This window comes from Limanda limanda, chromosome 11 (assembly GCF_963576545.1).
Source record: "Limanda limanda chromosome 11, fLimLim1.1, whole genome shotgun sequence".
In the NCBI taxonomy this organism is placed as follows: domain Eukaryota; kingdom Metazoa; phylum Chordata; class Actinopteri; order Pleuronectiformes; family Pleuronectidae; genus Limanda; species Limanda limanda.
This window is the reverse complement of record NC_083646.1, coordinates 13763998-14048988: the sequence shown is the minus strand read 5'-3', so window position 1 is coordinate 14048988 and position 284991 is coordinate 13763998. Positions and strand designations below refer to the sequence as shown.

The 284991-nt window shown below is 42.3% G+C and overlaps 20 protein-coding genes and 2 long non-coding RNA genes across 32 annotated transcripts; 7 read left to right on the top strand and 15 right to left on the bottom strand.

The window, feature by feature from the left end:
- The first annotated feature begins 5873 nt into the window (after positions 1-5873).
- On the top strand, positions 5874-10706 carry tnxba (tenascin XBa). Its single transcript, XM_061082039.1, is given in 15 exon segments — positions 5874-5994; positions 6090-6249; positions 6451-6537; positions 7627-7661; positions 7771-7893; positions 7992-8135; positions 8240-8359; positions 8988-9143; positions 9238-9350; positions 9442-9574; positions 9672-9823; positions 9915-10011; positions 10103-10264; positions 10354-10517; positions 10608-10706. Coding segments are annotated over 15 exon segments (1866 nt in total).
- A 668-nt stretch (positions 10707-11374) lies between these two features.
- On the top strand, positions 11375-15239 carry LOC133013525 (steroid 21-hydroxylase). Its single transcript, XM_061080492.1, has 12 exons — positions 11375-11516; positions 11685-11846; positions 11930-12019; positions 12110-12264; positions 12426-12521; positions 12784-12894; positions 12999-13085; positions 13364-13447; positions 13550-13663; positions 13750-13916; positions 14792-14895; positions 14983-15239. The coding sequence occupies exons 1-12, from the start codon at positions 11408-11410 to the stop codon at positions 15237-15239; spliced, it is 1536 nt and encodes a 511-aa protein (XP_060936475.1). The 5' UTR covers positions 11375-11407.
- Positions 15240-18229: 2990 nt separating this feature from the next.
- LOC133014494 (junctional adhesion molecule-like) lies at positions 18230-21166 on the bottom strand. Its single transcript, XM_061081756.1, has 8 exons — positions 20791-21166; positions 20176-20496; positions 19824-20090; positions 19676-19726; positions 19411-19596; positions 19275-19325; positions 19106-19168; positions 18230-19018 (listed from the first exon to the last, which is right to left on the bottom strand). Exons 1-8 carry the CDS (start codon positions 20855-20857, stop codon positions 19008-19010), a joined length of 1017 nt encoding a protein of 338 aa, XP_060937739.1. The 5' UTR covers positions 20858-21166; the 3' UTR covers positions 18230-19007.
- Positions 21167-21548: 382 nt separating this feature from the next.
- Positions 21549-23687, top strand: LOC133013527 (allograft inflammatory factor 1-like). Its single transcript, XM_061080494.1, has 6 exons — positions 21549-21628; positions 21762-21823; positions 21907-21973; positions 22234-22275; positions 22405-22570; positions 22896-23687. Exons 1-6 carry the CDS (start codon positions 21610-21612, stop codon positions 22981-22983), a joined length of 444 nt encoding a protein of 147 aa, XP_060936477.1. The 5' UTR covers positions 21549-21609; the 3' UTR covers positions 22984-23687.
- LOC133013526 (casein kinase II subunit beta-like) lies at positions 23524-26879 on the top strand. The gene is made up of 7 exons (XM_061080493.1): positions 23524-23591; positions 23960-24032; positions 25073-25175; positions 25263-25378; positions 25463-25538; positions 25647-25836; positions 26086-26879. Exons 2-7 carry the CDS (start codon positions 23961-23963, stop codon positions 26174-26176), a joined length of 648 nt encoding a protein of 215 aa, XP_060936476.1. The 5' UTR covers positions 23524-23591; position 23960; the 3' UTR covers positions 26177-26879.
- Positions 26880-26926: 47 nt separating this feature from the next.
- Positions 26927-59275, bottom strand: LOC133013523 (titin-like). 7 transcript variants are annotated; one of them, XM_061080485.1, is made up of 36 exons: positions 58725-59274; positions 49146-50557; positions 48545-48832; positions 48338-48442; positions 47685-47803; positions 47175-47393; positions 46907-46994; positions 46449-46601; positions 46104-46201; positions 45556-45728; positions 45360-45467; positions 44562-44765; positions 44231-44356; positions 43295-44086; positions 42476-42706; positions 42164-42391; positions 41855-42076; positions 41547-41768; positions 41239-41460; positions 40868-41101; positions 40524-40757; positions 39820-40011; positions 39447-39677; positions 39251-39343; positions 39033-39131; positions 38623-38814; positions 37811-38016; positions 37457-37525; positions 37292-37336; positions 36552-36614; positions 35016-35195; positions 30368-30745; positions 29741-29863; positions 29412-29525; positions 29241-29321; positions 26927-28673 (listed from the first exon to the last, which is right to left on the bottom strand). In XM_061080485.1, the coding sequence occupies exons 2-36, from the start codon at positions 50547-50549 to the stop codon at positions 28644-28646; spliced, it is 7566 nt and encodes a 2521-aa protein (XP_060936468.1). In that variant the 5' UTR covers positions 50550-50557; positions 58725-59274; the 3' UTR covers positions 26927-28643. The 7 variants fall into 7 exon arrangements, with proteins under 7 accessions (XP_060936468.1, XP_060936470.1, XP_060936469.1 ...); XM_061080487.1 differs by having other exon boundaries at positions 42164-42385; XM_061080486.1 differs by lacking the exon at positions 58725-59274 and adding an exon at positions 56708-56864.
- Positions 59276-65979: 6704 nt separating this feature from the next.
- Positions 65980-69593, top strand: kcnk5b (potassium channel, subfamily K, member 5b). The gene is made up of 5 exons (XM_061081151.1): positions 65980-66165; positions 66787-66898; positions 68113-68279; positions 68369-68537; positions 68656-69593. The coding sequence occupies exons 1-5, from the start codon at positions 65980-65982 to the stop codon at positions 69333-69335; spliced, it is 1314 nt and encodes a 437-aa protein (XP_060937134.1). The 3' UTR covers positions 69336-69593.
- A 384-nt stretch (positions 69594-69977) lies between these two features.
- On the bottom strand, positions 69978-73745 carry LOC133014035 (serum paraoxonase/arylesterase 2-like). The gene is made up of 9 exons (XM_061081152.1): positions 73520-73745; positions 73354-73424; positions 73215-73270; positions 72281-72443; positions 71725-71851; positions 71363-71563; positions 71190-71271; positions 70581-70709; positions 69978-70405 (listed from the first exon to the last, which is right to left on the bottom strand). The coding sequence occupies exons 1-9, from the start codon at positions 73594-73596 to the stop codon at positions 70244-70246; spliced, it is 1068 nt and encodes a 355-aa protein (XP_060937135.1). The 5' UTR covers positions 73597-73745; the 3' UTR covers positions 69978-70243.
- A 2058-nt stretch (positions 73746-75803) lies between these two features.
- LOC133013828 (serum paraoxonase/arylesterase 2-like) lies at positions 75804-79517 on the bottom strand. The gene is made up of 9 exons (XM_061080908.1): positions 79354-79517; positions 79188-79258; positions 79049-79104; positions 78091-78253; positions 77542-77668; positions 77175-77378; positions 77013-77094; positions 76404-76532; positions 75804-76222 (listed from the first exon to the last, which is right to left on the bottom strand). Exons 1-9 carry the CDS (start codon positions 79428-79430, stop codon positions 76061-76063), a joined length of 1071 nt encoding a protein of 356 aa, XP_060936891.1. The 5' UTR covers positions 79431-79517; the 3' UTR covers positions 75804-76060.
- A 1190-nt stretch (positions 79518-80707) lies between these two features.
- Positions 80708-84095, bottom strand: LOC133014228 (serum paraoxonase/arylesterase 2-like). The gene is made up of 9 exons (XM_061081416.1): positions 84000-84095; positions 83834-83904; positions 83695-83750; positions 82808-82970; positions 82260-82386; positions 81895-82095; positions 81724-81805; positions 81121-81249; positions 80708-80939 (listed from the first exon to the last, which is right to left on the bottom strand). Exons 1-9 carry the CDS (start codon positions 84074-84076, stop codon positions 80778-80780), a joined length of 1068 nt encoding a protein of 355 aa, XP_060937399.1. The 5' UTR covers positions 84077-84095; the 3' UTR covers positions 80708-80777.
- Positions 84096-87930: 3835 nt separating this feature from the next.
- Positions 87931-93233, bottom strand: LOC133014108 (casein kinase II subunit alpha-like). Its single transcript, XM_061081251.1, has 15 exons — positions 93167-93233; positions 92341-92432; positions 91975-92051; positions 91717-91845; positions 91501-91612; positions 91294-91395; positions 91151-91201; positions 90990-91049; positions 90773-90856; positions 90569-90679; positions 90297-90398; positions 89458-89558; positions 89206-89354; positions 88986-89075; positions 87931-88799 (listed from the first exon to the last, which is right to left on the bottom strand). The coding sequence occupies exons 4-15, from the start codon at positions 91815-91817 to the stop codon at positions 88684-88686; spliced, it is 1179 nt and encodes a 392-aa protein (XP_060937234.1). The 5' UTR covers positions 91818-91845; positions 91975-92051; positions 92341-92432; positions 93167-93233; the 3' UTR covers positions 87931-88683.
- A 4584-nt stretch (positions 93234-97817) lies between these two features.
- LOC133014778 (TYRO protein tyrosine kinase-binding protein-like) lies at positions 97818-98719 on the bottom strand. The gene is made up of 5 exons (XM_061082041.1): positions 98628-98719; positions 98510-98530; positions 98276-98419; positions 98130-98197; positions 97818-98018 (listed from the first exon to the last, which is right to left on the bottom strand). Exons 1-5 carry the CDS (start codon positions 98662-98664, stop codon positions 97962-97964), a joined length of 327 nt encoding a protein of 108 aa, XP_060938024.1. The 5' UTR covers positions 98665-98719; the 3' UTR covers positions 97818-97961.
- An 8511-nt stretch (positions 98720-107230) lies between these two features.
- Positions 107231-108132, bottom strand: LOC133014787 (TYRO protein tyrosine kinase-binding protein-like). Its single transcript, XM_061082052.1, has 5 exons — positions 108041-108132; positions 107923-107943; positions 107689-107832; positions 107543-107610; positions 107231-107431 (listed from the first exon to the last, which is right to left on the bottom strand). The coding sequence occupies exons 1-5, from the start codon at positions 108075-108077 to the stop codon at positions 107375-107377; spliced, it is 327 nt and encodes a 108-aa protein (XP_060938035.1). The 5' UTR covers positions 108078-108132; the 3' UTR covers positions 107231-107374.
- A 6482-nt stretch (positions 108133-114614) lies between these two features.
- Positions 114615-122042, top strand: LOC133014456 (NF-kappa-B inhibitor delta). The gene is made up of 12 exons (XM_061081698.1): positions 114615-114653; positions 117000-117136; positions 117250-117283; positions 118468-118658; positions 118759-118943; positions 119601-119706; positions 119798-119944; positions 120056-120107; positions 120199-120356; positions 120625-120738; positions 120846-121010; positions 121121-122042. Exons 1-12 carry the CDS (start codon positions 114638-114640, stop codon positions 121190-121192), a joined length of 1377 nt encoding a protein of 458 aa, XP_060937681.1. The 5' UTR covers positions 114615-114637; the 3' UTR covers positions 121193-122042.
- A 4000-nt stretch (positions 122043-126042) lies between these two features.
- LOC133014333 (FXYD domain-containing ion transport regulator 6-like) lies at positions 126043-133949 on the bottom strand. 2 transcript variants are annotated; one of them, XM_061081538.1, is made up of 9 exons: positions 133724-133949; positions 131740-131799; positions 130032-130055; positions 129774-129797; positions 128394-128468; positions 126862-126898; positions 126470-126507; positions 126358-126391; positions 126043-126266 (listed from the first exon to the last, which is right to left on the bottom strand). In XM_061081538.1, the coding sequence occupies exons 2-8, from the start codon at positions 131789-131791 to the stop codon at positions 126387-126389; spliced, it is 255 nt and encodes an 84-aa protein (XP_060937521.1). In that variant the 5' UTR covers positions 131792-131799; positions 133724-133949; the 3' UTR covers positions 126043-126266; positions 126358-126386. The 2 variants fall into 2 exon arrangements, with proteins under 2 accessions (XP_060937521.1, XP_060937522.1); XM_061081539.1 differs by having other exon boundaries at positions 131740-131796.
- A 1311-nt stretch (positions 133950-135260) lies between these two features.
- LOC133014549 (IgGFc-binding protein) lies at positions 135261-147644 on the bottom strand. The gene is made up of 20 exons (XM_061081816.1): positions 147306-147644; positions 146532-147111; positions 145825-146423; positions 145138-145705; positions 144615-144877; positions 143850-144191; positions 143113-143686; positions 142781-142980; positions 142291-142432; positions 141854-142182; positions 141159-141735; positions 140468-141066; positions 139587-140154; positions 138896-139494; positions 138234-138801; positions 137933-138132; positions 137382-137762; positions 136613-136899; positions 135668-135719; positions 135261-135564 (listed from the first exon to the last, which is right to left on the bottom strand). Exons 1-19 carry the CDS (start codon positions 147531-147533, stop codon positions 135710-135712), a joined length of 7614 nt encoding a protein of 2537 aa, XP_060937799.1. The 5' UTR covers positions 147534-147644; the 3' UTR covers positions 135261-135564; positions 135668-135709.
- Positions 147645-151373: 3729 nt separating this feature from the next.
- LOC133014548 (IgGFc-binding protein-like) lies at positions 151374-154119 on the bottom strand. Its single transcript, XM_061081815.1, has 4 exons — positions 153952-154119; positions 152238-152415; positions 151527-151712; positions 151374-151429 (listed from the first exon to the last, which is right to left on the bottom strand). The coding sequence occupies exons 1-4, from the start codon at positions 154117-154119 to the stop codon at positions 151407-151409; spliced, it is 555 nt and encodes a 184-aa protein (XP_060937798.1). The 3' UTR covers positions 151374-151406.
- Positions 154120-155151: 1032 nt separating this feature from the next.
- LOC133013515 (uncharacterized) lies at positions 155152-156514 on the bottom strand. Of its 2 annotated transcripts, none has more exons than XR_009681421.1 (4): positions 156448-156514; positions 155760-156343; positions 155628-155675; positions 155152-155526 (listed from the first exon to the last, which is right to left on the bottom strand). It is a non-coding gene; the product is annotated as an uncharacterized LOC133013515 (long non-coding RNA). The 2 variants fall into 2 exon arrangements; XR_009681422.1 differs by having other exon boundaries at positions 155152-155523.
- Positions 156515-156576: 62 nt separating this feature from the next.
- Positions 156577-158062, bottom strand: LOC133013514 (uncharacterized). Its single transcript, XR_009681420.1, has 4 exons — positions 157608-158062; positions 157050-157523; positions 156736-156864; positions 156577-156640 (listed from the first exon to the last, which is right to left on the bottom strand). It is a non-coding gene; the product is annotated as an uncharacterized LOC133013514 (long non-coding RNA).
- A 7125-nt stretch (positions 158063-165187) lies between these two features.
- si:dkey-262k9.2 (uncharacterized) lies at positions 165188-178876 on the top strand. 2 transcript variants are annotated; one of them, XM_061080636.1, is made up of 8 exons: positions 165188-165283; positions 172005-172065; positions 172435-172470; positions 173520-173552; positions 174829-174906; positions 175034-175102; positions 175318-175360; positions 176601-178876. In XM_061080636.1, exons 2-8 carry the CDS (start codon positions 172014-172016, stop codon positions 176644-176646), a joined length of 357 nt encoding a protein of 118 aa, XP_060936619.1. In that variant the 5' UTR covers positions 165188-165283; positions 172005-172013; the 3' UTR covers positions 176647-178876. The 2 variants fall into 2 exon arrangements, with proteins under 2 accessions (XP_060936619.1, XP_060936618.1); XM_061080635.1 differs by lacking the exon at positions 165188-165283 and adding an exon at positions 169124-169329.
- Positions 178572-186749, bottom strand: fxyd5 (FXYD domain containing ion transport regulator 5). 2 transcript variants are annotated; one of them, XM_061080634.1, is made up of 10 exons: positions 186587-186749; positions 185274-185319; positions 182864-182950; positions 182165-182284; positions 182019-182069; positions 181346-181432; positions 180929-180958; positions 180118-180192; positions 179957-180002; positions 178572-179602 (listed from the first exon to the last, which is right to left on the bottom strand). In XM_061080634.1, exons 1-10 carry the CDS (start codon positions 186638-186640, stop codon positions 179578-179580), a joined length of 621 nt encoding a protein of 206 aa, XP_060936617.1. In that variant the 5' UTR covers positions 186641-186749; the 3' UTR covers positions 178572-179577. The 2 variants fall into 2 exon arrangements, with proteins under 2 accessions (XP_060936617.1, XP_060936616.1); XM_061080633.1 differs by lacking the exons at positions 179957-180002; positions 180118-180192.
- A 4914-nt stretch (positions 186750-191663) lies between these two features.
- Positions 191664-226102, bottom strand: nphs1 (NPHS1 adhesion molecule, nephrin). The gene is made up of 29 exons (XM_061082000.1): positions 226039-226102; positions 222925-223119; positions 219243-219365; positions 213606-213728; positions 212912-212993; positions 211581-211684; positions 209204-209325; positions 208849-209020; positions 207372-207529; positions 205954-206095; positions 205443-205567; positions 205175-205343; positions 204495-204624; positions 204135-204307; positions 203273-203413; positions 202562-202675; positions 200951-201072; positions 200203-200362; positions 199928-200084; positions 199405-199556; positions 195758-195869; positions 195006-195187; positions 194818-194862; positions 194377-194505; positions 193751-193799; positions 193274-193406; positions 192169-192247; positions 191882-192039; positions 191664-191753 (listed from the first exon to the last, which is right to left on the bottom strand). The coding sequence occupies exons 1-29, from the start codon at positions 226100-226102 to the stop codon at positions 191664-191666; spliced, it is 3705 nt and encodes a 1234-aa protein (XP_060937983.1).
- Between the last annotated feature and the right edge of the window lie 58889 nt (positions 226103-284991).

The following is a 284991-nucleotide window of genomic DNA, read 5'->3' as shown; positions in this document are numbered from 1 at the left end:
TGTCTTTCCAAACAGAGTGAATCAGTTTGTTTAAGCCTTCCTGCTGAATACATAGATATATATATATTACTGGCCGTAAAGGATCTGAGAGGGGTCTCTGTGTTCAAGGCAGCCCCTCTCAAACTTACCCCCTCCTTACTTAACATCTGCAAGGTGAGGAAAAGGGAGAGGGGGGTTTCCAGGCTCATGAGACTGGCTCACTTGCTCCCAGTTGATTCCCACAGTGGCAGGATTTGAATCAATTATTACCTCATAAGGATAAAGTCATTCTATTAGAGAGAGTTGATATCCTGCCTCTCAAATGTGGTTGGAAACATGCTGCAAAAAGATTTTCATTGCAATTATAATGTACAGACTTGTCAAGCTCATACTGCAGAGAGAGAGAGGTGTGATGGGAGAAAACCAGGGGGGCAATGGGAGGGAGCAGTGCCGAAGGAGAGGGAGGGAGACTTGGGTGGAGAAGTGAGGAACAAGCAAAGGCTTATGTGCTTATATTATTCTAATCTCTGAGGCCGGGTCCAATGTAAGCAACACGGGAGGACTGACCATCACTTCAATCACAGCCAGATCAATGGCTGCACTGTTTCAGCCATCAGACATTTCATTAAATTTGAATCAATAAAGGGTAAATAAATACGCAGACGTCAGCATCGCACATTTTCATCTCAGGATGACTTTAGTGCCTTGTTAGTAGCAACAGTGTATTTTTTTTTGCTGTAGCCTCCTTAAAGTAATCAATGGTTTCTAATGTAATGAGTAAACAGGGTAAACTGTCAGTGGTAATATGTCACTTGTTTAATTTTCTCACCTGGTTGTTTAGGCATGCACAGATTTTTTCCTGGGCTGTGTGTGCAGCGTAATCAAATATATTAACTCTACAAAGACAGACTGACAGAGATCTACATCCAGGTGTGAATCACCACAAGAGATTTATTGTAGCGGCACATGTTCCATGAGTGCGTGGTTGACTGACTCTGACACACCAAAGAAGCATCTGTGAAACCGGCCTGGGGAATTGTGAAATATGTCCAAATGACCAGGTGTATTTTCTCAGGTGTGCTGTACGGCCTTAGGCGCCGAAGGTACTTCTACGGCCATTTCATCCAGAGGGCCAAGCCCGGGTCAGCGGTTTGAGGGTGGTCTCTACGGTGCAGATGGAGTGGAGCGAAGGCGGAGCTGTTCCTGGAGGTTGCCGCCAGATGGATTCACTGATGGAGTGGGACCACCCACACAGGAGTCCACACCCCACTGACAGCTAGTCTTTGTGTTTTATCTTAATATCCAGGTGAGCTTATCTAATACCAGAGTAGATCTTTTTCACACTGTTCAAACGTGTCCCAGTGTAAAAAGCACAGGTCTACGTAGTAAAACCATTATGACCTTAGCACAATTGTCTGCTTCAGTTTCAGAGTCCTGGTGATGTAAGTGGTGGCGCACTGTCAAATGATCTGATCAGTAAAAAAGGCCAAAGAGGTTTTTTCATAAGCCTACAAATGTTTTGATGGGGATGAAATATTATTTCATTTCCCATATTCAGACATATTTCAGACATTTTTTACCCATGAAATACAGATTATCTTTATATACCTGATCAGACTGGTGTGTGTGTGTGTGTGTGTGTGTGTGTGTGTGTGTGTGTGTGTGTGTGTGTGTGTGTGTGTGTGTGTGTGTGTGTGTGTGTGTGTGCGTGTGTTCCTGTACTACAGAGTGAGGACATTTTTTGAAAATAAGTCACTTTTTCAATGGGCTGTTTGAGGGATAAGACTTGGTTTGAGTGTAAGGGTTAGGGTTAGAACTCGGTTTAGGTTAGGGTTAGGCATTTTATTTGGATGGTTAAGGTTACAGTAAGAGGCTAGGGAATACATTATGCTGATGAGTTTCCTCACTAAGACAGAAGTACAAACATTTGTATGTGTTTGTGTGTGAGTGTGTCTGTGTGTCTGTGTGTCTGTGTGTGCACATATGCACATATAAGGATACTCATCATGCACAGAAATGCACTGTTTATACTGTATATTTGGACACAAACACAAGCAGTTGTACAGATGTATGTATTTGTGTGTACGGCCGGATTAATCCATGTTTGTACATGCCCACTATGTGTTTGCCATCTGTATATAATTTAGATAGTTTTTTATCTGGTCAAATTTAACTTATTTTTTTTTAGGTTGCTCTTTGTCATTAGTGGTTTGCTGATGTACATCATTGAATGCCAGTGGGAGGTATAGTATAGTCCCCACTATTGAAACTTCCAAAGATAGGGAAAACCACATTACATTTACATTTGGCAGAAGCAGCACACGACTGACAACACTACAGCTCTAGTACTGTATGAGACCTTGTGCTACACTGCTGCGCTGCAACAGTGTTGGTTAGATGTCTGTCAGTATCAGTACACACTGTACTCACCAAGAAAAACTTGCTATCTCAACACACTTGCAACTAAAATACCTTTGGATAAATACCATGTTGACTGTGTGGGTTCTCACTTCCCTGCAACGTATCAAACTGTACCGAGAGTGAGCACGTGTGACAGGAACAGAATATGAGAGTTTCACATACGTTGTGCAATATGGTTTCGCATGCTCACAGTCTTGGGAAGGAAAATAATATTTTACCACGTTAGGATTACAGCAGTAAATAAATTAGGACAACACCTGGGGGCAGACTCATGCTACAATGCACATATATCAGTAAGCCTGCTGCATTTTTTAAGGCTTGGCCGTGACAAATCTGGGTGATACCACCAATTACTAGTAAGGCTTTTTTATTGGATTTAAAACTAATTAGAATACATTTTAACTATGGCTTCCATTGGATGAGTACTTGCAGTTGTAGTCTTACAAAAATAAAGCATATTTTACAAAGTGTTATAAGCTTTTGTTGTTCTTCTTCTATAAAATTCTGAAAACGTCACTTACACCCTGTTTGCTCTTCACAACTTGAAACACTCTTCTTCATGTGGTTTACAAAAGGTGGGATGGTGGGTGGCCGTTTGGTGAGAGATGCAGTGCCCTCACAGAGCATTCCTTAAATCTGGTGGATATTTGGTCACTTACATAACTCCCACGTAGTTTCATCTCATTACCTCCAACAAACAGCCGATTCATATGGCCAGAGGTTCCTGTCCCCCAGAGTCAGCGCTGAATACCTGCAGTGTTGATGCTGTGTATTCCAGCTGAATCATGATTCTCGGCCCTTTGGGCTTTATTCAATCACAGACTGTGTCGAAGTGTTAGCGATGTCTGGAATAAGTCAAGACACTAAGATCACTGTCAGGATCTGTGAAAAGCTGAAATCTGCATGCAGGCTTTTTTTGTGTTTTCATTTTTGTGCCACAATGACAGATAAGTCAGAAATCTCAACATTTTAGACTTTACACTACACACAAAATATAAATTAGTTTCACACATATTTATTATGTATCCTTCTCACAGATGCACATGACTCTGGATTGTTTGTAGCGCAACATATTTACCAGTAAAATGTACATAAAACACGCAAAAAAAAGTGCTTTAACAGCATTCAAGACAGCAGTTGATAGTATTTGATGTAGAAATATGTGTAAAAATCTCCCTGGTTTCGTAAGTCCAATACAAATATTTTCCGTGGTGGTTGAGAGAGTGGGACCACTAGGCGTGGAAGAGGGGGGGTCCTTAAGTAGGAGCAGACTTTATCACTCTCCTCCTTTCTAGTGGTGGTCCTTTTTCTCAGCTCTCTCCTCCCTCATCATAACCAGTGAGTCCATGTGAGCTGTTCCAATCAGATGGAGGGAGCAGCACAAAGACAGAGATAAAGAACTAAACCATTGCTCTGGTAAGTGATTTATTTCTCCATGTAATTGTTATGATCTCAGAATTGAAACAGCAGCCATTTGAATTAATGAACTTCAATGTGTGTTGAAATTTGAAGAAATCATCATAGTTATTGAGAGTGTGAACATATTTTGTTAATTATTACTGAGGAAATCTGAATGCTGTGCTTCAGCTGCAGAAAAAACTATTAAATACATTCTGCAAAGAGTGAATAACATGACATTTATGATTTTTGTGTTCATAACGTTATTATGGCTGCTAAATAAACCAGAATCTTCCTGAAAGTCAAGTTTTATTAATAAATTCCTAAATTAAATTAATAAATGCGAGTGCCTAATACTGCAGCCTGTAAGTCAATTAATCAATGCGCTCCGATGCAACATTTCAAAGTTGGCGTGCTGTGTAGCGAAATATTTAAATATGTTTACCTTTTGCCGACTTTGTTTGATTTTCTACAGATTTAAGGCCAAGGCTGGAAATATTTCTTTTAGTGGTTTTACGGGTTGCGGGTGCAGCGGATTATGTAACCGTCTGTATAGTGAAAGACGTACAGTGTCCCACAGTTCTATACAGTGAAGCTCTGTTACCGCTCAGCTTCGTCTCTCCAGCAGCACTCTCTGGATTTCCCGCGCAAGTCACTTTCTTCCTTCCTGTTACGAATCAGTTCATTTAGATTTTACTTGGTTTGGCAGCCCACCGAAATCAACTTTTACGGCTGACTGGAACACTGCTGCATTTCTTTTCCTGACTTTTAAATGTGTTCCAGCATGCAGAGTTTAAAACGTTTCTATTTACTTTGAGTTTAGATTTTTTTTGTTGGATTTGGAGCATAAAAGTGTGACAGGTAACACTGGGAATGTTAAAACAGTAAGGGGGTAAAAACAGAGCAGAGCCATTTTTGAGTTAAAAGATATGTCTGAGAATATTTGTCTTAATACTTTCTGCATTGAACCAAGTCATTATTCATGTCTTTCATTTGTTTCATCTGTAGGGAAATCCTGGCCAAATCCCCCTGCACAACTCTGAGAAACATACAGGAGAGGGTTCCTGATATTACAGTAACCTACATACAGATTCTCCTGAAGCAATACCATCAGTGGCTCCTGCTGCTGGCTCAAAATGTTGTTTACTCTGGGACTTCTCCTCCTTCTCACCCCATTTCCCTCCTTACAAACCCCGACCAATGAGAGGAGAAACTCCGAAGGAAGCGATGTGCCCAAAGTCAACGCCGTTCTCACTCTTTCAAAACCGAAAACCACTTCTACTCTCGCCAAACAGACCGTTCGCCCCAACCTGAAACCAAACACAGTCGATCAGACTGTTTTACCGACGCCAGCCTCCAACCAAAAATCTCAGACCTTCAATGCTACGGTGACCACCAAAAGCAAAGCCAGCCCGGCGGTTATTCAAACCGTGGCCACCAGTGGCACCATCGCCCACAAAGAGAAGCACACAGTCGCAGCCAATCAGACAGTTTCAGCTAAGTCTCCTTCAGCCGGTGAAGTGAAGGCCAGCAAAGACAAGCTGGCCCCCACGGGAGCTCCAAATGTTCCGTCAGCATCCACAAAGTCTGCGCCAGCCAGCGGTGCTAAAACCCTGAAAGAAAAACTCCAGCCTTCGGTCAATCAGACTGTTTCAGTAAAATCTCCTTCAGCCGCTGATGGGAAGGTTGCCAAAGACAAGCCTGCCCCCACCGTACTTCTAAACGTTCAGTCAACATCCTCAAAGTCGGCTCCTGCCAGTGGCGCTAAAACCACCAAAAACAAGCCCACAGCCTCCGTCAATCAGACTGTTGTAGCTAAGTCTCCCTCCACCAGTGATGTGAAGAGCTCCAAAGACAAGCCCACCCCCACTGTGGTTCAAACTGCTCCGTCAACACCAGCAAAGCCAGCTACTGCCAGTGGTTCTGCAGCCGACAAAGACAAGATCACAGCCTCTGCTACCACCAAAGAGAAGTCTGCCCCTTCTCGGCCATTCAAGGTGGTGATCAGTGACGGCTGTGACTCGAACAAAGCCAGGGAGCAGGAGGTGAAGCTGATGCCTGGCACTCCCCTGGTGATGACGCATAAGATAAGCCTGGTGCCCGGTGGGTGCGACGGTGCATGTGAAACTGAGATGGAGGCACTGAAAGGACGAGTGGCCCGACTGGAGCGCGAGATGTCCCTCTTAAAAGACAAATGTATGATTCCTTCATATTAACCAGATCACTTTTCTTCACACAACTCGTTAGAGATGTGGAATCAATAATTTTGGCTATTTTTGTTCCTCCCCCAGGTCCATCTTCTGCAAATTGTCCAGATGACTGTAGCGGTAATGGTGAATGTGAGAAGGGGAAATGTGTCTGTCATCAGGGGTTCATGGGTCCAGACTGCGCTAAGTGTGCCCAAGGGACAGAGTGTCATAAAAGTAAGTGCTTTGAACATTAAAACAAATTGTTTCACTTGGTAACACCCAAATTAATTAAGTTTTTTTCATATTAAAGTAAGCAAAAGTGTTAATTTGTTTTTGTTTAGTTTAGCAAACCCAATTCATCTGTGAGTTACCGATTGAAGTAATCTTTTAAGTTGGTCCAACAATTTTCTTTCTTCAGTGTAGAGATTGGATATGTATATGTATCGGTATATATACCAATATGTCTTTCACACTTTAATCTTAATTCCTGCTCCGAAATTTCAGAGGCTGCCAAAGGAAAGGCCAAGGAGACAGTGGAGACAGTGACCCAGCTGAAAAAGGACCAGAAGAAGGAGAGTGAAGCCAAAGAGTTTGACGTCAAACCCAGAGTGACCACTAATGTTAAACCAGGTCTTGTTAAAACACAAGGGAAACAAGATGTTTCCGTTAAAAAAATTATCATGAAGGGTTCCTCAAGTGCAACAAAGACCAATCGCCCAACTGTTGGTCAAGTTCTCCTGAAACATGACGGAAGGAAGCTAGAAGAGGCGCGAAAAGGCAAAACCATCCAGGCCTCCAAAAAGGTTCTCCAAAAAACTGAACTCAAGCTTGTTAAGGAAGGAAGTGCCAGTAAAACATTGATTAAATCTGACCAGCTGAAAGATGAACCTCATAACAACATAACTCTGCAGGGTAATGTAAAGAAATCTAATGGCACGGCTAAAATAGTGACCATTCTGTCCAAAGGCATAGGAACAAACAAAACCAGAACAGGAAAGGAGACTCTGGAGCAGTCCACAATGGCTGAGAAGAACGTCACTCAATCATCTGTACATAAACGCAAGACAATCAAAGTAGAGAATACAAATGTGCAAACTATTGACAACAGAAACACTGAAACTGGAAAGGCGAAAGTCACACAGAAGAGTCAGTACCTAGTGAACTCAACCCTCACGGCAACGACAGACGAGGCTCGAGCTGCGCAGAACAAAACAAGCACCCTCGGCACTGTGGTGAGCAGAGGGATGGGAGGATCCGGATTAGGTTCTGTGAAGGTGGTGAACATCTCCTCCTACAGCTTCACCATCACATGGTCAGCACCACAGGGCATGTTCAAAAACTTCACCGTGATCAGGAGAGAGCCTCGGACAGAGGGCGATGAAGACGACCACGAAGACTTTGAGGAGGAAGCTCTTGGATCAGAGAAGATCACTGCAGCTAAGAACCCAGTCGAGGTCCATGTACAGACTGAGAGCACAGGAACAACTGTTTCTTCCAGTAAAACTACTGGATCAGGAACTAAAGCTGAAACCAAGAGAATCTCCATGGTGGTGCCCAGCAGCGTACGCTCTGTGGAATTCAGCAACCTTCGGGCGAACACGCGTTATGTCCTGTACGTGTATGGAACTGGTGCTGAGAGAAGATCAAAGATTCACAGCGTATCTGCAGTTACAGGTAATTAATCTCCAGGAACACAATCAGTACCAGGCATATTCATTATACATATTCAAGGATGTTTGACCATAAATGTTAATAAAAATCACCTTATATTTTCTCTTGCCAGGTCCTGAGCCAGCCACAGAGATGGTTTTCAGCAATGTAACAGAGTCTTCTCTCACTGTGTCCTGGTCCAAACCAAAGACCACATTCACTGGCTTCAGGGTCTCCTATACCAACATTGTCACAGGTCAGTGAAATAAAGTGCAGGTCAATATCCCCTTGTTTAATGTCAGAACCTGTGGATCCTTACTCATGATATGATATTAATGCTGTGTCCTGCTATAGGGGAGAGCCACTTTGTTGTCATGGAGTCTCAGCAGTCTTTCATGGTGCTGTCCAAGCTGTCTGCTGGAGCCTCCTACATCATCTCTGTAACTACCACACACAGCAGAGTGCAGAGTGAAGCCCTCATGGCCGTTATCACCACAGGTACTCAGCTAGATAAGTACGCTCTTATGTGCGGACTATCGTTTATTGTCTTGGCATGAAAAAAAACAGCAATTAACACTGCATGGATTGTCTCTTGACTGCAGTGCCCGCTCCTCCTACGCATCTTCAAGTTGTCAATGTGACAGATACCAGAGCCGTGCTGCAGTGGACACCCAGTCTGGGGAAAGTAGACCGCTTCATAATCAGCTACGAGTCCTCCAAGAGTAAGTGTGGCCGCATTGATAAACTGATGAGTGATGAAAAGCTCCAAACACACACACACACAGATATATAACACAAGCCAAAGACCAAGGTGGTCCTGAGACACAGAGTGGCACAGCTGGCCGGTGCTGAGACAACCTTGTTTGAAGAGCGTGGCGGTCCACAGCTGTTTGAATCACCGGCACAGAAGCTCTCTACTCTATATTTCTGTCGCAGAAATGTGTGTGTGTGTGTTTGTGTGTGTTTGTGTGAGAGCCGGGGCTGAAGCAGCCTTGTGTGAGTACACAAGGCAGGGAGGGGCAGGGGTGGATGAGAGATGATGTGGTGGTTTTGGGGTTTAGTGTCAGCAACAGTTTGAAAATGAACCCAGCTTTCCAGATTCCTTCTCACGAGCGGTTGCTGGTGGCGGGAGGCCGCCCACCTTTGATCTGAGGGTGTTAACCCATTAGCTACATATATAAATGTCATGACGCAGAGACATTTAACCATAAGTAGGAAAGGCCCAAGACGGTTTGAAACACAAGCTGCCGTTATAAGTCATGTTCAACCGATAAATGTACATTTTGTTTCAATAAATTCTGTAATAAATGTGATCTAATCTTATCTCTTTCCTTCTCCTTCGTGCCACAGCTCCTAATGTGACGGTGACTGTGATGCTGTCTGGAAACTCAGTGGAGCACCAGCTGAAAGGTCTGCAGAGAGGCACCCTGTACACAGTTAAAGTGCTGAGCCAGAAGGACAGTCTGCAGAGCATGGCCATCTCAACTACATTCACCACTGCTAACGGTGAGTGGGGAGGCAGGGGAAGTCCGATCAGTCCTGTTTACTGGCTCAGTTCCACAGTAATCTGTGTGTAACCTGGATGATCTGTGTTCCTCAGTGGTCAAAGCCAGTGAGGTGGGGGCTCGCTCTGCACTGATAACATGGAAAAGCTCCACTATTGTCTATCACAGCTACAGAGTCGTCTATCAGGTGGCTGGAGAAGAGGCAAAGGTGAATAATATCCCTCCATCATTGGCACTTGCAGAACAAACACAGCTTTTTGTATCGATTAACTTTGCATGTGTTTCTGCATACACATCAGGAGGTGACCCTGGACTCAACCATCACAGAGTATAAGGTGACAGGGCTGCTGCCCATGTCACGCTACATAGTTCTGGTGCAAGGCGAGAGAGAGGGACACTACACGTCTGTTGTCACCACAGAATTCATCACAGGTAATAACTAAATGTGAAGTAATTCCAGTTTATTTGCTTCTTGCATACTAAATATTAAATATTGACCCAACGAATGCCTTTTCCTTCTGTTCTTTAGGTAAACTACGATTCCCTTTCCCGACTGAGTGCTCTCAGGAGCTGCTGAACGGAGCGTTGCAGTCAGGGGAGGTGGACATCTACCCTCAAGGAAAGGAAGGACAGGCGGTCAGAGTCTACTGTGACATGGAGACCGATGGAGGCGGCTGGACGGTGAGACAAACTCCTGCTGCTTCAACGAGACTGTATTCAATAGGAAAAGGGTAGAATGATTTTGGAATCTGCTGTGGTGTGGTGTTTCTAGGTCTTCCAGAGGAGGATGAGCGGAAAGACCGATTTCTACAGAACCTGGAACGAATACAGCGCCGGCTTTGGAAACCTGAGTGAAGAGTTCTGGCTCGGTACAGTTGGAAGAAACAATTGTTATCCCATTATAAAGAATTAGCCAGTAGCCTATGATCTACATCTGCTCTTTCATCCTGCCTTCTGTAGGGAATGAACTTCTCCACAACCTGACCAGCGTCGGCCCAGTGAGTCTGAGAGTGGACATGGAGTCTGGAAACGACACGGCTTACGCTCACTACGGCAACTTCTCGATCGATTCCGAGGAGAGGCACTACACTCTCAGCGTGTCCGGCTACACAGGCACTGCAGGTGAACACTTCACAAATGTTGTATTTTCCTGAACATGTGCAGCGGTGCATACTATATTTCCTTCTTTAACGTTGCTGTGTTTCTGTCAGGTGACTCTATGAGATACCATAATGGACGTCCATTCTCCACCCGGGACAAGGACGCCGATCCTCTGGGGATCCACTGTGCCCGGGCCTACATGGGAGGATGGTGGTACAAGAACTGCTACAAGACCAACCTCAATGGTCTTTATGGCACCAACAGTAATAATCAGGTAAGGATTAGTCTCCAATGGGGTTTCAAGCTGTTTTATCTTCTGTACAGCAACACATTGACCAGATGTCATCACTTTTCTACGACACAGGGAGTCGTGTGGATAGACTGGAAAGGCAAAGACTCCTCCATCCCCTTCGCTGAGATGAAGTTCAGACCGTCCAGGTTCTCCCCTGCAACTCACGGCTGAGGGTTCACCGGTGGCCATCGGAAAAACTCACATCTGATGTAGAAAATCCAGAGGAGGGCGGATCTCACAGTCGGTTTCTCGGAGCATGTTTTGATCGCTATAATGACGGCCATCACTACATTTGATTCAATGTGTGTATGCAAGTTTTAGTTTTCTGAAGGAAAATATACAGAAAGAGAGGTCCAAGTTTTTTAATTGCAACTTTTTGTATAAGTTTCTACTGTTCTGCCGGACCCGTACATTTCCACACAGTTTAATACCTTCCTGTGCAGCGCCATGCCACCCCACTACTACTGTAATTAAATATGCACTGTCTCACTCCATTGGAATAAATGTGGCTGTTGTGGGTCTGAAGTGTTGTTGTTTCATTGTGTGCTCTCTTTTTTTCCCGGCAAAATAAACTAAAGTCTGTGTCAGCTCAGATGTGTTGTTTTGCCCTTCAGCACGTAGCTGCAGTGTTTATCAGGCTAACTCTTGTTACGTGTGATGCATTCATCTAATCGGACGATATCATGACCAAGAAAATATTTAGACATCCTTGAATTTTTTTGTGAAAACATCATTAAGCAGTCATGCATGCTGCGAGAGGGTTGAAGTGACAATAAATGGAACGAGCAGCATGACCATCTGCTTTCTGCAGTGGGACACCAGCAATAAGTCCCAGCATGGAGCTCTCAGTGGTCAGTGTGGGAGCTGTGTTCATGGTTTTACTGCTGCTGATGGTACTCAGCTTCATCTCAGCTCGGAGAGACGAATCTGTTCAGGGGAATCACATGGGAGGTAAGTCAACAGGAAAATATGCTCATATGCATATTTGACTGCACTGGTTGTATTTCCCTATTAAGAATCAATATTAGTTACCTATATTAGATCACAGAACTTGATTATTGGTAAAATGGGTTTATATAATTTTCCATCATCCTCTCCCTCTCTCTCCATCTTACCTTTCTATGTACTAACTCTGCCCAGACGCTCCACCTGGACGTCTCCCCAGCTCCTCATCTCCCTCGCTCCCAGGTCCCCCCGGCCACTTTCTCATCGGCAACATGATGGAGCTGACACATGATCATCTGCCAATTCACCTCACCAATTTGGCAAAACGCTACGGGAACATTTACAGGCTGAAATTGGGAAACTCAAGTAATCCTTTCAGATTTCTTTACTGAATATTGTTGTTATCAGGTTGAGATGACTACCACACCAAACCCCTGTTTTTCTTTCAGCCATGGTGGTGCTTAACAGTAGTGAATTTATAAGAGAAGCACTGGTGAAGAAATGGTCTGACTTTGCAGGGAGACCAATCTCATACACGGGTAAACTACTTAAATAGTTTTTTCCATGTAGTACCATACATGAGTAATGAGTTACAGTATGTCCTTGAAACCTTTACTGACTTGTATCAGGTGACACTGTGTCTGGAGGAGGGCGCACCATCTCTCTTGGGGATTATAATGAGGAGTGGAGGGCCCATCGGCGCCTCGTCCACAGCACGTTGCAGCGCTGCTGTCAACAATCGTTGCATAACGTGATCGAGAGACAGGCCTTGTTTCTGAGAAAGGTATAAATGACAAGAGGAATAGATTGTATGGACACATCAAGCTAATCTAAAATCTTAATAGTTGTAAAGTATAAAGGATAGATCTAGAATACAAACTGGATGTTCGTCTGTTTCCAAAGTGGCCACATAAAAAGGCAAAATGTGGTTTGGTCACTGTTCAGGTTTTGATGGATTATCAAGGAAATGCTGTGGATCTCTCGGAGGATTTCTCAATGGCTGCCAGTAATGTCATCACCACTTTGGCTTTTGGAAAAGAAGTGAGTATTTTTCACTTCCCAGTTTGGTTTCTGTATAAAAGGAGAGTTATAAATGAACTTTTCATCAATGAGCAGTTGTCGTTGTGGCAGAGCGGAGCTGCCGGTGCCTATTTATGCAGGAGACCGGGGAATTCCACTGTTTATGTTGCCTCTTTTTAGCAGCTTCTATTACCTATGTATTCACAAGGTGCTACTCAGTTTCTGTTACAGTGCATTTCATTTGCAGGAAGTATTAAAACACAAATCTCTGTTTTTTTTGTAGTATGACAAAAGTTCCTCAGAGGTGCATCAGCTGCACAACTGTTTGAATAAAATAGTTTCTCTGTGGGGCTCACCCTGGATCACTGCTCTGGACTCCTACCCACTGCTCAGGGTCAGTAGATATGAACCCGTCTGATTGTAGGAATCATTAGGAGAGTCACCATCATGTTTACAATGGGACCTCACACACATTATAACATCTGTTCTCTCTCTAAGAAACTTCCAAATCCAGTGTTCTCCCGGCTCCTGAGAGAGGTGGCCACGAGAGATGAGATCATAAAACAACATATCAACAATTACAAGGTCGGTAACAACAAATACCAAAGAATAAAGGCATCAAAATGTGTCGGGTGGGCTAATCCTGCTACAATGCTCAGCTCACACATCGCTTGTTAAAATGAGACACATAATCCTCCAGATGCTAATGTAAAAGTAGATTTTTAGAGCTGTAGAAAGAATAATAATGAGAAATCATCTCAGATAGATTCCCCTTTCAAATCAAATATTCTTTGCAGAGAAGTTGTTGAATCCCAGCTCTCATATGTTCAGATTGATGAGCTGTGACTTTGTTTTCTGTGCAGTCACAAGACAATAAGAACGAGGGCGCCATCACAGGGTCCCTCCTCCAGGGCCTCGAGGATCAGTGCAACACAGGACAAGGAGTGGTGAGGAGTGAGGACCAGGAGAGGTCAAGATGAAATGTATCGAAACAGACTATGAACTGGATTTAAAGATGTTTTTATATATTATTAACCTGTTTGCTGCAGCTCCTCACAGACACTCACATGCACATGGCAACCGTGGATCTTCTCATCGGGGGAACAGAGACCACCGCAGCCTGGCTGAACTGGACTGTCGCCTTCCTTCTGCACAGGCCCGAGGCAGGAAACCCTTTGACTTAAAACACATCGAACGCATTTACAAAGTTCATATCCATATGCCTGTCCTCCGTTGTTTTGATCTCCAGGTGCAGACCATGGTGCATGAGGAGTTGTGCACAATACTGGAGAGCCGATATCCCAAGTACACTGACAGACACAGACTCCCCGTCCTGACCTCTTTAATCAACGAGGTGCTCAGACTGAGACCCGTTGCCCCGTTGGCGGTGCCGCACAGAGCCATCAGAGACAGCAGGTCCGCAGAGCGACGAGAAACAAGCATCAACTAGAAGAACGCATACAGTCCCCATATGAAACCACATTTAAATTCTCTAGATCTGGATATATCAGTCCACTTAATATGTCTGATTTGTTTCATCAATATCCATGAATTCTACTCTTAGAAATCGTTCAAAAGAAAAACCCTCAATCTCTTTAACTTAAAATGTGCCCCACGTAACTGTGTGTGTTTCTAAAGTGAAAGAAATTCCCGGATCAGCCAAAAATGTATTGGGTTCATCCTGGACACATCCCACATTATTCCACTAAGTTTCGTGGGGAAATCTGTTGAGTAGGTTTTGCTCACAAACAAACATCAACAAAAAAACAGACAGACAGACAGACAGACAGAAAGAGGTGAAAACGTAGCCTCTTTGGCAGAAGAAATGAAATGACACAAAAAGAGTGACGAGTGCTAGAGAGAATTTCTCTGTAGGTCAGAGCCTTTTCTTGACATTGGTACAAGCGGGTACAAACACACATTTACCCCAAATAAGAAAACAACAATGAAACAGGACAGACTTGGATCTGATTTGATGCACACTCCTATCATAAACATTAAAGAACAACTTAGCGATATTGTGAAAAGCAATTATGTCAGGCATGGAAATTACAAAGAGAACAAAAAGCATGGCACACCCACTCAAATATTTCTACAGCTACAAATCACAAGCATTAATTTGAAGTGTGTTGCAATACTAACAAACACTTGAGTCCTTGGGATTCCGGTGAGGCCTGGAACAGAACACACATTTCTTACTCACTAATTTTGTGTTCTCCTGTTACATTTATGTTCAATATTTGATCTGCTCTTCACTTTGCATGATGACAGATGTACAATCTCATATTCAGCATTGCAGGTTATTTCATCCCTAAGAACACAGTCATCATTCCTAATCTTTTTGGAGCTCACCATGATCCCGCAGTGTGGACTGACCCATACAGCTTCAGACCAGGTACCGCTCAAACTATTGGATAAATACCTTTCACTTGGCTCAACAGCAGGCCTCAAATAAAGAAGAGTCTTTCTCCCTCTCCCTCAGAGCGCTTTCTGGAAGGAGGAGGAGGCTCCACCACCCGCTCCCTGGTGCCTTTCGGTGGGGGGGCTCGGCTCTGCCTGGGGGAGTCTGTAGCCAAAATGGAACTCTTTCTGTTCACGGCCTACTTGCTGAGAGATTTCCAATTTGTCCTTCCTGAAGGAGAGGCGCCTCTGCCCGACCTGAGAGGAGTTGCTAGTGTGGTGCTCAAGGTCAAGTCCTACAAAGTTATAGCACGTCTAAGACCTGTGATTGATCCCTGAGGGTTAGGGTTAGTTGCATAGGGTAAGCATATGCTGACTTGAAGCGTAAACATTAATTTGTCTCTGTGCATATGAATGAATAGTTTTTCTTTGTTTTGCTAAATTAAATAAGTGGATATCTTGATTAAAAACAGCATTTCCATGGGTTCATTAGGGCCCAGTCGCATGTACACATATGTTTCAGTGGTGAACTTTTGCCTCCTCTTCATATGTGTGAGTGAGGAGGCAGTACAACACTTCGTTTCCTGTGGCAGAGAAAACTGCAGCGTGGCAGAGCATGGACTTCCTTTTTCGGTGAACTTTGACCCGTGATATTCACTTTGCGTGTATGAATAACCTGTCGACATGTTCCAGGCAATAATTTATTTTCAGGCAAAGCAAACTCTACAGGGCAGGTTTTAATGTAGTATTTTGATGTATTCTTGTACTTGTCTTTGTATATTTTATTGTACAGCACTTTGATCAACTCACTTTTGGATATTTTAAATGTGTTTATAAATAAACTTGATTTATTCATGAAGTCATGTACTGATCAGTTTAGCACAGTGCTATGACAGTGCTATGACAGTCATCATGGATTACATCAAGGTATAACACGGAGATAACACGGAAGCACAACCTGGATCAGCTGCTGTCTAAAACAATCAGAGAACTGTGGAGTCATGACTGATCTTATACCCTCCAGTAAAGTCCTCATGTCCTGTGGCTGAGACTGAATTATGTCCTGATGTGTTGAGGTTAAGCTTGTTACAGGTTTGACTATTTACAGGTCAGTTATTAAGTACTTCCTGTTTCATCGAAAAACAGGAATGCCCTACCACAGACCAGATCCGCCAAAACTAAAAACGTCCTCATATTAACATAGTCTGAAGACCACAAGGGCAAAATTTGAAGATGATCAAATTGTTAATCATGTTTCCTTGTAAAAGCACGCCCGGAGCCTGTTTAAAGGCTCACAGTAACAGACGAGGGTTTACCAAAATTCATACATCTAGTACATATTTAAAACGGAGGGCTTGGATTTTCCAAACTGCAGTCAAGCCATTTCACCACACATGCACAGCCCATAGTTTAGGTCTGACAGCAGCACCCAGTGGACAAACATGGACCATGCTACAGAAAGTGATGACAGAAGTTGTGTCTCATGCTCTCATGTTACAGCTCTGGTTTGTAAAAGTGTTGGTATTTTCACCACAAGCCGTCTTTTAACAGTTGACAGAGACAAAATGAGTTACTACAAAGTTATATTTACTTAAACATGTGACAAACAGGAAACATATCACAGTAGAATCACAACAGGAAGAACCTCATGGAGACACAGTTTAGGGTTAAATGTGTAAATGTGTGATTATGAACTATGAATTATGAATTATTAGATGATTTGGTAATGAGCAAGAAAATCTATACGAGAAGGGACCCTGTGAGTGAAAGAAGAAAGATTACTTCTCTTTCTCTGCTGGAACTCTGTCTCCTCTCTCATGGACAACAGCTGGGGTTCAGTCACCAGGTAATGACAAAATGATTATTAACTATTACCAATAATTATGAAAAGGTTTTCTTCTTAATCTGTTTTGATAAATTCTATCTGTGGTTAATTTATTGTCGGATATGGTTTGATAAATCCAGGCTTTAAGTGTCTGTTATCAATTCATATTTCAATATGGAAAATAGAAAATTGGAAAACAATCGATCAGACGAATGAAAAACAAAATTTTTGAAAATGTATTTAAATTTGTTTCCTCTTTGACCTAATTTTCAAAATGGTTAACTGTAAAATGAATACACATGATTAAAACGATTGAACTGAACAGTTTTAAGAAACATTCCACATAGATTCACTATCAGCTGAGTTAACAGTATGTAGACTGTAGAGGAAGTGTTTGCTGCAGTGGGTGGGTCAGTGTCACTCTCCTGCAGCAGCACTTCCTCTCTCTGTGTCAGTGGAAGTGTGAGGTGAGCAGTGGGTGGAAGACCCCTCAGACACAATAGCTCACGTTTAAAGGACCAATCAGAGGCCTTTCATTTGAACAAAAACTTGTCACTGCTGAAGTGACGGCTCTGAATGCAGGAGACTACCAGTGTTCACAGGCCGCTGATGAGAAAAAAGTTTCAAACTAAATCAGACTCCACACCCTCAATGGTGAGTATAACCTCTGTTCAACTTAGAGGAGCAGTGTGTAGAATTCAGTGACCTCTAGTGGAGAAGTTGCACATTGCAGCTGAATACCCTTCCCCTCACCCTTCTCTTCTAAACATGACAGAGAACCTGTGGCAGCCTTCAGTTGTTCAAAAAATTCAAGAGATTTATAGTTTGTCCAGTCTGGGCTACTGTAAAAAAACATGGCAGCCACCGTAGGGAGGAACTGCTCCCCATGTAAATATAAAGTATGTAAATATAAAGGGCCCATTCTGCGGGGAAGAAAACCACAATTTGTACAATTTAGATGAGACAGGATTATTTTAAATTCCCTTTCTGCCAATAGATCCCTTTCAGCTAAATCTTACCCACTGGAATTTTAAATCAATACACGTTAACTGCCATCAAATCTTTGCTCTGTATGTTTTGTGTTTACAGCTACTTCACTGTGCAGAGCAGAAGGACATAATGTCACTCTGATGTGCGTGTTACCTGCACTAACACATGTGACAGACTTTAACTTAACCTGGTCTGGAAGAGGTCAAACTATCCGGCAGATTGGTTTGATAAACCACGGTAACACACTAATTCTCTCAATCATGGTTAGTCCTTCCTCTGGGCCTTGTGATGTGTGTAGCTGCTGGAGTAGTCTAAGTTAAGAGGAAGTGCAACAAGGATGCAGGTACTGATTCAACTGGCGATAATGAGGATACAAGAGCCTTGACGTCAGTGAACCGTTACCTGGATGGCTGAGGTTTTCCTTCATCTCTCTTTGCAGCACATGAACAGTCAGCTATTGGAATCGTAAGAGGAAACTGAAGTTACTAGAACGTCAATCAGTAGAGGAACCACATTTCACATTTGATCCAGACTTTTATTGGTATCTGCACAAAATTGACCCCACACTCATCAGTTCCCTAAACATGGTAGATGACAATAACAAGAAAATAATGCTAGAAACAAAGATTGCTGCAGAATCTTTTTGTCGAGCTGAAAAACTCTTCTCCAATTCCTCTTCACAGACTCACATGTATGAGGATGTAAATAATGCAGAACTACAACAGAAAAAAGAATCCAACAGAGAAGCAGCCACCAACCCTGAGAAGCTGTGAACTAGATAATTTTCTATTTTGTGTTTTTGTCCCTATTGTAACCTAACTGAAGCAATTTCACAACCATCAATGAAGTAAAAAACAAGTTTTCAAGAAATTAGTGATCATTTATCAACCTACAGATATATCTTCAAATCGGATTAAGGGTTTTAATGAAAGATCATGTTTTTATTTCATTTAAAGTAAAATAGACGGTTACAAATGGGGAATATGAGCACAGTTACTCTTCTTTTCAACACAAAAATACAGTTTAGTTCAGGACTTTAGCTCTTTTGACATAACTTCAAACTGCACTTACTACATAAACAGGTCGAACCTAAGGTGTCGATTTGTTTCTGTATCTGGGAAAGCAGAAAAACAGCAAAATCCAAACTCCAAAATATTGTATTTCTAAACTAAACTGTCTCATATCTTCAAAACTTCTTGTTTTAGCTGATGTCACATATCTTTAGATGCAGCATCAATGTCCACATCCAGATTAGACAACAAGCAGGAACATCTTCTTTTCTTGAGCAGCTTTTAATAGTGAACTGCAATAAAGGAGAAAAAAGTTGTTATTTGGTCATTTGATCATGAAGAGAATGTTTCTGTGATTTCATATTAAATGTACCACTTACACGTGATCGGGATTTCATTGTCGTATCGACGGTAGATACTGTTGACTCGTAGGTTTAAAGGATCTGTGAGATCAAATGAAAGGTCGTCAGTGGAGAGTTGAACAAAGCTGGGGGGGGGGTGTCACTGTGACTGAGTCAAAGCAGGAAATGAGAGGAACACGGAGCTCACCATCTGAGCATGGCACAGTCTCATAAACATGGTCAGACTGCGTCAGTGTCCCTGATCAACAACAAGGGAAAAAGCAGCTGTCAGGAGACTTCACACTGCAGTCGTGTCAAAGCTGAAGCATGTGCACAGATCAGACCTGCTGCTGGTGAGCTCTGGGTTTGCTGTGGGAGTCTCTGGGTGTTACGGCAGCAGTAAATGACCACTCCTATCACTGCAGCAGCAGCGACGACAATCCCAAGAGCGACTGAAGACACAACTGTGTGAGCTGTTCCCCCGCTCTCTTCCTGACTCTTCTCTGAGAGAGATTCAGTGTTTGTCAGTGCTGAGGGAGACAGGACGTGAATTAAAGACATTAGCTAACAAGATAAATACAGTGTATAGTATATAAAAAGTAAACAAACCTTGCTGAGTCTGTGCTGCAGTGACCGGAGACGGTGTGACCTCGACAGCACCTTCAGATTAATAAAGGCAACAGAAAAAGCATAGCTATGTATATTGTCATTTGTTGGTGTTAATGATGATGCCAACTATAGTTGCTTAAGAAATTACCTTGGACTAGAATTCTGATGTCAAAGCAGCGTTGAGTTTGCTTGTAAGTGTAATTACATCTGTACCACTCGCTGTCCCCTGCTCTCCCAGACCGGATAAACAGTGATGTTGGGTTGACTGGAACCCGCCCAGAGGGGAGGGATTGAGGCTCACCTCCTTTTATCAAAAACCAGGAGATATTCTGGGGACTTGGTGTAACGTCCACTGGGCATTTCAGTTCGATGGTTGTGCTGGGTGTTGCCTTCAATGCTGGCAGGACTTTGCAGTCTGAAAGTGGAGAGATTATTTTTTTTAAAAGTGAATCATTTGTGATTTATTTTCAACATAATGAGAATAAAACGTGTCATCTCACCTTTCACTACTAAAGATGTGTTTTTGACCCGCGTGCAGTCCCAGCCTTGGCACATTTCACAGCTGTAGAGTCCCTCATCAGATTTTTGTACATTTGAGAAAAGGAGAGACATGTGTCCTTCCCCATCCACTTCCCACTTCACACGTTTGTCGTGCTGGGATGGAGAAGGCCAGACCAGGACATCTTCCATCCGACCAGTGTCTGTGGACTGCTTCATCCACCTGACTCTGTAGCCGCTCTTTGGATCCGTCATGTTTGCTTTGACACAAGGGAGAGTTGCATCTTCTTCTCGAAAAGCCGTTACAGTCAATGGTGAGTCGGCTTTGAAGTGGTAACCACCCGCAAAGTAAAGATCAGATTTAGAGAAGCACATAGAGGAAATATTGTTTAGTGTATTTGAAAATGATTTGCTTTCAGTATCAGAAATATAAAACAGATTATCATAGATTGCACAAAACATTTATCAAATATACTTTTAACAATACTTTATACCTTTGTAGTTATCAAACTGTTATAGTATATACTGAATACTGCAAAAGGAGTATTGTCTACTGATAAGAAATAAATCAGATTCCCTGATTAAATCTGATTAAGATTATTCAATGATCCACTCACCTCTGCAGTCTGATACCATCATTACCAGACCCGACAACAAGAGACACTGTGGAGAAAACGCTGCCATTCTCCGTGCAAGTCCAGACAAAAGGCTGATATCCTTTAGATATGCTGGTGTGTCTGCTGGTGTTTTTTTTGTCTCCACCTATTTTCAGTTCTTTAAGTCCCACAAAAGTCTCAGTACAGAAACTACCTGCACAGTGAGATGTTCCCCAGTTTACTCGTTTACGTGGCTAATAGCGCCACCATGTAGCCAGGACTAAGCATTACATCAACCTGACCACTGGCCACAATAAAGTACATATTATACGTTGCACATGGGCCTCATGGTTAAATGTGAGCAGAGAAAGTGAAAAAAGAAAGAGGAATTGACTCCTTGAAACTTTCCTCTTTAACAAAAAATGTACTTTTGCAGAAAAAAAGCCTCCTAAGCGAATCAATTAATGTGTATTTAGCTCTGATCTTTTTTTCTGACCTAATTAAAATTTCAACAGATCTTATAAGAGCATACACATTCGAATAAGTCTATCCTCAGCCATTACACAGTATTTATCCTGTAAGCAAACATCTCTCAATGAAGTGTTACAACAGAGCTTTTTACTTCCTCGTCTGGTCAAATTCAGACTTACTGGCACATTATGCCTCCCCATTTTGACCTCAATTTGCTGTAACCTTAAATACGACGTAGGAACCTCACCGATGCAAACCGAAACTTTGTCACTTCACTTCCTCTTTTGGCTCGATTTACAAAAGTACCATCGAAAGACTTTCTCTGTGTCTCAGTGGAGTTTCCACAGTCTCTCAGCTCTGTGCAAAGCAATGGACAGCAGGGCTCAAGGTTAGTCAGACTTTTTCCCACACTGTGTTTGTTTGTCATATTGTCATCTTTAAATTCTTTAATTTTGCAAGTGCAGTTAAAACAATAGTAAGTTGTTTATTTCTTGAATTGATAATTTGTTGGTTTCTCACAGGTGGTAAAGCCTACGGCGTCCTCAAGTCTCAACAGGAAGAAAAACTGACCTCTGTTAATGAGGTGTGTTGAACTGAAAGTTACCATGTTAGTAATAAATTCCCCAGGTTAAAGTTAAGTTTATTTGTTCCCTTGTGTTCCTCCAGGCCTTTCTTTCAGATCCCCAATATGCAGAAGAGGAAGAGCTTGCCTCAAAGCTTGAAATGTTCAAAAGTGAGTATTTAAGGGCCACTAATCTATATTCCAATGTTTCCTTTCCCACAGTGTTTTCTTTATTTTATGGTTCATGTATTTTGTATACTATGTGTATGTAATGATCACAATTTTTTTCCCAATGTTTGCCTATAAAATGTTTGGTCGCAGGTAGTAGACAAGTCGACTATGGGACTAAAGCATTCACAGAGGAATTCTGTTCAATGTTTTATTTGGTGGACTGTGAACTTTGAATGAGATTGTGTTTTCTTGTATTGCAGAAAAATACATGGAGTTTGATATGAATGACAAAGGAGAAATAGGTAAGCCACATTTTTTTTTGTTTTGCCACATCAGGCAACTTCTGCTCACAGTTGTGGCCCAGAATAAATGTCTATTCACAGAATATGTGTTTGTATAAATCTGTAATAATCAGTATAATAATTTCACAGATATAATGGGGTTAAAACGAATGTTGGAAAAATTGGGTCTGGCCAAGACTCACCTGGAGCTGAAAAAGATGATGTCAGAGGTGGTTGGAGGGACGTCGAAAGACACTTTTGGCTACAATGACTTCCTGAAAATGATGCTGGGAAAAAGAAATGCAATACTAAAACTGTGAGTATTAAAAAGAGAGTGGCAGAAAACCCAAAGTTGGGTAATAGGAGGTTTAGTACTGTTCAACAATTGCAAAACTAAAGCTGTGTTTTGAAAATTCTGAAATTTGTATGACGTTATTGGGTAGGTTGATTGCCTTTGGTCGAAATCCAGCTGATCAAATTAGAAATGGGTTACCAAAATCAACTAGTGTCTCAGTCTTTAAACATGAAAAACTGAAAAGAAAAAATCAGGCTTAACATGCCTGTTTTTCTGAATCAAAATCTGTCAAAACTTTACAACAATATATTTTAAATCAGCTGACTTGTCATTTTCTTCATTGAAGGATCTTAGCATTTGAATGCATGGGGAAGGAACAGGAGCAGAAGGATGTTGGACCACCTCGTCGCAAAAAAATCTCAGACCTGCCTTGAACAAGCTCTCCATCCTAACCTGGAATGAGTCTCATCGAGACTCTTTTTTTATGTTAACTCCTAAATGCTTTAAAATTCATGTCAATAGAGGAAAATCTAAAACTTTTGTATTAAATAACTGAATCTACATAAAAATATTTGTGCATTCTGTGTTGTGTGATTATGACAGAAGCTTTAATACTACAAAACCATACTGTACCTACAACCTGGTGATAAGTTAAACATAAAATATAAATGTATGTTATATTTTGATTTGCTCTATTTTTGCTTTAAATGTTTTTGTGATGAAATGTTATTCGAAAAATAACAAAATCTATATACATATAATAGAAAGTAACTGAAAAAAGAGGAAACTGTAGAATTTATTATTTTTCAAAGACATCAAAATAAAGAAAAATTGCAATTTCTGTTTCAAAAAAGTTGATTTGAACTAATTGAAATAGAAATAAAAGAAGAGAAAATAAATAAAGGTTTTTATTCTGTGGTTTAATTCCTGTTCCTGTGGCTATATTTTGAAAACTCCGGATGACCGGAAGCCGCGTTTGTCTTCCGGTGAACGAGGTCATAGGAAACGAGCTGTAAAGTTTATGTTTATTAATCTAGAGAAGGTGAGTAAAGTGATTTAATACGAACAGCAGTTTACACGCAACAGAGAGGACTCGTTTATACATGCTGCACTTAGAATAAATCATTTCCACACCGTCTGCTGGGCGTCTTCTTTTTTTAGTTAATCCCTGCTAGCAAACAAGCTAGCGTGTAAATCCAGAGCTAACACAAGCAGCAGATCACACACACACACACACACACACAGGTACATTTAAGATTATACACAAGTCACATCGCATAGTCGATAAGCAACTGTTTGGCTTGTAGCTCATATTGTGTAAATATAATGTTGAACCCGTGCTTGTAATGCTGACAGCGCTAGACTGTTCGTTAGCCTCGAGCTAACCACTGTGTTTGGGTCCGTGAGCAGGATGAGCAGCTCAGAGGAGGTGTCGTGGATCTCCTGGTTCTGTGGACTGAGGGGGAATGAGTTCTTCTGTGAGGTCAGTTTCCTGGATGCATGTCCATCTTAAAACCTCCTCTTCCTATCCTCGGGCTGTGACAGCTCAGCACCTCAGGCAGCACGAAGCCACTTCTACACGTCAAACACAAGGAGTTTACTGTCCTGTGTGTGGAGCTGCAACGAGTAACCACTAAAATACTTGTTTAATCGTAAATAAAAATCTGTCAATCAATAAATTAATCTGGACTTAAAGAACTTTAAAAGACAGAAGACTGTTTTATGTAATGGTTAACTGAATTTAGTTGTTTAGCCATTGTCTCCTTATGTGAACATTACTAATAACCAGTGGGTGAATCATAAACATGACTCATCATAACCCAAGATTATATAAAAATGCAATGTAAGTCTGCAATGAAGATTGGGTGAAAATGTCCAATTCAAAACAATCAAAATTATTAGCTGGCTAAAAATATCATAGTAAGTACTTACTGATTAAATTACACGTAAATGGAAACAATAACTCCTTATTTTCTATTTCTAGTTAGTGTCATTTCATTTTCACAACACCCCCCCCCCCCCCAAAAAAAAAATCACATCCCCTTTCAGTATTTACTTTGGTCCAGAGGAAACAGATTTAATATCAGATGTAACTTGTGATAAAAATGAGAAATGGGTACTTCTGGACTTCCTGTGTAACACATTTCATTTCCTGTTGTTTCACAAGTTAGCAATAATGTAATCACTACCACTCTGTAGTCGTACATAGGGACCTACAGTTCAATCAACTGCTATTTGCTGCTAATCTTTCCCACTGAAGCACATGGAGCCAGACTCACAAAGCACCTTAATGAGAAATGTTAAAGGAACACTTAGAATAACAATACTAGGAACAGTGGAGTCTGTTGGCATCAGTGTGAGCCACAGTTCAAACTCTAATTTTAACCCTGTGCTTTCCTTATTGGCAGTATCAAAGTAATCCAGTTAAGCTCTTATGTAATGTTTCCAAACCAGTGTGCCGTGACAATGTGCTGCTGCCACAGTCATTACTGCCATTCATGGTCTCCCACTGCTGCGTTACAGGTCGATGAGGACTACATACAGGACAAATTCAACCTGACAGGTTTGAATGAGCAGGTGCCTCACTATCGTCAGGCTCTGGACATGATTCTCGATTTGGAGCCAGGTGAGAAACCCTTAAGGAAGTTGTCGTGTAAAATTAGACAAAGTGGTGAGAAGAGATTTAACTGCCCGAGTTTCTTTTAACTGACAGATGAGGAACTCGAAGACAACCCGAACCAGAGCGACCTGATCGAGCAGGCTGCAGAGATGCTCTACGGGCTCATACATGCACGTTACATCCTCACAAACCGAGGCATTGCACAAATGGTGGGCTGCTGCTTCACTTGCTCATCTAACTTCACATTCTTACGTCATGAAAGCACTGATTTCTAAATGTGTTGCTCTCCGTAGTTGGAAAAGTATCAGCAAGGGGATTTTGGCTATTGCCCCAGAGTCTATTGTGAGAATCAGCCCATGCTTCCTATTGGTAAGTCAGACTTTTTCTCAGACTTCACAATAAACCTATGCAAGAACCATGCCGCACGTAACTTTGTGACTAAGACTAATTGCATCATCTATCTCCTGTCTGGTGTAGGTTTGTCAGACATCCCAGGAGAAGCAATGGTGAAGCTGTACTGCCCAAAGTGCATGGACGTGTACACCCCCAAATCCTCCAGACATCACCACACAGATGGAGCCTACTTTGGAACAGGGTTCCCCCACATGCTGTTCATGGTGCACCCAGAGTATCGTTCAAAGCGACCAGCCAACCAGTTTGTGCCAAGGTCTGTTTGACTTGACACTTCCTGTCACTTATTATTATTATTGATGTTATCCAGCATTGACCAAGACCTTCTTTCACACGCTATGCTTTTCTGAACATGTTTTCATCAGTTTAATGTAGTGATAATGATCGAAAGGCTGAACCTGCACCAGATATTTATTCTTGCAAATAATGTGGATTGTTTACTGACTGATATCAGTACTAAGAAATCTCTGTGTCCAGGAAGTGATCATATTTTTGTTTTTTGTAGGCTTTACGGTTTCAAGATTCACCCGATGGCTTATCAACTTCAACTTCAGGCTGCATCAAGTTTCAAGAGCCCAGTCAAGACAATTCGCTAGAGCTCCGCTTTCACAAAGATGGTGGACTCAAGGACTTTGTCGTTTACTACTCGTTTGGAGCAATAGATTATATACTCCCAATAAATGCCCATACAGTTCTCCAAACACATCTGTCAATACACATTTTCACAGTTTTTTCAACAAGTTTTTCTGTATTAAACATGTAATTATTCCTAAAGTATCAATATCTTTATTGATTTTTCAACTGAACATTTTAGGGTTTGTTTTGAGCAGAAGTTGCTTTAACTGAAGGCAGCACTTTGCTTCTTTGTGGTTTATTTGCAGTTGATTGAATGTAACAGGAAATGTCACCACCTCCCCCCCGATAGCTTTCAATACTTACAAGTTATAATTAAAATGCTTAAAAATCATATTCACTTGTACTGCAGAGCAAATATTAGAATGTGCATGAGATTGTATTCTGTTAATTGCAATGTGTATGTATAAGGTGATATTTCTAAGAAAGTATGAAAATCAAATGGAGTAAGAGCTCATTTTTAAATGGACCTAGGTTTGATATCACTTTTGTTTTGACACTGTTTAGTTCCCTTGAAATTCACTGGCTGTGTTTGCTCTAGATTCTTAGGCTTATTTTGTATATTTGTAGTTTCATCCTGTTAACATCGCAATCGAGACATTTTGATTGAACATGGGGCAACATCCACTATGAGAAAAGTAAATGGCATTAAATATTTATCTCTTACCAAGATCTCATTCACATGTGCTTCACACATACACAGCCCACCGGAATGCAAAATAATGCATATTTTATTTTTTTTCATAAAAAGACGGATAAGTCACAAAGCAACAATATTTTCCATCATCTAAAAACTAAATTTCTTCAAGTGGAATTCTACAATTTCTTCCAGGGGAGTTTGCTGTTGTTGTCCATGTAACTACAATAACTTCTTTTTTGGTTTAAAAAAAAAGTTTGCTAACAAACATTCTATCTAAAAAGGGATCCGTATATTTTTAAAGTATTTCCACCTCTATGGAAAGATCCAGGATAACAGCAAGTGAGAGAGCAAATCTACTAAGAGTATATGGTAAAAAGGCTTTTACAAACTTGGTTGATAATGAATGGAATATTTAACATTGTGACATCTTCAGTGGAAACCAGCTTGTGTTGAAACATCACAGTACATCAACTCACATGAAACATTTCCTACTTTACAAATAAATTACTGTATAGTAGAACATGTAAAAAAGACAACTTGTGCTCCTATGAGAGAAAAGCCACATATACAGGGACAGCTGCCTTCACCTCTTATACATGTGTTTACCGTGAAAGACAAGCTTTTATATTAATTGACCTCACTCAGCTGAACATAAATGTACATGTAGGTAGGGTAACAGGGATGGATATACATATATGGACATTCCACATAGTCATGGAGGTCTGTAGTCTTACAAAGAATATCAAAACCTGAGATAAACAGACTTTCTTCTTCTTTTTTTTTAAATCAACCAAATATATTGAAAGCAGTTATGACTTCTATGCTACTGAATAAAACATGGCTGTGGGAAGCACTCCATTGTCACACGAAAATTGTGAAAAGGTTTGATAAACTTGGTGGACTACAAGAGGAAACGAATAAGAATGATTCAGGGCGTCAGGCAAGACTTAAGATTCGGTAAACAGCACATTGGCAACCTACAATTTCATGAGAAGATGGATATGAATAACTTAAAAACCTCATTTGTACAAATACTATAAAAGCATCAATTCTATAAAATAGAGAAATATTTCAAAATAGATCAATTTGTAATTCAAACTTTACAATGTGTAGGCTACCGTTTCCTTCGCTGGTTTGGAAAAAGAAAATATTTTAGGTTTTCGTTTTTGTACCTGAGCAGTGAACAAAGCGAACAAACTGTCCAAAGCACAGAATATCTTTGTTCACATATTAATGTGAGGTATGTCATTTCATAAAAAAAAAAAAAGGTCTCCCCTGAATTAAATAGACCAGCAAACAGCAAGAGTTACCTTGAATGTAGTCTTAACGTTCCCTCGCAGCACCAAGGGGATAAATGCTGGAAACTGTGTCTAAACTAGCATGGCGACAGTGCGTTTGTATAAAATTAACAATTTAAAAACAACTAGGAAATTAAAAGCGTTTAAAAGCAAACAGAACTGAGATGACATAACTGAAAATGTTGTCTTTCAACCAACAGAAGTGTATTTGCTAAGCGTATTCTTCGAACATCAGGAAAAGCATTTAACAAGAACTGAACATCTGTGCTGCCGCCGTCTACCTACAATGAGCATTCCGACTGAAAAAAAAAAAAGATTCAACAAACATTTCGTCTACTCAAGTTATTAGATTTAGTTGCAGATGTGTGAGATATTTCTTTTGGGGTATTTGTGTGCGTAGATAGAGCTGGTCAGTGCGTGCTGATCGCTGCACTCCGATCACGGGGGGGCGGACGTGGAGAGTCCAAGGAATAAATGAAAGTGGTGATTCAGTTACAATGCTGAAGCTCCGCCATGTTTCTTCTGCAAGACGGGAAAAGTCAAAAGGGTCAGCTTCATCATCATCATTATTAGAAAGTTAAACACGTTGCTGTCAAGAGTTAGATGAGAAGATCATGACTACAGCTGATGTCTTTTAAATATAAAGCTACAGCTAGCAGCAGATTAGTTTAGCTTAGCATAAGGGCTCCACAAAGTCATTGCTCCCAGCTATAGACAAAGATAAAGATGGCCGACATGACAGCTCCAAAAGGTGAAGCCAATATATATATACTGTTAATAATGTATTTGAAGGATGTTGATACTGTGGCTCTTCATCAAGTACAGACTTTGGCTCCAAATCAAAAGCAAAAGATGGCGTATATTTTTTGTACAACGGGAGAAAGTGGAGACACGTCACCCATCTTAATGCACAGCCAAACCCTAAACATCAAATTGTCCATTTTATTTTTTATGTTAAACAATTAAGATATATATTACACATCAATCAGCTTAAGATGCACTGTTTTGCCTATATTTATGCTAAGCTAAGTTAGCCATGTTCGGGTTCTGCCCGGTACTGTTTTTATGTCCTGGGTGGAAGGAGTGTACCTTATTTTGCTCCATGTCAGAGTCTGCAGTTATGACGATCCTCTTCTCCACACGAGTCTCTGAGGATCCTCCTTTCACGACCTGATAGAGGGAAGAACAAATATGTAACCAAGCTGCAAATCAAATGATATTCAACTGAAAAAATGCAAGAGCTGGGTTTTTCATGCTGACCTTTGAGATGTGAGTGGTAGTGGTGGTGACTGTGGTGCCACTAGGGGTCTCTGAGGTCTGGGAGCTGGACACCGTTGTGCTGTCTTTGTCCTCGTCTGCCCCATCAACTGTCACCTGAGGACAAACAGCAAAGAAAAGGTGGACTGAATATCATTTTAGATTATGTGACCCCTGAGCATCAGCCAGGGAAGTTTCTGTGCTGCCTCATGCTCATTGTGGAGCCCCTGGCCTGATCCTCCCAGACCTGCTGAGACTCAGCTTGTGCTGCAATCTCCTCCATGCTATACAGCCGAGACAGATCTGGGCTGAGCAGGTGCTGGAGCCCCTACCTTTGAAGACTCATAGGTGAAGGTCTTGGTCGGGACGATAGGGACCTCTGTGGTGGAGATGCCGGTGGGTAAGGAGATGGAGGCAGCTGTGATGGTGACTGTCTGGGTCTGCACCAGAGGGGGCTGTGGATGGGAGCATAGCCCCATGAGTTGTTGGCTGTTTAACCGGAGAAATGGCACCACACAGCAACCATTTTATCTCATTTTTCTCCTCACCAAATTTCTTTTGATTAATATTTTTGGAAACAACAACCTTGTTAATCCTCTTCCCACCACCAGCTATCACAGAGCAGAAATGGAAAATATAAAGCCAAGTTGGTTTGTAAAGATGATGAAAGTGAAATAAACGCATTAGAAACGTTTTGTTGCAGAAAAGAACATGCTCATGTTAAAGGGACCCGTCACCTCAGTTGAGAAGAACTTAGCACACCACTGTGCAACACATCTGCAGCAAGCCCTTACATTTGACCAGTAGTTGGCGTAATTCACACCACAACTCGCCATTATAGAATTACAGGTTTATTGTCCTGGTGCTGCAAAGAAGTGAGCAAGTGTGGCTGCCGTGAAATCATACAGAGGCCAAGCAGAGACAGAATCAGCATCACCCTGAGGGAGGCAGGAGACTACCTGGAAGCAACGTATGACCTGTGGACCATGGCTCCTGAAATAGGAGGCCGGGGCAGATCCGACTATCCTCCCAGCGCGCTCCAACACTGCAGGACATGATCCTTCTTCCTCCTGGGTCTCATCTAAAGCTTTACAGCCGGGCTCGAGGGAGGCAGGCAACTGGGCCTTCTCCTCCTCTAGGATGGGCACCAAGGAAGTCTCAAAAACTACAACACCATCTTGATCACATGAGTCTTCCTCAACAGGAGTACCGTGGGCTTCGACACTATCAGGCTCCCTCTTGAGGCACACAGCGGGCCTGCATGCGCCTGATGAGCCCAAACTGCTGCTGGTTTCCTCTTTCTCTGAACCATTGCAAAGGGAACTAATGAACAAACTCTAAAAAAAAAGATGAAACATTATCACCATGTGTTCATGGACAGGTGAAATATTTCTTATCGATATAGTATAACAAGTTGAATTTACAGGGATTAAAGATATGTAAACAATAATATGCAACTGTTTATGCTCACACTGCATCCAGTTTATGAGGCCCTACAGGCCTACAGGGAAAAATGTAGTGGTCAATCTTCACTTTTTTAATGCCACACCTTAACAACACATTGCAGGACATGTGCCACAATCTAACCTTTTCCATATGACAAAACAATGCAACGATAGGAGACCAAATAAAATGCTCACTGAAAATAGCTTTAGCTGGTATAATGTAATGAGGATAGTGACCTTTTCATTGATCTTTGATTTTAGTACATGTACATGCAATATGCCATGGAGAAATAAATATGCCCATCAATTTAGGAAGACTGATATTCATGAGTGTCCAGATCTTTGTGCAGATCCAGATGAAAATCCAGATCAGGTGAATTTAAAAGGAACGGTGTGTAGAATTTAGTGACATCTAGTGTTGAAGTTGCATGTTACACCACTCCCCTTCCAAACATGGATGAGAACCTGTGGTAGCGTTCACTTATCATAAAAACTCAGAAAGGTGTTTTCCGATTTAATTTAAAGTATTTAATTATAAAAGGGCCCAGTCTAGGGTAAAGAAAACAACAATTCATACAATTTAGATAAAACATCACTAGATTATTACATACTGGACCTTTAAATGTGGTTTCATAAGGGGACTGTTGGGACTTGGTGGAGGTATATGCTCTACTTAGGAACACTAGTTATTTCAAATTGATTTTCTTGAGGGAGAGATTACAAAAGTAATATGATATATTAGTACAGTCATAGACTTGAGTCTATGAGTGGAACTCAAAAGAAAATCTGAAATGTCAATGACAAAATCTACGCTCCTTGAAAGGAACAAAGAGTCAATGGTGCTGAAGTATATGGAATGCCTTTTATTCTTTGGTCAAAGTTGATAGTTATAAACATCATGCAACAAGAAATCCCTTTAGGTTCCTACATACTGTCTGGCCAAGTACCAGTGAAGGACAAAGAGGTTAATAAGTATTACAATTAAGCTGCCTCGACGTCTCCGTTCACAGGAAACACTTTACTGTGACTAAGAAAATTCCCAGTAACCAGAATAAAATCAAGTCTCGGATTAATTTTTTCCAGTGATTATGTCATGTTTGTTCAATGAAAAAAATGAATAAATATCTAAAAATAAACAAATACATAAAATCACATCACAGTGATCAGCTTATCCAAAGACAATATCAGAAGACAACTGACATTACAAATGCACCTCAGGATGTGTATAGAATCAGGCTCAAAGTGATATGGTCAGACAATAAAAAACAGATAAAAGTCAGGTTATATCGGTAAACTGGTTGGAATCTTTTAGTCAATGTGAAATCCCAGAAAATGCAAAATAGTAGATGGTTGATTGTCATTTTCAGTCTTAATCAGTCTTTGGAGCACCCGTCGGTTTCTGACTGGAGAGACCAACTGTACTGCGGTGGGGAACAAAAAGAAATGGAAGTCTTTTCCCACGGAGGCCGGAACAGAAAAATCAAAGGGGGGGCAGCTTCTCGAGTGGAGCAGAAGATGAGAGGATGAAGGATGCTACAGTGATTTTGCAGAGGAGGCGAAAGAAGGAGGAGCAGGAGGAGGAGGAGAAGAGAAAGCAAGTGGTTTGATGGGTGGATGGACTAGGTGCTGTCTCCACGGCTCACACTCACACCTGTGTGGGGTTTCCGCAGGGTCGAGGCTGCCCCTCAGCTGCGTTTGGAGTAGAAGTCTAGCAGGGGGCCGCGCGGGAGGCGGATGACAAACTGAGGGGGGAGGGAGGAGGAAGGGGGGAAGAGAGATGAGAGGGAGGAATTTTTTTGAAATGTCTGCAATGGCCTAGAGTGAACTGCACTTGTAAGACCTATCTTTAAAAATATAAGGTCTTGATATATAGTGTACCAGAAGTGGTTATTCACCCCCTGAGCATGACAATGTTATTGGAACATGCCTTTAAAAAAATATTTATTTCCATGTCCTACATTGCACTCAAGACTGAGAAGACAGAAAGTCATCCAAACTGGTAGGAATACAAAAATAAGGTATTTTATAGGTTTTGTGAGAAGAACAATTTAAATAAGCCAAGGTTAACTGAGTCACTGTAGATTCCCTGTGTAGTGGTGTGTCTGAAATAACATTGAGTTGTGTTAGAGGTAGCTTGGAGCCTGGAGCAACTGCAGCTTGTTATTAATCACTCTGACCATTTCAGGGCATTTTCACACCTGAAACATCACAAACCCGTCTCATGGTCGGACTAAATCTTGACCGTGGTCTGAGGGACATTTTGTTCGGTTATTTGAGCTCAGAATAAATTGAAAAGTCTCAATGGTCCGCATCAAACTAAATATATGTGAAAGTCGTCCCCTTTGTTAATTATTTGTGGCAGGCCATTTCTATTGCTGTGTGTCTTATGACACATTTATTTAAACTAAACGTTACGCAGAAAGACAAATTAGCTGAGAATAAACAGTGAGTGTCTACTCCACTCCACCATCATTTAACAATTTGTTATTATTTAAAAAAAATAAATAAATCTGTCAAACACTTTATACGTTAGCTCAGATTACCAGTACCACTGCAGGCTCCAAGTCGTCAGTGCAGCTTTACTTTGATTTCATTTAAACTCCTAATGCATCCTGACAATATGCTGATACTCTGGGGTCTTAATCTGCAAGTGGTTTATATCCAAGCTGTTACGACTTGAATTAATGTCCCTCTGAGGTGCATGCAAAATGAACACTACACTTGAGTGTTCATGTGACAGCAGCTCAACTAGATTGCTGTTGTGCTTCTGGTCCACTTAAAAGCTTTAATGTAATCATTTTAACTGCACTACAAATACTAATGCCAGTAATAGCACAATTAAATTGGTCACCTCTGCCAGGAGATAATTTTTTCAACCCTGTCCATTTGTTGGTTTGTATGACATCAGGATTACGCAAAAATTAATGAATGGAATTTCATGAAACTTGGTGGAAGGATTGGACACTGGCCAAAAAAGATCCCATTAAATGTTGGCTATGACACAAAGGATCAATTTCTCAACACTGCAAGTTTGTTTTTTATTTTACATTTTCACCAGTTCCCCAGGGATTGTATGGATCAGTCAGGATTACAGGACTGAATTATTGTGGGAAATTCTGATGTGAATCCAAATAAAATCTGGATCTATTGAATATAAATGTGGTTTCATAAGGGGACTGTTTGGTCTTGGCAGAGGTATGCGCTCAACTAAGTATTTCCATACTGGAATTCAAATTATCATTTACTATATAGAGAACAGTGAATGAGGCCTTGTTTTGAAATGGAAAAACAACAAAGGCTTGGAGGAAGCAGCAGCCAAAAAAGGTAAAAGCAGCATGAAAGGACTTAACATAAATGTTAAGTATTAAAAGCAGGAAGAAAGCTTCACAATGAAGAAAGGCGGAGGGGAAGGAGAGGGGGTAAGTAAATTCTGCTCCGCGTCACAACGTGCAAACAAGAGAGTGGTCTCTGAGTCATGCAGTACAGTTTCAAAAGTCCGGACTGTCAGTCATGCAATACGAGGTTGTCGGGGTTCAGATGCTTCCAGTGCAGGTAAGAGGAACCAAAGTGAAGCTCTCAAGAGATTTAAACAAATCCCAGACTGCTGCGACCACTTCAGTCACATCAGTGAAAGAACAAGAGTACAGACCCTATTCAACAACTCAAACCGCATTCCTCATACACATGCATGTGTTACATACCACATGCCATCGTCTTTAATAGGTCTGTACATGCAAACATGATCCACTCAGAATGTCAGAGAACAAGAGGAATGGCAACTAGAAGAGCCTGATTCCCCTCGTGCCTCAGATTGTTTTGTTTGAATGTTCAACTTATTCAAAAGAATAAACTATTATGCAACAATTTAATGTTTTAAATTGTAGTCAACCCAAGATGTTTAATAGAATTTCAGGTACTTCTATTCCATCACAAATCCATGCGTACTGCTCATATTAGTGCTGTGAGTTTCCCCCCAATCGAGTACAACGATAAAATCAAACTGAAGTTGAAAAAACCATGGAAACAAATGTGATGAGGCACATTTATTCAACTTCAAAGAGGTCAGTTCAGGAATTGAAGATGTTATTGAGCTGTTTTATTTGCATGATCTCATCCAATCCCTGAACTGACTGACAGCAGGTGTTTTCTGTGAAAGACTTACCCCATCTGCTCCGGGCAGAGGTTGACCATTGATACCCAGGGTGCGGAACGGAGAGTGTGTGGACAGACGCTTGTCCCACTCACTGGGCCTGGAGTCCGGGACAGCTTCCATGAAGTTCTTCTTTAGCTTACTGATGCTGGCGTGATGCCTGATCAGCTCTTCCTGAGGCTTATCGAACTCCTGGATGGAGGAAAGTCGAGAGGGAAGGACAGTGTGGTGGTTCAGAAAGAGGGCGACCGGAAGTGGAGCAAGGAAACATATAAAGAGAGGATACATGGGAACAGGTGGATGGGAAGGGAAAGGATAGATGAAGGAAGTGTTCATAGTTGGGAGAGAAGGAGAGATTAACAAAAAGGAGAGAATAAAGTTAGATTATGGTGCTTTTCTGCAGAATTTCGGTTGATTTACTGCTGATTTAATATATAAGCAGAAGCAAGGTTAATCTGTGATTCTAAAGGAAAATAAATTAGAAGGGTAAATTAATCTGGACGATCACTATTTGGATCTTGATAGATTATCAGCGACTCCTTTCCAGAGTGTAATTTAGGTCTGGCAGTGGATTAATAAAGCCAGACTTTGGTTTATAGAGGAAAAAGGTTTAGAGGAGTCTGTGCTGTGATTAATCAAAGTCGATTATCACTTGGCGTTCTGCATGGGGGGAGTCTACGAACTAAACAACACAGCATTAAGGATCTATTTCACAGCATTAGGCTTGCAGTGAAACATGTCGTGAAAAAACAGGCTGCAAATGAATGAGCAGGAAACGGTGGCAGACATGGTGAGAGAGAAGCCTCAGTATAAATGGAAACCTGTTCATTCAGCACATATGAACAAAAGCAACAGTAGCAGCATTGATTTGGCAACAGTTAGAATCAAGTTGATCTTTGTGGATAATTTTGAAAACCACCAAACACCCTGCGGACAGCTCTAGATAACAAACAGAGGCGTTTGTTCACTTATTGTGGTGCCGAAGACCAACTTAATGGTAAGTGTTTCTCCAAACTTCATTTATTTCATACATACCAGTAAAATTCAAAATTATTTAGATTTATATTTGTATGATCAAAAGATTTAATTTGTATAATTGCGGAGAAAAATGCAATGCATTACTAGCAAGTTACACAACAAGATGGAGGTAGAGAAAGCGGAAGCATGAACAGGAGAATACTGATGATCTGGAAAAAAATATAAATATATCATATAATAATGGAGCAGCTTGTGAATCCTGTATTGAAAATCAAAAGGCGCTCTCGCTGTCTGTGATTAGACCACATCATGATCATTGGTTTGTATATATCATTGCAAGAGTAGGAATCCTGATCACAGGTTCAACAGCACTCTCCTGAAAACAATCGGATTAGAGTCACAGTGCCACACACATACACCCATTTATTATGTAATCTACTGTAAATTAACACTGATGCAAAGAAGTGTGAATCATGCCACATGCAAGCGTGATATTAAAACAGGAGCCACTGCGCCAAAGAGCAAGAAAAATACGGCTCGGGATAAGACGTCTCCAGAAGGGATACAAACCTCCAACATTAAAAGGCTATGTCTGATATAAATTGAGTCACCCTCAATTTTCTTTGCTCTTTTCTGTGAAAAATGAAAAGAACAAAAAAGTGTAGGTTTGTTTCAGTTTCCGTGTAAGCAGGCGTCACACTGCTCCACGTCGGACATGCACACTACAAAGTTCACTACTGTGTTAATACAACAGACAAGAGGAGCTGAGAGGAGACTGCATGCGAAATAGTTTCAGGGACAAATGACCATCGGGGCCAAACTGCAATGTACTAATGAAGCAGTGAACTTAAGGCTCTAGGAGAGGATTGACTCAAGATTACATTTTTATAATGAGCTAAGAAGTAAAGAGTGGTTGACTGAAAGAAGTGTGATAAAATATGTATCATGCCCCTTTTTAGTAATCTATAAACATGCATGTGCACATTCCAGGGTTTACAACAGCAAGCAATGAGAAGGGATGAATGTCTTGTTAACCTTTATAAAGCTTCTACGTGTGAAACATACTTTAGATCTGTATATATTAAAGTTACGGTCACTCAATCCATACATTATCTATATGAACATTCTTCTACCTCTTATAATGTACTGTATGAGCATCGAATCTGACGTGGGTTTCATTTAAGACCTAGTCGTATGGAAGCACAACATGAGAAGAGGGTGATATTAGTCTTTTGGATGAGATGCTCGATATCATCAGAATGGAGGCGGAGAAATGGCTACAGAGACATAGACGAGGCTCAGGACCTGACCTTTCGCATTCGCACCACCTCCGTGCTAGTGACCTCTGACTCGTGCTACCCCAGGGAGGAGAGAGGGTCACAAGTTAGCATCGTCTGCTTGTTGGCTTCAACACTCACAGCTGAAATTGTGTGTTCAATGGATTAACATGCAAGAGGCTAATGTCTGACACTAACCTGAATGTCCCCATTGATGGTGGATATCAGTGAAGAGTTTACTTCTCCCTGGTCCCTCCACGCTGCTGGCTACAGCAGCAAGAGAGACACAGTTCCTTCTCAGACACAGAGAACAATCTCTGCTCGCTACTTCAGCTTCTATCATCATTAAAGACTGTAACGTATTGTCTTATAGCTAAATTATCTATAGTCAAGATACCTTGGCAATCACTGCAAGGACACATCAAAAATTATTTGTTGATATTTCACTGCCACCAGTTATTCTTGTAGTCATACATGATTTACATACACCTTGTATGGGATTTTACATTTTCTCACTTTTGGTGAATAAAAGTGATGACAGGAATCAATTACCTTGACCTCAGTCACCTCCTCAAACTTTGAGGGCTCCACAGCTTCTACAGTGACCTCCAGCTTTCTCTCGTCCTGGCGGCTGGTTTTCATAGGAGTGGAGGTCTGGGGCTGCTCGAAGGGGGCCATGGGGATCCCTGCCTCGGCCAGAGCAGCCTGAGAGAAGACCGGAGCGCTGACAGGACGGGTACCCCTCTGAGTGATCACCACTGGACACAAGACAGGCCAAATGGAAATGTGAGCAAAAGGAAACATTTTTTTAGCTCAATGTGTTATTGGGGGATAAGAATCTATAAACATTGGACATGATATAACCCTCAGTGAGTAAAATGCACATTGAAACAGATACAACAGCTGTCAACATACAGACACAGACAATAGCGCATCGATGCAAACATCATACTTACCCTCTCAAGCCTCGATGTGATGGAGTAAATGCAAACACTGCAGGAATACTGTACCTTAATTGCTCCGTTAACTTTCTTTCATGAAGGATAAGCAGGTATTAGAACCATAGGTGGGCCAGAAGCACATATTCACAAAATGGAATGAGAGCAAATGCGCAGTTTAGTTTTTTTACAATCCAAAGATGGATGCAAAGGCAGATGATGTTAGGCTGCAAAGAGCTAAAAAGCTCACTGTGGTTGAAAATGCTGAATGAGAGAAAAAACGTTCTTCAATACGAAAAAAACAAAGCACGGTGAGAAGGTCCTTCAAAAACAGTGAGGAAGTTAATAAGCGATTCGAGGAGTGAGAAAAGCGTGACCATGTATGACCTGCAAAGCCAAAAAACAAAAAACATTGAAATAAAATACCTGACTTTTTGCGGTCAACATCTAGAAGAACAAACCAATCCTCATTGACATGTGTCTTTATGAGCGGAAGTCTTTCCTCCAGGATCCGTTCCTCGAACCGAGGTCTCCTCTCACAAATAGTGACCTTCTTTTTGGCTACAGCAGATGGAACTCTGACCTCTGCTGGGAGCTGGGTGCGTTCAGCTACAGCAACTAATACAAATGTACAACCAGGTATTATTGTGGAAATAAAGTACAAATGATTAAGACACCAGCATTAACAGTGAGACGATCTTAGCAGCTGAATCTGAGTAGAACTGTAACATGACACATTACATGGCTGACTTGTGTTCAAATGTCAAAGAACAATAGACTAAAGCTAAAATTTAAATGTGTTTATGCTTAGCTGGAATAAATCATTTAAATTATACCTGATTTCTTAGGGGTCAAATCCAGAAGAATAAACCAATCATCGACCACCTTTCTTTCAGTGGTTCCCACAACAGTGACAACATGCTCAACCGCAGCAACTAACACAGAAACATAAAGGCAGGTGCACATCAAATGTCAAAGAATTAGTGTGAATTAAAAAATACACTTAAGTGGAACAGTCTGTGTGCATAGCAGCAACAAATCATTTAGTTAATACCTGATTTCTTAGGGGTCTGATCCAGAGGAATAAACAAAGCATCCTCCACCTTTCTCCCAGCAACAACATCAACAGCATGCTCAACCACAGCAACTAACACAGAAACATAAAGGTAAATAAATCTGATGCAAGTATATTTGTTGGAGCTATTTCCGATTTCAGGCTTTCAGCAGAGTGTATGCAGACTCTTTGGTACCTGGTGGTACGAAAACAGGTTTTTCTTTGACGATGTCGAACAGGACCAACCAATCATCTCCGCCTTCCCTCTGTGACGGCGATGCCACTTGGATTGGTCTAATTTCAGACAAACGTGTCTTATCTTGTCTGCTGTCCACACCAATTATCTTCTTCCATGCTCTAGTCTCTGTGGTTGTCACCTCAACCTCAAACGTCTTTCTCACATCCAGAATAATCTCAACAGGGGAAACTGGTACAAACAGACGAACGTCAAGGGAATTGAGACACACTCGTAAATCCAACGCACAAATGTTCACACAGAAGACTTGTCATCAAATATTATGTTTCAGAGAGCATTTGAACCCAGGTGCAAATATAGATCAACTGAATACCTGCTGGTATCCCGACTGTTTCTTCACGAATAGCATCGAACAGCACAAACCAGGCGTCCCTCTCTGGCTGTGGCCGGGACGGCTGCGGTCTAATCTGGTGAAGTTCTACCTGTTGCACCTTCTTCTCTATGCTTTTCACTTCAACCTGAGTTTCAACACTTGGATAAAGATGGCTCGGCACTGCCAGAGAAACTGAAAAAAGACAACACTTAAACTTCAGCCTCAGCCTAAAGTGCACAGTCTGACAGAATCCTCATATTTTTAAAATAATTTATGGATTATTAATTTGAGTCTAAAGCTGCTTCCAGACATGCAGTGGTGTCCACACATTTCCCTGCAATTTTTAAAGAGGGGCTGTATGTGAGAACAAAAATCTCCATATCACTTGATCTGGACATTTTCTGGAACTTTTCCTGCCACCCCAAGTAAAAAAGACGATGTAAGAGTGAGCCCATGTGAGAATACAGCAGACAAATTCAAAGAGAGCAAGTGGACGGGTTGTGATGGACACGAACCAGGAATATCTCATGTTGAAAAATTTGTCAAATTGGAAAGACGACGGAACAGACACTTTCCTATTGTTGCGAAAGCATCTGAACCAGACAGATCTAATTCTACGTTCTTCTCCAGTTTATGTCTGGAGACAGCTTGAGAGTCTTCTTTGGTGCAACTTGTGTGAAAAGACATTTTAAGGCCCTGAGTACCTGGAGGCACATATGTAGTTTCTCTGGGAACAACATCCAGCAGCAGAAACCAGTCGTCATCTCTCGCTCTCACAGGCTGAGATATTTTCAGCTCTGAAATGAATTGCATGGGCAGCTTCTTTTCTTCTTTTTGCATCACAATATCATCAATCCCAACTTCCTTCTTGGACTCCACTGCTATCACTTCAGCCACATCGGAAATGCTTTCCTCAGGATAAACCTGAAGCATGGTAACTAATGACAAAGACAATGAATGAGCACTGTGTCACAGAAAAGTGACAGAATAGAAATGTGAGTATTTGCAGAGGGACAGAGAAGGAGAGTAAGAGAAATTTGGCAATTACCTTGTGGCACAAATGCTGCTTCTCTAATGGGAACATTCAGCAGGATAAACCAGTCATCTTCTACCTCTTTCACAGCCTTTGGCCGTGCAACTATTCCCGTTTCACTCAGCTCTTGTTTTATTTGTGCATCTTCTACTACAACCTCCACTCGAGTTTCCCTCGGCTCAATGGTTGTGATTTCAACCAGAGAGACACGTTCTTCTGGTGACACTTCAACACGCTGCCGAACAGCAACTACGACAAAAGAGATACAAATCCTCAGACACCACAGACTGTATGCTCTTAGTTTGGAGTAATAGCATCTGCAAAGCTCAGGGTAGTTCTATACTTTGACAAAGCTGCGAAGCACTTAGGGGGGATTTAATCAGTACCTGGTGGAACATAGGACGTCTCTCTAGGAACAACATCCAGCAGCACAAACCAGTCATCCTCTCTGTCGGTCACTGGCCGCTGTGCGATTTCTTGTAGTGTCGGTGCCTCTTCTATTATCTTTCTCTCTTCAACAACCACAACTTTAATCTCCTCATCTGCTGCAGTTCGAACCACAGAGACAAAACTCTCAGCCTCCATCTGGTCTTGCTCCTTCAAGATGACTGATATTTTAAAAGAAACAGTTAAACACAATTGGCGAGCAGAGTAAAAAGGAATAATATAAGTTGTAAGTGGAATTCAGCAGTACCTGGAGGTACATAAGGAGTTTCTCTAGAAACAACATCCAGCAGCACAAACCAGTCATCCTCTCTGACGGGCACTGGCTGCTGTGCGATTTTTTGTAGTGTCGGTGCCTCTTCTATTATCTTTCTCTCTTCAACAACCACAACTTTAATTTCCTCATCTGCTGCAGTTCCAACCACAGAGACAATGCTCTCCGCCTCCATCGGGTCTCGCTCCTTCAAGATGACTGATATTTTAAAAGAAACAGTTAAACACAAGTGGCAAGCACAGTAAAAAGGAATAATATAAGTTGGAAGTGGATTTCAGCAGTACCTGGAGGTACATAAGGAGTTTCTCTGGCGACAACATCCAGCAACACAAACCAGTCATCCTCTCTGACAGGCACTGGCTGCTGTGCGATTTCTTGTAGTGTCGGTGCCTCTTCTATTATCTTTCTCTCTTCAACAACCATAACTTTAATTTCCTCATCTGCTGCAGATCCAACCACAGAGACAATGCTCTCAGCCTCCATCGGGACTCGCTCCTTCAAGATGACTGATATTTTAAAATAAACAGTTAAACACAAGTTGCGAGCACAGTAAAAACTGAATTATATAAGTTGTAAGTGGATTTCAGCAGTACCTGGAGGTACAAAAGGAGTTTCTCTGGGAACAACATCAAGCAACACAAACCAGTCATCATCTCGGTCTGTTACTGGCCATTGTGCGATTTCTTGTAGACGTCTCGGTGCCTCTTCTATTATCTTTCTCTCTTCAGCAACTACTTCTCTAATCTCATCAGCTGCAGTTCCACCCACAGAGAAGATACTTTCAGCCGCCATCTGGTCTCGCTCCTTGACGACGACTGATACTTTCAAAAGAAACTGTTTTAGCACAAGTGGCTCAAGCACAATACAAGACATAGCATTTGTTGTAAGTGGATTTTCAGGAGTACCTGGAGGTATGTAAGGAGTTTCTCTTGGAATCACATCCAGCAACACAAACCAGTCATCCTCTCTGTCTGTGATGGTATGTGGTGGCGGGATCTCGGGTGCACTCCATTCCTGCTCTTCTCGTATTATTCTCTCTTCTATTATTATCTCTGTTTTCTCCTCAACTGCTGTAATCTCAGGCTTTGAGATGAAACACTCGCCTTTTTCCACAAGGGCTTGTTCCACAGCGACAACTAATGATGAGAGTAAAGATACACAATGTTTGAACATGGGAGCAAACATGTATTTAATGTTAAATTTGATGTATTCAAATAAAATAGACAATAAAGTTGGTTAATAGGTTAAAAGGAGGTTATGTTTTCTTTAATGTTTGTCTTTATGCAGGATTACGAAAAAATCAATTTCCATTAAAGCAAGACCCAAAGAAGAAGAAGCGGGTGGAGTATGTACTCTCTGAGCGGCTTCTTTTTTGTTTTCTTTGAGATTGGAAAGCCTGCGTCTGGGATATTCTCAGTGCCCCCCCCCCCCCCCCCACCATTACGAGAAATATATTTTAGATAAGCTTTACTGTCATCACTTCCACTACAATAAGTCCTTCACTAAATACAGAACTATACACAGTACAGAGACCACTTTTATAGATTTCTCCTTTTAACAAAAGGGTAAAGCATTCAAACCGAGCTAATAACCAACCTGTTCACTTCTCAGCTAAGACTGTTCAATGTAAAGGGCACACCAGGGCAAACGAGGAAACGTTATTGATATTAAAATATTAGAGATTAGTAGAGATCTAAAGCTGTTAGCACAATAAAAAACTGTACCTGGTGGTTTGTAAAGAGGTTTATCTGCAGGACGATCAAAGAGCATGAACCAGACGTCTTTATCTTCAACCTCAGTCTGAGGCCTCTCTGTAACCTCTCTCTCCGTCGTCTCCTCCAGCACATCTGTCTTAAGACATATCTCTTGTTTTTCTAACCTCTCCTCTGATATTGCCCAAGTCTGAACCTGTACGTCTACTCCATCTTTCTGTTTTTGGTCTCTCTCATCTACAATAGTCACTTTCTTCTTAGTCCTGCGCACCACCTTCTGTTGTGCCACTACAGATGTGGTGCTGACAACATCTGCAGGGCCAAACTTCTCCTCCACCTCATCCTGCCATTCCTTTTCTATCTGACGTAGCGTCTCTCTCAAGCTGTCGTCTAACAGACCCACATCCATCACCTCTTTTTCAGCTTCCTGCTTCACCTCAGACTCTTCAGGCAACAAACCTTTTAAAAACACTTGCTTGATTTGCTCTTCCAGTTCATCCACTTCCTCCTCTTTTAATTCTGTCTCTTCATCACCCTCTTCCTCCTCTTTTTCTTTTATTAACTTCTCTAGCTCCTCCTTCCCTAATTCTTGCTCTATTACTTCTTGAAGTTTCTCTGCCATCTCATCCATCTCTTCGAGCCTTTCCTCCAAATCCCTCACTTCCCTTAGCTTCCTTTCCAAAGCATTTGCCTCTATCAGCTTATCCACCAAGGTCCCCATTTCCTGAAGCCTCTCAATGACCTTCTCACTGGTCAGCTCCTGCTCGTCCTTATCCTGGATCTGGAACTTTGCGTGGGGAGAGACTGGGAGGAGCGAAGGTAGAATTATGAACCATGAAACAAAAATGCTATTAGTGCAGACTGTATAAATATTTCATTAATTGCATTCAAGTTCCATAAATGTTTGCAGGTCACGTGTCAACACAAGAGTCACACTAAGAAACTCACATGGTTTCTCAACAAGTGAAGACAGGCTGAAGATTCGGTCAAAATAGAGGAACCAATCATCTTGTTCTCTCAGTGCAGGACGCAAGAGCCGGTTCACATGGCTCATGTTTGTCAAGCTGAGCTCAGCTGATAAAATCAGAGACAAAATACTCAGCACTTCCAAAGATGAGAAATCAATTCTCAAACAGCAAAAAGAAGAACTGGACGACCTGTGTGGTTTCTATGAAAGCCTTGGGGGTTAATGTAGCATATACAGAAGTGGCAGATGTATCTTAGGGATTGCAAAGTTAGTGTTCCTGATTCCGAACTGTAAAATTACAAGTGACGATACCTTGCTTTTTCACAAAATCAAAAGCTTGGACAAAGGGAAATGGAGGATGGCGATCCAGCTGGGTAGACCACTCGTCTTCCACTGTTTGGCTGATGGTTTGAGAACCAGTCTGACCAGTGTCCTGCCGGGTCACTGTGACTGTCTGAACAGACCAAGGCTCCTCCTCCCAGGACTGAATGAAGGTCTGATCAGACTCGGCTCTGGCTGCAAAGATATGACAAGGTCACTGCAGTTATGTAATGTTTTGTTGGAGAGACCAAGCCAGATGCCAAGCATTTGTACCGGACGACTCATTAAGATTAGTTAAAAGCTGAATGAAAGATGCCTCTCATTCTTTGAGGGGTTAGAGTTCAAGCTTTTATGGCAGCAACTGGAGAAGTAATGAGTGAGTGAGCAAATGAAAGATGTTGTGCAACACACATCAAGCAGCAACTTCTTAAATGCCAAAAAAAGAGGAAGAGTAGCCTCAAGACTGGAAATGCCCTTGTGCAGCTGTGGCTGTGAAACTCCTTGTTCTTTGTTTCATAGATCACTCACAGTGACCCAAGCTACACTGGGATCAAAGAAAGTCAAAGGTGGGCGTCACCATCCGCACGTCAGAAAAGGTTACCTACCTGTCAACGTAAGCATCTGTGCCAAAGCTGAATGACAATGTCTTCAAGTGTTAACGAGCATGAAAGCAAATGATCCAGAAAGGATGGGCACGTTAAATGATGTGATGAGGCCGTCTGTGAGCAAGAATAAAATAAAAGCTGCATATATGCCAAAAAGCGTTGGCGGACTCCCCGTTTCTTGTACCTGGGAAATGAGGAGGAGGCTGAGGTCTGTCAGACCCCAGCATCGACCACCAATCATCAGTCTCAGACCTTGTTGACGCTGAGAGTAACTGGAGAGTTTCATCTCCAGCTGCAGGAGCAAGACAAGTCACAGAACAGCTTTTAAATTTGAGATACCTGTGCGGTATAGTGATACCGAAACTGGTTCACACATTTACCTCCATCTAGGTTACGCGACAGCCTCTTGCTTGCCGAGCGTGTGAACCTAGGGGCTGGGCGGTCGATCATGGAGCTCGCCTGGCGGGTCTGGGCCTGTGTGCGCCCGCTGTACCGGAACTTTGAGCCCAAGACGAGGAAGCGTCGTGATGAGGGAGGCTCCACTGTTGAAACCCTGAGGGACAGATGCACTAATTTAATTTTCATCCTTCCAACACTTCCAACAAAACCAAACACCAGGGGCTCAAATAATTAAATAATATATATATATATATATATATCAGGGTTTTACACTCTATACATTTGTATTTGTTATGCAACCACCTGTTTATCTTATTAAGAAGACAAAACCTTTGGAGGTTTAATTCCAAGGTCAGGGCCATGTGTATGTAGCTTCTGCATCTGTGGTTAAACTGCCATGGAGCCAATATAGGGATTAGGCTAGAGACAAGTTAGCCAATTATCTAGGGATAGGCAGAACCTGCGATTGACCTCTGTTACCAGGCAGGGAAATGTCATTCAGAACAAGGTGAGAGTGACCAGCTCTTACCTGAAGAAGGTGTGGTTTTCAACACAGACTTTCCACAGCTTCTTTGAGGCTTTGTAGTTGGGCAGTTTAAAACCAATTGTGCTTTCGTACTGCTCCTGCTGTAGGTGAAGAAACAGAATAATGTGAAGTACAATAATGGGATAATAATCCAACACTCTAATTCTAATACATATGTAGTAAACTCAACATTAGCATTTAAAATATTTACGGGTTTACACCATCTATAAATCCTACTATAGATAACCAGTAGGAGTAAATTCCTCCCACCATTCCAAGGCGGGGTGTTGGTGGATGGGAGATGGAGTTGGTATGAGGCAAAAAAGAATAAAGTGAATTCCGATTTACCTCTGACGGACGGATCTTGATAAAGAAGCTGCTGCGTTTATAAGAGATCTTCAGCACTTTGGGCCAAGGGAAACGGTTGATCCTCAGCTTGTCCTTGTAAACCATCAGACCACCGGAGCAGACCCCCAGTGTAATGTCGACACCATCCAGATCCTGCATTCACAAAACAGGTAGAAATTGTTATGGACTTCCAGAGACCAGTCACCAGGGGGCAGAGTTTCTCACACAATGAGGCCATGCAGTTTGAGGTCAGTGAGTTTCCAACGTTACTAATCTCTCCTTTTTTTCTGTGAGGGGACTGACATCAATTTTGTAATTAAAATCCGGATGCTTCTGATGTAATACAAACATGCTGTTACAAAATAATGGCTAGCATTTTTAAAATTAAGTCAGTGCACATTGGAACTCACAACAAGTATTAATCTAGGCTTTAAACACAATTCAAGAAAGCACTGTACCTTGGCTTGGTGCAGGTCAACTCCATACATGGCGAGTTTCTTGGCATTTTCAAGAAACAACGTGTCTGCCTGGGCGGGGCTCATTGACCTGGAAGCACACAGATGAGAAATGTCCTTTTTAAAAGATCAACTTTATTGTTGGGATTATTAAACACTGAAACACGCTGCAGTTTATCTCTGTTGAACTCAAACTTGTCTAAACTAAGTGAAACGTATTGGTTAAATTAACAGTAGATTGCTCTGAACAAAGCCCATCCCTTTTGATTACCTGTATGTGCGGTGCAGCTCCATCACTTTGTCCTCCAGCTCTTTGCTCTGTCCGGGGGCCAGACTCAGATCTTTAACGTACTCTACTCCATGGAGCTCTGGGTCATACTCCCCGAGGTCTGACTGGGCCGCGTAGGAACCCAGCAAGGATAGTGTGACAAAGGAGCAGGGAAGAATTCCGCGCATTATGTCCTTCCTCAGCTGGAGACATAGAAAGTACCTAGAGAAGATGTGAGAGAACGAATAGGCTCACTTTTCAAGTCATAAAAACTTTGATTCTGTGTTTCATGAGAGATAATAATAATGTTGCCTTAATTACTGTTCAACTTCTACGGTGAGAGTTATGCAATGGAACCACAATGCAGTTCGACAATGCATGACCTCACCACATTCAAAGTGAATGAGCAGCATTTCACTTGAAGCCTCCAACACATACATGCGAGTCCAGCATCAGGAAATCATACGATTTTCCAAAATGCTGAAGTATTGTCTTATCACTCACTACACTCACCTCGTGAGGTCCTCTGTAAGCTGTGCTGGATCAGGAGGGTAGAACTTCACATTGAATGTAAACTCATAGACAGCACCTGAAACCTGCTTCCTGATCTCTTTTGCAGGTTCCAACCATGTCTGCAGGAAATAGAGGGAAAAAATTGACCATCTGCTCACAACCAGTTTCTTATCAGTGATGTTTACATGGACACTAATAATCTGACTGTTGACCTTATTCTGAATAAACAATTACTCCGTATATGATGTTTATGAGTTGCTAATATAATATTCCAATCATATTCCTGTTTACATCATACACAGCATAGTCTGACTATGACTTACACCGACAGTAAAAACGCAACACCATACGTCCAACGACTTTTATGATTATGTCGCCATTGGGATGTTTGTGCCCAATCAAAAACTTAAATATGTCCTACACATGGCATAACTAGTTTCTCCCATTCGTGAATTCTGTTAATGCTTATTCCCGAGTACACAACCTTATTTGGGTTAAGTTAATCAGAAAATGCTCTTTGTCTTATTCAGGCTATTGTCTTAATAAGGTTTATATTAGTGTCCAGGTAAATATGTCAGTTGATATTTGAAATATCCGGCTCCTCTTTTGCAGTGCATCATAAAAGTACAGGAGGAGAAAAACAAACAGGATACCTTGTTGGTTGGGGTTTCCCAGTTACCCAGGCCAAAGTAATCTTTCTCCAGCAGGTTGACATGGTCGTAGACCTTTGTTATAAGCTCCTGGCCTTTAGCATGTTTCTAAATGATAAACAGAGACACAGTGGGAGACAGCTGTTGAGCTGGAGAGACATATAACACAGAGACACATGGGAACATGCACAAGTCTGGGAGGCCTCTTACATCAAGCTCACACTCAAACTGAGTGTCGTCCAGTAAGGTGACTTTGCATTGCATGGTTTTCTGTCGTTTGGGGCCTTTAGCCTCTTCACTCTTCTCTTCTGTTTTCTTCTCTTTTGCAGGCTTCTCCTTCTTTACCACCTCTGAAGCCGTTTCCTCTTCTTTTTTAACTTCTTTCTCCTGTTCCGCTGGTTCCTCCTCCTTCTTTTCCACGGCCTCCTCCTTCCCTTCTTCCAATGCTTCGGGCTCCTCCTTTGTTGCCGCTGTTTCCTTGTGTTCCTCCTGAGCTGGCTGATGAGAGTCAACACAAGACACTTAAAACAATCTTTTTGGAAACGATGACAGAACTAAAATTAAAACAACTACAGATCTTGAGACAACAGTGAACATACTGCTGCTGTTGATGCTCTAATTCACAGCAGCACGGATTCAGAACAACCCAGCACGGTTACTATCACTGAGCAAGCTGTCCACATTATTAAAAATTCAACAGAAGGAAGAAAACATGGGTCTGTCTGCTAGAATAAAATCTGCAGTATGGATTAGTGTATGCAGAAAAGTTGCAATTATTCATGTCATATTTTCCAAAGTAATATTAACTCACCTCTGCGCTGCTTATCGAGTGCTGATCAGGAGCCTGTTCGATGTCCTGCTCAGTTTTGAGCTCCGGCTCTGGAGCAGCGATCGGTGCTTTCACCTGCTCCTCGGTGGCACCATTCGCCTCCTTCTTCCCTTTGATCTTTCCCTTCTCTTTTTTCTTCCCTTTTTCCTCTTCCTTCTTTGGCTTCTCCTCCTCCTTCTCCTTTTCCTCCTCTTTCTTCTTTGCCTCTTCTTTCACCTTCTCCTCTTCTTTTTTTTTCGACTCCTTAGGTTTATCCTCCTCTTTCTTCTTTGCCTTCTCCTCCTTTGCTTTCTCCTCCTCTTTTTTCTTTGCTTTCTCCTCCTTCGCTTTCTCCTCCTCTTTCTTTTTGGCCTTTTCCTCCTCTCTCTTCTTGGCTTTTTCGGCCTCCCTGGCCTTTTCCTCCTCTCTCTTCTTTGCTTTTTCGGCCTCTCTGGCCTTTTCCTCCTCTCTCTTATTGGCTTTTTCGGCCTCTCTGGATTTTTCTTCCTCTCTCTTCTTTGCCTTCTCTTCCTCTCTCTTCTTCGCTCTTCCTTCCTCTTCTGCTTTCCTCTTGGCTTTTTCCTCTTCCTTCTTCTTTACCTTTTCTTCTTTTTCTTTTTTCTTTGTCACCTTGTTGTCAACCTTTTCCTCCTCTTTCTGTTCCACCTCTGCCTCCTTCTCTTTTACTTCAGCAGTCGGCTTATTTTCTTCATCTTTAGTCTCTGGTTGTTCCTCCTTTGTTTCAGCAGAAGGCAATTCTTTCTCCTCCTCTGTTGGTTCTTCCTTCTCTTTCACAGTTTCCTCTTCATTTTTCACCTCATCCTTTTTCACTTTTTCCTCTGTCTTCTCCTCCGCTTTCTTCTTGGCCTCTTTCTTTTTCCTTTTGCTGCCCTTCTTCTCAACCTTTTCCGGCTCCTTCTTCTTTTCCTCTTTTTGTTCTTTTGGTTCCTCTTCTATCTTTTTCTCTTCTTTGACCTCAGATGTTTCACCTTCTGCTTTAGCTTCCTTGTCCTCACTTTTCACCTCTTCCACCTTCTCTTTTTCTGCCGTGTCAGCTTTTTCCTCCTTGTCCGCCTTTTCCTCCTTGGCTTTCTCTTCCTCAAACCCCTCACCCTCTGAGCATTGTGAACGGCGTTTGAGGAAAGATGAGAAGAGGCGAGAAAGGCCTTTGCCAGCGGAGGTCCGGGTACGAGGCTTCACCTGCTCCTCCTCAGGTGAGGTAGCGACGTCAGCAGCCCCAGGCTCGGAGGCCTTCTGGCTGCTCGACTGCTCCCCCTCCGGCTCAGACGCATTCGCCTCAGGCTTCTGTTTGTTCTCGGATTCAGGCTCGGGCTCAGGCTCGGCACCACTGGCCTTCTGCTTGCCCTCAGTGTCCGCCTCGCTCACCGCACTCGCCTCTGTTGTCATGGTAGCCACTGCGAAGGAAAACAGAAGGGAGTCAGGGCTGGAGAAAGGTCAGAGTGCTAGACAGAGTGTGACACTGCACATCGCGGCTATACTTGGAACATATCAAACAAGATTAGGAGCAGTGGACTATTAGCCGCTCTGTAGACAACATTACAAAGCATGGACTGAACTATACGCTTACAATATGTGATGCTTACATATTTGTGATTGAACAAAACAAGCAATTAGCTAACTAAGGGACTTTTTCCCGACTTTATAGATCAAACTTTTAATCCATCGATTAAAAAAGTAATCAGCAGATTATTCAATATTGAAATAAGTTGGAAACAACAAATAACAACGCTTCACATGTCATTGTGTTTAATCTAAAATGATAAAAGAACTCATACGAATAAATTTAGATTGATTTTCTACATGGTAATGATACGGAAAATATTTTTTTCCATGTTAATACTCTAATCTGTATGCATGCTTCATCACTCTAAAAACGTTATATTTTTAGCTGCGGCTCCAATCAAGAGCAATTTACCATTCACAATATGACAATAAATAATTTACATTCCTGCTTAAATCTATTGTTGGCTGCCTGTTCTGAGCAGATATTCATTCTATTAAACATGAAGCCCACCACAGATTATATTTTCACTCAAACACACACACACACACACACAGACACGCACACATATTACTTCATCACACAATGGCCCTCCTTGTTAAAGAGTGTCTGTGTCTACATTGAGTTCCGAGGGCGAGTTCACAACACTGCCGATCACAGACTCATTAAATCTCACTGACACAAAGGAGGCATTTTGTTTCAGAGCTCCCTATTAGCATCGGCGGGATCATCCACGCCAAGCATGCCTGGCTCCTCAACGCCGGCACGCCCACCCTGCACAGGTCAACTCAGGCATCTACATACACACACAGCATTAGGTGACGGGATGATATTACACATTGGAGTGATTTAAATCTCAAGAGAATTTCTTTTGTGTTTATAGAGAGGTGGATCTGCATAATTGCTATATAGAATTTTAATGATTTTTGCATTAGACGTGTGGATATATCTTCTCTGGGTTATTCGAAAACAGAAATTCCTTACTGAGTATTTTAACAATAAACAATATCAAAAATGTATATATTAGAACTCGGCTGATGAATTATCTATAATCTAATATGTTATTTATCACATATCAAAATCATCATTTACATTAGTATGTCCCACATTATACATCAGTAACAAGAAATTAGTATAGAAGTATAGAAATTCTAATTGTTCATGTTGGATTTAAAAACAAATTTAAAGTAACCTTATTGGAAATGTTTGTTTTTATATTTCGACATCAGGATCATCCTCAGAATAACAGTATTTATGCGTTTATATACTTGACATCAATTTATTAGCCTGCTGCAACCATACCTTTCTCAATGACTTACATTAGCAAGTGATGTTAGTCAGAGTTCAAGGACTGAGTTTAATCGACACGACTTTGTGTCAATGTGGCAGCTCAAGGACCAATCAGGTATATTTAGAAACTTCTAACCAGCTGATTAAATCACACAAATACACTGAAATACACTGGAGGTATTATGCAATCACACACACACCTCCTCCTCTAAGTGAGATCACTTACGGTGGCTCACATCACAATCAATTCTTAACTTTAATGAGACATGCACGCATCCTGTCTGGACTGGGCCTTGTGACTAATGTGGCTGTGTTTGTCTCTTCCATATGTAGTTCAAGTCCCATACTGCCTTGTATGACGGTGGGGGGAGGGGACGTCCTAGACAGGCGGGCAGGCCGGTCTTCCAGATGTACAGGGCCGCCCAAAAGGGTAGTGCAGCCTCGCCCTCTATACCATACACTTCCCAGTGGCACTGCAGGACAGCAGGAGAGGAGGAGGGGGTACGCACACAGAGACCAAATCCTCTTTAGCCCTCCCATTGTTTGTGTCCAGTGACCAATAACTGTGCTGCACACTATTACTAATCCTGCCAACCCTTCCCCCCACAAGACCCCCCCATAGGCCTATTCCCTAGGTCACAACACACACACACACACACACACACACACACACACACACACACACACACACACACACACACACACACACACACACACACACACACACACACACACACACACACACACACACACACACACACACACACACACACACACACACACACACACACGCCGGTATGCATCACTGCTCACGGGCTCCTCTGGGTCTTTTAATGCTCTGTCATCTCAATTCTGATTGTCAGGAAACAGACTTGCTCCTAATGGACCAGCTGAGCTTGTGTCTGCTGCCTCCTCCATTTTGTGTTTCCTATCTAACATCTCTGCCATCAGCCAGCTGAGCAGGCCTAACCTGCATCATGACTGATTGAGACGGCAGCAGCCACTGGATCTCTTAATATAGCATCAATCTCTCATAATATGAAACGTATTTGTCTTTTTCATGTGGCGGTAATTAGATGAAATATTGCCATACTCGGAAGAAAAAAGACCTGCCCTCAATAGTACATAATTAGCGTCTCTAATGAGCTGAATTATAGATGAAGTAGGCCGCCCTCCAGCTAGATTGAGAATATGCAAAAAGCTGCTGGATCAGGTGCAAACACCAGGGCTGGAGTTAAACCAGGATCTGATTTAAAGTTAATGTGACCTTTGATTAAATTTCATTTCCCCACAGGAAGCTCATTTGAAATCTAAAGAGCTTTTACTTGACTCGGGAAATTTTACTTAATGGAATGAGAAATTTAAATTGATTGTTTTGGGGAAATTAAATATTTTATATGCTTAAATTTACGGCGTGGGCAAAAAACGTTTGAATTGATGTTAACTTAATGCCTTGACTGCAACTAACACCAACAACCACTCTGATTCGCTGCTAACCCAAGTCATCAGGTTTAAAAACATGTTAATTTTAAGGATTTTGTCTAGACACTCGAATGGTTTACATTATTTTCTGCTGTGTGAATGTGTTTTGATGAAACAAGATGAGAGAACTGAATGGGGGAGAGCTTGCAGCAGAGGAGGAGGAGATTCAGTATATAAATAGCTGCATGTGCCCAGGATGCAGGGACTCATTAGTTAGCCTTTACAGACAAGCTCACATCTATTTCTGTTTACAGTGCACTGCACACAACACGCATATGCACATGTGTGCACAGCCACAAACACACAGTACTGAATTTATAGTCTAAGAAAGCAGGGAAAAGTGCAATTTCTTTTAAGTAAATCACTGCTCGTTCATGACCAATATCGGCCAGTGACTGTCAATTTCCAAAATAACTTTACCTTGTGGGGACACTCGGACGTATAGAAAGCAGGTTTCCTGGGTACTGAGAGCAGGCTTAAGGAATTAGAAGGAGTTTAGAGTTAATCAGCCCCCAAGTGACCGAGTAAGATTATCTCCATCTATCTACCTGCCGGCAGAATCTATCTCACTGTCTCCCCCCACTTTGCTTCTCTGTCTCTCAGTCTGCCTCTCTGGGTGTGTGTGCATCTCTGCATGTGTGTCTGTGTGGGTGTGGGAGAGGGAGAAGAGCTGGCAGAAGCACAGTGGCGATCAGCTGTGCTGATTCATGGTTTTATGTGGGGCCCCGCCTACCTGGCTGAAAATCATCAGAAATGAAGGAAAGGGCCAACATATCAGTCCTCTGGCCACATGGTGACTCCTATTAAACCCTCTAAGTAAACACAGACAAACACGTGTCTACATACACGCGAACACGTGCCAGGCTAAACTCTCTGCACTTTGAGCTAACGCACACAGGTCTGCCCAGCAACATCATCAACGCACAAAATAGGCAAGATTTTGCTGAAGGTCCGATGGTGCATATATTTACTTCATCTTAATTATTCTACTAAATAACAACACATGCTGGATTTGGATTTTAAAAAAGCGACCAAACTTTGAGTGAAACACTATAATGACAGATTCCGTGACACTGTCTCTCTTGTGGGAACTCGGGGACACTGGGGCTGCAAAGGTTTATTTAAGTCGAGCTCACTGTGTAAACCTACGCCAAACCCACCTCTGAACTAATCAATACAGACAGATGGTCTGTGAGCCCGGTGCTGTAACATGAACCAACATGGGAAAAGAATGAAGTAGCTAGATTGATTTACTGCGGTCGTCCTGAAAGCATCTCTGAATCCATTTCCAACCTGACCTCAGCCACAGCACACTGAAGGAACAGCGCGTCTGTGCATCAGTGAATTGTTTTTGGATAACATAAAAAAATTCACATTTCTGTCAGATATATTGTTTTGTAGAATTCATTAATGGAACTAAAATTTGTCCTGTATTGTTACTCAATTTATTTTACTCAAATAAAATGCTATTGGATCTTAGACTTATTTTTGTAAAGATGATGTTTTTTTTCTTCTTACATGGTCTTACAGTCAAATCCGAGCACTCCCTGTCCACGGGAATCTGTTGTGGAGTCTGTTGCCCATTTAGTAATGCTCATACATCGGAGTAGTCGTCTAAACTGCACGAATGCATCATAACTCCCAAAAGAGGATTAACACCAGCAGGCTCTTCTGGGACTTGATGACCTCACTCTCACAACGCAGAGCTGAAAACATCCTCCAGCTTCACTTCAGCAGCTCTGTATTCACATTACAACTCTGCTGATTCAGCGGTGGAAGAGACACCGAGCGCCCAGGTCTTATCTCTTTGTCATTTTTTAACCAGTGTTTACTTCTGCCGCTCATGCAAGCACTTCCCAGTCCACCTCACACTACCGCTGCCTCTGTCTCTCCCTCGTCCTTCCTACGTCATATCTGCAGCGCTTCATAAAAGATTATCTTACTAAATATATCCACCAGTATCATCAATGGAGACAAGGCTTATTGGATGAGTTTCTCCCCGAGTGTGTTGTAGGGTAGGCATGTGCATGCACAAGAACACACACACATTAAAACATACATTGCCCGCCAGCGAAGATGGATATTTTTAACCCATATGCCCCTCCTGGAGTAAAAGCAAGTTATGTCAAGCAGAAAATTAAATCCGAAAAGCAAAGCTCTCTCTGCATGAAAAGGCCAAAAACATCTGAACATCTCAGCAGTCGTGTTCTTCAAAACAACAACCACTCCTCCTCCACCTTCGAGACTTGCTGACACAAGGGGGACACACAGGAATCATCTCGAAGAGTGACTAATTAACATCCGTACAATTACAGGGCGGTGAAATATAACAAGCACGTCACCTCCTGCCAACTCAATATGTTATTTTTAGGATTTTGAATTTTATCACGCCAAGCATTGAGGCTAAGGCTGGGCTATACGGCCAAAAATGATTGCAATAGATGGTAATTATCACAGTAAAAGGTCACATTTTATTTCCTCTTTAAAGTTTAAAAAACGATTTTTGCTCCTGAGTGAAGGTTGTGGGTTTAAACTTCAACACTAGATAAACATCAAAGCATTTTACATCTGGCATAGATCAGTTTTATATTTTACCTTCTCACTGTGTTTGCACATAAGTGACTTTTCAATGTATATCAAAAAGTATTATATTTATCTAGATTGTTTTATTGCTCAGCCCTAATTGAGGCCATTTTTTCTCCCATATAGTCCTCATCCATAATAGTATTTTTCACATTTTATAAGAAAATTACTTATATACAATAATATGTTTGTTGTTACACTGTATTTCAGACTCATAGGCTAGGTCCAGGTTAGTATTCAAATTTAAATTAAAAATGGCAAAATAATAATAAAAACAGTTTGTGGTGAGTTTTGCTGTTTACTATGACCAAACAGTGCGGTTTCTTTTATCAGAGTGATAACTGGTGCATTCATTTCCACATGAACAAGTCGCACATCTCGGCTCTATCCTCCACTTTCCTTCAGGAGGATGCTCTTTAACTACTGCCACGCTCTTTCAAACTGGGCACTACTGCGGGTTATACTGGTTGAATTGGTTTTAGCAATACCACACAATACGAGATTCCCCCCTCCGCTTTTTAAATCCGACCCGCAGAGCAGTGCAGGGTTGAACCGGAGCCAACGTGCCACAGGGTATTTAAACAAATCTGTGTACGAAAATGGCGCCGAATGTCCAACAAAACAAACAAACACCAACTCGTCCTGCACCGCGGGGGGGGCGAGAGGCTTTTTAAAGTGCTCGTCTTACCTACTCCGGGGTTAGGGTCACTGCGAGAAGCAAACTGAGCAAAAAACAAGTTCCACAAAATCCAGATATTCCGCTCGTTCACCGGAGAGACGACGATGAGGAGCCGCACATGCTTTGTTGTGCCGGAGGTGTCCGATGCTCGTAAAGGGGCGGAGCCTCGGAGAGAGCCGGACCGGAGCTGACCAACCGAGAGGCGAGGAGGACACACACACACACGCACATCGACACACACACACACACACGTACAAAGACGCACACACGCTCGCACACACACATGCACACACACGCAATAGCCGTCTCCATGACTTCACATTGATTTCCTTGATTCTCTAACCTAAACTTAACCTTAAGCTAACCCTAAACCTAATCTTAAAACAGGTCTTCACCTCAAAATTCAGCTATTTACATTATGAGGACTGGATTTAAGGTCCCCACAACATGGGGAATATCTGAAACACACACGCACACATTGCATTGACCTACATTGATTTCCTAGAGACACAATTTAACCTTATAACCCTGAGCCTTTTCATAGGCAAATATAATACCTTTTCTGTTTGTTCTGTTATTATTGGTGTGTTTAGGCACCTGTTTATTATCTTACTTTGTATGTTTAAGACAGATGTGTGATGTTTAGCACTTATTACACATTTGATTGTATTGTTTGAACTAAGAGTAAAGAAAACAAAATATGTAGGTATTGTTTTATCAGGCTATATTTGTTATTTCAACGATTGCTCACTTTGAATTTCTGTTCTTTTAGAATGGTAAGCTCTGTTTATCTATTAACTATTATTTATTATTTAAATCATTTTTATGTCATGTTAACATTCAGCAATGTTGAGCCCTGAGTAATTGAATAACAGGCCTTAACTCCTGCTGCCCTACTTGAGTCGGTGGTCCTTTAAAAACCTTATTACATGACATGATTTGTTGTGGTGTTTCCCCTCTTAGCACTCATTAAGAGGGCAGCGTTTTAACCCAAAGCTAACTTTAATCTTAACGTAAACATGTCTTCACTTTAAAATGTAATGATTTACGTTATAGGGGCTTGCTCTTTCTCCCCAGTGAGGAGACAAGTCCCCTAATGTGACTGTGTACACAGATCCAGGTCCCCACAACATGAGGAATACCTAGTCCACATACACACACACCACATGTCCGAGGTGGAGAAGAGCAGGCAACTTTAAAGTGACACTGATTAGAAGTGCCCCATGCCTCTAAATATATACATCTGCATTAGAGAAACACACGTTCACTGTGAGATCCCTGCAGTAATCTACACGAGTAATCCTAAACTTTCTAAATCTGCCTCTGTGCACTCTCCACCACCATCATTGAGTGTATATTTTCAGCGGACCACGGGAAATATTTATATCAATTGTCCACTTTCAATTGACAAGTCATCAGCGAGTTGGAACAATGCACAAAGCCTCATTACAAAAAGTCCCAGCAGGCATGGAGGAAGGCCAGAGAGTCCAATCATTAACAAAGAGCAATGTCCATAAAAGAGGAGGGAGGGAGGCAGACAGGCAACAGGAATACAACAGTGAGTCCGGTCCAGTCTTTTTTTAACAGCAACACGGTGCATTCATCTGCACAGTATGAGGTTGTGAGGAGCGCAACCCTGAGCCAAGTGGAGTGATATAGAGAGAGGCTCACTTTTAAATCCATGTTGAAAGAGGTAACAGCTGTAAATACTGTGTATTAGGATACCACGTCTTATCTAAATCTAAAATCGCAAAACAAACATGTGCGTCTAATCACTCACACACACACACACATACAGAGAAGCTGTCGTTATGGACCCCGGCATGGTCCCCGCCCATCTGCCTGACCCCATTAGGGCTCGCAGAGGCAGAAGGGGGGAAGCAAGGGGGTTCATTATTCTCCTAACCACATGGGGTAAGGCACCAGCACCTTTGTCTCACAGATACAAGTTCATGTGGCGTGCACAGCAGTGTCACATGTCATTTCTGGCCAATTTATCTGCCATTCACTGAAGAAAAAGTCTTACCAGTGTTAAGGTTACTTCCCCAAAGTCCGACGATTCGACTTGTTTTAAAGTCCAAAAGTAGGTTAAAAGAAAAACGAGAGAAGCCTAATGATAAGAAAGAAAAGTGAAAGATACCTCTCTAGCACAGTGACAGTCGATAATGGCATTTTTTTTTTCTCTCTCTTTAGACTTTGCTCACAGAGCGAGACATCAGCAGCACGCCAGAGCTTTCACACATGGTGCTGTTAAACATTTACTGAGACAGAGAACACAGGGAAGAAACAAGGAAAATCCGACTTCTGGGTTTAGTCGATTAGTCTGTTTTTCCTCCGCTTTGGTTTCAGGTGGAGTGAGGAAGTCAGGAAAGAGCGGAAGAGCCAGGGACATAAACAAAGATTATGTGCGTCGCCTCCAGTTGCTTAGAAACCCCTGCCCTGCCCTGCGCCTACTGCAAGGAGCAGGTGTCGAGCTGGACCCAGGAGAGGGAGGAGAGACAGAGTGGAGAGGGGAGGAGAAGAGGAGCAGCACTCACAGACCCACTGTCCCCTGAGACAACAACAGAATGGAGCCACAGACTCTGAGACGACTCACTCACGCAGCACACACACCCAAAAAAATGACTCTCTCTTTCACCCTCTGTCACTCTTCCCCCCCTCCCGTTTGGTCACGGGCAAACATGCACACACGCAACCACACACACACACACACACACACACACACACACACACACACACACACACACACAACAGTACAGAGCTTTACGCCAGCTGAGTGCATCGGGGTTATGTTTGTTTGGAACATCTTTATCCCTCCCTGGCTCCATCACTCAGTGATTATATAACGTCCCATACCACTTCCACCCAATTCATCTCCCTTTGACTTTCAATACCGCATCTGGGTACACACACGCTGTGCAGCCTTCCCCCTCCCCACCCTATCTTATGTAAAACAACATCCGCCGCTCTGAAAATGCTTTAAATGTGAATTTTGAGTGCATGTGTTGGAGACATGGTTGCAGGGGTTTTTTTTGTGCTCAGAATCTGAGCTCTCAAAAGCACTAACGGGATAGATGGTAACAGGGCATCAATATTCATAGAGCACCATTATGTTATGAAGAATTCATGAACCTGGAATGTTCCATGTTTCTGCCCCACCCTCTTCTTTAGCCTGAATTCTCTCACACCTTAGAGACTTTAAATCTAACAACATGATGTTTTCTCAAATGGAAAGATTCAGGATATGATGTTTTGGAGATTAACTATGTCCAGTGCATCGACCTAATTCAGAGAACAAGACGGGACAATTTCCCCCAAATAAATTGTTGTTGTTTTTTTGCACGTACTATCAGATTACCATAATATTTGCATCCACAGACGATGCAAAGTAATGTTACAGATAAGTAAATAATTCTATATGAATATTCACACACTTGAATATCATCTGAGGTTTAAAAAAGACTGTTCCGAGCCCTGGGCCTCACAGCACACTGAACAAATTGCAGCAGGCAGTCCAGTCCGCCTAAGTGCATGTTGTGTTGTGTTTGATCAGCTGACATACATGTAAAAATGCTCAGGTTGTCTTACATTACACTGCCACCTGGTGGAGAGATGGTGACTCAATGAACTTTTTACAACCATTTTGCTGATCTGACTAAAAAAGATACTGTGATGGGACTTTTAACTATCTTTCTATTTCTCTCTTACTCTACAGCACTTCAATATAAATAAAATTCTAAAATCTTCCAATACACAGTCTAATCTGGATATAAATATGAGTTTTAATAAATACATATATATATATTATGAAAAGTCCAACATTAAATATTTGTCTCAAGAGACGGCAATACTACGCTTCATTAACACCGAGCTGTGATGCATGCTGGGAACGTGTGTTCATGAGAGATAAAGATGTGTGTGCGTCCAGATGCCTGAGGGTGACACAAATGTTCTACTCCTCCCAAAACAGTCTGATGTGGACGACAGCAGGTTCAGAAAGATTCACCATAAACTCAGCTACAGGTTCTCACTGGGATTCTTTCACAATGATTTGTCTGAATCTCTTTTACCCAGAACATCACAAATAATGTTATAAATGTTTAATTATAAACGAATCACAAAATAATGCACAACACTTTTTTTCTTATAGGAAGAAATAGTCATGGTGGAGAAATAGCCCTCTCAATAGCACACTCTTCTCACTCAATTTAGTGAAGGATTATACAACATTATACAGGCATCTGCAGTTCATACAATGCAATGCAGAGGATACTGATGGAATCTGCAGTCAAATTCCATCACATCAAATTAATCAAGATTCAATATTTTTCAATGGCTGAAAACCTTTGAATAAAAAATTATATGTTTCTCTGCAACTGAACAGTGAAATGTCATTAAAATGGTCAAATCATATTCAACTGAACTGATCTGTATGTATAGTTTTTATGAAGGGCAAACAATTGTTACTACGTATGTGTTGTACGAAAACATTAGAGTAAATCCATATATTCAATGGTTGAGTGGGATCATGGCAACAATAGAGCTTAAATGGTATTTGATACTCACATCATGTCCGGGTAGAAGGCCGTTTTCAAATTACGGTCAGTCCCAGAGAGTGTGAGCGGGTAGAAAGAGACATAGAGAGGCAGAGTCAGAGCAGTAACACACTTATTTCAGTAATGTGACAGGACAGAGTTAAATCAAATAGCTGACATCACACAGAATTCAGGTGAACATTTGGTTTGCATTTTGAACAACCTGAGGAGATCTGTCTGGCAAACTCCTCGTGCTCATTTAAATCTCTTTCTCAGGACTTGGAGTCTAGGATCCCCTTCAACTTTATATTTCTATTTATTTATTTACCAGCTCTGAAGTTGTGGTCTTCTGTAGTCTAAAGAAGTTTGATCTTCAAATTTCTTTCAAATCTTCATTTTTACTTGCAAAGCACCTTGTGACTGTGTTTTGAAAGGTGCTATATAAATAGTGAAACAGCTATCCATTTCGTACATAGCTGAAGGGTCTGAATCTGAACTTTAAAAGTTCTGTGAGAGTAAAGTAAATACTTCCGGCATCATCTTGATAACAGAAAAAACTGAGGGGAAACCAAAAAGGATATATATATATATATTGTATATATATATATTGCTTATATAGATAAACATGGGGAAGACCACATGTATCTGCGAAGATAAGAAAGATAGGAAGAAAGAATCAGTATTTAAACTAAGAAAAAATGCAAATGAGCCATTTATCATGATAATTATCGATATCAACTGATATATTGTCAGATCCCATCGTCCTTCCCAACCTTTACACTTATATTATTCCTACAAGGCTTTTTAAATGTTGTCTCACGTGATAAGAATTGTTGGGTACAGTCTATTATCTGGTTTATGAAAGTGTTTTGGGGCCCAGGCGTCTCCGGAGCTCATGAAACATGACAACAAGTCGACCACTTATTTAACAATCATGTCCTCCAACACTACATCATGTTCGGACTCCTGTGTGTTGGTCTGTATGTAGGCTACCAGCACAAATAGCCTCTGACATAATCCCTCTTAATACAGCACCGCGGTGAACTCCTCACGAACCGCACATAAAAACAACACGTCGCTGGAAGAAGAAGAAGAGGAGGAAGAAGAAGAAGAGGAAGCTAATAAAAAAGTGCGGGTCATAAAGATGGCAGCGGCAGTGCGAGGGAGACCTACCTGTGTTTTCACCCTCCTGCTCCACCTCAGGTGCTTCCTACAAACAGGAACCCGCAGCTGCTCGGTCGGTGTTTCCTCACGGAGCCGGTGACGCAGCAGCAGCGAGTGACGCAGCAGCGAGCACGGGGGGAGGAGGAGAGTTAAGTGTGGAGGAGGTCAGAGGTGGAGGCTGGTGCAGCTTCCCACCGTCACAGATCACACCTCTCAGCCAGATGCATCCTCACAGCCAGGGGATTTGTTACCTAGACACGTCTTAAGGTGTTTAGCGCTGACCTGAATCATGTCTCACACCCTGGAGGCGTCAGGTGACATGGTCCTTGTTTTGGAGTTTGTGGTGGCCATCCTGATAAGGGGATAACCCTGAGGGCAGGGACGTGCACACACATTTTGAGGGGCCATTGCCCCCCCCATGCTAGTCTAAAGCAATTTTCAGACATGAACAGGAAAGACGAAGAGGAACCATTACACCTGCGTCGCGCTCATTCCACAGAACCCCCTGGAGAGCTGAGCTCAGCTGCTCCTGGACGTACCACACTCCATGTTAGATATGCCCCCTCTCTCACATCCCTTCTCTTGGCCTTCTTTTCAAGTTGAGAATGTTTTTTTATTGTTTTTTATTTGATTTGATCATCATTAGTTTCCAAATCTTCTGCCGCAAACTAAAAACATACCTCTTCCGACTATACCTTGAACAACAGTTTGAAACTAGCATTTAGTAGCACTTAACTGGCTCTTACTTATAGCCCTTTGTAGTTTTGCTTTTTTGAAGAAATTGTACTTTCTTGATTCTCGTTGTTGTGGGTTCATGGTTGAATGCACTCATTGTAAGTCGCTTTGGATAAAAGCGTCAGCTAAATGCAATGTTATGTAATAATATTACGTATATGTCTTTTATGATACTCCAGCAGGGGCCTGGGAGGTTTCTGCACTGTATTATAACTGTTCCTATATATTCCTAGGAGTGTGCTGTTCTGGACAGAGGCTTCAGATGTTGTACATGATATGCTGGTGCCACTTTCCCAGTTCTAATTGCATTTCACCTTCCACGTCTTTTCAAGCTGTTCTTTAGACCTACATGTATAAATTATATCTATATATTATCGACTGCTGTGGTTATTGGTATAAATTCTCCGCAGAGCATTATATAGACTAAATGAACCTGAAGAAAAGTGATGAGAATAAGGATCTATTTTTTTAATGAAAAATGTCTGCTCAGTACAAAATAGGTGCAGCTCTTCTGCTGCATTTGTTTACATGAGTGGTTTCCGGGTCAGGGCATTAAAATGATGTGTGCTCGAAGATTAAGAATTAGATTGACTTCAGGCTTTTCTCTCAGTTTTACAGTTCTCCATCACAAATAAGTCTTATATCAGCTAAATTCTTTCAATCCGCCCCCTTTCATGTGCACACCACTTGTTTTCAAACGGTGCTGGTGGCTCCACATGGGGGTGCCACTGTGCGTGTGTACATGTGTGGAGGTGAAGGGAAGTGGCTGCTTATTTTGTTTAGGAAGTACTTCACTGTGAGTACACATACATACTTATTGTTATAGTCACCTAGAGGAACTAAATCAAACTAACAGTTGTTAGTGTGGTAGTTAGGGTTAGGGATAAATTATGACCTTGTAATACTTTTTCAGTTTTTGTACCAGAGAGTGCCCCAGTTTCAGTATGTTTCAACATTTAACACAAAGCTTTTTCACTGACATTTGTAACTGTTTTCTAAGATGGCCACTATGATTTTTCATGTTTATTTATGTGATGTATATCTGTTAATTAAGCCAGTCATTTGCTGTGAATTGTTGTATTGTCGCTACTGTGTTTGTTTGTTTTTTTTGCCCAAGAAGAACACAAAATGTAAATTAGCCATATAGGGAAATCCGGAATGTCAGATGTAATAATTTAATAATTACATACTGTCTACTCTGAGGTTAATATCAAAGTGTGAATTTGTGAAAATGGAACAGCTCCATTTGATTACCCTGGATGTCCCTTGAAAAAGAAGAGTGAAATCCCAGAGGTGGCGGTAGACCTCAGTCTCACAGCTGCCACAGCCAGAACATCTGTCACAGCTGGAACATCTGTCACAGCTGGAACATCTGTCACAGCTGGAACATCTGTCACAGTGAAACACTGAGACCAATGTTCGCAGTGTCACAGTAAGTGACGAATCTGACCTTGATATGTGCACTTATATATCCTGACTTTCAGAATCCTACACTACTCAGGTAATTCTGTAACATCTCTGACAAATTGAGGATTAATAGATGAGTGGATGTATGGATGAATGGTCACAGCACCTCTCATCCATTATCACGCAGCACAGCCAGGGAACACCCAGTGTGGTTAACTCTACACACTGAACTCCAGCCCTCTGCACGGAGATAAGAGCAACCGTCATCACCAACACACACATGTTCACACACTTGAATACGAACAGATCTGTTGCCCCCCGTTGAGTGCCTTGGATGGATAGAAGAAGATAGATAGATAGATAGATAGATAGATAGATAGATAGATAGATAGATAGATAGATAGATAGATAGATAGATAGATAGATAGATAGATAGATAGATAGATAGATAGATAGATAGATAGATAGATAGATAGATAGATAGATAGATAGATAGATAGATAGATAGATAGATAGATAGATAGATAGATAGATAGATAGATAGATAGATAGATAGATAGATAGATAGATAGATAGATAGATAGATAGATAGATAGATAGATAGATAGATAGATAGATAGATAGATAGATAGATAGATAGATAGATAGATAGATAGATAGATAGATAGATAGAATTGATGTACACACGGATGTACACAAATCTCATCAATAACCATAATCAAATAATGTCAAATGCATATTAAAAACATGAATTATTCACAAGCTTTTATTTTTAATACTTAAAAAATATTTGATACAATTAATACTTTAGCACCTTTACTGAAAATAATTTAAAAAAAGTTTAACTATACTATACTACTATTTAACTCATTAAAGTGTATTTTTGTTGATGAATAACAAATTCTCAGTAATTCATTATTAGAGGCCCCACATTATGGACTTTGCTCCCCCACTGAACTAAGACTTATCTACTTTATATCTCCATTTTCTCCCAATATTTTATTCTAATCATTCATTCTAAAGCACTTTGTGTTATTGAAGAAAATTGCTTAGGATTATTATTTATCATCCCCAAACCACTGAATTTTGCTTCACCCAAAATATTTAGTGTGTGAAAATTAAACAATATGAACCTTTTTCATTTTGTCCACTAGTTATTACAAACAGGGTGATAATGGAATAATGTTAAGTTACATTTAATCGTCCAGATGCTTTTAGGATTGACGTCATTATGTGACGTAATGCTACAGTTTCTAAGGTTATGGATCTATAAGTGAACAATAGAGGTGAGTGTCCACAGAGAGCAGCAGCCTGGAGGCAGCTCTTCGTGTTTCACCAGGAAGAGAAGCAGCAGCAGGGCGGGCAGGACGCGCAGCACCAGCCCTCCTGTGGACGAACATGAGCCGGTCCGCGTCGTCCCACTGATGTTATGACTTGAATATGGCCGATAAGGGGCCGTTTTTGACCTCATGTATTATTTTCTACCTCTCGGTTGGGGCCGCAATATTCCAGATTCTCGAAGAGCCCAACTGGATCTCGGCCAGAGACAGATATATCCTGCAGAAAGAAAACGTTTTAAAGAAGTATACCTGCTTGACTAAAGAAGCGCTGGATGAGATTTTGGAGGTATGAAGCCATCTGTTTTCAGTTTACGACGGATAAGAACGGAGTTTCCCATTCATCCTAAAGGAGGGGAAGTGAAATTAAACCTACTTTTTGTAACTTTACGCACGATTGACCAACAAACCGAGGAGCTCCCATAAACTGTCAAGAAGTTAAAAGTAATCCAGTAAAACCAAAGTGCAGATATTAGCCTGTATGAGACTGTTGCTCAGTGACCATTGTCAACCTGAGCCGACACACACATTGTGCAAGAGTCAGTGAGAGGTGGGTCGCCTCGCCTGTGCGCGTCAGGACACATCAGGACTTGTTTTTCCTGATCATGAACAGAAAACAAGCATCAGGCCTGAAACGGATCAGGTGACAACACAGCTCGTTAAAGCCTCTTCTGTTTCAGCCCGAATTTCTCTAAAGAAGAGTCAGAAAGTTGTATTATTTAATCAAGACCGGAGGTTATTGCGCATGTGTCCCTGCTCCAGAGGTATTTGATTGTTTGCGCAGGGTGTGTCCAGGTGCAAATGGCTGCACAGGAAATGACTTTGAGCCCAAGTAATAGAGGACTGTGGAAGTGAATAGAGTTGTTACAGTCGTGTGTGAAATGGGTGATTTACTGTGTATTCACCACAGATCGCTTCGGAGGCTGCAGGTCAAGGTGTGACCATCACTGGCGAGAAACATCGCAACACGTGGGACTGGGTCAACTCGGTCGTTTTCGCTGCCACCATCGTCACCACCATAGGTTTGTATGTGTAGTAGGCCATGCAGTATAGTAGCTAGTATGAATTCAATTCACATCAAATGTATTTCTAATGTTTTCTTTAATCATCTGGCTCACACATGTCAACATTTCTCATTTTACCATTTTTATTAGCTTGACAATTATTCCTATTTTCCTAGAATTTCAGAAAACCATAATCCTGACTAATGATATAAACTTACTGACATCTATGATTGATGATATTGATAACAAATGTAATATGTATGTATGAATAATAACAACTCTAGCAATACTTTTTTATTATAACATTGACTAATAATAATAATTTTGTACAATCATGCATTTGCAATGGTTTTATACAAAAAATGTTATCATCAAAAAAGGTTTTTTGTTTAAAAGTTTTAATGTATCCTTGCTTACAGGGTTTCTCCAAGTAAAGGTTCAATTTTAGACCTTTTTAGAATCACAATGACATTAAGATAGATGGATATTTTATTCATACCAGAATGGAAATTACAGTGTTTCAGCATCAATTAAATACATAAACACAAGACTCACATATTATATAACCCAGAACACACAAGCAGAGGCAAATATGTCCGGGATCACTGTGCTGACTTAAAATGTTAAAGCCAGATCAATAAATAGATAGAATAAAAAGGAATATGGATTTGTGCGAGGCACTGCCAGGTGAGTGATTAGGATAAAATATTTGCATTGCAGCTAAAAAGATGCTTCTCCTCTCTCTGCTCAGAGAGGACTCGTTATAGAGTGTGATTGCAGTGGGTTAAAACATCTACGTCAAATACTGATATGAAGGGATATCAGAGAGTTGCTTACACTTCATCGAAGATAAGGTGAACAAAGCCCAGTAGAGAATGACCCTTGATTTGCTCAATCATTTTGCAAAGTTCTAAAAGGTAGGCATCAATGTCTTTTCCCACAAGCCGAGTTTACTGAACTAAATTCTGACTGAGGTGTTTGTAGTTTATCTGTTCCATGTTGGTCTTGTTTGTGTATTTATGACAATATGCTCATATCTGTTAAGAAACAACTGCAAACTATGCATGGCCAAAACATTCCCTTAAAGTAGCATTTCACAAGGGTTAATATAATCAATGGATTTTTAAAAACTTCTTATGAACCAGGGGGAAACCCTATTTATATAACCTTGAAAAAAGAAAAAAAGTCCATATTTCGTGCTGTAATTCAACGTTTTCTCTTGTCATCCACAGGTTATGGCAATGTCGCGCCCAAGACTGAAGGTGGTCGTGTGTTCTGCATCCTGTACGGTTTGTGTGGGATCCCCTTGTGTCTGGTCTGGATAAGCGAGCTGGGTTCGTTCTTTGGAGACAGAGCCAAGCGTCTGTCCCAGGTTCTGATCCGCAGAGGCGTCTCAGTGGTAAGAAATTACCCAATGGTGGAGATGGTGTTTGTCTGAATGCTGAATAAAGTTGCAATATAACTTTTATATTTTCTTCCTCATGTCAGAAAAGGGTCCAGTTAACCTGTACTGCCTTGTTCCTGTTATGGGGGCTGTTTGTGCACCTGGTGATCCCTCCGTTTGTTTTCATGTCTATGGAAGGATGGACCTACCTGGAAGGCATCTACTTCTCTTTCATCACTCTCACAACGGTTGGTTTTGGAGATTATGTGGCAGGTAGGTTTCTTTTACGACTTGATTTAGCTAATTTCTCTGATGTTATTCTGCATCTGGACTTTTTCTGTTCCCTTTGTAATGAAAGCAATGCCATTCTATGCTTTTATTTCCATTTCAGGCGTAAATCCAAACATAGAGTACCCCAGACTGTACAGAACATTTGCAGAGATATGGATCTACATGGGCCTGGCCTGGCTGTCGCTGTTCTTCAGCTGGAACGTCCACATGGTAGTGAAAGCTCACAAGAAGTTCAAGCAGAGACGACACAGGTACCGAAACTTCGATGACGAGGAGCCCCAGCAAGAAGGGGAAAAGCCAGACATAAAGCGGTCCGTCATCGACATCTTCAACTTCATGTCTGAAAATGGGGAGGACTACAGCACCGTCATAAACGATATCGGAAGTACGGCAAAAAAAAGAAGCCCTGAAGAGAAAGTAAACCGCTCTAAGAGCTGCAGCGACATCCTGGCCATCCGTACCCTGGATCATTCGCCGAGTCACAAACACATGATCAGCATCAGTCAGGTGTTCATGACCGCAAATTTGGATGAAGAGGAGGAGCGCCCGCCACAGAGCAACAGAGACAGTGAGCCTCCAGAATGTGCAAGGACGGCAGATAGCATGGAGAACAAAGACAGTTGGACATTTGAACCAGAAAATGATGGTATCATCTTCACTGTACCCACCAGAGACAGTGCAGAAGAACAGACTGTACAGCAGGCAGGTGGAGGGGAGAGTAGGTTCAAAATATCCAAAGTAAAGGAAGATTTGGTCATGGACAAAGATGAAAAAGGGTAAAACAATACTGTTGTGTATCAAGGGGACAAACTGCAATTCAAGGGTGGACTGTTTAACAGCCTCCTGCTTCACCACAGCATTATTTAATGAAACTTTTCCATTATTGAAACACATAACCCATTTTGGCGGCGACTTTATCCAAAGCAACTTACAATTATTGTATTCAACATCTATGAGAGGCCATTTAGGGCCTCAGTATCTGGCCCAAGGACACTTTGGCATGCAGCAGCCCACCCAATTCTCTTCTTCTTGCAAACGTTGAATAAAGATTGTTTTTATAATTTTTTGATCCCATATCCATCGAGATCTTTCCATACAACATTCCTAAAAGTGACCAGAACACTTCAAAATGTAAATGTTTCCTGCAGTTTCAACAGAGGATGAAGGCATCGCAGGATCCTTGGAAAACTCTGCACATGAGAAAATGCTGATCTGTGATTTTGCCTGAGGAGATAAATACAGAGACACTTCTTTCATTTAGTCAGTTGATTACAACTCATGTAAGATGTATGATTCATGACTAATCATAATGTAGCTGATTCATAAGGGAAAAACTAATTTATAGATTCATCCAGTTTTGCATTCTTAAGGACAGAAAAAGTATCCAGAATTTTTTTTTTTCTGATAAACAGCGAAGCAGCATTATGAATTTTTTACATATTTTTATTGAAAATATAAGCACTTATTTCCCAGCGATTCTTGTAGTTGGTCAGTTCAGTGTCTGCAACCATTTGCAAAAAATGCTGATGTATCCACGACCATGAAGAAGTCAGGAAAAACGAAATGCATCCATTTTCCTCCCGCAGGAATAAGAAAAAACTGCGTTTTCCACATACGAGGGCTGTGATTTATGTAACTCATCCTTCAAATCACCATTGTCCGCGCCTTGCAAAGAGGTGAGACATTGCCTACTCCAGATCACAGACCAAGGCTTTGTGGAACACAGTGCCAATGAGCAACTTTCCCCCATATGCTGCTGCTACCGACGAACCCATGAGCACACGACCATCGTCTTCATACACCTGAGTCACCACTGGCTGGTCAGAGTGAATCTTCTGGACACGGATGACCTGCACAGAACATAATCACACGAAAGAAAGAATTATAACGAGATGAACACATGCAAAACGATTGGTCATCTGTTAAGAGAATAAAAGTGAAGAAATTAAACACATAAAAACTTATTTTGTTTTGCAATGTTGGTCATCTCACAAGTTGAAAACGGATAAAAGTGAACGGACAAACCTCTGATCCAGGTGGGTCGTTGGGGTCAAACGTTAACAGTTTCCATCCATTAGGGTGACAGCCTAACCACAGGTCGCCTGTCTCTGGGTCGACTTCAACGTTGTCACAGAGAGAACCCAGAGCCACAGACTGGGGACAGGATCAGAAGGAGATATTTACCATAAACCATTAATGACAATTCTACCACGACCGGATTTTGTACTTGAAATTACCGGGATTTATGTGAAAATTTTCTTGAAACGTGGTAAGACCTTCATCTAAGTTACAATTATGAACAACTAGAATAGCAGTAGAGTGCACCAGATATGCCAGCTTTTTTCATCAAGGTGCATAAATAATTCCTTGGGAAATTAATTAAAATGTCAAAATAAAGGCCTCTCTCGCAAAGTTAATGGAAGTGAAAATAATGTCCTGAATTTGCCCTAAAAGTTAACAGCTTCTTCCACAAAGTTTCATTGAAATCTGTCCATTACTTTTGCGTTACCTTGCTTACAAAAAAATAAACAAATCAACAAACAGCAGGACAAGAAGAGCAAACTTCATCAATAATAATACTGATGAAGCCCACTGATTGAAAAAAAAATATTACTTCAAGTCTGAAATATTTACCTTCAGAGAGACCAGTGAATTGTCTTCTTTTCGCTCCAACACATGCACATTGTGCCCAAGCACATCTGCAACATATATATGTCTGTAAATTAAAAAAAAAGAATACAACAATGAAGCAATCCAACATGTGAAGCATGAATTATCATATGTGTGACCCTGAGGATCATTCCTACCCCTGGTCTGGTGAGATGTTGATTCCATTTGCAAAGTAGTAACCTTCAGAGACGACCTTCACATCTGTGGGACTGTAGTACACAACATTAGACCAAGACAGTCCCAGAACAGGCTCCAGACTTTTCAGGATGTCATGGGAGAAAAAGTGGTCATTTGTTGCATAGAAGCTGTCCACGCCCACTGCAACGATGTCGTTCACACTGGAAAGAAAAACAGAATTTGAACATTATTTAAATGACACTGTTTATTTTGTCGAGGACAATATGAAAATATTTTGTATAGCTTCGTTATGACGAGAGATATCAGATGCACTAAAGCTCACACCTCAGTAGGTCAGACAGTAGGTGTCACTGTACTGTACCTGTAGAGCAGTTCGTGCTTTATAGTTTTCACGTGCACAAGGAGGTGGTTGTCCTCAACAAATTGGAAGACCTCGACTTGGCTTTTGTGTTGTGGATGATTGACAACAAACAGGTAAATGGTGTCATCTGATGAGAAACAAGGAAAGCATGGTAAAAAACAACACAAAACACAAACACTTGTGAGATGGATTAGTATTAACATAATGCAAATGTACTGATCGCGTAAGATACAAACACCCCAGGTTTAACAATATCAGCTATTTCAGTTGGGCCCATGGGAGCTATTATAACAAGTTTGTCCACATACTCCACACAGGCACACACAGGCTCATATCCACCAAACACGAAATATAAACTTCCCTTTTACAAATCAGATTATAGCCAGTCACAGAAACTGAAAATTAAATCAATTTCTCTGTAAGATTAATGGAAATAGGTGAAACAGAAATGTCTTTATTTCTGGATCAAGTCGAAAGACCATGACAAAGCCACTAGACCTAGGTTTTACCTGTTGGGACAGAATGGTGAGTAACATTAACCGGGTGTGACTTTTACCTGTAGGATCGGTGTATGCACTGATGCCATGAGGGTTGAATGAGTCCAGGTCAAAGTTTCTTGGCATGCGCAGCTCCACCGGTTTCATCCGAGAGTCTTGTAGGTCGAGGGAGAAGATCCTGCCTGGCCCCTCTGGGGCTGGTAGTCCAGGAAACTTCAGACCCTGGAGATATGGAAAAAACATGAAATTACACAGACGTCAAACTAATGAAAAGAAATTCTGCACAGTAAAACTAGAATCACCACTGATTGGAGACCAAACACCAGATTTATGCTAATAATAATTTATAGAACATCTTTCACATGTGCAAGGCTGCTCAACATTCTTTAAAAAAGTAAGAGGAAATTATTGAAAAAAGTAAAATCATGAAATCCAGAAAAGCATATAGAGGTACACATAACAATAAAACATGCTGAGATGTTATTAGGGAAGGCTGTGCTATTTATAAAGCACAGTTCATACACAGAGGTAGATTCAAGGCGCTGTACAGGGTAATTAAACGCAACACAGAGGCCACATCAGAACATAGAAGAGGTAAACAAGAGCAGAATAAAAGACTAAAAGAGGTACAAGATATAAAAAGAATGTAGAACTGGACCAAGCTAAACCAGGAACAATGAAAGCTACGAGCAATATGCCTCTGAATAAATAGCTGCATGTTTTTACTGCACTTTAAGTCATGAATGCAGGTCAAGTAGACTAAAAGAGCAAAGCACATGAACAAATGGACCTTTATGGAAAGTAAATATAGTTTGATATGGGATCACGAAGGTTTTTAACAAACAAGGATTCAGCAGATCACAAGATTATTGTGAACATGGTTAGTTTTCTTATAAAAAAAATAGTTTGGTCACGTGTTTGGACTTTAATTCCTTCAGTGACTGTTTGTTCAACCTCAGGTCAACTTGGCTGCTCAGCAACTCACACACTCACAGTGCTGATAAAAGCGAGTCCGTCTCCCAGGATCGTGATGTCTTCCGAGCCAGAATCTGAAAGCAGAGCAGTCCAGCTGTTAACTTTGAGTTTACAATTGTTTGTTTGGCTTTTTGTTGTAACTATTCTCTCTACACACCCAGGTGTTTTAACGCCACACAGTTGGGCAGGTGATTCTGCAGCAGCTCTCTGGAGGCGAGGGTCCTTTTCCTGCAGAGGGTTCAACACAAGCTGCATGAACTCAACTTTATCTCCACAGGAAGCAAACTTCGTCACCACAAACTTGTCTTTTCTTTGCACTTTACCTCAGGTTGACGATCCTCTCTCCCAGCAGCGCCGCGATTGCCGCTATTACAAGCGAGGCGCACACGAGCTTTCCCATTTTCAAATTATGAACAACTCAATTTGACAGCGGATCGAAAACACCACAATATACTACAGCGACTGAGGAGGGACACACGCAACTAATGCTGCCTCCACGACAGTCGGACATCTGAGAACCTACGTTTAATTTCGTCTCAAGGTTGCCAGGTTCGTGGGATTCCCGCGAAATTTGACTGCTTTTGAGTCAGTCTGTGAATGCCTATCACCTGCACGTACATCTCAATCCCAACCTGGCAACCCTGCTCACCCAATCCCTCACACCAGACCTGGGGCCTCATTTATAAAAGAGTGAGTAGGATTCATACTAAAAGTGTACGTACGTACAAAATCCGGAAATGGCGTACGCAAAAGGTAATTCCGATTTATAAAACCGTGCGCACGTACAACTGAACGCAATGTTCGCTTTAAAAATCACAGTCCACTTGGAAACGTTCGTACGTGGATCTGCCTCCAAATCCGCCCTCCACACGCCCACTTTCAACCATAAATGGTCAACGCAAAGCACAGCGTGAATATTAAATGATGCTGCTGACCAATGGGTTTCCACCGTGAGTCCTGACGGAGTCACGGCATCAAGCGATGTGAAGAGGAAGTGAAACTTTCTGACACTGACAGCGAGGTGTTTGTTAGTGAGGTGGAGGTGAAGAGCGACTTTATGGGACAGCAGCGATGTCACTAATAAAGAAAATACACAGATACTCTGCTGCTGCTGCTGTGGATAACACACTGTGTGAGATCAGAGATCGCTGAAGCCTCGCTTCCTCCTCGTCCTCCCATTCACATGCACACATCGAGCAGTTCCCCGCTCCGGTGTCACGGCAGTATTTATTTATTTAGAGCATCGGACCGATTCCCTCACATCAGTGGATCCTCACCTCTTCTGGGATATTATTTGGAAAGTTTCCTCATTTCTTATAAGTAATCTCCAGTGCGCTCTGTGCTCTGTGTGCTCTGGGTGCTCTGTGCGCTCTGTGGCTCAGTCCCGTTCACTGCAGCGATCTGATGATACACGCACAGTGTTAGAAGATATTATTAAAACCTATTAATGACTCGGCTCCGTAACTCTGCCGTTAAATCGAATCTGAACCTTATTTGCTTAAAGTTGTTTTATATTTTTTTAATTAAAAGGCTCATGTGGAGCAGATACGTCGAGAGAGAAAAACTGTTGGTTTTAATGTAAATTATGAATTGGATCAATAATCTGCTGCAGTTCACCACCTCACGTCTGTGTCGCCGTTTTCCCGTCTCCCCAAAACGCTCGTACGGGAGGGTCTAAGTTTGCGTAGAAATACGCACATTTTCCCGTCAAGTTTGTTTTTATAAATCCCAACGTTGGCGTGAGAAGTGGCGTACGCACGTTTCAGGCCCGTTTTGTGCGTACGCAACGGTTATAAATGAGGCCCCTGATACTCTGGTCCAACACCCAATTCACAGTACCCTGTGAGGATGCTAATGATGTATGAATGAGAGGAAAAGGCTGTGGTATGCAGTCATGGCATTTGAGGCAGAACAACGTGGCTTGAAAGCAGTAGTTTGCTCTGTGGAGCTTTAGGGTTGGGCCCTTGTGGCTGAAAGGACTCGTGTGGCCAGAGTGTTGGGGGCAGAGATGACAGGTGATCCAGCAATGTTAGGAGGACATTGAGGTGATGCCTAAAAGAGACGGGAGGCGTGTTAATCATTTGGAAGTGTTTGTATTTACATGTCATCACAATCTTGATTCACAGATAAATTTGCAGCCATTCACAATCTATTCCTGCTCCTAAGGGCAGTTCATTCCAGAGAGGATTACTAACCGGCCATCATACTTGAAGAGTTGACTGGTGAGGAGCTTGCAGCCTCCCTCCTAGAGTGCCCCCTCCCTTCCCTGATCTTTATCGATGGGATCTGCAAACACAAGTGGATTTGAGCAACTCCTAAACCACATTCATGTGTTCACAAGAATCAAGCCACTTTCAATAAAATGCAGCAGAGTTTGCTTTGTGTGCTTCGTTCAGTTTAGTCAGTTGATTACAACTAATGTAAGATGTATGACTGATCATAATGAAGCTGATTCATAAAGGAAAAACATATAAGTAGATTCATACAGTTTTGCAGCTTTGCATTCTTAAGGACAGACAAAGTACTGACTTACAGTTCTGTGATGCTCAGTAAAAAGTATCCAGTAAAATTGTTTTCATGATAAACGGCAAAGCAGCATTATGAACTTTTTACATATTTTTATTGAAAATATAAGCACTTATTTCACAGCGGTTCTTGTAGTTGGTCAGTTCAGTGTCTACAACTATTTGCAAAAAAATGCTGAAATGCCCACGACCATGAAGAAGTCAGGAAAACGAAATGCATCCATTTCCCTTCCATGGGAATAAAAAAAAAACGTGATTTCCACATAAGAGGGCTGTGATTTATGTAACTCATCATTCAAATCACCATTGTCCGCGCCTTGCAAAGAGGTGAGTCATTGCCTACTCCAGATCACAGACCAAGGCTTTGTGGAACACAGTGCCAATGAGCAACTTTCCCCCATATGCTGCTGCTACAGACGAACCCATGAGCACACGACCATCGTCTTCATACACCTGAGTCACCACTGGCTGGTCAGAGTGAATCTTCTGGACTCGGATGACCTGCACAAAACATAATCACACGACAGAATGAATTATAACGAGATGAATACATGAAAAACGATTGGTCATCTGTTTAAGTAAAGAGAATAAAAGTGAAGAAATGAAACACATAAAAACATATTTTGTTTTGCAATGTTTGTCATCTAACGTGTTGAAAACTGATAAAAGTGAAAGGACAAACCTCTGATCCAGGTGGGTCGTTGGGGTCAAAAATAAAGAATGTCCATCCATTCGGGTGACAGCCTAACCACAGGTCGCCTGTCTCTGGGTCGACTGCAACGTTGTCACAGAGAGAACCCAGAGCCACAGACTGGGGACAGGATCAGAAGGAGATATTTACCATAAACCATTAATGACAATTCTACCACGACCGGATTTTGTACTTGAAATTACCGGCATTTATGTGTAAATTGTCTCGAAACATGGTAAGACTTTCATCTAAGTTACAATAATGAACAATTAGAATAGTAGTAGAGCGCAACAGATATGCAAGATTTTTTCATCAAGGTGCAAAAATGATTCCTTGGGAAATTAATTAAAATGTCCAAATAAAGGCCTCTCTTGCAAAGTTAATGGAAGTGAAAATGATGTCCTAAATTTGCCCTAAAAGTTAACAGCTTCTTCCACAAAGTTTCATTGAAATCTGTCCATTACTTTTGCGTAACCTTGCTTACAAAAAAATAAACAAATCAACAAACAGCAGGACAAGAAGAGAAAACTTCATTAATAATAATACTGATGAAGCCTACTGATTGATTTAAAAATATTACTTCAAGTCTGAAATGTTTACCTTCAGAGAGACCAGTGAATTGTCTTCTTTTCGCTCCAACACATGCACATTGTGCCCAAACAGATCTGCCACATATATATGTCTGTAAATTAAAAAAAGAATGAAGCATCCAACATTTGAAGCATGAATTATCATATGTGTGACCCTGAGGATCATTCCTACCCCTTGTCTGGTGAGATGTTGATTCCGTTTGCAAAGTAGTAACCTTCAGAAACGACCTTCACATCCGTGGGACTGTAGTACACAACATTAGACCAAGACAGTCCCAGAACAGGCTCCACATAACTTTTCAGGATGTTATGGGAGAAATAGTGGTCATTTGTTGCATAGAAGCTGTCCACGCCCACTGCAACGATGTCGTTCACACTGGAAAAAAAAAATGAATTTGAACATTATTTAAATGACACAATGTTTACTTTGTCGAGTACAATATGAAAATATTTTATTTAGCTTTGTTATGACAACAGATATCAGATGCACTAAAGCTCACACCTCAGTAGGTCAGACAGTAGGTGTCACTGTACTGTACCTGTAGAGCAGTTCGTGCTTTATAGTTTTCACGTGCACAAGGAGGTGGTTGTCCTCAACAAATTGGAAGACCTCGACTTGGCTTTTGTGTTGTGGATGATTGACAACAAACAGGTAAATTGTGTCATCTGATGAGAAACAAGGAAAGCATGGTAAAAAAAACAAGAGAACACTGGAGAGAAAAGCGGCCAATGGATTCTTTGTACACATAAACACTTGTTAGTTTGTTTAATATTAACATAATGCTATTCAGCTATTTCAGTAGGCCCACAGGAGCTATTATAACAGGTTTGTCCACATACTCCAGACAAGCACATACAGGCTCATATCCACCAAACACGTAATATAAACGTCCCCTTTACTAGTCAGATTATAGCCAGTCACAGAAACTGAAAATTAAATCAATTTCTCTGCTAGATTAATGGAAATAAGTGAAACAGAAATGTCTTCATTTCTGGATCAAGTCGAAAGACCATGACAAAGCCACTAGACCTAGGTTTTACCTGTTGGGACAGAATGGTGAGTAACATTAACCGGGTGTGACTTTTACCTGTGGGATCGGTGTATGCACTGATGCCATGAGGGTTGAATGAGTCGAGGTCAAAGTTCCTTGGCATGCGCAGCTCCACCGGTTTCATCCGAGAGTCTTGTAGGTCGAGGGAGAAGATCTTTCCTGGCCCCTCTGGGGCTGGTCTTCCAGGATTCTTCAGACCCTGGAGATATTGGAAATACATGAAATTACACAGACGTCAAATTAATGAAAATAAATTGTGCACAGCAAAACTAGAATCACCACTGATTGGAGACCAAACACCAGATTTATGCTAATAATAATGTATAGAACATCTTACATACGTCCAAGGATGCTCAACATTCTTTACAAAAGTAAAAGGAAATTATTGAAACAAGTTAAATCATGAAATACAGAAAAGCATAAAGAGGTACACATAACAATAAAACATGCTGAGATGTTATTAGGGAAGGCTGTGCTATTTATAAAGTACAGTTCATACACAGAGGTAGATTCAAGGTACTGTACAGGGTCTTTGAACGCAACACAGAGGCCCAATCAGAACATAGAAGAGGTTAACAGCAGAATAAAAGAGACTAAAAGAGGTACAAGATATAAAAAGAAAGTAGAACTGGACCAAGCTAAACAAGGAACAATGAAAGCTACGAGCAATAAGCCTCTGAATAAGTAGCTGCATGTTATTACTGCACATTAAGTCACGAATGCAGGTCAAGTAGACTAAAAGAGCAAAGCACATAAACAATTAGATCTTTTTAGTAAGTGAATATAGTTTGATATGGGATCAAGAAGGTTTTTAACAAATAAGGATTCAGCATATCACACGATTATTGTGAACAGGGGTTCATTTTCTAATAGTTTTTCTCATAAAAAAAAAAAGAAGTTCGGTCACGTGTTTGATCCGCAGGACTTAAATTCCTTCAGTGACTGTTTGTTCAACCTCAGGTCAACTTGGCTGCTCAGCAACTCACACACTCACAGTGCTGATAAAGGCGAGTCCGTCTCCCAGGATCGTGATGTCTTCCGAGCCAGAATCTGAAAGCAGCGCAGTCCAGCTGTTAACTTTGAGTTTACATTTGTTTGTTTGGCTTTTTGTTGTTACTATTCTCTCTACACACCCAGGTTTTTTAACGCCACACAGTTGGGCAGGTGATTCTGCAGCAGCTCTCTGGAGGCGAGTGCCCTTTTCCTGCAGAGGGTTCAACACAAGCTGCATGAACTCAACTTTATCTCCACAGGAAGCAAACTTCGTCAACACACACTTGTCTTTTCTTTGTACTTTACCTCAGGTTGACTATCCTCTCTCCCAGCAGCGCCGCGATGGCCGCTATTACAAGCGAGGCGCACACGAGCTTTCCCATTTTCAAATTATGAACAACTCAAATTGACAGCGGATCGAAAACATCACAATATACTACAGCGACTGAGGAGGGACAACCGCAACTAATGCTGCCTTCACGACAGTCGGACATCTGAGAACCTACGTTTAATTTCGTTTCAAGGTTGCCAGGTCCGTGGAGTTCCCGCGAAATTTGACTGCTTTTGAGTCAGTCTGTGAATGCCTCTCACCTGCACGTACATCTCAATCCCAACCTGGCAACCCTGTTCACCCTATCCTTCACACCAGACCTGTCACTCTGGTCCAACCATTGATATGGTCCAACACCCAATTTACAGTACCCTGGGAGGATGCTAATGATGTATGAATGAGAGGAAAAGGCTGTGGTATGCACTCATGGCATTTGAGGCAGAACAACGTGGCTTGAAAGCAGTAGTTTGCCCTGTGGAGCTTCAGGGTTGGGCCCCTGTGGCTGCGAGGACTTGTGTGGCCCTTGTGTTGGGGGCAGAGATGACAGATGATCCAACAATGTTAGGAGGACATTGAGGTGATGCCTAGAAGAGACGGGAGGCGTGTTATTCATTTGGAAGCGCTTGTATTTACATGTCATCACAATCTTGACTCACAGATAGATTTGCAGCCAATCACAATCTATTCCTGCTCCTAAGGGCAGTTCATTCCAGAGAGGATTACTCACCGGCCATCATACTTGAAGAGTTGACTGATGTGGAGCTTGCAGCCATCCCTCCTTGAGTGCACCCCTTCCCTGATCTTTAACGATGGGATCTGCAAACACAAGTGGATTTGACCAACTCCTAAACCACATTCATGTGTTCACAAGAATCAAGCTACTTTAAATAAAATGCAGCAGAGTTTGCTTTGTGTGCTTCGTTCAGTTTAGTCAGTTGATTACAACTAATGTAAGATGTATGACTGATGACTGATCATAATGAAGCTGATTCATAAAGAAAAAACTAATGTATAGATTCATGCAGTTTTGCAGCTTTGCATTCTTAAGGACAGACAAAGTACTGACTTAAAGTACTATGATGCTCAGTAAAAGAATCCAGTAAAACATTTTTAATGATAAACAGAAAAGCAGCATTATGAACTTTGTAAATATTTTTATTGAAAAAATAAGCACTTATTTCACAGCGGTTCTTGTAGTTGGTCAGTTCAGTGTCTGCAACCATTTGCAAAAAATGCTGAAATGCTCACGACCATAAAGAAGTCAGGAAAACTAAATGCATCCATTTCCCTTCCATGGGAATAAAAAAGAACGTAATTTTCCACATACGAGGGCTGTGATTTATGTAACTCATCATTCAAATCACCATTGTCCGTGCCTTGCAAAGAGGTGAGTCATTGCCTACTCCAGATCACAGACCAGGGCTTTGTGGTACACAGTGCCAATGAGCAACTTTCCCCCATATGCTGCTGCTACAGACGAACCCATGAGCACACGACCATCGTCTTCATACACCTGAGTCACCACTGGCTGGTCAGAGTGAATCTTCTGGACGCGGATGACCTGCACAAAACATAATCACACGACAGAATGAATTATAACGAGATGAATACATGAAAAACGATTGGTCATCTGTTTAAGTAAAGAGAATAAAAGTAAAGAAATCAAACACATAAAAACATTTTTTGTTTTGCAATGTTGGTCATCTCACAAGTTGAAAACTGATAAAAGTGAAAGGACAAACCTCTGATCCAGGTGGGTCGTTGGGGTCAAACGTTAACAGTTTCCATCCATTAGGGTGACAGCCTAACCACAGGTCGCCTGTCTCTGGGTCGACTTCAATGTTGTCACAGAGAGAACCCAGAGCCACAGACTAGTGACAGGATCAGAAGGAGATATTTACCATTAATGACAATACTAACACAACAGGATTTTGTACTTGAAATTACCGGCATTAATGTATAAATTGTCTCGAAACGTGGTAAGACCTTCATCTAAGTTACAATTATGAACAACTAGAAAAGTAGTAGAGCGCACCAGATATGCCAGATTTTTTCATCAAGGTGCATAAATTATTCCTTGGGAAATGAATTAAAATGTCAGAATAAAGGCCTCTCTCGCAAAGTTAATGAAAGTGAAAATAATGTCCTGAATTTGCCCTAAAAGTTAACAGCTTCTTCCACAAGGTTTCATTGAAATCTGTCCATTACTTTTGCGTAACTTTGCTTACAAAAACACAAACACATCAACAAACAGAAGGACAAGAAGAACAAACTTTATGAATAATAATAATGATGAAGCCCACTGATTAAATTAAAAATATTATTTTAAAGTCAGAAATATTTACCTTCAGAGAGACCAGTGAATTGTCTTCTTTTCGCTCCAACACATGCACATTGTGCCCAAACAGATCTGCCACATATATATGTCTGTAAATTAAAAAAAGAATACAACAATGAAGCAATCCAACATGTGAAGCATGAATTATCATATGTGTGACCCTGAGGATCATCCCTACCCCTTGTCTGGTGAGATGTTGATTCCGTTTGCAAAGTAGTAACCTTCAGAAACGACCTTCACATCCGTGGGACTGTAGTACACAACATTAGACCAAGACAGTCCCAGAACAGGCTCCAGACTTTTCAGGATGTCATGGGAGAAAAAGTGGTCATTTGTTGCATAGAAGCTGTCCACGCCCACTGCAACGATGTCGTTCACACTGGAAAGAAAAACAGAATTTAAACATTATTTAAATTACACAATGTTTATTTACATTGAGTGCAATATGAAAATATTTTGTTAAGCTTTGTTATGAAGAGAGAAATCAGATGCACTTAAGCTCATGCCTCAGTAAGTCAGACAGTAGGTGTCACTGTACTGTACCTGTAGAGAAGTTCATGCTTTATAGTTTTCACGTGCACAAGGAGGTGGTTGTCCTCAACAAATTGGAAGACCTCGACTTGGCTTTTTTGTCGTGGATGATTGACAACAAACAGGTAAATGGTGTCATCTGATGAGAAACAAGGAAAGCATGGTAAAAAACAACAACAGAACACTGGAGACAAAACCGGTCCATGCATTCTTTGTACACATAAACACTTGTTAGTTTGTTTATTATTAACATAATGCTATTCAGCTATTTCAGTAGGCCCACAGGAGCTATTATAACAGGTTTGTCCACATACTCTACACAGGCACATACAGGCTCATACACCAAACACGTAATATAAACTTCCTCTTTACAAATCAGATTAAAGCCAGTCACAGAAACTGAAAATTAAATCAATTTCTCTGCTAGATTAATGGAAATAAGTGAAACAGAAATGTCTTAATTTCTGGATCAAGTCGAAAGACCAAGACAAAGCCACTAGACCTAGGTTTTACCTGTTGGGACAGAATGGTGAGTAACATTAACCGGGTGTGACTTTTACCTGTAGGATCGGTGTATGCACTGATGCCATGAGGGTTGAATGAGTCCAGGTCAAAGTTTCTTGGCATGCGCAGCTCCACCGGTTTCATCCGAGAGTCTTGTAGGTCGAGGGAGAAGATCCTGCCTGGCCCCTCTGGGGCTGGTAGTCCAGGATACTTCAGACCCTGGAGATATGGAAAAAACATGAAATTACACAGACGTCAAACTAATGAAAAGAAATTGTGCACAGCAAAACTAGAATCACCACTGATTGGAGACCAACCCCCCCATTTATGCTAATAATAATGTATAGAACATCTTTCATACGTAAAAGGCTGCTCCAACATTCATTACAAAAGAAAGAGGAAACGAATAAAAGAAGTTAAATCATGAAATACAGAAAAGCATATAGAGGTACACACAACAATAAAACATGCTGAGATGTTATTAGGTAAGGCGCTGTTATTTATAAAGCACAGTTCATACACAGAGGTAGATTCAAGGTGCTTTACAGGGTCTTTGAACGCAACACAGAGGCCCAATCAGAACATATATGAGGTAAACAAGAGCAGAATAAAAGAGGTACAAGATATAATAAGAATGTAGAACTGGACCAAGCTTAACCACTTTAAGTCATGAATGCAGGTCAAGTAGACTAAAAGAGCAAAGCACATGAACAAATGGACCTTTATGGAGAGTGAATATAGTTTGATATGGGATCACGAAGGTTTTTAACAAACTAGGATTCAGCATATCACACGATAATTGTGAACATGGTAAGTTTTCTTATAGTTTTTCTCATAAAAAAAAAAGTTAGGTCACGTGTTTGATCCGCAGGACTTTAATTCCTTCAGTGACTGTTTGTTCAACCTCAGGTCAACTTGGCTGCTCAGCACCTCACACACTCACAGTGCTGATAAAGGCGAGTCCGTCTCCCAGGATCGTGATGTCCTCCGAGCCAGAATCTGAAAGCAGCGCAGTCCAGCTGTTAACTTTGAGTTTACATTTGTTTGTTTGGCTTTTTGTTGTTATTATTCTCTCTACACACCCAGGTTTTTTAACGCCACACAGTTGGGCAGGTGATTCTGCAGCAGCTCTCTGGAGGCGAGGGCCCTTTTCCTGCAGAGGGTTCAACACAAGCTGCATGAACTCAACTTTATCTCCACAGGAAGCAAACTTCGTCACCACACACTTGTCTTTTCTTTGTACTTTACCTCAGGTTGACGATCCTCTCTCCCAGCAGCGCCGCGATGGCCACTATTACAAGCGAGGCGCACACGAGCTTTCCCATTTTCAAATTATGAACAACTCAAATTGACTGCGGTCAAGCCAGCCGACACTCGCGTCTCTGTGGTCAAATCAGCCGACACCGAAATTCTATTGCGCGCATATACTGTATGGTAAACGCATCCAAAGCGTTTTTTCAAAATAAACTGTTGACATGCAGCATATACAAAATGCATAATTGAAAAGGAAATGGATTGGATTATATTCACAAGAAGTATATATACCGTCTCATGTGTCATATTTATGAATAGCATTTTGACTGTATCAATTTAGAGAATTTACAAAATAAGTCACACATTTTTAGCTTCAAGAAGCTAATTTCTGGATATTTCAAAGTACTTTAAAAACACTCTGACCAATCATTCCAGAGAAAGACTGATATGCCTGTGTTCAGGACCTCCCTGACTACCTACATACTGAATATCAAACATATTTACTGTATAGATTTGGAGATTTTCAAAGAAAAGTCCAACATATTTACTGTTTAGATTTTTCAAAGTGAAGTCCAACATTTTCACTGTGGAAGTGATCATTTCAGGATACTTCAAAGTACTTTAAAAACACTTTGCTCAATAAGTTCAGAGAGAGACTGATATGCCTGTGTGGGACCTCTCTGACCTACATACTGAATATCAAACATATATATATCTCCAAATCTATACAGTAAAAATGTTTGATCTTCAATACATTGATAGTTTGAGAGATTCTGACCACAGGCTTATCAGTCTCTCTCTGAACTTATTGACTAAGTGTTTTTACAGTACTTTGAAGTATCCTGAAATTACCTACTTGAATCTGAAAATGTGTGATTTTTATTTTGTAAAATCTCATCATTGATATTGTCAAAATTCTATTCATAAAAATGACACAGGTAAGACAATATATACTTCTTTTGAATTTAATATAAAGAATTATTTTTCTTTATGCATTTTGTATCGGTTCCACGTCAACAGTTTATTTTGAAAACCGGACGTAGGCCCCCATGTGTTCTTCCCATAGATTGTATATAGGTTCTTCCATAGGGTTCTTCCTCGAACTTCCAGTACTCCGTTGCCGTCCCCTTTCTGGGCGGTTTGGGTGCGTTTACCATAATTGTCCGTATATGAGTGCAGCAGAACTTCTGTGTTGGCTGGCTTTACCGCAAACCAAATTGACTGTGGATCAAAAACACCAGACTAAACTACAGCGGCTGAGGAGGGACACGAGCAACTAATGTAGCCTCCACCACAGTCGGACATCTGAGAACCTACATTTAATTTCGTCTCAGGGTTGCCAGATTCTGGCTGCTTTTGAGTCAGTCTGTGATAGACTCTCACCTGCACGTACATCTCAATCCCAACCTAGCAACCCTAGTCACCCTATCCCTCAAACCAGACCTGATACTCTGGTCCAACACCCAATTTACAGTACCTGGGGAGGATGCTAATGATGTATGAAAGAGAGGAAAAGGCTGTGGTATGCAGTCATGGCATTTGAGGCAGAACAACGTGGCTTGAAAGCAGTAGTTTGCCCTGTGGAGGCTCACTGCAGGGGTTTCATTGCAACATCAGGTTGCTCAGACAGCTGGGGATCCACGGACCAGCCCTGCACCAGACCATAAAGAAACAAGAGGAAAGGGATATCACCCAGGTCTGAACAACCTGTTGCGGGCCTGTCTTAGAAAAGGGTGTCTTGTGATTAAAAAGCCGAAACACATTATGTGTACCTTAGCGTCATAAGGTGTTAACTTCATTCGTGTAGGAGACCGTTAAACATACAAGCGATATTCACCATCTTGTCCTAAGTTCTAAAATTCATGTGCAATATTACCACTCATGCACAATGTGTGTGACATGAGATATGTTGATGTGAATTATTCCACATCACCTATTCCCATTATCATAACCACTTAGGTTTAGTAAGACTTGATAATGTAACTTTGATTTTATTGTAATCTCTGTTGTTTTCTAGGCACAGGAAGCATTAAGCTACAACACTATTTATTTTTATCCAGGCACTGACAGACAGTCCTATTGAAATTGCAAGGATTATTATTTTTCAGGCAAATTAATTGGCTTTTTGAAGCCTCTAACATGTTCAAATTCTTACCAGAATTTGCAGAAAATTGGAAAGTGGTGAAAATTTTATTTTCATTTATTTTCTTCTATTTATTTATTTTAATATAATTTTATTTTTTTTATTTCCCTCCTGCACAGAAGCGGACTGCGCACATCCTGCGCAGAAGCGATCCTTGCGCAGGATTAATTTAATTTAATTATTTTGTTTTTTAAATTTACATGGTGTAAGATATTGTGCAATTAATAGGTGGTTGAAGTCCTGCCAAATTTAGGGGTTCAGTATCTCGCTAAGGCCACTTCGGCATGCAGATCGGCAACCTTCTTGTCGGAGAACGACCATTCTACCTACTAGGCCAATCATATGTTAACATTAAAGATTGGATTACCTGATCATACACATGAGAAACTAAGCTGAGGAATAAGATGGACAAATTATTGTATGTGTGTCTGTGTCATTCTTTGCTGCTTTTGATACACATTTCAAAGAAAACCATTGTATTTTCTACTTTACTACATATATTTGACAGCCTTACTTCAAAGTTACTCTTATATTTTGGGATTTTTAGATAGTGGATGATTTAACATGCTTTAAAAACCTATTGTCAGAGATAACCCAGTAGTTTCCAGCCTTGGCTTTTGACGCCTTACAAGAATCAGTGTGGGACACATTTAATTTAATATAATTCTAAAAATTCATGCAAAACCTTTTTTTCTCAGATTTTTCGTAGACATAACATGCTATTTTTTCATTTACTGTGCTATATTACATATTGCGATCATGTAATCATGGCTCAAGCAAATCCTTCAGGATTAATATAAATCTTATTTTATCTCATCTCATAGCTGAGTGTGTAGCTCTTCAATTGGGATTCAAGAAACAAAGGACCTTCAATGTCACTGTGCAAGTGCAATGGCAATTTGTGTGGAGCAGTTGCCTGATTGGCAACACAATTGAATTAAGACTTCCAATTAATTTTGACAAAATAAAGACAACAGTAAAAGCTTAGAGTGAGAAAACACAGGGAAAATGAGAGCAAAAAAAAATACTAAGACATTGATATATATGTATATAGGCGGAATTCAAATCGAGACAATAAACAGTGCTAACATACTACAGTGGTACAGCAGAGTGCAGTAATAGTACTGCAAATTTAACAGTGAGAAATAGTACAGTAAAAGTTTTTCTTGATTAATGATACACCACTTTCACTTTAACAGAGCCATGACTAGGAACTTTATGGTGTTTGACTTCTGGTATCCTGTGAATGTAGCATGATTTGAAGGGATTAGGGCAAGTCATATATTCAATTGTCTGCACATGTAATGGATTTAGTTTATTTCTAGATGGATATTTATGAATCAGAAAGCTCTGAATCGTTGGACCATAATTGACTTTGGACATTTTGACCTTCCATTTCACAATAACTAATTTGGAGCCTGAAGGGGTCCTGGTTTACATGTGCAACAATCATTTTGAGCTGCATTTTTTTTCAAACAATCCTGAACTGTGCATATTTAGACATTTCCTGAAAATATATTTATGCTGGATTTCTGCATTTGCATCGACATGTTCTCCCACACACATAAGTACAATTGGTGGAAACAGTCACATTCACCTTGTTCAGACTGGTACAAAATAAAAGTATGAATGAATGTAGACAGAGCTGTGGGATCCTGTTGGTTCTGAACACACCGTAAACCGGAAAAACAATCTTGAGGGATTAGCCTACTGTGCACTTGTTTTAAACCCACTCATTATTACCAGTGCAACATAGTCAATGACATGTAGCGCCTGCAGAAACCTGTTTAAATTGTTTATTTTTGAAGTTGTTTCATTGTAGGTGATGACTCCCTCCCAACATAAAACAAAAAGTTACAAAATTGTCTATGTAATCAAAATCATGTGTAAGAGACTTCATAAAAAACAAACATGAACACATACATACACATACAGAAGTGAAAGTAACATAAAATTGGCAAACTATTGACCCTGTGATATTCAGCATTGGGTGCATGCAACCTGACAGTAACTGTAGAATATCTACAAAAAGTCCAATTAAAGAATGATAGCATCTAACAACTTCAAACACCAACAACTCCTGCACATTACATCGTGTGCAACCAGCGAGCACTGTTAAGCGGGGGGAGGGGGGGGGCACACCAGATTCCTGACGCTTTGTTTTGTGAAGTCGTGTAAAGGTTCACAGTGTAATACAGCAGGATCCCCATCAAACAGTTTCAAGCAAGACTGTATATTTGGAACATACAAAATAAATTTTATTATCCATTCTCTTCATGTCTACATCTTATTAGAATTTCTAGACAATGGCATTGTCAAAGAACACACCCAAATTAATTCTAATAATCCTGACAGGTGCAACAATACATTTCTGTCAAGTCCAGGTGTCAAAATATAACTGAATGTGAAAAGCAATTTAAATTTTCTTCTTTGTTATTTTCCAACATAAAAAGGAGAGCCATGGCCCTGGGCCGCAGTGAGATCTAGGCAGGACATGGCCATGAGCACACATTAAACACAGGTGGGGGAGTGGCTTCAGGGTTGGGCACCTGTGGCCGCGGGGACTTGTGTGGCCAGAGTGTTGGGGGCAGAGATGACAGGTGATCCAGCAATGTTAGCCAGTGGCTGTGAGGAGGACATTGAGGTGATGCCTAGGAGAGACGGGAGGCGTGTTAATCATTTGGAAGTGCTTGTAGTTACATGTCATCACAAGCTTGAATCACAGATAGATTTGCAGCCATTCACAATCTATTTTTATTTGCAAATTACACATGACCAAAACAACTCTTGATTATTCCTGCTCCTAAGGGCAGGTCATTTCAGAGAGGATTACTCACCGGCCATCATACTTGAAGAGCTGACTGGTGTGGAGCTTGCAGCCATCCCTCCTGGAGTGGCCCCCCTTCCCTGATCTTTAACGATGGGATCTGCGAACACAAGTAGATTTGAGCAACTCATAAAACAAATTCATGTGTTGACAAGAATCGAGCCACTTTAAATAAAGTGCACAAAAAACATAGGAGGAGCAGACAGGGCGATAACACACAGCAAACTTACAGAAGTAGGGATGATCCATGGCCTCTCTGGCCGTGAGACGGGCTTGGTGGTCGTAGCGCAGCAGTTTGTCCAGGAAGTCTAAAGCCTCTGTGCTGACCAGGTGCTGGTTCTCGCTGTGCACAAACCTCTCCCACCTTTTGCGGGAGTGTCTGGAGAAGAAACCAGTTATATTGTGAGGTATTGATGAGCCAAAATTTTGATCAAAATATACAGCGATATCGAAATTGAGGTCATACAGCCGACGGGTTTTACCTTCCCAGAATGTCATTGAACCGTGGATCCAGTTCAATGTTGTACTTGTCGATGTAGTCGTACAGGTCCTCTGTGCCGAGCACTTTTGCGATCCGCACCAGCTGAAATTCAGAAAGCAGATTTTTTTTTACAGATACATAGACATTTGCTGAATCATGAGAGGGATATTTATGGGTATGTATTTGAATGAAGTGTATATGTTATGGCAATAAAGTGGTGGTTATTATGGGGGAAAATGTAAAATCTGAATCTAGATTTGGCTTCATGAATTATCTGTGAAATGTGCCTACAGTTTGAGAATGCACATTCCTCTATTATAAAATCTAACAGAACCAGTGATCTTCCCTCTGTAAGTGTTACCTCTATGATAAATGGTTTATACTAATATGCAAAATAAATAGATATACAGGATTTCTTTTTTACTTTCATTCTCTGTAGCAAAATTCTTCATTTACAGGCAAAACCGATTTATGTTCCGTATTTAATTTGTATATACATATAACACTATTTCTTATATAAAGACCACTTGAACACTTGTGTCACGCAGTCCTAGTGGTGGCAGGGAATATGGGAGAGAATTTGATAACTTCTTGTCCACTAGCACAAACACACATTTGTCTTTATACACTTTGTTCTTCTTTCAGAGCATCAAAGAACTGAAAAGATAACGTCTACCCTTGCTAAAAAAATGTTTGAAGTGAGATTGAGAAAAACCTTGTAAAAAATATCTGTGATTTCAGTGTGTAGAACTTACAAATTTGTACTATTAGGCCTAAACACTGCACTACTCGGGCCACAAGGTCTGTAACCAGACTCACAAAAGAGTGAGTTCTTCATACCTGATCGTAGTTGTCATGGCCGTGAAAGAAAGGCTCCTTCCTGAAGATCATGCTGGCGAGCATGCAACCCAAACTCCACATGTCCAAGCTGTAGTCATACATCTACAAAACATTTAAAAGGGGGAAATGCTTAAGGTTGCCACATGAACATTAAGAAAATAAAGTTTGAAAAAATGTCTTTCTGCTTGAATAATAGAAATCCTAACTTGCATTTTGGCCAACTGAGGCAAACTGGCATGATTTGACATGCAGAATAAAAATACGAGGCTCACCTGGTAATCTACCAGCAGTTCAGGTCCTTTAAAATACCTGGAAGCCACTCTCACGTTGTATTCTTGGTTTGGGTGGTAGAATTCTGCCAGACCCCAATCGATTAGACGGAGCTGGAAGTAACATTTTTTTTATATAATTTAGATCATATTGATATCAAAGGGGAAAGTTAACATTATGAAAATGCTTGACGCATTAGACAATACCTTTCTGTGTTCGTGATCAATCATTACATTATGTGGCTTGACATCTCTGTGCATTATCCCCATACTGTGGCAGTAATCCAGGGCCTAAATGGTAATAGAGGAAAAATAATGTGTTAGGAGTATTTTCTGATGTGAAGAATCTGGCAAATATTAAAAGAACCAATGAAGGCCATAACATAAAACGTACAGTAAATATTCAGTATCAAAAGCTGTTTACCTTTAGGATTTCGTACATGTAGAACCGTATGTCGAAGTCAGATAGGGTTTGGTACAATTGCTGTAAAAAAAATGTAATATAGTTATCAGAATTTATATATTTGTAAAAATATTTATATATTTTTGTATTCACAGATTGCAAAATGGAACACTGATCTTTACCTTGAAGTCTGTGTTGTTCACATGTTCAAAGACCAGAGCAGGGGTTCGTGACTAAAAAGGAGGGAGAAAAACATCTGTTTGTGCATATATGTTTTAAAATATTAGTCCAGAATTGTCACGGTGCCACAAGGACAACAAATTACCACGGGATCTTTAACGATATCTAACAGTGAGATGATATTTGGGCCACCCCGCAGATTTTCCAGGATCTTTATTTCCCTCTTGATTTTCTTTTTCTTGACCGGCTGTGAACAGGGACAGTTTGGTGAGGTACATATAATCTCCAATAAAGTGACAAACTATTCATTGTTTTACAGTTAGAACAGCTGGTTGAGTGATTATCTCCATACCTTCAGTATTTTGACGACCACTTTTTCATTGTTTGTGATGTTTATGGCTTCAAACACTTCACTATATTTGCCTCTCCCTAGTTTTCTGACAAGCTGATAGTCGTCTTGGTTTCTTAAAAAAAAAGAAGAATATAACACTCAGTTAATCTTAAGAATATTTCCCCAACAAAGCAAAATAAAACAAATACAGCAAACAGTCTGATTAATTTGTCTTACCCCCATTCAACAACATGGGACTCATAGTCCCAGTATTCCCGAGGTCTCTGTGTGTTTACATCAGGGTAAACTCGAGAGCGGCTTGGAACAGGGCCAGACATATTCTACACCAGATCTTCTCTAAATCTCCTAAACGAATAAAACAAACAAATTCATTATAAATACAACTGAACAAACGAGGTAACCATTTACTGGGCATCCTTACAGCTACTGTAAATGATGCGGTGCGATTATGAATAATTGTATAGAACACTATACCTGGGAGGATCCCTCCAGGATTTTGGTGATAAATGAATTGGAACAGGGGTGGTTGAGATGCCTTTATGATAGGAAAGCTACAGGGGCACAGAGATATTTAAAAAACACAGTTAGATCTTGACACAGCTGTCTAACACCATATGCGTAAAACTGAGCAATGAATATAACAAGTTGATCTGAATATGAGCTGTTCAAAAGAAAATACAAACGTGGGTCACTTGCTACACCAATGCCAATACAGTCACTTACAAAGTAAAACAGCTGCATGTGTGTTGAACGAGCACAGGGACAAACAGACGAGAAAACACAATGAAATGAGTGTTGTGCTGCTGTGTCTGAATATGGTGGCGTGTGAAATGGAGAAACCTGAATGTTAAATGGGGGCATCCAACCAGTCTAATCAGGAGGTACAGGGTTCAATACAGTCATCACTGGGGGCTACACCAAGGCTGGATGTCCTGTTGGAAACAAAGTAGGTTGATTAAAATCAATGCTGTCAATTAGGCAAACATGAGCAAACTATGTGAGCCATGATCGTACGCCAGCCCAACACAGCTCGTACGGCTGCGGTACATTGCTGTGTTTGTGAGGCGGCAAATCGACAAATCGGTTCTCCGGTAGAGACGTACTCGTTCAGTTTGGCCCGATTTTCCCGCTTATCGGTTTCATTAAAAAGCAGAGAGTACGCAGAAGCCCTCGGTGGCCCCGGGCCTGTTCAAGTGCAGTGGAGCTAGCAGCTGGCTAGCAGGCTAACCGGGCAGCTGGCTAGCTAGCTCGCTGGCTAGGTAGCATTAGCTCGTCAACAGCAGAGGGAAAAGCCGGTCGGAAAGTCAAAACTAGCTCCCGGCCACAGCGAGGGCCCGGGACGGAAAGAAATCAGACTGCCGCTTAGAAGAAGAGTCGAGTCGTCATACTGGCGGTGAAAAGAGACGCGGAGCCGAGCAACAAGCCTCGAGAATTATATTTCACAAAGCTACAAAGTGCTAAGCTAACAGGCTAGAAGAGTGAATAGCCTGCTGGCTGGCGAGGCGACTGGCTGACAACGCCTTGAAAAAACATCCTACAAACACCGTGGTCGAGCGGCGGAGCGGCACCGCGACGTGTGGGGTTCGATCCCGGCTCCCCCCGACACATGAGACACGGACCCGGGGCTTCGAACCGGCGACGATTTGCCGTAAAATAACACGATTACCTCTCGGCGGCGGCTGGGACGTCAATATGGCGATGCTCGGGATCAAGAGCTTAGTGCGAACAGCCTCTCCCGCAGGGGGCGCTCTGCTTTTTCCTTTTCCTTTGAGGGGGGGAGACGCTGGCTCCTCTGCCACCAACAGGTCTGTTCGAGACAGGAACTTCAGCATGCAGCCACATAGCACATGTTACCCCCCCACACACACACACATCTGTTCAGTGACTTCTCTTTCAATGAACCACCAATTGTAACTTTATGTGTATAGCCCACATTCACAAATCACTAGTTGTTTCATGGGGATTAACAAGGTGCAACATGATCTCTTCTAAACCTTCAGCGAGAGTGACAAAACCCCTTTTAACAGGGGGGGGCAAACACACACCTCAAGAGCCACATGTGAGGGATCCCTAAAAGGGCAGAAGTTGCTGTAGAGCACATTAACAACACAACAATGTTCACAACATTCATGAGAAAAAGGAGTGTCTTATATAAATTGAGAGGTGAATCAATGATTGCAGTATCTGTGCAAAAGAAATGTTTGTCAGATGATTTATGTAGCACCTTTAAAAACAGAGCGCACGAAAACAAAATAAGCGCATACTCAGAGATAACAATCATCAGGATGCAACGTGACGAGAAAGCCACACAACAATGTCGAGGTGGTCAAAAACAAATAGGTGTTCAATTAATTAAATATGAGACTATTTCAGAAAACGTGATCACAAAGAAGCAGTAAAAGGACAATAGGCTTCAATAAATAAATCAAATAAGGTGATAAGAAAACAAAAAGAAGACGATAAAAGGACGACCTCACATCGAAGCAGGTCTATAAAAAATGGGGATAAATAAGTGATTTAAAAGAAGTCACTGTGAGCTGTTTCTCCTCAGGTAGGTCGTTCCAAAGCCGAGGGGCCGTGATGAAGAAAGCACGGTCACCTTTAGACTTTGAAACAACCAGCAGGGCTGAGGCTGCAAACAGGCACATTACCGGTCAGTATTTCTATGATGCAGAGCTTAGGACCAGACCCCGGCATGCTTCGAAAGAGATCAGTAAAATCTTAAAATCAATTCTAAAACGGACAGGGAGCCAATGGAGAGAAGCAAGGGTCAGGGAGATGTGATATCGTCTGTTTAAACCAGTCAGAATAATGGTAGTAGGAAATTTGAATATCTAAGCAATCCAGTTATAAATATAATCCTAGATCAGCTGCCACCACCATCCCGATCATGATCAAACCACAGGCAGACCACCACAGGCCCAGCAGAAGATCTACACACCTTTTAATATTTATAGTAGTTGTCCGGCTCATATTAACGGGCAGCAGTTAGAATTCATTTTGTGAATCTGCTCATAACATTCGTCAAAAACCACAGTTCACTCTACACACGAGCCTGCATTTCAAATTGTTGTACTCTTCATTTCAGGATATTTCTACCACACTGGAGTCATTTCTCTACACTGATGCTCAGCTGGGCCTGTGTGTTTTAAAAAAAAAAAGCTCTTTGTTCGGACAATATATTGAGCTAACACGGGCGAAATGGACAATGGTGAAACAGTGACAGAAAACAATGCCTGGCCTGTAGCATCTTTTAAAACGCTACCTCAGTCGTGCACAAAGCCCCGGGGCATTTTTCCTGAAGTAACCAATCACCTATAATCAGCACAAAATACACAGACACACTAATTCTTCTTTTGTGGTGCATTTGAAAGTTGAGAACATTTTGTTTCTCAAAAAATGAATAGGCCTTTGTAAACTCATCAGGAGCTAATTGTTGCTTCTCTGCTTGCGAGTCGCACTCTGTTAAACAAAGACAAATCCCAGTTTCAAACATTCATGTCAGAATCTATAATTAACCAGGACGAGAATTATTAAAGGGTAAAAAGCAGGATATAGTGACAGTATTTAAAGGCTGAGCAACGCTGCTGTTACCAAACAGCCTGATACATCTGGAGAATGCAGTCGACAATGAAGCTGTAAGTATTGATATATAAACATGCATTTTTCACTAAAACTAAAACTTGAAGTTATCGTGATTCCATTCGTTTCAGCTTCATGCCTTGCCTCCTTCTTCTGCCATTTGCAACTATGGTGCTAACATCTCCAATCCAAGGTAAAGAAAAAATGATCTAATGCGGTTTTGAGCTGACTTAGTAGTACGAGTATATTTATTAAGTAGCACAGCGGCAGCCAAATTTCCCCTAGTATTTTTGTTCTAGCTCAGAGAGTAAATGGGTCAAGCTTCCTGAATGGTTAGATTATTTATGTCCTTTAAAAAAATGCTATTAAATGTTTTCAATCGTTGATGTAAGAAGTCAGATTGTGTGAAGTTTACGTTGTTACTATGAACCGTCATCTCATCAGTATTTCATTAATTTCTCATCAGATGCACTCGACACAAGGACCGCACCTGCAATGACAGGTCTGTGATTCAAAATGGAGTTATTTCATATACTGTTTTAAAACAAGGAAGGACTTGATATCAGATAGTGACAACACATTTCACCAGATCCTCAAAAATACTTTAGGTTCCTCTATAACAGAAATGTTTGATTCAAATCCCAGGTTACAAAAGGGAACAGAAGCCTTACATTGGCATTTACTTGTGTAACTTGATATTCAAGGTGTAATTTCTTGTGGTTGTATCTAATCGTGACATTTAAAACTACAGAAACAATTCTCTCCACATATTTTCTCCTGTCTGCAGCACAGAGGAACCCTCCAAGCAGACCTCTGCCTACAGACTCCAGAGGTACATGCTCAAGTTTCTCCAGAACTGCAGTAGTGTGTTATCGATGCATTTATTAATAACCAGAGCTTCACGTAGGTGCGGCCATACAAGTTGCTAATACACAGGCCACACGTTAAGATATAAAACCATCGTGGATGCATGTCTTTGTCATTGGTATGACTTCATTTTCATTCACAGATATGTCAAATTCACAATCCTTAGAGATTTTTGACCCAATCGGATTTACAGGTGTGTGATTTTTGTTTCACGTATAAATGTCAAAAAAGTATCAAACTTTACACTATTGCACCAAAGATTATCCTTTATATTACAGGAGTATCTGGTAACAATGGAGCCGGAAGCACAGGTGCAGTATCTTAAATCTGAGCTTCGGTTTGTAGCGATGATCACGTCTGGTACAGCGCAGACGACATATTGATGCAGCTGCTGTAGAAATAAATTTCTCTCTGCCCACATGCAGTCGTAGGCCTCCAGAGCAATGAGATCATGATCCCCCAAGCTGTGATCAATAAAAACACACCATCACCAAGGAAAACAGGGGCAGACCAAGACAGGATGGACCTGGTGGATGTGAGCAGAAGTTTGGGTCCGGACTACGCAGGCAGAGAGAGGACTGATCTGCACAGCCAGGAGGCAGCAACAGTGGATACTCAGGATGGAAATATTTTGGGAAAACAAGTTAGACGCTTGAGTGGAGGCAAAGTGAGCGACGGTGCTCATCTCCAAAGAAAGGCAGAAGGAGTTAATGGGTCGGATGTTACATTGACCCCAGGCCACAGCAGAGTAATGCAAGACCACGGCAGTTTGGAGCAGAACAATGGCAGAGTGGCTTCAGTGGGAAACAGTACATATACAGACTATGATGGTAAGACCAGATACTACATCCCACACAAAATACATATCAGATAAGAGCAATCAAACACTGAACAATTGATCTCAATATTTCCATAGAAACCAGGGAATATATCAGCTCTGAAACGTACCCATTAGGTAAGAACAGGTTTTATTTCTCAATACTGTAAATGCATTGTTTGATTGATGAGACAAATGGTGTCTGATCTCCTGAAAGATTTCACCGACTCTCTTTCTCTTGCATGATTTAACAGCTGCAGAACAAATACCCGGTCGCATGTCTGTTCCAGCCAAGATCCAAGCGTCCCCCTGATCACGTGAAGGTCAGTATTTTTCTATGTTTGAATCATGTTTGCTGCTCATATTTCCATCCATCCAAGCCAACTTACACAACTGGTTATTCTTACAGGTTTGTGATGCACATTTAAACTCCTCATATTTCCACCTCATCTAATTACAAGTTGGAATAATATCCCAGATCTGGCTTTCTGAGTCAACAGTTGTGTGTGTTGTTTTGTGTAACAATTGTTTTTCCTGTCTTTCTTTCAGATTCTGTCCCTTCCCCATCATGAGTCAAGGGCGGCCATCTGTTGACTCATGGAGGCCAGTTAGGATTCTTCCACATACAGTCGCTCCTGGGACTTTTTGATCCAAAATTAGGATTTCATATGAATTTTTTGTGTTTTGTTAACGTGTCTGGAAATATAAGAAAAAAAGAGGTTTTGACAATTTTGTGTGGGCCTCATGAAAACTTGTTATTCAGCCGAGGCTTGAATTTGTTTTCCTTTTATCTCTGTATCCTCCATTAGTCTTTGTATGTGTTCTGCAGTGTGGAAATGTGTAACTAACCCTCTGAAATATAAAAACGATAGGAAAGAAAATAATGCTTTTTTCTCTTAGGATGTTTAATAGATAGTTTCTTAAATATAAATACATATTTCAACACAGCTCAAGATTTACAAAAAAACAAGAATGTAATACAGCGAACATCACATAAAACACAACACAATAACCAGCGATTAAAATATGAATACTTTACTTTTTCCTTTAAAATAATATGTAATTGTGTTATTACCTATAATGCTGCAGAAGTGTGTGTGGAAAATTAAGATTTGTGCAAGGGAGTGTGTAGTATATTGTGCTCATAGCTTTTGAAAATAGTTACAACTTTGTTGGGAGTTTATTCTCCTCTGTTTCATTTCCTAAAGTGCTGAAGCTCACTGTACACATCTGACTGGGCTCCATGTAACTCCTACAAAACAGTAAAAGCATTTCATCATGTAACAACAAATAATACATCATTAAAATGCTCAAACAATACAATTTCCACGTTAAGTGTCTGAGTATCGTAGTTCTGTTTTACCTGGTAGGGAGATTCTGGTACCTCTGCTGCATTTTTCTTTGATACAGATGACGGCAGGTTTCTTCTTCCTGTTAACAAATATTCACACGTCAGGTTATGTCCGATCTATCGTATCACCACCACCCAAACGAACATCTAGTGCTCACCATCAGGAGAAGCCCACTCTCTCCTCCTCCTGTGATAAGTCGCGAAGAAGAACACGGAGACAGCGATGAAGATGGTCAAGATAAGGTCAGAGGCAATAATGCCCACCACAGACCCCATGTTTATAAGGTAACAGGACTCACATTCTGGGAATGAGTCAAAACGTAAAGGGTTGAAACACAAAAAAACAAAATGCAGCTTCCCCCAAGAGGTAAATGTTTGCAAAAGTTACAAACCTTGTTGTCCCACTGCAGAACCTGAAAGACAAGGAGTTGGTAAAACCTCAGCATTAATAGAGAGAGTGTCTAGTCTTCTTTACCGATCATTAAGACACATAAACAACACACCACTCACCAAACAACGAACCCACAACACAAACACCTTCAGACATCTTCTTGTTGGTTTCTTCTTGAGGAGGAAATGAAAAGAGTCCGAGGCTGATGCTCCTCTTGATCTGTCTCTGATGGCTGTGTCCCCTCACAAGGTGTGACTGGAGGCCGGAGGAGCGAGTGCCCACAGATGAAGAACTGTCCACAGGCTGTACTGTCAGCGGCGTGTGGGTCTGTCAGCATGTGACTGTGTTCAGAGGAGGAGGCAGCGTCCACCCACAGGAGAGGAAGCGGGACTTTTTTTTTCTTGTGTGTGAGGTTTCTGGCCACATACAAACAGAAATGCTGTCACTCTGTCATGTTTGACGTGCGAGGGTATTCTATTTCCACTTTTTTAACAACATATTTCAAATGAACTGGTCCTACAGATGCCAAGATAAGGAGGTCATCTTCAGACAATCTGCAGTTTGAGCTAAAAACACGCATGATTGGATCTCCAGAGCATTTCCTCATGGCCTGTGGTTTCAGCGCAGGTGGGTCAGCCACTCTCACAGCTACTGAGTCTCTGAGCCCATCTGTAACCACAGGTTTACCAGTAATGATGCCTGACTGTCAGCGAACTGAAAGCTCAACCTCAAGGTTGTGTTTCCCCCAAAACAAAAAACAGTTATGGTTCATAATGTTTAAATACGATGATTCAAAAACAACAGCAATGATAATGTTGATATTGTAAAGTTTGGCAGCATAAAAGACTTTTGATAAAAATACAAATTCAAATTAAAGGTTCGAAGGAACCCAAATTTATAAAAACATATATATATCAAAAGTCAAAACATAAGGAAAATAATTAAACTCTGATCTGACATAATAATAATAATAATAATAATAATAATAATAATAATAATAATAATAATAATAATAATAATAATAATAATAATAATAATAATAATAATAATAATAATAATAATAATAAACAATAATAATGTCTCTACGACATTCACCAAAATACCTTGACCAAAATATCTCCACAGAGTTGTTGACAGATTAGGAGTTTTCCATTCCGGAAGTCGTAGAAGCTCGGGACGGTACATATCGATCGGGCGTCCCCTTATTAGTGTGGATGAAACCACTTTCCAAGTATCTACCACCTTCAGAAAAAACATTATTCAAGAATATCTCCTTCGCCTCTGTGCTATTTCTTTAATGTTTAAGACATTTGACCTCTGACCTTCTATAAAAAAACTGGGCCTCTGAATAAATCCAGTATCAACATTTAAAACGTTAATAATGAAAAACAGGTCACACTTCATAAAGCAAAATAAAATGCAAACTGGTTCGGTTAAATAGAAGAAAACAAGACAATGGGAGACAAGGAAGTAAATACTTGACATTTAAAGAATGTCAAGTATTGACAATAAATCATATGGTGAAATAAATCATACCATGATCAAACGTTGCTAATCTTTCTTGCGAAATGCAGAACATCAAATGTAATGATTATCATTTTTATTATTTTTTATAGTAAAGAATAAGCTATGAGGACTGTGAAATCATGTGAGGTGTATGTGTATGTGTGTGTGTGTGCCTGCGTGCGTGCGTGTGTGTGCGTGTGTGTGTGTGTGTGTGTGTGTGTATTTGAGTGAAATGGCAGACAGCAGTTTAACCACAGCATATCCTCAATGCACATCAATAAAATGATGATTTGATGATGAACAATAGTGATAATAATTTTCTAAGCTAAACAATCATACGAACCAATCAACCACACACACAAATTCATATAAATTATAAAAAACATATTGAACTTTGAATAGTCCATTCAACATAACTCTTACAAGACACAGGTTTAGTTTTAGCAATTTAACAATCTATTTACTAGTGAGCTCGCTAGACTGTAAAATATCTATGTACAAATATAACATTTTGCTGAAAAAAATCTGCTGCTGTATGGTTTACTTACTGTGACAACATTGGTAGAATTCAAATGTATTTTATTCACAAGGTTGATGAAATGTTTCACACATATAGGTTGCTGATGAGCAGTGTGACACACCTTTAATAATATCACATAATAATTATAATTATTCTATTAGAATAAAACTATAATAAAATCAGATTTTTTGGCAGATTGTTGTGGAGACTTTCATTTTTTCTATTTAGGACATAAACAAACACAAATATTTGTTTATGTTCTCAGAAAAGGTAAAATAACTGTAAATAGGAAGACTTATTATTGCGTTTACAATAACCAAAAAATAGACTTTGAAAAGAGAACATACATGTGATTATTGTTTAATGTAAAATCTGTTCAATTGAATCTTTTACAGCATTGAGTAATATATTTTTGAAAAACAGTATATGAAAAATTCAATATAATTTCACAATGTACTTGACATTGTCAGATCACTTCTTGCAGTTGGCTCGTACATTCATGTAGACTTTTTCAGCTGTGGAGGGACGAGAGGACGGAGACACACGACGTACTGTCACCACAATGCAGAAGAATCAGGAAGAGACATTATAAACCACAGAAATAGGAGCCTTTACATTTTTAAAATAACTAACAAACAAATCAATGCTTTGAAAATGTCAGCTGTGCACTAAAATAGAAAAATACATGAGAAAGGCCTCTAGAAGAACCTGATAAATCTACTCTCAGCCCTGCTGCCTTACCATTCTCAACCTTTTCACGCCGAATGCTGGCACATCGGTACGTGAGAGCGACGAGGATGAGGGTCAAAAGCACGTCGGCGAAGACGATGCCCGCTATTGTCAAGGGCTCGATCCTGTAGCATGATGAAGTGTCGTCTGTTAATAGCAGACCCACAGGGGGAAAAAGAGTGGGATGGAAGAAAGGAAGCTGTGAAGACGCACGTGGAAATATCAACTAATCAGATGTGGTTGTATGTCTGGCTCTGCATTTGTGTTAGTGTTAATTTTTGTAATTTGTTTTGTCTAAATTGCAACATTCATTAAAACTCAATTTCGGAGTTGTCCTTTTGGTCTACATACCTGCAAACGCCAAAGCCGCATCTGAGAGAAGGAAAAGAAACAAACAAGAGCTTTAACTTGTTAATGCCGTTATGCAGCAACACCTCTGTAGGTTAAGTTTCCGCTGCATTTGCAGAACTTTGTGTTTGTGGTTAGATTTTCCTGTGTGAGACCCCCACGAATGTTGTGCAAGTGTGTGTCTGCACAGAGACGAGAAATGAGCTGTAAAACCATACTTACTGCAAAGGAAAAATAGCCAAACGATGAAGTATTTGTTGTGTGCCATGTTTGTCAGCTCAGTTATCTGCTTTCTGGAAGACAAAAAAAGAACTTGTGTTACATTCGTCATTCACACAACACACACACACATGTCATATTTTTCGATTTCCTTATGTATGATTTCATTTTCAAAGTTAAATCCCACAAACTGTTAGACACAATAGGGCCGATGATGTGCAGCACTGAAAATGCAACTCCAGCGTCAAAATGAGGCATAGCTGCGAGATATTATGGGCACATATCTTCCATCTTAATCTACATACACATCATCGTGATGTGACTTGACGGATCATGAAATGGTTCAAAGTTGGGATGAGGAAGAATGTGTCAGTCAGTGGAAGTAATGATCCTCAAACCTCATTCAGCTCAGACTAATCTGCTGCTTGGAACCCAAAAGATGATGTGAATCTAGTTTCCCTTCAGTTTTCTCTTTCGAGGGTTGAAGTCAGAGTTCCTTCCACATGCTGCTGCACTGATTATCTGTCTTCTTTAAAAAACTCAACACGGTCTGACAATCACTGCCTGATATGATGGTTTAAATATGACAAATTATAGATTACAATAGGATAGAACAGAACACCCTTGATCTTACCCTTTTATATAAGTACTTAAATATACACTAACACATAAAAAAACAAACCCACATAAACAAACACATTCACATACATAAATACATACGAAAGATACACAAAATATATGATTCACAGGCATAAACCTGTCAAAACAATTAAGAGAAAGTATTACATGTACTACAATCACCCAACAGGTCCCCTATTACCCTCTATGCCAACACATCCATGTACAAAAATGTCTGCTGTTGTTCTGGTAATGTTAGATGTTGTGCTGGAGGGTAGAAGTTGTAACTCACGCTGGAGAACATGAGCTGGATCCTCCTCGGGGCCTGTTTCCTGCTCGTCTGAGGGATGATCATCCACACATACAGAACTGAAAATATGACGGCTGTTGAAATATCACCCGTGTGCTCAATGTGTGGCTCTGCTGACTCTTAGTGGCCACTCCAAAATCAAGTTGCTTTTATATTTCAATTCAAGACACAATCGACATTCAAGGATCATTTAGCTCAACTTTTGGTTTAAAATGTTTGTCCATCCTTCCGCCAGTCGGCTGTCTTGTCCAGTCGCCAGTTTAAAAATCAGGTTTAAGTTGTGGACCAAACAACTGACTTCACGCGTGTGGTTCGTCTATGGTGTGAGTGGCTTGCCTTTGAGTTAGATTGATGTTGAGTGGATGCAACAGCAGAGGGAGCTGTGAAGCTTCCTACATGCAACATGTAACACAACCAACAGAAAGTCTCTCATAGTGTGTACGTTTCACAACTTCTACTCTTCGTTGCATTCTCCTTTTTCAACTTCCAGCTCTTTCCCCAGAAAATAACTGTCTTCTTATGAATGAAAGGTTCCAAGATCTGTGTTATTCATAACAGATTGGTAATAATAGTCAGATATCTTTATTAACAAATACAGAACAAAAACACCATGGTATATAAAAACATCCATGGTAGAAACATAAGTTAATACATTTAAAAGTCAAAGACTAAAACATTAATAATGAATTCAAAAATACAAACCCATTTTTGTCTTGGATTAAGTATTTGTTTCTTAGTTACTTATTTGGTTTCTTTGCTTAACTTTCCCTTCATTTATTCTCTTCTTACAAATATATGTATTTGACATACAAAGATTTAGTTTATTTAAATTCCATCTTAATTTGCGATGATAAGTCAGTCATGCTTTTATGCTATTTCTCAGTTCTGAGATCTAAATTCTACAGAAAAATCCGCTTCAAGTTTCCCTGTTTCCCCTTTTAAAGAAATTGAGAACATGAAACGGTCATTATCAATGTTTTCACCCCAAAACTGTTTTCACTTATTATTTTGGCATTTCCATCAAATTTCCTACAAATTCATTTGCCTTAGTTATTTATAGTTACTCTTATATGTCTCCTTTTAAATGAAATTGAATGTTTCCCCACTGTTGTCTGACAGGTGTTTATGGAACAAAGTGACACTTAAATATTAGTCATTTGGTAAAAAGACATTTAATCATTGTGTTCCAACATCGACTCTTGTTTTTGAGGTGACACAGAAGTTCCTGTGAAGCTGCAGGGCTTTTACCTTTAACTAAAAGGAAATACACTTAATTACAGACAAATCTGAGAGCTGATAAACCAAACAATCAAATTTTAAAAATATGTTTTTTCTCAAGTTTCTATGTTAATTGCACTATTATTGAAACTTTGCTCTCATTAAAACAAAAAAATTGCATCAACACTATGTATTTCAAAATAAGTAAATATCCTAATGTGGGATTTAAAAATTATGTTTTGGAGTTTATTGATTTTTAGAGAGTAACCTATTAAATTGTGTTCAACACTATGTTGCTGTTTTATTGTGGTTATTTACTCCTCTATGTTTGTTTTCTATCTGTCCAAATTGATATTTAAGATATAACATATTTATGTATTCAATCACATTCAATATTACAACCAGGATTAAAGGCATTTAACGCATAAACTGACTGACCAAAGCACAATTAATCTTAGGCTTACACTAATATTTCACAAAACAAACATGTGATCATCGTATAACATTTGATTCTTACTGTACAAAAAACTAACAATTAAATAGTTGAAATTTGTAAAAACTACTTCAGCCTTGAATAAATACAACATTAAAATATTACCTAAACTTTATAATGTCAAATATAATAGTAGAAACTGAACATTTAATGCTTAAACAATACAAATTCTGATTTAATTGAGTGTAGTTCTAATTCAATTGAATGAAGAACTTTAACTTGCAATGAAGTTTACGATACAACAATAATGTAACAATACACTGTGTTGTTGTACATAGTATTAAACCAGAAATAAACTGTAATATTAAGTTTAAAGCAAGCAGGTGTACAACAATCAGTAGTGTACTGCCAGAAGTCTACAGTAAGAAAACACAGCAAAGATATTATTACAGAAACATTGATGATTGATATTAAATTAACAGAAAACTACAGGTAACCCTTTAGTATTGTAGTGTTACCTAAATTTAATTATCTGAATACTTATTTAAGATTTACTGAGAATTACAGATTGCTGCTATCACCACACCCCCCCGGAGTTCCGTGTTACTCAGTTTGTCATAATGGTGAATGTGTGGCTTCCCCTTGAGGGCGTGCCACAGCTGGGGAGGCGGTGATGGGGAACGACTAGCAACGGAGGTGAGACAACAAGCCAGACGCACACTTCAGAGCATCACAGAGCATAACAGAGCAACACTGTGGGAATCAGCTGATCCAGATTGGCGGCTCCGAAATCGACCTGTTGAAAACTTCAAGGCAAAACCCGTTTCTGACATGCACTTTGATAAATGTGAGTATTTGGGCTTAACATTTTTCACTGGTATCATATTTTACTGTTTTCCCTGAGACCAGTTGTATATTGAATAGTTTGGCAGTAATGATGGCAGCTCCATTCATCCATCCGCGATGACAGCTTTAACTTTCACTTAAAGTGATACTTTAATTTAAAGTCACTGCAGTTATGGGCCACACGTTAAGATATAAAACCATCGTGGATGCATGTCTTTGTCATTGGTATGACTTCATTTTCATTCACAGATATGTCAAATTCACAATCCTTAGAGATTTTTGACCCAATCGGATTTACAGGTGTGTGATTTTTGTTTCACGTATAAATGTCAAAAAAGTATCAAACTTTACACTATTGCACCAAAGATTATCCTTTATATTACAGGAGTATCTGGTAACAATGGAGCCGGAAGCACAGGTGCAGTATCTTAAATCTGAGCTTCGGTTTGTAGCGATGATCACGTCTGGTACAGCGCAGACGACATATTGATGCAGCTGCTGTAGAAATAAATTTCTCTCTGCCCACATGCAGTCGTAGGCCTCCAGAGCAATGAGATCATGATCCCCCAAGCTGTGATCAATAAAAACACACCATCACCAAGGAAAACAGGGGCAGACCAAGACAGGATGGACCTGGTGGATGTGAGCAGAAGTTTGGGTCCGGACTACGCAGGCAGAGAGAGGACTGATCTGCACAGCCAGGAGGCAGCAACAGTGGATACTCAGGATGGAAATATTTTGGGAAAACAAGTTAGACGCTTGAGTGGAGGCAAAGTGAGCGACGGTGCTCATCTCCAAAGAAAGGCAGAAGGAGTTAATGGGTCGGATGTTACATTGACCCCAGGCCACAGCAGAGTAATGCAAGACCACGGCAGTTTGGAGCAGAACAATGGCAGAGTGGCTTCAGTGGGAAACAGTACATATACAGACTATGATGGTAAGACCAGATACTACATCCCACACAAAATACATATCAGATAAGAGCAATCAAACACTGAACAATTGATCTCAATATTTCCATAGAAACCAGGGAATATATCAGCTCTGAAACGTACCCATTAGGTAAGAACAGGTTTTATTTCTCAATACTGTAAATGCATTGTTTGATTGATGAGACAAATGGTGTCTGATCTCCTGAAAGATTTCACCGACTCTCTTTCTCTTGCATGATTTAACAGCTGCAGAACAAATACCCGGTCGCATGTCTGTTCCAGCCAAGATCCAAGCGTCCCCCTGATCACGTGAAGGTCAGTATTTTTCTATGTTTGAATCATGTTTGCTGCTCATATTTCCATCCATCCAAGCCAACTTACACAACTGGTTATTCTTACAGGTTTGTGATGCACATTTAAACTCCTCATATTTCCACCTCATCTAATTACAAGTTGGAATAATATCCCAGATCTGGCTTTCTGAGTCAACAGTTGTGTGTGTTGTTTTGTGTAACAATTGTTTTTCCTGTCTTTCTTTCAGATTCTGTCCCTTCCCCATCATGAGTCAAGGGCGGCCATCTGTTGACTCATGGAGGCCAGTTAGGATTCTTCCACATACAGTCGCTCCTGGGACTTTTTGATCCAAAATTAGGATTTCATATGAATTTTTTGTGTTTTGTTAACGTGTCTGGAAATATAAGAAAAAAAGAGGTTTTGACAATTTTGTGTGGGCCTCATGAAAACTTGTTATTCAGCCGAGGCTTGAATTTGTTTTCCTTTTATCTCTGTATCCTCCATTAGTCTTTGTATGTGTTCTGCAGTGTGGAAATGTGTAACTAACCCTCTGAAATATAAAAACGATAGGAAAGAAAATAATGCTTTTTTCTCTTAGGATGTTTAATAGATAGTTTCTTAAATATAAATACATATTTCAACACAGCTCAAGATTTACAAAAAAACAAGAATGTAATACAGCGAACATCACATAAAACACAACACAATAACCAGCGATTAAAATATGAATACTTTACTTTTTCCTTTAAAATAATATGTAATTGTGTTATTACCTATAATGCTGCAGAAGTGTGTGTGGAAAATTAAGATTTGTGCAAGGGAGTGTGTAGTATATTGTGCTCATAGCTTTTGAAAATAGTTACAACTTTGTTGGGAGTTTATTCTCCTCTGTTTCATTTCCTAAAGTGCTGAAGCTCACTGTACACATCTGACTGGGCTCCATGTAACTCCTACAAAACAGTAAAAGCATTTCATCATGTAACAACAAATAATACATCATTAAAATGCTCAAACAATACAATTTCCACGTTAAGTGTCTGAGTATCGTAGTTCTGTTTTACCTGGTAGGGAGATTCTGGTACCTCTGCTGCATTTTTCTTTGATACAGATGACGGCAGGTTTCTTCTTCCTGTTAACAAATATTCACACGTCAGGTTATGTCCGATCTATCGTATCACCACCACCCAAACGAACATCTAGTGCTCACCATCAGGAGAAGCCCACTCTCTCCTCCTCCTGTGATAAGTCGCGAAGAAGAACACGGAGACAGCGATGAAGATGGTCAAGATAAGGTCAGAGGCAATAATGCCCACCACAGACCCCATGTTTATAAGGTAACAGGACTCACATTCTGGGAATGAGTCAAAACGTAAAGGGTTGAAACACAAAAAAACAAAATGCAGCTTCCCCCAAGAGGTAAATGTTTGCAAAAGTTACAAACCTTGTTGTCCCACTGCAGAACCTGAAAGACAAGGAGTTGGTAAAACCTCAGCATTAATAGAGAGAGTGTCTAGTCTTCTTTACCGATCATTAAGACACATAAACAACACACCACTCACCAAACAACGAACCCACAACACAAACACCTTCAGACATCTTCTTGTTGGTTTCTTCTTGAGGAGGAAATGAAAAGAGTCCGAGGCTGATGCTCCTCTTGATCTGTCTCTGATGGCTGTGTCCCCTCACAAGGTGTGACTGGAGGCCGGAGGAGCGAGTGCCCACAGATGAAGAACTGTCCACAGGCTGTACTGTCAGCGGCGTGTGGGTCTGTCAGCATGTGACTGTGTTCAGAGGAGGAGGCAGCGTCCACCCACAGGAGAGGAAGCGGGACTTTTTTTTTCTTGTGTGTGAGGTTTCTGGCCACATACAAACAGAAATGCTGTCACTCTGTCATGTTTGACGTGCGAGGGTATTCTATTTCCACTTTTTTAACAACATATTTCAAATGAACTGGTCCTACAGATGCCAAGATAAGGAGGTCATCTTCAGACAATCTGCAGTTTGAGCTAAAAACACGCATGATTGGATCTCCAGAGCATTTCCTCATGGCCTGTGGTTTCAGCGCAGGTGGGTCAGCCACTCTCACAGCTACTGAGTCTCTGAGCCCATCTGTAACCACAGGTTTACCAGTAATGATGCCTGACTGTCAGCGAACTGAAAGCTCAACCTCAAGGTTGTGTTTCCCCCAAAACAAAAAACAGTTATGGTTCATAATGTTTAAATACGATGATTCAAAAACAACAGCAATGATAATGTTGATATTGTAAAGTTTGGCAGCATAAAAGACTTTTGATAAAAATACAAATTCAAATTAAAGGTTCGAAGGAACCCAAATTTATAAAAACATATATATATCAAAAGTCAAAACATAAGGAAAATAATTAAACTCTGATCTGACATAATAATAATAATAATAATAATAATAATAATAATAATAATAATAATAATAATAATAATAATAATAATAATAATAATAATAATAATAATAAACAATAATAATGTCTCTACGACATTCACCAAAATACCTTGACCAAAATATCTCCACAGAGTTGTTGACAGATTAGGAGTTTTCCATTCCGGAAGTCGTAGAAGCTCGGGACGGTACATATCGATCGGGCGTCCCCTTATTAGTGTGGATGAAACCACTTTCCAAGTATCTACCACCTTCAGAAAAAACATTATTCAAGAATATCTCCTTCGCCTCTGTGCTATTTCTTTAATGTTTAAGACATTTGACCTCTGACCTTCTATAAAAAAACTGGGCCTCTGAATAAATCCAGTATCAACATTTAAAACGTTAATAATGAAAAACAGGTCACACTTCATAAAGCAAAATAAAATGCAAACTGGTTCGGTTAAATAGAAGAAAACAAGACAATGGGAGACAAGGAAGTAAATACTTGACATTTAAAGAATGTCAAGTATTGACAATAAATCATATGGTGAAATAAATCATACCATGATCAAACGTTGCTAATCTTTCTTGCGAAATGCAGAACATCAAATGTAATGATTATCATTTTTATTATTTTTTATAGTAAAGAATAAGCTATGAGGACTGTGAAATCATGTGAGGTGTATGTGTATGTGTGTGTGTGTGCCTGCGTGCGTGCGTGTGTGTGCGTGTGTGTGTGTGTGTGTGTGTGTGTGTATTTGAGTGAAATGGCAGACAGCAGTTTAACCACAGCATATCCTCAATGCACATCAATAAAATGATGATTTGATGATGAACAATAGTGATAATAATTTTCTAAGCTAAACAATCATACGAACCAATCAACCACACACACAAATTCATATAAATTATAAAAAACATATTGAACTTTGAATAGTCCATTCAACATAACTCTTACAAGACACAGGTTTAGTTTTAGCAATTTAACAATCTATTTACTAGTGAGCTCGCTAGACTGTAAAATATCTATGTACAAATATAACATTTTGCTGAAAAAAATCTGCTGCTGTATGGTTTACTTACTGTGACAACATTGGTAGAATTCAAATGTATTTTATTCACAAGGTTGATGAAATGTTTCACACATATAGGTTGCTGATGAGCAGTGTGACACACCTTTAATAATATCACATAATAATTATAATTATTCTATTAGAATAAAACTATAATAAAATCAGATTTTTTGGCAGATTGTTGTGGAGACTTTCATTTTTTCTATTTAGGACAAAAACAAACACAAATATTTGTTTATGTTCTCAGAAAAGGTAAAATAACTGTAAATAGGAAGACTTATTATTGCGTTTACAATAACCAAAAAATAGACTTTGAAAAGAGAACATACATGTGATTATTGTTTAATGTAAAATCTGTTCAATTGAATCTTTTACAGCATTGAGTAATATATTTTTGAAAAACAGTATATGAAAAATTCAATATAATTTCACAATGTACTTGACATTGTCAGATCACTTCTTGCAGTTGGCTCGTACATTCATGTAGACTTTTTCAGCTGTGGAGGGACGAGAGGACGGAGACACACGACGTACTGTCACCACAATGCAGAAGAATCAGGAAGAGACATTATAAACCACAGAAATAGGAGCCTTTACATTTTTAAAATAACTAACAAACAAATCAATGCTTTGAAAATGTCAGCTGTGCACTAAAATAGAAAAATACATGAGAAAGGCCTCTAGAAGAACCTGATAAATCTACTCTCAGCCCTGCTGCCTTACCATTCTCAACCTTTTCACGCCGAATGCTGGCACATCGGTACGTGAGAGCGACGAGGATGAGGGTCAAAAGCACGTCGGCGAAGACGATGCCCGCTATTGTCAAGGGCTCGATCCTGTAGCATGATGAAGTGTCGTCTGTTAATAGCAGACCCACAGGGGGAAAAAGAGTGGGATGGAAGAAAGGAAGCTGTGAAGACGCACGTGGAAATATCAACTAATCAGATGTGGTTGTATGTCTGGCTCTGCATTTGTGTTAGTGTTAATTTTTGTAATTTGTTTTGTCTAAATTGCAACATTCATTAAAACTCAATTTCGGAGTTGTCCTTTTGGTCTACATACCTGCAAACGCCAAAGCCGCATCTGAGAGAAGGAAAAGAAACAAACAAGAGCTTTAACTTGTTAATGCCGTTATGCAGCAACACCTCTGTAGGTTAAGTTTCCGCTGCATTTGCAGAACTTTGTGTTTGTGGTTAGATTTTCCTGTGTGAGACCCCCACGAATGTTGTGCAAGTGTGTGTCTGCACAGAGACGAGAAATGAGCTGTAAAACCATACTTACTGCAAAGGAAAAATAGCCAAACGATGAAGTATTTGTTGTGTGCCATGTTTGTCAGCTCAGTTATCTGCTTTCTGGAAGACAAAAAAAGAACTTGTGTTACATTCGTCATTCACACAACACACACACACATGTCATATTTTTCGATTTCCTTATGTATGATTTCATTTTCAAAGTTAAATCCCACAAACTGTTAGACACAATAGGGCCGATGATGTGCAGCACTGAAAATGCAACTCCAGCGTCAAAATGAGGCATAGCTGCGAGATATTATGGGCACATATCTTCCATCTTAATCTACATACACATCATCGTGATGTGACTTGACGGATCATGAAATGGTTCAAAGTTGGGATGAGGAAGAATGTGTCAGTCAGTGGAAGTAATGATCCTCAAACCTCATTCAGCTCAGACTAATCTGCTGCTTGGAACCCAAAAGATGATGTGAATCTAGTTTCCCTTCAGTTTTCTCTTTCGAGGGTTGAAGTCAGAGTTCCTTCCACATGCTGCTGCACTGATTATCTGTCTTCTTTAAAAAACTCAACACGGTCTGACAATCACTGCCTGATATGATGGTTTAAATATGACAAATTATAGATTACAATAGGATAGAACAGAACACCCTTGATCTTACCCTTTTATATAAGTACTTAAATATACACTAACACATAAAAAAACAAACCCACATAAACAAACACATTCACATACATAAATACATACGAAAGATACACAAAATATATGATTCACAGGCATAAACCTGTCAAAACAATTAAGAGAAAGTATTACATGTACTACAATCACCCAACACGTCCCCTATTACCCTCTATGCCAACACATCCATGTACAAAAATGTCTGCTGTTGTTCTGGTAATGTTAGATGTTGTGCTGGAGGGTAGAAGTTGTAACTCACGCTGGAGAACATGAGCTGGATCCTCCTCGGGGCCTGTTTCCTGCTCGTCTGAGGGATGATCATCCACACATACAGAACTGAAAATATGACGGCTGTTGAAATATCACCCGTGTGCTCAATGTGTGGCTCTGCTGACTCTTAGTGGCCACTCCAAAATCAAGTTGCTTTTATATTTCAATTCAAGACACAATCGACATTCAAGGATCATTTAGCTCAACTTTTGGTTTAAAATGTTTGTCCATCCTTCCGCCAGTCGGCTGTCTTGTCCAGTCGCCAGTTTAAAAATCAGGTTTAAGTTGTGGACCAAACAACTGACTTCACGCGTGTGGTTCGTCTATGGTGTGAGTGGCTTGCCTTTGAGTTAGATTGATGTTGAGTGGATGCAACAGCAGAGGGAGCTGTGAAGCTTCCTACATGCAACATGTAACACAACCAACAGAAAGTCTCTCATAGTGTGTACGTTTCACAACTTCTACTCTTCGTTGCATTCTCCTTTTTCAACTTCCAGCTCTTTCCCCAGAAAATAACTGTCTTCTTATGAATGAAAGGTTCCAAGATCTGTGTTATTCATAACAGATTGGTAATAATAGTCAGATATCTTTATTAACAAATACAGAACAAAAACACCATGGTATATAAAAACATCCATGGTAGAAACATAAGTTAATACATTTAAAAGTCAAAGACTAAAACATTAATAATGAATTCAAAAATACAAACCCATTTTTGTCTTGGATTAAGTATTTGTTTCTTAGTTACTTATTTGGTTTCTTTGCTTAACTTTCCCTTCATTTATTCTCTTCTTACAAATATATGTATTTGACATACAAAGATTTAGTTTATTTAAATTCCATCTTAATTTGCGATGATAAGTCAGTCATGCTTTTATGCTATTTCTCAGTTCTGAGATCTAAATTCTACAGAAAAATCCGCTTCAAGTTTCCCTGTTTCCCCTTTTAAAGAAATTGAGAACATGAAACGGTCATTATCAATGTTTTCACCCCAAAACTGTTTTCACTTATTATTTTGGCATTTCCATCAAATTTCCTACAAATTCATTTGCCTTAGTTATTTATAGTTACTCTTATATGTCTCCTTTTAAATGAAATTGAATGTTTCCCCACTGTTGTCTGACAGGTGTTTATGGAACAAAGTGACACTTAAATATTAGTCATTTGGTAAAAAGACATTTAATCATTGTGTTCCAACATCGACTCTTGTTTTTGAGGTGACACAGAAGTTCCTGTGAAGCTGCAGGGCTTTTACCTTTAACTAAAAGGAAATACACTTAATTACAGACAAATCTGAGAGCTGATAAACCAAACAATCAAATTTTAAAAATATGTTTTTTCTCAAGTTTCTATGTTAATTGCACTATTATTGAAACTTTGCTCTCATTAAAACAAAAAAATTGCATCAACACTATGTATTTCAAAATAAGTAAATATCCTAATGTGGGATTTAAAAATTATGTTTTGGAGTTTATTGATTTTTAGAGAGTAACCTATTAAATTGTGTTCAACACTATGTTGCTGTTTTATTGTGGTTATTTACTCCTCTATGTTTGTTTTCTATCTGTCCAAATTGATATTTAAGATATAACATATTTATGTATTCAATCACATTCAATATTACAACCAGGATTAAAGGCATTTAACGCATAAACTGACTGACCAAAGCACAATTAATCTTAGGCTTACACTAATATTTCACAAAACAAACATGTGATCATCGTATAACATTTGATTCTTACTGTACAAAAAACTAACAATTAAATAGTTGAAATTTGTAAAAACTACTTCAGCCTTGAATAAATACAACATTAAAATATTACCTAAACTTTATAATGTCAAATATAATAGTAGAAACTGAACATTTAATGCTTAAACAATACAAATTCTGATTTAATTGAGTGTAGTTCTAATTCAATTGAATGAAGAACTTTAACTTGCAATGAAGTTTACGATACAACAATAATGTAACAATACACTGTGTTGTTGTACATAGTATTAAACCAGAAATAAACTGTAATATTAAGTTTAAAGCAAGCAGGTGTACAACAATCAGTAGTGTACTGCCAGAAGTCTACAGTAAGAAAACACAGCAAAGATATTATTACAGAAACATTGATGATTGATATTAAATTAACAGAAAACTACAGGTAACCCTTTAGTATTGTAGTGTTACCTAAATTTAATTATCTGAATACTTATTTAAGATTTACTGAGAATTACAGATTGCTGCTATCACCACACCCCCCCGGAGTTCCGTGTTACTCAGTTTGTCATAATGGTGAATGTGTGGCTTCCCCTTGAGGGCGTGCCACAGCTGGGGAGGCGGTGATGGGGAACGACTAGCAACGGAGGTGAGACAACAAGCCAGACGCACACTTCAGAGCATCACAGAGCATAACAGAGCAACACTGTGGGAATCAGCTGATCCAGATTGGCGGCTCCGAAATCGACCTGTTGAAAACTTCAAGGCAAAACCCGTTTCTGACATGCACTTTGATAAATGTGAGTATTTGGGCTTAACATTTTTCACTGGTATCATATTTTACTGTTTTCCCTGAGACCAGTTGTATATTGAATAGTTTGGCAGTAATGATGGCAGCTCCATTCATCCATCCGCGATGACAGCTTTAACTTTCACTTAAAGTGATACTTTAATTTAAAGTCACTGCAGTTATGGACAATACAGATCACTGTACTTGTTGTCATGGCAGCCTTGGAATGAATTACGATTATGAGTTATTTTCTACTAGTGATAGTTTGCATCCAGTCATTTAACTGAAAAGTTCATGTAATATCTTAGTTTTTATTGACTGAAAGCACAATTTGGGAATCCAAGAGGCACAGCATCATCGGGGGAAACCCTGACCCACCTCTGCACCTTCTTCTCTTGTTTTCATTTCCCCTTTTTTGTTCATTAATACCAGTCCAGTGAACTGTGTGAACTGTGTGAAGAGACGACTTGACTTGCTTCAGTCAACTTTCTTTGCCGGGCCTCATCCGCCACAGTAAATATTTTTGTCGTGTGCACTGGGTCTGTTAAACCACAAAATGAGGAAGCTGCTCTTCACTGCTTCTTTCTTTCTCAGAGGGCCGAGCCAAATGAGAAAGGTTGTTGGAATCCCCAACCTCCCACGTACATGACTCAATGTCCAGGGGTTTCCACAGCCGCTATTTGAATACGGCACAGAATAGCCCCAAGCAGTGGGTGGACAGTTCGTGCAAGCAAAAGTGCATGTGGGTTAAGTTGACCTACTCCTGGACAAGCTTTAAAAAAACATTTCCTGATGTCTAGTTTCACTCAGCTGATGTGTCAGAGCCCTCTGTGAAGTGTTGAGCAAATTCCGTCATCTGGTAATTCACTCTGTGACTCTTTAGAATGACATCATCTGCATCAACAACAGGCCAAAGGTGGATTTTCATATAAAGATCAAATGAGTCAGGGTTGAGTAACACATAGTAACACCTTTTGAACTTGAAAATGAAACTTGGCGGCACTGAAATGTTCTGACTGAAGTCTTGTATTCTGCCCTTTCAACATTGTGAGGTCAATAGGGTTAATTGTTCAGGTTATTCAGCTCAGAGCCAAAGCGAAAGAAGTGGCCAACCAACCGGAGCCTTCACAAACCATGAACTCACATTTCTTTCTCACTGTTTGAATTTGCATATATTTATTTGATATCTTTGTGTTTGCTGTGTTGCTCACCACAGCAGACATCAATCAAACAGTTAAAACAAAAAGAGAAACAGACAAAAGAACGCGTCATGAACCTGCCTCCCAGGCACTAGAAAGCACAAGGCAGAAACACGTGTGGAGGTGACGTGCCTGTCAAACACCAAAGGCAGGAAAGATGTGGTTTGCGTTTCTGTTTGCGTAACGGAGCGCTGCAGAAAGGTGTCATAGAAAATAAGTGGTGGCAATCCCAGTGTGTCTGAATGGCCACATAATCTGGGTTCCTAATGGAGGAGGTTTTTTATCTCTGTGCTCAGGTTCCACAGACATGGGGTGGAAAAATCACGGTGTCTTTCACGTGTAGGGGTGAAGTTGTGATGTGGTCACAGCATATCAGCTGGAAACAGACAAATTCTGTTTTGTGATGTGTTTTTCCTGTTTTTCTTATTTCCTTTACCTGTTCAATGGAAATTAATTCACAGGGGAAAAGTACTCATTAAGGATTTGATGTACTTTGTTTGAATGTGAGCAGAAACATGTTGCCATGGAGAAAGTGAGCAGGCTGTATCATCCATCTGATGACAACTCAGCTGACACTTAAAATAAAGCGAAGCCTTTCTTGATAAACACATGTATTCCAGTGAGAGGGAACAAGAGACTCATCCACAATCTATGATCTAGTTAAGTTTTTCAAAAAGAGAAAGCTCACTTCTCAATGAAAGATCCATATCATTAGAGACAGACGTCTGCTGACTGGATAAAAAAGTTTGTGTTTATTAATATTATTAATATTATTATTATGTAGCTTTTTCTACAAGAGTACAAAATAACTGTAGTTGCTGAATAATTTTTTTTTATAATAACTATTATTTTTAAACAATATATAATTATATTTTTCAAACAAAGACACATCACTTCACTGTGTATTTGGATTTATTTCTATAACTAATTTTGCACCAAAGAATTGGTTAATTTAATTGAATCTATATATTGTTAGTCCCATGATAGTTTCATGAGCAGAATTCTTGATCTCAGACCAAAACCAAACACATTTATTTATTGTATCTCGACGACTGTTTTAATCATTTTATAATCTTTTACTTTATTTATATATTTTTGAACTCTTTTATTAAATTATTATTCTTATTGTGCTCTAATGTCTTACTCTGTAATTTCAGCACCAAAGGAGAAGCCGTGTTGCACTCTGCCCACAGTGAAGAAGCTCTTGGAAGAGAAGAGGAGGCGTGAGTCGTCATCTGTGTCCCCGTCCTGCCCTGCAGCGAGCACAAGTCCTGGTCCCTCTAACACTGTGACAGTAAGTCATCAAACACAGGGGCTCGGCATCTAAATAATAATAAACATACATTTATATAATAATAACACAGTACAAATGCGGTTACTCATCATTTCTTCTGTTCTCTCTACCAGCAGTTGTCCTCGTCAGAAGTATTTACCTGTACAGGTAAGACCTGGAGAACGTATACACAACTGTGTGTTTTATTGATATTTTTCTTATTTCCTATCAAAAACACCAAAATTCATAATAAATGAATTCCAATATGTTTATATACGTGTTGAGCTAATGCATAAGATAGAGTCCAGACTATAATCAACTGGACAATTAAACACCTCATGTTCCTTATCACAAATATATACTACAAGTGTCAAGTCTCAGCTTCAATTTGAAGGTTCAAATAACTGTGTTACAGCATTTTACAAGTGATGGAGACACTTACAATTAATATACATTGTTTCCTTCTCAAACTGAATGAGCTGAGCCTGGTGATAGTAGATGTATTTATGTCAAAACACTTTAGGTCTGGACCGGTTGGTATCCCTCTGTGTCATGAAACTCCAGTATTGTCCAAAAAGTGATTTGATGCACATCAGTTAGTTACAAAGTTGCTCACTCTGACACTTTCCTTCATTTTGATGAACACGGACATTCCAGTTTATTTTGAGTAATTTCCAAAAAGACACTTCTGCTGCTGTAAATACTCACCAATGCACCACATCCCCATCAGAAAATAGTCCCCAACTTATACTTTTGTTGAGATATTTGCCAAAAGCTACAGTGGCCAAGTTTGTCTTCATGACCTGTATATTATAAATTAGCTTAGGAACAGTATGTCACGTTGATTACGCTTTGTTTTTTCACTGTTTCCATTTATATTTAAAACTTTTTCTTTTTGTTTTACCTCATTTCTGTTTAACTTGGCCAGGACTCCCTGGCTCTTTTAATGGGACTCTGAAAAGAACAAAAACACAGACCACTCAGAACATTTTATCACTTCCAGTCCCATTCAAACAGAACATCTCTATCATTTAAACATCCCATTCACACACTGCTGACAGCGGCAATTTGTGGGCCAGTGTCTTAAGAGAAGAGGAATCCTGCACACTGTCCTGTACTGACACTATGTGGGATTCCTCTTCTCTCACCCAACCTGCATGTGCTTTTTCTCCTTCGCACCTGTCCACTGTAGTTTTGAAAGTGTCCATTGGCCTTGTCAGTGTTTTGGGGCCGGTGTCTTGCCATGGACACTTGGACTGAAGCAGACAACTGCTGAGCCACAGCGGCCTCACATAACATTGTGTGTAAGTGTGTGAATATCACAGACTCAGTAGTCAGTCTTTTCATTCTAGGTGCATCATCAAGCAGCTACACCGACATGGCAGTGAGCTTTGAGCCGTGGACCCAAGCACCAGAGCCGACTCTCGGTTACTATGGCAGCCACCCAGGACCCAGCTTCGCTCCAGCCTTCAGCCTGGCCATGTCCGAATACAGCACACAGCAGCACCTCCCGGGATTTGTAGACACAATGACTCCGACATACGTAAGAGGACTCCCATCGTCGTGACACTTCAACGAAACATGTTGGACTAAAGTGAGAGCATAATTCTACGTGTTGTTGACCTTAATCATATTGTTTTTAGCAGGATTGCCAGATGCCAGTGACAGATCCCACTTTGGCTTCAACTTGGTCACCTCTGGGTCTGAGTCAGAACGCACAGATGAGTTTCGGTTCGTCGATGGACGTCGCCAAACTGGCAGAGGCCAGGATAATGCTCAGCGGGATGGATTACAGCAGGACCACCGGGCAGGACGAGGACGGAGACACGTGAGTGGAATACACAAGTTTCAGAACGTGGGCCTGAGTTTGTCTGTGACTGAACCCTCCAAAAAATAACCATTAGTTAACTGCGTGCACACACACAAACTCAGGCAATCCCAGTCGGGCTGATGGTTCACACATACACACACACACACACACACAGACACAACACTCACACAATCACACTAACACTGATGGTACACACACACATACACTCAGGCAATATCAGTCACACTAATGGTACACACATGCACACATATGCACATACACGTACACACAAACACTAAGACAATCACACTCACAGTGATAGTACTCATTTAAACACACACACACACACACTGAACTCTGCTGACACCCCCGTGTTGTGTAAACGCTCAGACATTATTTACTTACTTCCGTAAGAGTTTCGTTTTCAGTCATGATTTAAAGCGAGAGCCACATGCTCAGACCATAGACTGTGAAGGCTCAGACGTGTTATCCTGGCAAGATTAAGAAAAACCAAAGAAGGTGATGAGTCAGCCCCTCGCGCTCGATGATTAGACGTACAGCTAAAAATGGAAAACAGAATTCAACTGTGAATGGGAAAAGTGTGGGTTGGAATTACCAGCGTCTCTTTTCCAGCCTCATTTATAACTAATTTATCATGTGCTCCCGTCCTGTCAGCATCCTGCACATCTACACTGCCAAGGGACTCCGGGAGTGTGCCTTCGCTGCTGCAGAGCGGCTGAGGGAGGTGGGGAAGCTGGATGCCAAAGAACACAAGGGAAAGGTACGGAAATATACACGAGCTTCCAACGTGTGCAAAAGGCTCTTTTGGCTCCAGTAAATTAAAAAATTGTATCATCAATGTGTTTGTGCAGACTGCTTTACTGGTGGCAGTGACCGCAAACCAGCCGGACATTGTACAAGATTTACTGTCACTGGGAACGGACATCAATGCTTGTGATGTTAATGGCCAAACCGCCCTGCATCTGGCCGTCCACTATGGCTTCCCTGAGGTTCTGCAGGTAAAGCACCGTTATGACTGGATCACTTTGGCATCAGATGAGTTATACATATATATATATATACATATATATATATATAACGCACGATAATCATATATATCTATTTTTCAGGCTGTTCTGTCCAGCAGACCTGCCGCTAACCTTGAGGCCTGCAATTTTGACGGTGATTTCTAATTTGTTAAACAACAGGGAAGTTGTGTTAAGGTGACCGTGAATTATGAGTCAATATGTTAACGTCTTCTTCTTTGTCTCAGGAATGACTCCTCTGCACTGTGCAGCCATTTCTCACAGTGCCACCATGAAGGCTTTGTCCACCACTGGTCTGGCGGACGTCGGTCTTCAGAGCAAGGCGGCGGAGAAGCTCTCCTGTGTGGAGATGCTGCTCGGCGCCGGGGCGTCCCTGTGCAGCCAGGTACAGTGCAGCCCTCCCTTTCCTGAAAGTCACATGAGCCGAGTAGATGACAGGATGATTACAGAGGCATCAAAGTCAAAATTCTTAACCCTGACCTTTCAGGGAATATACACTTCATGCCGGGGAAGTGCCCAGGTTTTATCTCAGTGGGATGATTTCGTAACGCAGGCCGTTTCCCCTCCCAATTCTCTTTTTTGCTTTCCCTTCAATTTGACTTGTGGTTTCAGTGTGTTTTTTCCCCCTGTCACTTTCAATTCTCCACTTCCAGGAAATCAAAAGTAACAAGACTGTGCTGCACTTGGCTGTGAAGGAGGGGAACATCGATCTGGTGCGTTATCTGCTGGTTCCCCTGCCAAACATCAAAGCCTTTGTCAACATGAAAGTGAGTTCCACTCAGATGTGGATTTTGTACACGCATGTGTTTGTACACAGAAATACTGGATTCACAAACGGTCTGAGTAATGCTGCGTTTTCTCTCTTTTGCCACAGGCGCATGGTCACACGGCTTTACACATGGCCGCTGGTCTCCATGGTAACCCCCACCAAGAGGAGATCCTGCAGCTGCTGCTGAGGAGAGGAGCTGATCCCAGCATCCGCAACCTGGAAAACGACCAGCCGGCTCACCTGCTGCAGAGCGGCCCCCGGGGGGAGCAGGTGAGCCGCCCCCTCATTTTAACAGCCACTTTGGCACCGAGCAGAGTCCTTTTCTTTTAATATATTCATCACCTCTCATTCATTATCACCTCATGTCTTTTCAAATCCAGCTCAAGCTAATGCTGAAGAAACGGAGCGCCTCCTCCCGTCGACGCTACATGTCCTTGCAGGACCAGGAATGATTTAAAAACCACTTGTAATCCTCGTTTGGAGGGAATGCGAATGTTTCCTCTGTTGAGAAGGGGATTTACACTGTATTGAGGTTCTGGGAGTCCCTGGCCAATAAGTTGTTAAGGAAACCAGTTTGGCAAATGAATCCCTCGATATAATTCACATTGGATTTGACAAATGATGCCTTAATGCATCAAGCTGAAATTACCTGTGATTTAGTGTCTGTGAGCATGTCATGCTTTATTTATTTCTCTACACACAGGCTTTGAGAATTCCAAAACACTCCATCAAACCTTTTCACAAGATGCTCCTGCTAAAATGTGGGACTAACAGAGACGTTATTTATCTGTTAGTCTTTGTGATACTTCACATTTTGAAAGAAAACATGTTTTATCTGAAGGGGCAGTGGAAAGTGGAGTAACATTCGTTTTCTGATCAGGCCACACTCCCAGTTTTATGTTGATTTCTGTGAAATCGTTGGTTTGAGCCCCCCGGGGCCCACGTCCCTGAAACCCCTCTGACTCTCCTGTCAAAACCCCACCATCATGATAAGTTCTCATATTGATACACTGAGTGATGGTTTCAGTTTCAGTCAGCATGTGTGCTTATGTTAAGAATGCGTATGCTATAAAAATGAGAATACCTGATCATGTCATATAATGTTCTGTCCGTATGCATCATACTTCGCGTGGTATAATTTTCTTAATGGAAGAAAATAAACTTTACTGTGTAAAACTGTTTCTGAATGTGGAAACCGAATGAATGAAGATTGTTCTTTGTCATCACAGTTGCACGAGTTAATGCAGTGAACATCTGTACATTCTTTTCATGAGTCATGAATAAAAGCCTGATAACACTGTGTGTAAAGTTCCATCTGACTGTTTTGATCTTCAGGACGGAAAATACGCCGCCCCACCACAGAGTGTTTACACTCTGTCATTTTAAATCATCCCTGACCTTTGTTGCTATGACAATTAACCTGAGTCATAGGTGAAAGTAGGTTTCACTTCTGAGTGTAATTTCAGTGACGAATAATTCCTGAGCTGTCTCTCAAAAGTGTGTCATCTCTGTTATTAGACATGCTGTGAATTCCTGTGAAGCCAAACAAAGATCAGGCACTGTTAAAACCATGTTGAGTAGACAAGAGCTTTATTTGAAACACTGGGCTCATTGTATTGGCTAAACTCCTTATACTAAAACATAAAAACAAACATTTTAAATACAAATTTTCTTTTATATTTTTCAAAACATCTCCCAAATAATACATTGATCTTCTTTTTCATCAAGTTATTGTGGCCGCTGCTTTTTAGCCAGGTAATTTTAAAACTTTTGATTTGCTCTTGTGATTTGTTTCTTCATTCTGCCAATAATTAATGCTTTTCTGGAAGAAGATATCAACAGAAATAAAGGGCAAATAAGGGCAAATAAAGGTAATAGACAACTGTTACAATTTATTGAAGCATGCAGTTCATGGGTCATTGAAACAAAATGGCCAAGTCTATATATATATATTCATGCTCTTTATATTACTGTCAGGAATAGAGACAATAATTGTTGCTTCTGTCTCTCTGAATATGCATATGAGTTTGTGTGTGTGCATATATTCATGTTTCTACTGGTTATAGTACCAACAATCACACAACACTGAGCACAGTATACAAAACGTTTTTTGTACATTTCTGCAGCATTAAGAGAGGAGGCATCCAGGGCAGGGAGAGAAGAAGCTGTTCGTCAGATACCACCACTGGTTGAGTGAGGAAGCATCAGAAAACCCTGTTTATTGATCATCCAGCTGACAAGTTGACAATAAGTGTGTGTTTGTGTGTGTGTGTGTGAGAGAGAGAGAGAGTGAGTGTGTGTGTTAGCTGGCATGCTTTCTCTCTTTCAAGTCGGAAAGTATGAAGTCTAAACAGTTTGAGGAGGAACTGCAATAGAAAAAGAAAGAAAAGATATTAGTACATTTTAAAGCACATAATAATAATAATAATAATATAATAATAATAATAATAATAATAATAATGATAATAATGATAATAATAATAACAATAATAATAATAACAATAATAATAATAATAATAATAATAATAATGACCTGAAACTCCCACCTGCAGTTAAGTGAACTTACCCTCTGTCTTTGGAATCTGGGTCCCAGACGAGCTGGAGCTGAAAATACAAATAAGAAAAATAAGTAAATATTCCTATTATAAATTTCATGTTTATAACTGATTATCAATCACTGGCTCTGCAGTCTGAAGCCTGTGGCCACTACTTCAACTCGGGGGAGTTGCATTTCATGAGTCAGTTGAAGCCACAGGATTCTGAGTCAGACGTTCAATAACCATAAATCAATATCCAGTTTTTATTTGGCATCCTGCTCAAACAGCAGTTAGTTGTTCTTCCTCTCTGGCCATTCAAGCAGCATGCGACCAGCCCGTGAATCCCCACGGCCAAATACTCACTCCCAACACATGAGCAGAGTGACGCATACCTTTAACTCAAATGCTTTTTCAAGAACAACCACCGAGTTATGGGGAATGTGAAAGCACTGCCCACGTGTGGCTTGTCATGTGTAGTTGTGTCTGATCTTTAATGTGTGTTTCAGGGTTGTGTGTCTGCAGAACAAGGGGGGAATGGGCATTAAGAGAAGATGCATCCAGGGCAGGGGAGAGGAGAAGCTGTGGGAAACTAAGCATTAGTCACATGAGCACACTGGTTGTGTTTCCCCCTTCAAGTCAGAGTCATACAGCATGCACAGGCAGGTCATCCACATGTCTTACTTGGATGAGGGTTTTACACATTTAGTGAATTTTTTACCTGTTTGAGGAATAATAGACGAGTTAGAAATTTGATTAAAGCCTCGGAATTAGAGATATATTTTAATTATTGACTGAACTTACTCAGGGCTATTAAAATGCCAGAGACAAACATGACAACAGCGAGGACAACCCCCGTGGTCCGCAACGTCTCATAATCTACAGGGGGACAAATCATTATGAGTTTACCTAACGGATGTTCCACAGAAGCTCATGATGAACTTAACTGTAATTCAAAAAAATTATCTGACACATCAGACGTGGTGCTTTAGGTTTTTCAAATCCTTAAATGGTGTTAGTCTTACCGTAGTCAAAGTCGCTTTGGTCTGGAAACATTGTTCCTGCAAAGACAGAATCTAGTCAGAACAAATACAAATAAAAGGTGTTGAGTTTGGCAGCAATAAGCTCTAAGGGTGTGAATTTTAAATCCAGCAGTAATGAACAAAGATCTGTATCTGCAGCCCCTCAACTCCTCAGGGGTACGTTCTTTTTTTTCAGAACTGAGAGGCGCTCGATGCAGCATATGTGCTCAGCAGAAAAAGATGCACCACAAAAAGTGGGTTAGGGGCCAGCAGCAGCAGACAGGATACAGGGATTTCCTCACAGCCGCAGAGAAGAGAGATGGAGTAGTAAAATAACAGGAAATATGTTCAAGCTATTTTACGACGATAGATTTCGACTCTCGGCCAATATATTGAATTATTTTGCACTAAACATGCAGCCTGTATCAGACTGTTGAGGTATCGGTCTGTCAATAATGCTGCTGAACCTTCAGTCCCAAGTGGCTGAGCTTGCAGTTTACATTCCCGCCCATGTTTTCCCATTGCCACAAAGACGACTCAACTTCCAAAGAAACCAGTTAAATATCTTAAATATTGTTCAATTGTTTATTTCAGTTAGCTTATTAAACTCTCTTTGTTAAAACACTGATGCATGCATCAGCAGTACATTTGGCAACGATACTGCAGTCTCACTTAACTACATCAAGACAAGTGTGGAAATGAAACAATATAATCACATATTTAATAACTATGTTTTTTTTTCTCAAACTGTAGAACTTCTGTCTGATGTACTCTACGTTGAGCCCGTAAAGAAAGAAAAGGATGTTCAAACCTGTGGTAGCCATGATGCACAGCAGAGATGCAGCAGTCTTCCAGAGATTTAGCAGGTTGCAGATGAAGACTGGATGTGAGAGGAGCCAGTTGGACAGAACAGCACTGAGCTGTGCAGTGAACCTTCAGTGTGAACTCAGCAGGGCCCTCTAGTGGCCACACCCGAACAATGCATTCACAATGCTGCAGCCCCAGGGTTCACTCCCCTGAGATACATCTACCAGGGTGTGGACTACATAGAGCTTTACCACAGGAGCCCAAAGATAAAAACAAATAAAAGCATAACAGATGATAACATCTCATCACAAAATTGGTAAGAGAGTTGAACTATTCCTGTGAGCTACTGGGCACCAGTCGTGTGGTCTGTTGTCTCTGAGTGTGAGGGGTGAAATAGATGAATTATATATATATTCTTACTTCAAATTTCTATGGCTCTACTATTGCTTGCAGTTTCTTACGCATAATGGGAGGATTTCTTGGAGTAATGTGTGTGCACCTGCTCAAAATGCACCAGTTTATGTTCATGTGTTTTATTTTGTGCAGTGCAGTGAGCCTGCTCCTGCAACTGTGGGGAGAAAATAAAGCCGACATCTGCATCTTCCTCCTGCCTGACTCCATACAGCAACAGAAAAACCATCTACCAATACACGGCATAGAAGAAAGACATCTGTAAAATTAAGAGTTATCATTTTTTAATAGAGTCTTCTCCGAGGGCTGCACAATGCAGCATAGATCCTTCATGCTCTCGCTGCTGCTAGTTACTGCTGCATGTGTAACTGAACTGTCTGCAGTGTCAGCAGAAGCAGGAGTGCAGCACAACAGCTTTCTGCACTAGTCCAGTGCTAATTGCAGAGGAAATGAAACGATGCTGTCTTTATTAAACAAGAAAACAAAACCTTTTCAAACATTTGCTTTATTATTATTTCTTCAGTTTGGAAATCACAAAAAAAATACAAATTAAAATCACTCTATTGCAAACATAAAATGAAGTCGGTACATGATCAAATAAAATCTACTGATACAAAACATGTCAATAGGAAAAATAGAAGCATAATAATAGTGAAATTGGAAAAAAATAAAAGCTTCATGCGATCATGGAAAGATTGTCTTCAGCTGTGGTTGTGGTGTTTGCTGCCACCTACTGGCACTAGTGAGTAACACTGCAAAAAAGAGGAAGAAGATGATTTAAAACAATATCCTTCAGCTTCCGTCTGCAGAAAACAGTTTTAAACATGTTTGTAAAACACTCACCAGATCTCCACTGTTCCTCATATCTGTGTCTAAGCTGCAGAGAGAAATTTAGATTTGTATGGAAATGCATTTATTTAATTTGTACATATTACTAATGAAGAGAAAAACGTACCTCTTGGAACACCCGATTCCGCATCAGGACTATTGGATCTATAAAAATATTAAGTGTTAATGAAGCAATTCTGCAACTGCATTCGACTCCAATCTGTGTGAGCGAGTACGACAATAAAACATCTGATTTCTGTGGTGAAACAAATCGCAGTGTGACTTCGCATGGAGTTAAACTTTGGTGAACTTTGATGAGCATTTTTACAGTTTTCCCGGGGAAGAATTCATGGATCTTAATGAAAAGAAATCAGGCACATTTATGGAACTGAATTCTAAGTGGGGGTTGGCAGAGGTATGTACTCTATTGAGCGCCATTCTAGTTGATATATACATATATATATATATATATTACAGAAATCCTTTATAACTTTGGTTTCTGACTTCTGCTCAACTTACCGTGACTTTTCTCCTTTAGAACAGGTACATTTCCGGCCTGTTTATGGGGGGGAACACAGGAGACATTATTATACCAGTATACGACACGCAGTACTAGTCATACAAGAGGTTGCTTTGATACTACATGAATACAGTCTTTGTGCAGATAAGCCCGTCTGGGCTACGGGCCTCAGGAGGCTTTAGAAGCTCGCAGCTTAGTGGCCCCAGCTCAGGAGAACATTCACGTACCCTAATCACTGCAAAGTTCAGCTGTTGAAAGGAAAACTACAGGGGCCAGTAGTATGAAGTCAGTTAGCATGTATGCTATGTGTTAGATGTCAAAGGCACTTTGATTTTTAAACTCTTTTGCTAAATATAGTTATAGAAGGAGGTGTAGATGAAGCTGTGTTTACTCATAACTTCAGCACGAGCCCATCACGTGCTCCATCAGGGCAGCGTCTTGGTGTGAACTCATATGAAACTAGATCAGATGTTTGTTTGCACCAATGACTCCAGTTGACCTTCACAAACCAGATCCTACAGGTTTCAGCTAACGCAGCATCGTACACAGTATCACACTGTCTGCACCTGAAGTGTAAGACAAGACGGCCACTGGCCTGAAGAGTGGCTGCTCCGAGCCAAAGAGTTGGAGAATCCTAGACCGAGCTGGTGACCTACATACTCAGGACTAAGAATAAAGCGTCTTGAAAGGTAACACTCATCCTCAGATCAGCCAATTTCACACTGGTGCCAAATAACACATTTAGTGGATTTTCTCTCTTATGGTTCTATGTTCTGCCTCGATGACATTTTATCTCACACGAATTAAGTTGGAAGTTTGACCAATATCAATCATTTAGCAGCAACCCTACAGAGTGAAAACATTTTGGTCGGTCCTCACTGTTTCAAAGGGTTGTGTGAGGGTTAAGACTTGGTTTTAGGTTTAGAATTAGGTTTAGGTAAGGTATTTAGTTGTGATGGTTAAGGTAAGGGGTAAGGGGCTGGCATCTGCAGTTTGCCTATGAGTGTACTCACTAAGACAGAAGTACAAGAATGTGTTTGTGTGTGTGTGTGTGTGTGTGTGTGTGTGTGTGTGTGTGTCTGTGTGTGTGTGTGTGTGTGTGTGCGTGTGTGCGCGCGTGTGTGTGTGTGTCTGTGTGTCTTAGTGTCTGTTTGCGTGCGTCTGTCTGTGTGTGTGAATTATTCATTGGTTGGTTTTGGTTTCAGGGCTCCCCCTTGCAGTGACAGCGTGTGTTAGCAGGTAGTGAGGAAGAACCATGGAAGGACACGGTGAGTGAGAAAATGTATGAAGTATAAAGAGCTGCTGTGATCCACGGAGCATGAGAGCGGCGAGTTCTGAGCCTGTACGAGAAGCCTCTGTGCTCATCGCCCTTCCAGACGTCTGAGACAAACACTGGGCGGCTTGTTTTTGCGTCAGAGTGTACATTCAGGAGACTGTGAGGTCAACTCGCACTTACTGGGATCACAGTGTGGTGAAAAACGACACTTGACATTACACATCTGCTGTGTACTTACGGAGGCAAACCACTTACTGACAATGAGGGCGATACCCAGGAGGAACAGGACCACTGCGAAAACCAGGCCACCGATTCTCAGAGATTCATAATCTGAAATGAGGAACAAGGACTCTGTAATGCTCACTGACGTGATTAGCAGCACATGAAAGCCTTCAGCCACAAAATCCCCTGGATTCGAAAGCCTGTCGAGGCCTTTGTCAGGAATGTCCCCACATTTCGATTCAAGTGCTGCACTGCAGAAATGTCCAGCATGCCCCCTAATGGTCATGTCAGGTCATCGCAAATTCCTGTGAGCTGCAGTCACCAAAGCTGTAAAAAACATCTCGGTCGACTCTGATTTTGAAGTGTCACAGTGACGCCTGGTGAAATGCACCAAAGGAAATGTGACTTTTATCATTCTTGAACATTAAGGGGGATAAACTAATAAATAATTGCAAAAGAAAGAAAGAAAGCAGAGCAGGCAGAAGGAAGTTCGATAGTTTTATATGTGGTGACTAGTTGATCAAATATTACTCTACTTATAATGCTAACATCATCTATATATATATATTTGTATTGTGACCAATATAAATCACAGCTTTGTTTACATACATGTAACACTGCCTAGTCTTTGAAACTAGAGATGAGTCGGTTAGTAATAACAAATACATGCATTTGCATGATTAAAGCAAATACACATTGAGAATATTTTCTGACTTAAAACGATTTTTAAATAAGGGGAAAATAAATGGAAAATGACATCCTGTAATTGACAGGGTGTTTAATTATTAGAGCCCCGCGGAGCTAAAATCAGCCAGGAAGAAAAAAGGGTATGAATTATTTTGTTTAACAGCTGTAACTTCCTTCTGTTTATTTATCCATGTGTATATCTTGTGACCACCTCAGATATGTCTTTGTAGCTCCCGAGGGGTCACAAGCTATTACCATGGATCTGAAAGACATGAAAGCACCAACAACTTTACAAAAGGGGGAAAAACAGATTAAAGTCAGTGTAAAGTAAACGTTTGCGTTGAGACCCACAGGAGTTGGAGAGCTCCTGTGGGCCCCGACCCCGAAGCTGGGATCAGGACAGGTCATGGAGCAGTAGGGGATGAGACCACAATTTGCTGCCCACAGAAACTGAAAGATAACAACTACGTGATTAATTGAAATTGTTCATAAAACATCAAAGCAGATGTTTGGTCCTTCTGTCGAATTTCAAACTTAGAGCAGAGCGGACAGAATGAGAAGAAATCGCAGTGGGACAACTCCGGGGGTCTAAGTTTTCCATCACTTCTATAAAAAAAAAAAAACAAGTGGAAAAATGCAAACTCATCTCGACCACCCAGATGTTTCCTGTGCAGAGGGCCGGCCATTAAAAAAAAAAAAAGACAGTTTCATCTGCTCAACACTCACCGTAATTAAAAGCGCTGTCGTAGTCTGGTGGAGGGAGAGAACAGAGAGAGAGAGAGAGAGAGGAAAAGAAATTAGAGATTTAGCCGCTGACACACTTCAGAGAGCACTTACGATATGACTGCTATTCAGCACTTTTAGAGCCTGGGCCATTCATCTATTCATTAGCCAGTGTGGTACCAGTGTTAATTTACATGAGCACAGGGCCCAGAGTAGTATCTTAATTTGACTTTTCCCAGCTTCTTTTAGAATAATACCCACCTACGTCGACAGCTGCTGCCGAAGCTGTGAAAAGAGGGAGAAAAAATCATTAGTCATAAGAAAAAGACATTCACAGGGTTGAGTAAGTCAGCAAACTGGTGATAATGGAGAAAATTCACTCTCCAGAAGTGTCAACGCCGGCTTCAAAATCTCAACTATGCTGCGTTCAGACATGCGCTGAGCTCTGGGTCTCCTGGAATGATACCAAAGGGGCTGCATGGGAGAACATGCAGCCCCTCTGGTAAAAACTCCAGAGAGTGTTCAAGTGAGTCCTTGTGAGGATGCAGCGGGACATTGTGCGGAGATGGTCCTGCAAGGGTGACATGCATTTAGAAGATGCTGATGAAGATGTCAACTTGAGCTGCTTTCAGACATGCACTGAACTCTCCAGAGGAGGAGCATGTGTGAATGTAAATGTCCTAGTGAGAGCCTCCGGATTATCTGCGGACTTTCTCCAACTGGCCCCCCCCAAGTATAAATTAGGAGAATCCGACAGAAGCAAAAATAAAAAACAAAACAATATTCCCCCTGAAAAAGTGTCCGCCATATACGTAGAAGACACCCATGAAGCTGTTGAGAGTTTGTGGTGATTAGAGCGGACACCGGTGTTTGTCAATAAAATCACATGATTATAGAGGAATTAATACGGCACTTCCTGTCTGTCTGCTCCAACTCCTGAATAAGTCCAAGTCTGAATAACGCTGAGGAAGTGTTGGTGTTTTGAGCGCGTCTGTGTTCATGTGTGAAAGGCAAACTGCAGCGTTCGTAACAACTTTTACAACAAACACGGACATGCATATGTTCCACTCTCTTCAGAGTCAACAGATCTTAGCTTCTGTGTTCGTTTGTGTCGTGTCACTAATGTGGGAAAGTCCAGACCCCTGTGCTCTGTCTCATCCCTCTGCTCCCATCTGGGGAAAACACACCGGCTGCTCTGTTCATGTTGTGTCTCCTCCACTCTCTGGGATCTTGCTACACAGCTCATTGTATTTGGTGTTAATCTGAATCATAAATCCTCCTGAACAGCAACAAAAACAATTAAAAGAGACACGTTGACTCGGTGTGATGATAAAAACACAGAGGAGTTGGGAGTGAGAACGATGTATCCCCACAGCGGCAACATCTCACATCATTGTTTTTTTTTTACAGCTCTATTTTAAAATACTCAACTGTGACTGTGAACGGCAGCTTAGCATGTCAGTACGTTCCAGTATAAACACCAACAACTGAAGCTGAAGACAGTAAGAGGATAATGTGTGAAAACATTTCCAAGTGTGGGCAAACACGATATGATCTCTGAACTTTTACAATTCATCACTGCCGCTCTACACGAGTTCAGATTGAGAAATGTTTTTAACACATGATAGAAAAAAAATGATGACCGGTTGAAAGCATAAACTCTAAAATATGTTACATATTCTCGTTTTGCAGAGGGAATGCCGGAGATAACTTTGACCTTATTGGAATTATTGGAATTCCAACACCAGCTAGAGGCCATGCATTGCTGATGACCACTTCTAATGCTGGAAAACTTACCCGACATTTCCCTGCCAAACGCTGATCCTGTTACACAGACACACAGCTGGTTTAGCACAGAGGAGACTTATAATAAAGCCACAAAGGGGAAGCTGAGCAGTGGAACCACAGAACATTTGCAAAGACGACACAAAGATCCTGAACAGACTTAGTGAGGAAAAGTTAAGCTCACCGAGTGCAGGAGCCAACCAAGAGCTGAACGCCACCAACACCACGAGATCCATGGTTGCTGCTGGACAGAGACAGACAGACACAGAGCGACGCGAATGTTTATGTGCTCACACTTTGAGTCATTGTTGTTTTATGAGAGTATCGTGTCGAAGTGATATGCAAATTTTCAACATTTGATTTACAGTAAAACCTTCAAATGCACCAACTTCCTCTGCAACTTAAAGAAACAGCCTTGTTTTCAGAAAGGAAGTGGTTTCAAAAGAAAAAAAAGAAAAAAAAAGAAGAAATGACAAGTCATGCCATTAAAGTTCAAGTTATTTCCCTAGAACAGTCCATCAGAAATGGGGAAACTTGCTCAACTGAATTCTAAATTCTATTGCAGGTTAAAATGACGCCGTTGGAAGAACAATCCAAGTCCAAAGAGCCAAATTATTGAAAGATTATTATTGTTCTATATATTTGATTGTATTTGTTTTTCTTTTGATAATGGCATCTTAGGATTCATCTGCAATTATTTTCACATGTGTAAAGTGATCACTATCAGATTTGTTTACTCCCCATTATTAGTATCAGCCCCCATAGTCCACATGGGTGCATCCCCGGTAGGGACGCAATAATCTTGGTTAGACGTTACATAACTGCATCACTTATAAGATCAAGATCTGCCTCTTGGTAACACAGCCTCCTGACTCTGGGTGAGAGAACAGGGTCTATTTCAGACTGAGCACCTCAGAAATATGTATATGAAACATACGAGTCACAAGCTGGTGTTGGGTTCCACTTGATATCTGGCCAGTGAGTTTGGAATGGTTTCTCTACTGAGTCATCCATTCTGCTGGTGCGACACGAACCTCCCGGGCGGATTTTCTGTCTATTTATTATTTGGGACATTCTCTGAGATTCTCTTACACCCAAATGTTTACAGGCTAAGGTTCCACTACCGGACTTGTGACTGGAGTTGCAGGGGCTCTGCACATTTAAGGACACTGAATGACCACACAGAACGCTGGCTTCCTCAGCTCCACAGCCACAGTGTCCCAACAAAACTACTAAATATGGTGACGGTCGATTCAGCTTTAGCTCCACACTTGCAGAAAATCGAAGCCATGATATAAAACGCCTTTTTTTTATTTTCAGACTTCAAGGCCTGCGTGTGCAGAGGCTTCCCTCTGTGGCCCACAGCAGTGCTGTGGATTCATGCACGAGGAGTATGGGGGTGTGAAGAAAACCAACACTTCAACCCTGGGGCAGGATTAACAATAAAGACCTGCCACTCAGGTTAAATCGAACCAATACAGGCAAGAGCTTTTCTACCAAGAACCAATCCAATAATCTTGTTTGTTAGACTTCTGAGTCACGTAGTCAAGTAGAATGGGCAGAGGAGACCATGAAGCAGTACTTCAAAAATCACAATTACCATGGATTAAAATAAAGTGGGATTATCATGCAAGAGTTTGCAATAAGGACAATTTTTAATTGAATCCTTATAAACTAGCCCCATATTAATGAGTTAAATAAGAGTCAGAATTTCAAAATCATGAGTGGGCAGCAAACACACTTTTACAGATTGGAGTTTTCCGTCAAAAAGTACAGGATGTGTTGCAGACACTGAACGCACCGCAGACTGGAGCGCGCTTCACGGTCTGCTGGCACGGATCAGTGGGGAGATGAAGCTCTCAGATGGCGTGGCATGTTCTGAGCAGGAAGGAAACACTCTGACGCCACCGGCAACCCACGGCTGAACGCGGGGGAGGACTGACGCGTTTTTGTGACACAAACATAACGGTGGTTTGGTGCAAATATAATGGTCACATGATCACACATGTATTTAGAAGTTGGAGGGGTTGGAAGTTTGTGGTTTACAGTAAAAGCGCAATAACTCCACAAGACGCTGCAGGTTTGATCTATTTGAGGTAAATGTGTTTGAGAGGATGCGTTCCCTGTCTGGAAGCTCAAGTGGTGAACTTTCCCTTGAAGGAACTTACCGTGTTTCAGCCTCCAACAAACTCCCAGTGAGGACTTCTCTCCGCCCGAGCTGCGCGTAAAAGTGTCACCCTCAAGTTAAAAGAAATCAGGAGAAAGCAAAACCTTGTCGTGTGCGTAAAAAAAACAGTAAAAGACCTGATTAGATTATCTAATACTATATAAGAAGTGAGTTATTCTGCGTTGCATTCTGTGGAGGTCGGTTCAGAAGTGGTCGTGCTCCGCTCCTCCTCGGGACTGGTCTGAGGAGTGAGAGGAGGGGGGCGGGGTGCTGCTGCTGGGAGCGCACAGGAAAAACACCCTGCTGAGAGGTAAACAACAACAACTGTAGAGTGGAGTAGAGCTGCAGTCCACTGCTGCTGAGAGGATAGTCTATTCCCACGTGGTTTGGTGCCATCACTGTGTTTAATACAATATTATATTAATATTAATTTAATTGCAGCAGGACTGCTTCACACATAGTATTGAAAAATGTTTACCCTCATCGATGCTGCTAAAAACTTTAATCCTGATGATGTTTTCTTACACTTGACATCTATTGCACTTCTGTCTGTCCTGGGAGAGGGATCCCTCACATGTGTCTCTCTGAGGTTTCTACATATTTTTACCTGTTAAAAAGGTTTTTAGTAGTTTTTCCTTACTCTTGCTGAGGGTTAAAGACAGAGGATGTCACACCATGTTAAAGCCCTATGAGACGAATTGTGATTTGTGAATGTGGGCTATACAAATAAAACTTGATTGATTGATTGATTGATTGAATACCCTTCAAATCACGCTCACTTCCTCCAACAGACGCACAGAGGTCGACGCTCATGTGGGCCCGTGGCACCGAGGTGCAGTTCTCACGCTCTCTGGGAAAGTGGCCCAGTGCAGTGAAGTGGAAGCATAAACATCAATGTGTTTTTTCACAGCCAGTCCACTCTTGTCAGTAGTTTTCCCCTCAGCTATTTAAAACACCACGTTCCTCTCAAGGCCTCTCTCCTCTCCTCTCTAACACCAAACTGCCACATTCCCTCAGGCAGGGCCGAGTGGACCGATGGCAGCTGTGTGAACACAGGCCGTCAAATATCACGACTTTCTGGTCACTTGTTGTGGTTTGTCATTGGTTAAAAGTGAGAAGTCGTGGGCTGTGTATTCTTCACACCAAAACACCTTTAGAGCAGTTATCAAGAGATCAAGGTTACACAAGGTTTCTTGGTTTCACAGCAGCACACCCACACACACCAACACTCATAGCTCCATGACTCCAGTATAGACATTACATTGATTTTCTGGAGACTTACACTAACCTTAACCAGAGTTATACTTGCCAAACCCCTGATCTAATGTTATTGGTCCCGATAATGTGACTGCATGAATAGATTCTCACACACACACACACACACACACACACACACACACACACACACACACACACACGAGAGTCATGCGTTTCTAATTTAGACTGTTGAACAGAAGCCAGTCCAGAGGAATTGTGAGGACACATTAAATAATCAAATCACTGAAGCACACTGAAGTAAGAATTAATTTATTGTCAGAAGATAAAGAACAGTTTGTACACAAGTAGTGAACAGTTACAGTTAAAGAGTTATAAAGACTTGTTATTGTTTCTAGGTCTCAGCTGGAGTTGTGAGGGAAAGACCATCAGGATCTCCTCCACTAGATGGAGGTGTTGGTCAAAGTATGCGACAGATTTTTCTGCTGCTCGGAGATGAACAATGGAGTACCCAAGCCCCAGTAAACAACCCAAAACATTCCAGGAGGAGAGCAAGATAAATATGATGAGTAAGGCTGGATGAGAACATGCCAACTTTAGCCGAGCGACTTCACATTCCTCTTCAACCTGTTTAATGGGGGTAAAAAAGCAGGGATGTGAGCCACATTCTACAGCTGCTTCTTTCACGAGCAGACAATCAGTTCATGGCTTTGAGAGGAGACAACCTTACCCCGTATAACAGATGCTTCCCATCACCACAGAGCCAACATCTCTACAGGCCACTGAAATGGAGAAAAATAAAGCATGCAGTCAATGGGCATGAAGCAAAGTCGTGTTCACTCAGGCACGACAGAGATTACAGGCAACACTTCTGAACATTGTATTTTAAAGGTAAAAGCAAAGGGGAGTCAGAGCGTGTGTGTTCTTGTCCTCCTTCAGTTTAGGTCGGGGGGGGCGGCGGGCAGGGGGGTTGTTAAGAAAATTCCTGAAAATAAGACCACTACTTTGAATCAAGAGAGGCCAAGGGGGGGATTCACAAAACTTAATTCTCTAAGGGAGCGGCTTAAGGCTAGAACACAGAAGTAAGGGCTCAAATTAATATTGTACCCAGATGAGTCTTAAGTGTCCTTGGATGACAAGCAGTGATTGGATTGCAAGCTTGGTAGCTTTTGATGGCCATGCCTGTCAGCCTCACCTGCTTTTTAATCAGTAATTACCATAGGGGATTCTCTGGTATTTCTTAATTAAATTGGATCAAATGCAATTAAAAACCACACTCTCATTCCTTTAAAAGGGCTCGGTGGAGTCCTTGTTTAGTTCTTGCTGTTAAGAGAATAAGCGGTTGAATGGTCATGGAGGCGTCCCATCTCTCGCTGATCTGTACTTGATTATTTCGGTGGTCAAATTAGGTTTGGAGTTTGCATAATAAAGGGCAAAGTGAGGTTCAAGATTAAAACTTCTCCTCTAACTAGAAACTGCAGGTTAAAGCGTAGACGAGCTGGCAAAGTCGTTATGCTATTAGAATAATTAAAGTGAACATAGGGAGGAATGGGAAGAGATCGTGTGCTGCAGTTAAGCACTTATATGATCCCAGCACTAAATACAGCAATGTTTCTCCGACCCATTACATTCACACTGAGGTTGTACAGAGTGTTGCACTTTTTCCTATACTCACCACTGGGAAAAGTCCCCGGCGCTCCAGGAGGCGATAACCACAGACACGTCCTTGGTAATTTTCCCATCTGCAGTCGTCATATCGTCTTTGGAGTTGTGATTGTAGTTGCCACAGGCGCCGCACATTTTGCCGGACAGGGCGCTGTCAACAGTGACGATGACCTCCTGCGAGATTGAGTATGTGACCCGTACGGCAGACGCCCTCTCGATAACCACAGTCCTCTCAGAGATTTTGACGGATAGATCATCCGTCACTTTTCTGGGGAGAGACACTTTCCTGCCGTTTACCTGGAAGACATGAAGAGGAAGAAGAAGAAGAGAAAGATGAAAAAATATCAAATCAGTTGATACAGATTGAAAAAAAACATGAAAGTCATTAATATTATTTAAACTAAAAACAAAAAAACAAAACATAGAGTAAACTAGAGAAAAACTAACATTTTGGGAATGTAAGTTTAAGTGGTACGTCAGCAGAACTCAGATATCTGACTCCTCAGGTGTAATATCTAATGAGTCTATAATGAACAACAAGGGGTTCCAGATTTTGTCAAATTTCCTCAGAGAGCCCTTGAGGGAAAACCTTAATCTCTCCAACTTTAAGTTGTGTAGAACTTCCTTAACCCATCGAGTGTAGGATGGGGGCAAGTTGTGCTTCAAGTTCAGCAAAATTAAGCGCCCAGCCAACAGAGTGCAAAAGGCCATAGAATGTCGTGCCTCAGCGAGAGTCATAATTATAATGATTTAACAAACTATTCTTTATCCCTTCTCACCCAGGTGACATGTTGGCTGTTCACCGTGACGACGGTTCCCTTAAAGAACACGTGCACAGTGGCCACAGCGAGAGGTGCTTTCTTACTGCAGACCCTGACGTCCACGACCACACGGAACCACAGGTCAGCGTTCTCATCACACAGAGACGCCACCTCCACGGCCCCCTGAGCGCCTGAGGCTCCGGACATGCCGTCGAAGGAGTCGAAGTGTCCAACATGGTTGATGCTGCAGTGGGCCTGTTTGACGTGGCAACCTCTAACCCCGTCTCTCACACTGCAAACCTCTTGACCGGCACAGGACAGCTTTTCACACTTCATCTCACCAGACGCCCGGCACTCACATTTGGACTTGCAGTCTTTGTCTACCACAGCTTGGCCAACCTGGAAACAAAGTGCGCAATATTACAATGAGTTATCTTCTAGTTACACAAACACTGGGGCAAGAATAGAATATTTGAGTTTTAATTAAGGCTGGCTGTATATTCTTTCCTGACTAACTTCCACTGTAGCACAGATACTATGTACGACAACAAAGAGAATCTCCGTTTTACCTTCAGATATCTCCCGTCGTGCACACAGCCACAGTTGTCCAAGCGAACACATTGGATGCCATCAAATACAAAGCCGTCGTCACACTGGCATCCTTCGAAACATTCTTTAGAGCAGTACGACGGGTAAATAAAGCTGGCACAGGTCCCACCACACGTGCTGGCACACACCTCATAGTGACTGTGTTCAGGGCAGGAAGCAGCTAGAAGAGAGGAAGATATTTGTCTTATTTGTATAAGACTCTGAAATACACTTTAAAAACCAGTAAATTCTTCAGCTAAAATGCAGAGTCGTGTAACTCACGGCAGAAAGAACCGCTCCTCCATGACTGGATCTGAACTCCCGCACTCTGGCAGGCCAAAGCATAGGCCTGCACGCTGTTACACAGAGTATCTTTGTCGCCGTCCACAGCGCACACGTCAAACACACAATTAGACACGTATGCTGCCGGGTCGATTTTGCTGTGACAGGCTTTGAAAGGCCCATTAGGTTCACTTATGATGCCGCAGGAGTCAGGTTTCCCATACAGCGTAGCCTTGGCCTTCTCACACACTGGGCACTGACCGCCACAGCCGCCGCATACATACCCAGGCAGGTCCACCACCCACGCCTTTCCAAAGACGTCAATGTTTTTCGTTCGTTTGCCATTAGGAAGTCTGAATTCGTCACGGTCCTTCTCGTTGTAGTTGCCACAAAGACCACACATCTTACCCTGGTACGTAGACGGCACGATCACCTCAACGTAATAAACGGTGTCGTAGAGGACAGTGAGTCCAAAGTCTGTTCGGACAATTATGTTGCGACCTTCCTGGGTGATTTGGAGACGCCCGTTGTCCAGGGAGAGAGGGAGGTTTAGTAGTTCTTCGTCGACCTGAATGGATAAAAGTAATTAAATTGAAATCACATTAAAATCAGATAAATAAATATGTACAAATGTTTTGGGGGGATAAAATTGTTTAACTCACAGTGACTTTCCATGGCATTCGCTGCTGGATGTAAATGTTAAAACCATAGACCTCCACAGCAACCGACCTGGTAACAGCCACTTTTCCATTCCCGTACTTCTCATTCCCCTGAGTGACAGTGAATGGCGTCAGCTCGCCTTTGTCATCATCACAAACCTTGGCCAGCACATAGACGCAGGTACCCTGGAAATCGAACTTCCGTCCATCAAAGGAAATGTAATGAGGGTCACCGGAAGCGACGCACTTGCCCTGCCCCTCGGGGTGGCAGCCTTTCACACCATTTGCAACCTTACAGATCTCCCCGGACCGACACTTGGCCTTCTGGCAAGAGACCGCACCGTTCTCTCCACAGACACACTTCTCCACGCACTCGTTTTCAGGGTAGAAGGCGTCTCCTTTCTTGTAGTAGTGACCGTTGTAGGAGCAGCCACAGTCTCTCACAGGCACACAGGTGACCCCGCTCAGCAGGAAGCCTTCGTCACACTCGCAGGCTTCTGCACAACGCCTGCGACAGGTGGAATGGGAGGTTAAGCTTGCACAGGTGGTTGGGCAACCCGTGGCACACACAGTATAATGGCTGTTAGCTGGGCACACCATTGCTGCATGAGAGGATGAGAAGATAGGGAGAGGGAGACTTAGAATAAGATTTAAAATATGAAAACAAAAAATTAAAACATTGTCACAAACTCACGACAGAAGGAATCTGTTCTCCAGGAGAGGATGGCGATTCCGCTGCTCTGACAGGCAGAGACGTACGCGCCTACTGCGTCACACACCGACCCGCGGTGACCGTGATACCGACAGGCATCATACACACAGTCATCCAGGTAGGGAATGGGGTCCACGTGTTTGTGGCAATCTCTGAGAGGCCCTGCTTTGTCAGCGATAATGCCACAGTGCTTCTTGGCTTGGTACTCTTTCCTCTGGGAATCAGAACAGTCCTGGCACAAAGCCCCCTGGCACGCTGATGAACAGCCTGGTGTGACGGCCACCTGCCAGCTCTCCCCCAGCTTGTCTCCATCACGGGCAATCTGGCCGTTAGGCATGGTCAGGTCATCCTTGGCGTTTCCATTGTAGTTGCCACACAGGCCGCGGACTGCGCCCTGGTAGTTGCTGGGCAGAGTAACGCTCACCGTGCTCCGCCAGTCAAAGGTCACGGTGATACCAGCAACCGTCTCCACAACAGCTGTCCGGCCACTGAGAAACACGTTCAGCTCATCATTGTGATCCAGTGGCAACAAAGCCTTCTGCCCATTGAGCTGAGGAGCGGAAAACAAGGAAGGGAGGGAGGAATGTTTACAGGAGATTAAAGATTTAATAATTACGTGGTCGTTAATATGCAATTAAATAAACAATATGCAGAAGAACATGAGGGATGTCAGAATTAGCACGACGACAGAAGGCATTATGATCCACTAATGTAAAATGAGGCTCAGAGTATCTGTCCTGTTTTCATTTCCAGAACTACATGCTGTGTCCCATTTCATTTCTCCCTCAAATCCACATAAAAACAAGCCTGAATCCTTCTGCAGTCTTTCATCAAATGCATCACATTATCCACAGCATACTTACCAGGACGGCATAGGGGTATTCTCTGCTGATGGTGATAGTGATTCCATATATGGAAAAGTTGACAGTCTTTGTGTAGGACACAGCCTTGCTTCCCCGGTGGTCGTTCTGCACAGTCACCTTGAACGGCACAAGCCCGGACTGCTTAGAGAACAGCTCCACCAGCTGATATTCGCATGTTCCCTGGAAGTTAAACCTGCGGCCATCAAACGAGCGGTAGTGCGGGTCACCTGAGGCTGTGCATGTGGCGTGACTGATGGGTCGGCATGCTCGCTCTCCGTCCTCTATGGTGCACCTTTCCTTGGCGGAGCAGGACGCCTCGCTGCATGTCACCATGCCCAGGGTCGAATCGCACTCACACAGACGACTGCAGGCCTCGTCGGCCCAGAAGTGCTGGCCTTGCTTGTAATAGCGACCCTGATAGGAGCAGCCGCATGTTTTAGCAGGCACACACACCCCAGCGCTGAGGACGTAACCTTTATCACACACACAGCTCTCAACACAGGCACCGTTGCAGGTCTGCTTGTTTTCAAGGAAAGGACAGGATGGCTGGCATGGCTTGGCGCAATCCTCATAGTGGCTGTGACGCTGACAGTTCATGGCTGGATAGAAATTTAAAAGGCATTAATTCAAAAAATGTTCGGCTGATTGAATAGTTGGTTGATATATCTTGAGAAAAAAATAAAATACTCACGGCAGCCAAACTTTTTCCTCCAGCCCTTGATGATTTTCCCTTCCTCACGACACTGCTTACTGTAGGAGGCCAACGCCTGGCACAGCACCTTCTTGTCTCCCTTGGTCTGACACATATCGTACACACAGCTTTTCATGAAGACCTGCGGGTCCAATTTGTCATGACAGATCTTGAACACACCGTTTGTCTTTGCTGAGAGGGCCCCGCACAAAGCCTCCGACTCGTAGACCTTAGTCTGGTCACCGTCACAGATAGGACAGTTTTTCTCGCATGTGTCCAAGCAACTGTCCTTGTTCTGGTCAGGCGTTCGCCAGCTCTTGCCCCAATCTATCACTGACGAGACAGCTTTTCCAGCCGGATTCTGGAGCTCGTCACGATTGTTGCCATTGAAGTTACCGCACAGACCACAGACACTGTTGTAGTAGCTGCTGGGCAACTTGATGACGAATTCCCAGTTCCAGTCATAGGTGACCACCAGGCCAAAGTCTGTTTCCAGCACTGCGTCGTGACCTCGCTGAAACACTGACACTTGACCATCACCCAGTTGGACTGGAAGATTCAGCAGTTCCCCATCCACCTGAGGGAAATAGAGGAAATGGATTTACAGGCTGTAATATGTACGCACACACACACACATAAACACACACACACACTGCTACAGGTCAAACACTTCAGAAAAGACACAAAAATCTTACCGTGACTCGACCAATTTGGTTCTTGACCATGACGATGCTGAACCCATACACAGACACATCCACCTCCCTGACGTAGGAAACCGCTGTGTTTCCTCGGTTATCGTTCCTCTCTGTGATGGAAAACGGCACCAGGCCGTCCAGATTCCCACAGGTCTTAGAGATGACGTACTTGCAGGTGCCCTGGAAGTTATAGCTGTAACCGTCAAATGAGTGGTAATGGGGGTCTCCCCAGGCCCAGCAGGTGCCTGTATATTTGGGGATGCACACAGCTTCACCCTTCTCAACACGGCATGTCTCCTTCACCCGACAGTTGGCATCTTTGCAGGGATCTACGCAGGATGCACAAAGATGCAATTTAACTCAATGAGTATTCAAATGGTTAATAAGATAGGAACAATAAAAGTTAGACGATGTAAATACACAGTTATTTGTCTTGCCTGTGTTGTAGCATGCTCGTTTTCCTTTCTTGACCATGCATTTGGTGCTTTGAGGGCAGGAGTGCTTCCCACAGACCAGACCTTTGGTGGGATCGCAGGTGCACTTTGAGCTACAGTCTTCCTCGTACACAACCTCAGCAGGCTGGGGACGCAGAGCAGGTTCATTGTGCAGAGAGAGGGGAAAAAAAACATTGGAAACAACAGGTTCAAGAAGGATCCACATTATTCCATTGCTCATTCTACCTTGTAAAGAAACACAAATTTAGACAGTCTGCTAATTAAGACTCTGGAGAATTCCTCGGTACACAAATCTAACATCCAGCTGGCTAATGTCCAACAATGGGGAAAATAAAAGCTATAAACATAAAACTAAAGGCAACTTTATTGCTATGTCAGCATGAATATTGTGATGGATACTTGCTTAACCCACTGAGACACTAAAAGGCTATTCCTCGTACATCTCTAAATATGAAACCATGTGAAATTCTACCTTGTAAGTTTTTCCATTATCATAGCAGCCACACTCATTGTCTTTGACACAGATCTGTCCATTGAATAGGAAGCCTGCATCACATTCACAGCCTTCTATGCAGCCGTCGGAGCACTGGACCAGCTCTGTGAGGCCTGGGCAGGAGGCAGAGCAGGGGTCTGCACACACCTCATAGTGACTGTTGGCTGGGCATTTCATGGCTGGAATAAATCAGTACAAGACAGAGAAAAGTGCATCAGAGAGGAACCTGTGCTTATGTGTAATATATGCAATGTTAGAATTATACTGTACAGGTCAATAAGAGGCTGATGTGGAGGAAAAAAACAACTCACGACAGAACGATGGCGTCCTCCAGCTTTTCACGTCCACTCCTGCGTTGTGACAGTTGAAGGCGTAGGCTGCTGCGCTGCTGCACAGCACCTTTCCGTCCCCATCGGAAGCACACACATCAAACACACAGTTATCGAAATACGGCCGTGGGTCCAGTTTACTATGGCAGACTGCAAAGGGACCTTTGGGTGCCGTAAGCCTACCACAGTAAGCGGACTTTGAAAACACAGCCGTACGATCTTTGTCACAGTTAGGACAGGTATTGCCTTCGCAGCCATCCTTGCACACCACACCAGGGATGGTGACCTTCCAGGATTTTCCAAACAGGTTCACACTCTTTGCGAGTTTGTGGGTGGGCATTTGGAAATCGTCCTTTTGGTCTCCGTTGTAGTTGCCACACAGCCCACAGACCTTATCTCGGTAGTTACCAGGTACTGTGACTGTCACATGGTAGACCAGATCATAAGTGACACGCAGTCCAAAATTTGTTGCAATTACATAATGCTGGCCTTCCTGATAGGCCTGCACAGCTCCATCATTAAGACTCAGGGGAAGGTTGTTAAAGACCCCGTTTACCTGGAAAGGGAAAAAGAAAGTTGTGATTTAAAGAGAATGATGATGGTAACAATGATGAAAATACATTTGTCAAACTAGTTTTACAACACAGGTTTCTACATCACAACATGATACTAGCAGTATATTTCCATTCCACTAGATCAAATGAAGAGCAAGTATTCACCAGAACTCCAAACATGTTGTTCCTCATGATGAGTGTGAAGCCGTAGACCTCCACAGCAACCAGCTTAGTGACCGCCACCACTTTCTTGTTCATCATCCGGTTCCACTGCACGTTCTCTACGCTGACAGAGAAGGCCGCCAGGTGGTTGCCTACCAGCCCACAGCTCTTAGAGAGTGTGTAGGTGCAGGTGCCCTGGAAATCGAATTTTCGCCCATCGAAGCTCCGGTAATGGGGGTCACCTGAGGCCTGGCACACAGCCTTGCCAACAGCATGGCATTTTTGGATGCCGTTCTCTACTTTGCACTTCTCATTAGGGCCACATGTGAACTTTTTACACACCACCTAAAAAAAGTTGAGAAAGAGAAGTTTGATAAAAATCCAACAACTGCAAGTTCACCCTGAACATTATCAAATTCTTATTAGCTCCGCCAAGAAGGTTATGTTTTCACCCGAGTCCATTTGTTTGGTGGTTGGTTTGTTAGAGAATTACAAAAAACACTTCAGATTTTGGCGTGGAATTGGGTCACAGGGCGGATCCAGGATTTATTTGTATTTCTAACTTTCTTTGACATTGTGAGATTAGGCATCTTTTAACATTTTCACTGAGTGCACTGATCATGTGAAAAAAAAAAATCATCAAATTTATGTGTGTTTGAAATTTGGTGCAGATCCAGTGAATTTAAATGTGGTTTCATTCGGGGACTGTTGGGCCTTGGCGGAGGTATGTGCTATGGAATCTTGTTTTCTTTCTTCTGGCTTGATTACCTCTCCATCTGAGCATTTACACTCCTCCTGACACTGACCATTGGGATAAAACACTTGGCCGTCGCGGTAGTAGCGCTCGTTGTGGATGCAGCCACAGTTTGAGAAGGGAACACAGGCACTTCCACTGAGGAGGAACCCCTCGTCACAGGAGCAGCCCTCCTCACACAGCTCGTGGCAGCCCTGAGGAGGAGCCAGACTCTGGCACGTGGCAGGACAGGAAGAAGAACAAACTTCATAGTGGCTGTTGACTGGACATTTCAATGCTGTACATAAGAGACATAAAAGAAAATGTGAATGATGTTATATCTATATGTAGGGAACAGATTCCAAAGGTCAGAAGTTATTTCAAAACTACATAAACTCCCAGAGGGGGAAAAAGCACTGAACAAACAAAGTTAGGTCAGATAACTGTATAAGAGGTTTTAGTGCCATTTCATTTTTTATAATATTATTGTTACACTTACTATACCACTATAGTAAATCATTTTTTAAGAGGTTTTATGAAAATATATGTAACTCTCACCACAGAACTGGCTGGTTCTCCAGCTGTACACCTTGGCCCCTTCAGCTTGGCATTCAGTTGTGTATGTTGTAATCGCCTGACACAGCACATCCTGTCTGCCCTTATACAGGCAAACATCATAAACACAGTCCTCAAAGTGTTCCGCTGGGTCCACCTTAGCATGGCAGTCACGGAAAGGCCCACGGGGGTCTTTCAACATACCGCAGAAATCTCCCTTTTCATACTGAACCTTCTGGGTAATGTCACAGTCAGGACACACCCCTTTACAGCCCTCGACGCAGCCCGGGATTTCAGCCACTCGCCAGCTGGTGCCGAATGGTACCGGGGCGACATTTTTGTTCCCGTTCTTTGGAAACAGGTCATCCTGGTATTTGCCGTTGTAGTTGCCACAGAGGCCACAGACGGCTCCCATGTAGTCGCTTGTCAGTGTCACGTACAAGGAACTTGCCCAGTTAAAGGAGACTTTGAGGCCGAAGTTTGTGGTGACGACAGCGTAACAGCCGCTCCTAAACACAGACACCTGTCCTCCAGCCAGGGTTACAGGCAGGTTCACCAGCTCATTATTCACCTGGAGGAGAAAACACCATCTTTATAAGTTATACTGAATAATCAAATATATTAAATATTGAATAGTTATATAAATATGACCTAATAATTTTCATGTGTTAAACCGTATGTAGTTCTTACCATTATCAGGCCCTTGTGTGTCTTTGTGATAACAATGCTTAGGGAATACACCTTGACTTCCACTAACTTGGTGTAGGAAACCACTTTGTTGCCCCGGTAATCATTCTGCACCAGCACTTCAAACGGCACTAAATCTGGGTGGTTGGAGCACAGTGCAACCATTTGGTAAACACACGTGCCCTGGAAGTTGAACCTCTTCTTGTCAAAGGTCCTGTAATGTGGGTCCCCTGTGGCCTGGCATACACTTTGGGACACTGCTTGGCACTTTCTTATGCCCTCGACCACCTTGCACTTTGTCCCGACCCTGCAGCCTTTATTCTGACACTGGACTTGTCTGCTTCCAGCCACGCAAATACACCATCGCTGACAGGTCTGGTCGTCCCAGAACGACTCTCCGGCAGGAATGTACAGACCCTTGTGGCTACAACCGCACTGACCAACAGGTACACACTGACCTCCGCTCATCACAAACCCTTCATTACAGGTGCAGGTCTCCACACAGGGGCGTTTGCATTTGGAGGCAGAGTTAGGATCGGAACAAGTGGCAGGACAGGCATTGCCACAGAACTCATAGTGGCTGTTGGCTGGACATTTAGCAGCTTTGGGGAGGCCAAGGAGAAAAAAGTGTGATAAATGGTTTGATCGATAATACAGAAAAAAAACATGAGTGTGAATTTAGGGATTCATTTTTAGCAAACATTACTTACGGCATTTTGCCATCTTCCTCCAATCTTGAACCTGGATGCCAGCAAGCTGACAGGCTTCAGTGTAAGCCTCCAGTGCCCTGCAGAGGAAATGTCGAAGGCCGCCTCCCATGCAAACATCGTATTTGCAGTTCTCCAGGTAGTCTTGTGGGTCAATGGCGGCATGGCATTTGCTGAAGGGGCCATTTACTATGAGTGTGATGAGCCCACAAAACAGGTCGCCCTGCCACACCTTCATCTGGCTGTTCTCACAGCGCTCACACCCACCCACACAGTCATCTGTGCACGCGGCATCTTTCACCAGCCCCGGCACCTTCCAACTGCGGCCGAAGGCCACTGCTCCGTCCGCCTGGCTGCCAGAGGGCGTCGTGAAATCATCGCTGGACTTGCCATTGAAGTTGCCACAGAGGCCACAAGTCTTACCAGCATAGCTCCCAGGGAGTGTGACCACAAGCTTGTGTTCCCAGTCATAGCTCAAAGTCAGGCCAAAATCCGTCTCCATGACCACCGAGCGGCCTCTGTGAAACATCACAAGCTTGCCATCGTTCAAGGATGCGGGCAAACTCCACAGAGTGTTGTCAATCTGAGGAAAGAGGAAACAGGAAACACATTGTGAAGATATTAGATTTCTATTTAAGCTTTTTCATACGTCTAAATAATATTCAAAATGAATGTAGTACATTCATAACCATACATACTACTCATTATTTAATGGAAATAATATATTATGTATTTACATGCTAATAATCTCTTACTAAGAGAAATTGAAAGCCTTACCCTCACACGACCAGTCTCAGACCGAGCTACTATGATGGTGATGTCATACACCTTCACGATGACCAGGCCGACATACGACACCCTGAGGCTTCCCCTGTTCTCATTCTGGGCGAGGATCTCAAAGGCTGGGAGATCATCCTTTCCACAGTTTTTAGCGATGACATACGTGCAGGTGCCCATGAAGTCGAAGCGTTTGCCGTCAAAGGTCCGGTAGTGAGGATCCCCCATGGCCCAGCAGGTACCAGGCTTTTTCTCTACTGGCTTGGGGACACAGGAGGCATATTTTCCCTTGATCTCACAAACCTCATTGGCACTGCAGGTGATACTGCTGCAGGACAAAGATCCACTTCCTAGAGGGTTTAGAACATTGAAAAATATTTATCTTCTGTTGATCATATCTGTTTGGAACGAGCAGATTTTTTATTTTCATACAGTAAACAGCTATAATATGGGCTCCTTACCTGGCTGTATACATTGTGCTGCGGAACCATAACCATTCATCTGGCTGAATCCTACACTGTAGAGAGCAAAGTGGGAACCAGAGCTGGTCACTGTGTGTCTCTGGTTGTCAGGGGAGGGTTTGTAGGTCATCTCTGCCCAAGAGAATTCTGTCCCTGTAACCTTTTTCCACTGCAGATTACGAGGCAGGTTCGCACCATCAAAACGCAGCTCGGCCATTGCATTAGTCTGTGCCACAATCAGGGCTCTGTTGTCAAAGCCATCTTGAGCATGAAGTGAGTAAGAGCCGCAGAAAGTGTCTGTGGACAGGATCGTCATCAAGAAAGGGTCGTAGAATTTGTTCCAGCCGTACGTGAGGCCGCTGAACAGAAAGAGGACTTGAATGGGGTGATCGGCCTGAATGGAGAGTGTTGCTGGATTGTGATACAGGATCTCCTTCATCTGCCCCCCGTTCAGGTTGAAAACCTCTTTGCGGTTGCCATTTTGGACGGTGACCCGGGTGGGCTGGGAGGCCTGGATGTAAACGCTATCATCTTTTGTCTGTATGCTCAGGGGAGGAACCATGAAGGTAGATCCCCAGCTGCTCACTGGCAGCAGCTGCTCGTAAACATGGTTACATCTCGAGTTGCGCCAGGTGCAGGTGTGACCCGTGACAACAGCGACAGGGTGCTGCGAGACGATTCTGGTGCCGGAGAGATCAGACGTGCTCTGGACCTGCACACTCTCATACGGCTTGAGATCTATAACCATTTTATTGCCGGCTCTATAAGTACGATGCTGGAACCAGATTGAGCCCTGTGGGAAAATCTCTACTTTGTTGCTCTCTTTTCCATTTGTCACAGCGAACTCTTTGTAGGTGCCGTAGGGAGACTTTGCAGGTGTAAAGATGAAATATTCTTTACCCCAGTCAGTGATGGGATACACCACAGAGGTGTCTGCTGTGTACAACTTGGAGTTGAAGGAGGTCACAGTCACATCTGCCGAGGCATGAATGCGCACCGTGTTAGGCGACTTGGTGGTGCCATACATCTCAACCTTGTTGGGGAGGGTGATGGTGACCCCTTCTCCAGCTTTGAGAGTTTTTTCTTGCTTATGTTTTAATTGAGGCACTTCCACTGTCACTTCAGCATTTGCCTCAACAGCGGTGATGAAGAGCTGAATGCGAGGAGTGTCGTAATTTGCAGCATAATTTTGCATGAATGAGAGAGCGAACTCCCTGCCTGCCGATCCAGCGCTCGATGGACCTGAAAGGAAAACACACGTCAAAAGAAGAGCTCTTATTAATTTACCCAAAATTATGCAGTCAGTCACAAAACTGTGTTTAAAAATTCTCGCATAAAAAGAAAACGTCAAAAAAATAAAAGCATTAAGAAATGAGACTATTTGTGCTGAAGCAATCAAAGGATTCGCAGACTGGCAATACAAACTTGACTCGAGACATCTTGAATCACATGCAGCGCACAAAGAAACAATGTGACGCCAAAGAATAAGTGACTGAAAAATACCTCCACTTCAAAGTTAAAAAGCAGATATGAATGCTGCTCTGTAATGGATGGATTGCTTTTTTTTTGATAACTATTGTGAGAGATTCAGACCCAGGAGTAGTCACTTGACTGCTTCTCGGCAGCACTCACTAAGTCACTTTTGCAGACAATATAATTGCATAATGGAAATATTATCAATCTCTGTGCCTATTCTGTGAAAAGAACATTTTCTGTGCTCAGTCAGGGCCTGCAGGATTTAGATTACACTCCTGTTTCAGCTATTCAATATAATGGTTGAGACTCAATAGCAACTGAAGGTAAATGCTATTCCCAACAAAAACAAATTTCAATTTAGATGGCTATCCTTTATGTGCTGCACCCTCAAACGCTTCACCCGTTTAACATTCTGCTTCATTCACACGTGCACCTGGTATGGCTGCACAACAATGCTCCACTGATGGGGTTGACAACCCGGATTAATTTCCTCATATAGAGCGATCACTTGGCTTCACGTCACGCCGGGGAATTCGGAGCCAAGGTTTGAGGCGTGCTCCTGTGATTGATTAACTAAGCTCAGTTCACGTTTAGACAGGTTTAATAGCCGTTAATGGTTGGGCTGGAGTTTTGATAGATATTTTAAAAAAACATATAGATTTGTTCGTCACTGCTGCTTTTGTTCAGACAAACTGGAAAGAAGATAGCCATAGATACATCACATATATTCTCCCATAGTGCAAAAAGAAAAATCCTGAATATGACAAAATATACTTACAGCTGAGTAAAGCCCCCAAGGCACAAAGCAGCAGCAGAGTACCCATGGCTGAAAGACAAATTTTAGTTTTAGTTACATATATTAATATGAATACAACAGTTTGACCAGAACATCCACATACCTGCTGCGAGTGAGGTGACTTTTTGGACACTCACCCTTTTATATGTTCTGACCGACAAAATTCCCAAGAAAAACCCTTCCTCTAAAACAAACTAAGGCAGAACTTGGCAAGGACATAGGTCCTGCTGGATGTTGACATGGGTGTGAGGTCTAATACCAACCACCGTCATAAAAATGTGATAATCATGTCCCCAAATAACACACCCAGTTAGATGCTCCTCCTGTCATCCCTGTGTACATTTATTGCCAAGTTTTATTTTTTATATTTAATTTTCCTATATAGTAGAAATATCAGTTTCCGTGTATGACACAGAGGATAAAGGTCATTATAATGTGCCCACACTCTCCTTCATTGTATATCCTGGTGTAACCAAATAATATTATCCATTCTGGACTGGGCAAGGCAAGAATGTGATAAGACCAACATCAGAACTTATCTTCAAGTTAGCCGAGTCTCTGAGAAGACTCTCGAAGTTTCAGAACAGGGTTGGTTGATCTCTCACATCACAGCATGGGCAATTTTAAATGTGTGTTTCTGCTCAATTTAAGTACATTTTACAACAGCTTCCATTAAAATGTGACTTGATTTTATTAATATAGCCTTAATTTTGTTACTTTATTTTCCAAATGCTCCCTTTTGCAATGTGGTATTTGATTTACAACATCCAGGACATACGCCCTACTCAAATCAACTTCAGCCAATATTTATATTATGTCTTTAAAGCCACTTCATGTTTGTATTGTTACTGATGCGTGTAATTTCTCTTCTAGGAACTGATCCTTTACAAATAAAATGGCTCGTTGGAAATGGCAGCTGTTTTAGTTGGGCAGTTTCTGTTGGTTTTGTGCATTACATAAGAAAAGCAGCATGATGTAGAGGGCGCAGTAGTTATTTGTATTAAAGACAAAGTAAATAACTTGCCCTCAAAAGTTAATATTTGTCATTTGAATTACTCAAATATTGAATTGGTGATTATTTGGTCCGAAGCACTTGGGCAGGGCAACAGTTAGTCTTGTGAGGTTACTGTATACATACTGTGTATTTAGATTAGGGTGTGCCCTCTTTGTTTGTTCAATCATAATCCACATTGACCCAAAATAACCTTGTTTAAACAAAGGTGAATGGGTCTAACTGATAACAGTGCTACATCAGAAAGTATGGGAAGGGCTTGCACACAGTTCACATGACTACACAATCTTGTTTTTAGGGTTTTTATATATGAAATAGAAATTCAACCAAACACATTAGTCAGGACAATAGAACAGTCAGTTATCATCCAGTGATGTGACTGTGGAAGAAGCAGAAAATAATTAATACGTGTCATATACAGTACATATATCATTGAATACCCATATAGTACTTTTGTTGTGGAGAGGATCACTTACCAGAGAGGAAAGTCATGGAGAACCCATAACTCGACTGAACTGTGCTATTGGAGGTCATTAAGGTTTCCACAGAGACCATACAAATTTGCCCGAGAGGGACATTGGCTGTCACCATGGTAACACCAATCCCCATCTCCAGCTTAGACTCCATCCCGGTGTCTCTCCTCAAGATCACTGTGACACCCCCTACAACGATGTGTAAGGGAGGGACGTCAAACAATCATTTCTCAATGTTTCGGTTAATGGTTATTAAAATCCTCAGTGGGGTTATACCTTCACTGGTCATTCTTGTATGGCTACTGACACAATGACAAGCCTAGTAGAGCTGCCATCACATTGCCAAGATAAGAGATCAGACTAAACCACTGAGCACTGGCCTCATCGCACAGTGACATCACACTGCAAGTTAACCAGGGTTCCAAGTTCTGCCTAGTGTGGTCATGTGGAGACTGTCCAGTCTACAGACTTCAGGTCTACCATGACAGCCCCAACAGCCGTATCAGTGCCCACTGCTGAGCCGAGTTGCAGCCTGATGGCTCACATATTACCCCACCCAAAGTGTGACACCAGCATATCTGTGTGCAGTCCTCCGAGTACAGCCTCTTATCCACCCGAGTGGAGAGAAAACAATTTCTGCATGTGAGATTTGATTGCAGATAACATGCTCCCTTGATAATGTGCTAAGCATTAAAAGACTGTATCATGAGTCACCTTGATATACATCTTGGTGGACACACCCACACCAACTGTATGGTACACATTTGTTGCCATCAAACACATTTCCCTCGCTGCACTGACAGCCCTCAAAACAGACAGCTGGTGAAGAGCCAGGCTGGAGCAGGGCAGAGCATGAATTGGAGCCGGGGTCCACACACACACTCCTGGTCCGCTGCGGTCAGGACACTGGAAAGCTGGGGGCAGAAAATACAAATCATTCAGAATTGATCACATACTTACTTTAAAGCAACTATCAGCATGATTCACTTACAGCAACTTGCAACATTTTAGGGGGGCTGAAGCCCCCCTAAAATGTTCTTCAGCCCCCCCAAATAATTATTGGGATTTAAAAAAAAAATAATAATAATTTTTTTTTATTTTTAATTAAACTTTTGTTTTACACATGGACAAGTTATTTATAACTCTAACATGCTACATATGTAAGTGCGTTTCTGGTTTGTATGTTTTTCCCCCCTTCAAATTACAATCCAATAGCCTCATCATACCATCAGCCTGACCGTCCCCCGAGCCCATCTGTCCACCATGGGATTTAGAGCCTTCTGCCACTCTGCCCCTCAACTCTGGAACTCCCTTCCTCCGGACATCAGGAACATTGAGCCAACTTCAATTGATCTTTTTAAAGCTACCATCAAAACCCACCTATTTAAACAGGCATATAACTCTTAATGTTACTGTGTGCTGATGTTGATGTTCTGCTGCTGCTCTGCTTTGTGCATTTTAAAACTTTTGATAACTCTTAATGTTACTGTGTGCTATCGTTGATGTTCTGCTGCTGCTCTGCTTTGTGCATTTTAAAACTTTTGAAACTGACTGTATTGCTGACTGTTGTACGGCGACCTTGAGTGCCCTGAAAGGCGCCTTATAAATACAATGTATTATTATTACTTAACAATGAAAAGACCGGGCACTAGGACCTTGGGGAGTCTGCATGGCTGCTGCGCTGGCTTTCTCACTCTGCCAAGTAACGTCTCTCATCAAGACAGCAGGATTACAGCCAAGGAGTTTAGCTCATAGTTAATGATGCATGGAGTGAAATTGTAAGTACAGGTAGTTACAGAATGTGGCTATCTGCAGTTGTGAACGATTGTTACCTGCTTAAATTTAGGTTTACTTGAGGCAAATGAAAGGGAATATTGTAATGAGTTATGTTAACACTAAGCTAGCTAGCTGGCTATTTTGTTAGAAATTGTCTCCAGTGAGCAAGAGTGTGAGCGAGCAAATTTGAAATGTAAGAAATAACTATCGACAGCTCTCTATTCTATCTTATTCCCTTCTGCTCATACCAAACTAATAAACAACTCAGAAGTTGACACTGGCAGGTCCATTCTCCATCCATTGTGTGTGGTCCCTTTAAGAATTAGGATTTGGGAGTGACGCGGATATGAAAACTAGTATATCCGTCTTTCCTTTACAAGCAGGAAAATTATTTCTCTCTATTTGAGAAAAGTTCATATTTGTGTTGTCAAATTTCACAATGACCCTAAAATTCTGTCTCTTCTGTTATCTTATACTGAATGAATGCAAGCAAAGATACAGAGAAAAATCACACTCTTTCTGATTGAACCAATCTATGAACTGTCTGAAACAATGGATATCCTCAGCCCCAAATGAGCCCAAAAAACATTCAACTTCCTTAGGGGCTAAGCCTCCCCTTTCTTTCAATCCTAGAAACGCCCCTGCTCAGTACCATATCATCGTACTTGTCTCCGTTCCCACAGAGGCCCGAGGCTGTGTCGTCAAATACCTGAGCTACAGTTAGCCTGAGGTACTGGGTAGAGGACAAGTCGATTCCCACCCCAGACGGTGTAATGATAATCAGTCTTTTGGCAAACACCGTGCTGCAAAACAAAGCCATCTTTTGCTGAGCAGCTTTCTATGGGACTGCAGGCCACATCTCCTCAGAGTAGAAGTGTCCAGCAGGGTAATAATGTCCGTCATGCATGCAGCCACAGTCAGAAAGCAACAAACATTGGCCATCGCTCAGGACATAGCCAGGGTCACACTGGCAACCCTCCTCACAACCTCCAATGCAGTTTGCTGGAGAGGACAGCTCAGCACATACAACAGGACACCGAGGTCCACACAGCTCATAATAACTATTCTTAGGGAAAGACATACCTAGAGGGAGAGAAGGTTAAACAAAACGCATAACTAGATAGTCAAATGGCAGTTTAAATAAAGCTTGTGTCATTATTTTACTATTATTTGTTCTCCACAAGGATTGCAGGTGCACATCAAAAAGTAACCTCAGTCAGTAACATAAGACATAAAACAAGTATTATTATCTTTATAAATACCAGAGAAAGGAAGACAAAGCAGCTAGAAAATAAGACTTACACTTTTACCAAACAAAACACAATCAATGTACTATGATCCTATAGAATTATTCTCAATACACCCACCCATGCTGTTTAACTGCCAATCCTACTGACTCTAATGGTATATATGTATAATTGTATGACAGTGCAGAGAAAACTGAATTTGTGGCTAAAGCGTGAAATGTGTTGTTCACCTTCCACCTATAATAAAAAGACTGATGGAAGGTCAAATAAGAGGCATATAATAAATTAACTTCATTCATGTTTTAACAAAGAAGGCTCATAAGTAGCTATACAATTAAACTTGCTCTTTTATGTGTGTGGTGCTTTCCAGGTTTCTTGTGTCATTCCCATTTTTATTGTTAAGATGTTATTGATTTTCTTATTTTTTGCATTTCCCTTCGCACCCAGTTCAATGTTTGCTGTTGTGCAAAGACTGTTCATAAACTCCTGAATAATCAATCATGAATAAGTGCGCCCTTGTTTACTTTTCACAGTGGTAGTGCTCTGAACCCAGACAGAGAAACATTAAAATTAAATCAGCTTTGAGGTGTTTGCTGCGATAACCACTAAAAAAGTAACATGTATTCACCACAGAAAGTGTCACTCCTCCAGTGTCTGATGGGCACCTGAGCTGCTTGGCAAGCGGCAGAATAAGATGCAATGGAATTGCAGAGGGCTGAATATTGTCCAGCAAAAGAGCAGGTATCCACCAAACAGCTGTAGAAGTAAGAACGGCCCGAGCTTATTCAACAACTCTGCCTTCAAAAAGCTTCTTTGCCTCAACAGGACAATGCTTCAGGGCAGACAAACAGTTGGACCTACAGGTCTCTGCTCCAGGAGACCTCCAGTTCTGGGCAAGCTCTTCAGTGGACATCATTTGCTCGTCCTGAGGGTCACTGTTTGCATTGCCACAAAGTCCAGAGACGGAGGAGCCATAACTGCTGGGGAGGATAATCATAAACATGCTGCTGTTATAGATAATCAGCTGTAATCCCACATCAGTCTGAATGATGAGCGATGCAGGTGTTCGGTGAGCATTTACTTGTCACGTCTGGTGAGAGTACGGCAAGGGTTTATACAGGCCGTCCATCTAAAAGTGAAAAATAGGACACATGAGGATAAAGTGCAGTTGTTCATTTTAAAGACTTTTAATAAAACCTTGCAGTATACTCACCAAAACTTTTGCTGGGTCGTCTTCTTACGACAACTGCCAAACCATAGATTTAGAGAGTTAAAGTTTGGCTATGAAAAAGCCTTTTGTGGCAACTTGCATCAGAGATCTTGATACTGAATGGTGTTGGTACAGTCGGGTTGGATCTAGTTTGAACTAATAAGTATTCACAAACGTCTCTGAAGTCAAATTTATGTCCATCAAAGGTTGTAAAATGCAGCCCGGTAACAATGGTTCAGTTCTGGGATTTTCCAGTTGACACACCCTCCTGTGATGAAGCTGCTTGCAGAGCATTCCTCCTGGGCACTGGGCCGGGCGGCAGTGGACCTCTCCAGTAGCTAGTCCACAAAAACAGAGTGGACTGCAGTTGTCTGGAATCTAGAAAGTTGAGTTGAGGCTGTAGTATTTGCCTCTAGAGTCTGTGCAGCCCTGTGGACGCACACAGCCCTGTGGACTCCTGAGGAAGCCAGGGTCACAGAAGCAGCCCTGAACACAGGCCTCATGACAGACAGTGGCATTCAATTCACAGGATGGAGGACAGGCTGAGCCACAGGACCTGAAGAGGCTGGTTGGAGGACAGTGCACATCTGAAAAGATTTATAGGAAGGTTATTAACATATTTTAGCTGAAAAGTATTTCCCACTACCTGTACATTTATTCTTCTTTGAAACACTGAAGGGCATCAGAACACCTGCTGGCCTTTTGCTGGCTGTGAACACATAGGTGCAGGTGCCCTCGAAGTCATAGCTGAGGCCATCGAAGGTGTGGTAGTGCTGCCCCCCCCCAGGACCAACACAGACCCTGACGGCTCATACACACGCCCTCGCTCAGGGAGCATTTCTCTGTTTCATCATGTTTTCCCTCACAGGGATCTGGGATATGCGCTGTATCAAAGAAAAATATCAAATTTTAACTATACACAATAATAATGCACTAGCAGGCAGATAAGGATCTAAAAATGGTTCTTCATTTTTAATACCATTCTTGTGGCATCCCATGATTCCATCTAGAACTGTACAACTGTGCAGTGGAGTATTTCTCACAGACGAGAGGAGGCCCGCAGGTGCACTTAACAGTGCAGTTTTGGAGAAGTTTGCTCTCAGAGGCCCTGAAAAAAGGAACAAAATTTGAATAAGTTAATCAAAGATGGTTAAATATATTTAAATTAGATTCCCTAACACTGTAAAATAATGTAAAGCCAAAGTAAATAACTTGCCCTCAAAAGTTGGTATTTGTCATTTTAATTACTCAAATATTGAATTGGTGAGTCTGGTGAGGTTACTGTATACATACTGTGTATTTAGATTAGGGTGTGCCCTCTTTGTTTGTTCAATCAGTTATCATCCAGTGACGTGACTTTGGAAGAAGCAGAAAATAATTAATACGTGTCATATACAGTACATATATCATTGAATACCCATATAGTACTTTTGTTGTGGAGAGGATCACTTACCAGAGAGGAAAGTCATGGAGAACCCATAACTCGACTGAATATTATGAATATGAATATGAATTCATATAACGGTGTAAGACAGGATGATGTAACGAAACAAAGTTGAATTCTGAGCTTAAACCTTGTTCCGTTCTGGACACAGCCCCACTGTTCAGCTGGTTCATAGGCATGGCCATCCAAAAAGTGATGAGTGTCACACATGCAACCTTCCTCACAGTCTCTGGGGCACTGCACTGCCACGCTAATCCCAGGGCACAATTAGGAGCAAACATTGGCACATTGGCTGTAGTGGCTAGACTGAGGACATTGATACGCTGAAAAATAAAATAATTGAGTCAGTGTTCATTATTTATTACTTCATTTAATTAAAACGAATGAACCAAGCTGATGGGACTTACCACAGCCTGTAGTGCTTGTCCAGAGGTCAGTCACCCCTCCTGCTTCCTTACATGCTGCATCATAAACCCACAGTGTCTCACACAGGGCCCTGTGCTGCCCCTTTGCAAGACAAAGTATCTTCATGTCATGAGTGAGTAGTAATTCTGTGGATCCACTAAATGGTGACAAGAGGAGAATGGTCCCCTTGGGTCGGTGAGGAGACTACTTCTTCCAAGATGGCCCAAAAATGTCAGGATCGGAGATCACAGTGCCATTGGGCAGCTGCAGGTCATCTTAGGGATTATCATTGTAGTTTCCACAAAGACCACAGGTAGACTGGTGGTAAATGGCAGGGATCTTCACCTGAATGTGACCTTGTAGGTCTGAAATAAGCTTGACTGACTGTGGGGTCTTGATGATGGTCCAACTATTCATCTGACGTACAGTGTCATTGTTCTGGGTGATTGGCAGATTCTCATACACTCAATTTACCTGGGAGATATAGTTTTAAACAAACAATTCACTGAAAAAAATACAATGTTATTGATGATAAACAGTAAGTCAAATTTAAATGATTCCACAAATTAACTGAATTTTTCCAGGAAAAACTGTTGAGGCCTCAAAATACATTGAATTGACTTGCAGATAGATCCGCCTGCCTTCGAGGTGGTTGCCATGTGCAGTGATAACAACAGGCTCCACATCCAGGTTCTTCAGAGAGCATATCTGCACCAGAGTGTAGTTACATCAACCCTGAAATTCAAATGCCCATCCATCAAACGTGGTGTATTTGGAGCAGTCAACAGAGCAGTGTGCCACTTTGGGTTTGGGGTGGCAAACTTGAACTCCCCTAATAAGCTTACACTCTTCATCCTCTCCACAGGAAACATTATGATAAGTCATGTTTCCCCCAGCATGACATAAACAGCTTTGTCTGCATGTAGACACCTCTAGTCCTGCCCTGAGGTACTCTCCATTGTGAATGCAGCCACAGTTTTCTGGGTAGACACACAGGCTGCCACTATGAACTAACCCTGTATACCAGAGACAGTTCTCCCCAGTGTTGGGAGGCATCTCTACAGTGTTATTCTTCCAGCCGAGGCAGACGTGAACAGAGGCAGAGCCTTAGTTGTAACTGGTACCGGAGGGACAGAACAGGACTGTGGAGATACTGAGAGACACTGGTTACTAAGAGTAGAAAGACAGGGACATACTGTAAAAGGTAACAGTTGACCTGTGATGTATTAGTACCATCTAGTGGTCTGATAGCATCTTAAAAAGGTTGAGGCCTCCCTACCAATGAGTCACAGCACACTGTTTCTAAAATTATTACAAGACTTCTAACTTGCAATAAATACACAAAGAAACAAATCGGATCTAAAAGCAAATAATCACTATTCAGTTTCCTCATGTTGGATGATCAATTTCAACAATCTGAGCATGATGAAACGCGTGCTTGCACAGGCCTTCTGCAAACTCTCCATATTTCATTTGGTGTGTGATGATGCTGAACTTCAGAGAGCACACAGTTACAACTGCGGAGGATATTAATTAAATTCACTGACACAACAGAGCTTGGAGTAAATGAACACTCACAGCAGAGTCCAGGGCTCCTCCAGGTGTAAACTGTAGCCTTGTGGGAAGGACAGAGAGCCGTACACTCTGCCAGGGAGTGACACGGTGCAGGCTGGAGACCTCCATGAAGGCACAAGTCACTGACGCAGCACTTGTAAAAGCTGGAGGGGTCCACTTTGGCATGACAGTGTCTGAAGGGTCCATTAACCTGCAGAATTTTCCCGCAGGCGTCCGGTTCAGAGAAGCGGGCCAAACGCTCAGATGAACAATTCAGACAACTTCCTCCTACACAGCCCTCCACACACCATGGATTCTGCCCACTAAGCCAAGCTTTACCAAAATGCTCCTGCGTGTCGTTTGCTGGGAGGTCGTCGGCTGGATTGGAGATGAGGTTTCCACACAGTCCACAAATTGCATTCACAAATTTATGGGAGAGACTAATGCCGACTATTCTCTCTATACTGAGACTAAATTCAAAGCCTGTGTCTCTGTAGATGTAAGTGTGCAGCCCCAGAGAGTAAACCAGCACAGTAGAGTTAAAATGATACGGGCTGTTCCTCTTGACACCATCAACCTGTAGGGGGTGCCAAAATTACATGTGAAAGTCAGCAAAGTGTAACACACTTTCAAAATTAAACTCTGCCAACTTTTCTTTGGAGATGTAAGTGTAGTTTACAACTTCCAACCACATGTGGAAAGGTCTCTGTGGTGACCGAATGTACTCGTGCAGAGAGAACCATTGACTGGTAACATTTTCCAGACGAAGCTGGTCAGCAGAGCAGCGTGGGCATGAAGTCCGCAATTTGCTTCACACGAGTGTCCTGATCAGGAACTCTCCAACTCCAGCCAGCTACCTCAGCCTGTGGGGTGTTGAGGTCATCCTCTTTTATGCCATTGTTATTCCCACACATACCCCATACCTCAGTTGCACTAGAAAGGATGGTGGCAATATGAGACAAGTCATAATTAATTGGGATACCCTAATTGGTATCCACGACAACAATCATGCCAGTAAGTTTGATACTTGCCCGTCCAAACTGTAGAGTCACAGGAAGTCGCCTTTTCTCACCATTTATCTGTTAAGAGCACAATCATGTTCTATTCTATTACTTCCGATTGAATTCTACCTTCATACTTGTTGAAAACTTTCCAACTTCAGTGCATCTACTTTACCAAAAACCTAACTTCAAAAATTGTATATATATAGTTAAATGATATCTTGAAGAAATTATAAACTGACAGACTGCATATTCAAACTTACCCAAACATAGCCTTTTTCCCCTCTGTAGATAGTAATATTATCTTGACCCACTTTGGCATGAATAGCTTAAAGAGAGGACCAGTTGTGCGTCTTGTCTTTCTGCATCCCAACCCAAACTGAGTTATTCTTACTGGTGTCATTCAGCATATCGACAGGGGTGTAGGTACAGTTTCCTTGGAATTCAAATGCCTTCCCATCAAAAGTGTAGAAGTGGGTGCCTTCATACACCCAACACTGAGTTTACTGAGGTTGTCTCTGGTTAGCAGAAGTCTGTCCAGTCTCGAAGATTTTATAATCATTAGCTGAAACAAATAAGAGTGAAATAAGTACATTACTGAGGACAAATGAGCTGGAAACATCTGCAGACAATAAGCGCATATAAAACTGCTGCTGTAAATAGCTGAAGTTGAAAAAAGTTGCTGCATCATCATTTGTGACTGACAAGAGGTGCAATCATTCTAAGGGCCTCCAGGCAGACAGGTACAAGATGACAGGACAGTGCAAGAAATTACTCATTTGTGGTGTGTATGAGGTGCAAAAAAACCCCGCCCTAACAGTAAATCAGAGTCACGTAATATTTTATAATAGGAGACTTGTGAGTGTTGCATGGTGCCGCTGAGTGAAAACAGTTAGCCTGCGAGGAAAAGTCACCCAACCCAGCAGGTCCAGCTGGGCCTCCCTTTCCTTGCACAACCCCAGGTATTGTTCAGGGTGCAGCTCTCTCCCTCGGGGCAAGAGGCTGGCTCACAGCGCACGGTCGAATTGGCAGAGCAGTTACACTTCTCGGAGCATCCCTCAGTCCACAATATCTCCCCAATCTGGAGAAAACAGTGACTCACAGTTGGTGCGTCTTATCCAGCTATTCCCTAAACAGCAAGCAAAACAACAAGCACCCAGGACAACACAAAGGCCAGTGATTAGTCATGTGTCACGCATTTAGGCGGGGCATACGTTTGGTTGAGACATTAATGAGTCACATTAACGGTGCATGGATTAAGCAAAATTATATCACATGTTTGCAACTGAATGTGCCTCGGGGGTCACATGTAAATGTGTCAGCACACCCTCGGGGCAGCAACAGATTTATCAGAAGTCAAACAAAGCAGCAATAAGTATTTAGTGTCACTGCATTAAGAGGAAAACCATACAGTCATTATCATGATAAAGGGAAAATGTACATACAAGTTAGTATAAGCCAAGAAATGTATAGCTACTTACCTCTTAGTCGTGCCCATGATAGAAACAGCCACATTGCTCAGGTTTGATGCAGTCATTTCCATTCTGCATGTATCCAGACTCAAACCGACATCCCTCACAACAGGGCCACGGACAGTGGATATCAGATGAAATACCACAGGACTCAGGGCATGCACTGACACATACACTGTAGTGAGAGTTCTCAGGGCATGAGTGTGCTGTAGGAGGAGAGAAAAAAAGTTTAGATACTGTGCAAAGTTCATCTAGTCTTACATCAATCTTCCAACTTCATAGTATGGGGCTTGCCAAAGTTCTACAAGTACAACAAAAGCATGTGTGCAGACCTGTGATTTACTGGCACATCACCACACTAATGAAACAACATGTGTAGAGTCGAGATTAATGATACTCACAGCACTTCTCACTCCTCCATGGTTTGACTTCAGCTCCTGCCCCTTGGCACGCAAAAGTGTATTCGCTCAGACTCCTGCAGAACAATTCTTCATTCCTATTAGAAATACACAAGTCATTCACACAGTTTTGAAAGAAGGGCTCTGGGTCCACAGCAGAGTGGCATTGACCAAATGAGCCTGCAGGAGCAAGCAGCGTGCTACAGATGTTATCAGATGCAAATTCAGCTGCCCTGGAACAGTTTCATGCTGAAGAGAGATCACATTCTTTGGAGCAGTTAGTTCCATGAGGGGAAAGTGACCAGGAAGAAGCAAACAGGGAAATATTTCTTCAATTCGGACTCTGTTTCTCTTCTGTGGCAACAGCACAGATGTTCCCACACAAACCACTAATTCTTCTATGAGAGACTGGAAATACTACTTGTATCAGGTGAAGGCCTCCATAATTGACAACGACCCCAGTGTCAACAACAACTCGAGTCAGCAGGCCAGAATGGAGTATTTTCACATGATCCAGTTGGACAGGAAGACTCAGCAGAGCACCGTCGATCTGAAAATGTTAATGTTATAGTCATAAACAAGTCACAGAACGAAGAATGTGTTTGTAAATCTGCAATTCCTTACTTTTACTTTGCCTAAATGCTCCATCTCCAATGATAAGTTTACTTTAGATCCTTCCTCATCACAAACCTGCTAGAGAACATAACTGCAGCTTCCCATATTAAAGTCAAAGTTTTGTCCATCGTAGTTTCTGAAGTGTCTTCCACCCATGACTGTGCATTTAACAGGCTGTGATGCGTGACATGCCCTGTGACCCTCTTGGATGCCACATTTTGTTCCATTTGGACACGTGTGATTGGTGCACTGCACCGTGTTGTGGCCCACACTGACACAGTGCAGCTGTCAGCGCTCATCAGGGAGGAAGTTCTCATGAATTTCATGGTAGATTCCATTGTAAATGCAGCCGCACTCAGAGTCGGGTACACATTTGCCACCACTATGGAAAAACCCAGGTCTGCAGAAACAGCCCTCTTTGCATGTCACTGCTAGAGGACTTGGGTTTTCCACACAGTCAGAGATATGACTGGAGCAGAGTTGATATTCACTGTTAGGTGAACAGGTGAGATCTGAGGAGAAAGAAAAGAATAATAGTATTTTTCCAACTTAGTACACATTGAATATCAGGAAAACATTGGATTTCAAAATTTTACTTACTACTTTGGCCAAACTTTGGCGTTGTTCTACACAGCCACACATTTACTACTTGTTTGCCAGTGCGCAATGGCCTGAGAGATATCAGAATCATCATCAGACATCAGATCATCTTCTGGATTAGCATTAAAGTTCCCACGCAGGCTGCCAGAGTAGATTCTTGGCGTTTGAACAGTCAGGACGTCAGGGTTGTATGTCAAAACAACACCAAAACCTGTCTGTATGCGCTTTGAGAATCCAGTCATGAAGAGCTTCAGTTTGCCTAGGCTCAACACAGATGGTAGACGAAGCAGCAGACCGTTTACCTGAAAGGAGGGTTTACACTGCAAATTAAAAAAAGGGTTTGTCTAGTAGTTCTGCTGCAAATAAATAAATGTATCTTAACTCAGTTACTCCAGTCATTTGACACCTCAACTGAATCACCAGAGATCACCATTTTAACACGTCGAAAGGAAACATTGGTAGCATCCTAAATCTGGTTCCATCAAAGGTGTTGTAGGGAGGGTCTCCGTGGGTTGTGCACACCCCAGGCTCGTCCATATGACAGACCAACAATCCATTCAGGACCTTGCACACTTCCCCATTCCTGCAATGAGACTGAGCACACGTAATCTTCTTGGAGCTGGACTGGCAGACACTTCTCCTGACACTGCTCATCCACCCAGAAGTTCTCCTTGGGGAGATAGTAGAAACCTTGGTGAAGACAGCCACACTTGCTGTGTGGGAGACACTCCCCACCACTTAGTAAATATCCTGTTGCACTGGCATGACATGAGTGTCATGACTGAAGTAAATAAGCTGAAGAGCATTGTCACTAGCAATGTGGATTTGATCTGAGGTCCCAACTGGGATGAACTTCATAATGCCACCAACAGGAGACATTCTTTTGTCCGGTTCTGCTGGTGACGTTCAGATAAGAGTTAATATGAGCTATTGGCAAGAGGAAACTAGAACAAATTCCTGTGTTTACAACCGGGAAGGAAAATGTAATCCAAACTCAACTGAGAGACAGGTTTCCGCTCAGCAAAGCCACACAAACATTACCCAGGTGTGAGTTAGAGCAGGTTAAACCAACCACAACACCTACAGCTATTTGGGAATTTAACTCCGAGCCAGAAAGGCTGGTGTTGCTCTCGATGTAAACGCTCTGCAGCGCCCCCATGTTAGACTTAAGGACACTACCACTGGGGTACATATTGCCATTAAAGAGAGTATCCCCGGAGAGGAGCATGTTCACTGGTGTGTCATGGTCTGCGCTGGTGATCACCATCTGGCTGACAGCAGTCTGGTTAGGGAAGTGAGGAGTGACGGGATAGTAGCGCGTCCCCCAGGAGGACACGTCATGGAGAGAGCTGTGGTCACAGCCAGTGTGTGTGCAGAACGAGGCGAGGACTGTCACAGGCTTTGTAGACATCAAACTGAGGAGACTGGAGGAGCGATCACTGGCAATTCCCACAGACGATGGCAGGTGAATAGTCTTCAACTGGCTGGCAAAGAGGAAGATGCGCTGTGTCAGGGTGGTCTCCAGAACCTTCACAATGACGATGGTCTAAACACCAGGGGCTGTGACCGTCACTTGATGGGGAACATGTGCTGCTGGGTCATTATGAGGGGAAACATCATGAGGGGGAAACATCATCAGAAACCTCCGACCAGGACTGGCCCTCCATAGGCCTGCAGAGGAGAATGTATAAATAAAAATTTTAATTCAATATAAACATTGTGTTTCTGCAGGAAAAGTGCATATGAAGTAGACAAATTATTGTATGACGGTTACCACACTAAATAAGACTTGCTCACTGCACAATGAGGAAGTGTCCCACGTGAGCACAGTTACACTACTTGTGCAACATAGATAAGACGCTGGTGTCAGATTTCAACGAGCTCAGCAGCCAATGGAGGACAGAGTTCCTGGTTCCTGACTGAGTACACCTGTGTTAACGTGCACACTCACTCAGGCAGTTTCCATGATAACAAGGATCTTGGTGTTGGAGCCGTGACAGACCAGCAGAGACGATCGTAAACAACAGCCCAGTTAAATGTAAGTTTACCTTTCAGCCTCTGTATAACACATACATAGGAGTTATGCTGCATAGGAATATTGATTACTTTCTGTCAGGTTGATCTTTAACACAAGTTTACATTGTAATTGTAAACAGTAGTAAAAGTTACAATTTGAGTACATATATATATACACAGGAGGATTGTGTACTTTGAGTCACAGGAAATATGTTTGGTGTAGTGCTTCACTTCTTCAGGTACGTTGTGTATATATATTAAATAAATAATTTAAAAGGCAACATAGGAGTTATCTGCATAGTAATATTGCATACTTTCTGTCAGGTTGATCTTTAACACAAGTTTACATGGTCGTCATTGTAAACAGTAGTAAGTTACAATTTAAATATATATATATATAAACACAAGAGGATTGTGTACTTTAAGTCACAGCAAATCTTTTTGGTGTAGTGCTTCACCTCTTCAGGTACAGTTGTGTATATATATTAAATAAATAATTTAAAAGGCAACAGAGTTGTTTCCCGAAGGAGACTACTACAGACAATAATTCCCTTTAACAGCTCGCAGATTATCTTTTGTCGTGACCACGGGCTGAGACGTAGCCGCACCCCGCTCATCACTCAGAACCAGGCAAATACAAGTGCTGGGGGGGGGGGGGGCAGCAGAAGTGTTGAGACTTGAGAGATGCAGGTGAGGAGGCGAGTGAACTGAGGGAGAGCAGGTCTGAAGGAGTGCGTGTGTGTGTGTGTGTGTGTGCGTGAGAGCAGAGGCAGGCGTGAGGGGAACCGGTTCAGTTCGCCTCATGTGGATGCAAATGTCGCCTGATCCGGTTTCAGTGCGACCCGCCGCCTGCAGACACTCAGCGAGTCCCCGGAGCCACAAGCGGAGCGGCAGCAGCAGCAAGAACCGCATGTCTGCACCGGAAGAGACGGGTCAGAGAGAGAAGAGAGAGAAACCCTGCGTTAACCCCCCCCGTCTGCAGCTGGTAGTTTATACTAACACAGGGGAAAGAGCCAATATCGATCCGTATTGATCAGAGTAACGCAACGCGCTCACAGTAACGCGGTAGTGACAGCGGCCAATCAGAGCGCGTACTTGTTGAGTTTGCCGGTGACGTCGTCAGGTGTGGACAGCAGGTGCCAGGTGATCTGCATTGGCGTTGATTGGCCGCCGCGATGCGTTCGCGACCTCCTCGGACGTTCCCATTGCGCCTTTTGGCTTGTGACGTCATTGTTGGTGTGTTCATGTAGACAAAAACAAAACAAAATATGGACGTTGTAAAATAAAAGAGGGCGTATTTAGGGTCAGGAGCGTTTAAGCGACACCTCGTCACTTCTTTCCAATATTTGAACGGTAACGAAGAGAAAAGGTGAACGATCAGGAGGCCTGCACTACGAAGCCAGGATTGAGTTATTGAGATCACTTCAAGTTTAATTCTTCAGCAGTCGGAAGCTGGTTATCTTCTAACCGGGGTAAATCACCATGGTTACTTCGGCGCAGGTTAAGTTCGAGATAAGAATCAGAACTTGTCACGGCCCAACTACTGACCATAATTAACGTTTTTTTACGGTGGCCAGGAGAGCACAACGAACTGCTCATGAAGAAAACACATACAAATAGAAAAAACATTTGTAAATTGCGAAAACAGCTTCATCATGTTACAAAAGTTACAACACACGGAAATACAGAAAGTCGCAGCAAATTGCGTAAATGGCAATGTTTCCAGGGCACCGAAAAAAGTGATGAACCTGGCTGTAGTTTGGTGCTTTGTGAAGTTATTGAAGTCTGCTACTCGCCAGTGGGGATGGAACTTCACAAATGATCGAACTACAACCAGGTGCCATCACTTTTTTGGGTTACCTGGAAAAATTTTGTTTTCTTATCATTTTCGCTATTTGCATCGCATTTCTGTATTTGCATTTGTGACTTTTTACAGCGCATGTGTCCTCAAATTGATGAAGTAGTTTTCTTAATTTGCATGGGTTTTTCAATTTTTTTGCATTAGCAATGCCTTGAGCTCTCTCAGCTACCGTAGTATTTAGGGTCAGGAGGATTTAAACAACACCTCGTAACAAAGAGCAAAGGAGCACGATCAGAAGGCCTGCACTACCATAACTTGAAGTTTAACTCTTCAAGTTTCAGTACCAAGCTGGCTCAGAAAGCTTGGAACCTGTAAAAAATGGAACTACTGACCTATCAGATCACTGGAAAACCAGAGTCATCGATCTACATGATCCAGACGTGGGCAAAATAGTTTAGTAATAACACACAGTAATAACCTAAAGTTTAACTGTTGAGTTTTCAGTCTGAAGCTTGTTCACCATGGTAACTTTTGAGCAGGTTAAGTTCAAGGTTAGAATCCGTCAGTCAGTGCACTGGAAGTCATCGATCTACAGGATCCTAACAGGGACAAAAGAGGTTAGGCCACAGTAAAATAAGAAGTAATGAACTTCAGCAGATATCTTCATAGACGACTGGAATCTTTTTGCTGTTCCAGACTTTTCATGTGTCCACTCTGGACTTTTTGCAAGTGACCAAAGTGTGAGGAGGTTCACATTAAAAAGAGCAATTCAGAGGCAATTTGAGTTAATTATTATTGGGGTTTTTCTAATGTGTCCAATTATTCAATAAAATGAAATGAAAATGAACTTAAAATAATTAGCCCACAATTTCTCTTAAAGGGGAATTAATCACCAGTTATTATTCAACTTTAACCTAAATGAACACAACTTCCCATACAGGCTATTTACATCTTATGTTGTTTTGCAGCATCAGTATTTTAACCTTATTGTTTGCAGGAAATCAGAGCAGAGTTCAGAGAAAACACAGAGAGGTATTTCCCGCTGACAGGCGAGCGCTGAGGGGCAGTTCAGCTCTGAATGAGGTGGCTGTGAATCCCCTCTTGTTGTAGGTGAGAGTAAAGTTGAGCAGAATTTGTCGCACACAGCAGAAGCAGCTCTTCCTGAGAACTAGGCGCCTCATCTCCTCCACTGACCTTCATCTCTGGTGAGTCAGTGCGTCAAGTTTCAGTGCAGAGAGGATATTATATGAAAAAAGACTTTCATCATCTCCAAAGGAGAACAGTAGAACTGGCTCTCTCTTGCATAGGTAGGTTATTGATTGTTGTTTTTAAATGTAATGTAATACACAATTACTACCAGTGGCTGTTTTTGTTGGTTAATGAGAAACAGTCTATATCCTGTGCAGTGCTGCTTTTTCATTCTATTTCCTCCCATTTCTTTTATTTTTTCTGTCTCACCAACTTCATCCAACTCTATGGGAGTAACTTTTCAGAGCGTGGAAAGATATTTCAGCTCTAAACAGCCGCAGCTCTGTTTGTTTCACTGTGACTCAGTGTGACACCTTTTTTACATCCATTCAAATCTGCACACTTCCTCCTGTAGATGAGGATGCAGTACAGAAATTAATAGAACTTACCCATCTATTGGCACACACTGCAGAACCCCTCATTCCACTTCCTGTGTGTGTTCATGTGGCTTTATTTACTACCTAAATGTGAGTCTGCAGTCAAATAACAGCGTTGTTTCTGCTGCTGTTACTTGTGCCAGAGGTGAAGCAGATGGCACCAGATCCGCGGCGATCTTCTCCGCTGAGTCTGGTGTTGCTTGTTTATTGAGGGAGAGATGATGCGTTGTCAGACAGCTCAGCGTGTCTGACACAGCAGCTTTGTCTCCATCTGATAAGGAAGTTAATCTGAGGTGTACGTGCCCAGTGTGCCGTATGTTCCGAATCTGGCTATTTGCTGTGTTTTGGCCAAAACAGAAGCAATCATGCAATCATGAGCTTTGCTCAAGCTTGTATCTATTAACAGAGAAAGAGAGAGAGAGCGAAAGAGAGAGGGAGTCTTGCACAAATACAGGATACCCAACACGGCTGTCATTGTCACACACACACACACTCTCATATCCTCTGAGTTGTTTCACTCTCGGCCTTCTTCTGCTCAACAAGTCATTCACAACCCATTTGCGCTGGAAACCACGACTCAGTTTGCAGACTGGTAGTTTGTCAGCAGCGGATTGCTCACTGGCATGCACGGCACCGACTGAGGTATTGTGAATCTGCTTTTCCCAATCATGTTTTTTGGTTTTATTTCATCATTGCTTTCCTTGTTACTTTTTGTAGCGGTCCATTGGCAGCTCGCTTAGATAAACAGCCACTGTAGAGATGGCAGAGTTGAGCAAACATTTCAATGAGACTATTTTCTGTCTTCATCGGAGCAGAGTGAGCTTCCACTTTTACAAAAACTGATGAACAACAAATGATCTGAGTGCTTTTCTCGTCCCCGACTCTCTCGCTCAGTCTTTTTAGAGCAAGCCTGTTTCAGCGTGGACACATCGGCGAAATAATCAGAGTTTCTCTTTGCTATCTACGGCCTCCTTTTCTCTCAATTCGTATCTGTTTTTATTAACTCCGCGGGCTACAGCAATTCTGATATCTTTGCATGTTCGCGGCGCCTATCGCCGGTGTCAACTTCTTGTCAGAGGTGCACAGGGGTTGAGCAGATGGTCGTTATCTGTGCGAGCAGATAAGAGAGAGGTAGTCTGTGTCTCTGCATGCAGGTCTGTTTATGTACATGCAGCGAACCTCTGTTTGTGTGTGTGTTTTGTTGATGTAGATTGCATTGGGCGGGTTGGAGGGAGGTGGAAGGTGTTCATCATTCACATTTAAACTTGGTAAACAAGATTTAGGCGTTTTCTGCGGGCCGGTCTGACCGGACTGGAATGAGGTTCAGGTTTAACCCCGTCAGTGGAAAAGTGCACTGGGGAAAACTGAACAAAAACAAGACTCCTCCAGTCACAGCACAGTGTGTGTCCCTCTTGCAGCACCATGCTCTCCGGTTGTGTGATTTGTACATTACTAAATTTACTGGCTATGATCTTTTACATCTCCAGCCAGAAGGCAACTGGTATGTCGGGCTCTGGCGTTAATTCAATTGGTATTCAAATGTACAAGAATATATTACCCAATCTGGAAAAAAAACTAATACAGGCGTCAGGAGCCATTTTAATGTGGAAGCAGTGGGCTGGGCTGATAAATATTTCCAAATTGGATCAGCTTATTATTTCACCCAAAGTGACTCTGAAAAGCAAATTGGATACAGAGGGGGATTTTATTTGCGGCTTCTTAGGTTATTTGTGTTGGGAGATTTAGTGCAGCTATTCAGGAGGCCAGCACAGCCCACACTGCACTCCCTCCTCAATCAGCCTCACTCGTGTGATTAACATCTTATTTTTTTTTCAATATAGCCAACCAAAATAGTTCTCGATGCTGTTGTGCTAATTTAGCATGAAGATAATCTTGTTGTGGACTGAGCCGCACTCGTTTCCTGCGCAGGGTGGACATTTGTCTCGCATGAACCACATCAGCGCCAACAACCGTGGCAGCATTACCGATAAGATTGCGGTTTATGAACAGATTCCTGATGCTGTCGTCTTTCATTAAACTGCCAAAAACCTTATTATGAAAATAAATTGATGTTGAGTAGTGTCTCCGTTCCTAATGTCAATGCCACCTCTTTTTTCATTTCCCAAATATGGTTATTGTGAGTTTAATCCGCTTCCTTAAATTGTAGGAAACTGTGACGGTAACTGCAGGGTGGGTGTTTAGAGGTTTGCTGCTGAGGCCTGTTTGAGAACCCTGCGCCTTAACCGCGTGGGTCAATCCAGTTCTTTTCCCAGTCATTAACTATGGAGGAAACAAGGACACAATGAGCTTGGCGAAACAATGAAGAGGCGCCTACAGTACAACGTTTGGCACAAAGGTCAATGGGAGAGTTCCCTCTGTGTACACTATCAAACGTTGCTTGAATAACTATTAGTTCCTGAGCCCGTGCCAGCCCCAGTGGCTAAATCTGACCAATGAGGCATCATCCGGGACTCGGACCAGAAGAGAGGTCATTCCCATGTTTTCCCATTTTAAAAATATCAGCATTCATATTGTTTTGGAAACAGCTGGGGCTTTGTTTGGCAGCTCATGAACATCTGCGTTTCACATCTACAGCGTGGTCACTGAGAGCGGAGGTAGAGTTTGTCTTGGGCCGTGTGCCATGAGGAAGCTAGGACTGTTTTCCTTAAGAACAACGACACACACATAAACTGGAATCTGAGCCAAGATATCTTGAATGAGATATAGCCAGCAGATGCGTGTTTGTGTATGTAAGTTAAATGAAGCGTTTTCCTGTACCTTATTTTGACAACAATATTGTTTAGCAGGACACAGAATTAGAATAAAAAACATAAACCTGATTCTTTTTTTTTTAACCTGTGGAAATTATTGGATATGCTTTTTTTGTTTACGAAACACCTGACCCGGCACCTGAGCTGTGGAGTGAGAGGAAAATGTTGAATAGACACTCGTTGCCAGCCGACGGTGACAGAGATCTCAACACTTTTTTCTGCTGAGCACTATGGGAAACGAGGCTGCCATTCACACCCCCCGCCTCTTGCCGACGCCCACCTCAGATTGCAATCTAGATTTGCATGTACATGCCAAACCAGTTAAAACGGTAGAGGGACTGGTTTGCTCAGAAAGTTCTTGGTTTTCCAACGACTTGCAAATGTGATTCTGAAACTCAAGTCAAGTCCCAAGAATAGACAGCGTTTCTGCTTTCCATCACAGCCCCATCTTTAGACCAAAACACCAAGATTTCACACACATCAATGGCTCTGAATATTAATAGCAGGTATTTTTAACTTGGCTTCTCTCCCCCCTTCTTTGCACAGCATTTGAAGATGATGCGATTGCTGTTCCTGTGTCTGCTGCTGCTGCTGCCAGCCGCTTCTGGTATGTTCTCATCTCGGTGACGCTTTCAGGTGATAAGTATCTAATCAGGGTCTGTGCGTCTCTGCGCTGGCATGTTTTTCTCACCTACCTGTGTATGAGCACCGTCTGTGCTGCGTGCAACAGGATAAGTGTATGCCAGATAAAAAAAGAAAGGGTGCTACAGTGAAAGACAACAAAGTGTAGGCACCCCTAAGAATAAAATTAAAGACAAACGCACTGTGCAATTAAATAATAATATTCCCATTGCTTTACTTGGTTGTTGTAACGCATACCAGAGAAGTGCAGCATAAAAAATATAAAATGAAAGAATGCCATTTAACTCACTGTAACCCAAATACTTTTTATAATGAATATTAATCTTTTTTGCAGCGGCTTCAGAAGATACAGAGGGATCGGCTGATGACGGTACGTGATATATTTTATTTATGAAACAGGAAAAAACTGAAATACTTTACAAAGCTCTCAATCAGCTTGGCACAGGTGACATGGTGCCACCCGCAACTATCAACAAGGGAATGTAACGTGTAAAGTCAGTTTAAAGGGATTTGTGACAAAACATTTGAATTCATTTATAACTATACTGATGAAGGGGGGGGGGGGTTCAGGGGTAAACAGTGTTGCAGCTAAAACCATTAATTTATACAAACTAGTCTTATTTAACTCAACCGACTTAATTTTACTACACACCAGCCAAGAAAAATGTTTAGTACATTTGTTTTGAAAGAGATTATGTACCTATGTAATTTCCATTCTCAGGTCCTTTTGCTTGTCTCAACACGTTTCTTGTACTAAAAACGTCAGTTTCGAGATTTTGCGTTGGGGTGAGCTTAGTGGGTCCTTCAGGCCACGTGTTAGGTATGAGTACCACGTGTCAAGGGTCACACCAGACATGTTTGTGGAAATGACCTTGTGGATTTCATGTCAAACACAAAACACGTGATGTACATGTATAACTCAGCCAGCCGGGGGGGCCAGGGGGCCGGGAAGCCGGGGGGAAGGACCTGATGCTCAGCTTTAGCAGCTGCACTATTTTAATAATACACTTTTAGCTCTCCCACTTCTTACTTAATAGTTTCCCTTCCTCTGTCTGAGTTTTGCTGTCTACTAGTTTTGGTCTCTCTCTCTATATATATATGTACTCTGGCTGTAATTTCTTGTTTTCAGTTTTGTTGTTTCCTACACTTCAGATTTCTTGTGCATGGTTTCCTGTGTGCAATATTGATTCTTGTTTATAGTTCATTTTTTGCTCGCAGACCTTTTGGCCCTAAACTGACTTCATAAAACCCTCAATCAATACTGTTGCAAAAAGATTAAATGTGGTGTCTATATGCTGACTCTTATCCAGGAGGAGAAGTCTTGCACTATTAGGATCTGCCAAAAAAATGCTCAACAACCAAGGAGTCTGCATTTTTGTTCCATAGACAGCTAATCTGTTTTTCTGTCTTATTTTGCAGGAATAGATGACGAAGATTTTACTCCGAGAAAGGGTGAGTTCTCACGAATAGATCAGAGGGCAGTACGATTTTCTATATTCGTCTGCGTCACACCCACGTACACAGTAACGGCCGCTATCCAGAGGAGAGTATGTGAACTGTTCTGGCCTCTGTCATGTTGTCAGTAAGTCAGCATTATGTATAGGGTGTTTCAGAGATGTGTGAAGGGCTGTGGCCTCCGCCTCCCGACCATTAAACGCTGAACAGAATCAATTAGCTCCCTGGAGGAGCCCTGCGGTTTCTGCCGAAAGGCCAATGAACACGTCGACATCTCCACCATCCTGCCGGTCAGCTAATCAACATTGGCATTCTCATTCTCTCTCCACGCCTCTGTCTGTCACTCCTCATCTTCCCTTTGATTGACATTTGATAGAATCACAGATCTGTTTAGAACAAGGCTGCAGCCGCACGGTTCTCGGAGAAGAAGCTCTGAAGCCTCAAGCCTCTGAAGACGCAAACACATGCACATTAATTAAACTTAATATACGTTAACATTAAGTTAATTCCACGTGTTTGTCATTTTTCCTCAAGGAAATATTTAATGACTCAAACAACTGTCAAGTCAAGATGATTACCTGCAGGACAACATTTTGGCAAATATGCTTCTTCTCGCTCTTGCTGAGAGTCAGATAAGAAAATTAAAACCACTCTGGTGTCTGTGTGGTAAATATGAAGCTACCGCCGGAAGTCAGTTAGCTTAGCTCAGAACAAAGAGTGGAAAAGGAGTCACAGCTTAACTGGCTCTGTCAAAAAGTAACACAACTCACCTACCAGCACTTCTAAAGCTCACTGATTATAATATTTTATCTTTTTAATTTAATCCAGACAAACACACATATTGTGGTTTGTGTACCCAACCTTGGTTTTTGAACAGATTAGCCAAACAAGTGTGTTCATTTGATATCACTGCAAGATGCCTATCAACATCTGGCAAACTGACGGCCAATGACAATTATCAGCTGACTCTGGTGCATTTACATTTTTATGACTATTGATTATTACACCTTGTCTCTTTTCAAATAGAAAGATAAAAAAAATGAATAGGCTTCATATTCATTTTACAAACACCAGTCTGGTATCCATCCTCTCACTCTCAGCGAGGAAGCTGATGTTTCCCAAACTGTAGAACGAGAATGACTTCGAACCTCAACATAGCTGGTACTGTTGTAGTAGAAGTACTACTTTAAGTGTAATTTAGGTGGTCGAAATATGTAGTGAAATATGAAATGTACATCTGAAATTGGCCTGACTCTGTGTTCTCTCTTTGCAGGGATTCCAGTTGGTCACATCCCAAACTCCAGTGATTCTACAGTCTTAGATAAAACTACAGGTGAAGAAGAGAAATCAGGTTCGACATATCTTTTTATTATAAATGCCAATATTCAGCAAAGGTGTTGGTAATACATATCAATAAATATGAAGGATTCATCTCGTAGTGGTGTCACCTAATACTCCATGTGTGTTTCATCCTATAGATCAGCTCACCGTGATTATCATCATCGTAGCTGTGTGTGTGTTGACTCTCTCTATCGCAACAATAATCAGTAAGTACTCTGTGTTTTGCCAGTGAAATGTGAATTAATGGTTGTTTCATTTACACAGTTGACAAATGCACATATGCTCTGCTGTAGAGAGGTTCATCGCTTGGCCTGAGTCACTCTGTGTGCCTTGTAAACCTGCTAATACCTAAACAAATAGGAACTTTACTCTTGCGTATCTGTGACCTTTCTCCTTTCTCTCCCCCCCCCCCCCCTTGCAGCTGTAATATTTGTGAGACGCCGCATGAACAGTCGGCAGCAAGGGTAAGGTCAAACTTCATAGCTTACAAAGTTGATATTTGATTATACATTTTCTTCTGGTTGTCGTTCATTTTTAAGTGGATTTGAAATATGTCATCTAATTATTATATTTATTTAATCTCTTACCGCCAACCAGATTTTCTTTCTCTGTACAGCTAATGCTCATACGTTATCTGTAAGACATACGTGCTCCATTAGACGCTAAGTCAGCCTGCAGGTGACAGAACCAGTCTGATGGGTAACAGCCTTTCTGCTGCCTTGCACATTCGTTTTACCTCATCCAGCTTGTCAACATCAAAATCTGGAAAAGAAAAACACTTGAAAACACAACCAGCATCCACCCATTCGAGCCCGTCCAGACATGTATTGCAATTAGTATCACCGCCTGAGGCTTTACACCACCACCACCACCACTGAACATTCCCTTCCTCCAACCCTTTCCATCTTAGACATCAAACAATAGCCGTAAGACAGGGCCGCTCTGTATGACCGAATGGGGACAAGACCTAACCTGCTCCAACGCTTACCTCATGGACTTCAGCGAAGCCTGAGGAGATGACTCTCAGGAGTCAAACAACCCTGTAAACATGATCCTGGCGTCATGACAACAATCTGCCAACAGCGATCAGACAGCAGAACAGCCTCAACCAGTTATACGGAGAGACGCTCTCTCTGACGCTGTTCTCGTTTAACCACAGTTAGCTGAGGTCTGCACAGTAATCAGGACGTTTTGTTCTGGCATGCAGTCACACGTGACCTGCAGGTTGGGTCAGAGGGGTTACACATGCAGTTCAAGTTAGTTCTCGGAGATCGAGAGAGCGGGGGTGGGGGGGACACACACACCGGCATTGGGGAGCAGACACCCAAGTCAACCTGCAAGGGTTAAATTCCTCCACGGGATTACTGGCTGCCTCCCAGGGCCGCCGTCAGCTCTGGCAGTGTTTGGTGCTGAATGATCGCTCCACTGCAAAGAGGCTTAATCACACAGCAACCTCTGGCTTGTTGGATCAACACTGCCTTTCCAGGTTTATAAGTCCCACCTGGGGATGAGGTGTTTTTTAAGGTGATGCAGTCTCTGTGCACCTGTCTCAGGAGCCCTGCAGCACGAGGCAGACGTGCTTTTCCTTCATTCTGACGTAGGGGGGGGGTAACTCCTTGTGTCGTTCGTATCTGTGCGAACAAACTGAGAACGAGCCTAAGAATATCTCTAAATGACGGCATGCTTCTGTTTCTGCCCCTTCAGGATCTACTCCGTGCCCGCAGAGCAGGACCACAAAGGGCCCGTCTAGTTCCTGGCGGAGCAGCAGTTCTATAGCCCAGGGGGAAGGAGAGGAGCGATGCACCGTGCTACGTCATCTCCCGCTCTCTGACTCAGGACGTCTTTGCACATCAGCCTGCTTCTCACCTCTTTAGTTCATTGCTCACTCCCACACAACCTCCTATCGATTCATATGCATATGCAAAGTTTTATGTTTTCTTTACTGTTGTATACTTTTGTCTACATGTGTCCCCGCCATTTTGTTCTCCACATACACGCGGTTTAGCCCGGGACATTTGGAACACATTCAAACCTCCTAATTGGATTCTATTTGAGGAATCCAAATCAAAGCCAGTGGAAATGGCTTAAAACGTCTTTTGTTAAAAGCGATGATTTCGCACAGCCAGAGCTCCCCCCTTCTTTTTTTTTTTTTACTACCTGATACAAGAAATTACTCCCACCAGCTCTGCATTGAAACTATATTTCCATTTGATTTGGTGCATGTGGAACAGACCTGACGTGTGAAATGGTGGTTGAGTGAGACAAACCATGCTAATCCACACTAAGCCAGCCCTGTGCTCACTTCACTCCTCTATTCACCTGTCTGACATCTTCTGTTCCCGGCCCATTAGGACTAACGAGAGGCAGTGCACTCTGAAGATAAAAACCTGTTCCCTGTGTTCTCAACCTCTGTAGGGAAAAAAGAAACCAGTGGAAATAGCCAGTGTGAGCGCCTTAATGCAAGGCTGCAAATGAATGGGCTGCGGTGAATGATTTGTTGTCTTTTGGTTTCGAAAGTCTTTCACTTCAGTCTCGCAGTTTATAAATGGCTCTGAACGTTATAGAGGGTTAGATTGATGCCTCACACACTGGGAGAGAGAAGCTGGGTGTGAGGGAGGGATCAAATCTTGCAGATCAAATAAAAGTGTTGGGGGTGATTGGGTAAATACCAACAATGCCTTTGTTTCAATCACTCAGAGCATGATGGCTTCTCTGGTTTCATTGAAATGAAAATCAATCTCAGCCTTTTAGAAAAGCTGTCTCTCTCTCTGTAAGAACCCAAAGCGCTGGTTTGCTCTAGTGCAGAGAGAGAGGGGGGGGGGGGGGGGGGACACACCCCCGTTCGACACGTCAGTTTTTCATTTGTGGCTTCATGAGGAGTCAGCAACACTGGGCAGGGTAACGCTGGCTCCACTCCAGACAAACGTGAGGCCAAAAACTGTTATGTTAAGTCTTCATCAGGCTTTGCAGTGACTGCAGGTCTGAAACTTCCCAGTTTATTTGAACACAGACGCGAGCAGATGGGCAGATCCTGTTGATGCTTTTGTTTTACTGTATTTTCGAGCCCCGTGTGATGTTACACTGTTTCTTCTCAAATCATAGTGTCGGCCACTAAGCCTTACAATCGGTGCCAGCATTTCAAGGGCAGGACAATTTGACAATATAAAACATTTCAGTTTTCTATGTCTGTATAGTCTATATAATCAGATTTACTTATTTTTTACTTTGATTTTACTAATATTTTGTGTCAGACCAACACGACCCAGTGCGACATTTGAATGCAGCAGGGAGTTGTTTGTGAAGCACAAACAATAGTGGGTATTTTTTTTTCTACAGTATTTTGTCCAAAATCTGCTCTGCAGCTTTCTGCTGTGACACTACTCATGTAAATCTCCTGTATCATATGTAACTATTGAGCTTTTCTCTATCTCAGTGTGACGTTAGTGGAAAGGGTCATGTTTTTATTTTTTAATATCTTTTTCTGTCAATATGATTATATGCAGTAATTCTATCTTTTAATCTAATATATTGAATTATCAGATTTACTGATCTATGCAAAATAAATGTTCTCTTTTTTAAATGTTGAGTTTAAGGGGCATGGTCTTCACTGTTGGTTAGTAAGTGGTGTGTATGAAAGTTGTGGATGGGACTCAGTTATTTGCCTTTTATGTCAAATTAAAATTACAATTTTGTCATTTATATGCACTGTGGTGTATGCAGATGAACCCACATGTATTCTTTTTGCCAAGCACACTCAAAGTAGTTTTTCCTCATATGAAAATTGACAGTATGTAACACATGACCCAGAAAACGTTTGCAGCAGGAGACTTTATATCAATGAATTTATTCCATTTGCACAGTTGAATTATATCTTTGGTTTTGTTCCGATAGCAATTAAAAACATCCATTACAACATTATTATGTAGCCACGCTGACTTGCATTGTGTTTATTTTTACCATTAAAGCTGTTATTAAACCTGTTCGCTTTCTCCCAGTTTGTTGTCTCCAGCGTTTTGATGCCATGTGGATGCAGAGATAATGCGCCTGTGGATCTTGTTTAATCTACGGCTTAATTCACATACAAGCATAGAGCCACTAAGAGGATTTGACACCGCTTACCAAACATCAGGTTTACGCCCGTTCAGATTGAAATTGTAGGGTACGCAGGGAGAAGAGGTGACCCGGCTTCACTTCACTTTAGATCCTGAACAGAGCGTGTCAGTGTTGTGCAGGAATGTCAAATAAGGGAACGCCACAGGGTTATTCTTCATAACCTTTAATAATAATAATCCTGGCTGTGAGACGCCGGCGCTGATGGCTGTGTTATCAGCTATAAGATGCAAAGGTCATTAGACACAGGGCCGCTCCGTGGCTGAAGGTGTGATTAAAATAATGATTCATCTTTTCATTATTTGTCAGGATAAATAATCACTTTACCTTTTTTTTTTTAAAAGGGAAGTAAAGAAATAAGTGACACAGATAAAGCCAGTGATGGTTCCACCTTTTCTCGTATATGCGTGATTCATGTGTGTGACACTGTGACACACTCGGCCCACATGCACACACATGTCGCTGGGTTGTGTTGAGTGTTTTTCCGCTGATGGACGGACTGGTTTCTGTGTCACTGTGTGCATGCTCTCTTTCTCCCTCCCTCTCTCTCTCTCTCTCTCTCCCTCTTTCTTCATCTTTGGTCCACTCGATATGACCTGGAAAGCAAATACACAAATCAAACACTGCGCCTCAGCTACGAAAACAAGCGAGGTGCTGTGCAGTTGTTGCAGCTGCTCCGTTACGCTTTTTGCTCGACAAATAGCTCAATCATAATCTTTCTGATCTATTAATCATCACAGTGGTTTTAGTCAGCATTCTGTTGAGCTACTATGGCCTGCGTCTGATGTGACTGATTGTTTGCCATACATCATCCAGTAGCCTGTGATATAAATTACTTCACGCGCTCAACTGCAGCATGATATAAGCACCGTGCACAATGGACTGTATATTATCCACTTTTTGTGTTTCAGCATTTAACATCATTCAGGATTAGGACTGTGCATATTTACTTTGAGGACCTGTTGCGACACTTGGGCGGCCGACAGACTTTACCACCTGCGGTTCGAGAGAAGAAAAGGGGTGAGAAGGGCGGTTGGACACGATTACACTTGATTACACTTGATTATGAGGGATTACAAAACACAGGGGTGGTTCTCAGTGTCATACATACAGGTAATGACCATTATGCCCATGATGAAGAGCACTGCTGCGATGGCCAGACCAGCGTGACGCAGGGACTCGTAATCTGGAGCATGTGAAACACACATCAAACACTCAACTGGACGTAAGGACTAACAGCAGAAACTGGACCGGTACTCGGAGTGCACACCTCCACCAAGGTCCAGCAGGCCCCATATGAAGCCGCCTTTAAAACCACTGGATCTGACTTTTTGTTTGGAGCTGCACACATCACTCTTATAACTATGAGTCCCCTAAACATATCAGATTTTCTTCATCAAGATACATACATTATTTCATGAGAAAAAAACATATCTCAGCAATGTTAAAGAAAATGAATAGAAAAAACATAATATAAACTGTTCAAGAAGTTATTCCTGAACAGACAAAGTATGTTTTGAGTAATCCTGCAAACTGACAAAAAAAAACAACAAGGCCCTTCAGTCCCCTTGTGAGAGCCCATTTAAATTCACTAGATCCAGGTTTTTGTTTGCACTAAATAAATATCAGACCCCTAAACATGTCTAGATCCATAAATTATTCTTTGAGAAATCAAGGAAAATGTTGAATCAAATCTCCAAATGTCAAGGAAAATTAAATCAGCTCTTCCTTGACCCATTCCGCATTCTCCCATCAAGTTTCATGGTAATCCGTCAAGAAGTTTGTGTGTAATCATGCAAACTAACAAACCAAAAAGGCCTAAGTGTATTATTAAAGCAGTAATCCTGCTCGCTAACAAACAAATAGATGAAAACATAACCTCCTTGGCAGAAGGAGCAGCACAGTCAAGTCACGCTTCTTACCATAGCTGAACGCTTCGTCCCACTTCGGATCTATAGGAGGTAAAAGTAGAAAGAAACACAGTGAATTAGGTTCTTCTGTAGAACACAGGAAGCCTCTGAAAGGAAATAAAACAGGGGCGAGGATCACCAGGGAACAACAGGCTCATCTCCTGGCCCCTGTGACAAGCTGCTGCTGCTGCTGGAGAATCAAAACTCATATCTACAGTATAGGGCTCAGCGTGAGGACTCAAACGTCTCATCTCTCCGTGCATGGAGTACAATCGAGCATTAATCTGCTGGCAAGAGAGGAAGTGAGGTGCTTTGGAAGAGAGGGAATAGTGTCACTGTCAGTCGGCCCCGAGATAATAATAAAACTGCTTCGCCTGTGGCATTTAAGTTAACTAAAAAAAAAAACGGAGCAGGGACATTTTGACTTACCCCAGACAGCTTTACTGGTGTCCTTTGTGGTGGTTTTCTTAGTGGTGGTTTTCTCACTTATGGATCGGGTAGATGTCGTTGTGGATGCTGAATGGAAACAGACATTGCAAACATTGGTTTCCTCTGCTCCTTTACTCCGTTCATCAAATATTTAATAAATGTAATATTCATAATGCACAGTTCCATTTTTCAAAAGCATAATTTCATATATTGGAACACATTTTTTTCTGGGACATTTTGACTTCTTATCTTTCTAGTCCACGCATAATGACTTCCTGTTAAACTGCAGGTGCGTTCCTACGTTTGACTCCATTTTTAATTGAATCTCTGAATATTTTAGCGTGAGGACTCTCAAAGAAGATTCAGGCAGAGACTTTTTTAAAAGCACATCACCGTCTCTCTCCGTCTCGCTCTCTCTGTTTCATCGGCTGATGCAAAACGCTGCAGAAACACTCCTCCCTGTATCTCAACAAGGACAGGGAGTTTAACATTTTCTAATTAGCTCATAATGAGTTTTAAAGCTCGTCTGCATGCTTGATGGGAGGCTTTGCTATACTGGTGTGAGGGGATGTTTTAGTTGACTGGACTGTTCTCAGTCTGATATGTACCAGTCAAACTCAATGGCTCCACCAGCTGGTGTTTAAAGAAGTGAGGGAGAGGCTCGGGCTGTTACCTTGAGTGGATGTGAGCTCTGGTTGTGGTTTGGGGGTTTTCTCTGTGGCCGCTAAAGACACAGAAGCAGAAACAGAAAGTAAGCAAAAAGTAACTTTACTGATGTTATGTACATATGTGTACTGTGCTCACGGCCCACGAGTCCACCTGATGAGGTCTTGGAGACGTTGGCTGGGCTGCTGGTGCTCACGGGTCGCTTTGTGGCTGCTTCAGTTTTCGGAGAAGAGTCGACGACATCTCTAGTGACTCTGCTCAGGTCTACACTTCCTGTCAGACAGAGGAAACACCTGAATATATGAACCTGGCAGAAAGAAAGACAGACAGGAAGAAGAAGAAGAAGAAAAAAAAGAAAAAGAGAGAAAGTAGAAAGAAAAAAAGAAAGAAAGCGAGCAAAACAGAAAGCAGAAAGAAAGACAGACGGGTAGACAGACAGACAGACAGACAGACAGACAGACAGACAGACAGACAGACAGACAGACAGACAGACAGACAGACAGACAGACAGACAGACAGACAGACAGACAGACAGACAGACAGACAGACAGACAGACAGACAGACAGACAGACAGACAGACAGACAGAGAGAAAGACATATATATAGATAGATAGATAGATAGATAGATAGATAGATAGATAGATAGATAGATAGATAGATAGATAGATAGATAGATAGATAGATAGATAGATAGCTAGATAGATAGATAGATAGATAGATAGATAGATAGATAGATAGATAGATAGATAGATAGATAGATAGATAGATAGATAGATAGATAGATAGATAGATAGATAGATAGATAGATAGATAGATAGATAGATAGATAGATAGATAGATAGGGACAGTACCAATTGTTTCCACTGTTTGCGTGTTTTCCATGACGCCTGTCACAGGCTCCATCAGATCTGCAGTCGATGGAGTCTGAGTGCTCGACACTGCGTGGAAAATAAAAACGACACATTTGAATCACGGAGAACGGGAGTTGAGATGAAGCCTCCGTACTCTTCACCTCCCAGGAGGAACAATGCACGGCCTTGTTTATTAACCCAGTGACTTTCTCAAACAATGCTGTGATGGATTCCAGAGCAGAGACAGCGTCTGACCATGCAGGGGAGAGAGAGAGAGACAGAGAGAGAAGAGAGAGAGAGAGAGAGAGAGAGAGAGAGAGAGAGAGAGAGAGAGAGAGAGAGGCCTGCAGATGCACAGAGAGCAGGTCACAGTCGTAGTCGTGTGAGCGGCACAGTCACAAAGAAGTGGCTCTTAGGAAAACCTCTGGCTACAACAGAGCTGGTTTGTTGTGTGAGGCGACGGCACAGTGAGGCCGTTGTGTGTCTACTCACTCAGCACCTTCCAATTAATGCTGCAGCTTTATAAAACCTCCACTTTCTCAGGCTGATGCTCTGATTCCAACTACTTTAATGAACTCACAATAGCGTAACATATAGAAATTACATTGTTCCATATGTATGCCTCCTACTGTGTAATTTACCTATTCATATACATATCATATTGCATACCATACCTACTACCTCCTACTAAACCATCATATACTAAATACTCTCAGTCTGTATATGCAAAAATAAGTATATGTTCATTGCAATGTCTTCTCATATATCTTTACATATATTATGTACATGTTCTCTACATTTTTATTTAATTTTAATTGTATTGCCCCAGTTTGGGTTTCTATGAAACCTGTTATTAAAATAATGTTTAGAGTCACAGCTTTAAAATGTTTTATACCATGTATATAAGATAAAATTGGACTTCCGTCACTGATATATATCTATATAGATATAGATATATATACACACAAATTGTGTGTGTGTGACAGAGAGTGAAGGAACCAAATGTCCCACTATGTAATGAATATTCAGTATATTACTGAATTTTCTTACAGTTAAATATTTGTGACAGATCTCTCTACAAATTCTTTAAAGGGGAACCTCCATCGATTTAAAAAATATGAAGATCAACTTAGTCATAGCAAAACGTTCTACCCATCCTTTGGAGAAGTGGTTTAATGTTTTCTGTGACTCTGGGGAAGGAAAAAAAGAACCCTTTTAATGTCAAAGGGACATTTACCAGGCTGTTATTGGGTCTAACTCAGGTTTTACTGGGGACTGAACATTGAGATTACCCTGCCTCTGCAGTATCAGTTTTGAAATGACATTTGACCTTTAACAAGTCCCTTAACTTTATGTTGAGGATGAACTCAATAGCTTGCTTCCATTTCCGGGTGCTAGTTTCCAAGTTGCAGCTTAAAATGACAGATTGTGACTTTTGAAATAAATAAATAACAATATGTTGAACTAACTCACAACGAACATCACTTGGTCTTGTCAGTTACTTTACTGACCTTCACTATTTGTGCTACTCACAAAGAAAAGATAATTTTATGCCCTCTGGCCTCAGGGGGACATGGAAAAGACAAAGAGTTGATATCTTTAGTCATCAACATTTTTTATTATTTCAGATTTTTGCTCCCGGGTGAAGGTTGTGTTTTTCAAACTCTTAACAAAAATTGCAAATCATTTGATACATCTGAAGAGGACCGATTATGTGTTTGACCTCGTTAGACTGTGTTTACACAACCTTTAAGCACTACATCAATATATATCGGATTTTTCTTGTATTGCTACTGACAAAAAATGTGAATTATTGATATGGTTTTATTTCCCAGCCCTTATTTCTAATTTAACTATGATTTGTTTAATTACTCCACAGTGTTACGATCTAGTGTACAGACTATTTTCTATTGGAGCTTCTTTTGTCTCATCAACTGTATTGAAGCTCATAACATATGTCTAGGTCAAAGATGTAAAGCGTCTCTGAAAGAACGTTTTTTATTCTTAACACTTTCCTCTTTTTTTAAACAGTTTATCTTCAGAATCCTCAAAGCCTCCTCCAGCCATCTGGATTTAAACTAAATGTGTCTGTCCACTGCACGATAACAACGATTTTTAGTTCTCCTCCCAAGTAGCAACCCTGTTTCCTACAGGTAACTGGCGGGCTGCCATCTTTGTCTTGATTTGAAATAAGAGGTGAAAAATGTGTTTCATTGTTCAGCTGACTGAATATTTTTTCATCCAGATGGTTTAAAGAGTCTTTGTGGGGATTCGGAGCACCACGCCAAGTGTTTTCAAACATGACTGTGTGTTTTAGAGGAGATTGTGGCTGCTGCTCTGACCCAACCTACGCTGGTATTGTGATTTGTGGACCAGCAGGCCGGTCATTAGTGTCACTTCGTGAACTCACCTTTAAACATGACAAACAGGAAGACAGTCAAGGAAGCCAAATGAATCTGGAAGAAGAAAATGAGAGGAAGAGGAGGTGAAATGCCGTTGTCATATCTATGTCTCTGACTGCGGTTTCAACACAACCTGTTGCTGAGAGACTGAAAAAAATAAAGACAGATCATTTAAATGCTGCAGAGGATGGATCAGAAAACAAATGTGCGCTACTTTGTACACAGTCAAGTCTTTAGCCATGTTGTAATTGTACATCCAGGGCCTGTCACTGGCACATTACAGAATCAGCAAGAGTCTGGAACATTTTGTTCACTGTGAATGGAGCCGACAGGAAATGCACTCATTGAGGTCGGCGCCACGTGGCCACTTCTCCTTCCTCCTCGAGCACGCAGGCACCCACACACGCAGCCTGACAGAAAACCGATTCTCACTTTGAAGGTCAAACCATACAACTTAACCATATCGAGACTGTCGTTTTTTGTATTTTATTTGTCAAAAAAAATGAGTGATTGAATATGCACACTGCGAGCGCCGTCCTCCCACACGAGCCTGTTGCGAGCTTTGTGGCACTATTGATCACACTTCATCCCTTCTTTTTTTCAAGCCGCCGCTGTCGCCAATTAAAAACAGCATTGGAGGATGTGTCAAAACAATTATTTGTAACATAATAGAAATCCTGCGCCGGTGAGCAGCATTCTCCCTCCCCCCCCAAAAAACTGTGGAAAACAAACTTCTTCCTCCCCCTCACAACACACTGACCCCAGCTTGAAAGGAAACACTATATGGAAAAAAAGAAATATGAAGAATAACCTGCACGGTATTGTGTGTTTTCTTTAGCATTGCAAATGACAACAACTGCCAAGCAAGGTACAGCAAAGGCAGGTGGGGTAACAGATGGAGGTCTGGGCTGGTGGCTTGTTTAAATCCACCCCCAGCACAAGATGAATCGATCTTTGACCTATCCTGGTGGCAGCTCGTCCTCCGGGCTCGCAGCAGGGTGACAGGTGAGTGTCTGTGGCCGTCATGAGCTGTGACAGCTCAGATTAGCCGGGTCTTGCCAATCTACATTTAACTCCAGAGCATATGTCAAGACGAGGCCTCTTTCCCCTGGGCTGTACAGGCGTCTCCCTCGCTCTCTCCCTTCCCCTGGCCTGACCCCCCCTGCCTGTTTGTCGCATCCAGCTCACTCACTCACTCACCCACTCTCTCTCTGTCTGTCTGTTCATCCGTTTGTCTTGTCATCCTCCATCAATCTCCTCCTCTCAGTCACCAAAACACCCCCCGGCCCTCTGGTATTTAGTCCAGGCTGTTACGCTTTACCTTAGTCTCCATCCTGTGAGGTGCCGCCGCCCAGAGATTCATCCGCAGCCTCATGGTCCACGATGCCTCCCCTCTGTGTGTGTGTGTGTGAGACTTCTGACGGGGGGGTGAACTGCTCACCAACCACACCCATGAGAGAAGTCATCATCACGACTTCCTCCTCCAATTGTCTGAACTCTTGTGTCACTCTTTCGCTCTCCCACTCTTCCTCATGCCATGCCTTCCTCCTCCTCTTTCTGTTGCACACTCTCACTCTCTCTGTGATGATCTGTGTGCACGTGTGTGATAGAGCTGTCTCCCAGCATGATGGCTTCTCTTCCTTCTTTATTTCTGTATTTATTACACCACACTCTCTGTGGTTTGGTGTCCGCGTGTTTGCCTGTCTGTCATCCTGTCTGCTGCGCCTGTCTATATCCGTGTTTGTACAATCGTTTCCAACCACGAGTCCGTCTGCCATCTATCCTCAATGTCCCTAGCACAAAAATGAGTTACCTTATTATAATGTGAGACTTTTGATGTGTTTACACTGCGAAAACCCTGCACATGTTGATGGATATATTAATTATACGGCCTCTTTATAACGGGGAAGATTCTTATTGGATAATTTCCCTTCAACCCGGTGACACTGGGGATGAACTGATGTACAGCTTGCTAGGCTGTGAAGTTCTGTTCTTTACTTTAAACACCAACCTTTTGAACAAGCATCCAAAGAAGCAATTCAGTTCCGTCAGTACGTTTCTGTTCTTCTTTTTAAAACCTCATTAAAAAGTCCATCTTGCCTTTTAAGAAAACACACCTAACTCCAAGACATATCACCACGGTGTAGTGCAGTAACTCAGCGGCATAACCAACCTGTTAAATCCACGTTTTTGTTTTATTTTTTTTCAATTACGACTTCAAGGCTGCAGGGTTGGTGTGTGTGTGTGTGTGTGTGTGAAACAACAGCGTGACCACACCGAGAAACACAAACCCGGACTGTTACAGCACACAAAGCCTGCAATTCATCCACCCTCTCAGAGGACAGTCTTTGTCCAGAGTGTGGAGGACGCTTTTGAGTCAGCTTGTCCTCGAGTCACATTCTCTAAGCAAATATCCAACACTTTATAATAAACATCTTAAATACAGTTGGCTTCCATCCTGACCCTCTATACTGGAAACAGATTGTCTCCAACACAAAAATATGAGTTGACTCATTTAAATCACATTCCTGCAACACAACACTCTTTCTTTATCTTATGCTTCCAGCTAATTATACTAGGAGATGTACCCAGACAGAAGTAATTAGTTACTGATCACAATCTGTTTAGACACTGAAATGATTAGAGGCACAACAATCTATTCTAAATGGGATTTCATACATCTGTGCTTAATCATTTCATCTGTTTTCCCTTTTGATCACGCTCTGCAACATGATTATTTCCATCCATCCATCCATCCATACTGCACCTACAGTCAATTTAGAGTCTCTGAATCTTTATGTCCTTGGACTGTGGGAGGAGAACAGATAAACTTGAATAAAACCCACAACCCACACACAAAACATCCCGGCCGAGCCACCTACATGAAAACACCATTTATTTTGGCAATTTACTTTATATCACATAACTTTTTTGTGCATGGATACAGGTTTACATTTACATGTATATATAGGTAGATAAACATTTGAAAATACATTTCAGACATAGGTGCGTGCACACAGTGGAGTTTTTCAAAAGTAATGATAGAAAATATAAAAGATACATCCAGGCTTAAGTGGGGCTTGAAAAAGAAAAACAATTTGAAAAGGCATTTAGCTTTAAACCAGGAGAGTAATTTCTGTCTGGATACTTATTTAAAAGCTTCCATCAACTAACAGATGTGAGTGTTTTGAAATCTCTCTATTACTGGTCAACTTCTCCATTTTTATGAACACACGCACACACACACACACACACACACACACACACACACACACACACACACACACACACACACACACACACACACACACACACACACACACACACACACACACACACACACACACACACACACACATTTATACTTATAAGTGTGTGTGTGTATTTTCCCATTTGCCCTCATCAAAAGAATTCAGCAACATTCTTTCCTCCACATTGAAGACATCCTCAGTGTGAACAACAGGATATGAGTCATAACAACTGGCAGAAAAATCATGTTATACTTGGTAAAAGATGTGGTTGCTTTTGATTTGATTTCCAAACTTTAAATTGCAGAAAGCTGAATAACGAGAGCAATGACGGGTTCGCAGCTTCTGGAGTTAAGTTTGAGTTAGTTTCCTAAATGGTGGCACAACCTGTTAAAGCGATAAAGGGATATTAGTCAATCTCGTATGAGTTTTGTATTTTTAAACCTTCAGGAAAGGAGTGAAACGGAGTTGAGGTTATTAAAGTCTCATTTGTTTCTCTTTGACGTTATTGCACCCTCATGCAGCCGCTGCGTTTGAGCTTCCTTCGGGTTGTTATGAACACAACATATCAAAATGTTCATGAAGGCGACGAGGAGAAATAGAAGTTGTCACACAGTATTGAGCTGTCAAACCTTCAGTTTAGCAGATTACCTCTCCCGCCTGAGCTGAGACGATGCATCATGAGCAGTCTTTGGTATGAACGCAGCAGTCGGCTTGACAGGAACTTAAACAATTGCTCAGTAATGAGACAAACACACCTTGACAGCCCATGATGGAGAATAGTGAGTGTAATTGAGAGAACGCAGCCTAGTGAAACATTGAGATTTATCTCAAGGCAGTCAGGCCCCATCGAGGAAACAGAATTTGGTAGGTTAGACAAATGTGTGGACCATTACAACTTCATCAGGATTTAATTCCATCTCTCACACACAGTGATTCAATATTTCCATAGCAGTAATGACACAATAAGAAAAGAAGCTAAAGAAGCGGGTTCTCATTGGGCGTATGTGCTACATTTAAAGAGTGGGTCCTCGTGAGACCAATGGCGTGCGTGAGGAAAAAGCAGAAGCTGAAAGCAGAAGGACAGTGTGTGAGTAACAGCTGGGAACAGCCCAGTGACTATAATGCAGCAGGACGCTAGAAGGACAGAGGAAACATTGAGGAAGTTTCTGATACACAAATTTACACAAATACACAGGGAACACAAACCCTATTATTATAACACAGGTATAAAGACAGTACTCTGAGTGTTCAGAGCTGGTGTCAATGGCAGAAGCAGTCGACAGCTTAACACACATGTAATCAATAGATATATTGGTTATATATACTGTATACTGGGTAGGGTTTCATCCCAGGTCCAGCCCCCTGCCACTGTACAATGAGCAGAAGAAGGGAGGCTAAGAACTACTGAGAGTCAGAGCCACGATCCAGTAAGAAACAAAGATCCAGTAGTAAATCAGGAGGATGGGCCCAAGTGATGATCTGCTAAATGAATACCACAGACAGCAGAAACCTGATGAGGAGGAAGAACCATCATTTAAGGAGAAGCCCCTGCATGGCCTGTATCACTGACATAGTGGTCCAAACCATAATTTGGAAAAAACTGGTCTGAATGACAGCACAGAGGCACTAATCATGGCAGCACAAGATCAAGAGAGGCCCGGGGGTCTACCACAGCAGACAGGACCCCAGGCGCAGGCTGCACATGGAAAGACAGTGAACAGGAACATCTGTGGACTGGAAGTTCCCAGGTCGAAATGCAAAAAGTAAAGAAGGCGGTTCAGAATGAGCTCAAATCCTGTCGGACGTCCAGATCTACACCGATAAAATGGGGAAGGCTAACCAACAGGACATCGTGGTGGTCGACAAACAGGAAGTCAAAAAAGGCAATTGCAATAGATGCAGCGATCCCAAGTGGCAGCAACATCAAGAGCGAGGAACACAAGAAGCTCAAAAAAGACCACAAGCTGAAAGAGATTCCAGCAGATTCCAGGAACAACATCTGAGATCTATGATGAGGAACAGCTAAGATTCTGCAGGACCCTCAAGCCAATCTTAGATTATATATTTGCTTGCTTAAATTATCGTTTTCAATATACAGTCTTGTCTAAATCAACTTAGTTTCTTAACAAATAGAGAAAAAACTATTCTATAGATTTCATTTTTCTTTGAACCACAATTTGAAACCAAAGAAGAGGAGACTTTGTTTTTGTAGCAGTAACCATAGCTGCAGCTTAGCCGAACCCTCTCATCCTGTCTCTATCTCTCTCTGACTTCCCACAGCCACTGAGACCAATTCTCTCTGTGGTTTCCCTCTCTCTCGCTGATGTTGCGAGCTGAACTTCAATTTGAGAGAAAACAGGATTAGAGTCTGGCCCGAGATATGGCTTTACCTTCTGAAGACATTACCATGCTAAACACCACTCAGTACAATCCTGTTGTCGGGATTCCCAGGGACTAACCGTGAGGTCCGAAAAGTTTGTATCACACGAGGGGGAGGGGCGGGGGGGTCTGGGTGCATGTCGAAAAATGTGGGGATGGCTTGAAAACGATGATATTTGCTTGAGTTGCTCTGTGAGCTGCACAATGCATCGCTTCTGCCTCAGTGATGTTCTTCTGACTCAAACTAACTGATTCATGTCTAACTGCAGGCCAAACAGGGACGGGGGGGGGGGGGGATAATGACGAGCACTTGGCTCCAAATAGAGGGTAAAGGTGAAACAACAGATCAAGGTCCAGGGAGCAGGAAGATGGAGGACGGAGGAGGAAATGAGCTGAATCGCATGACGTATTCGAGGCTTTCAAATCTGTTTTTTTCATTTTTTTTTTTTAATCCTGCTGCCCTTCTCCTTTGCTTCCTTTCAGTCTGTTCAGTTTGCCGTGCTTTAATAAATCTGAACCCGAATCTCTGAGGAAAACATTCAGTGTTCATAATGTATACAGTGGAATTTCTGACATTTCCACATCAAGCCTCTCTCCTTCTATTCTGCTCTTTGCACAGGTTCCCTCAAGGTCACTCGCGAGACACTGACTAAAAAGGATAAAATAAATAACATTTCGCTGAATATCTGCTCTGCATCACTGTGCTCGCTGAATATCACGGGGTCTTGAGTGTGTCACGGCGTGTTTGTGTGCTCCGACCCGCTCTCTCTAGACCAACTCGCCTCGCTGTTCAAAGGGAAGATCAGAAACCCGCGGCAGTTGTCGAACATCTGCAGAATCCCTGGTCCTCTCAGCACGCTGCAGAGAGACAGAAAACATCTCAGTTAGTGTTGTACACATTATAAAACGCCACTCATCCTTCAACTGCTATGTGAACTTGACAATGTAAATAAGAAATTAAATAAGTTGCGGTTCTGTTTACGGACCTGATGGCCTGTTGATGATGCCCAATTGTTCCACTGATGAGGCAATCGGTGGTTGAACGAGGACGGAGGAGAAGACGCCGTGATCCCCCGGTGCGGACCCCCATCTCTTACATCTTCATACACGTGGCTGTGAGAGTCCACAGGCTGGTGCGTGACATCTTGGAAAGCAACACGGAGAAACACTTTGAATAGAAGACGCATTTCCTAATTGGCTGAGACTGCGTCATATATGGACATGAAGTGTTTGTTTACTCCTTTGTTTACTCTGAGGTGTATTTGCGTCTCACCGCGCCTGTGTGTTTCCTCAGGGTGCGGACTGAGAGCTGGCATGTAGTCAACGGTGGGGTAATAATAATTCTGGGAACTCTCCTGAAATGATTTAAAACGGAGAAGATAGCATCAGATCAGCTTTGACCTTACGTAACTTCAGGTAAACAACAATTTCACATGTTTTACTCCAGAGCAGAGGGGTTAACAGGGAATCATCGGAGGGCCTGTTCAGCCTAATTATTCTCTGACTTGCCTCTAAACGTGTACAACCATACAGATAGGTCTGATTTCTATTTGCCTTGCTTTAGGTAAATATCTCTGAGGTATAAGGGATGAATTTCTGCCAATCCTCCAATTTGATAGAGGTGAACAGACTTTACAAATACTCTGTCAAGGACAATAGACTTGGACAGATGATAAAGTCCCTATAAAAATGGTAAACAGTGAAGTTAATAATATTCAGAGGATAGATTCTATATAGAGATTATGAGTCTCCACTTCTTCCCACTATCCAGAACTGAGCTCGGACACGGACGCTGCCATCCTGTGCTGATAACGTGATTTGGAGGCATGGTCACGATGTGCGCCTGATACACATGCTCGAAATTTTTATACTATTAAATGACTAATTAAAACAACTCTAATCAGACAAATAAACAAGTGAACATATATCAGTGGGATTATGAGAGAAACTATCTTTGAGGAAAAGTTATTTGGCTTTAGCGCACCCGCCCATGCCCCTTTCACTATCGTTTCATTACCCCCCCGACAGCAGCGCAGCGCCGGCTGCTTTCTCTCACCTCGCTGATCGGCTTTCTTCAAGGTTCAAATCCTCGTTGGCCTTTTTAAAGTACAAAATGATAATTTCGCAGAGATCGATGCGTATTTTGAATGCTAATTGTGAAGTATTGATCTATGTTCCGACTCTGTGCACAGCTAAAGGTTTCATTAGTTTATATTTCCATTTTCCTTGTTATGGCTGAATTCTCAGCTTCCTCTTCTGCCAGATCCCCTTACCCTCTGCCGAACCTCCCCCCCTTTCTGTTTACTCAATCTTCTCTCTCCCAATTGCCTTTTTCTCTTTCCCTTATCCCAGTCGGTGCCTTTTCGTCCCGTTCTTACCGCTGCGTAACTCTCGTAGACGTTGCTGTCGGTTTCTGATCCCGACTCGATGAGGAGGGTGCGCTGGGCGGCGGCGTTGATCTTTTCTCTGCTCTCATACTTGTTGGAGTTGCTTATAGTTGACTGACTGGACCTACATGAAAAGAATTTGCCATCCATTTTATTGAAATTCATTGATTTGATTTAATTTGAACTATTAATCCTCATTGTAAAGTAACAGAGATGCATCACACATTGAAATGTGTAACCTGCATACATTAAGTACTTAATAGCAATGTGTTACATGGTATTTACACCTAATTAATGCAGGATTGTGGTGCAAGTTTGATGACACTACTATAAATGGATATTGACAGAAGCTTGTTGTTTGGCCGGCCTGGCTGTTTTAGTAGCTGGGTCAGCCAGTGGATCAGGTCTTAAGTCTGTGGAGTGGATTGGATGTGTGTCTATTACTTCTACTGCAGGGCTTTAACTCACCCCTCCTCCTCATTCTTCTTACCATCCGATACACTCCCTCCTCCAGCCCCTGCAGCAGGAACAGAAACAGGAGGAAAGAGACTCGGTGTTGGGAATTTAGAACTTGAAGAAAGGATCATCAGCATCGTCTCATAATCCCCGAAATTGATCAGAGCAATAAAAATGATGGAGAGCGAGAGTGAACGAAAGACAAGTATGTCGTGAAAAATCTTTGTAAAAACCAGAGGGCAGAGGAAGGTGAGGAATGAAAAATAACCCACTGAGAGGAAGAAGTTAAAAGTTGGACTAAAGAACAAGTGGAAAGCGACAGAATGAGAGGTAGAATACGGGCATAAAACGAGCAAATGAGATAAAAGATGGGGACAAAATAGAGAAGTGAAAGCTTTGAGGGATGAATGTGGCAGGAGGTGGAAGCTTGGAGGATGAGCAGAAGGAGAGGCGACAGGATAAATGGATGGAAAGAGGGACACGGCGAGATGAGGAGGGAGCGAGAGACTGAGCTGACGGTTGCATTGAGGTTCAGAGTAATCGCTCGAGAGTGTTGTTGAAGAATCAGAAAATTATAAAGACAGGAAAACGCTTGGATGAAAGATGAAATCCGTGGATAGCAAAGTCGTTACGGCTACCTGTCTGACCTCGCCTCTTTTTCCACCTGTATCCAAAGAAGCAGCCCAGTGAGTTCAACACCAGCAGGACTCCAAACACCACTGTAAACACCACGGTCAAATACACTGGAAGCCCTCCTGCACCTATAGCTCACAAAAACATCACAGACATTAGCTCAATGCATAAGAAGGAAAGTAATATGGAAATGCTGGGAGATAAAACCTGACAGAAGTGAGACCGACCCCACCGCTCTCTCAATTGTCTTTATTGAGTAAACCTAGCAGCGGGTAGAACGTATGGGTGGGCGCCATGACAACCGTAACTCCGGTCGAGCAAACAGTCACAGCCTTGGAGGTGCATACATTAACATGATTTAGCCAAATGAAGCTAGCTGCTGTGCAAACAGCAATTTCCAGCTAGCCTTAAGAGCTGGATTCAGAGAGTGGTGATAAAAGACTTACTGTCTGAGTCATCGTCTGGTGGGATTTCCTCCACTTCTGGCTTCTCTATGACGACAGAACAAGGATGAATAACACTTACAAGCAACCACTTCTAAACACAAAAAGCTGATGATAGATTTATTCTATACTGTTAGATACTGGACAGTATAGTCCTCTCAGTGGCGAGCTGGGGGTTAGTCTGAACTGACCCTTGGTGGTGATGGTCAGTACTGCATTGTTGTCAGCATAGCCACTCTCCCCCATTGCATTGAGGGCATTGACAGAGAAGTTGTAGGTGGTCGCCGGCTGCAGGTCGGTGACAGTGAAGCTCGTCGCTCTGGGAGGAAAGACGTCCACGTAGAGGAAACTGACGGACTGATCCCAGCGGTATCTGTCCACCAAGAGACACTGTCAGGGACAATTCTTCAACTGTGAAACGGTTTTAACAAGTTGAATTTAAGACTTTTAAAGACCTTAACGGATCAGATTTAAGACCTATGTCAAGAATGTGAGATATGAAGGAAGATCAGAGTCCAACGGTTTTTTACGCTTCCTCATAAATGAAGATAAGGTGACATAGAAGTAGAGAGAATGGAAACCGGCAGAGAAAGCAGGTATCGGAAAAACCAAGCCGATTGTACTGAAGTATTTGTAGATTCAGTTACCAGTTCCATGTTTGTCTTGTTTGTAGTTTAATTACAGCATTCTGATTTCAGTATCACTAATGAGCAACTACAACACAAATTAAAACATCATATTATAAACTATGCATGCTGCCAAAACACTTCTCTGAAAGAAACAAACACAATTTAAGCATCTAAACATATATAGGAACTAAAATATAATATTTTAACATATCTAAGACTTTTTTAGGCCTAAATTCAAGTGATTACATTTTGCAAGACCTCACCAAAAATACGCTGTGTTATTCATTCGTCCAAATCTTTCCTTGACATCTCACCTTACACGGAATCTTTGCCGCAAGCCTCCATTGAAGCCGGGGATCCACTCCACCGTGACAGAGTTGTGGGTAACACTGACTTGGCTGAATGACGAGGGAGGATCTGGGTGACCTTGGTGAGGGTGAAAAAAAAATAGGAAAGTAGAAAAAGCAAATGTGCTCTTGATTTTGTGACAGAGTGGAACACCTTCACTCGACGGGTGGCTGTTTGAAAAGGTTTAAGGTGCTGAGGAATTGAGGTGTGTGCCAGGAGATAGTCGAGTGATTATATCCGCTGTCATTGAAATAACACATGGGGGCTCTGCTGGCCAACCGGCCTGTGACCCCCCTGCTGCGTCTCACTCTCTGCTTTGGAGATGTTATAAATGGTGTTTCTGAAAGTGAGCGGATGTTCTTTTTGACGGAGAGACAAGAGGAAGAAGAATTATTGAAAGAAAATTACCCACTTATCTGATTGGCCACTCTTATCCAAAGCGGTGCCTTCACAATCCTGTTCTATTCAATTGAAACACACATGACCTGTGATTGTCACAGAAAGATGAATTTGTTTGCAAACACAATTGTTCTTATCAGGCAAAAGTGTCAGAAAAAATGATAACCATTTGCCTCAAAGTTGATTTGATAAATATGTTTGGGTGGAACAATGAAACTAACTGTATTTTTTAGGTACAAAAATATTTTGGGTGCTGTAAAATTAATGAAGGAGTTTGACTTTAATTACTGATGATAAATAATGAAAAAGTGAATTAAATTAAGTCAGGGAGAAAATATGGTCACTGTCCTAAAAACTCGTCAATGAGTCTCCAAAGCCTTTTTAGTTTTTTAACAAATCATCTAATTTTAATCACAGATAATTCCACAGGCTTCCTTTGACAGCAGCATTTATTTTACTCTACATCTGCTTTTTTCTTTATGACGCACTGTATGGATGATCAGGAAACATGGGCAAAGCTATTGCTGATCCCCCTCAGAATAGAAGCGGCTGATTTGTCCAATTTATCCATCCAACATCGTGCAATGAGGGATGAAGCCTCTTGATTATTATCAATATTGTGAGCAAAGATCAAAAGACGCTAACCAGGCCTTCAGTCTGACACAAGGCACTGCTCCAGTTGGGCTAGTGAAGCTGAAGTGGATTATTTTGCATTTGGAGCATGGAAAAAAAAAAAGACGGGTGGCTTTGGGGGCAGAGAGATAGTCAAGGAGAGAAGGAGACGAGATAGTCGAGCGGCTACATAAGATGGGGCTGCTCCGCTCGTCTCATGGCTCCAGGCTGCTGCCCAGTTTGCCGAGTAAATAATTCCCACTATCTGCTCCGCTCATAAGATTCCAGGGCAAAGAGGTCAGCCTTATTTGGATCTCAAATCCAAAAAGCACCGTGCTAAGGAAAAATAAGAAAAAAAACTCTCTCTTCCTCTTGGGCTCTAAAATGATAAGGAAGCATATAAAATGTATTATCACTGCGTCAGATTAATTATGAATATTCACTGCACTAAAAAAACTGACTGGGGAAAACATGGCCAATATGGGATTGTTTTTTATGGTTTTTATAGTAAACATTAAACGTGTCCAATGATGGCTGTGGGCCTTTGCTTGGAGCCGGGCTGTGTTGATAATGGTGCCAGTGTATGGGTACGCTGGCAGCTTGCAGGCAGACAAGTCAAAAAATGCTGGGAGAGCAGAGCGTATCACTGCAGCATTTATCTGAGGGACAAGTGACATGGTGCTATAGGCTCTGTGATAAGGTGGAGATAGAGAAATGGAATAAAGTCCCTTAAAAGGCTGACACTCTGCAACAGCAACTCCCTCCAGTTTACAGAATTCAGCATGTTTTACAGCACTCCCACATTATTGTAATGTAGCTGGAAAAGGATGTGGAGCCTCAGACAAGGCAGCACACACACAATTATTTTAAGATGCTGCAAAATTAAAACCAAAGCAAAAAAGTTCTCTGCTGCCAAGTAGGCGATATGCATAATCCCAGCGTGTTGTGTTGCGTTACCACTGACTTTGATCATTTGCCCATTTATTTAAAGCTGCCGCAGGTGATTTTTGACCACTAGGGGGCAAAAAATCCTTAAAAACTTATAGCCAAGAAGATGTGTACACACTGAGCAGGCACATGGGCTTGTGGGTACCAAAATACAATTGAAGTTTAGATTTGGTTTAGCACACTAACTCCACTAATCTGGGTCTTTACCATCATTTTCACTTACTTCACAATCCCCTTAAATGTACAATATGTACTTTGAACTTGAACTTTGTCCACAAGGGGCCTCTCAAATCAATAACAGAGATGTCAAAGGTTTTTTAGATTGTGGTTGATGGGAAAAAAAGTGAGACTGAGGCATGTAGCCTGCTTTAGCTTTGTGCAGCTACAAAGTTAGAGTTTCATCCTCGTTTTTCTGGTATTACTAGAGAAAAATTAAAAGATAAAAGTAATTTAATTGAGTTGAAAAAAAATCTCCACTTGAGAATTTGATCAAAAAGATTGAGTTTTCTTCTATGAAAGAGGAACATTCTTCTCCATCTGAAACTAAATAAACTATTGAATACATCATTATCTGATGAAATGCTTTGCAGCAAGGCTGAGAGAGAGTTGTTTTTCGTAGCTCATGAAATGTTGGCATTTTCGATGTACAAGGTTCTTGCGGGACATTGACAAAGGGTGTTGTAAAGACAGCCTCTGAAACCCAAGGACACTACCACTCACTCTCTCTCTCTCTCTCTCTCTCACAGACACACACACACACACAAACAACACACACACACACACACACGAACAACACACATACACACTAGATTCTCTATGCACGTGGAGAGCAACTCATTGACATAATGCATTTACCAGCCTCTTACTTAACGATCATAATGAAATGCCTAACACCAACTCTAAAGTCAAACCTTTGCTCAAAGTTGGACACCTATACAAACATAAATGTAGTCTTCTGTCCGGACTGTGAGGGAGGTGAGGGAGGTGAGGGATAAAATTTGAGGGCCGGAACCCCTCTAGTTTGAATTTTCAGTTTGACAAATCCCATTTAAGAGGGTTTGGGGGGGCTGCAGGCAAACAGTCAATGTGGAAAGCAAAAGAGGCGGAACACATCGACCGAAATGCAATCGATACAGATTAGCCAAAAATGGCGTCCTGACGTAAACACCTACAGAAAGTATCGCCGTTTGTTTTTTTGCAGCAAACATAAGACTTGGCCCTAATATTCGCTGTCAACAGAAGCCCCAAAATATGGGCCGCTCCCCCAGAGGCTAATTTTTCTGCAGTAAACAGCCGAGGGTCTCGGGTATAGGTCTTACGGAAGTGGACCAAAAAGACAAAACAAAGCAGTACCACCAAAGATAGTTGGGGGGGCATTGTAACCAGTCCTTCGTGCGAGAAGATCAGGGACACATGGAAGACATTCAAACAATAGCTAAACTTTTGAGAAGGGACTTGTTTGTTAACTTCTTGACTCTGCGCTGCTCTCTAGTGGACATATTGGTTATATCGGGATTGATGCGGTTTTACCTCAGTCAAACCCAGTGCCCATGAGGAGCAACTGTTTTGTCCCCACAAGGATATAAACAAGCCCACACAAACACACACAAACGCACACACATACAAACCAACACACATGTACATGTTTAAATACTTGTGCTGACGAGTTGGATGTCTAGCTTGTCTTCCCCAAGTGCGTTGAGAGCAGTGCAGCTAAAGACGGCATAGTCATGAGCTGAAGTCACATTTACTACTCGAACCGTGCTGGTGTGGTAGGAGCCCCCCCTCACGGTCTGCTCCTCATACCTGCATTGCAAGCATGCACGCACACACCCACACACACACACACACACACACACACACACAAACAGAGAAGCAGAGAAAGAGATAAATCCTTAGCAGGCGACAGCAGGGATTGTGATGTCCTGCAGATTGCACTAGTTCACCCAATTTCACACATCAAAGAAGCATTAAACAGGTATTTGCATAGTGAAAAGCAAAGTATAGAATGCACTTAATCCGGATTTAATGGTGAAATAGCACGAAATGGCAAAAGAATATATTACATTAGGGTAGAATCTAATGTAATTGTGAGGATTCCTCAATATACAACCAAATGCTGACAGTAGCAGTGGAGTTAATGCAGGAGAAGATTGGAATAATGTCTGCTTTCAGACCTCGGGTTTGTAAAGTCCATGCGTAAGCCATTTTTTTCCCAGGAGAAGTCGACCCGAGGAATACCATCTGCCTGACACACAACCTCAGCTGTCGTGGTTCCATCCCCTCTGCTGGCCACCTTCCTCCACTGGGCTCCTTTCTGAAGCTCTGGTTTGACTACACAAGGCAAAGTGGACATTGGAGGTTATTCGTTGAGAAAACATTTACACGGGAAATAATTGATCCCAAAAACATGTGTATGTCCCTCTCCGACACAGAGAACAAATACACTCACATTGCACGACCAGCTGCACATCTACACTGGCAGGGGGTGCTATGCCATTATTGGCTGTGCACTGGTAAATACCAGCATGAGCCCGAGTCACATTATGGATGGTCAGAAGGCCTGATTCGTCTTCCTGGGTCTCCTCTCTCATCTCCGCCTCCCCCTCTCCCTGCGGAAGACAGAGTGAGCGGCAATAAGTGGACGACAGCAGCAATCCCTCAATACTACACTCCCATCCTCCTGGGTGAGGGCTGGAGTTTTGGGGCGGCTGTTTCGAGAGCGAGACAGGTAGACAGTGAGGGAGAGCCGAGCCGGAAACCATCAGGGCTCGAGATTGGGGATGGGAAGGGCAGCGGGGGAACGAGCTCGGACGACAGAGAAGGATAATGCCACGGGTTGAAGAGCCACAGGGAAGGAGGGAAGGAGGGGCTGCACAGGTTGAGAGCGGGAGACACAGCACCGCCGGAGGCTGGGTGAGACCAGAGAGGCATCAGTAGATGCAGGGACCACGTCGCATTGACAAATGTGCCCTTTTGTCGCACGGCAGTAATCAAAGCTATTTTTCTGGATTTGGGCTGAGTGCAGAGCGGGAAGAGGTGGGGAGGGGGGGGGGTAGTTGGAGTTACTGAAATATGGTGCTTCTATGCATTTAAAAGGCTGTGGATAAATGGCAAGAAGAGATAAAACAATAGAAAGGAAACCAGATAAAGAAAATACAATTTAGGGGGTGATTGCATTCTGAGTGTCTGTTACTCACCAGCCATTTCCAAGAGAACATGTCAGGTATAATGGGGTTGGCATCTGCCACACATATCAGGTCTGCTGTTTCCCCCATGTTCACAAACACTGGGTCTTTCTCCACCTTGACACCGGGGGCATCTGAGAGTAAGAAAAGGGGGATGGAGCTGAAGCAGGACCAAAGGTTAATATGCCAACCTGGGGCAAATCATTCTCCCAACCATTAAACCGGCATGCAGCGTTGCTATAATTATTCTTACACTTGTTTCCCTTTGAACGTTTCCATAACCCCATCTTAATTGGCCTCTCTCTTTCAGATACAAGGCCATTAACCTCTCTATATGTTGAGGCATTGCAGATACTTTTGCAATCGGCCATGTGACCCACACAAGGCCCTAGGCTAACACACACTAACCAATTCCCCCTCCCATGATTCCACTCTCCCTCTATCTATCCATCATCATCTCTCCTCCCCGACTGCACGGCTCCTGCACTTGTCTTTGTTCGCCTCTACCTCACAGGCTTTTAATACTTCTCATGGGTGCCATGTACTTAGAGCAATAAGGCCATTAGTGCCTGCTTGTCTAAGCCTGTGTTCACACTTGGAGAACATTGGTGGGAAACAGAAGAGAGACACTGACCTCCGGGTGGGGGGGATCCGGCCGTGTTGGCCCTCTAACCAACAGCGACAATGTTAAGTGGGCTACACCGTCACCCATAAAAGCTACTACAATTCTCTATGCATAATGAATACCTACAACTGTCAAGACCAGTCATATCAGAGCAGCAAAATCCATTAGGCGTGTACCATGGGCTTTGGTGAAGCAGGCAGACCTACATTTTCAACACTTCCATTATTAAATCATCAGAATCGGGGCAGTGGGCCTTCTGCTCCAGGCAGGGCCTCGGGCAGCAGTGGAGGCGCACGGCCTTGCATGGAGGCCTAATGAATGAGGCATGTTTACTGGGTAGGAGCTGAAAGTCAATGTTGTTGTCTGGGTGTGTCAACATGTTCGGATGCTCTGACGGTCGTGTAACTTCACAGCTTTAGACATGTTCCAAAAACAGTCTGTTTGCAGGCTACAGAATCAAAACCAATGCACAAATCAGCCAATTATTAGCAAGAAAAACTGTGTTTGTTCTCCACATTTACAAGAAGAAGGTCTTTAACAGAGATAAATGATGTAGTTGACTGGTGACCCACAGGGCCTGGATGTATACCTGGCATATTCGAAACCTGAAAAACATGAATTATAAATGGACTGCAGCCAAGTAAAAGTAATGATTATGAAAAAGTAGCATTTCTATATTTTCTCTCCCATCCATTTCTCTTATTTTTTGTGATCTGGAAAAGTTTCTTCACTGCCTAGAAACTGCGGTACACTATCAATCTAGCTTTCAAATGTAAATACCAAAATACACATAGCATGGTGTGACATGTGTTATCTTTCACACGTTCAAGTTAATCTTCAGGAATTAGTATTCACTGTTTTATCGTATCTAATTGAATATCATTATAAAATCTATTTTATTTATTTCACATGGAATAGTACTTGACAAAATCAGGATGTGTGAGGGCACAAAGATGTGTGTGTGTCTGCCCTTTCTTTCTTTGTGTAGAGAATCTTACACTTAACATCCAGCATGATGGAGGTTCGGTTGACGCCCTCTTCATTTTCACACACGACGGTGTAAACTCCTGCATCTTTCCTCGTCACATTCTTGATCTCCAGCAGATACTCGTCTGACCAGTGGTAGCGCAGATTCCACCGTTTTAAAAAACACACACGCGGACAGACACACACAGACACACATGCAAACCAATGGTAAATTAAGTATTCATTACATGCTCATCAACTGCATGTCCTCTGGCCACTGGTCTCTAAGTGACATCTAATCCTGCATTATTGATTGGCTTGGCGGGATTCCCACATCAAGCCAACAATAGGCTGCATTAGAGACACCTTCTGTACCGCAGCACTCGGAATGTAATAGGTTGGTTTCTATGTTCAGGATACAGTCATCTTATGGCGGGGCGTGCGGGGCGTTTGATGGAGCTAACAGAGTTAACAGAGAAAGAGAGTGGGTGCTGCAAGGCACTGATGACACCGGCCTGGAAGAGAAGCCAGGTTTAGAACCGTTGTGTTGTATTCAGGCAGACAGCAATCCTCATTTAGACTGCATACATTAGAGCCATAATGAGAATCACATTTGGCAGGGTCCCATGCTGGCTAACCTGCCATGTTTTATTCAGGCCCTGAATGGCAGAGCTGAGTGCTTACTTGCTGGCTCAGCTCAACTAGGACCTGGTTTATAGAGCCATCACACAGCCCCGGATCACCTTTGACCAGCACCTCCTTGCGATGCAGCCAAACGCAGGAGACCTCCTCCGGGTTCGCGGAGACCAGCAGAGGAATGGCGGCCGTTTCGTCCTCCACCACCCGGACGCGTCTCGGCTGGTGAGGGCTGAACTCCGGTGGGTCTGGGACAGAAACAGCACACAAACACGGCAACACTAAGTTGGAATTACAGCGAAAAAAAAATTCATGAGCAGAAACTCAGGCCGACAGGATGACAAGAAACAGCCGGCGCGAGTGCAGAGACACACAAAACAATTTTGAGCATGAAAGAAGTACGAGACACTAATGAGAGTCAAACCAGTAGAAAGTCGACATCCCACCAAAAAATCCCAGATTTAACCAACTTCGCACAGTGAGACAGGCGGGAGGGAGGGGACGCGGGAGGGGGAGGGACAGGCATTCAAATGACGAGTGACAGTACTGTTGTCCAACTGCAGCTCTGCACAAACACACAGTGACATTCCTTCATGCTCATACAAAGCACCGAGCTTTGAAACAGTGGCTGGCTGCTGCCTGTGAAATGGCATCAAAGACAAACATGGCCATGCAGCAAAGCAAATGCACAATTAGGACACACTGCTGCAGAGCTCAACAGACCAACAAATCACAACAAAGGATTCCAGCAAACGAGAAACAACAAAAAGCAACCCCACACACGCAACCCAGTGCAAAAGCGCCCCGGCAAAGCAGCTTACATCCCCAGCATTATAGATCATCATTATGCATCGTTTAAGATTTATGCAAACCACATCTCCTGGTCACTCGCCAGGAGGAGACAAACAAACAAACAAACAAACCGAGAGCGAAAGGAATGAGGAAAAAAACAATTCATCCTCTACGTACAAAGAACGTTGAGTTTGAAGAATGTATTGGTCCCCTCGACGAGCACGGGGCTGTAGGACTGGCAGATGACCTTCTGGTTGTGATGCTGTGAGCTCAGATTCAGAGATAAAGAACTGAGCACTGAAACGCCGCCATACTGAGCCGCCCTGGGTGGCTGCTCCAATCCCTGGAACCTAGCACACAAATCCCATTCAGCAAATCCAATCAGCTGGGGAATTAAAGTTCACCAAAAACAATCCTGCATATTATCGCGTTTAAATGGATAAACATCAGTAATTCAGACCCATTCTGACAAGGAATTAGCTCACATCATTTTGTCATCGTCTGTCATGGGCCTGTTAACGCAGAGCCTCCACAAACCTTTGGGCGCCCAGGATCCAGGAGACGTTGGCCTTGGGATTACTGCTCCCAGCCCGGCACTCCAGAGTCACCGTCTGCCCCCGACGAAGCTCCTCCTGTGAGGTTGTGATCGTCATGCTTAATGCTGTAACTGGAGAACAGTGGAATGAAAAGAGAAAACTATTTAAACTCACAGGTAACATCAACAGGAAAAGAGTAAAAGGCTTTGGCCAAACATCTGTGTTTATGTCAATTCTTATTATCTGATTTAGCTTTTTTCTGTCAGCCAAGTTAAACTATAATATATGTCATTACCTCTGCCAAGGAGGTCAAGTTCTCATCTACGCTTGTTTGTTTCTTATTTAGCAAGATTATGGAAAAATTACTCGATCGATTGCCATTATATTTTGTGGAGGGGTGGGCCATGACCCAGGGAAGAATAAATACAATTTGGTACGGATCCAGGAATTTTTTTAACATTGCAAGATAGCGCTATTTTCCCTTATTCCTTTATTTCTCAGATAATATTCATAGAACTTGAGGGAAAAATATTTGGCATATTTATGGGACTGATATGTATGAGTGTTTGCAATTTGGTGCAGATCAAAATAAAAATCTGGTTCTGGTTTGATAAGGGGGCTGTTGGGACTTGGCTGTGTGCTATTGTAGTTTGCATGTGTTAGAGTTCTGGTCCAACTTACATTGAACCCGAAGCTTCGTGTGGGCAGAGATGGTTTTCTGTGCCTCATTTGTGGAATCACAGCGGAAGGCAGCCATGTTGTCGCTGGCTGTCAGGAGCAGGACCAGAACTCGGGCCACACCCCGATCCGAGGGGGTCTGCTTCGTCGCATAAGTCAATGGCTTTGAATTCTAAAACAGGAAGGACATTAAAAAGACAACAGCGTGTGTGTTCTGGACAAAGTAACACACACATACAAACAAACGGACAGACTGCACACACACACTAACCTTGAACCAGGTCAGAGCCCCAGTGGGATTCCCTCCAGTGGAGAAGCAAGTCAGACGGACTTTGGTGCCTGCATGAAGGGGGACATCTTGAGGAGGAGCTTCAAGCCAAACCTTCTGAGGGGGATCTGTTATAAAACGATCCAAACGGTTTTAAATGTGTTAGAATATATTAGCTAGGAATGGATAACATACATATTTATAAAAAAATTGTAGAACCCAGTTATTACCATTTATACTTGCAGATTGAATATTTCTGCTGAAAACATTTCCTCTCACACAAATATGACAGGGCAGGATGAGAAAAGAGTTGTTTACTCTGTGTCAAGGATTATATTTGTGAAGAATTATAATTACAAGTGACTCCTCCTGAACCGTGACGGATGTGTTCTTGATAGCATGCAAAGACAAATTGTACCAAATTATAATTTCATTCTCCCTCCTGATTTTTTCATGCCGGTTGTTTTCGGCTAAAAATACGACTGTTTCCAAAAGTAGAAATGAGCTCACTCACAGTACACAGTGAGTTTGGTCATCTGGCTCTTGGAGAAGTGTGAGCCCCTGTTGAAGGCCACGCAGGTGAGCTCCAGCCCATCCTCCTCCCTGGACACCTGGTGGGTCATGTTGGACATGGTTGTCATCCCACCATTGTCTCCCTACAGACACAGAGCACACATGACAGTTCAGTCGCGGGGATGGACAGACATTGTCAGGCTCAGGAGAGGAAAAATGGGAGATAAAAAACCCCATCCCACACTGGTTTTGTCTTGGCAAATACAGAAGGCAAATTAGCTGCTGCAGAAACTGATGTGGTGGTCTGTGATAAATAAGCATCTTTATCTGAATCCGGCTGCATAAATTAGGCAAAGCGTCATGTTGCACCTGCCTGACAGTGGTCATGCCTATGCGGCACATCTGGTTATTAAAGCCATTATTGTGATGATTACTGTAAAAGCCACAGTGAGGCAGACTAACAGACACGCTGAACGGGAGCGTCAGTCTTCATTAACCTCACGTCGTTTCAGATGCATTAAAGCTCACACACAGCGCACTGAGTGCCTCCTGTAAGATCAAATGAAAACGCTGCTGCCAGATGAATAAAGAGCTTGTTTAATAACGCTCATTTTCTGTGTCAGCTTTTATTCACTTTGATCTTACTAACATACACAAAAGAGGAGAAGAGCAGCAGAATACCCTTTTTGGAATTGGCAGTTGATTTGTTTGGAGCTGCATCAGGTCTATTCAGAGACTGCTCATGGTCACAGCGGTATTTTTCATATAGGAAGGTCAGATTTCTTATGGCGGATTATTTTGATTCAGTTGTAGACATTTTCATAGTATTCATTGATTCCCTATAGGCAAGATTGACTGAACAAAAAGGCTTTTGCAAAGTATTTCCCCTGTGACTTCTTGTTCACAAAATGGAAACAGAAACACACACAGACACACAGATATATATATTTATTTATTTGTTGGTTTACTTGTAAGGCAATATTGCGAAAAATCAGAAAAGACGGATTTCCACAGAACTTGGTGAAAGGATGGATCAGATATGGTCAGAGAAGACCTCATTACATTTTAGTGTGGATCCAGATAAGGGAGCAAATCCAGGAATCTTTCATCTCTTTTGTTAACATTGCAAGATAAGGCCTTGTTTTGCTAGGGAATAATTCATAAATCTCTACATTCAGGGACCTGATATCTATGAGTGTTTAGAAAATGCTGCAGCTTGGTTGAACTTAAGGAGACCACAGCGCCTTGGCAAAGATATGTGCTCGACTGAGTGCCATTCTGTTGTATCTATACTGACCAGCGTGATCACCAATTACAACCCAGTGTGTAGACTATCTCTTGCCAACATGTGCATATTGTCTACCTGCTCAGTTCCTGCAGATCTAAGCATTGTTCAAAGACACACTGTGCAGTCCAAACCTCTTCCTCAGTGACGACAGTGTTGTTGAGCTCCTTGTGGCCCAGCCACCAGCGAATCTGGACCAGGGGATTACTGGAGCTGGCAAAGCAGCCCACGTTCAGCTCCTGTCCTTCAACGGCCGTGAATGAACCCAAGAGAATCACTTCAGCAGGTTCAACTGATGCACGCACACACACACACGCACGCACACACACGCACACACACATGCACGCACGCACACGAGAGAACATACGAAGACAAAAACAAAATGATATCAGTAAAAATATCGCCCTGTGAGTAGCACATTCAACAGCTCCCTATTCTGATCACAGTGGCAGCGCAACTATTCTGGGATGTAAAAACATGGAGCTGTATCAAGGGTGAGAGGGAAAAATCACTCGGAGTGGCAACTTGTTTTCTCAGGAGGTTTTCAATGTGGTTTCTAAAGTCTGCTTCGTTCCAGCCACAGGGGGAGACGGTACAATAGCTACAGGCAGAGTGATGCAGCTGCATGAAGCCTTCGGGGGAATACAAAGCCTGGGGACCGAGCTGGCAGACACACGGCATAGGAGGGGTCACGTATGAAAATGTTACACACATTTGTGTCTGTCCCACCAGGCGCAGAGTGGGACTCCTAAGTGCAAGCCACACACAAAGACTTCCTGAGATTACACAGGTGCCGTATAGTAAAAGAGGCATATTCATATCACACCAGTGAGTTGATTCTGTGCCCTGCAGCTTCTGCCAGTGCCTGGAGCGCAGTCAGGGAGTCAGCAGCTCATTTCAACATCCCTGAATGGATGACTGGGAGGCAAAGCACCGGTGCCTGTTGGGGGCTCGGCGAGTAAAGGAGGAGCACGGGAGTAACTTCCGCCACCTTTACACAGCATGAGTGAGAGATTTCTGCTAGGGCCCATTCAAATTCAAATCATAATTACATAGAGTAGGCGCATCAATCCCACCGCACTTAAAGCTCACACTGACTTACATTGTCTGGCTCGGTGGTGGAAATCACGCTATTGTTAGACTCGGCGCACCGCGGCTGCTGAATATTAATTCTTATTTGTTTTAATGTTGCTGAAACAAACATTTTATAATCAGGGAGAAAAGTATAATCTATTAACCATCGGCATTACTGTCGCACAAAGTGCAGCCTTTACCGCCACGGGACTGTACATTGAAGCAATTCAGCTAAATTAGTGGAGCAGCTATGAAAGAGCATGCAGTGATACTAATCTGGAGGCATTTGGAAATATGGGCTGCAGCCATAATAACCATTAGTTTCATTAATGATATTAACATTACAATTTATGCTGGGCCAGCAAAAGGATTGGTTTTGGAGGTAAGATTCTTATTATATCCCTCTGCCTCATGTCCATATCCTTAATAATCTATTGCTGCCAGGGCTATGCAAGTCTGTGTGTGTGTCTGTGTGTGTGTGTGTATGTGTGTGTGCGTGTGTGTGTCCTGTGCACAAGGAGCAGTATTTTCACTCACAGAGCACAGTGATTTTGCGGATGACAGAGCGAGGCGATAGGGACACCATATTGACACTCTCACAGCACAGCTCAGCCTGGTTATCAGCAGGGGTGATCTTCAGGTTGAGGACACTGCTGGACTTCTGCGCCACGATGTCCTCTTCCCAAGTCTTCGACAGAACTTTTCCATTCTTACACACAGATGAACACGTAAAAAAAACACAGTGTCGAGAAAATGCTTGAACAGTTGCATCCCCCATATGATGCAGTCAATAAAGGACAGAAGCTGCTAACAGTGGCGACTAAAACGGCTCATTTCGCCAGCGTGACAAAGTGTTGCAAAGTTTCCTTAACAGATGGCGTTGGAGATTTACCTTGGTCCAGTGGAGAGTGGCTAGGGGGTTTCCACCATGAGACACACACTCCAACGTGAGCATCCTCCCTGTTTTGACCTCGTCTGAATCCAGACCCACAATAACTGGAGGCTGAGGTGGGACTGCCAGGGAACAAGAGATAAAAATAAAAATGGGCTTGACAAAGGGGAATGGAACAGAGAGTGACAGAAAACTGTGGAGAAGAAATTGAGAGAAGAAAAAGGATGTAGTAACTCAGGGAAATAGTGGGGGTGGAGTGACCATCAATAGGATAACATAAAAAAGACCTGCACTGCGATGAGAACACTCTTGGCAATTGATTAGGGAGCATCCCTATTTGCTGAGACAGGGCCAATAAATTGGGGCACATTTAACATGACTGTGTGTGGATAAGAGGTCCAGATCTGATGCAAGCATTACGTATTAAGGGAGCAGTGATCTGGATCCAGTCCATAAAGCAAAATAACAGATGTTCAAACAGTAATAAGTTAACGTGAAATATGAATAAATTACAGCCTTCTCGAATAAAATATATGCAGTAAAATAAATTAGAGGAGGACGGCCCTTTGTTATTGCTGCAATCAGTTTCAGGGAGCAGGCGGCAGATCCTGGGCCAGCATGACAAATTGCCACCTTGCTAACAATCTGGCTCGCTGAAAATGGCCACCGCGCTTGGCTTTGATGGGCTGGCATGCTGAGTAAGATAGCGTCGGTGGTCCCCAAGATCTGCAGCATTAGCGCTCACTGCAGAGGCCGTGTCGTCTGATACAGAGCAGGGAAACACAGAGGACCAGGGAGGAGTGCACGCGGTTACCTGCGGTTGTTAAAAAAAGCGGCAGTGGCGTCTAATGTGGAGCGGTATGGATAGAGACAACATTAAGGTGTCTCGTCAGCCTGTGGGTAATACGGCAGCAGAGCTGGAGGAAGTGCTGGCTGCCGAAGGTGTCAGCAGCCCTGCTTCACTTTAATCAACAACATGATTTAGGCCTGGGAGAAGCAGGTGGGTAGACTCTCGGGCCTAAGCAATCAATTACTTCAGCTGATCAACGGAGTAGAAAATACTAAACCTACAGTAGTAAACAGCGGCTGCGGCGAGACACTGTTTGTGCATTCAATAAAAGCAGCTTTCATTGTTGCCTTGTCAAATAAAAGCGGAAAAAGAAATGCCAAATGCAGCGGGAGCCGGAGACAGCGCGTGAGTCATCTCACCTGCGTGCGCTGCAGAAAAGAATTTTATTATATCAAATCACATGGTTCTGTGATAATGACTTGAGAGAAAAAGCGACATAATCCAGCTCCACTCGTGCCTCAATGGAAGTCGAATTCTAATTTGAGACAAGAGTTTTGTACGATTCATTCCTATTATCAATTGTGGTGGCTTGAGCTTCATTTATTAGTTATTATAATATTGTTGAGAAATTCAGTCCTTGAAGCCTGGCTGATACAATCCATCTCAGTGACTGTGATGATTGGTTTGAGTATTTTGGTTAAGCGTATAACATGTCACTTTGGCCGCTAGGGTTCCCTCAGTCAACACAATTATTAAAGACCGAGTTGGATGACGTTGTGAAGCAGTGTGGGATGATGTGAGTTGTCTTCACCGGCATTGTCGATGAAAATCTACCTGATTCCACGTAAATCATGTTCACAGAAGAGCTAATGTATTAGAGTTTAAGCAAACTGCAATAAATACACATGATCAATAACAAGTGACTAGCTAACTGACTAACAGTGGGTTGTTTGTCCTGGAAATTGGAGCAGAGACGGGTAAAGCAGATATGATGCAACTTAAATGGTGACCAAAATTAAACATTCTGTTACCTCGAATAAAATTATGTATTTCCCTGGGTATGAACATGGCTGGGAACATTTTGGATAATAATAATAATGTAAGTACACAAGTCAACAAAATATACAACATAGGTCTTGTCGTTTTTTAAGGAATTTTTACATATTATATGTTGCAGACGGGGAAATAAGACAAAGGGTGTAAAAGTTATTCATACTGAATAAAACTGTAAATGTTAACTTAAATAATACAAATTTCATTGCAGGGTTGGTATTACATTGTACTGTTTGTCACTGCTGTTTATTCTGAAGTGCTCTTGCCTTGGTCATATCAACCAGAGTCCATTGGCGGCAGCCTTGTGAATTGGAGGCAGTCTCACTCATGTTGTCTTGAAGTAGGTGCGAGTTTGCCTTCAGGTTGAATTTCTCCCCTTTGTCTGCTAACGCACAACGAATGCACAAGGCCAACCCTTGTGGATCCCTGAGGTTGGGTTTCTGGTTGGTTAAGTGTGAGTTTGTATGTGAGTGTATGTTTTCTGAAAGAGAGGGGGTGGTGACTGTCAGTCCACCGACAGGTTGAGACACTTACAGAACACACTCATGGTCAACGTGGTCTCCACGGGCCGGAAAAGGGGGGAGTTCTTGGCGCGACATGCCAGCTGCCTCCCGTTGTCAGAGCCCAGAGCAGTGACTCTTTGAGATAAAAAGAAAGAAGAAGCATAAAAATGTATTTTCTTGACTCCTAACGAGGTGCTTAAAACATCACATCATGGTTATGTCTGGTCAGTGGTGGAAGGAATACTCAGATCCTTTAAAACTGCAAATACACTGGAGTCAAAATCCTGCTGAAGGAATTCACTGATGCATTTGTGTTCACACAGCAAAAAGAATGTGGCCACTTGCGTCCCAGAAACCACTGAATGTGTTTTTTGTGATCAGATCTCAGTATGCATTGATTCTGCATTTGGGATCAGATCACTCAGAACAGATTTTAATACAAGGTCTTAAGCAACAATAACAAAAATTTGAAAAGATTTTTAAAGGAAATCATCGGATTACATCGATGAAATTGTGTATTTTACAGTAACAACTCGCTGACATCTGAAGTGCAAGAGGAAGCTCAGACTATACACTGACTCTTCATGAGGGAAATCCAAAAAGATTGGGAAACACTCAGGGGATCTTATCGTTTTTTTATTTCCTTTCCTTTCCATTTCTTGTGACATCCTAATCTCTGAGTAAAAGTAGCATCAAACTACTAAAGTAAGTGAGTAAGTATTCACACTTGCCACCTCTGTTTGCCCATGTGACAGTAAATCCAGTCATGCACGTTATGTGATGTACTGCACACTGAAAGAACGACTACACTCCTCCATGCAGTGGATTTGCTCTGCTCTAGTTTGCCTTTTCAGTTTATTTCCTCTGTATCAAATTACAGTACAATGTCAAGCGGAACAATCACACGTGGCCCACTGCTGTGTACGCTCAGTGTGAATGTGAGGATGAAGCATCAATATTGCTTAAAACCTTTTGCTGCTCTGCAACGGAGCTGAACAGCGCCGCAGCTCCTCAGTACCAATGTTATCTCAGGATATGACAAGAGGTTATTATCTTTGACACAGAGGAGACAGGCGGGATTAAAGTAATCTATGGTCCTGTTTAATGTATAGGCACCTGGCGAACCGGTGAGGATCGGATCTGTCTCGCAGCCGGAATGTAATTTTGTGCGTTTGACAGAAGCTAATTCAATCTTGCAGTGCCAAGTAACAGAAATTTATTGTGCTCGCGAAAGACAGAAGGAGAAAATAAGAACCGGGGGGGGGGGGAAACAAGGGGGGGAAAAAAGAAACAAAGACAGACTTGGAGAGACTGAGCAGGTTTGCTGAGAAGAATGAGTCTGGCAGGCGGGCGCACACATACGTTACGTTAGCATGCGTGTTCAGGAGCTTATCCTTTGAGCCATCCATGTTGAAAGACTCTGCACCTGTCAGCTCGACTCCGTCTAAAAGACACAATAGGGGGGAAGGTGCATAATTTGGGAGAAGGCTGTGTGTAAATTTGTTATTCTCACGTGGTGGAGTTGTAAATACTGAAATACAACAAATATGTCTATCTGTGAATGTGCAGTGTATATCTGCAGCAACTGTCTGGCTTTAAATTAAATTAATACAAAGACCGGAAAATCTTATTGAGAACATCAGAGATTTAGGAAAATAGAGAAAGAACAAGTCTCCGAAATTCACAGTGATACATGTGAGGGGGGGGGGGGGGGGGAGCAAAGGGTAAAAACTGAAAAATGGGAGAATTGCTGCTGTGTTGTGAACAACTAGAAACTTGCAATACATCTGTACAAGCAATTGCAAACTGAGTGGAAACTGGAAAATTCAAATGTTCAGGCTATTTCCACCCACACAGTGCTGTGCTCTTTTCAACTCTTCTATTTGAAGAGTATGAAATAAGACATCTCAACTAAACCTCCGCTGTGGTTTTATGAATAAATATTCTGCACCTATGGAGATCTCAGCATATAGAATATTACGGCTGCTGCCCTATGTTCCAGCCTGTCGGGCGCACCACCTCCGTCACATTCAGTGCCGTTGAAAGAGTGACTCACCTTTATAAAGTGTGATTTCAGCCATGGGCTTTGCATCAGGGGCAACACAAGCGACGGTGTACTTCTTGCCTGCGACCCATGGTGTTGCCATGTCCACCTCAAAGTAAGGGCTCGATGGAGGAACTGCAGGAGAGGAACAGAAGCTCGGGTTTTCACATTTATCACATCAGTAACCTTATATCCAACACGCTGATTTTGTGGAAGCTTCTGCTGTCACAGATGGATATTAGCTTATGCAACGATATTATAATAAGCACTTGTAACATTTGGGAGAGACTGGAGTGTCACGCTGCCAGCTTTTGAGTGATTTACAATGGCGAGGTTTGATGTTCCGTTGAGTAAGAATACAAATTGTGGACAAGAAGAGAATGCAGAGATGAAATAGTGATGAAACCAATCCATTGCTAATCTATCAGAGCAAACACCAAACACTTCTCGTCTCAGATCACCCCCAAGCTAAATATGTGCTTTCTGGACTGATCAAAGCACTCTTCACTTCTCCACTGTTCTCCTCTAAAAACCCTTTTATCTGACCATAAATAGGAATTCCAGAAACAAAAAAAAAGATATCTTTCAACAGAAGAGACAAAAAAATTGTTTGGAGGTAATTAAAAAATCTGTCACCGTCAGTCATCAAAAAGATGTCTGCAGATCTGTGAGCCGCTCTTTAGCAAGACTATCAGTTTAATCAGGCACACACTACACAGACCTGTTCTCATCTATTGTGCCAGCCTTTGGTGAGCGGGTGAGCTTCTAGAATTAGAATCTGGTTACTGTTAAGGTTGTTTTTCTTTCATCAGAGATCAAGTGCAAAGCGCTGCCTGAGTTCAGAGACGGCACAGGGTATTGGAAAGTACAGGAATGGTACGTGTGTGTGCGTGTGTGCGTGTGCAAGAGAGAGAGAGAGAGAGAGAGAGAGAGAGAGAGAGAGAGAGAGAGAGAGAGAGAGAGAGAGAGAGAGAGAGAGAGAGAGAGAGAGAGAGAGAGAGAGAGAGAGAGAGAGATATGGCACGAATGTGATGTGAGTCGAAGACAGGCTGCAGAGGAAAGGACAGGAAGTGGAAGCCGCTGCTGCTGCAGGATTTGGAGATAAATCCTCTGCTAATATGTGAGTAAACAGCTGGACGACAAGCAACCAAACCAGCCAGCCATGAAGCTCCCCTTCACTCACTTTTGGCAAGACAAAATAAAAATCCTTGCCACTAGGAGGAGCTGTTGCTGTGTGCACGGCCCCCCTTTTGGCTCCATGCTGCTATTGAGACAGATGAGATGTGGCTGCAGCTTCAAACTGATTTAAAAGAAGCAATTGAATCTGTGTGGACTGTGATGGGTTACCAGAGCACTGCAGAGGCGCGCACTGCAATAATGAGATGCATTTGTTTGTTTTTTCCCCCCCTCCGCTTCCCTGAGAAGATGACTGGGCCATGCATCTATTGACAGCCCCTGCACTCTCTCTCTACTCAGGCCCGCACGCTTCCCATAAGCGCATCACTTGTTGTGCTCCAGGAGCGTCTGGCAGCCGAACAAATCCAAAAATAAGAATAATGATATGTTCGCAAATGAGCCAGGCAGGTATCTAATTTTTCCCACGCTCGCTCATGCTGGCCCGTTCCTCTTATCTCTCATTCGCTCCATCATCCCTCTGTAGCAGCCGGTGCCCACCCCTCTCTCTCCCCACGCTATCCTTCTTGACCACTGCAGCTAAACTGCAGAAGTGCGGGGGGGACGGTGAGTTCCAGCTCGGACTGGGAATTACAGCCCTCCATTCATCACATCCACTCAGGCAAACCATGTGACCCAATCAGTCCAGTCGGGATGAACTTGCACGTACACAGTCGTGCAAATGGGGTAGTGCATGTGCACAGCAACAAAACACATATTATGTTCAATTTACCAGACGTGCACTCAGAGGAAAGAACAGACAGCAAACACGCTGTTCTCTTAATTAACTCTTTCCGCCCCTCCTTTGTCTACTTGCCTGTCTGCTTTTTCATTTATTCTCCCTATCTGTCTCTCTGTTCTCTGCTTTCTAGCACCGTCTCTCTTATTAAGGTACATATACGAGCACAAAAATAGATAGGCAAATGTTTCCGTCTGCCGTTCAGAGGAGAAACAGTGAGCCGCAAAATTTGATTCATTAGACAAATACAGATGGGTGGATGGATAAGGCAGATAAGAAGCAGATTAGCAGACACACATCAATATGCATAAGCAGCTTTTTCCACATATCGTTCTCTCTCGACACACAAACCTCTTTTCTCCCTCGCACACAAACACCCAAAGTTCAGGTCGACAGTGCGGGCACATTTGCACGCACAAAAACACTGACACAGGTGAGTGGATGTGCAGACAGGCTGCATTCATCTCACTTGACTGTAAAACCAGAGTGTGCACAGTCCAACATGTGACACCAAGCTGATTCTCTGAAAAAAAACAGGTTTTTTTGGAGAAGTCCCAGAGGATAAAACAGTCTCTAAAAAAAACAGCTTATTATACAGAATTAGGAAAATGATGGAGAGCAGGAGATCAGACTTCTCAACCACAGACAGAAAACAAGTCGTGAGGAATATCTGTGGAAAACAAAGAGCGATCGACTGGAACCACACGTGCATGAGCGTGTACATGCACACAGGTTTGTTTTGCGTCCATTAAACACAAAGTCACACACACACACACACAGTAGGTCTCAGGTGTGTGATCTCTGAATCCGTGCTCTTTTCTTCAGTCATCCCTTCCTCTCTTTCCCCCCCATCCCTTCTGTGTCTCCTCTGTTAGGGGTAGGGTTGGGTGAGAGGGGGGAGCAGGTGCCTAGGACAGAAATAAGACCCCTCCCCTCCTCCCTGTCCCACTCCTACATCGTCTCTTACTTTTTATTTTGGGTCCATTACATAACGGTTGAATTTTCGACTCATCAGCCTCCGTCTCCCAAATGACCATTTACAGAAAATATCACACACAAACGCAAGGTCTGAGCCGACTCTATGTTAAACCGACCTTAATGACAGATTCAATATAGTTAAAAGCAAACCCTTGAAGTGGCTCCTTTTACTATTTAGCAGAACTTCCCCGCCCTAATTGTAAAGACCCTGACACTGTAACATCAGTCTGGCGCTGTAATATGAGCAGTCTCACCAGAGTACAACACGTCGTCCTCTGATGGGGTTATATCTTGGGCAACTGTCAGAACTTTCCGTGAACGGAGGAGAATAAAGTCGCCATGTTCTACGTTGCTTGTGCCCCCCGTTTATAAGTTGTTCCATTATTCATAACAGGGAATCATGAAATGAAGGCTCATTATATACTCTTCAAGTGCTAAACTCATTAGCTACCGCAAACCTCACAATAGCCTTGGTTCCTAGAATGTCCTCTAACCTCCAACCAACACTGATAATAAGCTTACACACATGGGCACACACACACACACGCAAGCGCACGCACACACACACACACGCACACACACACACAGACAGACATATCTCTGTAAGACCCGACTATTGCAAGCGAATGAGTAACAGAGTCTAAAACCAGAACACATCAAATAACTGTTTTGAACATTTGCAGCAGGCGTCTGCACAGGCATGCAATGCGGCAGCCAGGGAGAGAGAGTTGTTCATTAACAGGATTAAATGCTAAGGCTAATGGTATAAACCGAGACACAGGATGTGTCAGGTATGTGACGGGCACAGTGCGGGGTAAGTTTTAGCAGGGGAGGGGGGTATCAGCGGAGGGGGTAGAGGTTGTTATTGTCATGGATTACTCAGTGCCACTTGATCTGCCTATTGCAGTAATCCCCTATCTAAGCCCTGCAGGAAAGCAAAAACACACAGGAGTTATGTTGCACCGATGGAAATGTCTTGAAAACATCTCTTTGTAAGCCTATCGATGGGGATTATTGACATTTTGCCTCCATCCTTGCTATTTACTGCCAGTGGTGATCCATCTCGAATTAGCCAGTCATTATACCTCTCCACCTATCCCGAGAATCCAATTATATGACCAGCAATCTCTGTTTTTTTCCCCACATTCCTCCCGTACTGTATGTCCTCATAAAGGGTTTATAGTGTTTTGATTTGATGCAGGGCTTGATGGGATATGCCCACGGTTGACTGGCCAGGGGTGTGGGCCTTGGGAGCTGTAGTTCAGTGATGGAGAAGTCCGCAGGGAACTCATCAGAGACAGTGCTCTTCAAAAGGATGCACAGTTTCTAGTCCCAGATCAGCACTAACAGGAGATTGAATTCATCAGCTAATTATCAAGCCCCAGATTAGTCACGTATTTTGAATCTGTCGTGTCGGTGGGGTGGAACAAATGACCCTTTAGGACCGAGGCTGCAGAGAGCTTTTTAAAGTCAGTCGCTTCACGCCATGCCCTATGCAGCGGTACAGCTGCAACTGTCCATCTTAAGCAGTCAACAGCTGGAGCGTGTTCCCGAGACACCGAACAGAAGCACCAGCTGTGATGTGTGGAGCGGATGCAGATCCGAAAGCGTGTCAGGAACACAGGGAAACAGTAGGTTTCAGTCACGCTGAGGATGACCACTATGATTCCCACACAGTTTGACCTTTTCCAACAGCAATGTTTGTCAGCTCTGTGTATGTGGGCGCATCTCAGGACGTAATAAATGTGGGAGTCGAGCCTGCTGCGGCTGCAGGTGGAGGCCTGCCGTGGGACATGAGACTGCTGCAATGCACAACAGAGCCCAGCCGTTCAAAGGAGGCGTCTGCGGACTGTGCCTCTTCCTATCCCACACCACCCGCCTTCTCCCCCCCTATACCAGCCCATTGATGTCAGAAAAACCTGCTTTCTTCCCAGAGGAGACTGAGGCCACTAGAATCGCCACAGCAACACCCCCCTCCCTCCCTCCCTTCCACATACACACACACACACCAAAAAAAAACCTCTCTTCATGGTCACCAAAGAGAAACGAGAAAGCTTGAAAGCCAGGCAGAGAGGGAGGAATTGTGCAACGGAGAGAATGGGGAGGGGGATGTAAGTAAATGAACTGCGCCTGGAGAAGAAAGGTTCTTTTAGAGTCCTTTCCTGACACATATGGGCTCGCTCCCACCAGCACGAGGGATGGGGAGAGAGAGATACCGCTTGTTAAAGGACGACAACAGGTGGTCTGATGCAGTTGCACAATTTGTCCGTGTAGGAACTTTTCAATCACCTCCGCTGCAATTTATTCCCTGTGCAAAGGGGGAGACACGGATCGCCCTGAGGCTGGCCAGGGATTCCAGGCTGCACTGATACTTCATATTGTGTCGCTGCTGTGTAAAAAGCCATGGAGCTACTGGAACACGCAGGGACGGCACGGCGCTTGGGAAAGAAATAAATACTTTCTTCATGGTTCATACATGCTTCAAATATGATTTACGCTCGAAGGAAACCAAGGACACACCAAATTACAGCTCTGATTCAAAACACAGCTGCCTTATCTTAAGCAAATTAAAGCTCTTTATCAATAGAAATTAATATTTAACATCTCTTTATATGCTGATTACCGGACAAGCGGCCGTGTATGTTAGTGGAGTAGCGAGGATACTCATTGAGCATTATTATGCAAATGATTCCATTATACTGTCAGAGAAATACATGTTTATAAGCCCCAGCGTCCCCTGTGTTCATGTGTTGCCTCACTTATTACTTTGACCCAGGCTGTAGCGGAGACAATCGCTCGACTGCTCTCAGACTGGCCCGCTTGACATTCATAGGCGGTGTCGTCTTCCAGTTGGGCCTTTTCAATCTGAAGATGATGCTGCCCTGGAGTAGAGATGGAGAGATGAATTGTTTTTGTGACATATTATGCTGTGATAATGATATGTATACTAAATAGATGTAAATAATTACAAATAAGAGGGGTTTGTATTGTTTTCCTGCAAACACTCCACCGAATACAAAGCTCACTGTTCCCTGTTGTTGCATGTGTATTGATAAGTGCCTCCTGTAGCCCGGTTTTCAGCTGTGGCTTCCAGTGTCTTGAATTATACTGACGGCAATTTTCTATTTTGAAAACAGAAAATTTAACAATAAAAGCAATATGTACTATAACAGCCTGCCGTTTCAATTCAGTACAGTAATACACTACTGATGTTTGGGTGTTTTATTTGGTTAAAAATAAACTGCTTTCTTATTCTTCCAGAATGAAAACATCTCACTTGCGGAGAACCTCCCGCTGTAGGCGTTTCCACTGACATGCAAGTGGTTGTCTACACTCATAGCAGACGCATTTTGTTTCGGAATGAATTTCCAGTGTTGCAAATAAAATCCAATCTCAGATTCACAACGTCGACTGAATAAACTGTCTATTAATTGATGCCAGGCAGAGTCCTTCTCTCTGTATCTCTCTTCTGAGATTGGTCCTGCCAACAGGGCTTGATTTGTTTGATGCATTGCCATAACCTGTGGGGATTAGACAATGTTCAGTGTTGGTTTTCCAGCTCCTGATTCTCTGGCTCACAGCCTACTAACATGTGCAAAATAGTATCTTGGTCTGACAACCACCCAGTCCTAAAAATGCATGTGTCAAGTAAGCTGGCAAGATAATTAACACCAACCAGAAGCAATTTTCATGTCCAAGTTATCATCGAGTGCAGAGAGAGAGAGAGACATTGAAGTTATTAATCATATTCCTCTTTCCTGAAATCACAAATACGGGAGTGCCATCACGCTGCTGAGAGGGTGTATTTATGGTGGGGGAGATGGCAGATGGCTGCAATGTGATTTGCCTACTTGTCCATTATCCTCTATTTATTTCGAAATTTACATAGCCCATATATGAGCCGCAGAGTATATTCTCCCCTCTGCAAACCTGTATTGTGCCTCAAAGCTGAAATACGTAGTGTTAGATAAATGGGAAAAGCTGATCCAGTGGGAAGGAAAAGAGAAAACTACATTTAGACAACCTATTCGCCGCAATCAGACAGACAGATATAATCAATACAGTTGGCTATAGTTTATATCGCCCAGTGTTTTTTGTAATTGTAATATGCAATACCCTCTTTCATTTTATGTGCTACTGTATTATACTTTCATGCGACCCCCAAAGAATAGGCAGTATATATGTATAAATTGGACAGACCCAGCTGAACAGACATATCTTTGTCTGTTTTTCAGATTTTCAAGGCTAACAAGATTTATTAAACTTAACAACTTAATTTGCAAAGACGTGTTTACTGTTGCCAATATGTCACGTACAAGTGGTGTTTAGATAATGTAGTGGTTATATGTAGTGGTTGAGTTGATAATTATATCATTCATAATTAAACTTGCCGTATTTACTGGATGCATGCCAAGAACCACAATTAGATTATACCTTGTAGATCAATCATTGAAAATAAAGAAAGAAAAACTCCCTCGTGGCACCGATGCCTTGAACAGTGCTGTTTTATCTATTGCCCTGTGTGTGTGTTTGTCTTTGAAATTTGACATCTTGGCTCATGTTGATATTTACATTACGGCTCCAGCTCAGGGAAAGAAAGGGTGCTACATGTCCTGTAAGTACACGCTGAAATCAACACTGGCCTTTCCTGTGTGCGAGCTCCAATGTGAGATTTCGGCCTTTTTTTAAGCATCCCTAAATACCCCTGATGGTGACAATCAGTGGAAACCGGTGGAGTAACAAGTGCAGTCAAGTGCCATCTTAAACGATTTTGCTCTTTGTGTGCAGTGTAAAGTGATTGCATACATCAGCCTGCAGTTTGCAGTCTCCCTTCCTGGTAAATTGGTCCTGCGCTAATGGATAATTTATTCACAAGTGTATGTTGGAGTGTTTGACAGCTTGTGTATGTGGTTCTGCTCCATACAGATATGTTCTTATTTTGTTGTTACCAATGTTAAAGGAAGCAAGGTAATCCTTTTCCAGTCCTGTAACTAATCAGCTGACAAACACATCTAATATTTTGTGTTTTATACATTTGTTCATAAACTTAAAGGGACTCTTACCTTTGTTGCATTTGAGAATTACAGCACATTCAAATCATCCCGCCTTCCTCCAATGCCCCACCCCCTCGTTCCCATCCGCGGTGTTTTTTTGAAGAAAATTTATTTACAAGCAGACTTACAATACTGCCTCCGCGCACGCACGTGAGTTTTTTTGGTTACCAAAGCAATGGATTCGGATTCAGAAGCACCGGTAAGTTATATACATTTACATTCACATATGATGACGGGCCCGAATGCGCCACAAGAAGCAGACGGAAAACCTGCATGTCCATGCAGCAAACAGACAGGTCTGTCGGCCAATAAGGTCCTTCGGTCCGAAGAATTTTATTGGTTGAAGTTTTCACTAAATATTATGAGAGTGAAATAATTGTTTGTTTTTACTCCTGGTGGGTCTGTCTTGCATTTTAGAGTGTCATTACCTTATTAATACCAATTTAACCTTATCCAAAAAAAGTGTAAAAATGCAACAAAGGTAAGAGTCCTTTTAAAGAGATTAACAAACAGGGACAAAGTGTGCACGGACATTTCTGCATCTCCTCGTGTTGGCGTGTCACTGATGGTCTCCAACACTGTACGACAGTGAAGTGCGGCTTGTCGAGTTGCAGGCTGATCAGGAACAGATGCTGTTCTCTTACTCGGGATTGCCTTCTAATTGGCTATTACTTTTTATAGACTGTAGTGCAGATTCTGCAACACTTTATTCCCAACCACATTTCACTGATTTGCTGACACTCTTGACACTGTTGCTTCAATTTCAGTTTTTTCTTCTGACTTTACAAGTGAGGGACAGTGGGATGTGTGAGATGCTCTTGATAATCACATCACCTCCTTTGTCCCAGATGCTCCCTATATAGATAGCCAGTGTGCCATAAGGTTCCCATAATGTCTGCGTTGCTTTATTACAGCATTTTGAAGCCATAGCAACGACATCATCTCATTTTCTTTTAGAGTAGCCAACATCAAGCCACGCTGTTAGAAGCTTCCTCAGCTGACTGTGGCATTTCAGAATCTCAAATGTCACAGGAAAGTATATAGAATTAATGCAAAACTGACGGTTGTTGTTGGGTTGCTAGCTTTGCAACATGATAAATTCCTCCTCTCTTTCCATATCTCACATGTTCTGTCCTGTACAGCTTTACCTCTAGCAGCATTATTATATCTTATTCCACTCGGCTGGAGCTTCTGTGTTGATCGTTTTTATGAGATTTTTTATTTTCTTTAGCAAACCCATAAACTGGAAGCCTGGTTAAGGGAGATTTATGCTTACTAATTCCAGGGTATTTTGAGTGATTTTGAAACAAATTCATTTATTTAGCTTGGATAGGTCTATCAAAACCCAAAAGGCCATAGACCTTATTCTGTGTGTATCCCTGTTCACCTCTCCTGGGGTTTCCAATCATGCTGTAGCGTGGAAAGCCTGGCAGGCTTCTCTGAGGTCCCAGGAGGAGGCCATCTTTCACCCACTGCACAGTCCCTGAGGCCCGGAGCACCTCACACCTCAGCACAGCTGTGCCTCCCATCCGCACAGTGAGGTTCCTGGGCTCAATCCTGAAGGCCTGCTGGGCCAGCGTGCCTGGAGACATAAAAAGAGAAGAAGGAGAGCAGCTGGAGTGGATGTAGAGCAAGAAAAGGATGTGATGGGGTTTTGATGTAAAGACGTGGACACGACCAAGGGGTGGATGAGTGTAAGGAGTGTCAGGGAGGAAATAAAAAGGAGAAGAGGGAGCACGACATAAACATACACCGCAGGGGTTCAGTCTTGTGGTCTTTTGTCTGAGAAGGCACCCCACTGTGTCTGGCCACATTATTCATCCTGGCATATGTTTTATTGATGGGAAACTGCAGTGATACGGCCCTGAAAATGAGTCAATAAAGTAATTACTGCAAATTAAATCCCCCCTTGGCCATGCAGATAGGGTATCGAGAAGAGGAAAAAAGCACGGGGTATCAGAGACCTCATCCACCTGCGGTTTTTCCTCTGCGTCGATGTCCCACCAGCTAATTCCTCCTGGGAAGAGTAATGATTATCACTTTAATCCCCCTTGTTTGTCATAGGTGGGGTTCAGCCATCCTTCAACCAGGCTCTTCCCTGACACTCTGTGGTGCAGCCAGCCGGAGTCTGGAAGTTAACCTTATAGCAGACCACCAATGCGCCTCTAGCGATGGGGCTAGGTTTATATGATGATTTCACACATGGGTTAACGAATAGTCAAGTTCAAGGAGCAAAACACAACCGCATACTCCAATTAGGGCTAAATATCTAAATGGGAATCTCGTTTAAACAATGCCCCACAGAGAAGCCGGGCGGATTGTGCTTGGCTGTTTGAATCTTGACCTTCATTGAAGCAATGACCAAGTTGTTTGTGAAGTGCATGCTCTGTTGCGTCTGACAACATGAGTGAGAGGCAGAGCTCTCAGATCAAGGCTGAACCAGTCACCTCACGTCAAATATGAAGGGCAAGATTGGCCATTACAGAGGATGCATACAAACAACCAAACACAGAGGCGAATTTGCATACGGTTTACATAAATGAATACTCAACAGTGATCTACTGTGGCTGCCGAAATAGGATTGTACTGTATTATTTTGAGATGCAGAAATGCTTACGACCATATTAAAATGTAGTGATGAGACTTTTCATGTCTAAAAGTGAGTGAGAGTGTGCAGCGTTTGCATGATAAACAACACAATCTTTCTCTTTTAACAAGTGGGATTCGTAATTAAATTGAACCTTTGCTCAGCTTATTACATTCAGAGGTTGTGGCACTATCGCTTTTGCTTAACTAGTAGAGTCTGGTGGCTTATATTAGCTCATGTTAACTAATGTTGTGTAAGCATGTCACAAGCTACCATTTGAAGGATTTGATCACAAAAGTAAAACCAGATACCTCGACAAGAAGCGTATTTGTTATTTCCTGCTGGTGGTCCCATTCCACCGCTCTCCTAACTCTCCTAAAGTTGATGTCTGTGTCTCGAAACCAAAAGAGTCAGTTCAAACTGAGGAGAATTCAATATCTATTACCATCAGTGGCAATTTCGCCACATTTCACCAAAAGTGTTTCGACTGAAGTTTCAGTATTAACGGTCTATGTTAAGGAGTTAGGTAGGTGTTTTTTTGTGCTGAAAACAGCTGACAGGTCAAAGTGACAACCTGGAAATAAAAGTTGATGACAGCGGTGATATTAAATGAAAACATTAAAGCAGGCTATAAAACCAAAATAATGAATGATATTAAAAAATGCTCAAAATGCTGTGTAAAGCAGGGAGAGGCAGTGATTCTCAGGTAATGTGTCAAAGCAAGCAGCTCCTCTTAGAAGTATTCCTCCTTTAGCATTTTTCAGACATCAACTCCAGAAAATCATTCTCCGAATTTTGCCTTTCACATATGAAGAACGTAGCAGGAGATTGTGCTGCTGGTGCAACAACAGGTAAATGTCTGGAACATTCAAACAAGGGGTGGGAGGGGTGAAGCATGCAGAAGACGTGACTTATGTTGATCACGTGTTTTAGTCAACAGCACTTCGATACTGCTGTTAGCCCATTTCACTAAAAGCTCTTGATTCTCATTGTCTTTCCATTTTGACGTCTTCTTAAGTGCCTCCAACTTCTTTTTTGCAGTTTTGTCTTTGTCTGGTGTTAGGAAAATCATTGACGCTCCCTCTCCCAGAGAATTTCTCCATGCTGTGTTCTCACAAAATACTGCGCTTGTCATTTCTGGTAAGTGCACAAAAGCCAAAAGAAGACATTGTTTGGAGCTTGTGAAATGATTATGAGTAAGCGACCAACGTCAGTGCTCTGTGGGACTTGTCTTACCAAGAAACTGGATCTTAATATCTGTTGTAATAACATGCCTTAGTCAGCTGCTAAGCCAAGAATGTGAAAATGATGCAGCTATTGGTTTCTCATTTGAATGTGTGTGTGTGTGTACATGGTTAATTGTTTGTGTCTGTATATAGCGCCTTTTGATCTTGATGACCATTCAAAGCGCTATAAAGTATACAGTTTTACATTTACACATTCATACAGTGCATCTATGTGCAGCAGTCCTCTCTATGAGAAGGGGCCATTTGGGGTTCAGTATCTTGCCTAAGGACACTTAGGCATTCGACATGGGGAAGACTTGGATCGAACCGCCGACCTTCTGGTTAGAGGACGACCGCTCCTTCCCCTGAGCCACAGCCGGGCGTGTGTGTGTGTATACCACAGTAAGCCACTAAATTACTTTAAACAAGATTTTCACAGAGATTAAGAGATAAGTATGAGATTACCAGATAACCAGGTTAATCTAACCGTCTTACATTTACAGTGTCAACCTGTGTTACCTGAGCACCCAGATAGAGAAGGTAACTCATGCATGCATAGCAGCTATTATTATATACTGAACATTAAATGAAGCTTGTAAGGTTCTGTTTGGCTGAATGCTTTGAACATGAAGGGGACCTGAAAAGGCCACAGTTACTGTAACAACATAGTGACGTCTGATTCTCTTACCCCAGACGAGACAGAGAAAGGGTAGAGCTGAAGGAGACACAATCCACCCCGACAGGAAGTCCATTTCACCGTGGACACCTGACCTCCAACAATCCTGGAACAATCAAGATAGAAAAAAACCCACACAAACATGAACACCTCAAGGACATGTATTAAGTCCAGCAGTGTGGTACTCTACATGCTGCGGCCAATTCAAAATAAGCCTTTTTTATTTTTCCATTTCTGATTTCTGACATACAAAGCTTGTGTTTGCGATAGTGAAAAGGAAGTGACAAGATGCCAAGCACGTTTACAACATTGGTACAACAACTTTAAATCAATTAATCACTCAATCAATCAGTCCATCAATCCTGCATTAGCCTGCTGCAATTAAAACACAACTCGGAAAAGCCACAAAGCAATTTGAAAGGTCTTAAGAACAGTCTGATCACAACCTCAAAGGAGCAACTATCTCTTTCACAAGCATAGGGTTGGTGATTCGTTTTTTGGATGCAAAGTTAATGTGTTTGCTATTAAATTCAGCTCAAAACCCTTAGAACTGTAAAATGTGTGATTAGTTGTTGTAAAGACCTCTGTGGCTTCTTTTAGTATTAATTCAGGCTTCAAAGCAGATGTACAATATGTTTCTCCTGTTTGTCCTAACACAGGACAAATATACACATTTGACAATGATTTTTAAACAGTAGCCAATGCAAAGTAATAGAAGTCAAGGGCTGCATGGCTAGCAGGAATGTGTTTATAGGTGCAGAAATTGCTAAATGGTTAAATACAATTTATTGTGAAACATTTTATGGGACCCTGGCCACACTAGTATGAACATTTTGCCAAATTAACTTTTTCCTCTGCCTCTGTTGGGCCATAACGGATGGCTTATCAGAAACTTGAACGGACAAAGTGCACATACTCCCACCAATGCCCAATAGTCCCCATGAATTCAATCAATCCACACCAGATTGCACACACTCCTAGATATCACATATCAGTTGCCCAGCTTTTCTCGTAAGGGTATTTGCATTATTCCAGTGAAATGTCCATATTTTTTACAAAATTCATGGATCTGTCCCATTGTACTGATCCGCGCTATTGTGTTCTTCCTTGGACAACATGCCACCCTTACACAAAAGTTCCAAAAAATGGTCTCATTAGTTTTGCATAATCCTGCTAATAAACAAATGGCATTGAAATAAGTGGAGGTAAGTATATTGCTTGTTTAGGTTATTGAAGAGTGTGTGTTTTGTTGTCTAGGGATAAGAAAAACGTTAAAACATGCAATTGTACAATGAAAGCCCTGTGAAAAGTTGTGTCTCATACAATCAATGGACATATACATGTATATGTAGAGTATAAAAATGTCCCACAGTCATTATCATGGCACACTTTTGTTGTGATTGCTGGAAAAAGAAGAATGCCTGTAGTGCTGGTTATGAGTCTGTGTCATCTAGTACTTTTCCTGATTTGACCAGGAAGAGCTCTATGTGGATTTTAAGTCAGTTTGTAATCACTTCAATTTATCTGCTGCAGGAGTGGAACAAATAATAGTGATTTACTTAATTGAAAACTAAATATTTTCTCATCTGAATAGACAAAATGAATTGAAGGCAACGGCTCTTTGACGCATCTCCCCGCAGTCGATTAGTTGCACTCCAACAGGTTTTGATAAGAATTAACTCACACTCAATTATTTTTTCGCTCTCAAGACATTTGTGTATTTCAGAGCCCCCAGCACACTCTTTGAACACACAAGGACAATTACTCCCCTCTTCAGTGAATAGAAATTATTTTCTGAGGTTAAAGGAGCCAATCTTCTCTTTATCTCTGTCTGTTCTAATGCGTCGTGTCGGTAAACACTCAAACACAAAGACTGCATTGTGTCGCAAACGTAACTTTTCTTCTTATATGCATTGCAGTTTATAGTTATCTGTCTCTCAATAGGTAAAACTGGATTTCTTGAAAATTACTGCACAACAATGACATACAGGAACGGAAAAGGTTGCTGCTGACCTCATGAGTCATCAACTTCATTTGGCCACTTAATGAAAGCGGATGCAGCCTGCCTGACCTCCCAACATTCCCATTACCAAGTCAAACAACTGCCTTAATTGCTTTAAAAATACAGCCAGTCATGAGAATGTTGATTCACTGATGCGTGTTTGTTTTCTTTGCATGAACAACCTGGGATAGTAAAGCACTAGTGGAAAAAACTGTGAGATTTCATTTAACACTTGCTTAAAATATAACATTGGAAAAATAGCAGGTTGAATTTGAATTCAATCCTCAGATTTTAGAAAGATTTTTCACATATTTTACTACAGCGGCGCTCATTGCCAGAGTGTTCTTTTCACCTTGTTCTCCACCAGCTTCTTTCAAATGAAAATTGGAAAGCTTGATTTAAAATTTGATTTTCTTGCAGAGACAAGGCTGCCACTCTCTCCACAAGGGCATCGGAGGCAGCTGAACCATCCAGCGTGGCCCCAACAGGTAGTCTTTTAATGGCGTCTTTCATAACATCATCAAACGACTCAATACACTCAATCATAGACCGATTTAACGTGAAACCCCATGAAATCAGTCAATGTGCAGAAAATTAGGTTTCAGCCTCCAATCCAGCCGCCCAATTCAGCTGTGGTCCTACATCCTAATACCAACCTAACCTCATACCAATCTCTCCAGTTGCCTGTGGGCCCAATTACTGTAGATTAAAGAAGCAGTGTTGTGAGCCATTACTGCTTTAACACTGAACTGCAGATGAAAAGGGTTTCTTAAAGATGCAGATTAGATTATCTGCAGGATCTAATCACATCCGAATCATTGATTGTGCATTAAAACATGACATTATTTAAGCAGTCTGATTAAGAACTCGCTACATGTGCTAAGCACAGACCTAATAGCAGCGTACTCAGCCTCCAGGGAAGACAGAGCGAATCATATCAGCTTGATCCAGCAGTTCAGCTGCAGCTTTGACCTGTGCTACGTCAAGGCAGTCGCAGAAACCGTAGTTCGGCGTTAGTGAGTGCACTTTGTCTCTCCGCTCCCTTCAGCTAAGAGTGTCGAGAGTTTACTGGATTACTCTGACTTCGCTACACACACTCACAAGCCTGCTCTGCCCAGGAAAAAGTTGAGAGACAGGAAAGGCAAAACCTTCTTTCAACCTCCACCAACTCATGCACATCTGCCTGCCTATAGGGTGCACGCTGAGGAAGAAGGTGAGGAAGGCAGACAGACTCACACTCACACACACTGAGGGCGCACCTCCTTCTTAAAAAAAGAGAAAAAGGAGCCAAGAATCTTTGAATAAGTGTACAGATTTGCATGTGAGAGAGGGAGCTGTGCTTACCTGTTGAGCGACGCCGAGGCTCAGGAGCGTCTTTTTGCCTTCCTGATCTACAGATGGCTCTCTGAACACAAGTGAGCCACGGAGATGTAAAAGAATGCCAATGGGACTCCCCCTTCTCTCACTCCTTCGTCTGAGATGGAGGCAAACAGATAAAGAGCAAGGCAGAGAGGCAGTCGCAGAGAAGAACAGCGAAGGAAGGTGTGTGCATGAGAAGTTCTGGTGGAGATGGATGCAAAGGGGCGAGAACCTGAACAGCAAAATAGATGTAAAAAACAAATATCAGTGTCATTGGGCTCCAAGGAGTCAAGGTTTTTTTCCGTTTTGAGGCCACACGGAAACAGACAGGATTAAAACGTTGTGGGTCCTTTTGTTTCAGCAGAATTTAATAAATAACTGTAAAATCTTGATAAAGCTGCAGTGAGTCATTAAAACAATCGAAGGAACATCCCTGTGCCTGTAGTTTGCTTCAGTTCTGTCTTTCTAGGGAGCATTCACAAATCCCAGGATTTAGGATTTCACTGCACTGGGTTGGAAGGAGCAGAGCAGTCTGATCCATCGACACAGAAGCAGCATGGATGTCCTCACAGCCGCTAGTTTGTAACATTTATGCTCATACATAATGAATGAAATAGAGTATCCACATATCTGTATTTCCTATACTGAATACTCCTGGGTTGATCTAGTGATGTAGACAGAGACAGGCCAAAGAACCCCCACCCAACCCCCTCCCTTTTTCAATTATATACTCACAACTTAACGGTGGCTGGACAATACCGACATTTTCTCAGCGGAACGTATTGAAAGCTTTTCTAGCAAGACAACTTAAAGGTCATGTTTATTTTTTGTGGGCATGTATTTTTCATTTGATGCGCTGATAGTCCACACTAGTGCAGTGGCTCAGTGGCGCCGAGACGTACGCGCTGTTTGCACAGTATAAACAGAAAAGCAGTTGCAGGTTACTGCGGCATCTGTGTTTTCACTGTGGGTCAGCCGTGCAGTCATGGCAGACCAAGCACTGTCTGCGAGAGCAGTGAGAGAGGGAAAGAGACTTCCACTTTTGTGCAGCAAGCAATAAAGAAAGAGTGATAATGACACACACACCCTCATAGTGGCACAAATTCAAAGACTGTTACTTTATGTTATGCGCACTGCTGAGTGCCAGTGTACAGTATCTGCTCTGTGTGTAGTGTGTGCCTGTGTACGGGCTGTGTGAGCCGGGTGTGTGTGGCCCAGATGTTAGCAGCTGGGTTGTGTAGTTAGAGCTGGCCCCACAGACAGTCATTAAGCCCAGCAGCCCAGGGCTGGAAGGTTAATTCCCCTGCCTGGAGGGGTATGTAGGTGGGAGGCAGGAGGAAAGAAGGGAGGGAGGAGGAGGAGGATGAGGTGGAGAGGCGGCGGAGGGAGCAATAGGAGGCGAGGGGGCTGTGAAGCTCAGCACTCAGTTCACACAAACAGCACTGTCAGCAAGAGTGGAAGCGCTCCACTGCCAGACGAAGGAAGAGGAGGAAGAGAGCCGGGGCCTGACAGAGAGGTAGTGTGGGAGGGAGGGGGAGGGAGACGGACAGAGGACCTGAAGATGAATGGCAAGGGGGAAATGCAGGGAAGAGGAGGGAGATACAGAAAGAGGGTAAAGAGAATGCATGTCAGGAGGTTGGACAGGCAGAGGATAAGATGAAGGGGACACGGACGGGCAAGGTAATGGAGCGAGAGAAACGGATGGAGGAAGGAGACAGAAAGATACTGTAAAATGGGCTGTGGAGTGATGAATATAAGACAAGGGTGGAGCAGGAGATTGGGGGGAGAAGGGAGGAAGGAAGGTTGACATGAGGAGTTGTTTTGAAAACCAACAGGAAGTCTACTGACTCAGACCAGTGCGGCAGGGAAAGCAAAGAGGAAGATTAATCAAAGAAAGCAATAAGCACCACGGTGGAAAGCAACACAATAGGTGGAAGAGGGAAAGATGGGGTCATGTCCAGGAGATTGATTCAAAAAGTGGAGTGGGAGTGAGACTGCATGCAATATTTTGTGTGTGTTTCAGGTCCTATGTATGCCTGTGGGTGTGTACGGTATTTGTTAGGAAGGTGCATGGAGCAGGGAGGCAGGGGGCAGGGGGGAGTGCTTAAATCATCTGTATTGCCATAAGCAATGTTGTAGCTTAGATTCTGTCAGTTATCCAAAAAAATAGAAATTGCTTAATTCCAAAATGAATATGACATGTTGGAGTCAGAATCTAAGCCAGAGACATTCAGCATACAATATGCGATCCATGCCAAGAAGAGGATTTAACTAGTTCAGTGCCCACAGTTCTTAGGAAGCAGTTAATTTAACTACCGGGTCTTAGTAACCACTCAATACTGCTGAGGTCTCCAACAAAGGCCTGCAAATTTGTCTTTGTGCATTGAGCCGGAGAGTATTGCATCCAAAATCCGCGCCTCGGCATTAACTACCCAGCCATCTGACCCTGGGATCTGATTGGAGACCCATCTTCTGTTGCCTGCCACAGTGCAGCTGCCATATCAGCGATGCTTCAGTGTTCTAAATCTGTGGACAAGGTCAGCATGTTTTTAAACCCCCCCCCCCCCCAGGCCGATCTGGCTACCAGTCGTCCACAGGAGAACGAGATTCAACAGGCAGCGACAGACTGGGAGTCGGCTGCATCAAAAGAAACCAGAAATGACAATTACATGGCATCACTAAAATAACAAGTAGCCAACAGAGATAAGAGGGCTTTCACAAGTCTGACAGCAATAATCCGCCTCAGCAGCACTTTCTTCAAAAGTCTGTCATAGTGATGAAGTCTGAATAAGGACAAGAACCTTGCCCCGCTGCTGGCATGTTTTGCCAGACGAGATTCTCGAGTTGCCGTCTCTGGGTGACCTGTGGGCCAAGCGATGCCGAAGCATGTGGACAGTACATGTGTCAGGGTTAAGACGGATTTGGAAAAAACCCAATTAAACATACCGATACACTCCTGGCTGTTCCCCTCCAATCCTCCCTCCCCGTGTCCCCATGCATGTTTGCAGCAACATGGGAGTGCAGGGCAGGGCATGTGTTTGTGAGTGAGCAAATGTGTGCGCATGTGTCGGGATGGATGGAGAGAGGTTTGAGACAACCAGCTGTGGTGTCCAGATTGAGAAGGGATTATTTCCCAAATCTCCCCCCCATTTACCTCAGAGGCCTAACAAGCTCCCATGAAGCCATGTTGATTCACCGATAATGCAACTCTAACTCTGCTTTTAACAACAAACACAGTGGACCATTCAAATCAGAGAGTATTGATGAGGTTTTTACACAGACCTCTGTGTAGGTAAAGCACAACAGGAGGAGGCTTACTGAGTAAGTGTGAGAGGGTCTAAAGATCAAATCAGGATTAGATACAGTGATTTAATTGAGGGATGAGTGAGTAATTAATTATTAAAAAGACAGTAAAAATAAGTAAATTTCCTTAAAAATATCAGAGACAGTTTGCACCAGCACCGTAATAAGCATATTTGAATATTTGCACTACTGCACAAATTGAACTATTGTTGTTTTTTATTTTCTATTTTAAATTTTTAATATTCTATTTTAATGATATTCTATTTTATTGAAATTCTATTTTATTCTATTTTATACTATTTCTATTTTTATTTTATTTTTTTGGGTTGAAATTACTGAGCATTGCTTAAAGAGAGCCTGTGACCCAAGTATTTCTTTGCCAGCGACTGCTTCATGTTATCTCTGTGCATTTGACAATAAAAATCTTAAATCTTGAATCTTGAAGTTGCTAGTGTCCAAGAAAGAAGCAAAAAGCTCAAAAGTACCTGACTACTTTGGGAAGGTAGAATCTTCCATCTAATAAATTCCTGTGTGGAGTCATGAGGTCAGAGGCTGAACAGGATCGCTGAAAACAATATTATTAGGTCACTGAGGGAAGAGGAGCCGGGTCAGATAATGAGACTCAATCTGGCTGAGTGAAAATGCATGGGAGGGAAAGTGCTGACACCTCCCTCGCTCTCGCTCATCCAATTCCACAGCGCTTACTCTGTGCCACTGATATTCATGCCGAGCTGTCCATCCACGGCCCACAAACTTTAACGTTCGCCGTCTCCACCGCCCCATCTATTACCCCCGCGGTGGCGATGGACGAGTGGAGAGTGCAGCAGAGAACGTGGCGCTGGGCAGGAGGGAAGGGGGGGGGGGCGGCCGGGGCAGGCAGAAGAGACATAAGGGGACAATATTGAAATTTGAGGTCAGAAAAGACAATTGTTGTATCCACTCTTGTGTGTCCCATTCACTTATTCAGAGCACCCTCACCCATGTGCAATAAACACACACACACACACACACACATTCACAGAGAGAGAAGAGAGAGAGAGAGAGAGAGAGAGAGAGAGAGAGAGAGAGAGAGAGAGAGAGAGAGAGAGAGAGAGAGAGAGAGAGAGAGAGAGAGAGAGAGAGGGAGAGAGAGAGAGGGAGAAACACACAACACCAGGACCTCCTATCACAAGCAATTCAATATAAAGATACGCACAGCTCAGGCAATAACCTGATCCTGGTGAGAGATGTTATAGGCTTTGACAGGCGGGGCTGAGCCACACAGCCCAGGCTGTTCTCCCAGTGTCACTAACAAAACAGAAGGATTAGAGGATGAAACCGAGCTAAATCTGGGCAAGCTAAAAAACGGGGGCAAAAACAAGGCATGGAAAGAAACGATACTGAATGGATCCAAAGCAAGCCTGTGACAAAAGCTATTAGGCAATAAAAGGCCACTTTAATAACAAAGCCCTTGTGTTCTATTATTTATGTTCCGCTGTCCACAAATACAGCCACACACATAAACACTGCATGTATACAACATGAACAACTGTGCATGCCCCGCCTGTGCACACACACACAGACACACACACACACGTATCTCTTCTATCAGGAATCCTCCACAGACTAGACTCAACCTTTCCTAACTCTCACGACCAAAGCTTTAAACACAGTGGATCAAGGTTAGCGGTAATGCTCCTCCTCACCTCTCCATCACAGCATTAGCATTACCACAGAAGTGAAGATTTAGCAATTCTCACCTCAGGAGAATGGGATTTTTCTTACATTACTGAAGCAGGTCTGGTAATGTAGTAATACGAAGGAGTGACTCAATGATTCAAATCTAATTTACACTTTGCCTATTACTGAGTGAGGATGCGTGACACCATCTTTGAAGAAAATGTATTAGACACCTTCTTGGACTTTTCGGTTTGGCCCATGTAGTGCCCACTAGCACGGAGGAGGCTGATATAATGAACCATTCAATTGTTTTCATGTAGAGCAAAATCAATGACCATCAAAGCTGAGTTCACCATTCTCCCTAATTTTGTTGCTTCCATTTTGAGGTTAAATATGTTGCTTTAATGGTCAAAATAATATGTAGACAGTGGTTTTATAAGCGCCAAATGGCAAAATGTGTAAGAACTGGTCCCTCCAAGAGAACCTGGCCAGCTGCTAGTGGGTCTCATATATTATCGATTTAAACCATAAAACAGAACTGACCAACTTTAATTTTAGCTGTGCTGGCTGAAAGCTACAAGGCAAAAAAAAAAGTCAATAAAAAACTGCAGATTGACCTGCGCACATTACCTGCTGCAGACAAAGCCATTTCATAACATGAGAGGATCAAGGAATTGCAGTCGTTACATTATATGATGCAGGAACCCCGGGCTACATACTAAGATTTCATTCAAGTCACCAATACTTTTAATGAAACAGTTCATCTTCCTTATTTTGGGATCTTAAATAATAATGCAGAATTTTTCAGATCCTTTTATACAGCCACTTACTTCACTAATCACAGGCCAAAACAAGCCGTTCTCACAGAAAAAAACATATTTTGAAGGGCTCAGCCTGGTTCTCACGTGGATAGAAGTAAAAGAGCAAAGAGACTTTAAAAAACACACAACCAGGCCCAAATACACCTCTGCCAACAGATGGGCTTATGGCTTTGCTGAGGTGGAGTTTGCCATCCTGCCCGTCCCATTTTCCCGAAAAATCCACTTTAATTAACATATCAGAGCTCCAAACGAGGCTAAACCTCTTCTCTGCAAACTGTAATCTGCCCAGTTTGAACTGACCAACCATAGAGCCTACATGATAAGGCTTGCCAACCGAAACACAAGGATAATCCAGTTATACCTGCTTATACAGCGGAGAGCTAAAAGCACTGATCTGACAGAGTCTCTCAGAAGTGCGATAGCATGCATTTTGGTCCAACCAAAGCATTTTGATTTACTTATATCGCGAGGCTCGATCTGATGGGATTCTCTAAGTGACTTCAGCCGCATTCTCTGGCATGTGCTCCACTTGAACAACAAGAATAAATATATGGACTGCGAGGCTCACACAGCATGTGCCTTTCCTTTATTCTTCCCCTGTGCCTTCTATCATTTCATTCCCACCCCTGCAACTTCCAGCCACCCCATCACTCCATCCTAATCATACCCTTAACCACTATAACACTTAATTCCTCATAAAAAGTACTTATTTTCCTCCTTTTGAGTTTCCTCCCGAAACGTCTTGCCGCTCCCTCCACTGCCCTCCTTCTGAGCATTCATACTGATCTGAGGGTGCCACAGCATTAATGGCAGGGTGGCTGTGGTTTCCTCCGCCTGCAGACTTAGAGCCCCCAGAGGAATCGCCGGGGGAAAGTTGAAGGGGCCAACAGATGGAGGCTATTGTGTGAGGGAGGGCGCATGGCGGCAGGAGACGTAGGAAGTCGTGAGAGTGTGTGTGTGATTCCAAGTGTTTCTGCGTGTGTGTATGAACTCTACACTTGTTTTTGATGTGGGTTCAAGTATGTCTTGTGTGTATGTGCCATTGTGTCCATTGTGTTTGTGTGTGTGGCTGTGTGTGTGGTGGGGGTGGGAGGAGGTGTAGGGGGGTGGGGGGGCATGGCAGTTTAACACAAGATGTTTGAAATCTGTTGGCCTGACAGCGTGTCACAAGACTGCTTGGTTAATGGAGTCTCCTGGAATGTCCTCTCCTGCAGTTTTAATGAACCCCAAGCCAAAAGGCCTAATGAAGCGTGCTCCGTTTGCCAAAACAGTCCCTCGGCCTGACCTCGGCTGACCTGCACCACTCCCACGCCACTTAAAGGTGGGTCTCCATGGTGACCGGCCTAAAGAGTCCATTGGGCCAAAGTTGTCAAAAGGACAATGGGGGGAGCTAAGTAAGAGAAAAACAGGGCAGTTAAGACAAAAGATGTCAGGACATGTGCCTGCATACGTTTTAAAGATGGAGGTGGTTTCACTAGTCGAAAATTTCAAATACTTCCTCCCTTCTTTATTATCTTGGCAAAGGCAGGCCAGTTAGCAAAAAGCTGCTCTTTTCTAGCCAAGAAAACATTTTTCTTAACAAGCTCTTCCTCCTTGTCAGCATCCAAAAGATACACATACAGTATACACACACACACACACACACACACACACACACACACACACACACACACACACACACACATACACACACACACACACACACACACAGACACGCACAAAGGCGCACACACACACACACACACACAAACACACACCTTTACACACACACGCACATGCACAGGCACACACACACACACCAAAAATACTGGTCCTCATTGCAGTTAAACTATTCTTTGGTGTAGCACAGCAAGAACCTCATTATTCAATAAGTTAGGACTGTAACACAGGCAGTGTTGTGTGTATTTAGGTGGGATGCTGGTGTGTGTGTGTGTGTATGAACGCATGTGTGTTAAGTATGAGTAAAGGACTAATAAAGTGCGAGGCACCTAATTAAACAGTTTTTGTTTATGGTCTATAGCAGTGGTATAAACTCAGCAGGCATAATGCTGGGTGGTATGCCAGGTCGCTCTGCTCTCATTTGAATAACTACAGACAAAAGCGATGGGAGAGAATGGGGCAATCAACTTCAAAAGGAATTCTTGCTTAATTGCAAAAGCAGGAGAAAACCAGCAAAGACAAAGCAGAAGGAGCTGATTAAAGTTGCTATGCACATTGTTTGCAATTCCTACAAAACATTAAGAGTCTGATCTTTTTGCGTTGGCACGCTGAAGATCTGCAGGGACGCAACTATGATAGATAACATGATTTTATGAGAAGCCTTTATTTCCCCTTTTTCTGACTGCATAGGAATGGACGGTTTTTAGACTGAATAACTTTTTGATCACTTTTTTCTATGTTTATTTTTTTTTTAACAGCGCTACTGTGAACTGTTGAAGCACAAAACTATTACGTTTCCTAAAAAGGAACAACAGAACAGTGTTTCCCTACCGGCTCCAAAAATATTACGAAAAAAAACTGTGCATGGATGGATGGACTTTATTAATTACAATGTGATTCAGTCCTCAGACTCTTTCGCCAACCCCCCTTTAAAAAAACAGGGTGGAAAACCTGAACGGGCAATCATCACTGTTCCGGCTGTGCACATTCCTGAATTCAACTCTCTAATGGTGCCATTCATTATAAGCCTTATTAAAATAAACACAGACTTTATGATATAATAACAAATAAGCCAGGCAGCACACTGTCATAATCAACAGAAATTAAAAGTGCCAAGGAACACTACATTACCTCTGTAACCTGTCTGTTTCTCTCCTCTCTCCCACACGCAAACACATGCGCCCACTTATACACACACACACACACACACTCACACACTGAAATAAAGTAATCAAGGTTATTTAAATGAGTGTGCCGGCTGCATAAACACTGCAAACGGTAAAGAACATTACGAGCTGAACGTGTCTATGCATTCCTGATGTGGCAAGGTGGTGAGATGGGGTGGGTGGTTAGGGTCAATTTACTGACAATTATAACTGCAGGTGAAGCAACACACATGTTAAGGCGAGAAATGAGCATATATTTACACACTTTCTCAGTAAATAACATCTACTAGAGGAATTACATGCATTTGGCTTACTTTGCTTAATCGGTGTTTGTTTCCTTTATTCGTATTTTTTGTCAGCAAAGTTAAGAGCAATCTACATATTGCACATAGACAGTATCCAGAAATAAGGGCATCTGGGGAGGTTGGGGGAGGACAAGAGATTTATTATGATCTGCATGTGCGTATGTGTGTGTGCGTGTGCATCTGTGTGTGTGTTTGTGTGTGAGAGAGAGAGGAACTGGAGGGGTGCCTGACTGCTACCAGCTGACATTCCCATGCAATCCAAAGACTAATTGATTAAAAGGGTTATGAACATGTGTGTATGGAGATGCTATTGAGTGTGTGAACATGGTAAATATCTGCCATATGGGCAACGGATTGCACCTCAATTACTGTGAATGGGGCAACTGTGCTATGTTTTATCAGCACCACCTCTTTGGCACACATACCCTGAGCTTTAATCTTCACAGTCAGGCTTAGGATATTGTGGACTCGCGAGCAGACATGTTTAATATGTCTGAATAAACAATCATGGAGGCCACCGGCCAAAATTGATGTGAAAACTGTAGGAAACAGTAAATAAAAGGTAAACTAAAACCATTAACTAAAATGAATAGTACCGTTCCACGATAAAAAAAAGGAAAAAAATATGATGCAGTACAAAATATGACTTTGTCAGCTTAAACTACAGATTGAGCAAACATAATATTTGGAACATTTTACAAGTGTGGATTTTTGGACTCAGCAAGAGGCTCATTATTCAATAAGTTAAGACTGTTACACAGGCAGTGTACATTTTGTAGGGATGCTGGATGTGTGTGTGTGTGTGTGTGTGTGTGTGTGTGTGTGCATTTCCCCCTGTTTGCAGTCTTTATGCTAATAGTCTCCTGGCTGTGGCTTCAAACTCAACAGACAGATATGAAAGTGGTATTGATCTTCTAACTCAGCAAGAACGACAAGAAGTGTATTTCCCCAAATGTTACCACAAGCGTCCCAGACCACCTCCTAATCGTCTGAGTGATTGGATCTCAAGCACATCCTCAATGCATCTTCGGTGCGTTCACATCTGAACTTAGTTGTCCACTTGTGATCGGATCACTCTGGACTAAAGTTCCCATCAGGTCTGAACAGGACCACAGACTTATTACTATTATACTCTAAATTCCCTTGAAACTTAAAACACTTCCCTGGAACATTCCTGAGGGACTTTATATGAGGATGCACGTCAAAGTCAATTACAACGGACATTTTCCACAACTGTTCTTGCCAGCCCCCAGGTAAAATGTCCAGAAAAAGTCAGAGTGAGAGCATGTGAGAATACAGCAGCAAAACTTCTGCAATACCCAAAGTGAGCGAGTTAATGACCATTGTAACACACAAATATATATAGAAGCCACAGACGGAGAAGTCAGCTTGGGAAAGACAACACGATTCGAGAGCTTTTGGTGAGTGTGCCGATGTGCTTTTAAAAAAAAACAACACAAGCTTTCAGCAGTAGAATTTATACATAATATTCTACCTCCTGCATAATCTACTCAGGCATCACCTCTCACCTGAATGTTCTAGAAATGTTGTCTGACGTGGACAATCTCCTGCAGCGTTCTTCAAACTTAAAATGTTTCAGAGATTTTCCAAGACTTATCAAGAGATAACGTAACCTGACCTAACCTAACCTGACCTAACCTAACCTAACCTAACCTCACACACTCGAAAGAACGAGCTACACACCCAGAGTGCATTTGAATGACACTGTGAATTGTCGATCTGTTTGGTGCTCGGCAGAACCTCTACACGAAAGTGAGGATTAGGCCTATTTCATAGTGCTGTGTTTTATTGTAGCGAGAAAGTGCACTGGGGGGGCTGCTGCTGCTGGATGAATCGACGCTACCAAATTGAACTAATTGCACTGTTGCCTGCCCGGTGGACCCCGTCTGGGACTCCGGAGAGCAGAGAGCTGAGAGCAGGAGAGTGCATTACTGAATCCGACTAATTGCTCACACCTGTGCCTGCCCAGCTCACTCTGCTGGGGATTCTGGGGAATGATCGAGCAAAGCTGGAAACACACGGGTGTGGCGCCGGGGGTTTTACAGATCTCTGTCTGTCTATATTAATGCTCATTGTGTGGATAGGTCTTCGGCACTGGTGTTTCAGTCGGCCTAACAGCAAGGCAGACGCAGCATCAGGTTCCACTCAGTTACAAGTGGTGAATTACGTTGTGTTTTCACAAGTGTATTTATTGCTCACTCTTGGTTTGCTTGAGGGAAACTGCTCTGTTTTGTCACCAGCTCAAAAACCTTCTCCTCAACCACCTCTTGCTGGTCAAAAAGAAAAGAAAGACTCGTGGAGACATGAGATGAATTTGTAGGTGCAACCAGAGAAGAAAGGAATGAATTTGGACGAACCAGACTGTTTCCAATTTCAGTCCCATCTGCTCCGACTTACCTGAAGAGTGGATAACCACATGATGGACATTATATGGAAGTTACAGGACATAAATAAAAAAGAAAACGGCTGCGATGAAAATTCTATTGAAATGGGGGGGGGGGGGTTGTAACCCAAGTCCGACGTATCTATTTCACAAAGGGACTTTTATTGTTTTAGAATTTCCCTGAGAATTTTTATTGTCACGTTATATTGTGAATCATAAATCTTTCCCCCCAAAAATCCCCAGGTTCACAGTTCATTTAATGCCGTTTGAACATTAGGAACGCGTGACAATCGACAGCAAGCAAGCAGAGAGAGTATAGAAGAGAAGGAAGGGAGAGAAAAAATAAAAAACGGAGAATAGAGGGAGTGTGCTGAGAAAGCTGTTGTCTGACCAGAGGCTTCCTGGGCAGAGCCGAGATGATCTCCGAGGCTCCCGGCATGAATTCCACACACTCTTCACCACACAAACAGCACGAATGCACCGAGAGCGTGTAGCTTGTGGCTCCCACACAACACACACACACACACACACACACACACACACACACACACACACACACACACACACACACACACACACACACACACACGGTGAAACACATGGTCAAAGCATTACTCCAAGTAAGACCTCAAACTGCTATTCTCAGTTTCCTCATTATAATCACCAAAGAACTCAGCCAGAGGCAAAATCTCAATAACATCAGCTCAGAGTCATAAAACAGCTGCCCAACTGTCATCTAAAGACACCACATCCCAGTAAATCCACCCCCGTGTATTCATCGGCCACTCGACAGTGACTTTTACCAGGTAGGAAATGACTCTGACTGCATTCAGCTTCACTTACCCCTGGCCATAGTAAAAAAAAGTGCAGTAAACACAACTTTGGCTGTGTGTATCCATCTGCTCAACTTTACTGTTTTAACTAACTTTCTGTCCTCACCTCAGAATTCGTACATCTGCAGGCGCAACACAAATCGGCCGTGTTTTTCCTTTGTGCGACTGTGTAATTGTGGGCCCTGTCTATTGTTGTTTGTGACCCCACCTTCATTATTGTTACCCCTTCTGCTTGTACCTTGGTAAGGTTAACACATCTCTCAAGGGGTAAGATGCAGTGGGTCTTACGTGCGAGATCTAACAAAGAGAACACCATCTGTATAAGTGTGGAAGAAAGGGAGGTTTGTGTGTTTAAGTGTGTGCACGTAACAAAACCATCCCCCTTATGGCCCATTGTTTTGGAGGGGTATGACTCTTGCACCCCTCCTCTGGATGTTAGGGGAATAGAACACAGTCTGGCTAATATTTAACTAATGATTGTACCTTCCAGACTCGACCGCCCTCCTCTCACCAACTGCCAGACCTGAGCCATCTCTGCAGTGAACGCCACTGAAGTGTGGCTGTGTGAAATAGAATGTGGAGGGATGGGGCTCTGCACAGTATCAGGGGAGAAGGGTACGGGAGAAAATAACTGTTGGAGAGCCCATAAAGAGCTGTGAGAGAGGGAGAGATGGATGCACACTGTTGTGTGGGAGGCCAACGAGTCCAGCAGTCTGAGAGAATGCCATATGCTACCTTGAGGCAGGCAAAGTCTGGCAAAAAGCGAAGGAGAAGTAGAGTTAGACAGGAGTGGCTGGTTTCCATCAGCACTGATATTATATGCGTTTGGCCTTCCCATTTCTCATCAAGGAGCACATTTATCCCCCCGGTGTCCCTTATAGATAGAGGCTGCGCTACTGTCGGCGGAGAAACAAGAGAAGGGGCTGAAGGAGGCAGAGGAAGGAGATAGGAAGAATGAGTGAAAAGGCATAATTAGATAATGAGGTCTCTATTTGTCAAGTGGGAGAGACAGAGGAGGAAAACAGAAATCTGTCAGGGCAAAATAACAAAAATAGTGGAAATGAAGGGGAAGTTGGGCCGATGGGGAGAACTGAAGAGGGGTGGATAGATAAAGTATAAAAGATGCATAGGAGCTGATTATTGTTATGGTGCCACCAATGTGGACCAGAGCCCTTGGTGCTGCCAGGCAAATGTAGTATTAGTCACTTTAATAATTAATCACCCTGGGAGCATGTCGTTGCAGTCATGCACTGACCCATTTCTCTAACATTCTCCTCAACGGTAACATACTCACAGAGCCCCTCTTCCTCTATACCGTCATTTAGCGAGGTGGGGGTGCAGGCCCAAATCCTGTGGGTCAGGCCTGGTCATTTATTAGCCACATTTCTCAGGAGAAATAAAAGCAATCTCGCTGCTCTTCTCAAAGGCTGTGGAACCATGCAGGGAGACAGAATAGCGGCCTCGGCTCTGGCCCAATGGGCCTGGCTGGCTGACTGTCCTGGTGAAATATGAGGCCCATATGTAGGACGGCCATCTGAAAGAGAGACCCAACAGGGCTCCTTCAGGCTTTGATGCTCATCACCACAAAAGCAGATGGCGGTGTCCTGGTCTTAAAACTTTTTTACAACGATCCCCCCCCTCTTCTTTTATCCAATCCTATCCGGCCTATTAGCCCCCTGCCTGTCATGGTCTAGCAGCCTATGCTTAGACCCTGGGGGGGCTTCCAGAGCTATGGAATGAAGTCAAGCTTCCCCATTGACACAGGTCTCACTGGATGGCTTTGAATAGAAGTCACCCGAGTGAAAAGGCATGTTTCAGAGGACAAAATGGAATAAGGTGTGGGATGGATCAATACCGCAGGGTTGTTTGGACTAGAAATGCTTTGCTCTCTGTGTGCTCAGACAAAGCAGCGCTGACTGCAGGTGGCAAAGAATTTTTCCGGACATTGGGTAAAAAGTTACAAAGGGCGTTAAATGGAAGGAAAAACTGCATGCATCTGTCTGAAAGATTGAGATCAAAGCGGAGAGAAAACCTGCTGTGTGTGCTCTATATCCATCCCTGCCCTCCTCACTAAAAAACGGCCAGGATTTGTCACTGAGGTCCAATCGCAACCTGTGTGCAGCTCGCACCCAGGCAATTTCTGAAGCAGAAAGGCAATCAAGAACTTAAAGTCAGGCACAATGCAAATAGGTCTGAGAGCCCATCTGTAGTAATCCAACAGTCCCTCCTGCAGCAGTCTGCTCTCCATCTCAGCCTCTCTGTGGCGCAAGCCAATTAACTGCTCGAATCAGAGCTGGGGAAGAACACCCTAATTGATTACATGGCGATAGTCAATTCAATTATCAATGTAGGCACAAAAAGCCTAGTGGAGGCACGGGGCCCGGGAAGTTTGCTGAACAAGTTCTTCACTAACTTGGCAGCACAATCACCGTGTGTGTTTGTTTAAGCGTAGGACTGGAGGAAGGCAGGGAGGCAGAGGAAGAGAGGCAGGAAGACTGACACTTACTGTAGCTACTGCAGGTTGTTTACTTGCAGGCTCTGACTTACACCTCTCCTCTGCTTCTCCTTTCTCCTCAACACAAACACTCTTCGCTGCCTAAAGCGCACAAGGAGCACACACACAGACAGAGAGGAGCGCACACACCCATGTCAACACGCACACACAAACACATAAATATTTGCATTAATACAAACACTGAAATGTGTTATATAGTGTATTTCAAATTTTACATGTTAATACATTCAAATTAACATTCAAAACACCCTCATAGACACACATATATCACACTCAAACACACACGCACACACACACACAAAATAAACATAATTAAAACAAAGAGAAACCCACTTTGAAATTTCAACTTGCAAAACACATCATAGTTGCAAATGCATGAACAAACAAATCCACATGGGTGTTCAGGGATTTGCAGCGACTGAATCACATGAAAAAGAAAAACCTTCTTTTCCTCATCATCCCTGTGATTCGGCTTTGTTTACTCTGTCATGGAGAGCTGCTCTGTTCGATCAGGCTAGAGAGGCACTGGGTTGGGTGGTTGTGCTAACGAAGTCTCAATGTGCCGTCTGTCGACAGGGTAATTTCCCAGGATAGCTCTGTATCTCGCTCCTCGAGGTTCCACTGGTAAAGATATGAGATCAGCACCGGAGTCATTGGAGAGGAGAAACCGAATGGGAGGAGATTGCTACCTCAAGCCACTGTCATACCCAAAGGTCTTAGCATACCTGTGTCACTGGCCTATCATCTTGACTGTTGACCTGTGCGCACAGTCCATGCTATTAATATGCTTGTGCCACTTGGCTATTATCGTTGTGGTAGCTTGCATTGCACTGCGATACTATAAATGACACACATTCAACAATGAATACAAATAATCAAACTAAACATTTGTTAGGCAGAACAGGTGGACGGTTACATCAAGTTGGGGTTGACCTGAAAGCTTTTAGCCTTCAAATGTTGCCTTTGCCATCATCATGCAAACAATTATTTTAACGATCGGAATCATTATTTATTGCCTCGGCCAAGAACGTTATGTTATAGTCTGCATTTGATTTGTGTTGTTAGTTAGCAGGATTATGCAAAACCTACTGGACGGATCACCATGGAACTGGGTGGAAGAATGTGGTATGGGTCAGGTGAGAACCAATTTTTATTCTGGTGTGGATACGGATCAGGGAGCAGATCCAATAACTTTAACATTGCAAAATAGGGCACTTTTCCAACATTTTTGTTATTTGAGAATAATTCTTGTTCCAGTGATGGGAGTGAATTTGGGTTAGTTTTTTTTTTTTTTTATACATTGCTTTGGGCATTCACTCTGCTAAGACTGTTAATAGTTTGGTGCTGTTTAATTAATCAAGCTTGAGTGCACTACAGAGAGTCTATAATCTTGAAACGTACACATCTGCACAGTCTCAGTCAGTTTCAGTCATTATAGAACAAAAAAGCATGGGGTTGCAAAAAGAAGAGAAGGGACTTTGCTTTCTACTTGAACTGATGGATGCACAGACCACAAGCCAAGGAGCTGCACACAACTGAAACAACTGCAGAGCCTAATATTTAAAGCTTTGAAAGGTATTTGGAAGCTGCTGGTGTAATCTGGATGATCACACTGATTGGTGCTGGAACAGTGCAAGAGGCACAGAGTGGCCTTTACTTCTTTCTGCCATCTGTAACATGCTGGCTGGCAGAGAAATCCACCTTTCTTACATTATAGACCTGTCAGGCATTGATGAATTCTTAGACAATGACACATAAGTTACACCCCTTTTCAATAGACAGACAATAGTCCAGGAACAATGTTCTCTGGCTGGGCAGGATGGAGTCAAGGAGGTGGTGGGTGGGAGTAATAGGGAACCCTCACTGTGTTGGCAGATTTTTTTTAAAAGTTGCTGGGGACAACAAGTGTGCCAAGTGGACTTCTCCATCAATCTGACAGAGTCCTGCCTGGCCCGCATGGATTTCTAAGGATGCTGTGTATGTATGAATGAGAAGGTGCACAGCAGGGCATTACATTGAAATAAGGCACTGCAAGTGGTCCTCCCAGATGGTTGTGTCCTGCTGCTAGTAGGAGGTCTGCAGCCTTTATCTATGACAGGCAGTAGGTCTTAACATCCTCCACACACACTGCCCTGCTGCAAGCCTGAGGCCCACAGGGCTGAGGTTATGAGAGAGGCAGGGTGTCCCAGTGCAATTCCCTGCTTCCCCGCAGTCTTTTTTTTTTTTTACAAGAAAAAGAAAAGACCTCAATGACAGCCACTGCCCAGAAACGCAAGGGACTGAGGATGCTCTGTTCTTTGTCAAGCGCTATCTTCCCTAACTGCCATACACGCATGCCCATGAAGGCCAGCACACACCCACACACACACTGACACGCACAAATACCCAAGCATGACTCTTTCCTCCTCTGAGGGTTGAAGCTGATGCAGAGCATCAGCATTGTTGAAGAGGCTTAGTGAGGGAAAGAACGGAAGTCTACTAGAGGAGGCGCAAGAGAGAAGGAGAAGGAGAGAAATGAAGAGACAGACACAGAGATGCCAGGAGACACTGAGCAACAACACATCCCTAATCGACTTGCTGCCGACTTGCAAATCCAGCATTCTCATCTGGTTAACGCAAGGTCAACCTTGAGATGTCGAGAAATAAACTGAGGCAGACAGAGGAAGAAAGAAGAGAAAGGACTGGATGAGTAACTGGTGCGGTGAATAACTGTTGTTAATAGAGAGACGTGACAACATCTAGATTTAGGACAGCATGTCTGCTGCTACATAAGGTGAATTTTAAAAGTTGTCTGCTTCAGTGTCCTCCACAATGCCACCTTGTTACCACTCAAGTCTTGATAAGTCATTTTCCAGAAAGGCCGGCGTGTGTGTCAGCATGTGTGTGTAATAGCGAATAGGGGTTATTCTTTTATCCTTTGACCCAGATTTGAGGGAGAACTGAACAGGAGACATGAAAGACACAGACCTCCCAGCGGAGCTGGGGTCATGTGCAACCTGAACACAGGCGAACACCGGCACAGCCAGCCGAGCAGAAAACACCATTATGTATACGCACAAGTCCACACAGACACACAAAGGACACGTGCTCGCAAAAATGCATGCATGCACACACGCCTTCAAAAAAATATATTATTAAGATCAACCAAAACTGGGCATCTCACATGGAAATTCTTTCAGATACACCTGCCACAGCACCCAGGGCGAGCGTGTCCCCTTCTGCCCTCCGTGCACATGCACACAGCATATTAGTTCTAATGAGGGAACATGCAATCACATATGTGTAATCACTGATTATTACTGGCAAAACAGCCCTTCCACAGATGAAAACTCACATTCACATGCAAACACTGCACTCATCCACACCTGAGCATTTGTGTACATAGACAAGCACACACACTGACAAACTGTGTACAAGCTTTAGCTGCAAGCGTGGCAAAGGTGAAGGAGAATGATTGCCTTCTGTACTCTCCATAGATGCAGCCTTACTGTGATACAACAGCCTGCAATGAAGGTAGCGTGGGTGAAATGAAATGGGTTGCATAAAGGGACAGGGGTGAGTAACAGCGTGTCAGAGGCGGACTTTCCTGTTGCTTCTAATGCAAGAGTAGGAGAGAGAGGAACTGATAAGACAGCAACACACAGAAAAAAATAAATAAGTCTAAACTATTAGAGCAGAATAATGCAGCTGACAGACATGCTGAGGTTTATGGACTATCTGCGTATGCGTTTGTTTGTCGATACCAAAGGAAATGAAAAAGAAATGGGGAATATTAAACGGATATAGAGAAAAACAGCAGGGAGCAAAATGAACAGATAGGAAGTTGGAACATTTGCAGAAATAAACCTGGATGCAGCAGAGACACAATATTGGGATTCTGACAGTGTTAAATATGGTCCCTCACCTACAACCAGATGGTTCCTCACTTCTGACCACCACTGCCACTCTTCTTCCCTCCCTCTCTCTCGATTTTTGTCACCTACCTCTCCCTCTGGGAGGGTAATAGCTAAATGCTGTAATTTCAGCGGCTCAACTCAGTGCCATAACCGATTGTGCTGGCACAAATCGGTTCTAAAAAAAAGTCTTTACTTTGGATATGAGTGACAGTCTTTGGCCAGGCTAATACGACTACTCCTCATGAACAGAAAACCCTTAAGGTACAGTCCTTGTTAGAGGTGAAAAGTCAGCTTGGAGAAGAAAGCCATTACCAGAGAAGAAAGGTATCAGGCTGCCTCCTGCTGCTATAAATTGAAACCAAATACAATGGCTCCGAGCCAGGGCTGTATTCTGGGAAATCTAATAGCTCTTCTGTAATTCTAGTGAAGTTTTCCTTACTTGTATGAGAAATGTCTTTTGCAAAATGTTTCTCTTTAAGAATTAAACAGAATACTTTTTTCTTTTATCAATTCATTTATGCTCCCTGCTAATATTTCTGCAGTGTTTTTTCTACTTTTTGTATTTACTTATAGATTTGATAATATCCCTCATCACCTACTTAGCTATTGCTGCCCTCCTCTCTTCCTCTTCTCCAGTCACCAGTGAAGCCTGGGAGCTTGGCCACATGGTTCAGGCCTGGGCTACAATGCACAAGGACGAGGGGGGATGAGGAAACTAGTGGGGGTTCAGAGGCATAGAAGTTCCTTTCTTCTCCACCCTTGCCTCTTTCTTTGAGCCAGAACAGAGGGTTGCCACGGCGATGAGGTTGGTCTGTCTCCCACGGCGTGGTCTGGGAAGAGCAGCAGCTTGCTCTGACATTTACCCAGGCTGGAGGAAACAGACGATAGAGGAGAAACACACACAGGCACACACAAAGAATGAGAAGAGAGAGGGTGACGCGTTAGCAACTGGCAGTTGCAGAAAGTGGACGGATTAAATGATAACACCTGTAACATCAGAGGGTTGTCACATCGATGGAGAATTCACTGTCCCTGTCTTTATCAAACCCTTTTATCTTCCTCTCAGTATCCATTCATCCAACAACTTCTATTCCTGGCCTCCTTTTTCATTTGCTCTCATTTAGATCTCGCCAGCGCGTCAGTAAGCCAACACATTTTTCCATCCTGATCATTTTCCCTGCCAAACTCATGCACACAAGTTACACAACCAGTGCAAAAACACAAACACAAGCAAAATCGACAGTTCAGACACACAAACACATGCATTCAAAAGTATGGCCATCCCACTGAGAGAACAACCAGCAGCAACGCCAACAAGCTCTGAAGTCAAACTGACAAACTTGCACAGATTCTAGTGTACACAACTCAACAGCTTTTGTTTCACATTTCAGCACAGGAAGAGTTGGCCCAGCAAAACAGCTATTGAGCAGATTCCTTTACATTGCTTTGCATGCGTGCTTGAGCGTGCAGCCATGCCATTCATTGTACATGCAAGAGATGTGTTGGCTTTAGACCTTGAATCCCTCAAGCAGTCATTATGGAAGATCTCAATGCTGAAAAGCTTGAGATGCTTGAAAACCCACAGCGAGTCAAAAACACCTTTTCTGTTTCAGAGGAGAAAAAAAGCTGTTCAAACACCGTTTCTGATTAAGGGAGACAACAGGCAGCAATGTCAGCAAATACAAACAATGCGAGAAAGAGATAAGAAGGATATAACTGATGTGATGTGGGTATACAAGATAAGCTGAAGCACAAAATACAATTACATTTACTGTAAATGGAGAATAAAGTGCATTTTTTCCCGAATCGATCAGTTAGCATACATCCCACATGATGCAGAGACAAAGGAGGAAAAGCATCACAAATATGCCACAATGTGAGTCATTCAAGATTTGACACACTGATGCGTCAAAAGCGGCAGCATTTTATGAGATACATACATAGGCGCCTCTTGCGGGAACTTCAATAGGACTATGTTAATGTGCACTTTTCTGTATCACAATGAAATACACAGGGCTCTCTGTCAGTTGTGAATGAGCGTTGTATTCCCCAAGACTGGTGCTCTATTGGTAAGGTTCACTTTTAGCCTCCTTCTGTTTCACTGGGATCTAAATAAAGGCCACTTCAGTGGGAATATTCTTTGTGCCCATGACCCACATGAACACAGAGGGATAAAGGCACAGTTCTCCCGACATGACAATACATTTTCGTTCTCCTCTCAAAGTGCCGTACGTCAGTATTTCCTGCAGATCGGACTAAGTGGCACTTGGTCTGTGTCGCTCAAAGCGTGGTGGAAAAAATTTGAAAAGCTCAACAGCCACATTTCTTCAAAATAAAAAACGACAGCGATAGGAGACTTTGTTGTGAAAAGTTTGAGAATGACTCTCTTACCACCCGTTTATACATCTGCAGCAGGACGAAACTGTCAATAACAAGGTCAGTGCGTCATCGTGAGCAACTGTGTCACTACTTCACAGACATGCTTGTAGCATAGTAACAACACGTACAAAAAGTTAAACACTACACAACACAGATTTTGAGTTGAAGTCACCTTATCTATATGGATGTGCAGCATTTTGTGATTTTTTAGTGTCCCCAGAAAACACTGTTGTTGTGAGTTTTTGGTCGTGTTTTGAGTATTTGGTTATTAGGATTTGGTTGTAGTGCTAGCGTTTCCACCACACCGTATAGGTATTACATACCCATTGAAAGAGAAGCATTAATGCATATTCTTCTTCAGCTCTGCTTCTGTCTGCAAGCCCATGCAAACTTTATCTTAGCCTTGCATCTGCCTGAGTAGAATTTGCTTTAAATTTAACGGGTGTGGTGACCATAAAAACAGCAGGAGCTGAAAGCTGCCGATTGGATACTGATTCCCAGTGGGTCAGGTAGAACTGGAAACAGGGTGTCATTGAAATCAACAGAAATATCTAAAATACTTATTAATGTGGCTTAAGGTAATCCTAAAATTATCACCCTTTGTGGCGCCAAGAAGAAAAATTATGTTATAATAAAGATAGTAAAGCGTCAAAGATTTGTTGATCTTGCATATGTGTAATTAAATGCAATATGTATAATGCTTATGCGATTTTAAAAAATATATAGATTTTAAAAGGCTTATATGGAGAATACATACATATGCATTTATTGTTATCTTCAATTTGGTTACTTATTGATAGATGTTTCAGTATAGCACACCTCTCATCATCAGATAATGATATTCAATCATATTAATTATTATTTTTGACATTACCTTTGAGAAATGGCAGCATCATACTTGATTTCCACTAGCTTCTTCATCTTTTCCCACCTTGAATCTCCTTCAGCAACAAGCCTGGATCCCTGAAGAGTAATTTTTCTCCTGTGAGCGAAAAAAGGAAAGCATTAAAATGTATAACCAAACTATCCACAACACACAGTGTATTTAAAAAACGAAACAAAAGCTGCCATAACTGCAGAAACTAGCTCTACCTGTGAGGTGGCCATGTTCTCTGTAATGAGTGAAACAGCGCCCCCCTAATTTGCACCCCAAAGTCTAATGGTCAAGGTTGGTATTGCACCCTTGAATCCATGCTGTCACCTCACAACAGCATCGTGGAACTACTTTCTTGCTAACTCGTTTTCCAGTGCTAATGCTAACAGCTACATACAGTTCATCCAGCACCACGGGGGGGGAAGAGACACGAGGCCTGCCAGTAACCACCCCAACAACAGTGACCGTCCCCTCGGACAAACACGCAGAGTTCACCCCCGTCACAGGAAGGATAATGGATTCAGACGTAAAACAACGTGAGTCACATTCACTCTCAGTCAATGTCCGTCTGGGAGTGTGTCCCCTGATGGTTAAACGTGTCTCTGCTTCTGTCTGAGAGTGTGTGTGTGTGTGTGTGTGTGTGTGTGTGTGTGTGTGTGTGTGTGTGTGTGTGTGTGATGTCACGTGTGTGTTGTGGAGGTTTATCACAGACTGGACATCCCATAATGAGCAGAGAGACACCATGATCTATTGGTCATTTATTCACTCACCTGTTGAATAGTCTCAAAACCACGAGCCACATAGATTCTGTCTGATTACTCCTTCAATAACTGGGATTTTTCTTTGCATATCTTATATTCATATTGTATTTTAGCCATATTCCTGACTACCTTTGCAAACAACAGCTCAACTCATCTCTGGTTCTTCACTCTATGTGCAATGCCCTTGACATGCTGCTGTACCATTCATTTCCCAATTTATCTATCTATCTATCTATCTATCTATCTATCTATCTATCTATCTATCTATCTATCTATCTATCTATCTATCTATCTTTCTATCTTTCTATCTATCTATTGGTCTTGTAGTCTTTTGTTCTCCACAGTGGTGGGATGTAATTGTAAAAAGTACATTTTACTTAGTTGCTGTACTTTTTTCATGTATCTGTTTATCACTTTTTCTCTACCACATATATCAGTAAATATCTCTACTTTCTGCATTGCATTAAATGTTCATATAGTTAAAAAAAAAAAAATCATTTATAAGTAGGGGTGGGGGGGAATTGGTCCACTGATCCTATCAGAGCGGGCAGGTCACATTAGAGCCCTTCCTCCTCCTTCAACACCTGTGGAAACATCACTGGTGAAGAACAAACACCTCAAATTGATTTGGATGAGACCACAGCTGAGACTCAACCATAACGATGTAGTGACACTTGCATTAGGAAGTAGGATATACACTCGGCAAGTAATTATACTTTTAATAATGAAAAGTTTACTCAAAAGCAAGTACTTACTTAGTTTTGCTCAAGTAGAAAAATTTACTTTTTTGACTTTTAATGTGTATTTTAACTCTGAAACATCTATGTTAGATCGCTTAGAAGTTCAATACATGTCATCATGTTTCAGTTTTGACCTCTGAGTGAATTCTGTTCCGAACCATTCCTGCTGCAGACAGAAAACATATGTTAGTGAGTGTTGATGGGGCTTTTTGAACACTCTGAATAAGTTGGGTATATCATCTTTAAATGAATGTGCTGTGAGCTTGATAGTTTAGCTTACTGATTCCTTTATGCATTTTCCAGTATTTAAAAATCATTTTGAATTGTTCCTCAATATTGTACGGCACATCAGAAGAATATAAACCTACCATCAGCAGCTTGAATTTTTCTAAAATGTCTAAATTAAGAAGTCAAAATAAATAAACTTCAAAGCCGCTCACATTAAAATGCAGTCATGCCACAACAAGGATCTGTCACACTAGCAAAAATCATAAATTTTACCGCGCCATTAATTTAGCTATGAAGTATTTCTTTGTTTTTTATCTGGAGGCTGTTCTCTTCACTTGTATTCTCCCCGTGATGAACACATGCTGTCTTGGTCAAAGCTTCATTTGAACACTGGGGTTCCTTCAGTACATGTGGTCACTCCCGTGGTGATATGGGCACAAAGGCAACCAAACGATGCTTTGTAGCGGATTTATCTTTCTATGCATAGGATCTTATCACTTGCCGAGGGCACTTTGCTACAAACCAATAGGGGTCTTCAACTTGTTCCTCTCTCTGCCACGTGTCCCGTCTACTTCTCGTTCTCAGGGGGTCAGTTATTCTGCCGAGGCTGAACTCAGGGGGAAAGAAGCAGCAGGAGCGAGATGAGCCTGGAGGGGATCTTCTCACCCTGAGACGAGTGATTACTTCACTGGGACTAAGTTATGCTAATGTATTCATCTCCAAAAGCACCGTGATTATTTAGAGTTCCTCACCAACTGTTTTAGATTTTGCTCGCTTGCTATTTTATGCAAAGATGCTTTTTTTCTCTCTTTCCCCAGCGCTCTGTTGGCACATCGCTTGCCGAGCGGAGGGAGATAAGAGCGTGGAAAATTCAGAAGATTGTTGAATTCTTTGCCCTCATTTTAATGTGCCCTTGATTTGTGAATGAATGCAAATCAAAATATGTCTACCTTTTTTTTCTCCTGAAAGTATTGCGTGTTGCAATTTGACAAAATGACAGCGGAGTGGAATAGAGCAGATAATATTGCATACGCTATATCATTTCCGCTTTTTCTCTTGCCCTCTAAATTGCCCTATGTTTTATGTAAAAGGCTCCAACACTTTCACTTTAATACATACAAACTTGGTGTATTTATTTCCCTCTGTTGAAGAGCTGAACCCCCTGTGGTCCCATTTCGCCTCCTTTTCGATTCCGTATTCCACCTGGCGCTCCGCGTGCTGTCTGTGGTGAGGTGGCGTCCTGGCCCAGCTCTGCCGCCCCTGTGAAGCAGTGTCGGGGGATATCAGGATAATACCGGACTGAATATGTTAAAGCATATACACTCTAATCCTGAGCACACTGTAATTATAGGAGACTGGTCTTCCCAGCACTGTGACTGCAACAAACACACGCCGCTGGTCTGCTGAACTGTGCAAAGGTGTGCAGGAGTGGGAGAGGAGTTGGGAGGAGTATTAAGCCGAGGTTACCGGGGCTGGAAAAACTGAAGGCCGCTGCAAAAAAAGCAAATTATTGGAGAGGAGATGGAATATTCCGGATGCAGAAGAGAATGGGGTTGGGGTAAGTTCCACATTACAGGAATGAGGAGGAGGTGATGGTCAAGAAACAATAAGGGGAAATAGAAGAAGTTGCTATGAGATTTAACGTGATTCTAAAGGCCCTGCAGGGATTTGCAGAGAATTTGGAGGAGATTTCTGGAAATGAGAGCACTGCCCAGATGCGCTGCAGAAAGCAGCATCTGCAGCATTAATTACAATAGCTCCCCCCTCCCTCGCCCCCTCCGCACTCCGCCACCTGTTTCCTTTCAATGGCCCCCGCTATACGTGAGTGAAATCCAGGAATCCGCATTCACCACTGTGGCTGATGCAATCACATACAACCTGCATCCCCTCGGCCATCCCTCCATCTCATCCACCCACACACTAACACACACACACACACCCACACACATACATGGATACACACCACCACAAACAATTCCCTGTGGGTATCTTGATGTCTTATCTATTAGGAAGTGAAAGTGAGAAAGAGAGCAAATGAAAGCGCTCTGTCACCGAGGATGTCTTGTCCGCGTGGTTTGTTTCTACCTTGCTGCTGAATTGATTTGGTGAGTGAACCGCTTCACTGATGGGGAGATTGTCGGCCCCCGGGAGGACAGAGGCGCACTCTGTTTTGTCGCGTGACGTGAACGTTGCCATGTCAGAGCCGTGTTGTGCCTGTGCTACGGTCGCTACATATTGCCGCTATCTGAATCCCAAGATTACATCTGCTCAGCTGGGATTGTTTTCATGCCCCTCTGATCTGAGGATGGCGGAAACCGTATCGCAGATTAAGCTCAACCTATTTCACAACATTCTGGGGGCGGTGATGAGCTGAGATGTGGTTCGATCTTGACCTTCCAACCTCCCGGGGTGAGAGGAGGACAGCGGCCATAAAGTAACATGGTTTGTAATACTGTATGTCAAAGGTCTCTCAAAGAAAAATCTCCAAAGAGGATTTGCGGTGAAAAAGCACGAGATCAACTCTTGGTGTCTGCAGATTTCCATCATAAGACAGAGTGGTAAAGGCCTGGGCTTATATGAATAGAGGTGAAGGATTGATTGGGCGGGGGGGATGCAAAAGCAGTACAAGCCTCTTATAATTGAAGATCTCTGGCAGAGAGAGAGGGAACATGCTCATGTGACAGGCCACACCTCCCTGCTTAACCCTGCAGGCTGTCAGCTCCATTTCGCCTTCTGGCCCAAATATCGCTGGGCTTTTCCAACTGATCAATTAAATAATTTAGTGCCAATTTAGAAATTTGCCATTTAGATGTTGGATCAATGGTATAGATTCAACAAGAACAGAGTTGCATCTGAAATGTGGCTTGTCAAACGAGCACTGTTGAGAGCAAAGCAGCATACAGTGCTGAAGGATTCTGTCTCTCCCGCCCTCTCTCTCTCTTTCTCTTATAAACACACATACGCTCATGCACACACACACTCACTGCACTAACCCTAACCCGTGCGCGCTGTGGGATGCTGGGTTGAAGAGCTCAAGCAGGAGAGAGCTATGCAGAGTGAGATCAACAACAGAGGAGTAAGCTGCAATGAAAATAATATCTGATGTTACAACACTAATGAACACCAACACAGAGGCAGAATAGAGATGGAAAACTACATTTCCTTTTTTTCCGCTTGACCTCCTGCTGAGATTCAGAGCCTTTAATTCTCCCGGTGATGCTGGGATCCAAACAGCTACAGTGAATAAACAAGATTACCCATTTGGACATGCCAGTAAATCTTATCATATTGGAGCAGGGAGAGGAGCTGGGAAACAGGTCCAAAGCAATAAGGTTGACAGAGGCCAAGACACAGGCAGCCATGGTTGCTGAACACAATTCCTCCCTCAAAATAATCTTCCTGCTTCTTTTATGTGTCTTACTATAGATTTTGTTCATGGGTTGTGGAGAGACAGTGATTTTTCGCGTGTTACGGCGGCAAAAATTATCACTTTTCATAGACGTGGCGCATGCACTGTATCAAATATTATTCTCGGGGAGATATTAAACATCAGTGGATTTGCAGGGAGGCTTCATTATACAACCAGTCATTTTTCTTTCTTCCCCTCTCTCATGTTTCATACTCGAAACATAAAATCTTGGCAAAATGGAGCTCTCTGAAGATTTCTGCCGGGAAGAAAATGTCTTTTCAGAGAGCTGTACAGCCATTGTACTTGGAGAAGCTCTCATCAGTTCGAATCGGATTTGGTGGAGATAAAAGGGGGAAGGTCTTTCTGGGTCTCTATATGCTTTGATTGTAGCCTAATTGTCTTGCTCACCATAAAGCGACGCAGCGCACAAGCCTGTTGTTGTTAAGCGGCCTTGTGCCAGATCTGGTTCTTAGCATGAGACAAAAAACGGAAGCTGTGCGGCGTGCTGTAGGGCCGGGCACAATGAAGTCGTGGAGCTCTGCCACAGACAGGTTAGTCAGGGAGTGATTCCTGATTCCATCATGAGCGTCATGCCTCATCATTATGAATCCTTGTGACTGAGATCATCAGAGGCAGCTTTTATGGGACCATAGCCAGTAAATAAGATGATTAGAACGACAAACATAATGTACGCTTGGAGGGGGAAGGGGGGGGGCAAGAAACATCCCTGTTCTAAGCATCATACACAGCAACAACAGAGATAAGGGATTTGGGGCTTATGTGAGCAGAAAGATGTGGGACTTGTTACTATTTGACATGAACATGCAAAAAAAGATTATGAGGAAAGCAGCCTTCCACTCTGCACTTGATATTGGGATGAGAAAAAGAGTCTAAAAGAGATTTTCTTTTTCTTTTTCTGTCTCTTAACAGTTGCTGATCTTCTCAAATCCCCATGTATCTCATGTTTAATCTGTGTAATGTAGATTAGGACCCGTTGAAACATATATAAATATATAGTTATGTCAAGGGAACAGATTGCGACAGAAAATCCTTACTTTTTTGCTCTGGAAAAAAAGGAAAGTAATGTAGATAGGAGATATAACAACATATAATGTCCGTTTTATTCAATATGTATTACGTACAAGTAACATGTACAGCAACATAAGATTTACAGCAATTAAAGATAAAGAAACAGCCACATATTGACATGGAAATAAAGATAAATGAAAATCTGTCCACACATACACACAGACATGAGTTTATACTATCACTGTCAACAGTCAAGCTATATTTTTATTTCAAAACAGTATTTTAGACCAAAAACAACACCAACATTCAGATATCAACCTGATTTAGACAATAATCTGAATAAGACACTGCCATGTCAACAGCATTTTCTGATGACCTTAACCCCAATAAGGTCATAATCGGAATAAGCTATAATCCAATGATGACATGTTGAGTATTTCAAAGTAGTTGCATTGAGTTGACATGTTAACATCTTAATCACATTATCATCCTGCACGCAAAATGTTGGGCTTTTTTTCAAATTGTTGAAATATGATTCTCATAAACTTGAGACCCCACAAACCCCACAAAGTAAACTATTGTAAAAGTAAAAATTGGTGTCTTTGTAAATGTAGTCACCCGTTCATCCCTTTAAGATAGTTCCAGGATACTACTTTCTTTCTTAAAAACTAGCTCCTTATCATGGATCATTTCTGAAATCTGTGTTCTGGCTGTTATCATCATGCTCTGGTTTTCCTGCTGTGAAAATAGTTAAACCACCACTGAAGGACAATGTACGAGACAAAAACAACAACATACTCCTGCAGCAAACAAAGCTGAAAAAACACGTAAATATTTTCCTACCTAGAGAAATTAATAAATAACCTGCTAGCCCTTCCTTGCCACGTGTGCTGAACACCTGCTAGATGCTTCAGATTTGCAGTGTCCCAACCTGTGATGTTTTCATCCCACAAATAAATAGAAGCCGGGTGAAATTGGTGTTTTCTCCTGACTCCACCTGGAGACCGGGCTCAACCCACCAAAAGAGCTAGCAGCTGTTGTCTGCAAGTGAGCATACGGCTGGAGAGCTGGCGAAGTAATGAATATACCAGATCGGAGTGACTTCGACTTTCTAAGACCTGCTTGGAATATTTGTACAGATATCACAATAGTGGGGCGGTAATACAGTTTCCCCTCGCACCCCTCACCCACCTCACTCTGTGTCTGTACCTTTTGATCCCTGCAGAAGAACAACGATGAATGAAAAAGTGGCAGGGAGACAGACAAGCAGGCAGGAAAGGAAAGACTGTGTTTGTTTGTGAGAGAAATATTGAGTATGTTGGGGGCATTATGCATTCATCGAACATATTTGATTTATGCATGAAACAAAGCACGAATGTCCCCAATATTTTGTCTCATGCATGTCCATCTTCAATGTCACACATGGCGCTCCTTCAATATTAATGCAATGCACGAACAGTAAGATATTATGAGTGTGTGCGGATACATTTTTGGGGTGTGGTGGGTGAAGTGAGCTGTTTAGGTAGAACCACTGATCCCGTCTGGGCAGGAAGAATGACCACGCTTATTGAATGGCTGCCTGAGTACTCTAATGAGGTAATATTACCACACCAAATGATGAAAAATTCATGTTACAAGTTGGTGTTGGTGCAGACGGCTCTCAGGAATTTCATTTGCTGTTTGATATTCTTACTTGCCAGCTCAGCAGGCGCTATTGTATGATTGGAACAGAAAAAAAAACACACTTAGGGCTGAAAGCCCAAGCTATTACCGTGAATAGCCTGTAGACGCAGCAACACAAGTGGAAAACTGTGTTTTTGTGTGTGTGTGTGTGCCTCTGTGCTTTGTGTATGAGCTCATGTACTGTAGGAGTATGTGTGCGCTTGTTTGTGTGTTTTTCTATCTGTGGGTAAGAGTGTGTGAAACACAGGGCAGCGCAGATGAAGGTATGCATACTGAATGCTAAGTGATCATCCTGCCCATCTCATTGGCAATGGAGAGCTTGTACAACTCTGATAAGGGCATTTATGGAAAAGTCAGCACAGCTTTATCTCGTCATTGCAGGTTAGATCACAGATAAAAGGATTGGACTCCGAAAAGTAAATAAAAAAAATTGGGCCTGAGATAAGACACCAGCTTCTAAGCTCCACTAGTTTGCTTCAGACCCACACTGCATCGTGACTGCTCATCACTATGGCCCCATCACTAACCAAGGACTCTCTATGGGGTCTCACTAAGACCGCTAAGGGTGGTACGATAACATTTTCTTGGAGGAACTACTGATGTTAGATTGTGCTGCTTATAGTCGTCTTGGGCTCAGTTTTTGAAATCTCATGTTTAAGAGTTTTCCCCCTCAGGCTGCAGAGGAGCAATCATCTTGGGTAGAGTTTTGCTCATATGTAAATTCAGACAGCTACACCCTCAGAGCATTTAATCCCACTCTACCTTTTTCAAATTCAGACTGTTTCCATACACATAGGTCTCTATTTCTCTTCCCTTGCCTTCACCTCTCACCACATCAGTTTTCTTCTGTATCTCTTTGATAATTCCTTCCTCCCATCCATCTCAATAAGGTGTTCTGAAAACCCTCTTTCTCCTTTTCTATGCCCCCAAACCTCTCTGTCCCCCGCTCTCCTCTATGTGTCGAAATAAGGCTTGAGCAGTGGACCCTTAGGGTGATGGTGATGGAATGCGTTGGGGGGGGGGCAGCAGCTTTCTCTCTCCAACCTGCATGCAAAATTATCCCAATGGGGAATGACTGGCTCCTGTTTACAACCCCGAGAGGGGTGCGAGCGCCATGGTAACACCACTGCTCTCCCTAAAACCCTTGGCAGATAGGTCTGCACAATCACCCCCAGTTAAAACCTTTAAGTATTGGATAAAGAAAAGAGCTAGGGAGAAAAAATTGGCTGAAAGTGTGCTGGCGCACATCCAGTCACAGTGGAAGTCTGTTTTTTAATTCCTGTTTCATGTTTCTTGACATAGAAATTAAATTTATGAGCATAGCAGAATGAAAGATGCCTTTATAGTTGCATAAACACATACTGTAAACATAAATCCTGCTGGAATGAAGTCATGCACTGTACACACAGACACCCAAAAAAGTACAGTCGACTGTGCAAAAGGCACAACAGAGGGCTCGCAACCGAAAATAAAGAACACACATAGGCAGGCGTGCACACAGGCATACAAACTCTCTCTCACACACACTCAACGCTGTCAGGAATGACTGCTTTTTCCTCCTGGCAGAGTGCTCAAGAGATTAAACTCTGGGTAATTTATAGTATTTTTGGTGAGACTAAATGCTTTTCCCAGGTTTCCATTTAAAAAAACAATTTATTGATTTCCACTGTGCAATTTTTTTGCAGAGTGACCCTGGCAGTTAAATATTCATAAGCCATTAAAAATAAAAGATGCACATTTTGTATGTTTGACCCTTTGTTATGTACAGCAGAGTCTATAATCTGTTCAATCCAGAACACTGTCCCACTCAGAGGTGAAGCGGGTGCTGTTTTCCAAACAGAAAACACCATTAGTTTCCACACATGTTCCGTGTTGATTAGAACTGGATGAAAGAGACTGCAATCTCCTCATTTGGCAGATAGAGAGGCCCACAAATATCTTCATAACATTATGCCGTTGCTGTTGTTCCAAAAATGCTGTTTTTCTCTCCAGATTTAGAAAATTGCTTTCCATTATAGCATTTAGATAAGATAACCAAAGAGGAATACAAAATGAAAATTAGGGAAGCCATAAAACCTTTAATTAAGATGTGGATAAGTTTGAGGAGAGAGAATTACAGAGTGTGTTCTTGAGCATCCCTTTATGGAGAATGAGGGAGATGAAGGAGAAGATGTAGAGAGCAGGTGAAACGGGAGACATGAGTAGCAAAGTGAGATTTATTCCCTTCGAATAATGGGAGAGGAAGTATCCTGCTCCTCTTTATCAATAATGTGAACATATTGATATCGTACTAAACTGGTCAGTCTGCCTGAAAGAGTCAAGAAGAAAAGACCCAATCTTGTTTTTCTCTCATCTGCTCAATACTGTCTTATTTAGTTCTCCAATAAGCTTTTCACTTGTCTTCCATTGCAGGAAAGGGACTCACTGGCTCAGTGTGAGTCCCTCCATCTTGAGAAATTATGCATTGGCTGCGTCGCTCCCCGCTGAATCCCTGCTGGGGCTGAGCGGTGTTCTGGGATGCAACCCAAGTCTAATCATCCGATACAAGTTTAAAAGTAGCCATGGGTAGTTTTTCAGTGGCGGGGAGGAGGCGACCACCATGAGGGGCCCTGCAGTAATGCTCTGCAGAGGCAGTGGGCAGCTTTACCCGATTGCCCTCGCATGAAGCAGAGCAGGTAATGACAGGCAGAGACATAGATGAGTGATCTGCCTGCAGGACTCACCAGTCTTGATTAGTGCGTGTGTGCTCGTGTGTGTTCTGACTGTGAGTGTGGGATTTATTTCTGCATTCATTAGATCACTCCACATTACATAGCATTTGCACCCAGTGACTATTTAGTTTCGGGAACATTTTGTCCGTCCAGAGCGCCTTATACACATGACGTGACCGTCCTGTGTCACCATGCAAATGTGTGCACATAATCAGGAAACTCATTTGGAAACTCATGAACTTTTTGAATTCATCATCGCACTACAGTTGACCATATGAGTGGAAATGGGGTTGGTTTATTTATTCCCCTAGACATCCAGATTTGCTATTTTTTTATCCTGCGTCTGGTTGTTGTCGCTGTTTGGCCTGATTGTAGTAGCATGAGAATAAATGAGTGCATGTTGTGTATACCGTATTTGCTCCCCTTCAAATCAGAGTTTTCCATAAGCACCGGCTGTTGGCCTGATATCTGGACATAAAAACATTTTTAGCCAACTCTCTAACTGTTTCATGTCACATAACTGTCACTTTTATAACCTTACAACCATTTTATTTTTACAAGGGGGGATGTTCCCAGTTCCTCCCTGTGATGCTGCTGATGGTCAGTCTGACTGTGACAGACAGTCATTGTGTTTGAGTGGGAGAGAGAGAGGACGAGCGAGGCAGATGAAGACTGCTGTCCTCCTGCTCTTTTCAATGCCATTTGGTCTATTAAGACTTAACTCCAGATTTGTGATTTAGTTAGCAGCAGTAACTATAGGAAGCTCACCTGCACAAATAAAATCTCACGGTATTTAGTTTCAAACCAACTACTGCTTATAACTTACCTTCACCTGAATAAGTCATACTTTGAAAAGTAATAATCCAATTAAGACATGTGCAGTATTATGTCATTGTTCACATAGACATGCATAGGTATTAATCGCATTATAACATTTTTGCGACATCAACATACAGCAGTTTTTAACTTCTTGACAGTGGATGCTAGGGACGGGAATCGGCAGGGACCTCCCGATACGATACTATCATGATACTTAGGTGGCGATACGATATGTATTGCGATTTCTGTGGGTATTGCGATTCTGTAAGTATTGCGATTCGATATTACGATTTCCTGGGATTTCTTTTGGTTATTTTTTTTTTGAAATACTGGACCATGGAAAAATGTTGAATCATTCCTTCAAATACAACACAGTCAAATTCACTTAGAGCTTTACCAGTTTTATTTCAAATATTAACATTAACTTAATGACTGCCGGCAGCCAATAGAGAACATAAATAAAAATGTGCCCTATTATTGTATAGCCCCAGTCAACTGCACACAAACTGACAGATTAAGAAATGTATGCCACTTAGGCTACTTTTAAACAATAAATAAAAGGTAAATTAAATAGAATGAATAAAAGTTTACTTAAAATATAAACTTGGAAATAAACAAGAAGTAGGCTATTGTTGTTTGCATGTAGCCGATGCAAAGCTAGTGCTTGGGTATGTTTAGATTCTTGTGCAAAAACAAGAGCTGGTCAACATGCTATGGGGTGATGGGTGATTTTTTTTTTTTAAAATCGATTTGGAAGGCAGCATATCGATTTAAAATCGTCATTCACAAGAATCGCGATTTGTAACTGAATCGATTTTTTCCCCCATCCCTAGTGGATGCCCTCCGTTTGAGTGTAAACAAGATGGCTGACTCCACAAGGAAGTCAGGTTTTGGAGTGAGGCACAAACCGTACTTATACTACGTGTTTTGAGGGAAATTAATGATGTTTTTGGACATTTGACGTAGTGGACGAAATGTTGACATGAGTCATAATCAGACTATATGCTCTGTGACATAACAGGAATGTATATGGAATATGTCATGTCTGATTCAGAACAAGGTCAATATTCTGAATATTGCTGTCCATGTAAACCTAATAAGTGTTTTTTCAAATTTTAAGATTCACAGATATTTACTGTCCTCCTACGTACAATGGAATTGTTAGAGGCTTCTCGCGTTAAGATATATTTATATACGTGTAAAAACATAAAGGTATAGTTTAAAAAACAACAATACAGCAATAGTAGAAGCATGAGCAAATATTGAATTACAGATGATAGAAATAACTGTATAAAGAAGGTAGAATCGAACTAGTCTACATCAGTCTAGATGTGCGCCGCTTTATCAGAGTAGTTATCTCACTGGTGTTGATCTGCCTCCGTGTCCAGTGTGTGTGCAAGTAACCGGGCCTTCCATGTGTGAGGCTCAGAAGGATTTGCCTCTTAACTTGGGATGAGCCCAGATCAGGACGCTAGAGTTTTACTGGGTCATTGGTTTGAGCATGAGATTGAGTAAGTGAGAGGCAGCATTTCCTGACTAATACAGAATCCACACATCACTTCGCGAAAACAGAACGAATTCAAACCAACACTTTCAAGATGGTTCATAGCCCTTTAAATAACCACCTAGCCCCCACCCTCTGAAGGACAAGAAGCCGAACACTCTTCCCCCCCCCCCTTACTGTCTCCTATCTCCTATCCCTTTATCCTCTTGTCATTTACTCCTGATCCCAGATTTCTTTTGTAAGCCGTCTTCAGGCGGATAACCCTGTAAATGCTTTGAGATTCAATGAGGTTATCACTTCTGAATATACTTAATTACATGCAAGGCTGTGGATAACATGGATGTGTTTACGTTAAATCACAGAAAAACACAAGGAAAGGTAAACAATGAAGATATAGGGCAAATGACAGATGACCCAAGGTGGGTCTAACATGTTTTTAGCCCATCGCTCGAAAACAGCAATAAGCTGCAAACCACTAATGCATTTTATTCTTCCCAATCAGAAAGTAATCTGTCGAACGCCTTCTTCACTTCGTTGCGATGTTGTGTTTTTTGGCAGAGTTTGTGTTTGACAGGGACTGTGGTTGGAAATTGGAGTTGACTGTTGACTCCTGAATGACTTCCAGCTGGAAATACAATTTTAATAAAGCGATACAATCCGTTTCTGTTTCTTTCTCCTAGCCACTCACTTCTTAACGAAGCTCCACCCAAAACCTTGTGCTGTGGTGTGCACCTCCTCAGAAATGCAATTACAGTACACATCAGGGCTACAGGGATGTGTGGAGACTGAGAGAATTGTGATTGACCTTCTTGAGCTGCTTTGTGTTTTCCCCTGCACGCTTCCAGTGCTAGCAGTGTTAGCTGATAATGGAGACAACACACTGTGGGTCAAAAACAGGCCGGCTATAAATTCTCTCTTATAATTTTCTCCTTTGAAGCAATGGTAGAGTAATTGCTATTTTGTTATAGCAACGCCATTTCGCCACACCATCTCCATGTGTTGTTCTTTATCACAAAGTAAGTGAGAAACTGAAAACATGATTGTATTTAGAGACGCGCTATGCTGCCTGATGATTCACAACACATTTATCATTGTGGTGCCACAGTCAAATATTCTGTAATAACCATCAGTGTAGGCAAATAAACTAAGCTGTGGCATTATTGTGGCAAAGCATAATTCAGCATTCCATTTGTTCATGCTTGGGACGGAGCTGTTAAGTTGAAGCAGGCATTTCTTCCCCGGCAAATTATTTTTTCTCTTTTAGTGACTTGTGTTTTTTACAGCGGCAGCTCTTGACATATGGAGCCGTGCTAGGGAGAACTAACAGAAAGTTAATCTGCCCCTGATTCCCATGGCTTGGCCAAACTCCCCCCTTTTAATAAACTAGGTCACAACTAAGCAGAGGCAATCTTGGAGAAGAAAAAGCCCCACCGACTAAAAATAAAAAAAAATGTGTTAGAAAAAAGGAAAACAAAACAAAAACATTAAGGAATCAAAATTGGATTTCTTTGTTGTGATTTGGATAATTCACAACTTCATTCTTACACTGGGGTGCGGAGGGGAGGGAACTGCTTGCAGGCCAAGAATGCCATTGTATTTAGACTATAATAAAAGAAGAAAGCCCTGCATAGCCTACAAACACAAGTCAACCCACAGCCTTACACGGGAACACCGAGCTGGAGTAATCCACTATAGACATAAGCTGCAGGATGTAATTGAAACAGTGCTGACAGCAGTGTAAAAGACGAAACACAGACACAATTGAAGGAGGGTGAAAATGGCAGCAGATGGCAGTTTCCTCTGGGTTTGTGGTGCAGTGACAAGCGTGTGTCTAGTTTTTCTGGGTCATCTGTTGTGCTGAAAATATGGTGGACACATTTCCTCTGTCACCTCTGACAACACAATAGTTAGGCTTGTGTCTCCCAGACCTCTGGCCACCTCTTCACTTCTATCCTCTACTGGGTCCTTCCTGCACTTTGTCGTGGCAACCCTGCAGGCATGCTGTCTCTCCTCCTGAGCTCAAAGAATCTGCAGCACCTTGCATGTGCCTCTCGTGGGAAAGAAGACGAAAAGAGAGCCTAAGAGCAAGAGAAAAAAGTAGTGAGAGAGGCGAAAGATGGGATGGATGGGGGAAAATGAGTTGTGTTTTCATGTTCACAGCCTGTCCTTTTGATGTACATACCAAAACAACCTGAGGCCCACAGCAGCCAGTCCCAGTGGCTAACATGACAGTCGGCTTGGCAGCCACTCTGCACACTCGAGACTCCACTCCGCCTCTATTCCCGCCCTGTCCTGCCACCATGCTCACCAGCTTCCCCTCCCTGTCCTCTGACTTTCTCTCTCTACCTCCCGTCTTTCCCACTACCCATCCCTCCATCTCACACGCCAGAGCACATTTGGCACCTCAGGACCAAACCTTCAATTTCTGCCAACCAGTCTCCGTATGATGCCAATGTTTTTGGAAACAACTCCGCACCATAAAGCTGGCAAACCATACGCACCAGAAAATACTGCCCACTAACACTCAACTTTCTAAGTAAAAACAATAGGCAGGGAGAATCCTCTTTGTGCAAGAAATCTCCATTGGACTGATCCAATAAAAGAGAAACAAGAGAGGGAGGAACAATGAAGTGTGTAGACCCACATTTGCCGGCATTGTATCAGCAGTAGCACACAAACACATATAAACGCTTTTAAACAGTTTTATTACAGAATTCATAACAATGATAAGGCCAGTGATGATTACAACAAAGGGAAGAATACTAATTAAGATATGGATAATCATTATACGCACAAATGGCCAACAGTGTTGTGATCATCTCTGTTATTGTTTTTTATTGTCTTTCATCTCTGTTAAGAGGCGATGGAAATCAATGGCAGGCTCTCCCTGAGGCTTGGCAACCGATGGCAAGAGAAGAGGAGAGGATGGAGATGGCTCTGTGTTATGGCTCTCTCCTTCAACACAGACAGTCAGGCACATCCACATGTGTACTCTCATACTGTACACACACGGTCACACACACAATCTTCTCTCACCATTGACTGCTGCAGAGGGAGATTATCATCAGGGTGAGGCTGGGTTTTAATTGATCTTGGTCACAGTTTAATACGAGGCAAGGATTAGCTGTTATCGGTTGAAGGGAAAAGGGAGAGGGAAGGGTTTGGGGAGGAGATATCACAGTCGCTGACGTTAAAACCCGCCGCCCTTGATGACAGGAATTCTGTGATGTGACCCACAAAGATGTGAAAGTGCTGCTGGGAAAGTGCTAGTGGAACGCAGGGCAGTGGAGAGACGGGCAACATCAAGCTGAGCTTAATCCCAATTTCCCTGTGACATTTTTGGCCAGATCTTGGCTATTTCTAGCCACGTGATGAGCAAGGGATAGAGCTGGTGCCAAGGTTTGGCCTGTGCTATTTAAATCCTCAACTTAATATTAATCTTTATTGGAGCATACAAGGCGTGAAAGTGAGGCCCGTTGGATTATTGGCAGGTGAATCATCATCAGAGCAAAAGGGCATTAAGACGGCCAGGGAAGAGGTATGGGACTCCCTATGCATCAACACACAACACGCATCCAGAGCCTGAGTTCTTGCAGTCTTTGTGATTGTCAAAGGTTCAATGAAACAGGAGATAAATACGGTGTAGGGCAGCCAGGGTCAACATTGATCACCATATTACACAGGTTCAAAACATAGCGGCATGTCCCGTGGACACCACACATCAGTGGGGACGGATATAACTTTTTTTTTGGAGCCATGAATTTCAAAGTGCTTTTGCTGTAGCTTAAATGCCAGGACAACATGAAAAAGCAAGAGAGTGTGCCAGTTGGTGTAGCTTCAAACTGAATGAGGGAGAAAAACATCACAGCTGAAACGGATGGCTGCTTGGTTGTTGTTTTTCTGTTTTTTTGAACCAAAGAGAACATGGTGAAATTCCTAATCAGACAAAAGAAACTGGGAACTGACAAACAGAGACTGTAAACAACACAGAGAGCGGAAAAGCTACATCGTGGCAAGTGGTAAAGCCGCTTTAACTCTCCCATCCCATGATGATGTGTGCATGGTATGGAGCTATGCTCAGTTTTGCTCAAGTGTATTACCTTGATAGTGGAGCCTGGCAGCTTCAGGGGGTGTAGACAAGCAAAACAAATCATCCCAGCCACGGAGCTGTTGCTTCTTCTGCTTCTCTTTTCTCCTCTTGGACAGTTTTCTCATTCAGCACTCTCCACTGACAGTAGACTATAGTTCAAGAGCCTCTTAACAGTCTCCCTCACCCCACTCCACTCCTAGCCGCCTGCTTTTCTCTGAGTTCCCAAGACAACACTTAACCCAAAGGAGGGATGAAAAATCAGAGACAGCAGAATGTTAAATTTTTCCACAGAGGATCTCGTAAATGAGGAAGGATTTGATTTGAGAGTGTTGTGTTGCATTAGATGTATTTGTAACTTTGTTGTGCAAATGGTCAATACAGCATATAGTAATCACATCCTCTCCGAGACAGACTGAGAAACAATCAGATATAAACAATCAGGTCCTTTTCTCACACTGAACTCCTGATTTATGATGTATAACACGCTAAACTATGGTTGACATTCTATTTATTTTCGGAGCGTATAAGCTAATTAAATTAGGAATGTTTTATACCCCCTAGTATGAAGCAGTATGCTGCACAGTCTCACACACTCACACACACCTTTATGAGCACCAAACATCCTCGTGCCCCAACTCATTCAGGGCCATAAAAACATATTTATGAGAGCATCAGTCCATTGAGCCACAGCAATGTTTGCCATTTTCTGTGCGCTCTATGATTCCATCCAAGCGTCAAGATTGATTCTGAGAGCGCCTACTGTGTCACCCTCCATAAGGAATATGTATAATTCAACAGCCTGTTTTTTTGCCCCTTTTCTTTCCTTTTTTTTTAATAAACATACACTCATACTATTACCAGCCCTCAGCAACGAAGCCATCCAAGGAAAAAAGAGGATTGTCTGCTTGGGGGACAGAGCGGCGTGGTGGTGGTGGGAGCTGCTGGTGTTGCTGGATTGGTGCAGGTTTTTATTCCCCTCAATGCCCAGAGTGCTGCGAACATAAGTCCCACGTTGTTCTTCATGCGGAGACACTAACAGACTGTCCCATGGTAGGACACTGCCAGCTGAACAATCACCAACACCAATCCTGCCTGCCAATTGTCAACCTGTCATTTCTAATGGCCAAGGCGGGCGAGATGCTCACAGAAGAGGATGGGCAGTCGAACACGTGCAGTAGCCGGGGCTTTGTACCTGAGCCTAGTAGGGAAGCCACTGGGCTGTTGTGACTGTGTGTAGGCACTGGTTTGTATTGTACCCTTAAGGGGGAACAACTGACTGTGTACAATAGGATTGGTGTTTATTTGTGAAATTGTGTGTGTGCATGCATGAATGATGTGCATGCATGGTGTGTGTGTATGAATTTGTGGGCCCAGTAAGTGTGTGTGTTTCTGTCAAGCGCCTTCCCAACAACGCAGGGCTCACTGGGCTAGACAGGACTACAGTCATTACATCCACACTCTCGCACAAGCAGATGGCAAAACAGATGATCCTCGCTCATCTCACTCATGACCATCCATATTTATTTCATGGTTGCTGGCCCACAGACTCCCCATGCCTATCACTTCTCCATGAGTGCCTTGGCAGCGAGAGGGCTGCCGATGCACACAAGTGTTTGGAAAACAAAATAGGCATGAAAAAGGAAGCAAGTGAGAAGGAAATCAAGTGAGCACGAACAGAAGTAAAACCTGTGAAAACCTGTGAAAGGAAAACAATAGTCTTCGCCAATGGTTGCCCATCAAAGCTGTTAAATAACTTCACATTGATCAAAAACAGCAGCAAATCCATGTGTTGTTGTGAGCTACTGTTCATGACTAAGGCCCTGGTCGATGCTGGCTGACGTGATTTATACCACTTCCTGGAGTGGCTGGAAATGGAATGGTCTGATTGACCCAGTGTAGAAATGGACAGAATGGCTCTTCATTTACAGCCTTTGATCTCCTGTTACTTACCTTGCTAGTCAAAGATAAACTCACAGAAAGCCCCATACATTACCTTTTATCCACTGGAGCTTCGCCAGAGCTAAAAAGCCCAAATTGGTCTGCACCAGTGCTGTTTAATGGAACTTGCTATGAGAAGAGGCCATTTTTAAATCAACTTGACCAATCGTGTGATATCAATACAGTATAGCTTTTGCTGAGGCAGGAAAGTTGGAACTTCTACCTGGTATCCTAATTATCTTCATCCTCACTTTTCTGTTTTATGTATAGATGTGCACATTAATTGGTGGATTTATTCTGCCAACATCATCAAATTATTCCTTGGCCCTCAGCTCACCCATCTTCCTTTCCTCTCCTTGCTCTTTTATTGTGGGTGTCTCAACACATACTTCATGGCCTTACCAGATCTGGCAGCGGTCCTGGACGATGGATGAAATTTAGGTTAATCATAGGAAGTGACACAGAGGTGTCCCCCAGGGCCAGTGGCTGAGTGAGCAACTCAATTAAGAGCAAACAGTCTCAGACAGGGCCACCCATGCAGGCTTGATCTCCTCAAGCTTCAGGGGAGAGGGAGGGGAGATATCAGCAATGTCTTGCCTGCCCTCTCTATACTCTCCCTGGGCAGGGGATGGATTCAGCACTGGCAAGGCAGAACCACGGGGCAGAGTGACCGTGTGCTCCAGTTACTCTGTCGCAGATGATTCACCATAACTGGGGGGGGCTTCGAGCACAACATGTGACACTCACACACAGCTGAGTGGACGGCAGCTTTGTTTCATTATCAGTCAGCCATGGGACTCAGTAAAAGAGGGTGGGAAGCTGAAAAGGACGGCGAGAGCGGGAAGTATATAGGAACATTATCCAAACTACAATTTCTCTCCCTCCCTTTACCTTCGGGCAGACCCGCAGAGGGGGCTAGGGTAAGGTTAGTGATAAGGGCAGATTCTGGCCATACTGTTAGCAGGGATATAGAAAGAGCCAAGAGGCTCGGGATAGATAGCTACCTCGACCAAGGCTAAGAAAGGGCCCTTGAGTCTAAGTGCCATCATTTCCAATAGCAACAAGCAGATAAAAACAGCTGGTGCCTTTGGCATAACGCTGCTGCTGATTTGTTTAACCCAAGGACAGAAGACAGGTGAAATACAAAAAAGCTATGTTGCCAGAGTAACAGAAAAATATGATGTTAATTTCCATCATTGAAAATATTCATATGAATACATTAAAGTTGTCGAAACATTGTGCTAAGTTTCCCAGACTGAAAAATGCATTGACAGTGCTAACTATATGTCAGAAACCTATATCATGTCAGTATAAGTATGAGGACCCAAGGCTCTTTCAAGAGCTGTGTGTCTCTGGCTGTACACGAGTAACTGGCAAACTCTATAACACCTAGCTTTACTAAGAAGATGGGGGACATGGCAAGAGGAACGTGGCAAAATTGGCTTCTTCATTGTGATACATGGCATGAAGTATGTCCGCCAAAGAACTAAAGGGGCACATGGACAAAGAGTGGTGCAGGACATCTGAGGTGCAGCGGGTTGTTACTAGAGCAGAGTGGGTGCACTTGGAGGTTCGGAGGAGCAGATTCAGAATGTGATTTGGCAGGTGGATTATAAAAACTGTGCAGCATCTCCATTACATCCTATCTTTTCATCATCTGTAAGACCATAATATTAAGTTCTTAGTGCGTGGGTGAGACTCTCGGGAGCATTATCAGGGCTCTCACACCCATTACAGTCATAAACATGCTCACAAAGTAGAGTTCCATAGGGGCAAGAACCCTGAAGAAGGATGGAGTCTGGGTCATTTATGTGCATCTTGTAAATCAGTCTGCTTGGGCGCTTTGCTTGGGTCAGCATCAACACTGACTATCCGAGCAGACAGATCATGTAAGTTGGGAGATTTTCTAACAGTATTTCTAGTAGTGCTTTTAAAAGAATCTCTACATTTATACAAGAGTGAGGCTCGCCTTAGTTAGAACATTCTGTTATTCAGCAATTCATCAATTGCATTGAATGCAAGTCCATGTAGCTTTGGGAAATTGCACTAAGTCACGACCTGTAATGGCAACTTTTAAGTGCTTGTGGACTAGTGTTTTCTAAGCAGATTACCACAATCAATCACCCACGCTCTAAGTGACTGGCGACTGCCGCCCCCTCATCTTATCCAACTGATCTCCTGTTGGCTTGGCTGTCTAGCTAATATGATAACAGCAGAAGACAGTAATGTGCCATCTAATGTCACCTCTGGGTTATGTGGGTCTTGTTGCTGTGGCGATTGCAGAGGGCAGGTTCTGGTGCTCTGACCTGTGGACTCTCCAAAAGGATAATGAGCCTCATGGCTCCCCAAATGAATGGTGTGGGTGGCCAAGGTTCAGTCTGTTTCCCAATAATGAGCTTCCATCCTTTCAACAAAAAGCCACAAGGCTTTCTTAGCCTTTTTAATTTCTTTCCCAACCCAAAAAAATCTTTAAGAAATAGCTATGGATAGAAAGCAGGGTTCAAAAATGGAAAGAGCCTTAAGCATGATCATGCACACCAGTGTGTGAAATTGTGAGAATAAACAATAAGAAATCCAACACCAGCTGACATTTTGAGGTTAGCGTCATTCTGTTCTTCATCTCCGGCTCTTCAGCATTCCTGATTAGCTGTACTGGCTTTGAAGGGGGACATTCTGTTTGTCCATGGAGCTAATTAAGAGCGACACACAAAGCAACAAACAAAACAACATATCAGCTATATTAAATCTCTTCTGAAGGCGCTGAGCAGTTCCAAACATGTCACTCACTCAACCCCCCTCCATCCCACCCCACCTCACCCTTGGGCTGTGGTGTGCTAGCTGCTGAGGAGACAGGGGAGGAAGACGTTGCAGTGATTTTGGCCATCAAACACGTCATCTTCCCTGAGTGGGCAGGGAACAGAGGTGGCCGAGGGAGACAGTTGTTGTAGTACACGATCGTGTGATGGGTGATGAAAAGCAGTGTGTGTGTGTGTGTGTGTGGGGCAGGGGCTGATGGAAGTAGATAAGGGGCAGACAGGAGGGAGAGGACAGTCGCTCACAGCATAGGGACTGTTAAAGTGTGAGCCTGTCAAGCGTGGACCAGTGACAGCCACACTGGACTCCCTGTGAGCTACGGTTTCCTCCGCCATGGTCAATATTACAACAACCGCTTCCACACTGGAAAAAAAAAAAAACACACCCACTAACATCTACCCTTTGTCTTTAAGTGTGAAAAAAGGGTACAATCAATTTCGATCCTACATCCAAATGACTCTGCAGTATTGCTGAGCGGTACAACAGTTCATCTTGTATACCGCTATAAATTTCCCATGTGATATGAATTTTTCATATAGGCTACCACCATACCATAGCAAAGCTGAAACAACCATGTTGCAAAGGCAGCAAAATATATGATTTTATTCTTTGACTATATCTATTGCAGTGAGAGGGGACAACTATTAATCATGCTTATCCTTGTGGGCTCTCTAATGACTAATGTTATAGCACAATAATTAATTACCCACAGGTGAGTCTCCTTAACAGGCAAAAAAACACCATGGCACACATAACAATATTTAACACAAAAACATGTAACAGAAATAATCGTACTTTAGAAAGTCACACCACCAAAGTGCATGCTGGGTACAGCTCAATAGGCTTTTCAGGTTGCAACAGCAGGCAAAGTGCTATCCATGCTAGCTATCTGCTAGCCGCCATGCTTGCGGCTTTAAGAGTGAATGCAGCTCCCAGATAGGTTTTAAAAACACACGTTTACAGTGTTTCACATGGAGCTTCAGACATTGAAAGAATCAACAAGAGGAGGGGAGATGACAGATCTATTTTCTGCTCACTCAGGCGGCTCAGGAGGTAGAGCAGTTTATCTGCTGAACAGTGGTCAGTGGTTTCATCTGGTCCACATTTTGTGGGATGGGTGAATGGTAGAAGAAATCCTAGATATATATAAGCGCTGTATGATTTACTCTCAGTTGGAACAGAAAGGCAAACTTGTCTCCGGGCAATGTGAGGTTACATTTTTTAGCAGGTTTACCTATGAAAAGCTGCATTGCCACTTTATTTTTGGTGTAAAAAGAGAAAACATATTGTCCTCACTGCAAAGGACACCCATATGGTATTGCTAAATATTTTCTTGAATCAGCATCAGTGACAAATTAACTCTCCTGATGAATTTAGCGACTATGTATAAATATGAATTAGAATTTCAGGTCTTTTCATGATTGTACAAAGAGAGATAGCATACCAGAAGCGTTCTACTTGAGTATAAAAAAGCGACGGTTTAACAAGCAACTTTATAGGAAAGGCGTATTATTTAATTTGATTTGTGTAAGAAATGATGAGGGTACCTTGCTAAGAACAGGACATAAAAGCACTAAAGACACCTGTGGAGCCGTGGTTTAAATAACCTCTTTGATACTCTCATGAATTCAAAACACCTCCTCTCCTCACCTTATTGTCTGGTAATTAGTCGCAGAAACAGGTGTGAATTTGGCCTAACAGAATGAATAGTATAAGCAGCGGTTGATGTATTGGTCCCCATAGAGGAGTGTGGAATCGAGAGAGATCTGGAGCCTGGCCCTGCAGCCTCTCAAACAGCCCTATAATGACAGCTCTCAGCAAGACTCTGATTTCATTGTGGCTGTGATGTGACCGCTAATGGCTGCTGACAGATAGTCTCACACCCCGGTCATCACGATGCTTCTTATTGTATTTCCCCCAGCCTGACTTGGACCAAGCTCTGGCCTTACTGAGAATTGATTTAGTCTGACCTTTGCCAGAGTTGTGTTAAATCCACATTAACCCATCTAGGATTAATGAAGAGAGGAGAAAAGAGCCTATTTGTTAAAGTGATCCAACAAAGATGACTCAAACTGGTGACATTAACTGTGGATGTGATATCTCCCCATGTACTATTACATTCCCATGGTTTACATCACTTGTGCCTGTCTCTGGCCATGTTTGTATAAAACGTGCAAATAGATGTTAGGGAACACTCGGCTTCTGACATGTTATATTATGTTTCGTGTCAGCCAAGAAAAAATACAGCCCATTATTTCACGCATGCATTCATATGTATACAAACACATGCACACATATGCATACGCTGCCAAACATGGACATGCAGTGTCACACACATACACCCTTAATCCCATAGTTGACTGTTTGTTTATATCTCTCCTACCCTACTTGAGCTGAGGCCTGGCCAGCCAACCATAATATTTGCCATGTGGAAGTCACAACAGGTTTGGCTCTTCATTCAGCCCAGTCTGGGCACATTGAGTTAACAGGTTTCAGCTGCAGTGAGGGCATGTCAACCTAAGAATGCACTAATCAATCATATTTCACTTCAAGCACGCTTGGGCTAAACCGCAGCCCACCATCATCCTCCGTCTCTCCTACAGTCCCTTCATTCTTTGCTTTCTCTGCGTCTCTTGAGCACACAGTGCGGGAAACGCTTAATGAATCATACAAGTTGTTCACATGTACAATAATGAGCAGGTTTTGGTTGAGGGGAACCACAATTTCTAGTGTCCACCAAGGTACTTGAGCCAGTGTAACAACAATAATGAATAGTACCACAAAGATCTCATTTAATATACTCTTATTAAAAGGTCAGAGCTGCTCCAGGCTTGCATAGGGAGAAGTGTATAGCAAAACAATATATGATATGCAATATTTTATGTTACAAACTTGACTTAACTTCATGCTAACTGTCTTAAGAATGTAATTTTCAAAGCTCTGTATCGCAAATTCCTGTCTGCACACTAAATTGGTCTCTACAATGTAAACAATGAAAAAACATCTGTAGCATTAAGCCACTTTAAGAGGCTTTGATGTATTCATGGTTAAATTGCCATATCCCTCACCCCGTGCAGTGGCCCCCAGGACAGCATCCTAACTGATATAAATCAGCTTTACTGCAACTGGTCAAAATCTACTTATTCACATCAGCTTTCAAGTGATCATCTATCAGCAGAACTAATCTATTTTCCTCTCAAAAGGGGGCCTTTTTCATTTCAATTCATGGGTCCACTTAATTTGAGCACGACCTGCTTTAATACAACACGTATTATGTGGAACAGTTGTACCCTTGAGCAGTGTACTTTACCTGCATTTCTCTGGTGCAAAGCAAAGCTTTGCAAATGGGTTCCAGAATTTGTGAGTCACTTGGGATGAAAGTCTTTGCCAAGCCATGAAATAATAACACTAATATTTACATAAGGTCTCAATTCCTCCTACCTCTTTTATTTTGTACCAGGTATAATGGTTGGAACTCTGATTGACGACTCATGTAATCTTTATTTAGTTGGCCATTCATTTGTCAGAGTCAACTTACAACCTCCTGTGTAAAATAAAATAAAGTCACAGAGGTAATTGGGGTGTGTCGCTGTGCAATTTGAGCAACGCTGCTTTGGTGGGGCAGGGGCACGATGAACTTTCTCTCAGATCCTTTTTCCTCAAAGCTTGTTATGAAGACCTAATAGAGGAACTGCCAGAGAAAGTACACAACACAAGAACTTGGGATGCAGTTGCGACAGAAATATGCAATCAGGAAATACTGGAAGGAAGGCAACTGACGAGAGCGAGTGGCCAGCTATTAATAGCTCTGAAAACAGAGCACAGTAACACAAACAATACGCAGACTAACTGTGCATTTAGTGGAAAATTAGCTCATAATTTCTGCATCTCTACCAAGACCTGGATGTGCAGATGAGAATGAGTTAGTCTTGTTCCCTAATTAAAATAGCCTACAAAAAGATTAGAAGATTCACATAACTAATTCAGTTTTACACCATAAATTGATCAGAGATACATGAAATGCCAGTTGGGTGATTTCACAGCTGCAAAATCATGTGCCACTGCTGTCAGACAAAAGCAATTTGGTGTTTACAGTGTTACAATCCTGACTACAACCCTCCAACGCATCTCCGGTGAAAATCATAATTTGTTATCTCTTCCAGTCGGCGAGGTCAGGAGATTAACAGGAAGCCTATGTGGTAAATCACACTTCTTTTTGAGTCTAAACAACCTTTTCCTCACCCTCAAACACAATCTGTTAGGCTGCCCTATCTCCAGAGATGTCCTGGGTAACAGATGCTTATCCTGAGCCTATTGAGAAGAGATGAGGGAATGAGGCGAAAGCAACATTCTCCAGATGTGTAAAAACAAAATAAGGGCCATGTTTTCAATCGCGCAGGATCTGACTTCCCCCTTCCTCTCTGTTTCCTATTCAAACTGGAAACAACAAAATCTTTGCTTGTATCTGATGTCACATTGTTGACTGAACGCTAGTTCAGCAAAGAGATGAAGCCGGAATCCAATTTTTTTTTACTTAGTATTGTGTGGCATAACATTGATTTACCAGTGCTGACCGGTCAATGGCAGAACAGTGAGGGTTGTCGGCTCATTTAGTGGGATGGAAAGGATCTATTGACCCTTGCGACAGCTGAGGTACACTTGTAGATCGTTCGCTCCCTTTCTTGGCCAGTCTTTAGCCCTGAACACAAGGGACCTTTGTGTATCCCTCTCTCCTTTAGCTGGCAGCTGTGGGCTAAGCACTCATCCATAGATCTACACATTTGCAATTTTGAAGAGGTAACACCAGTCTATCATTTTCCCTTCTCCTTCATTCCAATCTTGGAAATGAGGCACGCTAAGCACCGCCAGGGGAAGTTGATTATAGTAGCTGTGTATTTGCATGTTTTCCTGGAAAAATACTTCTTTTCGTTTCCAAAGAGAACCCAAAACAGCAGGAAGACGGCGAGTAAACAAATGGTGAACAGCAACAAGACAGTCAAATAATCTGCAGAAATCTAATGGATTCACTTTATATTAGTGTCTCTAAATATTCATGCTTATGGGGAAGCACCATGAGACGATTACTGCAAATGTGAGTGGTTATGATAATCACAGGAAAAGTAAGATCCATATTTATGCTTACACTGAAAGGAATGTGGTATTGATTTAGAGCATGTGGGTATTAATTTACCGGCTTTTTTGACTTAAGTAGGGGATATAAGTATGCTGTGGTATATTTTGTTTATATCTTCGCTATATTCATGTAGGACCGTGAAGGTATGTTGTATAAGTATGCTAAAGCCATTCCAGATGTTGCATTTTAAATCATGTCATCTTCACTCAGTGTTACAGTGTAGGAACTCCATTTGGAGTAAATGCCCCTTAAACAAGATAGTTTTGCAGGGTATTTGGTGGGATCAGCAGTCTTTGATCCACACTTTTCTTCCCTGCCTGCCGGCTCCCCTGACCTTTTGCAAACCCAATGTGACATCCACCTTTAAGCTTAGACAATTTGACAAATAAGTGATGACCGTTCACATTTTTAATTTAAGAGTATGATGAAAAATTAACCATGGCCAACTCAAGACCTTGATTTTTAAGCAAGTCACTAACATCCTGCCTACCTTTCCCATCCTCCTTCTCGTTTCCCTATACCATCTATCACTCGTGCTCAGTCCCTCCTCTGTACCCACCTCTGCTGATCTTTTCCTCCATTCCCCCTCTCCCCCCTCCCCTCTTCCTGCCCCATAACTAATCCTTATTATGCCTCTCACATAAACTGTGGGTCTGGCACTGGACTGCCCGGCCACACAGGCTAAGGGAACAGGGTGAGAGAGGAAGCTGGAGGAGGATTCTGAAGATGCAATAGACCAAGTGGCACAAAAGATGCCCAACAGACCCTGTTTCTGTTCCTCATTTGGGACTTTTTCCATTATATTCCTCTGTCATCCCCTACTCAGCATAATAACTCCTGAAAGGTAGATAACTATTAATAGAGTTCGCACAGCACTGCAGTCATATGGATTGCCCCGCAGCGCTGTGACTAAGTAGAACTGATGTCTCCTGTGACAAGCGCTCGTGTTGCTGTCATCCAGGACGTGCAGACACTCTGCATACATTACTGACTGCTGGCTTCCCCCTCTCCATCCCTCCTTTTGGATGGCACCACAGCTGTCCCAAAGTGAATCCCAAATGAGAGGATCTGTCAGGGTTTGTTTGCTGCAGGCCTTGATTTGATGCTATTACTCTGCAGATGGAGAGAGTAGCTCAGTCTGCGAGAGCCGAGAGCTGCTGGTGGACAACACTTGCCTCAGGCCTGGCCTGGTGGCGCCAAAGCACATTTTGAACAAACAAAGAATTGAAACCAATTACTGGGTGGAAATAGATTTAACTTTCTTAGTGTCGCCCCCTAAAACAACATCCTCCTCTGATTCCTCGACACGCCCTTGTGTTTGTGTTGCAGTGGCCAAATGTCTACATCTCTCTCATATCCCCTCCAGCCAGATGTTCCTCATTCATTTTTCTCAGACCCAGCTGCATATGTAAATAATCCATGATTTCTTCGGCTGGATGGTTGGATTGGGGAATATTGGGTGTCTGTTCAAATAAGCAATCTCCTCTTTTGTGCCAGGGGTGTAGACCTGTTTTCAACTTTAAAAGCCATGGATCCATGGGCGAAAGAATGTCTGTCTCAAGAGGATGAGTTCAGTCCCTTACCACAGCGAATGTGTCTAGAGCTACCGGTTCCAGGTCAAGCCAGATTTCATGCTTTTGCTATTCCAGCAGATACTTGCTGCATCACCCATCTTGTTTCAGGCCCCCAAAGCATCTCTTTCTTCTCTGTGGCAACCATCAACTGCTCCAGCCCATAGAAAGACTGACAGCCGACCCGCCGAGTAGGTGTGCAGGCAAGTCGACCAGAACAATAACAAAACTGGAGTCAGAGGCAGAAAGGGGAAGAGGATAGACCCTAATAATGGCCAGGCCGTGGCTTGACAAGCTATGAAAAGTGACAGAGGACGAGTCATCCATTATTTATAGCAGTGTAGAGCTGGGTTATTTATTTTTTTCAGCAGCATGAGCAGCAAGGGATCATGGCACAAAACAAGCAGCCAGTCGTGGCCTATTCATGTGATTGTCAGCAGACAGCGAGGCGAGCCCAGTGATGAAGGAAGCTGTGACTGTAGTTCTGTCCTAGTATGGACACTGCACCCAGGATAGGATTCACCTAGACTACTGCCAGTTCTCTGGGCTCCATTTCAACAACCCTAAGCTCGTGGGATAAAGCTCACGGTGCGAGTGAATCCAGGGTGTGTCCAAATTCTTCTTCTGCTAATTTAAATGCGGAAAAAGCTGATACCACTCCAGACACATTGTTCAGTAGGATTTTACTTCATATCTTCACTAAACATGGGTGTGTTTTAGGCGTAACAATAATCAAACCAGAGTGTCCTCTCATGTCCCTTATAAAAGTAAAAGTAGCAATAGAGAACGCTTCTCTGCAAAGGAAACCGTTTGCGTCCCGCGCGCTCTGTCTCTGACTCTTTATTTTTATTTTCTTAAATGTATTCTTTTATTTGGAGTCACTTAGTGTTAACATTCTATTTCATAATATCCACACCCACAGTTGCCAGTGACCTCTAGGAACTGTGGATGTGTCAAAACAATGTGTCAACATCCCTTTAACTTGCATTTAAAGTACGATGAGCCTCTAACTGCTGCCTGGTTAAAATTACAATGTTGAAACATAATTATATTCATCAAATTGTTATTGAGCAGAATGCATTAACACGTGGGCAGTTTAATGTGTTGGCTGCTCACTAAATATTTTGTATTACAGTACTACTCCACGATTCCCTAATGTTGTGACTCATAGTAGAATATTCACCGAATAATGATGAACTGTTGATAGAGCCAGCTGACACATTCATCAGCGAGTGGCAGAATTGCTGATGTCAGTATGAGAGCGCAGTGGCTAAATCTATGAGTATGGATTGGCAGAACTGTTCAATAGTTCTGTCCAGGCAACTGGATCGCTATCGTTGTCTCGATATTTATCGTAGCTGAGTGGAGCAGTGTGTAGTCTGGACATACAGCAGAGATGCCACGGACACCATCAGGGCATTTCTGGCACACAGAAACGTGCATGACATCAGGAACAGATGTTGCACATGGAGAGGTCCATCAAGGGACAACAACTCTGCATCAGTGCATGAATATTTTAGACAGCTTACTGCTGTACTTATCAGCAAAGACACAGCTAGGCTCGCCAAGCACCCAGTCAATCTGATCTTACATTTTGGGGATGCTGTAATCACATTATTAAAGAAGAGGGGGAATATGCAAACTGGATTGATAAGATGCTGGCTTGAAAAAAGAACCAGGGGAAGCTGCACTTTCTATTTTTATTAAATGATAACAAAACTGTCTTTATCGCAGCTAAAATCACATTTTTGGCCTGTATCCTCGTAAAAAATGCATGAGAGCCACATAGTCTGTGGCTTTACCTTCTTTTTGTAATGATGTCATTGCCAATACAAGGGATCCACTATAGGCATGACTACTGTAATATCAGACTGCGGATCTTTCCTATATATCTGTAGAAACGGAGTTAAACAGAAACATTCCTGTAATCCACACCCATCTCTAAGCACAGCTTGATCCAGTAGCCTCAACCTCTCCTTGACCCCCGAGGAAAAGAATCCCTCAACCAGATCCCCAGAGGGACTTTCATTACAGACAAAAACAGAATCCATGGGTGGCCAGAGTCATATTCTGATATTAGGGCAGAGGACATGGATTTGATATGAGCCTGGAAATAGTCCTATAGACTGCAGAGCGAGCCCCTGGTCCGCGTTGAGCTTTTAATGGCCCTCCTCCTGCTCGTCAATCACACATAAAGAAAATGCTTAATTGCAAATTTTAAACCAGTGCAGTGGACTGACGTCATATTATTGGAATGGGGGAGAGGAGACAGGTTTTGAATTGCTTGCAGGCTGGGCAGATGGATACAGCCCAGCAAAGGTATATGTCCTATGAGTTACGAGCTTGTAGCTGCATTCAGAGTTATAGTTGACACAGATCAGCTCAACATTCAATATCACAATTACAGTAAAAGCTGGTGTAATGTTTCTCGTATGGATAGCAGCATAAACCTTAGACCCCTTGAGGAACCCAAACACAACATGGACATACACTACAGTATACAGAGCAGGGATGTTAATATTCATCACCCTGGCAGGCTATATTTCTAATCTCAGGACCAAGCTTATTAATTATGATACAGATCCAATTAGGGGGGAATTATTAGTGGGCTTTAACATGAAAGCACGATTTCATTCCATATACTTATATAACACGTTTTATAATGTATGTACAATAGGTGTTTATAATGGAAACTTGAGTTTTCCAACAGCAACAGAAGGTTTGAAACAAAACAAAACTCACATTCTTCACATTTCTAGCTCCTGCTATACCGTGTTTACTTTAGAGCGAGAAATGTCTTCTTTACTCTTGGTAGATAATGATGTTGATTTTGTTCAGTTTAATTTTCACTCAAGCTAAAACACATGGTGCGTGTCAGTGTGAAGACATTTTCCTTCTGTTAAGTCGCAGATCAGCTTTTGAACAAGACAAAAGAGAAACCTAGTGATTGTAGTTTTATGGCTCAGCATGCCGCTCCCCAGGAATGACATCTCTTTTTTTAATTGACCCCAGGTCAAATAGGGACTGGAATAATATTTTGTTAAATTATTCTCATTTCCCTGCGATTCGCATTTCCATATATCTCCTCTTCATGCCTTATTTATTACCTCTTTACAATTACCATGCAAACGACGTCTTAACTGTCACCCCTTTCTCCCTCTGAACAGTTTAGTAAATATCAAACCATATTTATTATTAATAAACCCACTGCTGAAAACCCCCTTTTTATTTATAAATTATTCACATGCTCAAAAGCTTGGGGAGTATGGGCGCCCTCCATTTGATGCCATGGAGGCCAGCATAATTAAGACTATTGGCTCAAACTGATGCTGGTGGTGACGCACGCATCATCTGTTTTGCCCTCTTCTCTCCGTCCATCTGTGGAAGCCATAGGAGATCATACATTTCAATCACTGCGTCCTGCCATGTGACAGACTCTGCACAATGGATGTTGATTTTATTATCACAGCAACTAGTAGTAGAGGCCCCCTGCTGTTTTACTGCCAACCCACGCCCCTCGCCTTCAGTCACTCATTGATGGTTTTCACACGTGCACACCATTGCCGACACACACACATAAACAAAAAACACTGTTTCTCTTGATTATCCTCGGTCTCTCACATTGAAGTGCCTACACACACACAGAACCTAAATCACACCCTGACAACAACTTTTTCTCACACACAAACATAGACACACACTCTCATACTCAGATGTGCTCATTTACCCATGTGCTCACTCACACTAACCTGGGTTGGCTTCCCAGCTGTGCAAGCTGTTTCTTCCATCAACATGTGTTTACTGGCAGGGGACCCTTATGTTTGCATTACAGGGAGGCAATAAACAGAAAGGCCAGCCCTGGGGTTTGAGAACTACTGTTAGGAGTGTGGGGGGAAGGGGAGGGGGGGGGGGGGCGCCGCATGAGGAGTGAGCCCTAATCATTATGTGGTTCAGCTTTTAATTAATTGCAGCTCAAAATGTCAAAAAGAAAGACTCTTATTATCCCGGATGATGTTTGCTCGAATCCACACTCACTGAAGACCTCAGTGTCCAGATCTACTCACTTTGATGAATTTTTCAGTCTTATGGAGCGCTAACCATCTGGTTGAGTTAACAGGGCGTGTGTGTGTGTGTGTGTGTGTGTGTGTGTGTGTGTGTGTGTGTGTGTGTGTGTGTGTGTATGTGTGTGCGCGGGTGTGTGTGCGGAGATGGGTTTTTTTTAACATTAAATTAAGTCATTGCTTGGTACAATATACAATTGAAAGACTGATTAACCAGATGACTGCAAGGCCTGGCATTTTGGTTAATCAATAGATCCTTGAATAACTAATGAATGACATCAAAGAACGAGCCTATAAACAGCCACGGGCAAGTGATAGACCGCACTGTTTTTATCTCTTTATGAAGGCTTTCGCTTTTGTTGAAGTATGATAATGACTCTGTTCTTTTCTGTTCATTTTAGCGCCCACTGTATGACAATGAACAATACGCTCATTTTAGATGAAACTGCACCTGGAAAAAAGGGTGTTTTGAGTGATCTTCAAAGAAGATAATATTTCCAAAGAACACTCAGTAAGTCCATATGAATTTAAACTGCATAAACTCTGAAGCTACTGCAGTTCAAGAGCTGAAATAAATAATGATACGTAGGCTTAATAACATTAGTTGGTAAATCGGTAACGAAAAGACGGGTTCATCAACAAATCCAGAGTTGACAGTTTTACTTGTTTGATACCATCACTGTTAATTTGTTCTTTCACGTGTTGATGTTTTAGAGCGAAGTGATCATTTCACCATTTGCCAAACCATCTGCAGCTGATCGTGCACGAATGCGACTACTTATACGTAATTCGCCTTAATTAATTTCCAAATCTGTTGGGTAATGGAGGGCAGGGATCGAATCAGATTCCAATTTTCAATTGTTACATTTCTTCTAATGAGAAATTGATCCACAATTGGCAAATGAGACGGTTCTGTGCCTTCACTCAGAAGAAGGAAAAGTTTCAACTTAAGCAGCTCTGGGAATCCTCATAATGTTTTTCAAACCTCCAGATATAAGGTTTTAGCGAATGATGTAGTATTGAGTCAAGTTCTCTTTAATTCAGGAAGCTATCATAAGGCGATTAAAGATAGAAAATGTCACAATTTTTCATGAAGATATCTAAAAATGAGGGGTCATATGCTTAATATTTTGTTTTTTATTTCAGTGTGTATATTTTGTTGATTTGTGTACTTACATAATCCAAAATGTTTTGAGCAATGTTCAAAAAAATCCCCAATTTTATATTTATTTAATAGGATATTTAATTTTGGTTGCCATGATGTCATATCTGCTTTACCTGTGGCTCAGCTCCAACTC

Coding starts and splice junctions, on each gene's coding strand:
- LOC133013525 (XM_061080492.1), top strand. CDS start 11,408: ATGGTTTTACTGCTGCTGATGGTACTCAGCTTCATCTCAGCTCGGAGA. Junction 11,847..11,929: donor GCTGAAATTGGGAAACTCAA/GTAATCCTTTCA, acceptor TTTTTCTTTCAG/CCATGGTGGTGCTTAACAGT. Junction 12,522..12,783: donor CTTTGGCTTTTGGAAAAGAA/GTGAGTATTTTT, acceptor TTTTTTTTGTAG/TATGACAAAAGTTCCTCAGA.
- LOC133014494 (XM_061081756.1), bottom strand. CDS start 20,857: ATGGCAGCGTTTTCTCCACAGTGTCTCTTGTTGTCGGGTCTGGTAATG. Junction 20,091..20,175: donor CACATCTTTAGTAGTGAAAG/GTGAGATGACAC, acceptor CTCCACTTTCAG/ACTGCAAAGTCCTGCCAGCA. Junction 19,326..19,410: donor CCAGAGCTCACCAGCAGCAG/GTCTGATCTGTG, acceptor GTTGTTGATCAG/GGACACTGACGCAGTCTGAC.
- LOC133013527 (XM_061080494.1), top strand. Junction 22,276..22,404: donor GAATGACAAAGGAGAAATAG/GTAAGCCACATT, acceptor ATAATTTCACAG/ATATAATGGGGTTAAAACGA. Junction 22,571..22,895: donor AGAAATGCAATACTAAAACT/GTGAGTATTAAA, acceptor TCTTCATTGAAG/GATCTTAGCATTTGAATGCA.
- LOC133013526 (XM_061080493.1), top strand. CDS start 23,961: ATGAGCAGCTCAGAGGAGGTGTCGTGGATCTCCTGGTTCTGTGGACTG. Junction 25,176..25,262: donor GATTCTCGATTTGGAGCCAG/GTGAGAAACCCT, acceptor TTTAACTGACAG/ATGAGGAACTCGAAGACAAC. Junction 25,379..25,462: donor ACCGAGGCATTGCACAAATG/GTGGGCTGCTGC, acceptor TGCTCTCCGTAG/TTGGAAAAGTATCAGCAAGG.
- LOC133013523 (XM_061080485.1), bottom strand. CDS start 50,549: ATGACAACAGAGGCGAGTGCGGTGAGCGAGGCGGACACTGAGGGCAAG. Junction 42,392..42,475: donor AACTCCTTACATACCTCCAG/GTACTCCTGAAA, acceptor TTCTTTTGAAAG/TATCAGTCGTCGTCAAGGAG. Junction 28,674..29,240: donor CTGACATGGAGCAAAATAAG/GTACACTCCTTC, acceptor CCCGTCTTGCAG/AAGAAACATGGCGGAGCTTC.
- kcnk5b (XM_061081151.1), top strand. CDS start 65,980: ATGGCCGATAAGGGGCCGTTTTTGACCTCATGTATTATTTTCTACCTC. Junction 66,166..66,786: donor CGCTGGATGAGATTTTGGAG/GTATGAAGCCAT, acceptor TATTCACCACAG/ATCGCTTCGGAGGCTGCAGG. Junction 68,280..68,368: donor TCCGCAGAGGCGTCTCAGTG/GTAAGAAATTAC, acceptor TCCTCATGTCAG/AAAAGGGTCCAGTTAACCTG.
- LOC133014035 (XM_061081152.1), bottom strand. CDS start 73,596: ATGGGAAAGCTCGTGTGCGCCTCGCTTGTAATAGCGGCAATCGCGGCG. Junction 73,425..73,519: donor GAGAGGATCGTCAACCTGAG/GTAAAGTGCAAA, acceptor AACCCTCTGCAG/GAAAAGGACCCTCGCCTCCA. Junction 70,710..71,189: donor ATTCACTGGTCTCTCTGAAG/GTAAATATTTCA, acceptor TCCTGTCCCCAG/TCTGTGGCTCTGGGTTCTCT.
- LOC133013828 (XM_061080908.1), bottom strand. CDS start 79,430: ATGGGAAAGCTCGTGTGCGCCTCGCTTGTAATAGCGGCCATCGCGGCG. Junction 77,669..78,090: donor TGCATACACCGATCCCACAG/GTAAAAGTCACA, acceptor GTTTCTCATCAG/ATGACACAATTTACCTGTTT. Junction 76,533..77,012: donor ATTCACTGGTCTCTCTGAAG/GTAAACATTTCA, acceptor TCCTGTCCCCAG/TCTGTGGCTCTGGGTTCTCT.
- LOC133014228 (XM_061081416.1), bottom strand. CDS start 84,076: ATGGGAAAGCTCGTGTGCGCCTCGCTTGTAATAGTGGCCATCGCGGCG. Junction 83,751..83,833: donor TGTGGCGTTAAAAAACCTGG/GTGTGTAGAGAG, acceptor CGCTGCTTTCAG/ATTCTGGCTCGGAGGACATC. Junction 81,250..81,723: donor ATTCACTGGTCTCTCTGAAG/GTAAATATTTCT, acceptor TCCTGTCACTAG/TCTGTGGCTCTGGGTTCTCT.
- LOC133014108 (XM_061081251.1), bottom strand. CDS start 91,817: ATGTCTGGCCCTGTTCCAAGCCGCTCTCGAGTTTACCCTGATGTAAAC. Junction 91,613..91,716: donor TCCCATGTTGTTGAATGGGG/GTAAGACAAATT, acceptor TTTTTTTTTAAG/AAACCAAGACGACTATCAGC. Junction 90,399..90,568: donor AACTGCTGGTAGATTACCAG/GTGAGCCTCGTA, acceptor AATGTTTTGTAG/ATGTATGACTACAGCTTGGA.
- LOC133014778 (XM_061082041.1), bottom strand. CDS start 98,664: ATGTCTGAAGGTGTTTGTGTTGTGGGTTCGTTGTTTG. Junction 98,531..98,627: donor TGTTGTGGGTTCGTTGTTTG/GTGAGTGGTGTG, acceptor CTTGTCTTTCAG/GTTCTGCAGTGGGACAACAA. Junction 98,198..98,275: donor AGAGTGGGCTTCTCCTGATG/GTGAGCACTAGA, acceptor ATTTGTTAACAG/GAAGAAGAAACCTGCCGTCA.
- LOC133014787 (XM_061082052.1), bottom strand. CDS start 108,077: ATGTCTGAAGGTGTTTGTGTTGTGGGTTCGTTGTTTG. Junction 107,944..108,040: donor TGTTGTGGGTTCGTTGTTTG/GTGAGTGGTGTG, acceptor CTTGTCTTTCAG/GTTCTGCAGTGGGACAACAA. Junction 107,611..107,688: donor AGAGTGGGCTTCTCCTGATG/GTGAGCACTAGA, acceptor ATTTGTTAACAG/GAAGAAGAAACCTGCCGTCA.
- LOC133014456 (XM_061081698.1), top strand. Junction 119,945..120,055: donor GCTTCCCTGAGGTTCTGCAG/GTAAAGCACCGT, acceptor TCTATTTTTCAG/GCTGTTCTGTCCAGCAGACC. Junction 120,108..120,198: donor TGAGGCCTGCAATTTTGACG/GTGATTTCTAAT, acceptor TCTTTGTCTCAG/GAATGACTCCTCTGCACTGT.
- LOC133014333 (XM_061081538.1), bottom strand. CDS start 131,791: ATGGATCTCGTGGTGTTGGTGGCGTTCAGCTCTTGGTTGGCTCCTGCA. Junction 130,056..131,739: donor TTGGTTGGCTCCTGCACTCG/GTGAGCTTAACT, acceptor CTCTTTTCACAG/CTTCGGCAGCAGCTGTCGAC. Junction 126,899..128,393: donor GGGTATCGCCCTCATTGTCA/GTAAGTGGTTTG, acceptor CCCCATAAACAG/GCCGGAAATGTACCTGTTCT.
- LOC133014549 (XM_061081816.1), bottom strand. CDS start 147,533: ATGGGGGATCCTCACTACCGGACCTTTGACGGCAAACGCTTCGACTTC. Junction 138,802..138,895: donor GAATGCCATGGAAAGTCACT/GTGAGTTAAACA, acceptor TTATCCATTCAG/GTCGACGAAGAACTACTAAA. Junction 136,900..137,381: donor ACAGCCAACATGTCACCTGG/GTGAGAAGGGAT, acceptor CATGTCTTCCAG/GTAAACGGCAGGAAAGTGTC.
- LOC133014548 (XM_061081815.1), bottom strand. CDS start 154,119: ATGGCTTTGTTTTGCAGCACGGTGTTTGCCAAAAGACTGATTATCATT. Junction 152,416..153,951: donor GAGACAAGTACGATGATATG/GTACTGAGCAGG, acceptor TCCTGACCGCAG/CGGACCAGGAGTGTGTGTGT. Junction 151,713..152,237: donor CCACCAAGATGTATATCAAG/GTGACTCATGAT, acceptor ACATCGTTGTAG/GGGGTGTCACAGTGATCTTG.
- si:dkey-262k9.2 (XM_061080636.1), top strand. CDS start 172,014: ATGATGCGATTGCTGTTCCTGTGTCTGCTGCTGCTGCTGCCAGCCGCT. Junction 173,553..174,828: donor AGATTTTACTCCGAGAAAGG/GTGAGTTCTCAC, acceptor CTCTCTTTGCAG/GGATTCCAGTTGGTCACATC. Junction 175,103..175,317: donor CTCTATCGCAACAATAATCA/GTAAGTACTCTG, acceptor CCCCCCTTGCAG/CTGTAATATTTGTGAGACGC.
- fxyd5 (XM_061080633.1), bottom strand. CDS start 186,640: ATGAGGCTGCGGATGAATCTCTGGGCGGCGGCACCTCACAGGATGGAG. Junction 182,951..185,273: donor CCTGTTTGTCATGTTTAAAG/GTGAGTTCACGA, acceptor TTTTCCACGCAG/TGTCGAGCACTCAGACTCCA. Junction 179,603..180,928: donor GGACGAAGCGTTCAGCTATG/GTAAGAAGCGTG, acceptor TTTGCTTTCCAG/GTCATATCGAGTGGACCAAA.
- nphs1 (XM_061082000.1), bottom strand. CDS start 226,102: ATGGACTTCCTGTCGGGGTGGATTGTGTCTCCTTCAGCTCTACCCTTT. Junction 213,729..219,242: donor AGCCTGGGTCAAAGTAATAA/GTGAGGCAACAC, acceptor CCTCTCCTGCAG/TTCCTCCATCGAGCCCTTAC. Junction 211,685..212,911: donor AACACGCATGCTAACGTAAC/GTATGTGTGCGC, acceptor TTTATCTCAAAG/AGTCACTGCTCTGGGCTCTG.